The sequence below is a fragment of the Dromiciops gliroides genome, chromosome 2 (genome assembly GCF_019393635.1).
Source record: "Dromiciops gliroides isolate mDroGli1 chromosome 2, mDroGli1.pri, whole genome shotgun sequence".
Taxonomy (NCBI): Eukaryota; Metazoa; Chordata; class Mammalia; order Microbiotheria; family Microbiotheriidae; genus Dromiciops; species Dromiciops gliroides.
In genome coordinates, this window is record NC_057862.1 from 247,121,354 (window position 1) to 247,383,402 (window position 262,049).

At 37.2% G+C, this 262,049-nt stretch overlaps 3 protein-coding genes across 3 annotated transcripts; 2 read left to right on the forward strand and 1 right to left on the reverse strand.

Moving 5' to 3' along the window:
• Nucleotides 1-18,394: 18,394 nt before the first annotated feature.
• Nucleotides 18,395-28,331, forward strand: TOMM20L (translocase of outer mitochondrial membrane 20 like). Its single transcript, XM_043988492.1, has 5 exons — nucleotides 18,395-18,530; nucleotides 18,977-19,025; nucleotides 21,891-21,967; nucleotides 27,002-27,144; nucleotides 28,278-28,331. The coding sequence occupies exons 1-5, from the start codon at nucleotides 18,395-18,397 to the stop codon at nucleotides 28,329-28,331; spliced, it is 459 nt and encodes a 152-aa protein (XP_043844427.1).
• A 184-nt stretch (nucleotides 28,332-28,515) lies between these two features.
• On the reverse strand, nucleotides 28,516-52,559 carry TIMM9 (translocase of inner mitochondrial membrane 9). The gene is made up of 4 exons (XM_043988493.1): nucleotides 52,406-52,559; nucleotides 30,610-30,674; nucleotides 29,846-29,941; nucleotides 28,516-28,941 (listed from the first exon to the last, which is right to left on the reverse strand). Exons 2-4 carry the CDS (start codon nucleotides 30,646-30,648, stop codon nucleotides 28,807-28,809), a joined length of 270 nt encoding a protein of 89 aa, XP_043844428.1. The 5' UTR covers nucleotides 30,649-30,674; nucleotides 52,406-52,559; the 3' UTR covers nucleotides 28,516-28,806.
• Nucleotides 52,560-53,052: 493 nt separating this feature from the next.
• KIAA0586 (KIAA0586 ortholog) lies at nucleotides 53,053-194,883 on the forward strand. The gene is made up of 32 exons (XM_043980217.1): nucleotides 53,053-53,163; nucleotides 54,229-54,519; nucleotides 55,923-56,005; nucleotides 66,142-66,211; nucleotides 68,008-68,077; nucleotides 72,929-73,103; nucleotides 78,447-78,668; nucleotides 81,969-82,128; nucleotides 85,567-85,734; nucleotides 90,153-90,273; nucleotides 94,389-94,506; nucleotides 102,649-102,869; nucleotides 103,344-103,416; nucleotides 104,401-104,649; nucleotides 106,552-106,726; nucleotides 108,274-108,468; nucleotides 123,810-123,997; nucleotides 124,830-124,937; nucleotides 125,572-125,652; nucleotides 133,210-133,403; nucleotides 134,794-134,912; nucleotides 136,434-136,624; nucleotides 137,716-137,878; nucleotides 138,602-138,827; nucleotides 139,912-140,168; nucleotides 140,859-140,935; nucleotides 143,676-143,813; nucleotides 153,091-153,265; nucleotides 155,053-155,195; nucleotides 156,900-157,008; nucleotides 191,164-191,229; nucleotides 194,563-194,883. The coding sequence occupies exons 2-32, from the start codon at nucleotides 54,282-54,284 to the stop codon at nucleotides 194,712-194,714; spliced, it is 4,725 nt and encodes a 1,574-aa protein (XP_043836152.1). The 5' UTR covers nucleotides 53,053-53,163; nucleotides 54,229-54,281; the 3' UTR covers nucleotides 194,715-194,883.
• The last annotated feature ends 67,166 nt before the right edge of the window (nucleotides 194,884-262,049 follow it).

The window sequence follows — 262,049 nt, forward strand, 5'->3', positions numbered from 1 at the left end:
AATAAGGTATTATCTTGCAACTTGTTAAATATATTTATTCAGACATTGGATGTTGTATTTTTATGTATTTTTTAAAATATTAATAAAATTGAAAAAAATAAAATTCTAGGTTAGTTCGCTCTTTCGATTAAACATAACTCTCAGCTGTAACTCTTACAGGAGGTTGTATCCAATAGCCTTGCCTGTATATGAAGTGGGTCTGTTTCTTAAATCTTCATCAGTATAGAACTGTAATCGGGCATCTGGATTATTAAAATATGTCCTTGTTTAGAAACTTTGGCAGTCCTAGTACTTAAACTGTTTTGAGGATCAAATTTTTTGGTTGCCCTTAAAATGCTATGTCACAGTTTTTATGTTTGCTATACTGCCGAATGAATTTATATCTCCCAAAGTTGAGATGCAACAATAAAGTAAAGCAACTATGTATGCTCTGTTTGTGGATTGTCCCACAAACTGATACATTTTGTAAATAATACTTCCAAAACCATGTATTTAAAACAGTTTGCATATACATTATGTATAAAAGTGATTTTTTATCAATTTTTTTATTCATGTTTGTACATTGAAAGGGGGTTATTTAACCCCCTTTTCTGTGTTTAATATGCTGTAGAATAATAACATAGATGCTCTAGACTGTATATCAGGATATTATGATTCACAACAACAAAAAGTCAGAGCTAAACACTAGTGATGGGGTAGCATTACTAAAATCGTTGTTTCTTGAAATTTCTTTCATCTTACCACATTGTGAACTTGTGATTCAGATTCCATTTTCGCAGAGAATTAAAAACAAAAAATACTCTTGTAAAATGCACTTTTCTGTCTTTTATTTAGCAAAGCAGAAGTCTTCTAATGTAAAGTAAAAATGGAGCTCAGTGGGCAGTATTAATAAAGGCTATGTTTTAAACATAGGCTTTACATTTTCAGTTTTCATTAAATGATTAATTACTTTTTTTTAAGTGCCAGGCAATACTTTGCACTTGAGAAATCAAAATTTAGAAAGTCAGGAGTTTTCAATATTACTTTATAATCATCCTTAAAACAAAAAAAAAATTTATATTTTGTATGTAAAAATGAAGACTAGATAATATCTGTTGGGAATTAGAAGCTAATAGTGAATTATAGGTTACAAAATACTTTTGTCAATCTTGTTAACTAACAAGATTGACAACTTAAGCATATCTGAATATAAATACTAAATTTCTGACAAAATAGAAATATCTAGAAGTATTTAAGCAGTTACATAATTATTCTTTTACAAATTAGGCACTGAAAACCACCTTTATATATTCTTGCATAACTGTTCCGATGATGGGTCTACTTTCTTTCTCGCTATCAACTGTATAGCATTCAGCAAGAAAGATGGTCAGTTTGAGGGGTTTTTTTTCTTTTTTGGGGGGGCAGTGAAGATTGTGACTTGTCCAGGGTCACACAGCTAGTAAGTGTCTGGGGCTGGATTTGAACTCAGGTCCTCCTGAATCCAGGGCCGGTGCTTTATCCACTATGCCACCTAGCTGCCTGGGTTGTTTTGTGTTTGTTTGTTTTTTTAATATAGAAAGCTATTATTTAAGGATGGCTGGTACCAGGAAAAGACTAAAGTGAATAAACTTAAAATGGGAACCAAAATTTCATAGGAAATATGGGGTATGGGTAGGATGAGGTTTTGCAGTTTTGAACTTTTTGATCTCAAAAAATAAAACTAAAAATGAAGAAAATAAGTTTATTCTTAATTTAGGTCATACTTACCATTGTGCATTAATTCTTAGAACAAGAAAAGAATGAATCAGTTATTAAGCTTTTGTGCATAATTTTTTATTATATCATGCTATGTATGATATTCTGTTAGGTGAAGAGATCATAAAATATTAGAGAGTTTAATCAATTTCCTGAAGGGTCTCTTAATACTTTGATACTCAAATGATTCTCTTTTGGAGAGTTTAACAAAGAAGGAATAAATGGAGATAGATCCTAACATTCAGCATGCACAAAGATCCTGGGGATCTTCTCATTAGTGAATATTTTTGTATTATGACAACTTCTGTTTCTTTGCATCAGAGATGTCAAGCTCAAATAGAAACCTGGGCTACACACTGACTTAGAAGACCATAAATTAACACCATACATGTTTTATTGTATTTTTGTCTTGTCAAATATTTCCCAGTAACATTTTCATCCAGTTTCCTATGTGTATGTGTCTGTATCTTTACACATACATATATTTGTATACACAGGATGCTTATGTAACTGCTTGAATAATTTATAAATTTTCTTTTCTGCTATGTATTTAATAGGGAGGGCTGTTACAGAACTCTAGATATGGGGAGTTGTTTTCCTGGACTTAGGATTTCATTAGTGGTTGAAGCTCTTCCACCAATGAGGATCAGCAGCTATTAGTCAACTTGGTCCAGAAAATACTGCCTGGGGCAGTGAGACAGGATTGACTTTCTCAGGGTCACCCCTCCAGGATGTGTTTGTAGAGAGAACTTGGTGACTGCAAGGCCACCTCCATTCCTCTTGTTCCACTGATGCCACATCTTTCATGGGAAAGGAAACCTACAGAATGCTGGCATTTTTTGGCCTTGAATTCTTCCATTCTTTGGCTCACTTCTGTTCATTCTTGCAACTGTCTTAGACCAGAGGTTGAACCAATTTTGAAAGCCTGTGTAGAATCATAGTAAGTCCAAGAATCAGGAATTTTGAGTTAAAAAGGTCTTGGAGATCATCTATTTCAACTTCCTCAGATTAAAACAACTCAAATTTATACAAGCAATTTGTTTACCTAGTGCTTTCTTCATGACAGACAACGTTGTGTGGAAGGTGATGCAAATGTTATCATAATAAAAATGCAGAAAACCAGCTGCAGTGGAAAAATGGCGTGGCAGTTACACGTCTAGAGTAAATGGCTGAACTGAGATCTGAACAGGGTCTTCTGACTTCCAGGCCCCTGTTCTTTCTACCACTGCCCATTCGTTTGCTTCTTCTTTCATTGTGTGTATTCAGGCCTGTGTAATCTGATCAAGAGCCCTAAGTTTTCATGTCTTTAAACCAGAAGTGTCTGATGCAACCACACTTCAAATGTGACCAAAACCAGACCAAAACGTAATTGGGAAATACTTAACAAGATTAAAAATAAAATAAAACATTGACGATGTTGATAGATAAAATGTTAAAAGAAAATCTTTTTTTTTTTTTTTTTTTGCTGGGCAATGAGGGTTAAGTTTCTTACCCAGGGTCACACAGCTAGTAAGTGTCAAGTGTCTGAGGCCAGATTTAAACTCGGGTCCTTCTGAATCCAGGGCTGTTGCTTTACCCACTGAGCCACCTAGCTGTCCCTAATATATGCTTTTCTAAGTAAATATGAAGCCTGTAGTGATCCTTACCTCTGGTTAAGTGCCTCCAGTTTCTATTTTTAATTTAGTACCATTGCTTTAGACAATGCTGTTTAACCATAAATGTAGGAAAAGTCTCTCTTCACCCTCATTAAGTCAGGTAACACTTATTTCATGTAAGAGCCTAAGGCACTGCACTGTGCTAGGCAGTGAAGATTCAAAGACCAAAAAGAAAAAAGAAAAGAAATGGCCCTTACCCTTAAAGAATATAATCCATGGTGGGGAAGAAAAATACGGTGTTCCTAGATAAGAAGATACAAATGATAAAGTAATTTCATGAGGGAGAGAGCACTTCTAACTGGAGATCAGGAAAGGCCTCTTTGGGGAGCTAACATCTGAACTGAATCTTTAAGAAAGCAATTTAAAGAGGCAGAAGTGAAGAGGGAGTAAATTTCATCCGGGTATGGAGGACAGCAGAGTCAGGAGATGGAACTTGAAGTTTGGAGAACAAGTAAGGCATTTCAGCTAGAATATAGAGTGCCTGAAAAAAAACTAGAAATGTATAGAAATGTAGACTAGCCGGATGGTTCAGAGTTTTAAATGCCCAACGGAGGAGTTTGCATTTGATTCCAAAGCTGAGCCACCAAATATTCTTGAGCAGGAGAGTAGCATGGTTAAACATGAGCTTTGGGAAGATTAGTTTGTCAACTGTAAAGAATGGATTGGAAAAGGGAGAGACTGGAAACAGGAAGCCCAATTGAGAGTGTCTGGAAGAGTCCAGGTAAGTGGTTAGGAGGGCCTGAATTAATGAGTGTCATAGCCACACAAGTGGGGAGAAAGATCAGATGCAAGAGATTGTGAAAGAAGAATACAGAAGAAGGAGTGGTACTAGGGGTCATAGATTAGAGCTGGAAGAGACCTCACAGGCCCTCTATTCCAACCTCTTCTTTGACAGAGAAGGAATTAAAGCCCAGAAGCTGTAAGTTGCCCAAGGTTGCACAGGCAATAATAAATAGAGCTATTTTTTGTGACTTCACATCCATTGCCCTTTCCATGGCCTGTCAAATGCAGAAAGGTCAAGAATAATGACTAAAGGGGCAGCTAGGTGGTTCAGTGGATAGAGCACCAGCCCTGGAGTCGGGAGGACCTGAGTTCAAATCCAGCCTCAGACACTTGACACTTATTAACTGTGTGACCCCGGGCAAGTCACTTAACCCCATTTGCCTCACCAAAATAAAATTGAATTAAAAAAATAAATCGGGGGCAGCTAGGTGGCACAGTGGATAAAGTACCAGCCCTGGAATCAGGAGGACCTGAGTTCAAATTGGCCTCAGACACTTGACACTTACTAGTTGTGTGACCCTGGACAAGTCACTTAACCCTCATTTCCCTACACCCCCCCCCAAAAAAAAAAACAAAAAAAAAGCTAAAAAAAAATAAGGAATCCAGTGACCTGATTTTTCGTTCCAGCTCTGCTGCCTTGTTCTATGATCTTGAGCAAGTTCCTTAAATTTCTGGGCCTTAACTGTCTTATCTATAAATGAAAGGGTTGGAGAACAACAATAGGTGATCGCAGCTTGAAAAAAAATTAGAAGAGTCAAATCTGCATCAAAGTTATAAGAAGGGTCTTTATTATATCTGTAATCTTGCATGCATTTGATCAAGCACTCAAGGTAGCTTCATAACCAGCTAAGTTTTAAATAGGTGGCCCTTCCACTTATTGAGCAGGAACATAAAGGTGTTCTTAGCCAAAGCTGCTGTATGCAAATCCAAGCAGTCTTTCCATACTTTTTTTTTTTGGTGGGGCAATGAGGGTTAAGTGACTTGCCCAGGGTCACAGAGCTAGTAAGTGTCAAATATCTGAGGCCAAATTTGAACTTAGGTCCTCCTGAATCCAAGGCTGGTGCTTTATCCACTGTGCCACCTAGCTGCCCTCATCTAAGCAGTCTTTTTTTTTTTAATTTTTTAATTTAAAAAAAATTTTGTGGGGCAATGGGGGTTAAGTGACTTGCCCAGGGTCACACAGCTAGTAAGTGTCAAGTGTCTGAGGTCACATTTGAACTCAGGTCCTCCTGAATCCAGGGCCGGTGTTTTATCCACTGTGCCACCTAGCTGCCCCCTCATCCAAGCAGTCTGAAAGAGCATTCAGCTTTCTATTGCTGTCTTCCATTACCTTCATATTTCATCCACTTTCCAATTTCTCATCTTCCTTGTTCTAGTTGAAGATTAATGTAGTTTATTTGTACTTAGGGCCTCTGAAGACCATGCTGATTCTTCCAGAAAATTATTTTTTTTAAGTTATGAAAACTTACTGATGTGGGTTATGGATCTTATTTATAGTTAGTGTAATTTTTGCAACTGGTATCATCATTGACCATCCACATTGGTTAGTCCATTTAAACCACATCGAACTACATATATTGTACCTTTTACTGGCAGTCCATTATTGGCTCTGTGGGATAAAATAATAATGATGATAATGATAGCATTTATTTGGAGGTTTAAGGTTTGAAAAACACTTTGTGCACATTATCTCTTTTTATCCTCACAATAACCCAGTGAGGTAAATGCTATTATTATCCCTATTTTACAGTTAAGAAAACTGAGGCTGAGAGAGGTTAAAAAGAGGTCACACAGCGTCACCTGACTCTTTAAGTCCAACACTATCCATTGTGCCACCTAGCTGCCCCATAAGAGAAAAGGATATGTTAAGGGAAGTGCCACCAATTGAGGATTACTACTTGATCAAACACTAAGGAAATGTAATAGCTAAGCCTTGAGAGAGGCCTAGGAAAGAGAGATAAGAAAGCAACTAGGTCAGTTGCTCATAAAATAACTTGCAAAATAGTTCTATTTAGAAATGCCTTCCTGAAACAAATGCCTTAAGTCATAGGTCACATACAGCCTGGAACACTTAGGTTAGCAACAAGTCAATATGCTACATTACTAATAAATGGAATGCAGGATCATAATAACAATAGACATAACATACAGATAAAGCAGTAAAAAAAGAGAAATTCATTCAGGTCAATTTAGTCATATTTAGGATTCAGGTGAGGCTTCCTTGGTAATTATTTTTAGGTTTGAAGGTGTTTAAATGGCCATTGATGTATTTTTTTTTTATTTTAATTTTATTTTTTTTAGTGAGGCAATTGGGGGTTAAGTGACTTGCCCAGGGTCACACAGCTAGTAAGTTGTCTGAGGCAGGACCTGAACTCAGGCACTCCTGACTCCAGGGCCGGTGCTCTATCCACTGTGCCACCTAGTTGCCCCTGATGTATTTTTTTAAAAGGAAAAGTGATAGTTAATGTTATCTGTTAGCTTTCCCTGAACTGGGACTGATACTCCTAAGTAGACTAGTTGGGGAAGGGCACAAACTATTCTATAGATGCTAGTTATTTGGAAAAGCATAGTCATACTAGAGCTTTTGCCAGAGGAGGTACTAAGATATATACATTGCCACACCATAAAACTAAATATGGTCTTGAGTTGAGGAAATTACAAGTAATAACAATAATTCTGTCATTAAAAATAAAATTATTGGGAGCAGCTAGGTGGCACAGTGGATAAAGCACTGGCCCTGAATTCAGGAGTACCTGAGTTCAAATCCAGCCTCAGACACTTGACACTTACTAGCTGTGTGACCCTGGGCAACTCAATTAACCCTCAGTGCCTTGCAATAAATAAATAAATAAACAAACAAATAGATAAATGAATGAATGAATGAATGAAAATAAAGTTATTTCTGAAAGATCTGCAGTTGATGTTTGTATTTATTTTTGGTAATGTCAGCTTATTCTGGTAATAGATGGGTAATCTGTTTTATTTGAACAATTTGAGTTTTTTTTTTTTTTTTGGTGAGGCAATTGGGGTTAAATGACTTGCCCAAGGTCACACACACAGCTAGTAAGTGTCAAGTATCTGAGCCCGGATTTGAACTCAGGTTCTCCTGACTCCAGGGCTGGTGCTCTATCCACTGCACCACCTAGCTGCCCCTTATTTGAACAATTTGAAAAAAATAATCTCAGAGCCATGACAAAAATGCATGGTGTGAATCTGGTACTATTCAGACATACACAATTCAAGGCCATGGTTCTCCAAAATCAATCAAAAAGTATTTGGAAAGAGCCTACTAGATGCCAACCCTATGCTCTAGGTGCTGGGGATACACCTAAAAATCAAAGCAGTCCTTGCCTCAAGGAATTTATACAGTGTCAAAAAAAGTTATAGTTTTAAGCAAAAAGTATACTACAAGGAGAATACAGTATGTCCACAAATGAAAAAGGAAGACAGTCATTTCTGTGTGATATTAACCACTTTGGGGGAGGTGCTCTTTCACCAATGGAAATCATAAGGCAGAAAGTAGTGAGAAGGGAGAAAAGTATGGCAAGAAAATCTGAGACTCCATTAAAGTGAAGATAACCTGAGAAATAAGCAGGGAAACCCCCAGGAAATGAGAGGCATAAAAAGAGACTAGTTACCAGAAGATATGGATCCAGTTGCGGTTATGCCATTCATCATTTCATTTGACATATTCCTCGTGTCTTAAGAGGTGATAGAGGTGCAGAATGACATGCAATTTTAGACAGGGCCAATATAGTCATTTGTTTTGCTCGACTATACATAGTGGTTACAAGGGAGAGATTCTATTTGGTTGAGAGAATGGTCTAGTGAATTAGTAAGTAGTGATAGAAATTTTTAAAAAACCACACCATTTATGGGGCAGGTAGGTGGCACAGTGGATAAAGCACCAACCCTGGATTCAGGGAGACCTGGGTTCAAATTCTGCCTCAGACACTTGACACTTACTAGCTGGGTGACCCTGGCCAAGTCCCTTAACCCTCATTGCCCTGCCCCCCCACCCCAATACACCATTTAAACATTAAAAATACCCTGAAGAAAAATACAGTGAAGGATAAAAACAAATAGAGCGATTTTGTTGCTACCCTGCTAAATTTAAAATTAAAGAAACCAGGTATCACCAAAGTTCATGGTTTCTTTTATTTTTATTTAATTATTTATTTGTTTGTTGTGAGGCAATTGGGGTTAAATAACTTGCCCAGGGTCACACAGCTAGTAAGTGTTAAATGTCTGAGGCCGGATTTGAACTCAGGTACTCCTGTCTCCAGGGCCAGTGCTCTATCCACTGCACCACCTAGCTTCCCCAAGTTCATGGTTTCTTGAACACAATCCTCTTTCTGGTTTTTTTGGTAAATTGAAATGTTTATGTTTGTTGATAATTCAGTTCACAATGAAAAAGAAAATTTAAAATAAAAAATAATATTTTGTGATTTGGGGCAAGTTAACTTCCCAGAACCTCAGTTACCTTAACTCTTTTGAGGGGAGGGGGAGCAATGAGGGTTAAGTGACTTACCCAGGGTCACACAGCTAGTAAGTGTCAAGTGTCCGAGTCCAGATTTGAACTCAGGTCCTCCTGAATCCAGGGCCAGTGCTTTATCCACTGCGCCACCTAGCTGTCCCCACCTTGACTCTTAAATCATGGATTTGGGATAAGATGATTCTCTAAGATTCAAAGAGTTATGTGATTCTAGGGAAAGAAGGATCAGTTGTATAGAGGGAAAAAGAAACCATTGTAAGTTCTCAAAGTAATAGAAATAGCATTTAGATAGCTTATTCTAACATCTATATTTACTATGGATGGGAAAGGAGAGAGTATGACAAGAAGATCTCTATGAAGTTAGTTGACTCCCCAAACTACATATATAGCCCTAATCTCTTGAGATCACCAATTTCTGTTAGTCAACCCCATGTGGATGTCCTATACACATCTCCAAGTCAAGATCTTTGGGGGCAGGGACTGTCTCCCTTTTGGTTTTGGAATCCCAAGCACTTAGCACAGTGCCAGGAACATCATTAATGCTTAATAAATGCTTGTAGACCAATTCTCCCTGAACCTCCACCCTCAAGAAAGAATCATTCTTCCCTCCATACTTCCCTAATTTTGTTGAGGGCATAACCTTCCTTCCAATTATCTGGGTTTGCCACATTGCAGTCATTCTCAACCCTTTCCTTCAGTTTTTGTTTTTGTTTTCGTTTTCGTTTTTTGTGGGGCAATGAGGGTTAAGTGACTTGTCCAGGGTCACACAGCTAGTAAGTGTCAAGTGTCCGAGTCCAGATTTGAACTCAGGTCCTCCTGAATCCAGGGCCGGTGCTTTATCCACTGTACCACCTAGCTGCCCCCTCCTTCAGTTCTTATATACAATCAGTTAGCAAACAAATTTAGGTTTATATAGATAATTTGGAAAGGAGAGGTGAGTGATTTCTTTTGTATTACTTCCAACACTTAGCATTTAGAAATGCTTTCTAGATGAGTTAATATTGCGGTAAATCAGTATCCCTACTAGAAAGGAACAAGAGTCCTTGGATAAAGGTAGACACAAATTTACTGAAGAATGTTCTCTATAGTCATCGAAGGCTTCTGGGTTACTAAAGGTGGAGAATGCTACATCTGTCTCAAGGTGGGGGACTTAGCCAACTATCCAAAACACCATCTAAGATCATGTCTTTAAGGATGCAGCAATGAAGATCATTCCTTAATTTTCCCTTTTATAAACAATGGTCCCCAAATCTAAGGTATGTTTAAAATATTTCCTCTGTTTTCCTTGCTTCCCAGGGATTCTAGGACACTGACTGCTTAGGGAGCTTTTCTCCCTGATATACTTCTTGGGATCTTTGGGCATTATTATTAGTTGTAGGGGTAATGAAGGGAGAGAACAAATGGGGAGTCTGACTCACCCCATGGCTAACTTCGAAAAATTTTAGTTGTTCTGATAAATATAAGGCCTTTCTTTCATGACCTTCTGGATTCCAAGAAACACCTCTAAACTTCCCAGCACTCAGGGGCTCTTTCTTTTTCATATTTAGCTCATAGTGGGTTTCACAAAGACACCGGTTAAGTTTGTTCATGGCCTGTATTTCTGGTTTAATTCAACTCTCTTGAGCCAGTATCCAAACTTTTAAGCATACTACAGATACATTCAACAGGTCAGTATTTTCCTAGTACCTTCAGTAAGTACTTCGTTCTTTATGATGTCTCATATCTTTGAGATGGACCAGCAGGCAATACTAAGAACTAGAACAGGACTTAACTACACCAAATCTTGTTGATTCAATTTCTACAAAAACACAGCTACCACTCAGCTTTGGGTCTGCATGCCTTCTCTTTTTCCCTCTTTTGATCTCAGTGAAGACATAATGCATAGCATACCACAATAAATTTAAAAATTATTACATGACTAAATATAATAGATTATATCATGTCACAGAAGTTAGAACAGTTATAATTATGGATAAGGAGAGAATTCTTGACCAAATAAAGGAAAGAGACAGCATAAAAAGTAAAAATGACAGTTTTGATGAAATAAAATTGAAAAGTTTTTGCACAAATAAAATCAATGAAATTAGAAGGGAAGGTCTGATATCTAATATAGGTGGGGAATTGAAACAAATATAGAACAATAGCCATTCCCCAATAGGTAAATGGTCAAAGGATATGAACAGTCAGTTAACTTCAAAAGAAATGCTCCCAGATACTAATAATGCAAATTAAAACAATCCTGAGGCCCCATCTCATACCCTTCAGATTGGCAGAGATGACAAATGAGGGAAGCATCAGTGGTTGGAGGAGCTGTGAAATGGCACAACCATTGTGGAAAACAATATGGAACCATAATCCAAATATCACTAAATTATATATAACCTTTGATTCAGCAATACCACTACTAGGCAAATACTCCAAAGAGGCCAAATACAAAGGATCCATTATGCATAAAAATATTTATAGCATCACTTTTTCTTATAGTAAAGGACTAAAAATGAGATCACCAAAAGAGATTGTGTAGAGAGAATAATGACTAGGGGGCAGAACTTTTTTGGGGTTATACACAGTTAGTAGGATAGTATATTGTCAGTGTTTTTTTGAGGACAGGGGAAATAGAATGTTTATAGGCAACAAGGAAGGAACTTGTAGATTGGAACAGATTAGAGATAGTGGAGATGATAGTGGGGAAAAATCTGTGGAAGAAGATGGGAGGGGATGGGATCAAGGGAACATATAGAGAGAATGGTCTTGTTACTAAGGGCCACTTTCATTAGAGTTTGGAGTGAAGAAGGAGATAGTGGAAGTCAAAGGAATGTGAGATGAGAATAAGAGAAAAAGAAGCTCATGGATAATAGCTTTGATTTTTTATTTTTTTTTCTTTAAATGAAGCAGGGGAGGAGTTTCTTAGCTAAAATAGGGTGAAGGGTTCTATGGGAGGGTGGAAGATACAAGAAAGATAAATAATACCTACCAGGTGATAACTTGGGTAATAAATTTAGATAGGATGAACCTCAAAGTAGGATAGGTTGGTAAATAACATCAATAGAGGGATATCCTGCAAGTTCTAATGGGAAGCAAAGAGTATTCTGATTTCATGTATTAATTCACCATTGATTAAGAGATGTGGAGGATAGTATGAAAGAAGCTAAAACCATTACTAGAAAGGGTGACCAAGCATACAATGCCATCCATAGGGAGCCAGGTCTCAGTGAGTGCCAGAAAATGGAAGGATAACTAGAGGAAGAGGTTTATGCTAATTTATGCTAATTATGGAGCAGGCATTGTACTTCAAAATTTTTTTTTAAATAATAAACATTTTTTAAAATAGTTTTGGGTTCCAATTCTTGTCCCTCCTTCCCTCCCCCCTCTCTGAGGTGGCAAGCAATCAGATATGGGTTATACATGTATGATTATGTAAAACATTAGCACATTTGTCATTTTGTACAAGAAAACTTGATTAAAAGAAAAAAATGAAGAAAGTAAAAATAGGATGCTTCAGTCTGTTCATCAATATAAGTTCTTTCTTTGGAGGTGGATAGTATATTTCATCAATGTCCTTTGGGATTGTCTTGGATCACTGTATTGTTGAATATAGTCAAGTCATTCATAATACTTCATCAACAATATTGCTGTTTCAGGGCAGCTAGGTGGCACAGTGAATAAAGCACCGGCCCTGGAATCAGGAGGACCTGAGTTCAAATCCGGCCTCAGGCACTTGACACTTACTATCTGTGTGACCCTGGGCAAGTCACTTAACCCTCATTGCCCCACAAAAACAAAACAAAACAAAACAATATTGCTGTTTCTGTGCACAATGTTCTCTTGATTCTGCTCATTTCACTATACATTAGTTCATATGAGTCTTTCCAGGTTTTTCTGTAATCATCCTGCTTGTCATTTTTTTTTTTTTTAGTGAGGCAATTGGGGTTAAGTGACTTGCCCAGGGTCACACAGCTAGTAAGTGTTAAGTGTCTGAGGCCGGATTTGAACTCAGGTACTCCTGACTCCAGGGCCAGTGCTCTATCCACTGCACCACCTAGCTGCCCCTCTGCTTGTCATTTCTTATAGCACAATAATATTCCATCACCATCATATACCACAGCTTGTTTAGCCATTCTCCAATTGATGGGCATTCCTTTGATTTCTAATTCTTAGCCACTACAAAAAAGAGCTGCTATAAATATTTTTGTATAAATAGGTCTTTTTCTCTTTTTGGGGATGTCTTTGGGATATAAAGCTAGCAATGGTATTGGTGGATCAAAGGGTATGCACAGTTCTATAGTCCTTTGAACATAGTTCCAAATTGTTCTCCAGAATGGTTACAACTTTTCACAATTCCACTAACAGTGGATTAGTGTCCCAGCTTTCCCACATCCAATATCATCCTGCTTTTCATTTCTTATAGCACAATAATATTCCATTACAATCATATGCCTCAGCTTGTTCAGTCATTCCCCAATTGATGGACATTCCTTCAATTTCCAATTCTTAGCCACCACAAAGAGTTGCTATATATTTTGCACAATTTTTTTCTTTTCTGTTTTTCACAATTACTAGTGTTAACTGTTTCCCTCCATCCTATTCCCTTCCCCATGATATTTCCTCTATTTTTTATCTTCTTTCACCCTATCCATCCTCAAAAGGGATTTGCTTCTGACTGCCCCTCCCCCATTTTACCCTCCCTTCTTTTACCCCTCCCTCCTTATCCCCTTCCCCTCCTACTTTCCTGCAAGGTTAGATAGATTACTCCACCCAATTGTGTGTGTATGTTAATCCCTCCTTAAGACAACTCTGATGAGATTAAGGTTTTTGAGCCTATTCTGATAAGTGTAAGGTTCATTTACTACCCTGCTCTTCCCTCACCTCTCCCTCCACTCCAAAAGCCCTTTCCTGTTTCTTTCATGTGGTATTTCACCCCATTCTACCTCTTTCCTTCCTCCTCACCTTGTGCATTACTCTAACCCCTCAGTTTTACCCTAAAGATGTCATCATGGGGCAGCTAGGTGACACAGTGGACAAAGCATCCACCCTGGACCCAGGAGGACCCAGGCCCAAATCTGGCCTCAGACACAAGGCACTAACCCACTGCATGACCCCAGGCAACTCCAACCACACCCCCCCCCAAAGATAAACAAAAAATACTTTACAGATATCATCCCTTCATAATAAATTCCCACCTGTGCCCTCTGTCTAAATTTATTTCTATCATCTGCCTTAATACTGAGAAAGATCTTATGAGTTAGAAGTATCATCTTCCCATGTAGGAATGTAAACATTTAACTTTTTAACATCCCTTTTAATTTCTTTTTCCTGTTTACCTTTTTATGCTTCTCTAGGGTTTTGTATTTGAAAGTCAAATTTTCTATTCAGTTCAGGTCTTTCATCACAAATACTTGAAAGTCCTCTTTTTCACTGAAGTCCCATTTTCCCCCTGAAAGATTATACTCAGTTTGTTGGGTAGGTGATTTTTGGTTGTAATCCCAATTTCTTTGCCCTCTGGAATATCATATTTCATGCCTCTTATCCTTTAATGTAAAAGCTGCTAGTATCTTGTACTATCCTTAATGGGGCACCTCAGTACTTGAATTCTTTCTTTTGTCAGCTTGCAATATTTTTTTCCTTGACCTGGGAGCTCTGAAATTTGGCTATTCTTAGGAGTTTTCCTTTTGGGATCTCTTTCAGGAGGTGATCAGTGGATTCTTTCAATTTCTATTTTACCTTCTGCTTCTAAAATATCAGGGAAATTTTCCCTGACAATTTCCTGAAAGATGAAAGTTCTTTCTTTGATCATGGTCTTCAGGTAGTCCAATAATTTTCAAATTATCTCTCATGGATCTATTTTCCAGGTCAGTTGTTTTTCCAAGGAGATATTTCACATTGCCCTCTATGTTTTAATTCATTTGGCTTTGCTTTATTGTCTTGACTTCTCATAAAGTCAGTAGTTTCCATTTGTTCAATCCTAATTCTTAGGCAATTATTTTCTTCAGAGAGCTTTTGTATCTCCTTTTCCATTTGACTTTTTTAAAGCTTTTGACTTTTTTCTCATGACTTTCCTACATTACTCTCATTTTTCTTTCCATTTTTTCCTCTACCTCTCTTACTTTGTCTTCAAAGTCCTTTTTGAGAGCCTCTATAGCCCGAGACCAATACATATTTTTCTTGGAAGCTTTGGATGTGGGGGCTCTGAGGTTGCTATCCTCTTTTGAGGGTGTGCACCTCGATCTTCCTTGTTGCTAAAGAAACTTTCTATAGTTCTCAACTTTCTCTGCTTGCTCATCTTGCCTGTCTTTTACTTGACTTTTAACTCCCTCTTAGAGTAGGGCCCTACTTCCAAGCTACACTGTCCCAAGCTTTAGAGGGTCCCAGGTGTTTTGGTTTGAGGGAGGGCAGGTTCTTCACTCACCTGGCTTGTTCCCTGGTCCATAGATAACCCCAGGCCAACTTGCTAATTAACCAGACAGCAAAACTTTGTGTGCTGTGGTTGTTAGCTCCTATGAGCCTCCACCCCTCCTCCATCTGGGCCACTGCTACTCAAGCCTACTTCCTGGTCCAGATTGTTTTGATAATTACTGCTTTATAATAGTTTGAGATCTGGTACTGCTAGACCACTGTCTTCCATAATTTTTTTTCACTGATTCCCATGACATCCTTGAACTTTTGTTTTTCCAGATGAATTTGGTTATTATTTTTTCCTAGCTCTATAAAATATTTTTGATAGTTTGATTGGTCTAGCACTAAATAAATAAATTAACTTAGGTAGGTTTGTCATTTTTATTATATTGGCTCTGCCTACCCATGAGCAATTAATATTTTTCCAATTGTTTAGATCTGAATTTATTTCTGTGAAAAGTGTTTTGTAGTTCTGGTCATATAGTTGCTGTGTTTGTCTTGGCAGATATTTTATACTGGTCATGGTTATTTTAAATGGAATTTCTCTTTCTATCTGTTGTTGCTGGACTTTATTGGTAATATATAAAAATGATGGTGATTTATGGTATTTGTCATTTTGTATGAGAACACGAATAAAAGAAAAAAAATGAAAGTGAAAAGTAGCATGCTTCAGTCTGTGTTCAACCAATATTAGTTTTTTCTTTGAAGGTGGATAACATACTTCATTATTAGTCTTTTGGTTTTGTCTTGGATCACTGTATTGCTGAGAATAGTTAAGTCATTCACAGTTCTTTATTGCACAATATCGCTGTGGCATGGAGGCTGGGAGCCTGGTCAGAAGGTTGGACAGTATTGTGGTTTGGGGGGCTTCTAAAAGCCCACTTAGAAAGCAAGAAATGGTTTGTCCCAACCCTACCTCAGGGGCAGGGGGAAGCTGGGTCTGGTGGGGAGAGTAGGGAACTCTTCCAGAAGGAGGAAGGAGGATAAGTGTCCCAGTCTTCCTCTGGGGAATCATATGTGATTGATACATGTTAATTACTCTGTATCTTGAATAAAATTCCATTTTTTGATTTTCTTAAGTTTATTTGCTTTTGTTTCATTGTGCATATAACATTGATGTATTTGCTAGCCATGCATTCTTTTGTATATTTGTATATGTGCTGAAGTTTATATCTTGTTATTCTGTAGGATTATTTATCTTATTGTTTTAGTGTTATGCATATTTTCCTCATGTTTTTCAAGGGTGATGTGTAGGATATAGATACTTACACATTTGTGTATATAGTGGTGTGTGTGTCTATGTGTGTCTGTGTGCTTAAATATGTTATATGTATAGTGTATATGCATTTTGGAGCAAGGAATGGGGATAATGATTTGGGACAGAGGTGTCAAATATGGGGTGGCCCACTCCCACATCACTTCCACAGTGTGGCTAGAACCAGATAAAAATGTAATTGGGAAATATTTAAGAAAATAAATAAAAATACAATAAAAGATTAATAGTCCATTTAAAAACTGTCAAGAAGGTGCAGCCCTTAGGTGGCACAGTGGATAAAACACCGGCCCTGGATTCAGGAGGACCTGAGTTCAAATCTGACCTCAGACACTTAACACTTATTAGCTGTGTGACCCTGGGCAAGTCACTTAACTCTCATTGCCCCACCCCCCCAAAACCAAAAAACTGTTAAGATGCAGCCCACAAGGGTACTTATGTACTGATTAATGGGCTCCCTCTCTATTTGAGTTTGATATCACTGGAGAGAGCAGAATGAAGACCTTGCTCAACTTGTTAACCTGTGTTTATACTGAGTTAAATGGTGTCCGGGACAAGGAAGAAACATTCTTTAATAATAAAATGTTTGGCAATAGCATTATCTCCTTTCCTCCTCAGGACACTCTTGAAAGTCAGAGAGACTGAGAAACAAGGGACCCTGGTCCAGGACAGAGGTCTCAGTTGTGGAGATGTGACTCTATAACTTTGGCAGGTACGATGGCAGGTGTCAAATGGTTCATATGTAAGGCATCAAGTCAAGAATCACTTATTTCCCCGCAAAAGAGAAAAGAACCTGATTTGTACAAAAATATTTAATAGCTGTTTTTGTGGTGGGCTAAGAATTGGAAATCAAAGGAATGTCCATCAGTTGGGGAATGGCTAAACAAACTGGTATATGATGGTGATGGAATATAATTATGCTATAAGAAATGACAAGCAGGATGACTTCAGAATGGCCAGGAAAGACATGTATGAAATGATGTATTGTGAAGGGAGCAGAACCAAGAGAACATTTTATATAGAGACAGCAATATTGTTTGATGAAGAATTGTAAATGACGACTATTCTCAACAAAACAATGATCCAAGACAATCCCAAAGGATTATTGATGAAACATACTATCCGCCTCCAAAGAAAGAGCTGATATTGATGGAAGAGAATGAAGCATGCTATTTTTCACTTTCGTTTCATTTTGTTCTTTTAATCAAGTTTTCTTGTACAAAATGACAAATATGGTAATGTTTATGTAATCATAGACATATAACCCATATCTGATTATTTTTGGCCTCAGGGAGGTGGAAGCGGAGGTAGGGAAAGAGGGATAAAAATTGGAACCCAAAACTATAAATAAAAAAGTTTATTATTAAAAAAACAAAGAATCACTTATTAAACACCTACTCTACCAAGCACTTGTCTGGGGATACAATGAAAGGTAAATCTCTGGGGATACAAAATCCTGGGGATACAAACCAAGGCAGATGACTGTCCTTGTTTTCAAGGAGCTCCCGGTCAAATGGGAGAGACAACTTTCTGTAAACAATATATATAAGAAAGTAAATTGGAGATAATCCCAGAGTGATAGAGAAAGTCTTCTTGCAGAAGGTGAGATTTTTAGCTAAGGAAGCCTGGGAAATCAGGAGACTGAGAGGAGTGAAAGAATTGTAGGGATGAGGGGACAGGAAAATGCCCGGAGGCAGGAGGTGGAGAGTCATCTTTGAAGAACAGGTAGTTGGCCAGAGTCACTGGATGGAAGAGTCTTGGAGAGAGTAAAGTGTAAATTGGTAGGGCCAATTTATAAAGGATTTTACAAGCCAATCGGGGAACTGATGTTTAATCCTGGAGGTAACAGGGAATCCTGAAAGTGATTGAATGGACGTGTCAATTGTGTGCGGGTATATGGGGGGTGGGGGGTGGGGACGCGCGCTCGGGGTGTGTATGTGGGGGTAGGGGGCTGGCTCGCAGCAGCCACTGTACAGGCGGGCGGGTGGGCGGACGGCCGGGGGTTCCGAGGCTAACGCTTCGCCTGGGTCCCGGCGCTGCGGCCGCTAGCCCGTGGCCTGGATGCCCTGCGTCCGGACCCTCCTCTGTCTCCTGGCTGCCGTGGGCGCCTGTAGCGCGGCCGCTTTCCTTGGCTATTGCATTTACTTCGACAAGAAGCGGAGGGGCGATCCCGAGTTCAAGCGGCGGTTGCGGGACAGTGAGTGCGTCCCTCCCGCTGGGGATGGGGAGAGGCGGCTTGGCTGGAGGGTGGTCCCGGCTCAGGGCCCTCAAGACCCGGTGTTTTGCTTGCTTGTTTTTTTTGGATCTCCAGGTTTCCCTTCCCAAGTCAAGGCCAAGTGTCCACTTTGTTATGTCTGTTCTCCATCTCCTCCCCTCCCCCCATGAGGGAAAGGAAACAGGGAGTGGGAGTGGGGGTCAGGAGAGCCTGAGAGGGAGGGAAACCTGCCCCCTATCAGCTACCTGGGTGGTGGTGGTCCAGCCGGGAGGGTGCTGTCCCCACATCCTCGTGGAGTGCTAGTCTGGCCCCAAATGAACCCAATCCACGAGCAGACGACGCCCCCCCTCCCCCCGAATTCTCACAGGAGGTTTAGGGCGAGGGGCTGTTGCAGCGCAACTGCTAAAATTCAATGATTGTATTCACAGAAAGAAGAGCAGAACAGCAAAAGGCTAAGGAACGGGGCGTGCAGGTGAAGTGTTTTAAATACACTGGTGTAACGTTATAGTGAGTACTTTTTCCACTTACTGACAAAATTGGAATAAGGGAGAAATGAATTGCGGAAGCACTGGAAAAAATGGGCGTTTCTTTTCATTTGACCGATAGACGACGCTGCTTATATGCCCCACCAGCTACTGTTGGGTTCTTAACGCTTTTGTGTGTGACAGAATAACGTTTTTTAAATTTGTAATACGCATGGGATTTCAAAAGAAACCAATTATATTGAAAGTTGTCAAAATACTGAAAAAAACCCAAAACAACCAAAAACGGCTACAGACTCCAGGTTATGAATCCCTAATCCTCAGTTTAGGAGGGGGGATGCCACAGGAAAAAAGGGAAAAAAACCCAAACCAAAACCAAACCAGGATCATCAGTGGAAAGTGCCAATGTGAGTGAACTAACAAAGTGCTCAAGATTCAAAAGAGAAAAAGCTGAGTTTGATTTAGGCTAATTGAAGCTAGAGGAAAAGCTGGCACTTCAGCTAGATCCTGCAGGATTTTGATAAGTATCTGCAGGGGGTTCAGGGGAAGAGCATTTCAAATGTAGGGTACTGCAAGAGTAGAGATGCAGGGGTGGGAAAGTGTGAGGCATATTCTGGGAATGATAAGTAGAGCAGTTTGGCTAGAGAGTTTGGGTTTAGATCAGGGAGGAGGTGTCCTATAAAGTTGGAACAAGAGGTACAGCCCAGATTGTGGAGATCCTCCCCTGCAGGACTGTAGAGTTGGAATGGATTTTGGAAGGCATGAGGGAATAGCTGAGAGAAATGGGAAAGCCAGGAGAAGTTAATAGTTTTGTAGTAAAGATGCTTTGGTTTTTAGACAATTAAGTATGAAGTCAAGACCTGTAAATACCTCATAGTTGTTAAAATATAGAATCATAGGTTTAAAGGAAGAAACCGTAGGTCATCATTTTACAGATGAAGAAACTGAGGCCTATAGAGATAAATGATTTGCCCAAGGTTGCATATAGAGGCAGGAGATGAAATCAGGTTCTGTGCATTTTTCCGGTTCATTGCACCATCATATATATATATGTGTGTGGGTGTGTACATATATATATATATATATATAAAATCACAAACTTTCAAGTCATATATACACATATATACATATATATCTATATCTATCTCCTTGGTCAAGGCACATATATTCTAGGGGCAGGAAATGTAGACGAGGTCAAAGAGGTAGGAGTATAGTTTAACGTCATGGAAGTTAAAGGATGAGAATATTTAGATAGAAAAAGGGATGAGAAGCATGGAATGCTAGGATGATGCCTGAGAAAAGGCCACTGAATTTGGTATTAAGAGGTTGTTCATGAATACATGGTAGAGTGGAATCTAGATGTCAGATTAAGGGGGTCTACTGTCATGAGGAAGCTAATTACAAATTGATGACACAAGAACTGCAAAAAGCTTATCTTTTATCCCTCTCCTTCAGTATAGGCAACACACATTTAGAATATTATAGAAGGGGTTTTAGGGCTGATCTCACAAAATAGGTGGAGTAGGATAGGGGGGTTGGGATGATTCAAGGAGGTAAGTATTCTGGCCGTCATCCCTTTTGTTCTTTTTACTCTTTGAGAGTCTAGGCAATCCAGATTAAATATAAGCAGGGGTGATAGTGTTGGAATTACTACCAGGAGGGGAAAAAAGGAAGTGACAGGTAGGAAGTGGGAAGAGCCTAAAACTTATTTTGACTACTTCAAACAAAATTGGTTTTTAAAGCTAGCTCTAGTAAGAGATGACTTCGCATGGAATAGTTACGCATGTCCTTAAGTAAAATTGATGTGTAAGGTAACCTGTCCTCTCCCTGCCCCTATCATTCACCTTTTGCTCTCATGTGGCTTTGAGCTGGCTGTCTACCAATTAAGCTGTTAGCTGGTAACTAGCTGCTCTAGATATATTTCTTCCTAGGTTAGTTAGTTGTTAAGATCTCAGAATTTAGAGCTCCAAGGGACCTTAGAGATTCTCTATATTGGTCTCCTCATTTTACAGTAGAGAAAATTGAGATCCAGAGAGGTTGTTCATGTAAAGATTACACAGGTTAGTAGGAGGGCAGGATTCAGACTTAGCTCTACTGATTTCAAGTGTTCTTTTCATTACAAAAGTCGGCCTCTCTTAGCTACATTTTAAATCAGTTTCCTGGGGAAAACTTTAGGAACCAAAGGATCACAGGATCATAGCTCCTGAGTTAGAAGGGACTTCAAAGGCCATCTAACCCATTCCCTTCAGAAATGCAGCCAGAATACTGGAATGGAAGGTAATGAGGTTGATATTTTTTGGACAATGGATTTTCTACTATACCTAATTATTCATCAGGCTAAAGCTGGGCATGACAACTTCCTCTTGCAGCTAACTTGAACACTCTCCTAAGTGGCTTTATCACACTAGTAACTAGTAGTATTTCTGACCTGACAATCCCCACTTCAGATTGGCATACCTATCTGAAGTAGCACTTCCAACGTCCATTCCCTCTTTTCCCTATGTGCCCCAAAGGAACAAATAAAGAGAATATTTGTTACCTAAGTTTTCATTGTTTTAGTGCTATTCATTTTAATGCACCTTCATCAATGGTCAAACCTAGTAAGTTGGGCAAAAAATGGTGAAACTAAACCTATCCTGTTCCTATTAAACTTTAATGTATCATACATTTCTATTAGTTGCAACTGAATGTTTGAAGGTGCTTTTAACATTAGTATAAAACTATATAGTGACCTTTTAGGTTTAAAAATGGATATAAAAATTAAAAAAAATTAAAATTAAAATTTTTATCAGTCATCACATGGATTTGACTTACTACCTTAAAATAGCTTGTTACATATTTTGTAAAACTTTTAGGCTAGAGAGTCTTTGAAGAATGAAAAATTGCAAGAGTTCTTTCTTCGAGAGGTACAAATGGGAGAACTTTGGTTATCCAGAGGTAAGATTATAATCATTCTTTTGTAAGCAACTACTTCTGAAAGTAAGTATTCAATTTAACCAGTTTATAGTTAGACAAATTTACTACCTAATTTTGGTCTTATGACTTCTGAAATTAAGCTAATACCATCATTCTGTTCAACCTAATTTTGTAACAGTGCATACTAAAAGTTTATATGGCCAACTTGGAGTTGGTAGGAGGCAAAGTTAAATATAATAATATCTCATTTATCTAGATTGTTACGGAATGAAGGTTGTTGCAAGGATCTATAGAGAAAGAAAACTTAGCAAAAAGCTTTGGAAACCCTTAAAGTACATAATTATCTTTTTTGTTGTTATTTTAAAAAAGCATATAGAATACAGTTATTGCATTATGCTGTAATAGTGATTTCTTCACTAAGAGGACCTAGACTGCTTTTCAAAATTTTTGTCTCCTTTTGTTCACATTTTCTCAGATGATACTTCTCACTGTTGTCAGGATGTCTTATATCTAAATTTCCTCATCCCCTTCTATTTTGTTGCTTCTAATCTGTTATGTTCTAGGAACCATAACCATCTGTTAGAATCAATGCTTACAGTAAGATTTAAAAGTATTTGAATTAGGGCCTGGAGGTACTTTGTTGTAGGGCCTTTGTGACATATTTATATTTGGCAGCTTGGAGGCTTCTTTTGTTTCTAAGCTGTGTTTTTAAGATCTGTTCTAGACAAATGAAGATTCCATATAAGTGATTTCTAGATAAAAGTGAGGCATTACTTACCATGTACTATCAAGTCCAGATATACCTGATTAAAAAAAAAATGCATTGGAGATTTCTCTGTAATCCTGTGAGTTTGTATTCTCTACATCTTTTCTTCTGAAGATTTGAGTCTAAGAATGAACATGGCTTCAACATTTCACTGAATCAAAGGCTGAAGTCCAAGAACCTGGGAAACTAATTACATCTATGTCTATAATTTTAACTTTAATTAAATAATTAAAAATATAAATATTTGGGGTTTTAAGATAGCACAACTCTTCAAAATGATTCCAAGTTAATATTTATGCTGAGATATTTTATTAATTGTTCTGGTTTGTTGTTTTTTAGTCCTGTCCAAATCTTTATGGGGTTTTCTTGGGAAAGATACCAGTGCTTTGCTATTTCCTTCTTCAGCTCATTTTACAGTTGAGGAAAGTGATGCAAATAGGGTTAAGTGACTTGCTCAGGGTCACACAATTATTAAGTGTCTGAGGTCAGATCTGAACTCAGGCCCAGCACTCTTTATCTACTGTGCCACCTAGCTGCCCTATTGTTCTAGTAGGATCATAGATTTAGAGCTGAAAGGGACCCCAGGTCAACTAGTCCCACTGTTTCATTTTATAGATGAGGAAACTGTGGCCCAGAGATTATATTAATTGCCTCATTCACGAAGCCAGTAAGCAGTAGAGCTGGGATTTGAACTCTTATCTTCTGTCCCTAAATCTAGCAGTCTTTTGATTTTACCATGTTAATGGATTTTATGTTGAGTAATTTTAAAAACTGAGTAACTGAATGCCTGTTACAAGGAAAGGGTCACAATGTTTGGTATATAGGATATATGAATAATTAAAAAAAAATCTTTCAAATAGTGATTTTCCATTTGTCTAAAACATGGTTTGGGAGATCCAATCATGGGGGGACAGGACGGGGGAACGGAAATGCATAAAAAAAAAATGACCCAAGTCTGAATCCTGTCTGTATTCATCACTAGCTGTGTGATCATGGGCAACTAAATTTCAGAGACCAAAGTTTCCTTATCTGCAAAATGATGCTAACATAATCTGTAAAGCCCAAACCTGAGTGTAATTTTGAGGAGATGAAAGTAAGCTTTTTCGTTTCATATTGAACTTCTATTCGCTTTATAGTTTAAGGGTTAACATTTAAAATAACATCTGGTCAAACTAAGGGGTGGTTGGGTCATCAACTGTAGAAAACAGCTTTTTAATTTTGGGGATAGTTATCCCAAATATAACTCAGTATTTCTTGGTTTTTAAAAATTTTAAAACATCAGTCTGGGAAATCCCTCCCCAGGGCCCCTCTGACAATATGGTCATTTAGCAAAGGGATTTGTAAATTGTAAAGTGCTACTTAAATGGCGTTATCACAATTTACTTAAGATGTATGTAGGTGAGGATTGGAAATGGCTGAAAAAGGACCTAACCTTTTTTTTTTTAATTAAATTAAATTTTTTTTTTTTAGTGAGGCAATTGGGGTTAAGTGACTTGCCCAGGGTCACACAGCTAGTAAATGTTAAGTGTCTGAGGCCGGACTTGAACTCAGGTAATGACTCCAGGGCTGGTGCTCTATCCACTGTGCCACCTAGCTGCCCCCTAACCTTTTTTTTAAAAAAATATATATTTAAGGCTATTAACTGCTATTGTGACATTTCAGCCAATTTTGTTGAATTTTTATAATATCCTTTCTCTTACTCACCTTAAAAAAAAATTTCCTTCCTCTGTCACCTATAATGAAATTCTGCAGAAAGAAACTCAAAAAAGGCAAGTAAAACAAAATCCATTAAGCTTATGAAATATGTCCTAGGCTATAGTCCTTTTAATTATGACGGACTGACTGAATGGGACTACCAGTTTGAACCACTGAAATGAAGTGACACAAAAGAAATGGTTTGACTAAATTCTTTGTTGCCTGAATTGACCATACTGAATAGCAGTTTTTGTTTTTAGTGGCAAAGTTTATCCTTCATCTCCTTTTGAAATGCCAGATTCAAATATTTGGACATAATAAATCATACATTAGGACACAGTGTTATTTAGGCCCTGATTTTAAAGAGAAAACCATTACAGTTTCACCTAAAAAAGAACCTAAAAAGCATTTCAATGGAACAAGTGCAAAAACAAGCATATAAGTCCAAGGAACTGTCTTATATTTTGAGACTTTACGTATTGTCTGTATGGAGGAAGGGTCAGTACAACCTATATACTGATTAACTATGCCGTCCAATGTATGCTGAGAAAGGTATAATGGTAGAGTAGGAAAATGGCTGAGCCTGGATTTTAGATAAGCTGGGTCTGTTACCAGCTTTGCTTCCTTGGCCTTTTGTACCTTTAAGTCACCTTCCAGCTTCTTAGTTCTGTGATTACTCTCTATTATTTGAAGACTTATTCTTCAATTCTAGCTATGTATAGTTATAAATGATAATCATTCAACCAATCGATGAACAACATTTATTAAATGCCTGTAGTCTATCAGGCATTGTGCTAGGTGTTGGGGATACAAAGACAAAAATTTCTGCCCTCAAGGAGCTTACATTCAATAAGGGAAAATGACATGTACACATAAAAGTACATACAAAATAAATACAAGGTAATGTTTTTGGAGGCACTGCTGGGGTGAACAGGATCTTAAGTTCTCATGCAAACAGTAGGGGTTGAGCTGAGTTTTGAAGAAAGCTAGGGATTCTTAGGCAGAGCTGGGGAAGAAGTACACAGAGAACAGGATGTGCAAAGGTACAGAAAAAAGAGATGAGTGTCATTGTAATACCAAAAAGGCCAATGTGGCTGGACTGAATAGTGTGTGGAAGGGAGAAATAAGGCTGGAAAGGTAGATAGAAGCCAAGTAGTAAAGGACTCTATATGTCAAATAGATGAGGCACTGGGGAATTGGAATTCAAAGAACAAGAGAGTAACATGGTTAGACTAGTGATTTAGGAATATCTCTTTGGCAACTGTGTGGAAGATAAGAGTAGAGAAAGGAGATTTGAGGTAGGGAAATCAATGAGGAGGCTACTTCAATAGTCTAGGTAAGAGATGACATGGGCTTGAACTTGAGTAGGGGCCATAGGATTAGAAAAACTGGGAGGAATGTGACAGATGTGGAGGCAGAAATGACAGATGTTGGCAACTGGATACATAGGGTAAGGGAGAGTGAAAGAGGCAAGGATGACTGTGAGGTAGTGAACCTGAATGAACTGGAAGGATGATAATAATGCCTTCCACAGAAATAGGGGACTGGAGTCAAATGAGGGTTTTTTAAGGATGGGAGAGACCTACTAGAGTGAGATCAAGGATGTGACTAAGGGACTGAAGGAGTTAGGTGGGCGATGGAAGTTGAGGAGATTAAGGACATGGGAGGCCAGGATGTCTTAGGGATCAGCAGCATGAATGTTAATTTCATTCTTTAACAATCCATTTCCCAATTCTAGCTATATTTAATTACAAATGATCATCTTAAACAGGGGCATTGTGGTATAGGGTAAGAGGACCTGGTTTAAAACACTGGCTCTGATACATACATTTGTTACTGTGAGCAAATACTAAAAGGTACTTGCAACTAATGTGAAGTTGGTTTCCTCATCTGCAAAATGAGAGGACTGGAACTATATTAGGTAGTAGCAGATAATTCATGATATTATTATGAGTTCCATAGACTGAGACATACCTCACTTAGATAAAATCAAGTTTTTCTGCCTTCCAGTTTTTTTGAACTTAATGAACAAGTTAACATAGGATGCTAATTTGACAGGATTTGATAATGGAATCCATTACATGTTTCTTATAACCAATAGGCTAGTTGTGTTCATACAAAAATATACTCAAGCATATATATACTGATAACTTAAATTATCCCATATCAAGGTACATGCACAAAAGCCTTAAATGAAAGTTGGCAGAATTGTAAAACATTACCAGATCCGTCTATTTTTGTTAAATAAACTCAAATACAATACTGTAAAGGTAACACTTTTCAAAGCCAATGGCCGTTAACACTTCCAAACAAGTGTGTCTGTTTACCAGCCTTCCTTTTCCACTTTGAGATTCAAAGTCCAAGTAGGCTTTGCTGTACAAATTCTCATCCTATTTGATACTAGGTATGATGGGAGTCTTGTCTGACTTTACTGCATTTGAAAGTAAAGGTTCCCATCTTTAATGTCAGATTTTGTCAAGCTTTACTCTAATTAAAATGTTTAGAGTTACTGGCATTTTGCAGTAAAAGGATTTGATAGTCTAAAAAAACCAAATTTGGAGCTTTCATTCAAAACCAGCATGCCTTTGTTTCAGGTGAACACAAGATGGGAGTTGAACATCTCAGCAACGCCATTTTAGTATGTGGGCAACCACAGAAACTTCTGCAGGTTTTCAAACAAACACTGCCCCCTATGGTGTTTGAGATGTTGATGCGCAAACTACCCCTGGTATGCCAGGTATGTGTAGATTTCATGCTTTTGGTGAAATAAGGGTGGGAAATAGAAATTTTATATTCATGTTCACGTGTAGATTCATGTTCAAGGACTCTAAAGTGCATCTTTTCTAAAATTACTCTAGCATCCTAGAGTTTAAATTAACGAATTATTTTGAGACATGGTATAAGATTGTCACATTATTAAGATATCCTTTGTTAAAATTTAGATTTTTTTTTTTGCACGTCAGGATGTTCTTAACAGCTGTGTTTGCTAAGGCTGGATAATGAAATGACATGGTTCAGCTTCTAAAGGAGGCTTTTTAAAAAAGTACGTGGGGCAGCTAGGTGGCACAGTGGATAGAGCACTGGCCCTGGAATCAGGAGGACCTGAGTTCAAATCTGGCCTCAGACACTTGACACTTACTAGCTGTGTGACCCTGGGCAAGTCACTTAACCCTAACTGCCCCCCCCCCCAGTATACGTAAATTTATCATGGAAATTTCCCCTTTCCCCCCAAGTTACATCATTAGATCAAAATATTTTTTCGTCCACCAGTGACAGAAACAAACACAAGTCACTCTTGTTAAGCTTAGACCTAATATTCTTTAAAGTCTTTCTAATTACAACTTCATATTTGTACCAAATGGACTTTACCCAGATAAGTTAGCTATAGTTGTCTTTTATTTGCCAGCAGCTTAAAAATGTTTACAAAAATTTGTCTTCTTTTATGCCTGTGAGTCAACTATGAGTTTTCATAGATGCTTGTTTAATTTTTGCATTTATTTAGCCAATAGACTATTTTAGCTTTTGTTTACTTTATTTCATTTGGGCATATTCAGGTAGAAAATCTGGATAACTCAGAATTTAAGTGGTGATATATAAATTATGCATTTATGGTCTGACCTAATCATGCATGTTTCCTTCTTATATTTTGTGTGAAGATCATGGGCTCCACTCTAGAGCATGGCTGTCAGATGACACATTTCTTAATGCTAGTCCTAGATGGCATTTTTTCCTAGAGGCACAGGAAAAAGTCTAATGCCTACCCTGGCAGAGGAGGGCAGGATAGGAGAGGGTGGGAGAGGAGAATGAAGGAGAGGAAAGTAAATACTATGCACTGAAATAATCAGCAAATAACTCTTGTGTATTTACCAGCAATTTGAGGCAGAAATGAACGAACAGGAATGCCTTGAGGATGATCCTGAGTGAAAAATATTTCAGCTATGTATCCAGATAAGATTCCGGTCAGGATACTATGGTAATTCTTAGTATAAACAGCTGCTTGTTGATAAAAATATGAACTTAAATGTTGCCACTTACTTTTGGTAATAAAAATAATTTTTATGCTACACATGATTGAACACATATTTTGCTTTAAAATTAACAGTCACAATTGAAGAAACAATGGTTTATTTTGCTAATCAAGTGGCCAGGCTGTTGAATTTTAAGGCCCCAACAAAAGTTGCATCTTAGTATTTTCACTGCACAATAAGACAAGATCTTGTACTTTGCTTATTCTTGGTAAGAAGCACATTTGTTTCTCCAGTGGTTTCCACTTGCCAAATGCTCACAATCATTGACATGGTGAAAATATTCACAACAGTTTAAGATCAAAAGAACTCCCACTTCCAATGCAACAACTGTTGGCACTGCTTAATGGAAAGGTCCATCCATAAACGCTTTTCTATCGTGGTTGGCCAAGGAGTCCTGCTTTGGCAGCCAGAGCTTCATTCTGTTGAATATGATACTCTTGAAATCTCAAGGATATTCTTTGTGTCATTTTTAAATATTTTTGTAGGCAGTGTTCTGAGCAGGTAGACTAGAAAAAAGGGACGAAGGCATTAAGAGAGATGACAGTAATTTTATTTTAAAATCGATGTATTCCTAAAACACAGTTCGTTGTACTGAGATTTTGTCTTTATGTCATACTGGAAGCAAATAACATCAAATTAACAAATGGGCAGCAAACAGGGTGCAAGTTCTTTTGGTAGATTCATTTCCCTAACTCCTTTTTCAAGATTAAAAAAAAAAGACAGGAAGAACAGCAAAAATAATCAAATGTTCCTTTTTGTGGAAAAAATTGATTCTAACAACTCAAAAAATATAATTCATCCATAGCAGTGACAGAGGGAATTCATCATAGTGGATGATTACTGAAAAATAACAACCCTTAAAACAGTGACACAACTTTCCTGAAAAATTTGGAGGAAAACATGAATGCTAAAACAACAGGTTATAATGGAAAGAGGCTTTTAACAGTTTGTGCCTAATTGAAATTTTAAAATAGAAAATCAAAAAGGAAAAAGTGTGATGGGTGTTCATATTCTAACTATGTAATATGTTACACTAAGTTCAAGCTGGGCTGTTTTCAAAACCAAAATGAATATCCTGGAACAATTGGAGGGGCTATGTCAAGTTATCTTTGGTGAAAGGGGATGATTCTTTTCTGTGGACCACTAAGATAGATCCTAAGAACTGATAGGACAAATATCTTTTCTGACAAGTTTGCCTCAGTAACATGTGAATGCCTTGTTAAATGGCACTAATGTCAAATTAAATGTGAAGACCACCCACAATTCTCAGAATAATGGCATATAAAAGGCCATGATTCAAAACTCGGTCCTACAAATTACAGAAACATCATCAAAAGAATTATCTAGGGGCTTTTCTATTTTGTTTGCTTTTAGAAATTAGGGCAAACATTAGTGGAAAAAGTTACATACCTCTTCTGGTTTAACCTCTCTTGTTGTGAAGTCTTTAACACAATCCAGAAAACAGGTTTCTGTGAGTTTATTGTAAGTTCCAAGAAACTCTTTAAACTGTGAACAAATTCAAAGTTAATTAAATTAATTTTTTCCTGCTGCCCTAACTTTGAGATTAACCAGGTAATAGATAGTTATTTTTCAACCAACTTCATCCAGAAGCTAGAGTGAATGGTGTGCCAGATGTACATACAGTAATCAGGGACAGAATCATATGAAATGGAAAATAAATTTCTTTCTTCCTTTTTTTTTTTTTTTTGAGGCAATTGGGGTTAAGTGACTTGCCCAGGGTCACACAGCTAGTAAGTGTCAGTTGTCTGAGGACAGATTTGAACTCAGGTACTCCTGAATCCAGGGCCAGTGCTCTATCCACTGTGCCACCTAGCTGTCCCTAAATAAATTTCTTTTTACAATTCCATCAATCCTTCAAAATGCACAAATAAAAACAAAAGTGAAAAATAAAAATTTTATATTTAAATAGACATACCATCCTATTAAACTTTATTTTGTAAATTATGATTCAAGTTTTGATATATTTTGATTCTATTTTTTCCTTATTGTTTGCCAATGAGAAAAAATTTTTTTTCCCTCACATTCTTGTTACTTGATTATCCTCCTTTAGAAACGAAATTTGGAACAACTGCTTGGAGAAACTTCTGGCTAAGTTTCCATCTTGTGGTGCAGTTTTAATTTTTCAAAACCAGTTTTCTTTAAGTGAATCTCACCTGTTTAATCTGATCAGTTTCTGATATTTGTGCAGCCATATTCTTTTGGTATGTGGCTCAGTCACCTGTGTTAAAAATACAAAAAATAAAAAATTAAACAAACAAAAAAAGGAATGCATTTATGAAAGAGAACTAAACAGTTATAACGGAAAAGTAATGGCTCATCTGAAAGAAAAACTCATTGGGTTTGTATGTTCTTTTTCTGAGTCTATCAAAACTTAAGCTTGAGACTAGGACTGTTATTTTTTTTTTTTTGGTTAGATATAAGACATTAAAGCTAGTAGTTGTGCTGTTTAGCCTTCCTAATTTATCAGTTTGAAGTAGTTCATTCCTGTGTTAATTTATGAAATCACCCTCATAACAAAAAACATATTGTTTATGGAAGCTTTGAGATCTTCGGTAACTCAAAGTTATCTCTAGAATTAATAGAACCAATGTGACTACCCCATTGGTAGTTATTTGAACATCTGGGTTTGTCTCTTGGAAGACCTGCTTAAACCCTAGGAGGCAGCTGGGTGGTTCTGTAGATAGAGCACCAGGTCTGGAATCAGGAAGACCTGAATTCAAATTGGGCCTCAGATACTTACTAGCTGCATGATCCTGGGCAAGTCACTTCACCCTGTTTGCCTTACTTTCTTCATCTGCAAAATGAGGTAGAGAGAGGGAAACGGCAAACCACTCTAGTATCTTTGCCCAATCTTTGGGGCAGCTAGGTGGTGACAGTGGATAGAGCACTGGCTCTGAAGTTAGGAGGACCGGAGTTCTAATCTCACCCCTCACGAAACTACCCTAGTTGTCGTGACTAGGGCAAGCTACACATAGTACTACCTTAATTGCCCTCTTAAACATCCAGGGCCATTCTCTAGTCATCCAGATATATATATCTTGCCCACTTTACCCCAGATGGCTCTGGGGGAATGAGTGAGGTCAGTGACCTTGCACAGCCCTCCCTCACTTAAACTACAATTCACTGTGTCAAGGACCTCTTTGAGAAGGACAAACAACAACAACCACCACTAACCCTAGGAAAGCTCAAAGGCATCATTAAAACAAAACCAAAAAAACCTATTACAATTTGGTATTCAGACTTCTGATAAGAACTCTAAATTTGAAAACCCAAGGATTCCCTAGAAAGCTTAAATTTCAATAAAAGATATTTGGAGAAACTAATCTATGCATATAATTTCTATTCAGAGAAAGCCACATTCAATTAAACCATATAATTTGTAGAGAGACAAAAGGAGAAAATGCAGGGTTAAAATACCTCTTCAGATTATGTGGATTTTCTCTTAACTGCAAAGTTATGCCTGGTGTGAGTTGATAACATTTCACAGGATCATAAAGCTAGACAGAATTAGAGGGGATCTCAAGAGGCCATCTAGTCCAAATAAAGAAACATATTAAGTATCAGAGGATTTGAACCCAGCTCCTCTAACTGGAGAACCAGTGCTCTTTCTACTGTACTATGTAGCTTCTGATAAATTATTATACTGTACTTGTGAATACTAGAGGTTCTGAAAACCTTCACGAAGCTTAGAGTACATACATGTGAAAATCCAATGAAATGATAATCCTATGTTAGCTTTTTAGAGGCAGCTCAGTGGCTTCTGGATAAAATGCTGGGTCTGGAGTCAGGAAGACCTGAGTTCAAAACTGACCCCACTTACTAGCTGTGTGATCCTGGGGAAGTTACTTGTCCCTGATCTGGAGAAGGAAATAACAAACCACTCCAGTATCTTTGCCAAGAAAACCCCATGGGCAGTACTGGCGTGCTATGGTCCATGGGGGCACAAAAAGTTGGATACAACAACGTTACCTTGATATAAACATTTTTAGTATTTTTTTTAAGTAATGAAGGGCTACCAGAACACTAACCTGGATCCTGCAGAATAGGAGGCAACTGCCTATTGATAATGATTTTCTACAGGATCTACTCCTTTCCTTTTCTTTTTATGCTTCTCTAGGGTTTGTATTGAAAGTCAAATTTTCTATTCAGTTCAGGTCTTTTCATCACAAGTGCCTCCAAGGGAATACTCCTTCCCTTCATCTTATCCCAGTTGAAGTAATTCTTCTTTTCCTTTTCCACTTTATCCATCTTTTTTGTCCTTTCAAAGAATCCAAGTATTTTAGTTTGAAGGCCTTCAGAGTCCCATTGCCTGCATTAGTGGAAAATTTGGGACAACTGTTTTTTAGTTTTTGTTTTTTGCAGGGCAATGAGGGTTAAATGACTTGCCCAGGGTCACACAGCTAGTAAGTGTCAAGTGCCTGAGGCTGGATTTAAAACTCAGGTACTTCTGAATACAGGGTCGGTGCTTAATCCACTGCACCACCTAGCAGCCCCGGGGATAATTGTTTGCTTTTTAATCTTCTGTAGCCTGGCCATACTGTCTGGCATGTTCAAAGCCCACTTAATAAGTACTTATTGAACTATGTCAAAACCCTACATAAAAAAAGACACCCTGATCATAAAATCAATGGCTATATAGCCTAGGTTGGAAGACCAGTTCTATGTTTTTAATTTTTCTCAATTACATGTAAAAATATTTTTTTGAATTTCCAAATTTTTCTCCTACCCCTCCCTTTCCCTCCCCTCTGCAGAGGCCAAGCAAAGCAATTTGATATTGGTTATACATCACAATATGTGTTTAAACATATTTCACATGAATCAGAACAGAAAGAAAAAACCACAAGAATAAACAAGTTTCAGCCCTGGCATTCAGACTCCACAGTTCTTTTTCTGAATGTGGAGAGCACTTTCCACCAAAAAGTCTTGGCCACTGGTCTTGGATCACTGTATTGCTGAGAAGAGTTAAGTCTACCCTACAGTTGATCATCCACAAAATGTTGATACTGTGTATAGTGTTGTCTTGGTTCTGCTATTTCACTCAGCATTAATTCATGTAAGTCTTTCCAGGTTTTTCTGAAATTCATCTGCTTATCATTTCTTCCAGCACAGTAGTATTCTATTCCATTATATTCATATACCACAACTTGTTTAGCCATTCCCCAATTGATGGGCATCCCCTCAATTTCCAATTCTTTGCTACTAAGAAAAGAGCAGCTATAAATATTTTGTACATGTAGGTCCTTCCCCCCTTTTTTTGATCTCTTTGGGATACAGACTTAGTAGTGGTATTGCTGGGTCCAAGAGTATGCACAATTTTAAAGCCTTTTGGGCACAGTTCCAAATTGCTCTCCACAACAGTTGGATCAGTTCACAGCCCCACCAACAGTGCATTAGTGTTCCAGTTTTCCCATATCTTCTCCAACATTTATCATTTTCCTTTTTTTGTGGAAGACCAGTTCTTAATCAATCTCACCTCCTCAAGACCATCTATATTTGTCCCTCCCTCTCGTTACTATAACACAATCACCCAATTTCAGGCTCTTATTACCTCATAATTGGTGTCCTTATTTTTCCCCTCTCCAGTTCAATCCAAATTCCACAATGTTGCCAAGTTGCTTCTTCCCATCCCCAATTTCTTGCACTGATCATTTATTTTTTGGGGGGGTGGGGTAGAGATTGTGTTTTGAACTTAAGCAGCAAAAGACATTTCCAGCAGAACACAAGAGGATTTTATATGAAATGATAAATCTCCAATTAATATTGATTGCTTTTTTTTTTGGTGGGGCAATGAGGGTTAAGTGATTTGCCCAGGGTCACACAGCTAGTAAGTGTCAAGTGTCTGAGGCCGGATTTGAACTCAGGATCTCCTGAATCCAGGGTCAGTGCTTTATCCACTGCACCACCTAGCTGCCCCCAATATTGATTGCTTAAAAAAAAAAAAAGTATACAGTAATTCTACTCATTACTTTCAAAACCATCCTGCTTCCTTCTCCACTTAAAATGTCACAAAAGCCTTTTGGGGGGTGGGGGTGGGAGATTACTATTGCTAATTCCTTCTTTCTCCTGAACTTCTACCCCAAATAAAAAGAAAACACTATAACAAATAGTTTAGTTAAAAAACTGAATCCACAGCAGTAGCTATGTCTGAAAATGTATGAGTCTGCACCATGTGTCTATAACCTGTCAGGAGATGGGGAACATGCTTCATTATGTGTCTGGAGACATGGTTGTTCATTGCATTGATCTGAATTGTCTTTCAAAGTTGTTTTTCTTTACAATGTTGCTATCCTTGTATAAGTTGTTTCTTTGGTGATTTATTCTTCATTCTGCATCAATTTATACTTCCTAGAATAATGTGAAATCACCTCTTTAATCATTTCTTTTTCTTTCTTTTTGCAGGGCAATGAGGGTTAAGTGACTTGCCCAGGGTCACACAGCTAGTGAGTGTTAAGTGTCTGAGGCTGGATTTGAACTCAGGTCCTCCTGACTCCAGGGCCGGTGTTTTATCCACTACACCACCTAGCTGCCCTTTCCCTTAGATTTCTAAAAATTTCTTTTCCCTCTCCTTTTACTTTCCCCTCCAGAATCAGGAAATTTATTTTGCTTGGGAGTATTATTGTCTCCCTAGTATTACAACTTGGTGTGTTCAACCCTTTTTTGTCCATTTCAGAAAGAATGTGGTTCATCTGATGCATACTCATGCTCACCCCTTTTGCTTCATGTCTGTGTACTTTTTCTTACACACCCCAGTTATGAGACAATAGAAACGTTCCTATGCCCCTTCTTCTTCTTTTACCCTCCTTTTTATTTTGCCTTTTCAAACCCTCAAAACAGAACCAATCCACCTGGAGCATCAAATTCTCTTGTTTAACATTCTCAATACCCTTTGAAGACATTAAGCTTCCAAAGGGTCAATTGTTTCTTTTCTCTTTATTAGAATGTTAGCACTACACACTGCTTCTTCCATTGCTCAAATAAACGTACGTTTCTTGGTTTCTCTGGGCTCTTGTGCTTATATTTATATTAGAGGCCAGAGCAGGTCTATAATATAGGCCTGAGACTTCCTCATCTTTGGTCTCTTTTAGCATGGTATACCATTCCTGGGCCCTTTCTTTTTGGAGTTCTTTTAGGTGTTCTGTGGGATTATTTTTATCTTTTCTTTTCATGATGGTTCTAATAACTCAGAGAAATTTTCATTTATATTTATCCTTAATTTAATTTTATTAGATTTAGTCTGTTTCAGCCTATCAAGATATATATATACTATATATATATATATATTTAATGTATGAGGTATTTTATTTTTTTTTTCCCATTACATGTAAAGATAGTTCCTCAACTTTTGGTTTATACATGCTTTACAATTTCAGATTTTTCTCCCCTCCCACCCCCTCCCTACCCCCACCCCTAGACAGCAGGTAATCTGATATAGGGTTATATCTATATATCTCTATACATATACATATATATATAATATACAACACACATCTATATATACACATAATAACATTAATCCATATTTCTGCATTAATACCTGTTACAAGAGAAAGAATCAGAGCAGTGATTGCAAACCTCAAAATACGAAAGGAAAAAAAAAAAACCAACAGCACCCAAAACAAAAGAAATAATAATGGTTCAATCAGATCTATACTCCACAGTTCTTTCTTTCTTTTTTTTTTCTTGGATTTGGAGATCCTCTTCCTATCATGAGTTCCCTGGAACTCTTCTGTACCATTTGCATTGGTGAGAAGAATATAGTCCACTCACAGTAGGTCAACACCTCAATGTTGATGATACTGTGTACAATGGTATCTGGTTTGCTCATCTCACTCATCATCAGCTCACGTAAGACCCTCCAGGTTCTCTGAACTCTCTGCCTGATCATCATTTCTTACAGCACAATAGTATTCCATTGTATTCATATACCACAACTTGTCCAGCCATCACCCAATTGATGGGCACCCCCTCCAAACTTCCCATTCCTTGCTACCACGTAAAGAGCAGCTATAAATATTTTTGTAATGTGGGTCCCCTTTCCCCCTATCATGATTTCCTTTGGCAAAAGACCTAAAAGTGGGATTGCTGGGTCAAAGGGTATGCACCAGCTTTTATCGCCCTTTGGGCATAAGGATATATATTTTTTTAATGTGAGGCAAATTGGGGTTAAGTGACTGCCCAGGGTCACAACAGCTAGTAAGTATTAAGTGTCTGAGGCTGGATTTGAACTCAGGTGCTTCTGACTCCAGGGCTGGCGTGCTCTATCCACTGCGCACATAGCTGCCCCTCAAGATATTTTTTGATCCTGACATTGTATATGCAGGTTAGTGGTAGCTATCCCTTTACATATTTATGTTATTTTGTCAAATTATATAAACATGCCACCTATGCCTTTATCCAAGTAATTGATAAAAATATTACATGGCATAGGACAATGGGATACTCCAGAGGAGGAGACCTTGTTTCAAGTTGATACTGAAGTATTAATGACTATTCTTTGGTTTCTTTTTTGCTTGTTTTTTTTTTTTTTTGGGGGTGAGGCAATTGGGGTTAAGTGACTTGCCCAGGGTCCACAAGCTAGTGTTTAACGTGTCTGAGGCCGGATTTGAACTCAGGTCCCTCCTGACTCCAGGGCCAGTGCTCTATGCCCCTTTGGTTTATTTTTAAATTTCAGTAATTTTATTTTTCCAACTTACATGTAATGACAATTTTAAACATTCATTTCTTATAAAGATTTGAATTCCCAAATTTTTCTTTTTTCTTCCATATCCTCCCCTAAGATAGTGAGCAATTTATATACATTATATATGAACAATCATGTAAACATATTTGCATATTAATGACTACTCTTTGACTTGGGTCATCCAACCCAATTTAATGCACAACATTCACTGTGTATTTTTAGCATACATTACTACCCTGTCAGAAGAATAGGCATGATTTACTTTATCAAGTGCTTTGCTGAAATCCTAGCAATATTCCTGTTATCTATCAGTTTTATAAACCCTTTCAAAAAAGAAAATGTAAGGGCCTGAAATTCCTAGCCTATATGTTTAAAACATCTAATGAGGTGGTTGTCCATAAAATTATAAGCCTTTAGCAAGAGTTTATACTTTAAAGCATCTATATAAGGAGAATAAGAATTTGGTGAACGACGAGAAAGGGCCCTAGATTATCTATCAAAGGGAGAGCGCACTTTTAGCGCACTTTCCAGGAGTCCTCACAAAAGAGAGCCAGAGAGCCAGCCTCGCCCCTTCTTCCTCCCACAAGCAAACATCACTTCCTGATGCCAAAGAAAAGCCACATGGCTTGCCCTCAGACGCCTTCTCCTCATGGTGGAGCTTTCCTACAGTAGCTCTCCAGCAGGTGGCATCATTCCAATCGTTACAAAACTGCTTAATTTGACAGGATCTGTTCTCAATGAAGTCATGTCATTTATTTGTCAATATCATTGATTCCTTTCCTTTTTAAAGTTTATTTTTCAATTAACCAAAAGCTATGTTTCCCCTCCTCCCAAATCCCCCTGCCATTTGAAAAAGAAAGAAAAACAAGACCTCTGTTACAAACATGTATTAAGTCAAGCAAAATCAAATCCTGCATTGACCAATATTAAAAAAACCCCAAATCTTAATCTTAGTTCATCATCTCTGTCAGGGGGTGGGAAGCCTATGAATCATCTGAAATCATGGTTGGTCATTATGTTGATTCAAGTTTCTAAACCTTTCAAATTTGTTTTTACAATATAGTTATTATATAAATCACTTTCCTGGTTCTACTTATTTCAGTGTATTAGCTCATACATATAGCTCTTCTATGTTTCTTTGAAACTATTCCTTTGATAATCTCTTATAGCATAATAGTATTCCATCACATTCACACACCATAATTTGTTCAGCCTTTTCTAATTGATGGGCCTGGCCTCAATTTCCATTTCTTTGCCACCACAAAAAAAAAGGCTGCTATAAATATTTTTTTTTGGTATAGCCTCATTGTTTGTTTTGCTTAGAATAAATCCCTCAATCTAACCTTCCCTTACTCTTCTTTTCTCTCCTATTTCCTGCTGAATGAAATGTATTTTTAAACCCAAATATATGGGTCTCCCTCCTTTGATCAGTTTAGATGACAGTGAGGTTCAAGTGTTACCCCTTGTTTGTTTAGAGTTCTACTTGTGTACCCTAATTATGTGAGATATTTTTCTCCATCTTTCCTTCCTTCCTCCTCCCATTCTCCATTCTTCTAAGATCACCAAACGTATAGAACAACTTTTAGGCCCTCATGAAAAGTAGGACTCCCTTAATAACCCATGATGAAGATAGGGTCCAGAGAGCACCACATACATCATCTCTCTAAAATAGAATGGAAAGAATTTATCTCTTGTTTAGTTCCTAGTAATTGTTCAATGTGCTTTACCCTTTTTATGTTTCTCTGATTCTTGTATTTGAACTTCAAAGTTTCTAGGTAGCTCTGGTCTTTTCATCAGGACATGCTTGAAAATCTTCTATTTAATCCCCCCCCCCCAGGTTGATATTCTAATTTTCCTTTATCCTGTATCCATTGCATTCTGGAATAATTTACTTCATATTCTCCATTCCCTTTATAGTGATGGCCAGATACCTGCTATGTTTCTTCTGTACTTGAAGGTATAGTTCATGTAGGTCAGGTGACCTGATGTGTATGAAATTTGCTATAGAAGCAGCCTGAACCTAAAGTCAGGAAAGACATGAGTTCAAATCCAGCCCCCGACATTTACAAGCCCTGTGAGCTTGGGCAAGTTAGTCTACCTCTGCCTCAAGTTTCCTTACCTGCAAATGAGATTAAAAATAGCACCTACCTCCTATTTTGAAGATTAAATAATACTTCTAAAAGCACTTTGTGAATCTCAAAGTGCCTACCACATACACATGCTGTTGTATATCTATTATTAATCCTTTTCCCCCCCTATCCTTTCTAGTGGAAAGGCCATTCTTCCTTGGCAAGAAAACAGAAAGCAAAACCAAGAATGGAGTGGTTCTCCCTAGTCTCCATGATCAATTAATTGCCCCCTGCCTATCCCTGGCCTATCTTTAAAAAAAAAACAACAAAAACTTGTATTGTTCCTCCTCATCAGAAATGATTTCTCTTTATGGTATCAGAATTTTATTCAAGGTTTAACCTCTCTTGCTGAGTTTTAGTTTGTGGAATCCCCATCTGTCCTTTAACTGAATCCCTACAACATATGTTCTTCCCAAATTTGGGATACATGTAAGACTATGCCTGGTCTTCTCTCCTATCTCACTCAAATCACTCTCCCCTTAAGATTACTATGATTTCAAAACCCCAGCAACAATTTCTTCTCTTTTTTGAGAATCAGATCCCAAGAAAATTCCCCTTGTTTGTTCTCTCCACCTTTTGAAAATGAAATGATCACTAAGGCAAATCAAAGTGTTTTGCTTTTATCTGACAGAGCTGATCCACAGCAGATGTCAAGGTAGCTGACATCGCTATTCTGTAATTTCTGTGACAGGCTTGGAATCAATTTACCTAAATCTTCATCCCATTTCTTCTTTCTGTCCATGTGGCCTGTAGTATACGCTGATGATAAAATCTGTTTTTTCCTTCATGATCTTCAACCAAATGTTCTCTACCATGGCACTACCACAATCTCTTCCTATTAATCTATCTTAATATATCATGCAAGCAATGACACATCTTTCTAGAGCCATTTTTCAGTCATGGGTTTGACATCCACTAAATTTCAGTGACAGCGAGCTACCAGGACAATTTTGTCTCCTTGTATCAGGACTGCCAATTCACCCTGCTTTTATATATTTGAGCACTTCTGCATAGTCATCTGAAATCATGGATTTTACTACTGATTTTTTTCCTTGGATTTTTATCCTCAGGTTCTGTTATGGCCTGGGAGTATAGAAGATCTCTTTTTTAGAAGCAAACAAGTAGCTGCCTCAGTATCTCTGAGGAGGAAATTATCTCCACCACTACTCATTTCTACTTCTCACTTGTACTGGATGATACAAGATGCTACAACACATTCTGTTTTCCTCTACTGTAATTACTTTCTATGGTACTTGGCTTGGTCTATACATACAGCTGATTTTGTCTATCCCATTTATTCCCTTTTGAATTAGTTTTCAAGATACCTACCTGCAAACCTTGTAGGCAGCTAGGTGGCACAGTGGATACAGCACTGGGCTTGGAGTCAGGAAGAAGATCATGGTGCATTTCTGGTCTCAGACCACATCTGTGTGGACCCTGAGCCAATCACATAACAATGGCTGCATCAGTTTCCTCAACTGTAAAATGGAATCAATAATAGCACTTACCTCACATGGATGTTGTGAGGATCAAATGAAGTAACATTGTTAAAGCACTTCTCACAGTGCCTGGCTTGCAGCAGACACTTAATAATGCTGTCTTGAAGCTAGGTCTACGAACCTAAATCCTATTTTCAGATATTGTCTTTTAAGTTCTACTTCCCAAATTAGTTTTTCATTCTTCTGCATCTGTTGCCTTCCAGTAGGCAGCAGCCTGAAAGTAATAAACTATGTTATGGTCCTTCAGTTTTTTTTTAGGTTAGTCATCTGCTTTGACAAGTTTTCACAAATGTCTTCTGAGATGTCTTCCATACATGTCCCTGGGAATATAGTAGACTTTTCTATTGTTGTATCAGTAGACATATAGACTGCCCTCAATACCCCTGAGCAGGGAGTCACTTGCCACTACTAAGCTGGTTTTCTTACCCTCACCTCTACCTATAGTTAAACCCAAGGCAAGACAATGCCTGGGAGGCTACCTTAAAGGATAACGTTACTTCCTTCTCAAGAGCATCTCGCTTCCATCCATTACGAAGAGTTTAGATTTTTTTAAACTAACCAAGTATATAGAATAGTCCCTTTTCTTTCTTTACTCTCCCTCCGTGACATTCTTCTACTCCAAACACCCTACACAAGTTAAATTTCTCCATCTACCCCATTACAGAGCCTTTTCTTAAAATACCCTGCACCCAAAACTGAAGGCCCATACTTGATTTTTCTTTTTAGCAGTATTTCTTTTGCCCTGAGTTACTTGGTATGTAAAATGGCTATACTTCAAGCCCCTTCACCCTCGACTTCTGAGAGGACCAGCCTATATCTGAAATACTTCCCAAGTAAGGGGAAGAGAGAGAACTTTCTTACTATCTATTATGGTAAATTTGACTTTACAGTACTTGATTTATTGCAAGTGGTATTTATTTCTTTTTGATTCTTAAAGAGATCTAAGTATATTCCAGAAAATCTTTGGTCTAAATGTAGCAGAATACTAATTCTCTTAATTTTTACAGAGATTCTCTCATAGCTGCTGTTGAATTGTTATGTGAAGAATCAGTAGAGAGCAGTTCTAGCTAAGCCCACAGCGGGAACTTTGGAGGGGAAAGGGGTGGAGGGAGAGGAGGAAGAGAGCCTGTGTTTCTCTGGTTCTCACATTGACCTAAGGATGACCATGTGACCATCTGAAGGTTGGCCACATTCCTTCCAGGACAGAATCTCTCTCTTACCCCACCTTGGGAGGTTGCGAAAGGAGTTGGGGGCACACAAAGCAGTATTTTGGGTAGTTAGGTGGCACAGTGGATAGAGTGCTGGGGTCTGGAGTAAGGAAGACTCATCTTCATGAGTTCAAATTTGGCCTCAGACCCTTACTAGATGGTGACCTTGGGAAGTCACTTAACCCTGTTTGCCTCAGTTTTCTCATCTGTCAAATGAGATGGAGAAGGAAATGGCAAACTACTCCAGTCTCTTTGCCAAGAAAACCCCAAATGGGGTCACAATAGAATCAGCTGTGACTGAAAAATAAGGCCTGGGGCCATCGGAGCACTAGGTATCAGATTTTAATGTGACTGTACATCTGACAGAATAATGGAAGAGGCACAAAGACGGTATAGTATCTACTGGGGATTCGGCCATATTCTAAACATAAGCGGTATATATTCTGGTCCACAGACACACCAAAGAGTAGCATAGAGGACAACTGCCAAAGGAAAGAGTAGGCAAATGCTCAAAACTTAGACAAACTCATTGTATACACAGATAATCAGAGGCATGAATGAATGGATTGGGAACTAAAAGGACAATGGTTAGAAAACAAGCTGAGTGGATAGAGTACCGGCCCTGGAGTCAGGAGGACCTGAGTTCAAATCTGACCTCAGACACTTAAACACTTACTAGCTTGTGACCCTGGGCAAGTCACTTAAGCCCAAATGCCTCATCAAAAAAGAAAGAAAAGAAAAGAAAGAAAACAAGTTGAAATAAAGGGATGTAGTTGACAGAAAGCATTTTGCTAATAAGCTGGATATATGACTTGGGACACAGAGCTTTAGTGGAAATATGCTCCTCTCATACAAAAGCTGAGGCGATACAGAACAGCTCCAAGATTAGCTAGAAAGGAGCTTTAAAGTAAGAAGAGTCCATCTACTGAAGGATGGTGAATTTGGCTTAAGGCAGTATTTTATTTATCCCTGCAAAATAACCTCTAAGCCACTATCCTTTCCCCCTTAATTTCAAGTTATACATTCCATGGCTATCTCTGTCCATTTTTCTCTCATTTTCTTCAAGTACTTTCTAGGTTTGTCTATATGTTGATATTTTATTTTCCTTTGAAATTAATACAACTAACAAGAAATGCCTATGTCAAAAACTGTAGGAACTGGTCTCATATTCACTAGTAATCAAAGAAAGGAAGATACTACCTCAATCTGTCTGTGTCAGGTTCATGTCAACTCTAACATGCTACAGTTCTTACCCTGGACACTCAGAACCAACTGAGACTACTTGACTTCACAAGGCTTGGAATGATAGAGTTGTCAACTCTTCTTTTTGGTAATATGGGGAGTCTGACAGGCTAAAAAACACAAACAAAAAACCCCTGAAAAAACAAACCAACTGCTCTTGCTGCTAATTCTAAGGGCCTCCTGATCTTACCATGTGCCCTGCAGTGTCATTTGACTTAACTGACTTAAATATAAGGCTATATGGGTCCTTGCCACCTGCTCTGGCTGCACTTTTAGGACATGAGTCTTTCTCTCTGAATTGCAGCTGAACTTTCTTTTGTATGCTGTTTCCCTAAATTAAGGGTGTGAGTTTGAATGAGAACTGTCCTTAGCTTTGGCCACTGTGCATATGGCGCCCTGGTATCTAGTAAGTCTGCGCATCATAAGAAAACACAACAAACTTTTGAGGGTTGGATGATTTGGATTTCCTCACTATGCAAACCTAGCAATGTCCCAGGAACAGTGACTGGTGGGCCAATGAATGGCACCTATGAATGCCCTGTGCGGCTGCATTCTACTTGGAAAACCACTTATAACATATTTTATTTTTATTATTTTGTCAATTATTTCCCAAATGCATTTTAATCTGCTTCAAGCAGTATTTAGGAGTATTGTGGTTACATACTTCTATCCTATAGCAAAGCTGCTTAAACTGTGAGTTGTGTAATGAATGTGTGGGTTGCAAAACATTTGGCAATAAGAAATGATGAGCCAAGAGGAGTTCAGAGAAACCTGGAGGATCTTGTAGGAGCTGATGATGAGTGAACATGAGCAGAATCAGAAGAACATTGTACACAGTATCATCAACATTGAGTGTTGATCTACTGTGAAGGACTATATTCTTCTCACCAATGCAATGGTACAGAGAGTTCAGGGGAACTCATGATAGAAGAGGATCTCCAAATCCAGGAAAAAAAAAAAAAAAGGACTGTGGAGTATTGATGCTGAATGAAACCATACTATTTCTTTTGTTTTTGGTGCTGTTGTTTTTTCTATTTTGAGGTTTTTCATCATTGCTCTGATTTCTTCTCTTTAACATGACTAATGCTAGAAATAGGATTAATGTATTATGTGTATACATATGTATGTATGTGTGTATGTATGTATGTATATATATATATATACTAAAAAATAACCTTATATCAGATTACCTGCTGCTCTAGGGGAGGGAGGGAGAAAAATCTGAAATTTGAAAGCTCGTATAAACAAAAGTTGAGAACTGTCTTTCATGTAATGGAAAAATAAATACTTTATTAAAAAAAACATTTGGCAACAGTAAAAGCTAATCGATACCTATTTTATATACCTATATACCTGTATTGCATAAAAATTTCTGGGCGAAAAGGCATAGAGAGAAGAAAAAAATTTAGAAGCCCAATCCTAAATGACCCTTCCCCAACCTCGTAAGGACTAGTAACTAAGATTTAGTTCTACATACTGAAACAAGGCCTAAATACGTTACTTCAGTGTTTCCCAGAAAATGTAGGTTTAACTACACATCGGAATCTTGGTGTTTCCCTGAAGATGTCCCAACATGTCATCCTCCCAGAACACACCCCAAACCAGTGGTGACAGGAAAAGAGGTATCAAGGGCTCAAGAAGGATACAATAGTAGAAGCACATACAAGATTATCATTAAAAAAAATCAGAGCAACATGCAGAAAAAAGCTAAGAAGGAAAAATGAATAATATTCAAAGAAGAAAGCCATCTCATTGGATAACTTTTTTTTTTTTAACAAAAGAAAATGAGTCAAAATCACTATGGAAGGAGCAGTTAGTACAACAAATTTTGCATGACTTGCTCCAAATGACATGGAACAACTCCCCAAATCTCCAGAATTGTAAGCAAAACAAAACAAAATCCCCAGGAATTAAATGAATATGAAAAAGACACTGATTTTGAAAAAAAGAAATAAAAACATTTAACGAGACAATTTAGGAAAAAAAATAGTATATGCTGGTAGATTCTTTGAGAAAATGATGACACAATTGGAACACAAAAGTACAAAGGAGAAGCAAAAATAACGGAAAGCCCAATTTTAAGCTGCCAAGAAAGACTATTGTCAACCTTTAGGATCACAATATCAAAAAACAAATTTTGCACAGGAAGTAACCAAACTTCCCAAGGAGAAACAAGAATAACTACATAGAGTTATGCCGTTGTGTTAAAGGAAATGTGAAAATGAGGGAGAGAGGGAATAAGCATTATCAGAAATTACTATAACCATATGCTATTAAAATTGAGGACAAATTTTTTTTTGTGGGGCAGTGAGGGTTAAGTGACTTGCCCAGGGTCACACTGCTAGTAAGTGTCAAGAGACAGGTCCTCCTGAATTTAGGGCTAGTGCTTTATCCATTGCGCCACCTAGCTGCCGTCCCCCCTCCCCCAGAACAAAATTCTTATTAGCTTATTATATTCCATTTTCCTGTACCTTTTGCCTGTATAGGCAAAACGAAATGAAACAAACGTTTCATCAAATGAAAAATGGATAGACAATTACACCAAATTAGTGCATTATATTTGACTATACAGACACCATTAGATGGATAATGAGCCAATGATGATCACAGATGAAGAAGTGGTTAGACTGCATTGGAAAATTCACAAAGTGCTTCCCACAAATACATGATTCTCATGACACCTGAAACTCATCTTTTAGATACTATTATTCTTCTAGTACAGGGTTTCTACATAAGTCTTAGTTTAGTTTTAAGTTTAAAGCTTATGTGGTTAGCCACTCCTAGGCAGTGTGATTTACTAATTTTGTACTAGACTTGGAAGTCAGAATGACTCAAATTGAATCAAAACATTCAAATTTCAAATACCACCACTGACACTAGCCATGGACAAACTACCTAACCTTTCAAAGCCTCAAGAAAATACCTAAGGTTATCACAATGACTAAATCACAGCTCCCTTAAATGTAATGATAAAATATTCTAGTGTAGAGTGTCAAAATATGTGGCATGGGCACTAAAAACATAATTTGGAAATGTTTAAGAAAGTAAATAAAAACACAATACAATATAATATTAATTTGGGATTTTCAAAATAAATTTGCAGTCAGTAGGCATCCCTTTCTATTTCAGTTTGACACAACTGTTCTAGTTGTTATTTCCTATGGCTTTGATTCATTAAATACCACAATCTACTAAGAATCAAAATCATAAGGTGGCCCAAAGTAGATATCATCAATGTCTCTGAGAAATAGCAACAAGAAATCACAAAAGAAATGCATGATTAAAAAAGGTGGGCTGATCACATAATAACAGCAATGGATAAAAAGATGGTTAGTTCCTAGAGCATGTTAGAAAAGAAGCACAGAAATGTCCTCTTTGAAGGACTATGGGCAGGGCAGCTAGGTGGCACAGTGGATAGAGCACTGGTCCTGGAGTCAGGAGGACCTGAGTTCAAATCTGACCTTAGACACTTAACACTTACTAGCTGTGTGACCTTGGGCAAGTCACTTAACCCCAATTGCTTCATTAAAAACAAACAAAAAACCCCACAAAAACAAGGAAAGGACTATGGGAAGATAAGAACATGAATCAAACAGGATAAGAAGCCATGGATAGGTTATAACTGTGGATAGAGAATCCATACCAGTGATATTACAGACCATTCAAGGAATGAAATACTTTATTTTGCTAGTGCTACAATATATTTACTAAACTAAAATGAATGAAAACAGGAAATTTCAAAACCTGAAGTCCACAATTTCTGGATAATTAATAATAATGCTAGCTCACACTGATATACTTTTGGAGTTTACCAGGGATTTTCTCTACAGAAGCACATTTGATCCTCTTTATCTCCATTTTCATTCACATAGTATTATCTTTATTTTATGCATGAAGAAACTGGGGCACAGAAGAAAAGTTACCTGCCTAAAGTCATCCAACTTTTGAATGGCATAACCAGGATCTGAATTTTCCAAGATTGATGCCATTCTATACATACCACTGAAACACCCAGCCAGTGGATAATTCAAATGACACAAACATTGGTTTTGTGACTATACTGAGTTACCTCGAAGTCTAAACACAATTGTTGTGTCACTGCAAATTATAAGCAAGTTGAAAAATAAAATGGGGGCAGCTAGGTGGCGCAGTGGATAAAGCCACTGGCCCTGGATTCAGGAGTACCTGAGTTCAAATACGGCCTCAGACACTTGACTCTTACTAGCTGTGTGACCCTGGGCAAGTCACTGAACCCTCATTGCCCCACTAAAAAAAAAAAAAAAGAAAAAGAAAAAGAAAATGTATATTCCTCTAGTCTTTCTACATATTAGTGGAAAAAAGCCAAGAAAAGTCAAGTCCTGACAGAAACATCTTCATCATTGTTAAAACACCGCATGTAGGTCATGATCATCTCTTACCACTAACAAAGAGACATAGCATTCTTCAGGCACTCCAATAACATGAACTTAAAATGGCGGGTGATACAGTTTCTTAACTCGAGTTGTCTCTAGGGAAATTAACAATACAAGATGAGTCAGTTCTATGTTCTAAACAGAGGCTTTACACCTGGAATACATTTGGCTTTCCCCTCTAAAACCAGCTCATATAACTCTTAAGAACTGGAAGGACTACTTCTTGGAAATAATCGTTGAATGAAATCACTTTTTTTGTGGAAATCCTTTTTTTTTGGTAAGCTGAAATAAGGTCAATAACACAAACATCAAGGAACTTTAAACAAAAGGGCACCAGATAAAAGTACAAAGGTTTAACTACTAGATTTTCAGGCTTTAGAATTGCTGAACAAATACAGTATGTTCACTGTAGTACAGTAGGACACCTGGTGAACTAAGCTTTACAAGTTTGGGATTGCACCCCAAACCAAGAGCAGATCTGGTTTCCTTGCTATTTTTTTCTTTTAATGTGAAAGAACCTTATCTGATCACCAACTAACTAAAGTTCTAAAACCTGGTTCATTTTGGATTAGGTAAAATTTATTAATTTTTCTGACATAGAAATCAGTTGTTATGAAAGCTGTATTTAATACATTTAAACAATTTTAATGCATTTCAGAGGTTTGTAATGCTCATTTTCTTCCTGTCAAACTGATAGAAAATACAAAGAAAGCCCAACATTCTGAATTGTAGGAAAATGGAAGTCATGTAGTGCCCCCATGTTGGTTTTGATATGACACTGCTAACGAATTTTCTCCATTTAAGTTTCCTTAGATACTTTATCTCCCAAACATTAATATATATTAAATTAAACCTGCAAATATGTCAAGATGTCTCTTGCTCATAAATATCTTTTACTAGTTTGTCAAAATCTTTTCCTATGATGCTTTTATTGCCATATCACATCTAATGGCAAATGTTTACCCACAATTATGGTAGATATACTACCAACATTTGACTATAAGAACAATTTAGGCTTTTCTCAAAGTTAGTTAACTTATCCTTTTATTCAAATAATATCTGCTTGGGCAGCTAGGTGGAGCAGTGGATAGAGTACTGGCCTGGAGTCAGGAGTACCTGAGTTCAAATCCAAGCCTCGGACACTTAACCACTTACTACTAGCTGTGTGACCCTGGGCAAGTCACTTAACCCCAATTGACTCACTAAAAAAACCAAAAAACCAAATAATATCTGCTCGACTTGAAATCTGGAAGATCTGGTTCAAGTGCTACTTCTGATATTCCTGTGTGACCTCAGGCAAAGTCACTTAACGTTTCAGTGCTTCTGGTACCTAAAGGTACCAAATTGTGTGGGCAGAGGAATTTCCTATGCCAATGAAACCACAAGTCTAGTCACCATTCCATATCTTTATGTGGTAGGACAGGAGAAGGAATACCTCAGTTAAAAAGGAAAAAAAAAAGATTTTAACTTTAACCTCTGAAAGCAGGTAATACAGGCTCCAGTGTTTTGAAACAATTCTTTTTAAGGTTAACATAAACAGCTATGGGCCAATGGAAAGCACTGGGCAACAAGTCCAAAAGCCCCCTCTCTGGTTCGACCTCTAACACTAACTGCAATTTTGAGGAAGCCAAATCATCTTTCTGGCTCTGTTTTTTTCCTCTATAACATGAGGGAGTGGGGTGATTTCTGAGGCCCCTTCCTACTCTGCAAAAATTTACATTACTTTCTGCAGAAACAAAATACAACAATGGCAAATGGTGAAAATATAACAAGTAATGATTACTAATGATATGAATAGTTGTTAAATCAAAATTTCAATATTAATAGACTTAAGTAGCCATTTGGCCTGTTAAAAACAAAAAAGACCTACTACTTAACTGCTTGGCACCGAAAGCTCTTCACAGTCTGGTCCCACACTATCTTTCCAAGCTTATTACATTCACATCATTAACTCTATAGTCCACCTTGCAGTTCTTCACACACAACATTCCACTTCCTGTCTCTCTGCTTTCTTGTTCCCCATGGCTTGAATGCATTCCCTTCTCAAGTGTACTTCTGAATCTGTAAGCTTTCTACAAAGCTCGCTTTAGTTGCTTCCTCCTATCCGAGGCCTAGCCTGATACCCCAGGCTCTTCGTGCCTCAACCCACCATTTGGGATCTATTTACATGAACACATGTTGTGTCCTAATAGAATGCCAAGCCACTTGAGGTCAAGATTCTTTGATTTTTGTCTTGGTATTTGCCAGCACCTAGCTCAGGGCTTGGCACACAGCAGGTGTTTAATAAGTGTTTTTTGACTGAAAGATAGCAAGGAGACCTGGGTTCTAATCATGGCCAGTTATTTGTTATGTGTTCACAAGCAAGTTATTAATGTCGCTATACCTCAGTTTCTTCATTTGTAAGATGGCAATAGTACTTGAATCACAGATCAATCACAGCACAGTGCCTGGTACAGAGTAGGCATTTAATAAATACTTATTGATTGGGATCACACCAGACTGATGTTTGTAAACTTTAACAGAACTGGGACTTCATCATTATGGGTACTCTTTCCAACTATGCAGATAAAGCAATATATGGAGAGAGGCAGCTGGAGTTAGTAGAGTCATAATCTGAATCTTGCCTTTGGTACTCATTATTATCTGTTTGAACATGGCACTTTAACATCCCTGAGGCTGTTTTGTCATCTGAAAAATAACAATGATAATACCCATAGTACTTCACTCCCAGGGTTGTTGTGAGGATCAAATAAGGTCAAATTGTGCAAAACTGGAATTTCTGTACTAGTTATTGAGTGTGAACTATTATTTATTCACTGTACGTCCCAAACAGATCTCATTTTCGTTCCCCCCATAAACTCACTTCTTTTCCATTCACCCAGATACAATACTTAGGAATCAATCTACCTTTCCAGTTGTCTTATACTTTTGACCCTGCTAAGTTGGGGTCAATTCTTTGATCCAGTGACACTGGCCCCCTTGCTGGTCCTCAACAAGACACTCCATCTTCCAACTCCTCTAATTTTCACTAGCCGTCCCCCTTGCCTGGAATACCCTCTCTTTTCACCTCCACCTTTTCACTTCTGTCAAAGTTCCAGTTAAAATCCCACCTTTAATAGGAAATCTTTCCTAAGCCTCCTTAATTATTTCCCATTTAACCTGTATAAAGCTGATTTGTAGGGGGTGGCTAGGTGGCCCAGTGGATAAAGCACCAGCCCTGGATTCAGGAGTACCTGAGTTCAAATCCCCCATTGCCCTGCAAAAAAAACCCCAAAACAACAACAAAAACTGATTTGTACAGTTATTTTCATTTCATCTTTCCCTTTATTTTATTTATTTAGTTTGCAGGGTAATGAGGGTTAAGTGACTTGCCCACGATCACACACCTAGTAAGTGTCAAGTGTCTGAGGCCAGATTTGAACTCAGGTCCTCCTGAATCTGGGGCCAGTGCTTTGTCCTTTATGCCACCTAGCTTCCCCTCAAGAGAATTTTTTTTTCCTCCCCTGGAGCAATGAGGGTTAAATGACTGGCCCAGGGTCACACAGCTAATAAATGTCAAGTCTTTGAGGCCCATTTGAACTCGGGTCCTACTGAATCCACAGGCCGGTGCTTTATCCATTGTGCCACCTAGCTGCCCCATCTTCCCCTTTAGTCTGTGAGCTCACTGACAGTAGAGACTGTGTTTTACCTCTTTTTGTACACCTCTTGCATCTCTCACCTTTGCTCTATTTAGGAAACATTGATGCAGGCTTATCATCTCTCACCAGCACTGTTGCAATATCCTCCAGCCTCTGTTTAATTTTTTTGCCAATCATCCTTCACATAGCTGCCAAAGATATTTCTAACATGCAGATCCCTGTCCCTTCCTAGCTCAAGAAACTTCTGTAGTTCCTTATTGTTTCTAGGATAAAATACACGGTAATCAATTTGGTATTTAAAGCCCCTTACAACCTGATTGCCAACATGCTTTGCCATTCCCTATACCGCACAGTTTCCTGCCTCTGGACCGTCGACAGCTTAGGCTATCTCCTATGGACTCCGATTTTCCTCCTCTCTTGTACCTCTTGGAATTTCTGCTTTAAGCACTACCTCCCTTTCCTGCTGCCCCCGGTTGTTAGTGCTAAGGCCTCCCGATTATTTTGTATGTATCTTATTACATATCTACATAATTTATGTATATTCTATATTTATAATTTATAAGTTACATTTTGTATACATCTTGTTTCCTTATAAGAGCACTTGATAAATGCTTGTTGCTTGAACTGATTTGAAATTCACCGGGAGGCTGGGTTTGGAAGCAAAAGCTCTAGGAGCCCCTACACTAAACTGGGTGACCTTGGGCAAGTCACTTAACCTCTTTGGTTTTCGGTCCCCCCCTCAGCTCCCCAATGGGCCGACTGTGGGACCCGGACCTCCCAGTCCAGGCCCATAAGAATGAACAAAGTCCAAGGGGGCGGGGCGGGGCGGGGCGGGGAGGAGAGGCAATGCAAACGGAGGAAAGATTCTCGATTTGACCCCAAGGTCACGGAAGAAAGGTTTGGATAAAAGCAGAAAAGAGACAGCGTAGCCGGCTGGAGATTGCGCTTGGGTCCCGGAGGACACGGGCTCCCGCATCGCACCGCCAGGCAAGGGCCGCCCCTCCCCGCAGGCTCCGCTCCTTCACCCAGACCCACGTGCGCCCCGGCAATCCCGCCAGGGCACCCAGGCTCCCGGCGACCCTGGCCCAGCACGGATCGAGGAAAAAGGGATGACCCGGAGGAGAGAGGAATAAAACCGCACCTGCTGGATCACGCGCGCTCTCCCACGGCCCCCTTGCAGCGCAGCCGAGCTCGGGCTCCCCAGTCCAGGATCTCAGTCTCAGCGGCACTCGGTCGGCTCCGAGCTTTCGTCAGGCCGGCGCCGCGGTAGAGGAGACGAGAACACGTGGGGTCGGCGTCTGTCAAATAGCCCTTTTCGCCCGCAGTCGCCGATTCGTCACAATCCGGCTGTGGCTTCCCGCCGAGAAAACCTGACTTCTCCACTGGCTCTTGTATTTCATTGTTTTTTCTCCCTTCCTTCTATTCTGGTGCCATAACCAGAATTTATTAAGCCCTTGCTAACCTTGGCGCGAATCTGCGGATACTTGTCAAAAGATAGATTTACCGTATTGCAACGGTCTTGGGGGTTACAGTTAATTGTGATCATGGGTAGCATTTCCCGGTACTTTTCGAGCCCTCAACTTTCTGGTCGCTATCTCCGTTTCGCTTGTTGTGTAACCTTCACGAAGGGATTTGATTAAAAAAAACCCAAACATTATTTTTTTTTGGCCGGGGGTGGGGAAGAAATTAAAACTCAAAATTTGTGCCCCTTTTAACACAGTCGTCAGAACTTTCATGGCCGGCCTTTGTTTCCTGCCGGTGAGGGATAAGAGAACACTCCCGAAGGCCCCCGCCCTTTGGTTGGACATTGATGGAGGGAGTTGCGGGAGCGCATGCGTCTTGTGTTCCCAGGACTAGGGCTTAAAGGGAAGCTGGCGGGCAACTGACGTTGTTGCTAGGGTAATTGGTGGGGCACTGGCGGGTTTGGGAAGCAGAGCCGGTGAGTGTGTGGGACAGGTGCCCTGCACCTCAAGGGAGGAAGCGAGGTTATCTCTCTCTGCAGCTTGATTAAGTTTGCTTTTACCCACAGATGCATTTGTACAATGCAACTCTCTCTTCCCCGTCTCCTCCGCACCCCCAGCCCCGCCCCACGCCCCCGTCCTTGGGGACAGACCTTGGTGTCGTACGGGAGTCATTTTGGCCATTGCTTCCAATTTCTTGTTCTCTGTCATCACCTCCCCAGTTAACTGGCCGTGCGATATTATTTTCGTTTGTTAATTTGATGTATACGTAAAGGATTGGTTCTAATCTGCTCTCCTTGTTTTGAGACCCACGGGACCCATTGGACCTGAGGTTGGGAAGGACCTGGGTTCAAATGCGGCTGCAGACGCTTACTAGTTGTGACTCCTTTGAAAAGTCTTTCTAAAGTGCTTTGGAAGAGAGCGATAGAAACGCTATATAAACGGTAACAGTACTGACTTCCCAGGGTTGGTGGGAGGATCAAGTGAGACAATATTTCTGAAGTGCTTTGAAAAAGAGCTTTTGTTGTCTTTCAGTCATGCCCGAGTCTTTATGACCCCCATTCGGAGTTTTCTTGGCAAAGAAAAGTTTGCCATTTCCTTCTCCATCTCATTTTACAGATGAGCAAACTGAGGCAAACAGGGGTAAGTGATTTGCCTAGGGGGTCACCTAGCTAGCGTCTGAGGCCAGATTTGAACTGGAGTTTTCTTGACTCCAGGTCTCGCATTCTATTCACTGAGCCACATAACTGTCCTAAAGAAAGAAGGAGATAAATGAGCTATATAATATTGCTGTTGCCCCAGTTTATTTCCAGTTCATCTCAGTTTAAAAAAAAAAAAAAGAGCTCACTGAAACTGATAGTTTCAGATCAATAATGAAATAAGCCAGACATTTGTTCTAGGTATTGTATGTAGTAGTTCACACTGCATTATTTTGATAGTTACTCTTCTGAAATAATTTTTACTATCTTAAAATTTAAACTGCTTTGTGTTCTCTCCCTCTCAGCTCCCCAGTAATCTTTAGATTTCAAGTAGAAAAAACTTTGTTGTGAAAACTTAATGGAAACAGAAGATCGTTTTCTCATAAAGAATGGGGCTCACCCTATCAGCAGCAGTCGCCTTCACTCAAACAACCCTGAAGAACAGAAGAGTGTTAAAATACCAGTGAAGATGTTACGTGAAATGGCTGTTCCCAGTTGTGATGATTTGATTTTGCATAAAAATGAATCAGCTTACATACCTCCTGCTTTGTCAGCAAATAAACCAAGTCCTGCTGACTTGAATGGAATATCCAGTGGTATGTGCTTACCTGCCTTTACTTTTCATGGTTAATGATAATTTTTATTACTTTGTTTAGTATTTGTGTTTAAAAAGTTAAAGGCATAGAAAATTTTTAAAACTCCAATTAGCATAAATATTTTAAATTCTCTTTCTTTTTGGGGGTCCAGAAGGTGATAATTGAAATATAAAGATTTTTCTTTTTGTTGTTTATTACCCCTTACAGTATTTGGGACAAAAGATTTATGGTCTATCTTTTTTAAAAATATAAGCTAATTTGTTTTATTCTTTTGGGGGGGGGGCAGGGCAATGAGGGTTAAGTGACTTGCCCAGGGTCACACAGCTAGTAAATGTCAAGTGTCTGAGGCTGGATTTGAACTCAGGTCCTCCTGACTCCAGGGCAGGTGCTTCATATACTGTGCCACCTAGCTGCCCCCTAATTTGTTTTATTCTTAATAAACTGTCTAGGTTAACCTTTTCATTTTACATATGAGAAAATTGAGGCCCAGGGAGGCTGAGGGATTTGCCTCGTGTCACAGAAGTGGTAGGTGAGCTCAGGACCTCTGACTCCTAAGCTGGGGTTCTTTCCATTGTACCATTGTGCCATACGAAATCTTAAATGTATCTGAGTATCTCATGTGAGGACCAGCCTTATGAAGTTTGGAAAGTCTCATTATAAGAAGTTTAGTGACAGTTTTTTTTTTTTGGCCACAGAAACTCAAAAACATCTTTAGATTAGTGTTGGTTTGAGGAAGTAGCCATACTAATGAAGTATAATTATTTAAATTCAGTGGCATCATACTGCATCATGAAATTTTTCATTTTCTGTCACTTTGTCACTTTAGCTTACTGGTGGTGTCAAACTCAAAAAGAAATAGCAACCACTAATCCATACGTAAGAGGCAAGGAGGTGGCTCAGTGGATAGAGCCCTGGGCCTGGATTTAGGAAGACTTGAGTTTAAATTCAGCTTCAGACACTCACTAGCTATGTGACCTGGGCAAGTGACTTAACCTTTCTTTGCTCTAATCCACTATTGAAGGAGGTGACAAAACACTCCATTGTCTCTGCCAAGAAACCCCTTATGGGGGTCAGGAAGAGTCAAACATAACTGAACAACAGTTCATACCTAAGGATCCCTTTGGGCTACGTGTTGACTTAGTTTAAAAATGTAATGCTATCTATATTTATATTTTATTGTACTTTTATTTATTTTGTTAAATATTCCCAATTATATTTTAATCTAGTTTAGCTGCATTTGGCAGTGATGAGGGCTGCATATTTGACACGTCTGATATAGATCACTTGCAGTTTCCTCAACGTTTTATTTTGTATGCACATTTGGCCATCAAAAAGGAAGTTTTTATTGCTATTGGATAATCACATACAGAACTAAACTAAAATTGACCATTGTATTTTATCAGGTACATCATACTTGGCATCTGATAGAAATCATAAACATCTACCTAGGCCAAAAAGTGTTACAGATCCCATTTTATCAGAAAAGGTAAGCAAAAATACTCTTAATTATCATGTATCATCTTAAGTATAACATTTCAATATTCTTGGGGAATGTTTTTGGATATAGAAAGTTTTGTTTCTGTTCAAATTTAGCTTATAGAGATTTTTTACTGATAAAACTTAATGGTATATTCAGAATCTTTATTAAAATGAAAAATTTCTGCATGAAATAGAGATTATTCATTAGCCATTTTATAAGTAATTAAAGAGGGGCACTATTTAGTGGTCAGGTTACTGTTAGTATTGCAACAGTGTTTGTTTATCCAATCTCAAGGGCCATCTACATTCAGCTGAGTCCTGTTTGCTGCAAATCCTTTTTATTTTTCTATGATCAGCTCTGTACTATACTCCTACAGTGGCTTTTCCAAATCTTCTCTTCTCTAACCACCTTCCATTTTGTTCCTGGAAGAAGACGTCACCTCATATTTTACTGAGTAAATTGAGGCCATCTATCTTGAACCCTTTTTCCCTTTTTCCACATTCGAGATTGCCTCAGAATCATCTTGGAGGATAAATTGGCCCTTCTTTTGCAACAAACATTTATTTTATTTTTTCCAGTTACATGTAAGGGTAATTTTCAACATTCATTTTCATAAGATTTAGAGTTTCAAATTTTTCTCCCTCCCTCCCTTTCCTCCCCCTTCATAAGACAGCAACTAGGTTATATATATACAATCCACAAGTGCTCTTTTTATCAGTTCTTTCTATGGGAGTGGATAGTATACTGCGTCATTAGTCCCTTGGTATTGTCTTGGACCTTTGTATTGCTGAGAGTAGTTAGGTCATTCACAATTGCTCATTGAACAGTAATGCTGTCACTATGCACAATATCCTCCCAGCTCTGCTCACTTCACTATACATCAGTTCATATGAGTCTTTCCAGGTTTTTCTGGAATCATCCTGTTTGTCATTTCCTATAACACAGTATCATTCCACTACAATCATATACCACAGTTTCTTCAATCATTCATCAGTTGATGAACATTCCCTTGATTCCCAATTCTTAGCCGCCACAAAGAGTTGCTTTAAATATTTTGTACAATTTTTCCCTCTTCTCTTTTTCATGATTACTAGTGTTAACTGTTTCCCTCCATCCTATTCCCTTCCCCATGATATTTACTCTATTATCTATCTTCTTTCACCCTATCCCTCTTCAAAAGGGAATTGCTTCTGTCTGTCCCCTCCCCCAATCTGCCCTCCCTTCTTTTGCCCCTCTATCTTTATCCCCTTCCCCATCTATTTTCCTGCAGGGTTAGAGAGATTACTCCACCCAATTTAGTGTGTATGTTATTCCCTCCTTTAGCCAATTCTGATGAGATTGAGGTCTTTGAGCCAATTCTGATGAATGTTAGGCTCATTTACTGCCCAGATTAAATAGATTACTCCATCCAATGGGGTGTGTCTGTTAATCCCTCCTTGAGGCAACTCTGATGAGTTTAATGTCTTTGAACCTATTCTGATGAGTGTAAAATTCATTTACTGCCCTGCTCCTCCCCTATCTCTTCTCCCACTCCATAAGCCCTTTCCTGTTTCTTTCATGTAGGATTTCACCCCATGCTACTTCTGTCCTTCCCCTTCCCTCAGTGCATTCCCCTCACTCCTCACTTTAACCCTAAAGATGTCATCGTGGAGCAGCTAGGTGACACAGTGGACAAAGCCTCCACTCTGGACCCAGGGGGATCCCAGCCAAAACTTGGCCTCAGACACAAGACAGTCACCCACTGCACAACCCCAGGTATGTCCCCCAACTCCAATTTTTTATGGTTCTCTAGGGTCTTGTATTTGAAAGTCAAATTTGCCATTCAGTTCAGGTCTTTTCATCACAAATACCTGAAAGTCCTCTTTTTCATTGAAGTCCCATTTTTTCTTCTGAAAAGTTTTGCTGGATAGGTGATTCTTGGTTGTAATCTCAATTTCTTTGCCCTCTGGAATATCATATTCCATGCCCTCCAGTCCTTTAATGTAGAAACTGCTAGATCTTGTGCTATCCTGACTAGGGCTCCACAGTACTTGAATTCTTTCTTTTTGGCAGCTTGCAATATTTTCTCCTTGACCTGAGAGCTCTGGAAATTGGCTATCATATTGCTAGGAGTTTTCATTTTGGGATTTCTTTCAGGAGGTGATCAGTGGATTCTTTCAATTTCTATTTTACCTTCTGCTTCTAGAATATCAGGGCAATTTTCCCTGACAATTTCTTGGAAGATGATGTCTAAGCTCTTTCCTTGGTCATGGTTTTCAGGTAGTCCAATAATTTTCAAATGATCTCTCTTGGATCTATTTTCCAGGGCAGCAGTTTTTCCTAGAAGATATTTCACATTGCCCTCTATTTTTAATTCATTTGGATTTTCTTTATTGTGTCTTGGTTTCTCATAAAGTCACTAGCTTCCATTTATTCAATCCTAATTCTTAGGCAATTATTTTTGTCAGAGACCTTTTGTACCTCCTTTTCCATTTGGCCATTTGGCTTTTCAAGCTGTTGACTTTTTTCCTCATGTGTTTCCTGCTTCACCCTCATTTCTCTTTCCATTTTTTTCTTCTACCTCTCTAACTTGATTTTCAAAGTCCTTTTTGAGGGACTCTATGGCCTGAGACCGATTTGTATTTTTCGTTTTTTTTTTGTTTGGTGAGGCACTTGGGGTTAAGTGACTTGCCTAGGGTCATACAGCTAATTTCAAGTGTCTGCGGCAGGATTTGAACTCAGGTCCTCCTGAATCCAGGGCTGGGGCTCTATCTACTGCGCCACCTAGCTGCCCCCAATTCATCTTTTTCTTAGAAGCTTTAGATATAGGGGTCTTGATGTTGACATCTTCCTCTGAGGGTGCCCCTCAATCTTCCTTGTCACCAAAGAAACTTTCTATGGTCCTCACCTTTCTCTATCTGCTCATCTTGCCTTTTTTTTTTTTTTTGTGGCTCAAATCTGCTTTTTAAATTTTCACCTATGTATTTCATACAACTTTCCATATTCCTTTATACTGTATTTGCTATCTTAATTGTATAATAATAATCTATTGTATTGATGCACCACAATTAGTTCAGCTAAAAAAGTAATTTTCCATAAGCATGCTAGCATAATTAAGTTCTTAACCTTTTACATAATGGACCAGATACTGTTCAGTGAGGAAGTTACCTCCAGAAGTTTGTCCCTTTAGGGGGGGCATAAGATCTTTTAGACTACAGACAGCAGCAACTCATTATATATTCCCTGAAGATCTGAAAAATTTCATAGCCTTGAAAGCAGAGTTGCAGATTTATCTGATTGGATTTGGTTCATTGCTTATACAATTAAAAACATATCCTCTGGGTCTTTGGGATGTTGTATTATTATTATTTTTTTAAATAAAGTATTTTATTTTTTTCCTGTTACATGTAAAGATAGTTCTCAACTTTTGTTTATACAAGCTTTCCAATTTCAGATTTTTCTCCCTCCCTCCCCATCTTGCCTTTATTTTACTTGAATTTTAGCTCCTTAAAGTGGGGCACTGTTTCCAGGCTGCACTATCCCAAGCTTCAGGAGGTCCCAGGTTGTATGATTTAAGGAGGAACAGGTTCTTCACTCACCTGGCCTGTTTCCTGGTCCATAGATGACCCCAGACCAACTTGCTGATCAACCAACTTTGTGTGTTGTGGTTGTCAGCTCTGATGAGCCTGTGCCCCTCCCCAACCTGGGCCACTGCTACTCAAGCCTACCTCCTGGTTCCCAGCAGGGGTGAAAAACCCAAGTTCTGCCTCAGCACCTGCAGAGACCCCTGTGGTCTCCCTAATGCCAAGGGCTCAGCCCTCTGCCCAGAGTGTGAGCTTAGTTCTAGACGACACTGGTGCTTCAGCTGATTCAGAGGCTCTGGGGGTCTCCTTCTCTGGTGAGGCCTTCCTGGGATTGGATCTGTGTCAGGGTGACTGTGCAGTTGGGCTCTACTCCTGTCTCAGCCCAGCAGCTCCCTCCTTCTGACCTTCCAAGCTGTTCTTGGTTAAAAGATGATTTTAGCACATTCTTTTGTGGGGTTTGCTGCTCCAGGAATTGTCCTATGGCATTATTTGGATGTTTTTTGGAGCGATTGTGTCATGAGTTTGAGAGTTTACTGCCTTTCCTCCACCATCTTGGCTCGCAGTTGGCCCTTCTTCTTGCTGTCCTTGGCTAGTCCCTTTACTTCCAGCTCTTCTATCAGCCTCTTTGATTCCCTCCCCTTCCCCAAGTACTCCTTATCCACTCAGTCTATTACCTCAGTAGCTTCACACATACTCAGATCTCTTCCCTTTTTAAAATACCTTCAATTAACCCGGCTACCCACATTAATTATCAGCTTCTATATCTCTTCTTCATTTCAGCCAAATTCCTAGCCTTGTTATAGAAAAGTACACTTGAAAGCCTTTTACAGTCTAAGTTCCACCTATCTTTCCAGGCTGCTCATACATCACTCCCTCTCACACACTCTATATTCCCGGCAAAAGATTGACTTGGGCTTTGGTGTAGACAACATTGCATCTCATTTTCAACCTCTGTACAGGCTGCTTCCCTACCCTCTCACCACCCCCAAATGCCTGAAACAGCCACCCTCATTACCTTTTCCTTTTGGAACCCCTGGTTTGCTTCAGGTAGTATCACTTCTGTCAAGAAGCCTTTTCTGATTTCTCCCAGTTATTTGTGAACTTCCACCCATTGTGCTCCCCAGTTATTTGGAGTGTATTCTCTACTGAACTTTGAATCTATTTTATGCCTCGGTGGAATATAAGCTCCTTTAGGGTAAGGGCTTTCTCCCATTTGTATTCTTGGGGCTTACCCAGCAGAATGCCCTGTATAGTATTAGATGCTTAACTCTTAGGAAACATCTTATAATTTAAAAAATTTTTTGTTGGTGGGACAATGGGGGTTAAGTGACTTGCCAAGGGTCACACAGCTAGTAAGTGTCAAGTGTCAGAGGCCTGATTTGAACTCAGGTACTCCTGGGCTGGTGCTTTATCCACTGTGCTACCTAGCTACCCCAATATTTTATAATTTGTAAGTGGCATTATAGCATCCCTGTAAAGAAGTACCAGAATTAATACCCTTTTACTTTGACACTTCATTACCTGACTTTTTTTTTTGTCATAAAGCTCTCTGATTTTGTATTTATCAGATGGCAGAGGTGGGACTAAAACCCATATAAAGAAATGACAGAATTCAAAAGCAGTTCAGAGATCATCTGGTCCAACTCATTTTTGAATTAAAAAATCCTGTCTACATCTTCTTTCCCAATGAGGAGGAACCCACTACCTCCCAATGTAGCCTATTCTAATTGAGGATAACTGATTATAGAGAAATTTTCCTTTACATCCAGCCTCAATTTACCATCTTATCTTTAACTCATTGCTTCTAGTTTTGCTCTCTGGGGCCAAGCAGAAGGTTCTATTTCCACGTGATAGGCCTTTAGGTACTTGAGCACAGCTTTCCTATCTCCCTTCTGCTCCTTCTCTCTTTTCCTCAAGTTTTTTTTCTCTTAAAAAAGTTTTTCCTTTTTATTATAAACTTAATAAACATCAAATATGAATATTTGTAATATTTAGCAATACAAAGAAAAAGCTTATATATAAAACTATGAACCTGTTACTTTATTTTTTTTTTTAAAGAAAGGCATATCTTTCATTTAACACGATAATGACAGAACTGCCTTGTTTGTGTCCCATTTGGAACTTTCTTTTGCTCTTGTTTGTATATTTTAATATTTTATTGATGCTCCTTCTTTCCTTCCTTCTTCCATGCCTCCTTTTCTTCCTTTCTTCCTTCCAAAAGGAATAAATTTAATTTTTTCATGTACAATTTTGATATATTGACATGTTGACAGGTCTTTTATCAGTTAAGCATATTTATCCCTTTCCTGCCCACCACTTTAATAGATGCTTCTTTTTTTAATGTTGTACCTTGGAAAACATTGTTGAATGTATTATAAATGGTTATATACACAAACATACATATTGATACTTGATCCCTCCCGCCTTCTCTCCCTTCTTTCTTCCTCCCTTCCTTCCTAGACTCCCTCCCTCCTCCCTTCCTCTCTTTCCCTCTGTTCCTCCCTCCTTTTCTTCTTCCCTTCCTTCCTTTTTTCCTTCCCAGGAGGAGAGGTTGCTGAGTAATTGGAAGTAATGGTCAGGAAATAGTAGTGGTTAGCAAGCACCATGCTTTTTCTGTCTTTAGGACTAATGTGTTGGGGTATGTGAGTGAGAAAAAATAAAGTGTCAGCAAAGGAAGACATATGTGTGTGTGTGTGTGTGTGTATGTGTGTTAGAGAGAAAGAAGTTCAGGATGAGGAGGAGTTTTGTTAATTATGTAACAGGAATTTCAAAGGGCACAGTAGAAAGGTTGGAAGGGGTTGGAATAGGCCATGAGTGGGATAGGGTTGGTGAGAATAGGGAAGAGAGAATGGGAGGTGGGGATCAAGGGTAGTTCTTTCCCTATGCCTATATTAATCAGTCACTGACTACAGAGGAGAAAAATAACATTCTCTTGGCAACCTGTTTTCCTTTGAATTTCATGGCTTCAACATATTCTACCTTATTCACACTATGATGGATGTTGGATATTGACTCCCAGACTATATTCTCCTCCCTCCCTTTTTTCTTCATATTCTTCAGTCTCTCAGTATCTCTTTCCTGCTTGCAAACATCCTTAAAAACAAAGCAAAACAAAAACAAAATAAACCTTTCACTTGGCTCTGCCATCTTTTCATATTGGCATTCTGTACCTTCCTTTTAAAACCAAACTCCTAGAAAAAGGAATTTATCTTCTTTTACTTATTAATCTCTTGTAGTCTGGCTTCTTATTTCATCATTTATCTGAGACTATCAGTTTCAGTGAGCCCTCTCTCTCTCTCTCTCTCTCTCTCTCTTTTTTTTTTTTTGGCGGGGCAACGAGGGTTAAATGACTTACCCAGAATCACAGAGCTAGTAAATATCAAGTGTCTGAGGTCGGATTTGAACTCAGGTCCTCCTGAATCCAGGGCTGGTGCTTTATCCACTGTCCCACCTAGCTGCCCCTGCTCTTTTTTTTTTAAAATAAACTTTTCATTTTTTATTCTGGACTTGACAGCCATTAGCAAATATAAAAATGTTCATAAACAATGAACAACTAAAAAAGGAATTTGATATGAAACCACGAATCTCCATTATCTACATCTGTTTTTTTTTTTTAGTGAGTCAATTGGGGTTAAGTGACTTGCCCAGGGTCACACAGCTAGTAAGTGTTAAGTGTCTGAGGCCAGATTTGAACTCAGGTACTCCTGAATCCAGGGGCAGTACTTTATCTACTGTCCCACCTAACTGTCCCTGCTCTTTTTTAAAAAAAATAAACTTTTCATTTTTTATTCTGGACTTGACAGCCATTAGCAAATATAAAAATGTTCATAAACAATGAACAACTAAAAAAGAATTTGATATGAAACCATGAATCTCCATTATCTACATCTGTTTTTTTGTTTTGTTTTGTTTTGTTTTTTTAGTGAGGCAGTTGGGGTTAAGTGACTTGCCCAGGGTCACACAGCTAGTAAGTGTTAAGTGTCTGAGGCTGGATTTGAACTCAGGTACTCCTGACTCCAGGGCAGGTGCTCTATCTACTGTGCCACCTAGCTGCCCCTCTACATCTGTTTTAGAAACCTATTAACATTTATTATCTTAGTGCCAAAGCTATCTTGCTATGTTTGTGTTTCCCTTTGGACTTCTATTCTGTGTTCTTTTAAAACAAAAGCTTCACTGATTCTATTTTTCCTCTTTCTTCAAAGAGTTCTGCACCTAGCTTGCTGTCATCTTCCCAACTTCTGCTCTTGAAAGGAGCAGAAGTGTGGCTCAAGTAAAGTGAGAGAATAGGTTGAATATAAGAAACCTAAGGAATTGGCAGCTTAGGGCATTTGAGTAATCATTCATGTACATATTGAAGTGGCCATATTAGAAATGTTTTAAAATGTGAAACAGAGCATTAAAAAAAATATTTTTTTTGATACTATTGGTGGTACTAGGAACTATTGAGTTTATTGAATAGGGGAGTAGCATGGTCAGACTTTAGGAAAATCACTTTAGAAGCTTAGTGGAGAGGATGGACCAGAGTGGAGAAGAGATTTGAGGCAGGGAGGCCTTCCAGAAAGCTGTGGCAATAGACTAGACCTGAGGTGATGAGGGCTTTCACCAGAGCCATGGAAGTCTCAGAGGAGAGAAGAGTGTGTGTGTGTGTGTGTGTGTATGATAACAGATTGAATATGATGGGGGGGAGAAAGTGAGGAGTTGTGGGTGACACCTAGACACCTAACTTGTGAGCCTGGGCGACTTTGAGAATTATGCTGCCTTCAACAGTAACAAGAAAGTTAGGAAGAAGTTTTTTTGGGAAATTAGTTGTCTTACCCATGTTGAATTTAAGACGTCTGTGGGACGCTTGGTTTATAATGTCTTAATTAGGTAGTTCGATATGTGAGACTGAAGGTGAAGAGAGAGGTTAGGGGTTAGACAGATAGATCTGAGAATCATTTACGTAGAGTTGATAATCAAACTGGGAGCTGATGAGATCACAAAGTGAAATAGTATAGCGGTGGAAGAGAAGGGGACCCTGGATAGAATCTTGGAGAACACCCAAGGTTAGTGTGTGCGACCTGGATTGAGATCCAGCAGAGGAGTCTAAGGAGGAGTGGTCAGATAGAGATCAGTGGCATGAAACTTAGAAGAGAGTATTGAGGACAAGAGGGTGATTGACATTGTAAAAGACTACAGAGAGGTCAAGAAGCATGAAAGTTGAGAAAATGTCATCAGTTTGGCAATTAAGAGATCACTGCTAACTTCTCATGGCAGTGCTCTGTCCTGTTTCTTCCCCCACCTCTCTGACAGTTCCTTTTTCTCCTTTGCTGCCATAGCATGCCATCTAATTAGGGCCCTGTCCTTTGCTGTCTTCTCCCTAAATACACTCTCTCTCACATCTTATCAGTTACTATGTATTTGATCATTATCTTTATGCAGATGACTTGTAGTGCATATCACTTAGTCGGAACTTAATAAATGCTTGTAAAATGATGTGGACAAGAGTGAGTGATTGTAAGCTCTTGCTTTCACCCCACTTTCATATTCAAACAGTTGCCTAGACTTCTTAGCATCTCTTGAATTCTTATCCTGTCTGGTCTATTCCCTTAGTATGGCCCTTTGTTACCTCTAAACTTGCAAAACATTTGTTATGCTTGGTATGCTGGAAAGTGTTTATTAAGCTCCTATATGGCAGGCGTTGTGCTAAGCACTTTACAATGTTATCTCATGCATTTCTCTCAAAGGAAAGTGTTATTATTATCCTCATTTTATAGTTGAAGAAACTGAAGTAGATAGAAGGTAAATGACTTGTCCAGGATCACACAGTAACTGTCCAAGGCCAGATTTGTTTTGGGTCTTCCTGACTCCAGGCCCAGTGCTCTGTTTTCTGTGTCACCTATGGCCTCTAAGACTTTGGACATGGAATCAGACTATTTGAATTGTGGCTCTGGTGCTTTCCAGGTGTGTGACTCTGATAAGTCATTTCCCATCTTTGAGCCTTAATTTCTTCATCTGTAAAATGGGGATTCTTTTTTTTTTTTTTTTTTTGGTGAGGCAGTCGGGGTTAAGTGACTTGCCCAGGGTCACATAGCTAGTAAGTGTCAAGTGTCTGAGTCTGGATTTGAACTCAGGTCCTCCTGACTCCGGGATCAGTGCTCTATCCACTGCACCACTTAGCTGCCCCTAAAATGGGGATTCTTACACTAATTCCCAGAGTTGTTACATAGAAAGTGCTTTATAAGCCCTAGTAAGATTTTTAGTTGTTATTAAGAATGTCAGCCTGTACAGAAACAAAGATTACAAGTAACATCCCTGTGCAAACCGGTAGGCAAACGAGTCATACACAAAGAACTTTAATACAAATGAGAAAGTTATTGAATGAGTTTGAGTGGTCCGAATGGTCTAGAAGCCTGAAGAATGGGGAGATCATCAGCTTATTGTTAGCAGTGAGCAGATGGGAGCAATTTACTTACATAATTTTCTCTTCCCTTTCTCCCCTCCCTATTTGGCATAGGAAAAAATAGTGAACATAGTACTTAGCAAAATAACAGCATAAAATTATCTTAATGGCTTTGGTTTTTCTTTTCTACCTTCAAGGACAATCCTAATGATATCGCAGTACAAGAGGTTCCTTTGGATAAAACAGATGAAAGTAACAGAGCAAAAGGTAAACGGGCAACTTCCTCTCCTAGGCATATTTAAAGAGGTGCTAAAAACATTTTGAGTTTTCATTCAAATTAAACTATTAGCAGCACTAAGAATATTACTTTTCTCTATTTTATTTATAGGATTTGTTATCAGTTTTGGACACAATTACTAAATAGGCCTGACCACATATAAATGTGTTTTTATGGTAAAATTGAGTGTTTAGGTTATCATAGGGCCCTTTAAAAGGATTGTTTTCATTTAATTAATTAATTAATTAATTAGACTTTTAAAATTGTGATCATCTATAAGAGGCGGCATGGTATGGTAGAACAAGCACTGAATTTGTAGTCAGAGCCAAATTTGGACTCTGCTATTTAATTACCTGTGTGACATTGGGCAAGTCATGGAACTTCTCTTGGCTAGTTTCTTCATTTGTAAAATCAAGGGAGTTGAACTAAATGACCTCTGAGGTTCCTCTAAGCTTTAAATGATCTTAAGACATAAAAGATAAATACATTAATTTAGAAATTTAAGTTTAAAGACCTGCTCGAATATTTAAAAGAAAATCTCATCATTAATGCTATGAATATAGATTGAAGTTCTGATTTTGTCTTGTTTCGTTTTTATAGATGGTCTTTTTTTAAAAAGTGAGACTTCATGTTTTCTAATTTTAAACCTACTTTAGGCCTGAGCAAATAAGCAAAGTAGTTCTAATAAGTAAGGAATAGAATTTTATTTTCTTTATGAAGCAAAAAAGCACAAATTGGAGAGGAGTCTATTATGTTGGAATCTATTATGTAGGAGAACCATATATAAATGGACTAGCTATTTTAAACTGCTAGCTCCTAGAATCCTGGGGTGTTGTTTCTTTTACTTGTCAGACACTATTTGCAAACACTTAATATTGAAATAGGACTTCTAAGGTCCTGACTGAAGTCTGGGTTTGTAAAAATCTCAGTCAGGGTTAAGTGACTTGCTTAAGGTCACACAGCTAGTAAATGTCTGAGGCTGGATTTGACTGATTCTAGGGCTGGTGCTTTATCCACTGTGCCACCTAGCTGCCCCTGAAAGAAGCCCTCTTAAGTTTATCCATCAATGGAAAAGTTTACAGATGCCTTCTTTTTTTTTTTTTTTTCCCCCATAGGAATTTGGGAAGCTGGCCACTACCCTAGAAAATTTTTTGGGAATGAACAATTTAAAATTCCTAAGATCTTCCTATGCTGCTTTGTTATATATGTCTTTTGTCAATCTATACAGAACTACCAAATTCTTTGAAACCAGGCAGAAGTTGCAGTTTAAGGGAAAAAATGGATATTAGAATGGGCAAAAGGGTTTATTTGCCTATTCAGCTTCTTTGATGAACTTTGCTGGATTTGGGCAATTACCTTTGCTGAATTGGTTCTAGGATCTGCTGTTGATGTCATTTTCCCCTGTATAGTTACAGTTGTGAGATGGAGTATCTTTTCCAATTAGATGGCCTCAAAGCCAAGAAGACTTGGGTTCCAGTCTGGCTTTGTTACTGGCTTTGTAACTCTGGGCAAGCCACTTAACTTCTCTCTGCCCTAGGCAACTCTAGAAAACTAAATTGCAGATCTTCCTCACCAGAAATAACAGGTCTGATTAAAAAAAAAATGGTCATGGTTATTAGGTGTTTTACTGATATGATTTGGTTGTTGGCCTTTGTGTATGAAGAATCCATATAGCTGAATTCCTTCAATAAATATTGAAATATTATTTAGGAAGACAAGTTTATGCTTTGAACAGATAATTTAAAATCTTGAACATTTCTGAAATATGTATTTTTTTGTCTTGCAGTAAATGATATCTTTATTTCTCAGTATACCACTGGCCAGAAAGATGTTCTAAGAGCTGTTTTAAAGCAAAAGTAAGTTTGACTTGAGAAATTTAATTTGCACTATCTTTTGTTTTCCCTGCTTCTTTCCCAAAGTAATAGTTTTTCAATTATGCTTTAGACATCAACAGAAATTGCCCATTATACCTCAGCTAATTTGCCTTCAAAAGAAAATATCCAGGTTTTGAGATTCTTTTCTGCCCATTGGCTGACTTTTTCAGACGCAGTGTGCCCAAAAGAGAGAAACCCAATATCCTTTTTAAAAAGAGGTATTAGCCATTTTATTTTTTAAAAAAATTATGTTGTTGCATTTTGTTTTTTACATTATGTTCTTTTCTGAAAATATCCCTCCCCTTCCCACTAGCAAGACTTCCCTTGTACTCAGTATTTTAAAAAATTTTCAGCAGCACAATCTGACACTTTACTGACAGAGTACGTGACATTTCCCACCCAAAGTTCCTCTCTTTTTGAGCGAAATAAAGGACAGGTATATTTAAAAAATTTTTCCTCGAGACCAATGTTGTTCAGTATATAATTATACAGTGTTCACTTACACTTTATTTTTAGCTAAATTGTATCTCCCATTAATGTGCTGACGGTATATTTAATCAGTCTCATAGAGCATTGGCTATGTACCTAGCATTGAGTGATACAAAAGAGGTATAAAATATGGTCTGTTACTTCAAGGAGCTTCACATCTATTCGGGGAGAAAGACCTAGACATGTAAGACAGTGAGTGAATAATGCAATATTAAATATAAAAGGATTTTGCATTCATGTAATAAATACCAAATTGTGTCATAAAGACAATTTGATGCTAGGGTCATATCATAATAGCGACAGTCTGGTACAATGGATAATTAATAATAGATAATTTGATAGACTCAAATTCTGCCTCTTATATAGGGTGGGCCAAAAGTCATGAATATTTGATAACTCCTTTATAATACCATGCCATCATATACAGTATATATAGGAAATGAATTTATATTAATGTGAAAAATCAAATCTTGTTAAGTTGCAGAAATAAATAAAAAATAATTGTCTAAAAGTTATTAAAACATGAGACTCCTTGGTGCCTTTTGGCCCACCTGTACTTAGCTCTGTGGTCATGGGCAAGTTACTTAATCTCTCTTATTGTCAGTCAACTCTCTAAGATTATAACATATAGATGGGTCCTGTGTCTGATGGGTAGTTCACTCATCAGGAATTTGTGTACTGATGAAACCACACATTCTTCACATACTAGCGTATAGTAAGTGCTACTTAGAGGTAATAAGTGAAAAAGTGAAATTAAGTGAAAAAAGAATTAGAGGAAGGGATGAGAGGAGGTGGGGTTTTCTTATATTTTTGGGATCATGTGCCATCCGTTCCTGTAATGTGATGGTTGAGTGATGTTACACACTCCCCTTAGAGAGGACATGTTGGTTACTTGGTGGCTAAATGGACAGATATTGTTAACGTACCAAAATATTTCTTTTTAGCCAGGAAGCTTCCACTTAGCTGAAAGCCTAGGATTTTAGCTTGGTTGAATAAGTTTCAGTTGGAGCTAGGCCACTCCCAAATCTGGTACGGCATAGAGGGAAGTTTTTGGGGAAGAAGATAGGATTTGCCTTTGTAATCATATGGGAGCAAGAGACCTATTGTTATATAACTATTGTTATTTCCACAAATATTCTTTTCCCCTCAGCTTTACTGCTTTACAGCATGAGCATGTTTTTCCTAGGATGGTTAAGGACAAAAAAAGGAAAAAAGGGATTGGGTACTTGTCACTCAGTCAGTATTTTAAAGTACTTACTATATCAGGCACTGTGGTAAATTCTGGGGATACAGAGAAAGCAAGGAGCTAACAAACATTCTAATGGAGGAGACAACGTGCAAATAATGGCAATATACATCTATGTGTATGTGTATATAGATAGAATATAAATTGTAATCTCTGAGTGGAGGCAACATGGGGGAATCAAGAAAGACTTCTTGTGGAAGGTGGGATTTTTACTGAGTCTTGAAGGAGGCTAGGGAAGTCAGTAGGAAGAAGTGAAGGAGAATGTTCAAGGGATGAGAGATAGCTAGTGCTGCAGGGAGACAGGAGTGCTGTGTGGTGTTTGAAGAACAGCAAGGAGGCCAGTGTACCTAGATTTTAAAGTACATGGAAAGATAACAAGGAGTCAGGTTGTGATGGGCTTTGAATGCCAAATAGAGGGTTTTATATTTGATTCTGGAGGGCATTGGGAATCACAGCAGCTAGTGAATAATAGGGGTGGTATGTTCATGCTTGTATCATTTTGATAGCTGAGTGAAGGATGGATCAGAGTAGGGAGAGACGAGGCAGGGGACAACTAGAAGGCTGTTGCATTAGTCCTGGTGTGTGGCTGTGAGGGCACTAGAGTGGTGGCTCTGAGTGAAGAAAAGGGTATGTATATGAGAGTTGTGATTGGATATGGGAGATGGGTATAAGGAGTTGAAGCTAATACTGGGGCTATAAACCTTAGTGCCTGGGAAAAGGGTGGTGCCCTTGATAATAATAGGAAAGTTGGAAAGATGGGAAGATTTAGGGGAAAAGGTGACTGCTTTGGACCTACTGAGTTTGAGATACCTATAGGACATCTATTTTGAGGTCTATAAAAGGCACTTAGTGATGTCTAGGGCTCAGGAAAGAGATTTGGGCTGGATATAGAAATCGGGGAATCATTTTCATAGAGATGATGAGATCATTGAATGACGTATACTAGAGTACAAAGAGAAGAGGGCTCAGAATAGACCTTTGTGGGGACACCCACAGTTAGTTGGTCTGGAGGAATCAGTTGGAGTAGTTAGAGTAGTTAGACAGGAGGAAAATCTTAGTGAGCAGTGATATAAAATCCTAGAGGAGGAGAGGGAAGGCAGTAGTCATGCTGCAGAGAGATCAAGAAGAATGAAGATTGAGAAAAGATCCAGATTTGGCAATGAAAAGATCAATGGTAAATTTGGAGAGAGCAGTTTCTGTTGAGTGATGAATCTGGAAGATAGATCGATGGCTGCAGTCTTTGGCTGCAGTCTTTGACATAGAGACCTAGTGTAATCTTTCTCAAGGAATTCAAGTAAAGGAGGAGGGTTATAGGATGGTAGCTAAACAGGCAGAGTTACATTAAGTGACGATTGTTTTTTTTTATAATAAACATTTTTATTTATAGTTTTGGGTTCCAATTTTTATCCCTTCTCTCCTCCCTCCCCTCCCTCCTCCTTGAGGCAGCAAACAATCATATATGGGTTATACATGTACGATTATGTGTAAAATATTACCATATTTGAAGTGACATTTGTTTTAAAGGATGGAGGTGACATGGGCATATTTGTAGGCAATAGAGAATGAACCAGTAGGTAGAGGTTGAAGATTAGACAGAGAATAGGGATGATGGAAAAAGCAGTTTGTTAGAGAAGGGCCCCTTTTTCATGTGAGACAGGGGTGAAAGGAGAGATAATAAGGGAAGTTGTTTGATGTGAAGTGAGGAGGAGGGGAGAAAAGGTAGCTCTCAGTGAAATTGCCTCAGATTTTTATTTTTTTGGGTGAAGCATGAGAAGAGGTGCTTAGGTGGCAGGGTGGAGGTCAGGAATGCCATGAAAATGAGGAGTGGGATAGCACATTGTTTAGGGATGTTTAAAAGGACAGTCTTCCATCAGTGATGGCCCAGTTGAGATTATGTAAACATAAATTTGTGATAGGCTCAGTCAGCGAAATTTTGTGATTTCCTCCAACTTGGTTCAGCAGAAAGTAGATATGAGTTAAGGAAGTGGGTGGTGGAAATAATCCAAGATTAGTGTTTGGTAAAGCATGATTGGTGATTAGGATAGGGACAAGGAATTGGAGTGTGGAGGATAGCATAGAGTTGAACTGATTCACCAAAGGGTTGAGGTAGGTAAGGGAGGAGAGTATAGCTAGTGCAGGGGTCATGCGATTGGGGATCATGGTGAGGACAAGGAACAGTATTAGGGGTGAAAGGAAAATTGGAATGATAAGAGTTTATTATGAGATAAAGGTCAGAGCTGGGGTACCCAGGTATGGTGGCACTAGACCCTTTTGGGGAATAAGAGCTACAGTTAGCGTTTGAACAATGTTTTGAGGTCTACTTGGTTGAGCTGTAGTAAGTCAGATTGCCTGTTTTCCTTTTAAGTATAGGACAGGGCTAAGGGGGCAGTTTCCCTCTCTCCTATGAGAAAGCTATAACACCTTAGTGTAGATTCCTTAGAAAGCTTCATGGAAGAGAGAAAGCTTGGGTTAAATATGGATCTCTGTGTGGAGAGGGATGAGGAAAGCATGGCAAATGGCAAGAAAAACATCAAAGGAGGCATGGACATGGTAAGAAATACCTGTGTGTAGTATGTAGCTTTTGTGGATGGGGGGTGGTGTTAAATTAATATAAACAGGGAGCTTTTGAATGTGAAAGCTGTTTAGTCTTATTTAATAAATCTTTGGGGACTTAGGCCCATAAGGGGGAAAAAAGTCCAAATTACTTAGCACTTGAGTGCCACTTAACTTGTTATGTGAATCTGTATTGTTTTTATACACACACACACACACACACACACACACACACACACACATATTCCTTTATAACTTTAAATTTTATAAATATAAGTCCTGTGTCCTCAGATATTAAGTTCTTTGAGGACAAAGGGAATGCTTTCTCTTTTTATACCGTCTAGAAATTGTGTCTTACACACAATGAGTTCTTCTTTTAATAAGAAATTGTTGATAGAATGAATACCTTTGGCAGTGATGCCCAGTAGAGAATGCTTATAAGGGGTAAATAGGCAGATTGATTAAAAAAAAATTGAAAGATATTTATTGAAATATTCTTGATGTTTCTCATTTAATTTTTTTGGGGGTGGTTGTTTTATTTACAGAGTCCAACACTCACCTACTTTTAAAGAAGTGAAAGTACAGCTTTTAGAAGATGCATGTACAGTAAAAGACCCTGTTTCTGTGGAGATGAAATCGCCATCCAGTGGAATTGATTCCGCTTCAACTGTGGCAGCAGCAACAGCTGCTGCCATTGCAACAGCAGCACCACTGATAAAAGTAGGCTTTTCCAGCAACCCCCTCTCACAGATTTATAATTACTATAAATTTAAGGCATAGTTATAAAAGCTGATACAGCAGATGGCCATATTCTGCTCTTGACCTGGGGAGGGCTTTGGAGATTTCTGGTTACTTTGGAGAAAAGTGTTTCCTGTTTGCTATTTTTTGCTTACCAGTGGTGTTATGATTACCTGTCTCATCATGGTGAGGGTGAAGTCAGAAGCATTTATTCTTCACTGCCTTTTGTTTTTTGCTCCTTAGCTACTTTATTTTTATTTATTCTCTAATTTAAAAAAATTTAGTTTTATTCTAAATTTAAACACCATGAAAAATGAACATTTACTTGTAAACAGCAGAAGTCAAAAAAGTATTATATATGAAACTATGAGTTTTCATTTCATATCATTTAATTTTTAAAAGAACTATGTAATAAGTCTTACATGTTAATTTCAAAACTGTCTTGCCTTGTATGTGCTTCCTTCTGAACTTCCATCTTTTCTCTGCATTTAAAAAATGTTTCATGAACTTTTTCTTCTTTTCTTATGTTCCTATTGTTAATGCTCCTTCTCCCTCCCTTTTCCTTTCCCCCAGTTAAAAACAGGGAAAGAAGGGAAGAAAAAACCCTATTAACATATAAGCATAGTAAAAATCAACCAAACAGAAAAGCAAATTCACATATTGCCCTAAATCTAAAAATTTATGTCTTTGTGCCTTGAATTCATCACCTCTCTCTCAAGAGGTAGCTAAGACCTAAGATGGAAGTCCTCTGGAGACATGGTTGCTCATTGCATTGGTCCAGAGTTTTTCAGAGTTGTTTGTTCTTAAATTGTGGTTGTTCAAGTATAATTTATTCTCTTGTATCTGTTCATGTAGTCCGCATCCATTCATACTATCTAAGAGTCTTTGAAATCATCTTTCACAATTGTTTACTGCACAGTAATATTTCATTATATCAGTATACCATAATGTGTTCAGCCATTCCTCAGTTGATAGGCTTCCTCTTAGTTAGATTTTAGTTCTTTGCTTTTCTTTTCCACCCCCCCCCTTTAGGATCTGGAAGTTTGCCTTGCTTATTACTATTCTCTTCCTAGTATTATGCTTCCTCTTTCTCATGTTATGGTCTTAAATTAGTAGAATTTTTTATGTTAGTCTGACCTTTTTTTAGTAATCCTTAGTTCAGTCAATCAACAAGCATTTAAGGTCAAATACAAAGAGAAAATGGCAATCAATAATCTATGAAATAGTCCGTGCTTTTGAGAAGCTTATGTTCTGTCAAGGAAGACATAGCTTCACTCTTTCTCTCTCTGCAAAATTAATAAAAGTACCTACGGTTAGAAAGATCAGGAAAGGTCTCTTACATATTATCTTTTTCTCTTCTGGTGTCTATGTTGTTGGTTTCTTGGTATCTTATTCTTCTAACATTTCTGGTACTATGTAGTGGCAAAAAAGAGGGAAGAATGTATTTGCTTTACTCCTTTACTTACTGAGACACCTCATGTTTTCCATTTCATATTTATATTGGTTTTAGATATGTACTTTGATCATAAAAGAAGGGCCTTCTGTGCTATTCTTTTTAGGGATTGTAAAAAAAAGTGCTTATTTTGTTGAAAGTGTTTTCTATGTTTTTTGCTAAAATGATTTGGTTTTTGTTTGTTTGATTGATTAACCATTTGTTTTTCTATTGAAAGCAATTGCAACTTGTTTTCCTGATTCTTATATCTCTGGCATAAATCCAGATTGGTCATAATGAACAGTTTTTAGGGGGAATATATTGTTGTCTCTCTGCTAAAATTTTATTTATTAACATTTTTTAATATTCATTTATGAAATTGGTCTATGGTATTTTTTTTCCCCTCTGCTTCCTTTTTTCACTTCCTGGAATCATGGTCAGCTTAAATGCTAACTCCTGTATGAAGCCATTCTTGATTCTTCTAGTTTAATACTTCTCCCTCCACCTTTGTACATGTTTATATTAATTGGATCTGTATACATGTTGTTTCCTACAGATGAGTGAGGACAAGGACAGCTTTTTTGTGTGCTTAGCACATAGTAGGTGCTTAAACATGCCTTTTGGTTTAAATTAGAATGAAATTTTCCCCCTAAGTTCAACTTGAATTGAAAGTAAGCTATAGGAGGGCAGCTAGGTGGCGCAGTGGATAGAGCACCGGCCCTGGATTCAGGAGTACCTGAGTTCAAATCCGGCCTCAGACACTTAACACTTACTAGCTGTGTGACTCTGGGCAAGTCACTTAACCCCAATTGCCTCAATTAAAAAAAAAAAGAGAAAGTAAGCTATAATTGTTATTTGGTCATGTGTAACTATTGGCTAAATAAAATCTCTTTTTCAACTATAAATGCTTAACTCTTTTCCCTCTCTTTATTCTAGTTTTCTACCTTCATTACATCTCTCTCTCATTTTTTTTTTGCTTGAGCAATGTGGGTTAAATGACTTGCCCAGACTCACATAGATAGTAACTGTCAAGTGTCTGAGGCCAGATTTGAACTCAGGTCCTCCTGAATTCAGGGCCAGTGCTTTATCCACTATGCCACCTAGCTGTCCCTTCATTACATCTCTTATGTACATCTCCTTCTTTCTTCTCACACAGTCATGACCCGAATTTGGGCCTTCATTGCCTCAAACCTTCACTGGTGTGATCAGTTTGTAGTTAGTCTCCCTGCCTTGAGCCTCTTCTCATTCCAGTCCATCCTAATTTCAGTCGCCAAAATGATCTTCCTAAATTACAGGTCTGACCACTCAGTGAGCTTCAGTGGCTTCCTCTTCCTCCAGGCTCAGATATAAAGTTATTTCCAGGATCAAGCATATAATCCTCTCTTTGGCTTTGTAGCCTGGCCCTTTCCTGCCTTTACAGTCTTTTTACCCTTCATTCCTCTCATGTCCTCTACGATCCGGTAACACTGGCCCACTTGCTGTTCCTCACACACAAGGCTCTTTCTCCACCTCTGTGCCACAGCTCTGACCATCCCCCAGACCTAGAATGTTCTGCCCCTTCACCTCCATCTCTTAGTCTTTATGGCTTCTGACTCCAGTCCCATCTTCTACCTTTTCCAATCCTTAATAGACACCTGTCCTCTCCCCTCCCCGAATGCCAGAAAACCTAGTTGGAGGATAGCCTTCCTTGTGAGGTGCTCTCCACTTACTCTGTGCACATCTTGTTGGTACATTTGTGTTTGGATTTTGTCTCCCTCATTAAAATGTGACTCCCTTGAGGGTGGGGACTAGGCTGTTGTCCTTGTTTCTTTGTGTCCCTGCACTTAGCACTGCACCTGGCACATAGAAAGTAGTTGATAAATGCTTGTTGACTGACTGACTATAGAATGTGGTACTTGAGCTAAACTCGGAATCCTAAGAGAAAGAGGTTAGGAACAAAGGAGGAGGGAGTAAACATTCATTCAGTACCTACTATGTGCCAGGTACTGCGCTTTACAGATAGTATCTCATTTATCTTTCATAACAACCCTGTGTGGCAGGGACTACCATCCCCATTTTACACTTCAGGAAACTGAGGCAGGCAGTAGTTAAGTGACTTGCTCAGGGTCACACAGCCAGTAAATGTCTGAAGTTTCAACTCAGGGCTTCTTAACTCTCAGCAGAGTGCTCTATCTACTGTGTCACTGAAATATTTGTGAAGCACTTGGCACAGTGTTTGGCACACAGTGAGAGCTTGTTTCCTCTCTAGAGATTGGAGGATAGCCACTGCCATGGCATTGAGATGGAAGATGGAAGCTCGTGTGTGAAGAGAAGGTAGGAATGTGTAAGAAAAATGGAAAGGCAGGCAGAGGCCAAGTTACGGCGAGCTTTCAATGCCAAACAGTGCTTTCTTTTGATATTAGAGATAGTTGGGACCCTCTGGTATTTTATGGATGTCACTTTGGCAACTTTGTGGAGCAGGGAGGAATTAGAATGGCCAGACTTGAGGTGGTGACCAAATAGGAGCCTAGTGATGGATCAGGCAAGTAGTGATGAGGACCTGAACTAGGGTGATTGTGTGGGGATTAGGAAGATGAGGACGAATATACCCTCCCTTCTTATCTCCATCTTCTCTTCCTTTAAGTTAGCAATTCAGCTGCCATGTTGTATAAGAAGACTCAATTCTGTCCTCCCCCCTACTCCAGACCTCACTTGCCCTTCCTCCCAAGCTACCTTGTAACTTAACTCCTTTGTATGCATTTGTATTCATTAGCTATATACTTTATCCTGCATATATTTTTATACATACTTGTCTCTAACATTAGAATGTAAGCTGTGAGGGCCAAATTTAATATATGGAGAGTTAATTGAGTGGCTCACCGTAATATTGGGGTCCCAGAAATAATGAGGGACCTTTAGGTCCAAAGCTTCCTCCCCTCTGAACTGCTTTTTTAGATATTTCTCCCAGGCCAATAAGAAAGGAGCCTAACAGCCTCTTTTCCACAAACTAATCAGGTTTTATTAATGGGAATGAAATAAACAGCAAAGGTGAAATTAATAAAATCAAAGACAATGGAATAGGGTAAAAGAAATATGCATAATCCTCCTAACTCTAAACTAAGTCTATATAATCCCCAAACTCGCGTCCAGTTCACCTAATTCAAAAGAGCAGGGCTTGTATGTTAACTCACCCCCTGGGGTCTGTAGCTTCAATGGAAAACCAGCTTTGCAGCCAGGGCCTGCAGGACAAAACTTTCAAGAAAGAACCTCTTTCTCATCCCCTGCTGCAGCTCACGTCACCAGGAAAGAAAGTCACTCTGGAAGAGACTAAGCTCCCCATAGTGAGCATTTACTCTTCCTCCCCCAAAAGGGGAGGTCCTTCAAAACTGCCCGTGGAGAGTGGTTTCTCCTGCTGACATGAGCAGCACACAGTCACTCAGGGCAGTCCAGGTGTGGCTCATCTCAATCGGTCTGCCAAATCCAATTTTACCACAAAGCTTATGTTGAGTGGTCTAGCACAGTGCCTGACACATAGTGACTGCTTTTTTTTTTTTAGTGAGGCAATTGGGGGTTAAGTGACTTGCCCAGGGTCACACAGCTAGTAAGTGTCAAGGGTCTGAGGTTGGATTTGAACTCAGGTCCTCCTGAATCCAGGCCTGGTGCTCTATCCACTGTGCCACCTAGCTGCCCCCATATAGTGGCTGCTTAATAAATACTTATCAATTGATAAATACCTACACTGTTTTGGCTACAACCCTTGCCCTCAAAGAGCTTCAGTTCTATGTGGGAAGAGAAATGACTAAATATATACAAAATATATATGCAGTGTTGTTGATGTGTTGTTGATAAATGGTGATCTGGTCATTTTTCTTAATACAAGAAAATCTGGCTTTGCTATATTTTTCTTGTTTTAGGTACAGAGTGATTTGGAAGCAAAAGTTAATTCTGTATCAGAATTACTCAGTCAACTCCAGGAGACAGATAAACAATTACAGCGTGTTGCAGAGCAGCAGAAAAACATTAAAATTCAACCTGAGAGATCTTGTTGCCAAGACCGTGAGAAACAGTTTGATGCATTTATAGGACAACACCTTAGGCATCTGGAAAAAATCCAGCAACAGCAATTAGATCTTCAGGTATCTTCATTCAAACTAGACTATAGTGTTGTATTTCCTATTACTTTGTTGTCTTAAACTGATAAATAACTGTTACCAGAATCTTTAATGAGGTATTCCACATAACTAGTTTAAATTCCTATTTAATATCTCCTAATGTACAAAAAATTAATATAGAAAAAAACCTGAGATAATCTCTTTTGAATTTACAAAGGAAATGGTACAGCATTGGGAAAAATTTAAGTGATTTCTGTTTACCTTTTCATTAATGTGTATTGTCATTTTCATTGATTTCTTGTTAGACCCTGACATTTTTTTTCTCAAGTATTTGCAGGTTGTTTTGCCTTTCTTGTAGGGGTTATGATGATATTAAGTATTTTAAAAATAAGAACCCTAACAGGATTAAATTCAATTCCATAAGTGTTCGCTAAGCACTTACTCAGCATAGCCATGGTGCTCTTTGCTGAGGATATTGACAAAAACAAAGCAGTCTCTGGTCTTACGGAGGTTACTTTTTTGGGGGGGGGGCGGGCAGGAATGGTGTTGAAGGGGAGAATGCAAAATGGACACACATAAGTATAGTAAAAAGAAAACTGAGAAGAGAGAAAACCTAATATTTGGCAGCACCAGGGAAAGCCTCACAAAGGAGGTGGCACCCAAGCTGAGCTTTTCAGGAAAACAAGGATTTTGAGAAGGGAAGATTAGGAGAGAGCACATCCCAGGTTTGCACATTGCTCTAGGCCAGTGTCAGCAGTGGGAAATGGAGTGAGTGTCAAGTTCCAGAAAAGCTACAGATGAATTTGGCTGGAGTGTAGAATACATGAAGGGAAATAGTATAAGGCAGGTGGGAGCCAGATTATATAGGGTGGGAAATGCCAGCCTGGAGAATTTGTATTTCACTTTTAAGGCAATGGGGAACCAATGAAGGTTTCTGAGCAGAGGAATCAAGTAGTTAGAGCTGTGCCACAGGAAGACTATTTTGGCAGATGTGTGGAGGGTGAATGAAGAGGCAAGAAACTGTAAGCAGGGAGACCAATGAAACTGTTACTGTGATCTGGGTGAGAGGTAGTGAGTGTTTGAATGAGATTCTCACATATGTTCATTTGAGAGGAAAAAAGGGAATGAGATGTTGTGATAGTGGAATTGACACAAGGTTACAAATAACAGGAGAGAGTGATAGAGAAGGAAGAGTCAGAGACGTGTCCACTATAACAGATGGTGGTGCCAATAACAGAAATAGAGAAGTTATTTAGAGGAGGAGAAGTTCTGTATTTTAAATTCGTTGCATTTGAGATAGTTGTGGAATAGCCAGAATATCCAGGAAGTGATGATTTGTGCCTGAAGCTCAAGAGAAACACTTTAGGTAATGTCTGAATAGATACAGGTGATACTTAACCTCATGGGAACTGATGGGACCTCTAAGGGAGAGGTCGTAGAGAAAGAAGATGTCAAAACCTTGGGTAATAACCACACCGAGGAGACAGAGGTGGGTCATGAAGAAGAAAAGAGCAAATGAATATTGAGAAGGAAGAGTTAGCCAATCAGCAAGTGCCTCATTATGTGCCTATTATGTGCCTCATCTTGTGCTTAGGTGCTAAAAGTACAAAGAATGAAACAGTTCTTACTCTCAAGGAACTTACATACAAGTACATAGGTAAGGATATAGAAGAAACAAAGTGAATAAATAGAAATAAGTATGTGGGAGAAAGAGAACCAAGGGAGAAAAGTGGGTTGCCTAGCAGGCAGAGGAGACTCAGAAGTGGCACACTGGCTTAACTGTAGGAATCTCAGCTTACTTTTCCATTTATTTCTCCGTGTTTAGTGGTACCTGATTCCTAAACCCTTCAGATGTGCTGTTTTTGTTTGCCTGATTTTTACATGAAGCTTTTTTGGTGCCTTCAGCTGCCAGTGCTTCCTCTCTCAAAATTCCCTTGTATATATTTTGCATATCCTTATGTATGTACATAGTATTTCCTTTGATAGATTAGAATTTCCTTAAGGGCAGGAACTTCACTTTTATCTTCCTATGTCTATTGCTTAGCAGAGTATCTGGCTCTTAGTAGACAGGTAATGAATGCTTATTGATTGATTGTATGTAGGTCTACATTCTACGCTAGATCCTGGATACAGAGTATCAGACAGGGAATCTTCATGATAATTCTGGGTTAGCCTACATTTGCCCATCTAACCTTCAGAATCTGAGCTTAATCTAGGATTTGATAATGAGTAGAAGTTGTTTCCTAACTTGAAAATCTTATCACAGTACTAACAAAGTCCTTATTAAAGTGATTATAATTCTCTGTGTGCCCGTAAAGTATACAGATTGTTTTGGGTCAGACCAGTATCAGGCTTGATTTGGTGGTGTGGTTTCAGATCAAAATGAAACAGGACCCTTCAACCATCTCACATCCAACAGATGAAAGTATATTGACAATATTATGGAAAGGATATCCAGCAAAGATTTGGTATTGGTTTAGTTGGGCAAGGCTTCCCATGACATACCAGAGGAATGAGCTGACTCCTGTGTTGCACTTTTGTCCTTGGGTACTCAGGTAGCTGTGTGAGTAGTTTAGTTTCAGGAGAAAAAAAAAAAAAGGCCAACCTGTGCGGATTAAATGTTCCTCCAGAAGATCTCTCCTTTTGGTAACAAAGGTCCTCAAGATCTAGGGGCCCTTCCATCTCTATACCAGTACTAGATAACTCAGTGCTTGGTGTAATAAGAAGGTTAGCCTGGGTGGTGCTGGAAGAGCTTGGTGCAGGTAAAAGCAAAGCAAAGACAGAAAGACAGCCAGAAAAGATAATAAGCAATGGAGGAGTCTCCTGAAGTGGTGCCTGCATAGGAAGTGCAACAGAGACCACAAAATTCAGGCGTGTCCTTTTCTTTTGGAAAGGACTGAGACTTAGCTCTTGGTGACCGGTTTTATGTAGTGAGTGAGGCCAGATGTCTCCAGTTCCTAGTGAGGTCTCTGATACAGAGTAGTATTCATGAGCAGGAGCCTTACTAGGAACATGAGGCCACATCGTAGATGAGGGCACTTGGGACAGTTTCCAGTCCTCATTCTATGTCAGAGTCAGCTATAGCAGGTGCGCAATTCATCATCCAGTGCTAACATTAAAATGTAATTGGGAAGTGTTTGACATCAGACTCTTAAATGGTTTTTGCTTAACTATTTTTGAGGAATGTTCTTTCTAGAGGGGTTTGTCTGGTTGTAAGTATCTAGTCTCAAAATAGAATTGATTTGCCAACCCCCCCGCCCCACTCTTTCCCTCTCCAAAAATGCATTTCAAAAAAGAAAGTAATAAAACAATTTTGTCTTCTAGAACTGTTTAATTACCTCTGCCTTCAACACTGGCAGATTCCAGCCTGTCAGTGTGCTGCCTTCCAATCCAGTAGAAAAATCATTTGTAAAATCAGAACTTCAACATCCTGTTAGCAGTAACCATTCTTTACATCACAGACACACAGAGCTTCCTAGTCAAGGTAAATAGTGTTATATTCTGTTTGTCATGTTTGGTACTGATTCAGTTCTCACCCTTGATGAATTTAATTTTTATTAAATTAGCATTCTTGCTTTTTTTTTTCCTGTTTTCTTGCCTTATTTTTCTTCACAAATATGTAGTGACTACAATATTGTGTTAATTGGCCTATATTAGTAATCTTTTTTGATGTTTCATAAAATTAGTTTTCTTATCTCCTGCATACATTAACAAATACTTATTGTCAGGCACTGTATTATGTTTTGGAGATAGAGGTACAAAGAATGAAACAATTTTACTTTCAAAGAGTACATCTTTGGTCAAAATAGAGTATGCTAGTCTCAATTTGTACAGTTAAAACTGATACTTCAGTAAATCAGTGAATCTATAAGCCGATTATAGGTACTTCTATTACTAATGTAGATCACAAGTTATGTATACCTTCTTATCCTTTGACTTATGTGCATGCCTTCACAGAAATCTTCCACAAGGGATCTGTGCAGTGAGCCAGATACTTTCCTCTAGGTCTTTTTAGCTTTTGTAGGTACTAGTGCAACAATCTATCCATCCTTGTTGATAACATTATTTATGGCTCTGTAAAGTTCCTCTCTGATGCCTCATTGTGAGAGGTGAGCCTGAATTTTCAGTTTTACCATTGGAGCTTAAACTTTGAAAGGCTCTACCCAGGGATGTGCTGGAGTGAGTTATAACAGAAATCAGCAAGTGCTACAAATATATTTTGTTGTTGATTGTCTAGACTTAAGAAATTGTCAGTAATATAGATTAAATTTTTTTTCTTTTTCTTTTTTTTAAATTTGCAGGGCAATGAGGGTTAAGTGACTTGCCCAGGGTCACACAGCTAGTTAAGTGTCAAGTGTCTGAGGCTGGATTTGAACTCAGGCCCTTCTGGATCCAAGGCCAATGCTTTATCCACTGCACCACCTAGCTGCCCCAATATAGATTAAATTTTAAATTGTGTGTACATACTTGCCCCTTTTTCTCCTCTTTTCCTCAATTTTCCATCCCACTAGGGAGGCCAGGCTGTTAAGTATTTACCAGCACATGCATGTATTGCTCTATAAAAATTGGCTGAGCTCAACAATTGTAGAAAGCTCAGGGAATGAAGTTAATCACCAAACTGGAGGCTGGGTGATGCTAGGGCAATGGTGTCAAATTCAGATTAGAAATGAACCCCTGCCAGTAGGCAGCATATTGATTTAGAAAATCACAAATTAATACTATCTGTATTTTACTGTATTTTTATTTATTTTGTTAATACATTTCCTAGTTACAGTTTAATCTGTCTCAAGCCACTGGGGAATTTTGACATCTCTGCTATAGGGTAACAACAACTGACATTTATATAGCACTTTAAGTTTTCCAAAGTGCTTTGTAGACATCCATTGTTTGAGTTGAGCCTCATAGCACCCCTGGCATTATGATACTACAAGGACTTCAGATAAGTCTTTCTCTATGACAGACCAAGTTTGCTGTTTAAAGACCAATCCAAGGAAAGCTCATTACCAGTAGGGTGGCTGATGAATTCTTTAGCTATAACAACCCATACAATAGAAAAATATTTAAAGTGGCCCTCATTCCTGTGTGTCCCCCTTCTGCTTCTGCAGTGATATTGGTATAATAGCAGAAAGGAATACCAGGAACCTTAGTTTTTAGGCTATCTATAATCATTAACTTAACTTTGGATACTCTAAAGATTTGATCTTTGGCCAGTGATCCACACAGTGACCAGACAAACTATTGTAACTACCTTGATATTAGCATTTTTAGGATAAATGAAACTAGAAGATAAAAGGAATAGCTAAATGGAAGATGGTTCCATCACAGGTTCTCCTTGTGTAGGCAAACAAAAGAGTTGGTTTCATTATTGACAGTGACTTAAGTACAAAAGGGGTGCAAAAGAAGATAGTGGAAAATAAGTTTTCAGTTTAAGCAGCAAAATAGGCCAAAGGTTTGCAGACTACTTACTCAGTAGGCATTGCCTATATATTATCGTGTATGACAGTTGAACCTTTTTGAACTCTCAGCGTGTCAATCCTGAATATGCTAAATGAAGATATGAAGAAGGCACCAATATAGAAGAAGATAGGAAGAATAAATGGGCCAGATTAGGTTTACATAGAAGAAATCCAGGCTAGAGAGGAAGCAGGAGAACAATTTTATAACCATATTATGAAAACAATTTTGAAAGACTTGAGAACTCTCTCTACATAATCTAACCAACCATGATTCTAGAGTTCTCCTGACAGAGAGGTGATGGATTTAGGATGTATATGAGGTAAATAATTTTTGGACACAGCAAATATAGGATCTGTTTTGATTGAGTTATACATATTTATTATGAGGGCTTTGTTTCTTTTTCTTTGATGAAGAGGGAAGTAGGGGAGAGAAAATAGATTTTTGTTAATTGAAAACAATTAAATTATAAGATTAAAATAGAATAAAGTAAAAAAATTAGTTCTTAGGACATTTAAACAGAAGATGCTGAAGGTTTTAGAAAGATCACAAAAAGGCAATTGAGAATACAGTAATAACTCATGCCTCCTTTCTTTTCTCTTTAAAATGTTTTAGAGTGATTTCTCCAACTATCAGGGGTATTCTTGATGAAAATAGGAAAGGAGAACAAGAAAAATTTCATAATCTCAGAATTGGAAAGCCATCAAATCCTTTCTTTTTAATGTAATAAACATTTTTATTTATAGTTTTGGGTTCCAATTTTTATCCCTCTTTCCCTCCCTCCCCCCTACCTGAGGTGGCAAACAATCACATGTGGGTTATATATTTATAATTATGTAAAATATTACCATATTTGTCATTTTGTACAAGAAAACTTGATTAAAAGAAAAAAAAAGAAATGGAAAAAAAAATTGAAACATAGCACGCTTCAGTCTGTGTTCTATCAATTATCAGTTCTTTCTTTGGAGGTGGATAGTATGTTTCATCAATAGTCTTTTGGAATTGTCTTGGATCATTGTATTGTTGAGAATAGTCAAGTTATTCACAATTCTTCATCAAACAATATTGCTATCTACCTCATTGGGTTGTTGTGAGGATCAAATTATCTGTAAAGTGGTTTATAAACCGTAAAAAATTATATAAATGCTAGCTATCATCATCATCATTATTAATACTACCAATAACTCAGTCATTATACAGATGAGGAAATGAATGCCCAGAGAGTTTAAGTGACTTGCCCAAAGTCAAAACAAGTAATAAACAACAGTTGTGGAATTTGAATCTTGTTCTTCTGACTCCAAATGCAATGTTCTTTTCATTGTTTCATGCTGCTTCTCTGGTTTTGTCAGCTTTGTCTTTTAATGGTTGCATACTTATGTTTTGGTTATGTTGTAAAAATATGTAAACAAGGATATCTTAAATATGCAAATGTATTTTACTGCTGTTTGCTTTTTCTTCTGCATTTAAGCATATTTAAGGCAAGTTGAAGATCTGGGATTTGAGAATCAAAAATCTCCACTTGAGACCCCAGCACCCCGAAGATTTGCTCCTGTACCCGTTTCTAAAGATGATAAACTTTCCAAGAGTGCAAGGCCTGGGGAAGAAAAGGAAAATTTGCAGATATTATCTTGTAAAGGTAATTGACTTGTAACAATTTGCCTTTGTTTTTCTTTTATTTCTGTGCCATGAGAAGTTAGTTGTAAACACCTGGATCCCCCATAATAGTTTCTATTTAATATTTCTGCATTTGTCTTTATAAATTTGCAGTCTGTTAGTGTAGGCTTTTTCTGATTATTATTAAGATCAGTGGGAGGCATTTTTCTCCATGGCTCCAATTTTTAATTGTTTCCTTGATTAGATGAATGTATTTGTCTTTCAACACATGTCATGACACTGAACTACCATTGGAGCAGCATTTTCCTGATGCAACTTCCCTGACTTCCCTGACAGTTTCCTGCCCCGTGAAATCTGATTAGAACAACTTCTCTGATGGAGCCTCCTGGTCTGGGAGCACAAAAACGTCCTGGTCCCACATAGCTGCTGCCTCTCAGACTTGGGGAATACCTCAAACCACATGAGTTACCATGCCCTGAAAATATATCGCCCAGTCTTGTTTCCAAATGGAGGGCTAAGGCCAGAGAAGCTGAATGCTCTTTTAACCTTGATGTGTCCTTGCTGTGTTTAGGCAAAGTAAATATGCTTTGTTCAGTAACTCTTGTGTGGCTTTCCTTCTATTAATTATTTCCCATTTATTCTGTATGTAGTTTGTTTCTATGGATTTGTTTGTTGTCTCTTCCATTAGATCGTGAGCTCCTTCAGGGCAGAGACTGTCTTTTGTCTTGTCGTATCCCTAGTCCTTAGTCCAGTGCCTGGCACTTTACTGGTCTTAGTAAATGTTTATTGATCACCTTATTTCATTCCAACTAATCGGTTCTAAGGGGAACTAAGATTACTTGAATATACAGAGATCTAAAAGTTTGTATTTGACTTGTGTTGATTGATAACTTTGGATTTAGTATTTTAAGACTTAGTAGTATATTCTTATTTATTTCATATGCAGGAATTATCTGTATATTTTTCATCATTTTCTCCATTACTGAGTGATATATAGATTAATAATAGATTCAGAATGTCCAAAAGTTGTCAGGGAGTCTAGAGTTTATCTGAATGATCAGTATAGGAATATACTATACAAAATATCAGTAGGTAGTCAGTTAACTTTGGCTTTAGGATACTAGAAGTTCTAAGGAGTTTACTGCCTCATGCATTTATTTCATTTTCAGACAGCACTTTTTTGTTGTTTTGTTTTTGTTTTTGTGGGGCAGTGAGGGTTAAGTGACTTGCCCAGGGTCACACAGCCAGTAAGTATCAAGTGTCTGAGGCCCAATTTGAACTCAGGTCCTCCTGAATCCTGGGCTGGTGCTTTATCCACTGTGCCACCTACCTACCTGCCCCCTCAGATAGCACTTGTAGTTAAGAAGTCATCCCTCTTCTTACCTTCCGCTTACTTTTCTCCTTTAAAACAATACAATATAGGGACAGGTAGGTGGCACAGTGGATAGAGCACTGGCCCTGGATTCAGAAGGACCTAAGTTCAAATCTGACCTCAGACACTTGACACTTACCAGCTTTGTGACCCTGGGCAAGTCACTTAACCCCAATTGCCTCACCAAAAAAAAAAAAAAATTAAAGCAATACAATATAAACTCAATTGCTCTTCCATATGATAGCCTGTCATATATTTGAAGAGGGCTATTTGTGTCCCTCCCAAGTCTTCTTTTCCTCATGCTAAACTTCAGTAAGTCCTTTAATCCTTCCTCATATGACCTGACCTTCACTATCCTTGCCACTCTCCTAGACATAGTCCAGCTTGTTAATTTTTTTAAAGACTAGACTTGAGATTTCATTGGTGGGGGATCTCCTACTTATGTTGGTATGCACCTTATTTATAACAGTTGCCTGGGAATATTTAGAAGTTAAATAATGGGCTTTTAGTCACACAACATATGTTAGAAGTTGGATTTGAACCTAGGTCTTCTGATCACCAGGCCGGCTTTTTTGTCTGTTATACCAAGTGCTTTCTCTGCTTATCAGGATCCCTTCTAAAGTGGAAGATATTGGACTTAGCTTTTTGTTTTTTAAATAAAAATTTTGTGACATTCAATCAATAATCCTTTATTAAGTGTCTACTAGTGCTAGGTGCTAGTGATACAAAGTCAAAAATATGAAACATTCTTAAAGATATTAAAGTACAACATTTGGCTTTGGCTAAGTCAAAAGAAAGTAGACCAAAAGGTAAATGATGAATCCCTTTCTTGGATGCACATTAAATATGTGATAAAAATAATTTTCTGGAGTTTTTTTTTTTTAACTTAAGTTATTAGCATGCCGTACAGTAGTTACTGTTTTAATACTTTGTATTATAGACTTGGAATTAGACCTTTATACAAAAGTGGCTGGCCATATAGATGTAGACACAAATAGGCTGTGGCCACAAGGAAATGTATAAATATGCTTTCATGGTAAAACTTATTGTATGTGTGTGTGTGTAAACGAACACTTAAAATTTATATTTAACTTGTTGATTTATTTGATTTTTGAATTGCTGTCATCCATAATAGGTATTGAGGCATGACAGAGCAAGCACTCACTTTGGAGTCAGAGTTTCTGAGTTCATATCCTGGCTCTGCTGTTTACTACCTTTGGGACATTGGACAGATCATTTATGAAAGTTGAGCTGGCTGCATGAGATGACTTTTGAGGTCCCTTGTAGCTCTAAATCCATGGTCTTGTGGTTCCTGTTCTCAAACAGCTTAGATCCTGTTGCAGAGACAACATGCACATATGTGATATATATGTATCATATGTATGTGTATATATATACCCCATGATAAAATATGCATAATAAATGTGAAATAAATGCAGAGAAGGTAGAGAGGAAGGGCACGAGTAGTTGGAGGGATCAGGAAAAGCTTTGAGTAATAGGTGGTCTTGCTTTGAGTTTTGAAGGAAGAGAGAAATTCTGTCCAGGAAGAAACATGCTCAAAGTTGAGGTTCAGATGGTGAAGTTATGTACCCTAAAAATGGATTTTGTGGAGAATCAGTAATTGGTACCAGATGTCAGAAGGGACATTCTTAATCAGAGCCACATGTGGTAGAGAAGTTTGCAGGGTCACTTTTCAATACCAGGCTTGGATAGGGGAAGTTTTTTATTGGGACCAGAAATTGGGAGAGAAGCTGCAAGCATTAATGGCTTGAGACAGGGTTAAAATAGGTCAGAAGAGTAGGAAAGTTTAAAAAAAAGTGGAAAAACCTCTGCCTGTGTGCTTTATGGGCATTAGGACCATTTCACATAAATGGAGGTGGAGTTCTAGCATTCAGACTCTAACAAAATAATATAGGGATTACAATGATAGGCATCAGCTAAGAAGTATATTAGTCTGATAATTCCGTAGAATTGGAAATACTTCCCTTTGATTGCATTTGTAGAATTGATGTTATTCTTTACAACCTAAACATCCATCGTGAAAAGGAATATTTCACAGAACTTTGAGATTGTCTCTAATAAAAACATTAGAATGCAACATAATTCTTTATATGTGGTCTGACAGGCAGAGTATGGTTGACTGTTATCTTCCTTATTCTGTATGTTATTCTTTTATTAATTTGACAAAAGTGTTTTTGAGAATCCAAGTCATGCTGTAGTCAGTCCACAAACACTCTTGACTTTGTTACATGATGCTGTCTAGCTGTTTTCACTCATTTTGTCCTTTTGCTGTTAAATTTTTTTCAACCTGAGTGTAGGATTTCACGTTCATCTTTATTATACTTCATTCAATTGGAAACATTTCTCACATAGTATAATTTTAAAACATTGGTGAACTTTGTGGTTAATAAGCATGAACAGTGATGTTTTTCTTACTTTAATTTGCTGATTATTAGTTTAGGTAACTACAGATGGAACATGTTTTTCCAAGCTAGTGGAAATATATATGATTGATAAGCACAGAAGAATAATTCTGTGATTTAAAAGTGTTGCATCATTGGAAAGAGTTTTAATTTATTTATAGCTTGGGTACATCTAGAACTTACAGTTTGTCTTACAAAAAGACATCCCTAAATATTAAGAAAATGATGTATTTTAGGAAGAAGAATGGCAGATGAGGTCATTTAACTATGTAATGAGAGAGTTAAATCCACTCTGGACTATTTTATAATACCAAAATCTTGCTGGATTTTGAAAACAAATAATTTTAATTTACTAGTCATCGTCCTTGTTCTATAATTTTTTCCCCTTAGGTTACTGATATTATTAAGTTTTTATTATATTTTATTACTATTATTAAGTTACTGATAATATTACAGAAGAGTTTTATACACAAATATATTCTGTAGAAATGTTAGTTTTCTTGCTATTTTTGTTTAGTGTTATAAAATAAATGTAGTGGATTTTGTATTTGTTATGTTTTTAATTATATAAACTTAGGCCAGATTTTTAAATTGTTTTAGTTTTTTTCATTAATAATAGTATTTAAAACTATTTTTGCCTTTTAGGAAGTGGAAGATTACTGGAGCAGATCTTGAATAGTCAGGACACCCATGTAAAAGAGAATGAGTCTTCAGAAGGGATGTCACTAGCCACATCTAGAATGAAACAGGATCCCCTGAAAAATCGGTAAAAAAGAGAGAATGAAGTAAAAGATTTATTATCTGTTCATCAAAAAGGAGAAAAGTAGAAAGTTGAGACATGAACATCTTTGTAAATTTTGAGAAATTACAGTTCTGTAGCTTCTTATTGTGTTATGCTTGGATCATTATGTTTAGATCAGTAAATTGAGACCTGGAAGTGACTGCTGGATCAATGCCTTCATTTTGTAGAGGAGGAAACTGAGTCCATGTGTGATGAAGTGACTTGCCTAAGATCATAGGTTAACACCAATTGGCAGAGCATGGGATATTAAAACTCATATCTGATCCTGAATTCCAATCTAGGGCTTTTCTAGAAGTCCTACTTAGTTATTTTCTTACCTGTTGAATTCATTTTAACAGACATCTATTATGCACCTACAGTATATCAAGCATGTACCAGATTCTGGTATAAGTAGAGTCAGAAATGAAAACAGTTGGCTCTACTTTTGGAGAGGTTACATTCTGCTGGGGAAAGTAAAGTGTATACAGATAGGTTAATACAAAATACTTACAGCGTAATTTCCAGATAGAAGGAAGGTGCAACAATGAGAAGGGATCAAGAAAGCTTCTTGGAGGGACTAGTTTAGCCAACCTAGAAATTATCATTAGCAGAAGTGAGGAGAGAGAAAAAGCATTCCAGGAGTGGAGGATGGCCCATGCAAATACAGAGAGGCAGATGAGGGAACTTGTGTGTAAATGGAATAGCAAGTATCACACTTTGGAATTTAAGTGAAATCAGTTTGGAAAGATAATTTGGAGCCAGAATGTGAAGGGCTTTAAATATGAGCTAAGAGAATTAGTATTTTATATCGTGGGTGTTCTTAACCTTTTCTTTGTCATGAATCCTTTTGTCTGGTGGATAAAGCCTGTGGATCCTTTTCAGAATCATGTTTTGTTTTTTTTTAAAGGTTCCTTTGCTCTTTTTTTTTTTTTTTTTTGGCTAGGGCAGTGAGGGTTAAGTGACTTGCCCAGGGTCACACAGCGAGTAAGTGTCAAGTGTCTGAGGTTGGATTTGAACTCAGGTCCTCCTGAAACCAGGGCAGGTGCTTTATCCACTGCACCATTTAACTGCCCCCAGAATCATGCTTTTAAATGCATAAAATAAAATACAAAGGATTGCAAAGGAAACAAATTACATTATGAAAAATTTTCTTAAGAAATTTCACAGACCCCAGGTTAGTAGCCCCTGTTAGAAAGGCCATACACCTTTAGAAATATCAATTGGATATCTTTGTGGAAGATGGATTGGAATGGGGAGAGACTTGATGTAGAGGAACCAGTGAGGAAGCTATTTACAGTAGAGAGAATAGAATTGATTTAAGATACATTGTGGAAGTAGAATAATTAAGACTTTGCAGCTGAATGGATTTGGGTATTCATTCATTCATTCATTCATTCATTCATTCATTCAGTAAACATTTGTTACACTCTACTGTGTACCAGGCACAATGGTAAGTGCTGAGGATACAAAAAGAGGCAAAAGAGTACTTGCCCCCAAGGAGCTTACAGTCTAATTGGTGAGACAACATGTAAACAAATATATACAAAGCAAGCTATGTGCAGGATAAATAGAAAATAATTAAAAGAGGGAAAGCACTGAAGTTAATAGGAGTAGGGGAAGACTTTCTCTAGAAGGTGATATTTTATTTGGAACCTAAAAGAAACCAGGGAGGCTAGTAGTTGGAGTGGAGGAGGGAGATTATTTCAGGCAGGGGGGAAAACCAGAAAAAATGCTAGAAGTCAAGAGTTGAAGTGTCTCGTCCCTAGAACTTCAAGGAAGCAGGTGTCATTGGATTGAAGAGTATGTTGAGGAGTAAGATATAAGAAGACTGGAAAGATAGGAGGGAGCCTAAGCTATGAAGGACTTTGAATGCCAACAGAACATTTTGTATTTGCTCCTGGAGCCAATAGGAAGCCACTTGAACTTATTGAGTAAGAAAATCACTTTAGTGACTGAATGGAGGATGGATGGGGGTGGAGAGAAACTTCGGCCAGACAGAAAAACATGTTTCACAAAGGAAAACGGAGGACTGAGAAAAGGACATTTGTTATTATTTATCATTGGGTTTTGCAATTAATTTTAGTTGAGTAGTGAGATTTGACTAGTAAGTAGGGAGTGAGTGAATGGAGTCAACAAATTCATCTAGGAGATTGACTGTTACATGATGATAACTTAAGGGGAATTTCAAGGTCAGGTGAAATTTTTTTACAGGTGAATGACCTCTGGAAATTTTTGTATACCAAAGAGAAGGAGCCAATGGATAAAGAAATTGAAGATCAGAAAAAAGAGAGAGGGTGATTGAAAGAGCAAAAACTTGGAAGAGGCAGGATAGGATGAGATCCAGGGCATGAGTAAAAGGATTGACCTTGGCGAGGATAAGGGCCAACTTTTCCTATTCTCATATAATAAATTTATCTGTAACTTATGTGGTTTATGTCCTCAAAAAAAGTAGGCTACCCTAGGCTAGGGTTTTCCAGCGTTAATTTGGACATGGAAAAGTGTATATAGTAAAATAAAAAGAAATCAATTTTTAAGTTTATTGCTGAGCCCATGCTTGAAGTCTTTCCAGCTTATTACTTGACAAAGTTTTCTCTCTAAAAAAACTACACATTACAATAGGACTTCGGTGTGGAGTTTGTCAAATATGAAGTAGTGGGGAAAAAAAAGAAAATGTTTAACATATATGGAAAAATCTATGACTTAAAGATACATTTTAAAAGTAAATTGGCAGCATTAGTCATTTATTAAAAGGCTTTCTTCTTTTGCTTTTTAATCTTTCATTTTTGGGCAGGCACCTTTATTCTACACATTTCAGATGATTTGGTAGAAAATGTTTACTTTTTTAACAAAATAATTGTTTCTAAACTTAATCTTTATGCTCTCATGAATTAACTTCCTCATGCTGGAATCTGGAATCCACATTAGAACTTGTAGGTTCTCAGTGTTTTCTTTGAAACCCAAGTCTTTTTTACTAATTAAAAAATTAAATGATGTTGCTATATTCATATTTATTTTTAAGGGCATGACACATCAATATGCATCCATTTTCATAATTTTAATAATTTCATGTGAAAAAAACAGTTTTTCATATGCTTGAATCTGAAAGGTCTCTTGCTCTTATCACATTAAAGCCTTTGAGGTGTGTGTATTAGGTTTTTGTTTCATGATAGTTGGTGCCTTGTAGGTGGAACACAGTCTAGTTGGATTTATTTTAGTGTACTAGTAAACATTATTGATTTGCATTTAGTGATTTAAAAGCATTACTTTTCAAGGCCTTTTTTTGGGGGGTGGGGAGGCAATTGGGGTTAAGTGACTTGCCCAAGGTCACACAGCTAGTAAGTGTCAAGTGTCTGAGGCCGGATTTGAACTCAGGTCCTCCTGAATCCAGGGCCGGTGCTCTATCACTGCACCACCCAGCTTCCCCTCAAGGTCATTTTAAAATAGACTTTAACATTTAAAAATATTTTCTAATGTATGATTATTTTGTATTTTAGATTCTTTGGTTATTAGTATCACTGAATTTTTGTTGTATTAGAAAGTGCATCTATTTGATATTCAAATATAGATGTATTAAAAACTTATTATTTAATTTCTTCAAAGAACTAAGATGTCAGTGTTTTATATTGTCTGTACCTCTTATGAAAAATGATTGAGTGGGAACTTTAGTATCACAACAGAAGGAAGAAAACAGTTCATAGTCTAGAATCTTGATGTTTTACATTGAAGAGAGTGATGGACTAGATGTTACAGTATATCCTTGACTCCAGTGACGCTAAGTACGTTTTATATTCACTTAAATATGATTATTTGAGATATCCATATGTAATTATGATAAATATATTTCTTTATTGTGTTTATAGTGCACAAAAGAATTGGTGTTAACACCAAATTGAAAAATATGATGTTTTTTTATTTAAACGATTTAGAATTTATTACTGGATTGCACATTTATGTTTAGAAATCTAGTATCTTTTGATTGAGAACATACCAAAGGGTAATGATGTGGTATACACATCATTATATAAATGTGTTCTGTCTTTCACATATTTTTGTTACAGTGGAAAGGATTATATTTTAGAAGGTATTTTTTTTCTTTCCAGTGGTGCTGCCACTCTGAAGCCTAAATCATTTCAGTCTCATGAAGAGTTTGGAATAGCTGAAAAGACTGTGCAGCACATAGATGATGTCTTTTGTGGTCTTGGCCGAAGGAAGAGAGAGGTGAATGATATATTTCATGTATAAACACAAATTTGTTAATAAAAATCATTATTAGTAATTAATAATATTATTGTTAATACAAATCATTATTAGTAAAGATAAATGATAAGAAAATTAATAGGATGAATTATGAGTCATGGTACCTGGAAATTTTATTGAATTTTTCTTAGTCCTCATCCTTTTTGATGTCTGCATAATTTGATCCTCTTGACCACCCTTTCCTCCTGAATACTCTTTGCTAGCTTTTCTTGGAAGTTAAACTTCTCTCTCTTGGTTCTCCCCTTAACTGTTTGACAATTCATTCTCAGTGCCCTTTGCTGGGTTCCCATCCAGGCCCGATTCACTAACCAGGGGTATTCTTGAAGGGTCTTTCTTGGGTCTTTTTCTCTTTTTGCTCTCTGCTGTCTCACTTGTTGATGCTGTCAGCTTCTCAAAAGTTCAGTGATATGTATGTAAATGATTCCTGTGTCTGAATATTAAGCTGTGTAGTCTCTTTTCTGAGCTCCAGGCCTTCCAAATGACTTTTGGACATCTTGAATTGGATTTCTTGTAGGTATTCAGACTTTGAATGCTCAAAACATTATCTTTCCCCCACCCCAAATCGTCCCCTCTTCCAAACTTCTGTACTACTGTTGAAGTCATCATCATCTTCACAGTAAGCCGGGCATTCAGCTTTGATGCCATCCTTAACTCTTCACTTTTTCTCACCCAACATATAATATGTTGCCAAATCTTTTTTCTAGGGGGCAGCTAGGTGGCGCAGTGGATGAAGCACTGGCCCTGGATTCAGGAGGACCTGAGTTCAAATCCGGCCTTAGACACTTGACACTTACTAGCTGTGTGACCCTGGGCAAGTCACTTAACCCTCATTGCCCCGCAAAAAAACAAACAAAAAAACCCCAAACATATCTTGTTTGTATCTTCATTTCTCTCAAATATGTCCCTCTTTCTCTTTACTCATTCAGCCACAACCCCTAGTTTAGGACCCCATCTCTTCTTGCCTGAACTATTGCAATAGCATTTTATACTTCATCTCTCTGCTTCGGTCTCTCCCAAGTTTAATACATCCTCCATTTAGCAGCTATAGTGATTTTTTTAAAGTAGAGATCTGACTCTCTCATCCCACATTTTCAGTAAACTTGTCTAGTACCCTGTCACTTCTATGATCAAATATCAAGTCTTCTGCCTGGCATTTAAAGCTCTTCTTAACCTGAACCTAGGTGTGTGTAGGAGCCAGCTTATACCAGCTAGAGAGAGTGAATTGTTAAATTTTCAGTGTGAGCATTTATAACTTAGAAATTCACAAATACTACAAGTCAGGGCATAGTTTATTGTGTTGTTGATTGTCTTAACTTAAGAAAGTGATGGAGAAAGTATTAAAATGTATATTAAACTTAAAGGTGTGGGCAGCTAGGTGGCACAGTGTATAAAGCACCAGTCCTGGATTCAGGAGGACCTGAGTTCAAATCCAGCCTCAGACACTTGACACTTACTAGCTGTGTGACCCTGGGCAAGTCACTTAACCCTCATTGCCCCCCCCCCAAAAAAAAACCCCAAAAAACCCCAAAGGTGTGTTGTGTGCACATTTTTTTCTCAGACCACTGGTTGTTCAACATTTAAAAGCACATCCTTCCTGGTCCCCTCCTATCTTTGTTTTCTTACTCCTTTCCTTGAACTTTACTATGTAGATACACTGGCCCACTTGTTCCTTGCACATAATGTACCACTTCCCATCTGACTGTCCCCTGTGTCTAGAGTACTCCTTCTCTTAACTTCACCTTTTAGTTTATGTTTTTTTTTTAAAATTTATTCTAGGGGCAGCTAGGTGGCACAGTGGATAGAGCACTGGCCCTGGAGTAAGGAGGACCCGAGTTCAAATCCAGTCTCAGACATTTAACACTTACTAGCTGTGTGACCCTGGGCAGGTCACTTAACCCCAATTGCCTCAACCCCCCCCCCCCCAAATTATTCTAAGCTTTTAAAAAGCACTAAAATTATTATTATTATTATTATTAATTTGTGAGGCAATTGGGGTTAAGTGACTTGCCCAGGGTCATACAGCTAGTAAGTGTTAAGTGTCTGAGACTGGATTTGAACTCAGGTCCTCCTGACTCCAGGGCCAGTGCTCTATCCACTGCGCCACCTAGCTGCCCCACTAAAATTATTTTTATCAGCTTTTTTACCCCTTTTACATCAAAGAGCTGGAAATTAAGGGGATTCCCATGGGAAATGAAGAAATGAATTACAGTGTATGAATATAATGGAATATTATTGTGCTGTTAGATGTGATGAAGTGTTTCAAAGAAACTTCAGAATATTTATATGAACTGATGCAGAATAAAATGGCCAGAACCAGGAACATGATTTATACAATAATATTATAAAGAAGACAACTTTGAAAGACTTGACAACTCTGATCAATGTAATATCTAAGTACAATTGCAAAGTACCAATGATGAAGTATGCTATCTGCCCATTGACAGAGATAGTATAGATTCAAGATGCAAAATAAGGCATACTTTTGAATATGGCCATTGTGGGAACTTGTTTTGCTTTATTATACTTATTACATCACCTCCCCCCCCCCCCCCAGCAGTTGGCATTGTGGATAGGGAAAGCGAGAAGAGTAATGCTAGAGTAGCAATAGAAAAGAGAAAAGGAAAAAAAAGTCATTGAGAGATCTTTTGTTTTTTAAATGCAGAGAAGAGAACAGAAGGAAGGCCAGAAAGAAGCACACATGGGACAGCTTTGAAAGCTACAGGTTGAAGTCATTTTTTACTTGGAAAAGAAAAGCAAGCTGTACTTGATAGACATTCATAGTTACATGTATAATCCTCATTTTCTGTTCTATGTAGATGCAAATGCCTATTTTATGTGGTGTTTAGGTTCAGAATTTAAGAACTAGGAAGAAAAAGGAAAATGATCTGTTTATTCATTGAGGGCATACTTGATGAGAATATAATAATAGAATAGATAAGCTGGTAATTTTAAAGCACATTACATCTTCATATTTACACACTTTAGTGAAAGGTTAGAGAATCTGAGATCTTTCTGTGTTGATTACAAAAACATGTCTTTTTTTTTTTTTTTGGTAGAGTAAGATGAAGTAATAAAGGCACTTTTCCAGCAATGTCCATATTTGTTAAGATCATATGAGATTCCTTAATATCTTCCTTTTTTTTTTGGTGAGGCAATTGGGGTTAAGTGACTTGTCCAGGGCACACAGCTAGTAAGTGTCAAGTGTCTGAGCCCGAATTTGAACTCAGGTCCTCCTGAATCCAGGGCCAGTGCTCTATCCACTGTGCCACCTAGCTGCCCCTCCTTAATATCTTTTTTTTTTTTTGGTTAGGCAATTGGGGTTAAGAGACTTGCCCAGGGTCACACAGCCAGTAAGTGTTAAGTGTCTGAGGCCGGATTTGAACTCGGGTACTCCTGACTCCAGGGCCGGTGCTCTATCCACTGCGCCATCTAGCTGCCCCCTCCTTAATATCTTAAGATACTAAAATGGAACTTTTTGTTCAGCAGTCATATGATTTTCACTTACAAGTAAAAGACAACAGAAAGATATGTTTAACGAAAGTGTTTAACTCTTGTGAAGCTCTGTGGATTTTATTCAGAGTCCAAATAGAAGGATTCCTTATAGTTATTTATATGATCCTCTCATGGCTTCTGTGTATGGATGACACATTGTACTGTTTGTATTAAGCTTTGTAATCCTGTAGGACTTCCCTAATAAGATGCATAACCACCACTCATTGTTTAGCCTAACAATCCACACAAGGGAAAACAAAAATAAAAATACCGGTTTACTAGAATTTGATAAACAATTAGGTAGATTGCTAGTTGAATATTCTATCAATATACATCTTGGACAGGTGCTATATAGGTAGGTGAAATTGACAATTTATCTAGATTTGAATTGGAAGAAGAAAATAGTTTGGACTGTATTTAGACAATTCGACAGTGTTTTTAGTGGTATCATGCTGCTTGCTCCCTGTCACAAAGAACCATCTTTTTAACATCAGTGTTCTTTCATTGATGTTGTACAAGGTGGGCCAAAAGTCAGGCTGTTTTAATAGCTTTTTGAAAATTATTTTTTCTTTATTTTTCACCATTTATAAGACTTGATTTTTCACACACAATATAAATTCATTTCCTATATATACTGTACGTGGTCCTATGGTATTATAAATTCAAAACAGACATTAAAGGAGTTATTAAATATTAAAACCCCTTTGTGACTCTTGGCCCATGCTGTATTATGGTAAATCATGGAATACTACTATCTCCAAAGAAACAATATTGCCTTTAGCTGTTTGAGTAGATTTTATTTAGAGGTTTTATGATGGGACAAAACAAGAAGGTATGATTGGGTTGTACCAGTGGAAGGAAAAGCACGTTGGTGAGACCAAAGATCTGTTGAGTTACTGAAACAATAAAAAGATTGGGAAATCCTAACTAGATAATCCCTTAGGATTATAGTATTATGTGGTGGTATCTAACTCTTTGGTTTCTTTTCTTTTTTTTTTTTTTTTTAGTGAGGCAATTGGGGTTAAGTGACTTGCCCAGGGTCACACAGCTAGTAAGTGTTAAGTGTTTGAGGCCGGATTTGAATTCAGGTACTCCTGAATCCAGGGCCGGTGCTTTATCCACTGCGCCACCTAGCCGCCCCTCTTTGGTTTATTTTCATGATTAAAGGAGGTAAAATATATGTATAAATGATTTGGTAAAGTAAAAAGTGAAATAGATGGATTAATAGAATTGTAAAATCTTAAATGTTATTAAAAGGTATCTTAAGAGCTCATTAATTTATCCCCTTCCTGAAGGATGAAACCTTTCTATAACATCCTTGACATGTAAATATCCAGTCTTCTGTATGAATATCTCCAGTGATAAAGTGCTCAATATCATATTTATTACTTACTACAAGTATTTACTCATAAATAATACACGTTAGAATGATGTCCTAAAAGTCACTAAATTGTTCATACTTTTTGACCCAATGATACAACTACTCGGCCTAAACTACAAAGATATCAAAGAAAGAAGAAAATGTGTACAAGTAAATACTTGTAGTAATTCTTCTGTATTGCAGGAACCAGATTTTTATGAATTTTAATCCTGCTTTTATTGTTGCATGTAAATTGAGATACAACATAGTGTATTGCAAAGAACAGTAGCTTTGAGGATCAGGGTTTAAAAACTACCTCTATGATTTTTTGGTGACTTTGCCTAAGTCTTTCAGCCTCTCTGGGCCTCAGATTTTTCATTTGAAGAATGAGAGAAGTGGACTAGATAACCTCTAAGGTTCCTTCCAGCTCCAAATTTATAGTCCCGATTACCTATGGCATAATCCTATTCTAAATTGGTCGTTGAAATTGAAATTGTAATCGTTACTGTAATAGTTGTAATCCTCACCTTCATTCTAGATTAGGTGATTTATTATTTTTTTTTATTTTAAAAAATTAGATTTATAATGATACCAAATGCCTATTTTTGGCTGGTATTACATTAAAATTAAAAAATTATTCATACCTTTTTTTTTTTACATCGCATTCATTTCTGAATATCTCTCTACCTCCCCTGTGTGAGCCATCTCTTATAACAAAGTTTAAAAAAAGAGGAAAAAACCAACCAACACACCTGGGCCTGGTACAATATGCAAAAACCCAGATCTATAGTTTGCTGTTTCTACAGTGGGGCAAAAGAGTTGTATTTTCTCACCTTTTTTCTGGAGTCAGTGTTGGTCATAATTCCATACTCAGTCATTTTGTTATTCTTTTCAAATCATCATATATACTGTTTTCTTTGTTTAGCTTGCTTTCCAAGCCATCATACATAATGTTTTCTTTGTTTAGCTTGTTTCACCTTTTAGGAAAAGTAATTTTTATTTTATTTGTTTCAGTGAACAAATTTATTTTCTTTCACTCTTCCTCTCCATTGGAAAAAGAATTAGAAAAACAAAAACTTTGTAACAAGGAAAACAAATTTCCACATTGACCACATCCAAAAATATAGGTCTCATTTTGCATCTTGAGTCAGGAAGTGTGGGGTAGCATTCTTCTATTGTTGGTTCCTTGGAATCATGGATGATCATAGAATTGATCTGAGGTCTTAAGACTTTCAAAGTTGTTCATCTGTACAATATCATTATTGTATGAATTGTTCTCTTGGTTCTGCTCACTTCTTTCTGCTTCAGTTCCATTAGATTATAAACTCCTTGAAGGTAGGAACTATCTTTTGCCTCTTTTTGTATCCCCATTGCTTAGGAGAGTGCCTGGTATATAATAGGTGCTTAATAAATGTTTATTGATTGTTTTATTTATACATGATTTCCCAAGTTTTTCTCAGTCCATCCCTTCATTTCTTCTGGTAAAAGAATATTCCATGACATCAATATATCATAATTTGTTCAACCATTCTTCAGTAGATGAGTATCCCCTTAGTTTCCAGACCACTATAAAAAGAGCAGCTACAAATATTTTTATGCATATAGGTATTTTTTCTCTTTTGAGAATAGCTTTAGTAGTTGTAAGACTATATCAAAAGGTATGAACAATTTAATGATTTTTGAGACATAATTCCAAATTACAGGGTAGCTGCAACTTTGCATTAATTCTTATGTCCCATGCTTTTCTTAATTCTTTTTTTTATACAGTTACAAAACATATTACAAACATTATCTTTTATTATTCTAAAAGCAGTGAATATGAATACAAATGAGGTAGTGGGTTATTTCTTCAGTGAAGTCTGACTCTTTGTGATCCCATTTGGAGTTTTCTTGGCAGAGATACTGGAGTGGTTTGTCATTTCCTTCTCCAGCTCATTTTATGGATGAAGAAACTGAGGCAAACAGGGTTAAGTAACTTGCCCAGGGTCATGCAGCTATTAGGTGTCTGAAATCAGATTTGAACTCAGGGAGATGAGGCCAGGCACTCTATCCACTGCATCACCTAACAGCCCTACAAATGAGGTAATATAAGTATGTTCAAGTCTTTTATATAGTTTCTGGATAATTAAAATTGAGCAACAAATATGCAGAGGGTAACAGAGAGGCTGATGGTAGGTTTGAATAGGTGGTAGCACATTACAAACAAGGAATTATAAAATAAAACAGTTTTAGCTGATAATGTGACAAGCTTACATGATAACTGATGGACTGCCTGCATGCTCCATTGGTATCTTTGTAACATCAAAACCCCCATCACATTTGGCAAACCCTTTGGATTAAACTTTAGGGAGAACAGAAACTAGAATTATATAGGATAATTAGGTTTGGATAGGTTGTGATCTGCAATGAGAAATATTCCCATTGATGAGATCATACATCCATGTGACTCTGAATTCTTCTTAGTCATCTTTCTTATGGCGTTATACTATTTCATTTACTTGTTTAACAATTCCCCCATAAGTGAATGACTTACTTTGTTTTTAGTTGTTCATTAATCTGTCCATCCATTCTAGAAAACAAATTATGCCTAAAAAAGTTACTAAACTCTGCATAATTGTTGACTAGTTAATACCAGTTCTAAGTCTGCACTCCAAAGAAATCAAAGGAAGAGGAAAATGACCCTATTAGCAGTACTTTCTGCTGTAAATGAGCTTTAAACTTAAGGAATGTCCATTCATTGGGAAATGGCTAGATGGATTATGGCATATCAATATAATGGATTATTGTGCTGTAAGAAGTGACAGAAAGAATGCTTTCAGAAATACTAAGGAAGACTTCTGTGAATTGGTATATCGTATACTGAGCAGAACCAAGAGAGAAATATAGACAATAACATTCTAAAAACAAACAACTGTGAAAGACCTTTTAAGAATTCTGAAAAAGCAAGATTCCGGAGGCCTAATGGGAAGAATGCTCCCTACCTTGTGACAGTGATGCACTCAAGATGCAGAAGAGGCATATGTTTTTAGTCATAACAAATATTAGAAGTTGTTTTGATTGACTAGACATATGTTACAAGGATTCTTTTTTTCCTTAATGTGAGGAAAGGGAGTTATTTTTTTTCCAATAAAGGGGAAGGAGAGAATATAAGAATTTGTTAGTTGAAAAAAACAAAATAAAAAGAAGGTACATAAAAGTGTACAAGGTTTTATGTATTCAGTCAATAATCATTTATTTATTTTTTATTATAGTCAGAAGAGTCTTTGAGTGCCTGTAGAGTTGATGATCTTCTACAGAGTCCAGTCCATCCTAAGTCAAACAAAACAGCAAAATCTATCTTGAAAGATGCTGCAAAAATTTTAAGAGGAGTGCAAAATAATAAAAAAGTTCTTGAAGAAAACCTTGAAGCTATTATTCATGCAAAAGATGGAGCTGCCATGTATTCCCTTATTAATGCCTTGGCTACTAACAGGTAATAAAGTTTTTGGTATCCTATTACTCTGCACCTCTTAGGTTATCAATGAATTTATCAATTCTATAGGCTTTGTTATTTCAAGCAGTTGGATTGTCCTACCTATGTTATTCCTTAATGGTCAGAGGAGGTTTCCCAATCCCTATTAAGATATGAATCTTATTAAAGAAGTGGAATTAGTAGTATGCAAACAGATATACTATTTTATTAATTTTACTGATGAAGCCAACATGTGGTTTTGTTCTTCTATTAATAAGTTACTTCATCTTTGTTACATGCATGCTTCTTTTAGTATGTTTTTCAATTATTTTTTCTTCGTACATTTTGGGAAGGAAAATTAATAGTATCAGTTTTCTTTTATATATGAGAAGATTGGAAAGCAAGCAGATAAAATTGTTAATAGAAAGAAATACTATTTGATTCTGGTTCAGGTATGAGATCATTAGAGACTAACTGAAATTATCTTTTCTTTAGAGACATGTTGGAGAAATTTCGTATTAGAAAGGCAGTGGATGAATGGATTAAAATAATGACTCAAGAAATTCAGGTATGATTAGGAAAAGCTGTGAGGAATAAATGAGACTTTTTAAAAAAGGATAGCATTGATCTCAACTTGAAGCTGATAAACACATTTATTTTGTAATTGTTTCTGTGATGTACCTAATACCATCACATTATCCCTATCATTGTTTTATTCCTAATAGTAGCAGGCCTACTTTGCAAATATAGTTGTCATTTTATTTGGAAAATTTTATAATGACCATAAAATGGTTTTTATAGTGGAAAAGGAGTTGAATAGCTAAGATAATACTAGTATTTAAAAACATAAAACAATTTTAAACACTGGTCTTTTTTTTTTTGTGTGTGGGGCAATGAGGGTTAAGTGATTTGCCCAGGGTCACACAACTAGTAAGTGTCAAGTGTCTGAGGGCAGATTTGAACTCAGGTCCTCCTGAATCCAGGGCCGGTGCTTTATCCACTGTGCCACCTAGCTGCCCCCAACACTGGTCCTTTTTAACCTTGTTTGAGGAAAATGTATTTGTGCTGCTGTTTTAAAGTATTTAAAACTGAGATAATGTCTTAAGTTACTAGTATCAGAAGTCCCAACTATGCCAGTAACTCAATATGACAAATTAGGTACTCCTTCTGCATCTTAGTTTCCTGTTGTAATTAAATAATCTCCAAACTTTCTTTTAGTCCTAAAATTCTATAACTCTTAAAAGTATCTGTATGTTTATAATGAAACTTAGTGTGATCTGTAACATCTTAGTATGGTCTATAACATCTCCCAGTGACCTGGTGGCTGTTGACAATCCTTTCCCTGAAAAAGTAGATACTTCGTAAGTATGAAGTGTAAATTAAAACTTGTAAATAATTGATTGGTTATCTTATTATCTTATTATTTATTTTTGAAAAAAATACTCTGATTTATTAAATTATATAATTATCAGTACAAGAAAAAAATTTATTATTTTAAAATAAAATTTTAGATTTTACAGTTTTAAAATTGTTTAACTGTTCTTGTTTTCAGGATGAATTGGCAAGACAAGATTATGAGCATAAGAAATTTGATAAGAATCGAAGGTCATATATAACCCCAAAAGCCTTAAATAACCAACATCAAAAAACGAGTAAAGAAATAAAACCAAGTGCTCAAGATAAAACTGTAAATAGATTTGTTTTTCCAGGAAAACATCTTCGTAAGCAATTAGAGGAGAATTGTAGAAATACATATCTAAAGAACATTCGTGCTTCAAATTTAGATAAAGACAGAAAAGAGGTACGGCCATAGTACTTTCTGTGACTAATCAGTTTTATTTCTGCAACTTTTGTTAATATTGTTTAATGTTGAATAGTGCTTACTACATCCTAGGTATTGTACTAGGCTCTGGGGATGCAAAAAGAGGCAAAAGATGGTCCCTGCCCTCAAGGAGCTCACTGTCTAATGGAAGAGACAACAAACAAACATGTACAAACAATCTACATATAGTACATATATACACATATGCATATATATCATATGTATATATAGGATAAATAGGAAATAAAAGACCAATGGTACTTGAATTTAGAAGGGTTGGAAAAGGATTCCCATAGAAGATAAGATTTTAGTTGCAACTTGAGGAAGCCAAGAAATGGAGATGAAGAGGGTTGTTGTTTGTCCCTTCTCCTCCTCCTCCTCCTCTTCCTCCTCCTCCTTCTCCTCCTTCCTCTTCCTTCTTTTTTTGGCAATGAGAGTTAAGTGACTTACCCAAGGTTACACAGCTAGTAAGTGTCAAGTGTCTGAAGCTGGATTTGAACTCAGGTCCTCCTGAATCTGGGGCCAGTGCTTTATCCACTGTGCCACCTAGCTGCCCCACTTCATGTTCTTCATTCTTGAAGAGGACTATGACATTGGGAGGTGATTTCATGACTTGCACTGAATTGGATTTAAGTGAGGGAAGGCTGTGCAAATTCACCAGCCTCACTCTTTCTTCCAAAGCCATCTGGGTCCAGTGGCAAGATAAATATCTGGACGACTGGAGATAGCACTGGATGTTTGAGACAATCTGGGTTAAGTGACTTGCCCAGGGTCACACAGCTAGTAAATGTCAAGTGTCTGAGACTGGATTTGAACTCACTTCCTGATTCCAGAGCCAGTGCTTTATCCACTGTACCACCTAGCTGCTCTGGAGATAAGGAGGGAGAGCATTCCAGGAATGGGGAGCAGCCAGAGAAAATGGCGAGAGATGGAGTGACTTGTTTGTGAAAGAGGCCACTGTCACTGGATCGAAGAGTATGTGGCATAGAGTAAGGTAGAAAAGACTAGAAAGTAGGAGGGGGCTAATTTATGAAGGGTTTTTAAAAACAATTGTATTTTCAGTTCGAAATTTTCTCCCTCCTTCCACTCCCTTCCTCACTGAATGAGAGGCAAGAAATATGATACCGATTATACATATGAAACCATGCAGTATGTTTTTATGTTAGGTATATGAAAGGCTTGAACACCAGAGGATTTTTTTGCATTTTATCCTGGAGGCAATAATGATCCACTGGAATTTATTGAGTAAGGGGGTGGTTTGGTAGAACCTACATTTTAGGAAAATCACTTTAGTGTTTGGGGTAGGATAGGTAGATTTGGGAATCATCAGCATAGAACTGGCAATTAAATCCACGGCAGCTGATGAAGATCATTTTTTTATTACCAGAAGTTGCTTAGTATTTTATAGTTGCAAGTCATGGGACACATCATTCTCTGAAGAACTAAAAATGAGTATCACATTGGTAATTCCTTTGGGGTGTATGAATATATAACAAATAAGGAACTTTGAAGAAGAATAGTAAATAAAGGATGTCATCTGGGCAATAGAAGATTAAAAAGGAAAATGGGCTGTTTAAGTTGTGAGAATTAGGTATAAAAAGTGGACAGCATGAAATGTTTTACTATTATCCTCAAATGTCAAGAGAAAATGAGTAAGGCCCCCATGGTGTTGATTTGACTTTCTGTGGCAAACATGCAAGGGGATGGACAAGAGTTGAGTGATACAAATTGGCAAGACTGGCTTGCAAGTTCCATCATTGGAAGGAACATTCAAACTGATAAGATCACAAATCCATTTCAGTATTTGAATAATATTTTATTTAAAATATATTTACCTGCAAAAAATGAAAATGTTTTATAAAACTTTGATTTTAAATGCAGGGACATCTAAAGACAACCAAAGTGACACAAGGTAGTGACTACTTGTTACAGCTTTATGGAAAACCAGTTTATCAAGGTCATCGAAGCACTCTTAAAAAAGGTCCATATCTTAGATTTAATTCACCATCTGCCAAATCCAAGCCCCAGAGACCTAAAGTAATAGAACAAGTTAAAGGTAAGGAATTTAAAAAAAAAACAGTAAACATTTTTATTTAAAGTTTTGAGTTCTGTATTCCATCCCTTCTTCCCTCCCTCTTCTCCCTGCTCGCTAAGGTAGTAAGCAATCAGATTATAGATTATACATGTGCAATTATGTAAAACATTACCATATTAGTTATTTTGTATAAGAAAACTTGAATAAAAGAAAAAAAATGAAAGAAAGTAAAGAATAGGATGCTTCAGTTTGTGATCAATATCAATTTTTTCTTTGGAAGTGGATGGTATGCTTCATCATTAGTTCTTTGGGATTGTCTTGGATAACTATTGCTGAAAATAGTTAAATCATTCATAGTTCTGCATCAAACAATATTGCTATCACTGGCACAACATTCGCTTGGTTCTGCTTACTATTCATCAGTTCCTTTTTTTTTGTTGTTGTTGGTGAGGCAGTTGGAGTTAAGTGACTTGGTCAGGGTCACACAGCTAGTGTCAAGTGTCTGAGGCTGGATTTGAGCTCAGGTCCTCCTGACTCCAGAGCCGGTGCTCTATCTACTGCACCACCTAGCTGCCCCTATACATCAGTTCTTACAAGTCTTTCCAGGACTTTCTGAAATCATCCTGCTTGTCATTTCTTACAGCATAATAATATTCCATCACCATCAAATACTACAGCTTGTTTAGCCATTCCCCAATTGATGGGCATTCCTTTGATTTCCAGTTTTTAGCTGCCACAAAAATTGCTGCTATAAATATTTTTGTACAAGTAGGCCTTTTTTTCTTTTTGGGGATTTCTTTGGGATATAAACTTAGCATTGGTATTGCTGGATCAAAGGGTACGCACAACTTTTATTCCTTTGGGTATAGTTCCAAATTGCCCTCCAGAATGTTTGGATCTTTTCACAACTCTACCAACAGTGGATTATCATCCCAGTTTTCCTACTTAGATATATATTTTGCAGCAGTGTTTGGATAATGGTTTTTTTTTTTTTTAGTGAGGCAATTGGTGTTAAGTGACTTGCCCAGGGTCACACAGCTAGTAAGTGTTAAGTGTCTGAGGCCGGATTTGAACTCAGGTCCTCCTGACTCCAGGGCCGGTGCTCTATCCACTGTGCCACTTAGCTGCCCCCTGGGCAATGTTATAGTAAGACAATAAATCAAAAAAACTTAAAAACCATATCTTTGATGAGTCTTTATTAATTCTCTTTCCAGATGTTGTCTTCAATGTTACAAAGAATTGGAATGTGTTTTTCCTTTTTGTTTTTGTTTTTTCAGGGCAATGGGGGTTAAGTGACTTGCCCAGGGTCACACAGCTAGTTAAGTGTCAAGTGTCTGAGGCTGGATTTGAACTCAGGTCCTCCTGAATCCAGGGCTGGTGCTTTATACACTGCGCCACCTAGCTGCCCCTGTTTTTCTTTTTAGCGGTCCATAACTTACTGGTTTATATTGTGGTTTCATGGTCTGTTTATGTATTAATTTACTCCTTATTATCTTTAAAAAATGGAAAATTCAAAAATTAACAGCAGAGTATATTTCAGTGATGTTTTCCACTGATGCTTTTTGCAGGTACTAAGGTAAGGTCAACAAGAACACAAACTGAAGTGGAGATGGCCAGATCAGTGGGGAGAGATTCGAGAAAACCACGTTCCTTTTCTCTACCTCCTCACCAGGAACAACAATATTTATTCAGCCCAAGCAGAGAACTGCCTTCTGTTTCAGGCACACTTGAAGGTCATCTTATTCCCATGGCAATTCTATTAGGTAAGAACAAATAAGAATAACAGGATGTTTTTTTAAATAATATATTTTTTCCCCTGATTACATATAGAAACAATGTTAAACTTTTTTTTTTTAAATTTTGAGTTCTAAATTCTCTCCTCTCCTTTCTCCATGCCCTGATACAGCAAGCAATTTGATACAGGTTATGCATGTAAATCATATAAAACACATTTCTATATTTTTCATGTTGTGAAAGAAAACAGACCCAAAAGAAAAAAAAAACCACAAAAAATTAAAGACAGTGAAAAATAGTATACTTCGAACTGCATTAAGATTCCATCATTTCTTTCTCTGTAGCTGGATAGCATTTTTAATCGTGAGTACTTTGGAATTGTTTTAGATAATTGTATAGCTAAGTGTTTCACAGTTGATCATCATACAATATTGTGGTTACTGTGTACGATGTTCTCCTGGTTCTGCTCACTTCATTCTGTATCAGTTCATGTAAGTCTTTATAGGTTTTTCTGAAATCTTCCTACTCATCATATCTTATAGCACAATAGTATTTCATCACAACTACATTCCACAACATGTTCAGCTATTCCCCAATTGATGGGCACTCCCTCAATTTCCAGTTCTTTGTCATTACAAAAAGAGCTGGTATAAATATTTTATACAAATGGCCCCTTTTCCTGTCATCTCTGGGACATAGACCTAGTAGTGGTATTGCTGGGTCAAAGGGTATCCACAGATTTATAGCCCTTTGGGCATAGTTCCAAATTGTTCTCCATAATGGTTAGATCAGTTCACAATTTTACCAACAGTGCATTAGTATCCCAATTTTCCTGTATCTCCAACATTCATCATTTACTTTTTCTGTAATATTAGCTGATTTGATAGGTATGAGATGGCACCTCAGAGTTGTTTTAATTTGCATTTCTCTTAATCAATAGTGAATGAGAGCATTTGTTCATATGAGTATAGATAGCTTTGATTTGTTCATCTGAAAAACTCTTTTCATATCCTTTGACATTTTATCTGTTGGGGAATAACTTGTATTCTTATAAACTTGACTCGGTTCTCTCCATATTTGAGAAATTAGGCATTTGCTGTAAAAATTTCCCCTCAGCTTTTTGCTTTCCTTCTAATCTTGGCTACATTGATTTTGTTTGGGCAAACCCTTTTAATTAATCAAAACTAACCATTTTACATCTTTTAATGCTCTCTTTCTCTTATTTGGTCATAAATTTTTCCCTTATTCATAGATCTACCTAAACTGTTCCATGTTCCCATAATTTGCTTATGATATCACCCTTCGTGTCTAAATCATATATACATTTTGACCTTATGTTGGTATATATAGTGTGAGATGTTGGTCTAAACCTAGTTTTTGCCAAACTGTTTTCCAGTATTCTCAGCATTTGTTGTCAAAGTTCTTGTCTCCAAAACTAGGAACTTTTAGTTTATCAGACATTAGCTTATTATGGTCATTGATGACTGTGTATTGTATACCTAATATATTGCACTGATCCACCCACTCTGTTTCTTAGTACCAGATTGTTTTGATAATTACTGCTTTATAATACAGTATGAGATATGGAAGGCCACTTTCCTTCATATATTTTTTTCATTGATTCTCTTGATATTCTTGACCTTTTGTTCTTATTTTTTCTAGCTCTATAAAAATTTTTTGGTAGTTTAATTGGTATGCTACTGAATAAGTAAATTAATTTAAGTAGAATTGTCATTTTTAATATATTGACTCAGCTTACCCTTGAGCAATTAATATTTTTCCAGTTGTTTAGATCTGACTTTATTTGTGTGAAAAATAACTGTGGTCATCTAGTTCTTTGGGTTTGTTTTGGTAGATATGTTTTCAAGTATTTTATATTGTCTGCAGTCTACAGTATTTTAAATGAAATTTGTCTTTCTGTTTCTTGCTCTTGGACTTCATTGTTAATATATAGAAGTGCTGATGACTTCTGTGGGTTTATTTTATATCTACAACTTTTCTAACGTTGTTAATTATTTCAGCTAGTTTTTTGTTGATTCTCTAGGATGCTCTAAGTGTACTATTATATCATCTACCTCTTTTCCTAGTGCAATCCTCTTCTCATCCTTTAATTTTGTCTTTATTTTTGGATACTTTCTCACCAAAATCAACTTATACCCAGCCTTTTATCTACCCTTATAGTGACAAAGTTCTTAAGAGTTAGAAGTATCATCTTCCCATGTAGGGATGTAAACAGTTTAACCGTATTGAATTCATTATGTTTTCTCTTTCTTGTTTAACTTTTTATGCTTCTCTTGAATCTTGTATTTGAAAGTCACATTTTCTGTTCAGCTCTGGCCTTTTCATCAGGAATGCTTGAATATTCACTATTTTATTGAATGTCCATTTTTCCCCTGAAGGATTCTATTCATTTTTTCTGAGTAGTTGATTCTTGTAGTTGTAATCCTAGCTCCTTTGCCTTCCAAAATATCATATTCCAAGTCCTCTGATCCTTTAATGCAGAAACTGATAAATTCTGTGGTTTAAAAATTTTTTTAATTAAAATTTTTTTTTAAGGCAGTTGGGGTTAAGTGACTTGCCCAGGGTCACACAGCTAGTAAGTGTTAAGTGTCAGGTCGGATTTGAACTCAGGTCCTCCTGACTCCAGGGCTGGTGCTCTATCCACTGTGCCACCTAGCTGCCCCAATTCTGTGTATTCTTGACTGACTCCAAAATAATTGAATTGTTTCTCTCTATTTGCAGTATTTTCTCTTTGACTTGGGATCCCTGGAATTTGGCTGTAATATCCCTGTTTTCATTTAGGGATCTCTTTTAGGAGGTGACTGCTGGATTCTTCCAATATTTATTTTACCCTCCTGCTCTAGGATATCAGGGCAACTTTCCTTGATAATTTCTTGAAATATGATATCCAGGCTCTTTTTTTGATCATGGCTTTCCGGAGTGTCCAATAATTCTTAAATTATTTCTCCTGGATCTATTTTACAGTCAGTTGTTTTTCTGATGAGACTTTTCACTTGTTCTATTTTTTCATTCTTTTGATATAGTTTTATTATTTCTTGGTGTCTCATTGAGTCATTAGCTTCCACTTGTGCAGTTCTACTTTTTAAGGAATATTTTTCTTCAGTGGCTTGTGTACCTCCTTTTCATTTAGCAAATTCTACTTTGTCAGGCATGAGTTGCCCCAGTTGTTGGGTAACTAGGTGGAGGAGTGAATAGACTGCTGGACCTGGATTCAGGAAAACTCATCTTTATTAGTTCAAATCTGGTCTCAGACATATACTAGCTGTGTGACCCTGACCAAGCCACTTCATCCTGTTTGCCTCAGTTTCTTTTTTTTTTTGTGGGGCAATGGGGGTTAAGTGACTTGCCCAGGGTCACACAGCTAGTAAATGTCAAATTTCTGAGGCCGGATTTGAACTCAGGCACTCCTGAATCCAGGGCTGGTGCTTTATCCACTGTGCCACCTAGCTGCCCCCAGTTTCTTCATTTGTAAAATGAAGTGGAGTAGAAAATGACAAATCACTTCAGTATCTTTTCCAAGAAAACCCCAAATGGGGTCACAAAGAGTTGGACATGAATGAAATGACTGAAATGACTGAACAGCAACAACAACTTTTTAAGGAGTTCTTTTCTTCAGTGAATTTTTGTACCTCCTTTTCAATTTGGCCAGTTCTGCTTTTTATGGAGTTCTCTTTATTGCCTCTTTTAACATTTGGCGTATTCTGTTTTTTAGGTGTTATTTTTTTCCAGTATTTCTGTGTGTGTGCCTCTTTTACCAATTTGTTGACTCTTGCATCATTTTCATTTCTTTCCCCCATTTTTCCTCTGCCTCTCTTAATTGTTTTTAAAATTTCTTTTTGAGCTTTCCCAGGAACTTAGACCAATTCACATTTTTTTTTGAGGTTTTTCATGTAACTGATTTGTTCTCATTGTCTTTTTTTCTCACAATTATGTAAAACATTAACATATTAGTCATTTTTTGGTGTGTTTTGTTTGTTTGTTTTTTGTTTTTTGGGGCAATGAGGGTTAAGTGACTTGCCAAAGGTCACACAGCTAGTAAGTGTCATGTGTCTGAGGCTGGATTTGAACTCAGGTACTCCTGAATCCAAGACCAGTGCTTTATCCACTGCGCCACCTAGCTGCCCCCATATTAGTCATTTTGTACAAGAAAACTTGAATAAAAGAAAAAATGAAAGTGAAGAATAGCATGCTTGAGTCTGTGTTCAATCAATATGAGTTCTTTCTTTGGAAGTGGATAGTATGTTTCATTATAAGTCCTTTGGGATTGTTTTGAATCATTGTATTGCTGATAATAGTTAAGGCCTTCACAGTTCTTCATCAAATAATATTGCTGTCACTGTGCACAATGTTCTCTTGGTTCTGCTCACTTCACTATACATTAGTTCCTACAAGTCTTTCCAGGCGTTTCTGAAGTCATCCTGCTTGTTATTTCTTATAGCACAATAATATTCCATCACCATCATATACCACAGCTTATTTAGCCATTCCCCAATTGATGTGCATTCCTTTGATTTCCAATTCTTAGCCACCACAAAAAGAGTTGCTATAAATATTTTTAAAATATAGATCTTTTTCTCTTTTTTTCGGATATCTTTTGGCTATAAACCTAGTAGTGGTATTGCTGGATCAAAGGATATGCACAGTTTTATAGCTCTTTGGCATAGTTCCAAATTGCTCCCAGAATGTTTGGATCTTTTCACAACTCCAACAGTGGCTTAGTGTCCCAGTTTTCCCATATCCCCTCCCACATCCAGTATTTTCCTTTTTGTTATATTTGCCACTCTGATAGGTGTGAGGTGATAACTCAGAGTTGTTTTAATATATATTTCTCTGATCAATAGTGATCTAGAGCATTTTTTCATATGATTATAGAGAACTTTGATATCTTTGTCTGAAAACTGCCTGTTCCTTTGCATTGTCTTTTTCTAATTTGTGTTTTGATCTTCTTTGTCACCATAGTAACTTTCTGTTACCAGGTTCTTTTTTTTCATGTTTGTTCATTTTTCCAGCCTTTTTCTTGACTTTTATGTTAAAGTTGGGCTTTGCTCCCGGGATGGAGAGGGCATTGTCTCAAACTTTAGGCCTTTCTTGCTACTGCTCTCAGAGCTAGTTCTGGGGGTCTGTAAGTTTTCATTTCTTCCAAGGTGGTATGAGCTAAGAAAGGTGTGGTCGTTGTCCTCCTAGCCTGTGCTCTGATCTGTGAGCAACCACAAGTACTTTTTTTCCATCTTGGAACTGTGACCAGGGTTCCTGCTCTTGCTAGTGCTCTTCATCCCCTTGGAGCTATGACCTGGAACTGCGTATGGGCAATGCAACAAAGTCCTACTTCCGGTGCCAGGAAGGAGTCCCCTGTAATCTCTTTTTGACCAGTTGTCCAGCCTCTGGGCCGAGAGCTCTGGAAGCCACCACTCCCTGCCCATCATTCACTCCCCAGGCTTGCTCTTGGCTTGCCAGGCACATTGCTGTGCTCTACTCATAGCCCAGTGAGACAGACCTTTTTTGCTGACCTAAGTTGTCTTGGGCTGCAAAGTTGTTTCACCACATTCTTTTGTTGATTCTACTATTCCAGAATTCATTTTGAGGCTCTATCTTAATATCGTTTGGAGGGGAATTTGGGAGAGCTCAGGCCAGTCACTGCCTTTACTCTGCTGTCTTGGCCCCACTCCAAAGAATATATTGTTAATTAAAGAATAGGAATTTTATGTCTTCCTGAACAACTGCCAGCAGCAATGGTGCATATAAATAGATTTTCTTCCACCATTAGGTGTCAGCACAGTTGATTTTTTAAAGTACAATGAATATTTTTGATACTGGGAAGAAGAAAGAATACCTTTATAATGACCTTTCTTTTTGTCCAGATTTTTTGGAATGAGGTTGTTTATTTTAGATACTATGATATGAATCATGGTATATCCAAATCTTTTATCATAGGTTTTGTTGTAATGGGTTCTATTCTATTGGTCTTTCATCAGAGCATTCCAAGTAGGCAACAGTGACATTTCCACAACTAGATTAATCAAACATATCCTGAATATAATAGGCACTTTTTTGCTTGTAGCGCTTGTTCATTCTTTTCCTTTCTCTATAATACCTTCTCCTTTAATGCCCATCTCTATACATTCTGCCTATTTCTTAAGGTCATGATTAAATGTTACCTCTTCTGTGAAATTTTATCTAATAAACCTAGCCAGAATATAATTTTTCTGAATTTATCTACTGCTTTTGTGTGCCTTTTTTCCAGGTTGGATTTTCAACCTGTATTTTTATCTTTTGTTTCCATATCACCTATCTTTCCCTCTTTATACCTCTGTTATGACATTTGCTATTTATTGTCTTGTTTTGTGATTATATGTAACTTATTTTCCTTATTAGATTGTATAGTGGAAAAAGAATTCTTTAACTGTATGTAAAATCTGCCTTACTGGCTTTTGCATTTATATTATTGTTTTATGTTCAATATGTTGACAACAGATTGGTCAATGCCATTATTATATTTTGGATCTATTGAACTAGCTCTCTGATAGGGGCCCAAATTAGACTTTGTGTGATCTCAAACTCAAGTTCAATTTATTGCAAAATAGAAATGGCAAAGGTAGCAGTCTTCCTGATTCCAGACTAGACTTGAACAATCATATCATAATCCTTAATTCAAGGCACAGTTACTTTGTTGCTGCATGACAGATGGCTTCTCAGAGCCTTGGTCATGTATACTACTAAAAATAGATTCTGAGAGGCTCATATCATCAACTCATCACACAGTCTCACACTAGTTATTCATTGAATTTTAAAAACAGTCCTTAGTAGCCATCTAGTTTAACTCATTCCTTACCAAAGAATCACCTCCTCCCTTAAGTTCCACAGCATCCTCAATAAACAGCTCTACAGTCTTTCTGATTAAAAACCTCTAATGAAGGGAAACAGTACTTTTTTAAATTAAAAAAATATTATTTTCCAGTTACATATAAGGGTAGTTTTCAACATTTATTTTCATAGGATTTTTAGTTCCATATTTTTCTCTCACCCTTCCTTCCCTCTCTCCTCCCCAAGATGGAAAGCAATCTGATATATGTTATATATGTGCAATCACATGAAACATATTTCTGCATGAGTCATCTTGTGAAAGAAGAATCGGAGCACAAGAGAATAACCTCAAAAAAGAAGGAAAAAAAATCCAACCCCAAAGTAGAAACACTGGTTCAATCTGCATTCATAATCCACAGTTATTTTTTCCGGATGTTGAGAACATTTTCTATCATGAGTTCTTTGAAATTGTTTTGGATCAGTGCACTGCTGAGAAGAGCCAAGTCTATCACATTGTTCATCACACAATGTTGCTGTTACTGTGTACAGTGTTCTCTTTGTTCTGCTCCTCTCAGTTAGCATCAGTTCATGTAAGTCCTTCCAGGTTTCTCCAAAGTCCTCCTACTCATTGTTTCTTACAGCACAATAGTATTCCTTTACATTCATATACCACAACTTGTTGAGCCATTCAATAAATTGATGGGCATTCCTTTGATTTCCATTTTTTGCCACCACAAAGAGAGCTACTATAAATATTTTTGTACCTGTGGGTCCTTTTCCCTCTTCTATGATCTCTTTGGGATGCAGACCTGGCAGTGCAACCACTGGGTCAAAGGGTATGAACAGTCCCATTGCCCTTTGGGCATAGTTCCAAATTGCTCTCCAGAATGGTTGAATCAGTTCACAGCTCCACCAACAATGCATTAGTGTTTCAATTTTTCCACAGCTTCTCCAACATTTATTATTTTCCTTTTTTGTCATATTAACCAATCTGATGTGTGTGAGGTGGTACCTCAGAGTTTTAATTTGCATTTCTCTAATCAATAGTGATTTAGAGCATTTTTTCATATGGCAATAGATAGCTTTGATTTCTTCTTTAGAAAACTGCCTATTCATATCCTTTGTCCATTTCTCAATTGGGGAATGACTTACATTCTTATAAATTTGATTTAGTTCCCTATATATTTTAGAAATGAGGCCTTTATCAGAAATACTGACTGTAAAAATTGTTTCCCAGTTTTTGTCTCCCTTCTAATTTTGGCTGCGTTGCTTTTGTTTGTACAAAAGCTTTTTAATTTAATGTAATAAAAGTGTTCCATCTTGCATATCATAATATTCTCTATCTCCTGTTTGGACATAAATTGTTTTCCTCTCCATAGATCTGAGAGGTAAACTACTCCTTCCTCTCATAATTTATCTATGGTATCACCCTTTATGTCTAAATCTTGAACCCATTTTGACCTTATTTTTGTATAAGGGGCAAGATGTTGGTCTGTACCTAGTTTCTGCCATACTATCTTCCAGTTTTCCTAGCAGTTTTTGCCAAATACTGAGTTCCTATCCCAGAAGCTGGAGTCTTTGGTTTTATCAAACAGTAGATTACTATAGTCATTTACTACTGTGTCTCCTTTGCCTAACCTATTCCATTGGTCATCCACTCTATTTCTTAGCCAGTACTAGATAGTTTTGATGACTGCCACTTTGTAGTAGAGCTCCAGATTTGATACAGCTAACCCACCTTCCTGTGCATTTTTTTTCATTATTTCCCTTGATATTCTTGACTTTTTGTTTTTCCAGATGAATTTTGTTATTATTTTTTCTAGCTTTATAAAATAATTTTTAGGTAGTCCGATTGGTATGGCTGAATAATGTGTAATTTAAGATTCTAAATGTGGGTTCTAATCTGTTCCCCCAGTTTTGGAGGAAACTGACTAAAATCACTGATAAAAACGAGTTTAGGTTTTTAAGGGTTTATTGAAAGGTAGAAAGAGAAAGATTGAAAACAGAATTCCAACAGCATGGCAATCCTATCTTTCCTCAATTTTCCTGTGACTTCCTCTGCTGCCCCCCCCCCCCCATAAAGTCAGGAACCAAAAAGAGAGAGCCCTCTCCGAGCAGGCCCTCCTTCTTCCTTCCTGTCCCCTCCCCGAAAATGGGAGGCTTCTCAAATTGATTGACTGGTAGCCTTGGTGGACAGTACCCATGCACAAACGGTACTTCCTGACACCAAGGAAAAGCCACATGGCCTTGCCCTCTGAGGCATTCTACTCATGGTGGAGGTTTCCTATAGTAAGTCTCCAATAGGCAGTGTCATTCCAATCATTACAATAAGCACACTAATTTAGGTAGAATTGTCATTTTTATTGCATTAGCTCAGCTTATCCATGAGCAATTGATATCTTTCCAATTATTTAGATCTGATTTGATTTGTAAGAAAATTATTTTGTAATTGTGTTCATAGAGTTCCTGGGTTTCTCTTGGCAAGTAGACTCCTAATTATTTTATATTATCTACTGTTACTTTAAATGGAATTTCTCTTTCTATCTCTTGCTGCTGGGCTTTGTTGGTCATGTATAAAAATGTTGATGATTTATGTGGATTTATTTTATATCCTGCTACTCTGCTAAAGTTGTTCATTGTTTCAAGTAATTTTTGAGTTGATTCTCTAGGATTCTCTAAGTATACCATCATATCATATGCAAAGAGTGATAGTTTTGTTACCTCCTTGCCTATTCTGATTCCTTTAATTCCTTTTTCTTCTCTGATTGCTAAAGCTAACATTTCTAGTACAGTATTGAATAATAGAGGTGATAATGGGCATCCATGTTTCACCCCTGATCTTATTGGGAAGGCCTCTAACTTATCTCCATTACATGTAATGCTTGCTGATGGTTTTAGGTAGATACTGCTTAATATTTTAAGGAAAGCTCCACCTATTCCTAAGCTCTCTAGTGTTTTTATTAGGAATGGGTGCTGTATTTTGTCAAAAGCTTTCTCTGCATCTATTGAGATAATCATATGATTTTGGTTAGTTTTCTTATTGATGTGGTTGATGCTGTTGATAGTTTTCTTCACGCTGAACCAGCCCTGCATTCCTGGTATAAATCCCACCTGGTCATAGTGTATTATCCTGGTGATCACTTGCTGTAATCTCCTTGCTAATATCTTATTTAAGATTTTAGCATCAATATTCATTAGGGAAATTGGTCTATAATATTCTTTCTCTGTTTTTGCTCTGCCTGGTTTTGGTATCACCACCATATTTGTGTCATAAAACGAATTTGGTAGAACTCTTTCTTCACTTATTTTTCCAAATAATTTGTATGATATTGAAATTAATTGTTCTTTAAATGTTTGGTAGAATTCACCTGTAAGCCTATCTGGCCCTGAGGATTTTTTCTTAGGGAGTTCATTAATGGTTTGTTCAATTTCTTTTTTCTAATATGAGCTTATTTAAGGATTTTATTTCCTCTTCAGTTAACCTGGGCAGTTTGTATTTTTGTAAAGATTTATCCATTTCATTTAGATTGTTAAATTTGTTGGCATACAGTTGGGCAAAATAGTTCCTAATTATTGCTTTAATTTCCACTTCATTGGTGGTAAGATCACCCCTTTCATTTTTGATACTGGTAATTTGGTTTTCTTTCTCTTTTTTTTTAATCAAATTAACCAGTGGTTTATCTATTTTATTGGTTTTTGCATAAAACCAGCTCTTAGTTTTATTAATTAATTCTATAGTTTTCTTGCTTTCAATTTTATTAATTTCTCCTTTAATTTTCAGGATTTCTAATTTAGTATTTAATTGGGGATTTTTAATTTGTTCTTTTTCTAGCTATTTAAGTTGCATGCCCAATTCATTGATCTCTTCTTTCTCTTTTTTATTCATGTAAGCAGTTAGAACTATAAAATTTCTCCTAAGCACTGCTTTGGTTGCATCCCATAGATTTTCATATGTTGTCTCATTATTGTCATTTTCTTGGATAAAGTTATTGATTGTTTCTATGATTTGTTGTTTGACCCACTCATTCTTTAGAATGAAATTATTTAGTTTCCAATTGATTTTCAGTCTACCTTTCTCTGGCTCTTTATTAACATGTAATTTTTATTGCATCATGATCTGAGAAGGATGCATTTACTATTTCTGCCTTTCTACATTTGACTATGATGTTTTTGTGCCCTAATACATGGTCAGTTTTTGAAAATGTGCCATGTACTCCTGAGAAAAAAAGTATATTCTTTTCTATCCCCATTCAATTTTCTCCAGACATCTATCATGTCTAACTTTTCTAGTATTCTGTTCACCTCTTTCACTGCTTTCTTATTTATTTTGTGGCTTGATTTATCTAATTCTGAGAGGGGAAGATTCAGATCCCTCACTAGTATAGTATTACTGTCTGTTTCCTCTTTTAGCTCATTTAACTTCTCCTCTAAGAATTTGGATGCTATACCACTTGGCACATACATATTTAATATTGATATTACTTCATTATCTATAGTACCTTTTAGCAAGATGTAGTTTCCTTCCTTATCTCTTTTCATTAGATCTATTTTTGCCTTTGCTTTGTCTGAGATAAGGATTGCTACCCCTGCTGTTTTGACTTTAGCTGAAGCATAATATATGCTGCTCTAGCCTTTTACCTTTACTCTGTGTGTATCTCTCTGCTTCAGATGTATTTCTTGTAAACAACATATTGTAGGATTCTGGTTTTTAATCCACTCTGCAATTCACTTCTGTTTTATGGCAGAGTTCATCCCATTCACATTCACAGTTATTATTACTAGCTTTCTATTCTCCTCCATTCTATTTATCTTCTTTCTACTTCCCCCCCTTCTTTCACCCCATTCCTCCTCACCAACATCTTGCTTCTTACCCTTGCCTCCCCCAATCTGCCCTCCCTTTTATCACCCCCTCCCTTTTCTTTACCCTTTTCTCTCCTGCTTTTGCCCTCCCTTCTATCAGTCCCCCCCTTTCCCCTTACATTTTTACTTCCTTAAAGAATAAGCTAAGTTTCTTTATCGAAATGAATGTATATGTTATTACCTTTTTGAATCAAATCTAGTGAGAGTAGGGTTGAAACAATTTTCACCCCTCCCTTCTTTCCCTCTATTGTAATAGGTTTTTTCACCTCTTCATATGATGTAATTCACCCCATTCCACTTCCCCTTTCCTCTTCTCCCCCTAAACTCCCTTTTTAACCCCTTAATTTTCTTGATATCATTACATCAAAGACAGTTTATGTTTATACCCTCTGTGTATAATCCTTCTGTCTGCCCAAATACATATACAATTCTCAAGAGTTATAAGTATTATCTTCCCATGTAGGGATGTAAACAGTATAACCTTATTGAGTAACTTTTTTCCCCCCCGTTTAACTTTTTAAACTTCTCTTGAGTCTTGTATGTTAAGATCAAATTTTCTATTGAGATCTGGTCTTTTCATCAGGAAACCTTGAAAGTCCCCAATTTCACTGAATGTCCATCTTTTCCCCTGAAAGAGAATGATCAGTTTTGCTGCTTAATAGATTCTTGGCTGCAATCCAAGCTCCTTTGCCTTCCGGAATATCATATTCCAAGCCTTGCAATCCTTTAATGTTTAAGCTGCCAGATCCTGAGCAATCCTGACTGTGGCTCCATGATACTTAAATTGCTTCTTTCTGGCTTCTTGGAGCATTTTCTCCTTCACCTGATAATTCTGGAATTTGGCTACAATATTCCTTGGAGTTTCCCTTTTGGGGTGTCTTTCAGGAGGTGGATTCTTTCAATGACAATTTTATCCTCTGATTCTATAATATCAGGACAGTTCTCTGTAATAATATCCTGGAATATGGTGTATAGACTCTTTTTCTGATCATGGTTTTCAGGCAGTCCAATGATTCTCAAATTGTTTCTGCTGGATCTGTTTTCCAGGTCACTTGTCTTTCCAATGAGGTATTTCACCATTTACTTCTATTTTTTCATTCTTTTGATTCTGCTTGACTGATTCCTGGTGTCTCATGGATTCATTATCTTCCAACTGTCCAATTTTAATTTTTAAGGCATTGTTTTCTTCAATGAAATTATGCACCTTTTGGCCAGATGAATTTTTTAAGGAATTGTTTTCTTCAGTCGATCTTTGTGCTTCTTTTTCCAAACTGCTGATTCTTTTTTTCATAATTCTCTTGTGTTGTTTTAATTTCTCTCCCCATTTCTCAATTGATTTTTTATTTTTTAATTTTATTTTTTTAGTGAGGCAACTGGGGTTAAGTGACTTGCCCAGGGTTACACAGCTAGTAAGTGTTAAGTGTCTGAGGGCAGATTTGAACTCAGGTATCCACTGCACCACCTGGCTGCCCCTCAGTTGATTTTTAAAATCCTTTTAGAGCTCTTCCAAGAAGGCTTTTTGTTCTTGATCAATTCATCTTCCCTCTTTAGGCTTCACATGTAGGCAATTTGGGAGTATTGTCCTCATTTGAGTTTGTGTTTGCCTCTTCCCTGTTGATACAGAAGCTCTCAATGGTGAGAGCTCTTTTTTGTTTCTTTCTCATAATGCAGTTTTTTTCTTTTTTTTAAAGTTGAGGTCTGCTCTGGGGGCACCAGGGTCCCTGTTTCAAGCTTCTTGTGCTTGGGTATAGGGGCTGTGTCACTGGATTTCTACACTGAGGCCTCTATGGCTTGTGGATTTCTCACTGCCCTGGCTTTGCAGGCTGCACACTGGGATTGGTAGGCCTGGTTGCGCCTGTCCTATGGGTGGCTGTCCAGCTGGCAACCTGCCCTCCTGGCTGGTGCAGGTGGGTTTCACCACTGTCCTGTTGCATCACCAACTTGTTGAGCCAGGATCCAGGGGCCTCAGTTGCTTGGCTGTGGCCCACAGCTTCCTGCTGACTTGCCTAGACCCCCTTGGCGCTGTGCGCTGCGCCTTCCTTTTGCCCCAGTGAGACCAACCTTTCCTGAAGTCTTCTAAATTATCTCTGGTTGGAAGACTGTGTCTTTCTGTCTCTTTGCAGATTCTGCAGTTTCAGAATTTGTCTAGAGGCTTGATTTAATGTTCTTTTTCAGGGAATAGAAGGAGAGCTCAGGTGATTTGCTGGCTACTCTCCACCATCTTGGCTCGGCCCCCCCCCCATTGTCTTTAGGATTACATATAACCAACCTTTTATATTTGGCACTGAAAGTCTTTCATATTCTGTCTTCAGCCTACTATTCCAGACTTATAAAAATTATCCCCTTCCTTGATTGTAGTTCTCTGAACTACTCAGTTTGCTATTCTTTACACACAACTTTATGTCGCCTATCTCTGTTGTGGGACATGTCCTTTCCCCTGCCAGAATGCACTTTGTCCTCATCTCCACCCGCCTCTTTCACTGTTTAGGGTTAAGTTCATGGCATCTTCATGAGACCTTTCCTGATTCTCTCTAGTGCTAGAGCCTCCTCACCTTAGCCCCACTCCCCAAATTATCTTCTGGTTACTTCCTTTGCATTTGTTTTCTGTTGGCTTATGTGTGTGCATGTTTCTTCTGTTTGAGAACAGAGATAGTTTCATTTTTGGCTTTTGTACCCTCAGTACCTGTCAGTGCTGGGGCTCATAAAAGGCACTTAATAAATGCTTCTTAATTGACTTTGTTTCTGCTGGTTTGGTATTCCTGTGATGTAGTTAAACTAAGAAAATAATATCTTTAGTTTTATATCACCAGCATTTCTGAATCTATCTCTCTACCTTCTGATTTTCAGAAAACCACCTCTTATAACAAAAGTTTTAAGACAGTGAATGGGGAGACGGGGTGGTGAGGAGCAGTTCTGAACACTAACACACCAATGAACCAAATGTAATATGGTATATATGAATTGTATGAAGGTGTGTTTTCTCAACTCTTCCCCTAGGTCATTATAATTACAGAGTGTTCAGTTTCCTTTTTTTCTTTGGAATTTTGTGGTACTTATTGTGTCTATTGTTTTATTGGTTCTGCTTTCTTTAATACTATATAAGGTTTTTTTTTTTTTGTGTGTGTGTGTGTGTGTGAGGCAATTGGGGTTAAGTGACTTGCCCAGGGTCACACAGCTAGTAAGTGTTAAGTGTCTGAGGCCAGATTTGAACTCAGGTACTTTCGACTCCAGGGCTGGTGCTCTATCCACTGCGCCACCTAGCTGCCCTACTATATAAGTTTTTAATCTCTCTTCACATGCTTCTCTGAATTATTAATGTTCACTATTCCCTGTGTCATAGTAATATTTCATTACCTTAATATAACAAAATTTGTATAGTCATTCTTAGATCAACAGCCGTCTATTTTGTTTCCAATTGTTTGCTTCCGTTTGTGATCTTTGGAGACCCTCTGATGCTTGATAAAGCCTGTTATATTTGTCCTCTCTCCTGTTTCATTTATATTCTTGAGATAACACGCTTATAATAGTAAATTCATAAAATAAAACTAGCAGGTTTATTATAGATATTACAGATTATGAAATGCCTTTACTTCGTGGGTACCTAAACCAGCCTCTCTCTCTGTTTCCCCTGTCCCTAACCAATTCCCATAGCAGGGTTTACATTTCTTTTCTTTTTAAACCTATTTAGGACAGACCCAAAGCAATGGTGATTCTGTGGCACCTGCTGAAGTAATTATTGAAAAACCACACCTTGTTACAGTAACTACCTCTATTCCTCCATCTACTCAAATTAAACGAACTGGACCAAAGAAACCCAACACAGCAGTTATAGAGATGACATCAGAAAAAAAGGATCCTCCTCAGCTTACTATACAGGTATGAAACTAATCAAATGAAGAGAGGAATATTTTAACTAAATGTCTTGATAGTTTTTAGTGGGTTACTATGTTGTTGAGAGATACTGTTCTTTAATTATGAGAAATCTTTTGCAGTATGAGATAAATGTGATAGCATTCATGTGTAAAAGTGTACTATTGGCCTAGATCAAAAAGGCATGTGCTTTGTGTTTTTCTAATAGTTGTGATGGCTTTAGCCTTTCCACTTCCATGAACATACACTTTGTATCCCTCTTCTGCCCAATAGCTTGCATTTGTGAGATGACAGAACTTGCACTCCAGCCTGAACAATTATGAGAATAGTTTGGTCTAAGTTATTTGATCTATATAGTATCAAAGGGGCAACAATGGCTTTATTTAAATTGTGAGCACCTGAGCCTACCAACCACAGAATAACTTTCTATTGATAGTTTTTAAAGGATGTATATTTCTTTTAAAAGACAAAATTTCTCATAGATTCAATTACTTAAATGCTTATTGAGCACTTATCAGGCACATAGCTTTGTGTAAGATACAAGGCTAGGTAGGGATGGTGGATCATAGATAGAATATAAGACAGAGTTCTCTACAGGGTTCTGGTTATAGCTCTTATGAAACCAAGACCAAGTTTTAAGTATTTTTGCTTAAGTTGAAGAATTAAACCTTTGTCATTATACCATATATAGAAAAAAATGGGCATAAATGCTAAATGAAATACGCCTGTTTTGTTATCACATATTAGACTTTTGCTAGCACGATAACTACATTTAAATGATGAATGAAAAGTATCTTAAATATATAATGCTGGTTATTTATTTCAATTTTTATTTTAGGTATTACCCAATTTAGATATTGATAGCATTTCAAATGAAAGCACAGATGAAAATCAAGCTTCCACCAGTTCCATAGAAGCATCTCATCCCACACAGACATGGATACAGGTATCCTTCAGAATTTTAACACATTCTATGGCATGTGGTATATGGGATATTAACTAATGCTAATCTATATAAATCTTCCTTTCCTCAAGATAAGTTGAACAAATAAAAACAAAGAAGGTGTTAGGAAATATGGATTCAAACTTATGTGAATTTAGACCTTGGGCAGCTCTGTGTGTGTGTGTGTGTGTTTGTAGTGGGGAGGGGCCAGGAGGGAGCAAAGTTTAAAGGCTGCTGGGCTTTGAAAAAATACTATATTTGCATTTAGGTGTTTATAAGGACATATTTTTCTTGACTTTGGCTACTTTGGTCATTTCAAGATTATGCCGTGGGGCTGGTTTCACTTCATTTGGGTGGCTCCTATATATTAAGATTGGTTCTTTCACAGGACAATGTAGACAGCATTGAAACTTTTTCATATATTTTCTAGTAATTTTGGCCTTTGTGACAATGAGTTTAAGCAGTGGGATGAAATTAACTTATTCCAGGCATGTAGTGTTACATAGAAGTAAGAATTAAGTGGAAGAGGTAGATCAAAGAGAACAAAGGATTAGAAAAAGCCAGAGGATATATGAGCAGAAGTAATATCTGTCAGATTGGTTGGAGACTTTATGAAATAACACTGAATATCTTTTAGGGTCCAGAATTTACCCAGCCTGATGAAGATGACCCTAAGTTTCCAGGATCGAACTTTGATGAAGTAATTGATGTTATACAGGTAAAAATGCTGAGAAGGCACTTTGTGTGGTTCTGTATTGTTTGGTTCTCTTTGTAAGGCTTCAGTGCTCTGTTAGCATCTCTCTTTTAATTCCAACTTAACTTTTTTTTGGGGGGGGCAGGGCAATGAGGGTTAAGTGACTTGCCCAAGGTCACACAGCTAGTAATTGTCAAGTGTGTGAGGCTGGATTTGAACTCAGGTCCTCCTGACTCCAGGGCCAGTGCTCTATCCAGTGCGCCACCTAGCTGCCCCCCAACTTAACTTTTAAAAAAGTTTCATGAACATCTTTTGTTCCCACTCAGTAGCCACATTTCTGGGGAAACTTCCTCCTCCTTTGCCCTGCACTGGGTCTCTTCCCTACCCCTTCAACATTAAATATTCCATTGTCACTGGATATAATAACTGTATCTGAAGATATATACTTTAAGAAATTCTTCCCTGGTAGCTCTAAGACTTTCTGCTCTGACGAAGGAAGCATATTTTATCATCTCTTCTCTGGGACCATCATTGTTTTATTGACTATTCAGAGTTCAGTTCTTTTCATTTACATTTCTTAAATCACATCTTTGTTAAGTGCTTACTATATGCCAGGCATTATGCTAGATCCTGGAGATACTAAAGAAAAAAAAATGAACCTGTCCTTGCCCTCAAGGATGATTCATTCTTTAGCAGGAGGTAATGTAAACATGAATAAGTATATATAAATACAAAGTACTTTTTTTTTTTGTAATAGTGCATTAGCAGTTACTGCTGGTGAAATCAGGAAAGCCTTTATGTGAAAGGAGTTACTTGAATTAAGTTTTGAATCAAACAATGGGGAATTCTAACAGGCATGTGTGAAAAGGAAGTATCGTCTAGGCATGGGGAAGAGCCACAACAGAGATGTGGAGATATCCCAAGGAACAGCAAGGAGGACAGTTTAGCTGAACCAGAGAATATAGGTAGGAGAGTGAGATATAAGAATGAAAAAGTAGATTGAGGCCAGGATGTTGGAAAGCTCTAAAAGCTAAACAGAGAAGCTTTTATTTGATTTTTGAGACAATAGGGAAAGGGTTGGAGTTTGAGGAGAGAAGAATCATGGAGATATGACCTTGAGGAAAATCTTTGTTTTTTGGAGCTGTGTGAAGAATGGAGTAGAGTAGAGAGAGGAGGACCTTGGGGAAGAGAGCTCAGTTAGGATGTTTTTGTAATATCCCAAGAAAGAGGTGATGAGGGGTTGAACTAGTGTGTTGGTATCCATGTGAGTAGAGAAAAGAATAAATATAAGAGAAATGAAAGAAGTAGAAATGACAAGGTTTAACAATTGATCAGCTGTGTGGGGTGAGGAAAAGTGTGAGTCAAGGACAATGCAAAGGTTCTAAACCTGTGTTGATTGGGGAGATGATGATGCCCTCAGTAGAAATAGAGATGTTCAGAAAGAGGTATATTTATATTTTTTGGAGGGAGGAAGAAAATGAGTTCACTTTTGGACATATTGAATTTGAAATGCCTACAATATGTCTATTTTGAAATATCTATTAGGCAATTAGAGTTCAAGAGAAGCTAGATGCATATATTTCTGAGTTATCTGCTAGAGATGATAATTCACTAGGATTTATGCCATCACCAAGTGAGAAAATATATATAGAGAGAATAAAAGACGGCCAAAACCAGAACTTTTGAGTATTGCCATAGTTAGAGAGCATGGCATGGATGATGAATTAGCAGAGGAGACAGATGAAACCGTCAGATAGAGGAGAAATAGGAGGAGCTCATGTTCAGGAGGAGAAGGTGAGTCTACAGGGTCAAATCATTTGGAAAATTGAGAAAGATAATTGAGAGAAGACCATCAGTTTTGATAGTTAAGACATCATTGGCAACTTCGGAAAATATAGTTTAGTTGAGGGATGAGGTCAAAAGCCAGAATACAAAGCATTGAAGAGTCAATGAAAGGAGAGGAAATGGGGGGAATAAGTGAAGACAGCTTTTTCTAGAAATTTGTCTTTGGAAGAGAGGAAAGGTATAGGATAAGAGCTTGAGGGTATTGTAGGGCCTAGTGAGTTTTTGTTTTCATTTTTTTTGTAGGATAAATGAGCCTTGGACTTTTTTTGTTTAACAGAGAGGAGATCAGTATGTAGGGAGAGATTAAAAAATAAAAAGAGCAGAAGCAGTCTGCTGGAGAAGATGGGAAAGAAACAGGATCAAGGGCACACATAGAGGGTGAGAAGGGTCAGTTCTTGAACAGAGACAGGAGTAAAGGAAGAGAGAATGGAGGGCAAAGAAGTTGTTTAAGATGTAAAGAAAGGGAGTTCACTGAATTGTCTCAGTTTTTTCAGTAAATTATGAAGTGAGTTGTCATTGTGTACATTGTTCATTTGGTTTTGCTCATGTCAGTTTGAGTTCATACAAATCTTCCCATATTTCTTAGAAAAATCATTTATTTCTTGCTGCACATCATTCCCTTATTTATAGACCACAATTTTTCCAGCCAATTCCCTGTTGATAGACACTAACTTTACTCCTTATGATCTCAGAGTGCTGCTATTGAATAAATTTGACATTTTGTTTTGATCTTCCATTTCCTTGGGCTATGCCTACTAGTGAGATGGCTGAGTAGTGCTAATTTTTCGTCAGTTTTCTTGTGCATAATTCCCTGTGTGTGGACCAGCTCACAGCACCACCAACATTATCCATTCATATTTGCCATTTTTCGATTACAAACCTCAGTTTTGTTTTAATTTGAGTTTCCTCTTACTCTATTTAGAGTGTACTTTCAAGTAATGCTTTACAGTTTGCAAATTTTTGAAAACTTTTCTTATCCATGTTCATATTTATAACTTTATATCTTTATTTAATGGCTCTTGGGTATATATAGCTAGCATTTAGTATTATATATTTATCTCTGGTGGCTGTACCAGATGTTCTCATCTTTTCTCAAATCCCCAACAGTACTCCCTCCCCTTGGCTTTCTGGCAAAGAGGCTACCTCACACTTTACTGAGAAAACTGAGGTCATTAGATATAAGTCCTCTTTTCCCTTCATCTTAAAATACTGTGACATAATCCCCGTTATCTCCTTTAATCTTTGATAGCAAGCTGCTAGATACCAGCAGTTATGTTACTATTTTACCACAGGTCCCTCAGTGTGTCCATGGAGATATCCTAATTTACATCGGAATTTTAGGGGGAAGACTGTTGAGGGAAGAAGCACACTTGTTCAGGTGGAGGTGGTAGAATACCTCCCTGTGTGGATCTCATTTGTGGCTGAATAGGGGGAGTCTGTTTTGGGTATGAATTCTATAAATTCTTGGAATTTGGTATTTATACTGGCTCTTATGATAGCTAATAGTAGCAATGATTGTAATAATGGCCAGCTTTTATATAATGCTTAAAGGTTTGCAAAGCACTTTACAAACATCTCATTTGATCCTCATAACCACCATTGAAGGTTGGTGCTGTTATTATCCCCATTTTGAGGTAGGTAGGTATTTCAGTGGATAGAGCACTGGGTCTGGAATTAGGAAAACCTCAGTTCAAATCTGGTCTCAGATGTTTACAAGCTTTGTGACTTTGGGCAAGTCACTTAACCTCTGTCTACTTCAGTTTCATCAACTTTAAAATAGGGATAATAATATAACCTAATTCCCAGGGTTGTCTTGAGAATTGGATGAGAGAATATTTGTAAAGTGTGTAGCCCAGTCCCCTGGGACACAATAAGTGTTTAAAAAATTATTGTTCCCATCTTTCCTTCCATTTTACAGATGGGGAAACCAAGGCAGACAGCAACTAAATGATTTGTCCAAGGTCACACAGATAGTAATCATCTGGATTTGAATTTAGTTGTTCTTTACTTCAGGGCCAGTGCTTTTAGACCTTTTGCACCACCTAGCTGCCCAACTTCCATGCCAGTTATTGAGGCTAGGAATAAATGGAAGTCCTTGGTATTGCCCACACTATCCTGTGTAGTTAGTATTAAACAATATCAGGTAGTTTGAGTGGAGCAAAAGATATTTCCTCACTAGAAATGGAGATGAGGAGGTTGGAGTACCTCGCTACATACATCCCCCCTTACAACAACCTGGTGTGACTGGTGGAGGAGGCAGTTAGTTGCTAGCTAGTGACTAACACTTGATTATTAAGAGCTGAAGAAAGTTGTTAGGTTAAATGCTGCACCTTTTCTCAATCTTGGCCTCATGGTAGACCAGTCAGCTTAGTCCCTAGGTAAGCATTTAGCATAAGGCCTGGTGCATATTAGGTGCCTGAGAGTTGTTTATTGATTGATTAATTATTGATTTTGCCAGTGCTTTTTTCTTTATTCTCATTTCTGAGACTAGTCAGGAACAGTTTACTTTTACTTGGGAAGGAGTTCAGTTTATTTCCCTCATTTTATTTAAGGGTTGTTTAAATTCTTCATCACATTGTTATAGGTTGGTGGGCAGGGGCTTAAAAGAGGTCCCAGTTGGGGGGCAGCTAGGAGCACCGGCCCTGGATTCAAGAGGACCTGAATTCAAATCTGGCCTCAGACACTTAACACTTACTAGCTGTGTGACCCTGGGCAAGTCATTTAACCCCAATTGCCTCACCAAAAAAAAAAAAAAAAAGAGGTCCCAGTTGTTGAGTATTTTTTAAGTCTCTCACTATATTAATAATTTAATATTGACTGGGCAACAGTGGCAGAGGCCCTAGAATGGAGGGAACAGATAGGAGGAGCAGAATCAACCCTTATAGATGGGGTCTGGAACATAGACCCCCATAGGATTAGAAGGACCCAAGGGGACAGACTGCTGGATGTCAGGTTTAGGTCTTCCAAAGCTATAGCCCATTTAGATCCCACTTGAAAGAGTCAGACTTGTAAGTGATTCAGTAATTAAGGACCTTCAAAATACCTAACTGGGGAACATGGGTTCTCCAGAAGCCGAAAAATCCAATAAACCTCTGATCCTTCCTATTTTAGACTGTAATGATTGGAATAACGCCACCTGCTGGAGACTTACTGTAGAAAAGCTCTGCCATGAAAGGAAGGTCTTTGAGGGCAAGACCATGCATCTTTTCTTTGGCCTCAGGAAGTGACATTTGCTAGTGGGAGGAGGAAGGGGGAGCCGAATGCTCTGTCTCTCTCTCTTTCCTTTGGACTCTGGTGGAGAGTGGAGTTAGAAATGTGCTCTCCCTTTAATAGGTAGATGAATGTAGGCCTTTCTCTCTCTCTTTACCAAATTCTTATTCTCCTTAATAAATGCTTAAAAGCCTAACTCTTGCTAAAGCTTATAATTTATTGGCGACCACTCATTAGATATTTTAAATAGTTTAGCTAGAATTTTAGCCCTTAACAAGACTATGGGGAAATGTCAGTCGTCCATTATGGGCTGCATCTGGAATCATCTGGGTTCTTCTCATCCATTGTATGCTGTCAAACTTAATTGAGCAGGCTGGACTCTGCATTTGTGGAAATTTCCATTAGTCCTTTTACATAACAAATTTGCTTCAGAAATTTCTGTAGGAAATGTCAGTAAGATTTTATGCTAAAATGACTAAATTTTTCAGTCTGCTTTTTTGATGAATTTAATATAAATGATGTTTAAAATTTTAAATCTAAGATAAAAAATTTGTTCAGGTATCTGCACACATATGTACTCTATTACATATTATGCATATAGTACATATCTATATAGATGCGTGTATGTATGTATATCCCACCTATATGTTTATGAACTTAATTGATCTCCTCTCACCCCTTTCTTCTCTATAGCCTGGATCAATTGAATTAGGAAATGGAGAGAAATAAATGATTAATGATAATAAAAGAGAACAACCTGTGAAATGCTTATTGTTAATAATTATTTACATTTATATAGTACTTTAGGATTTAAAAAGTACTTTTCTCCCAACAAACCATTGAGGGTAGAGTATATTATCATTTTGGGGGTGGGGTTGGGGCAATGAAGGTTAAGTGACTTGCCCAGGGTCATGCAGCTAGCAAGTGTCAAATGTCTGAGGCCAGATTTGAACTCAGGTCCTCCTGAATCCAGGGCTGGTTCTTTGTCCACTGCACCACCTAGCTGCCCTCAGGTAGTATATATTATCTTTATTTTATAGATAACAAGAGGGAAAATGATTTCCTTATGATCTTAAAACTTATTTGTGTTGGATCTGTCATCTGAACCCAGGTGTTTTGGTTCTAAGTCTAGCACTTTCTTTCACAGCACTTTGGAACCTTCTCTGGTGCATTTTAAAAAAAGTTTAAAAAATTCATTCTAAGAGTTAGGAAAAATCATATTCCTAGAATTAAAAAGATACCCAATCATCATCCAGTTTGGTTCTTTTGAATATTTTTATAATCTGGACAATCTTGAAAATTAGGTTGAACATAATAATGAGCATTCTTTTTCCTTAGGAAAAAAGTTTGTCTTTCAAGGTAGCTTTCACATTCTTGGTTCTAGTCTTAAAGTTTTATGCCATATTACTTGTTAGTTAACATTTACTAGGCACCTAGTTCTAGACACTGTGTTAATGCTAGGAATACAAATATGAAAAAGAAAGACAGTTAACTAGGTTACTGTCTGCTGGGGAAAGACAACACACTAAAGGAATTAGGAAGATGGTGGGGTTGGGGATTGTAGGAGAATCCCAAAGGAGTGCAGGCGGGGAGATAATAGCTTTCCTTCATGAAATACCCTTCCTTAATACCCTTCTTTAAATGAAAGTTTTGAAGCTCATTGCTCTGCCCACCATTCTTAGGGTTGATCTTGTGAGATGTTGCAGTTTCCCAGTGATGGAGGTTTCTGGGGGCATGATAGAGAATACATAATGATAAGATAATATAGTCTAATAGAAAATATTCAATGGTAGGTTGTTTGTTTGACAGAACTAGATATTAAATGTTAGGTGCCACCACTCCTTTTTTCTGAATCATAATAACAATCTTAACATTTTCTCATTCTACCCCAACTAGTATTTCTCTACTATGATTCCTGAGCTACAAAGTTTAAATGCTGTTATACCTTAACAGGGTGAATTTAGCAAACTGAATAAGATATTTTAAATATAGATAAGAAGTTGGTAAATATTCTGCTAGCTAACACATTTTTAAAAATCTGGCTATTCATGTTCTCTTATGTATGTATACCAGTGGAATAATTACTTGATGAAGTGTTCTTTTATCTTTGACAGCACTAAGTTGCTACTTATCCTGAGTGAATTGGTGACAGTTTAATTTTTAAGACTTGATGTATAACATAGGGGAAAGGGCCAGGGGTTGGGTCTATTATTTAATTGGTAGAGGGAATCCCAGAAGAGGAAACTCCCTCAACCAATATAAGTTGGCACTTTCTCTTCAGCTTAGATTCTAAGAATGTTGCCTTGAGCAATGTGGAGTAAAGTGACCTGCCTAGGGTCACACAGTCAGTTTGAGTCAGAGGTCGTATTTGAATAGAGATCTCTTGGCTTCTTATTCTGTCGCCCCGCAGTGTATAAAATATAAATAACATAATAACCAAAAGATTTCCTTTACCTAACATAATGCCTTACACATAAATATTGTATGAAAGAATGACTATTTTTTTGGGGGGGGGGTTGCATTTAGGATGAAGAAAAAAGTGATGACATTGCAGATTTCTCTGAACCAGTCCTGGAATTTAACCAAAATGTTAAAGTTACTTCTCAAAATTATAATGGTCCTCCATTTCCACCAGTTGTATCTGTTGCTCAGCCTACTGCTGACATGCTGGAGAAAGTGATTGAGAAAAAAGAGGCTCTAGAAAATAGCCTTATTAATTGGTAAGTTTGCATTGATATTGATATTAATAAAGTGATAACAAATATAACAGGAAAATGACACTTCCATTGCAATACTTAAATTTCTTCCTTTTACATATTAAAATTTTCTTTAACACTGCTGGTCACTGATGTAGGGTTGAAAGGCTTATTTGATTGCATTTTTTGTTAAAAATGACAGGAAATATCTATAAACTTGTTGATTTGCATCTGTCAAAAATCAGTGGCAAAAATGTATCTTTTTTAGGTATTGTAATAAAAGCATTTAAAAAGATATATTCTGTTGTGTAAGGTGACTTCTGAGTTAGCATTTTGAAGAATAGTGTTGTATGTAGTAATGTAATGACTTGCTGAACTTGAAATCTGGAGAGACTTGGGTTCAAATATGCCCCTTAAAATGGGCTTTGTGAGGGGCAGCTAGGTGGCACAGTGGATAGAGCACTGGCCCTGGATTCAGGAGGACCTGAGTTCAAATCCGGCCTCAGACCCTTGACACTTACTAGCTATGTGACCCTGGGCAAGTCACTTAACCCCAATTGCCTCACCAAAAAAAAAAAAAAAAAGAAAAATGGGCTTTGTGATCCTAGGCAAAGCAATTTATCTTAGCCTCAACTTCCTTAGTTGCCAAATCAGGTTGCTGAAAGGCTGAAATGATAGAATGTAAAGCACATTGCAAACCGATCTTACAGAGCAATATGGGTGTTATAACTCTTACTGTTTATGATTATGGTTACAGTTAATGACCTTGGAAAAAGAAAATAACTTACTTTTCCTGGGTTCTTTAGATAACTGCATGCCTGAAGCCAGAGGACATACCAAGTGGTTGTTTAAGGTTCTTTCCAGCTCTTTCTGTGTGGTTTTCTTTTTCTTTTTCTTTTCTTTTTCTTTTTCTTTTTTTTTTTTTTTTGTGGGGCAATGGGGGTTAAGTGTCTTGCCCAGGGTTACACAGCTAGTAAGTGTCAAATGTCTGAGGTTGGATTTGAACTCAGGTACTCCTGAATCTAGGGCTGGTGCTTTATCCACTGTGCCACCTAGCTGCCCCCTCTGTGTGGTTTTCAGTAGAGTTTTAAGTATTTTAACTGCACGCCATACCAGGTAGATTCATTGACTTATTCTTTCTTCTGAACTTAGGAGTTCTGTTCAACTTTGAATCCTGATTTCCAAAGTGATTTTAAGCAAGTTCTTAAATCACTATGATTCTGTTGGTGTTCTGTAGTCAAGGTTACTACACTAGCATATCTTTTTCAGCCTTATCACTTGGTGGAATAGGTATCATTTTCAGATATCATTTGTGTAGTTCATGAGTAAAGGAATGTTTGAAAATGTAAAAATAGTATGTTCATCATTTGCATAAATTTCCATTGAAAAAAAGTCATTAACTTTTGTTTCCCAGGGTAGAACAAGAAATAATGTCAAGAATTATCACTAGAGTGCTTCCATTACAGTCACAGGTAGTACCTAATGCCACTGTTTCAGAAAGTGAAGAAAGTGAAACTTCAGCCTCTGATGTTGGTAAGTGCTAGCCTCTTAATTTGTTTCTTTTCAGATACCATTTGGACTATACTTGTGTTCAATTTACTGTGAAAACATATGTATAATAATGATAAAGGAGGTCTTCAGAATTCTTAATTTTTTTATTGATGCTTTTTATTTTTCAAGTTATTGGCATTTTATGATATACCCTCCATACCCTTGTGCCAAAGAAAAACACTTAACACAAACCAGTATATTGAACATGTCTGTCAGGGTATATATCATTCTATATATAAAGAGAAGGGCAGTAGGTTTCATTTCAGTACTCTGAAATAAAGGTCATTATATTCATCTGAATTCTAATTTCTTTTAGTCATATTTTTCTTTACATTATTGTGGTTATTATGTATATTTTTGTTCTCTGGACTTTACTTTTGACTACATCATTTCATTGTCTTTCCAACTCACCACTTATTATAGTGCAGTAGTTCTTGAAATTCATGTTACAGTATCTTCAAATTCTCCCCAATAAAAAGGCACCCACTTTGATTCCATTTTTTGCTACCACAAAAAATAGTGTTTTGAATGTTTTAGTATAGATAAGAAAAGGAAGGTTTTTTTGATGGATGACCCTTGAATACAGATTTGGGATCACAGTATAGTTAGTATTTCCTACAGTTTCTTAAATTGCTTTAAAAGTCCCAACCATTTCTTCCATGACTTGAGTAAATACTAGGGGAAGTCGATTTACCCCCTCTTCCTCCCTTACATACATGTGTCCTCCTAGGAGACCTCATCTTAGGGAACTATGTATCTTGGTATAGTTCATGAATATCACTGTCTTTGCTTCTGCAGTGATCAGTGACCCAAAATAAGTTAATTTTTATATTGATTATTTGACTTCTTTAAAATTACTGCCCTATGTTTTTGGGTTCCCTGTATAAAATACTTAGATCACATATTTCACCATAGTTTCAAAGTTATTTCATTATAAGAGCAAAGGCCATATGATGCCTCTAGATTAAATCTACTACCTACTCAGGCAGTTTTTACTGTTTTATCCATATTTTCATAAGAGTCACAGGATATAGAAGTAGAACATTTTTATCTATAGAGTAGTTCACATTGTCTCTGAATCTGACAATGATGGCTAAAAGTGTGCATAAAGCAGCTTCTTCTCCTGTTGTCTCTGTGTATCTTTAGCTAAGATGTGTAGTTTCTGTAGTTCTTGCAAAATGCATTTGAGAAAGTTCATTCAGATGCATTAGTTCTTAGTGACTATGATGCAAATGTAAATGTAAATCCTTTTGTATCTCAAAAAGCTATAGTAGTAGGAATGGGATAACATCCATAATTTCCTCCCCCCTTCCATTTCAATTAGTAATGTGGTCCAGCTTATTAGTTATCTCAATAAATTATACTCAAAACATAAAATACATATATATTTTCATATTTGCCTCCCCTTTTCCCTATAAGCATCTCTGATACTTTAAGAATTAAAATATAGATTTGATTATGTTTTAACACATATCTACTTTTCTCAAATGTTTTAATGTCTAGTTGAAGCAGCAGGTGGTACAAGATTCCGACTTGTCGTTGATGCTGGTGTGCCTGTGAACTCAGACATGATTAGTTGTTTCGTGAATGAAGCTCTTGAAGAGATTATTGCCATCATGCTGGGTAACAGGGAAATGACAAAAGGAGTCCCTCCTCTTCCTGCAAATGTTCCTACCAGTGTAACATGCTTACCAGTAAGAACAATTTCTGTAATAGAGTTGTTTTTTTGGGAGGGGAATGGGGCAATGGTGATTAAGTGACTTGCCCAGGGTCACACAGCTAGCAAGTGTCAAGTGTTTGAGGCTGGATTTGAACTCAGGTTCTCCTGAATTGAGGGCCAGTGCTTTATCCACTGCGCCACTTGGCTGCCCCTGTAATAGAGTATTAAAGTGGCAGAAGTGTTCAGATCAGATTCTTGTTGCCAAGTGTAAATCAAGCTTGGGTTGTTTAAAAAAAATAAATTGACTCAAATTTTAAGTGATATCAGGAATAAGCCAAATTAAGAATTATGTTTTGATTCTATTGACATATTGAATGTCTTATCTAGTAGCTATAGAATGGATCAACTTTCTGATGAAATCTTTTCTGCAATGTTATTAGTGAGATAAAATTTAAGAGACGGCCAGGAAGATGGATAATATTCCTTAGATTCTAGTTTTTCCTATAGCCTCCAATCCACATCTCCAGAGACCACCATCCCTTCTCCATTTTTCACCATCAAATCAACACAACCATTACTTTTGGAATGGGCTTATCAGTGACTACCTCATTGTTCCACCAACCATCTCTATGACTTTTCATAACAAATTATCCTTTCCTAGCTGCCCAACCCCTATGTATTTGGTTTCCCCTATTAGAATCTAAGCTTCTTAAGGGCAAGAAGTTTTTTCAAGAGTACACATCAGGCTAATTAGCCTATAATTTTCAAATCTATCTACTTTTTTTTCTTTTGAAATCAGAACAACATATTCCCTAACTCCTGCCCTGAGGCCCTTCTCTTGTTTGCCATGATTCTTCCAAGATCTATAGAGGAGGAAACTCTTTTTTAGATACAGAACTATTCCAGAAGGCCCAGTGTTCTGAAGGGCTAATTTCTGGATAACTGAGGTTTTCCAGTACCTCCATTGTGGAGACAGAAAAGTGTCTAGTTTGGCAAGGTTCCTTATAGTCATGATCTTTCCTAGATTTTTTGCGTGTAGCTTATAAACAAGTCCATTTTACTGTATTTAAAATATTATTAGTTATTTGTGTCAGTTATCTTTTTTTTGTATTAAATTTTTCTTAGACTGTTCACCATACTCCAGTGCCAACTCCACAACCCACTCCACCTCAGTCTCCTCCTCCATCTCCTCTTAAGCAACCATTATTAATAAAAACTCCAGAGGCTTCGCCCTGTGTTTCAGAACACGACGATATTTTTCCTGTAAAAGAACAATTTACTCAAACAGGTAAATACGGAATTCTTTCATAAGCTTCGGTAACATCTTTTTTTTTTTTTGGTGAGGCTATTGGGGTTAAGTGACTTGGCCAGGGTCACACAGCTAGTAAATGTTAAGTGTCTGAGGTTGGATTTGAACTCAGGTACTCCTGAATCCAGGGCCGGTGCTCTATCCACTGCACCATCTAGCTGTTCCAGCTTTGGTAACATCTTAATGAGAATTTTAATTTGGGCTTGTATTTATAGATTAATACGTATTCCTATTATTTCTTTATTGACTTCTTTTTTTTTGGTAAGGCAATTGGGGTTAAGTGACTTGCCCAAGGTCACACAGCTAGTAAGTGTCAAATGTCTGAGGCTGGATTTGAACTCAGGTCCTCTTGAATCCAGGGCCAGTGCTCTATCCACTGCGCCACCCAGCTGCCCCTCTTTATTGACTTTTTAAATTAAATATCAAATTGTTTTTCATGGTGAGAAATTGGTTGATGCTTTTAGAAAACTTTCCAATTTCATAGAAGAATCAATTAAATAATTTAGGTTTTTTCTCCAGAACTACTGTGCACTTACACTAATGGTTTCTTTTTTAATAATTATTTTAAATGTAATACTTATTTCTAGTACTCACCATTATGTTTTATAACAAAATGTCAGGGGATTTATGAAGTAAGATACCTTTACCCTTGTCAACTGGACTATTTGGCTGACTTTTTCTCTTTTGGTTTCAAATTTTTAGGAAATGATAATCTCCCTGCAAGTACTCTCATTACTACTCCTATAGCTACTCCTGCTGCTACACCCCCTTTAGCAGGTACACCAACTCTTACTGTCTCAGAAGATTCCTCTGAGAAACTGAAGAGACCAAGCCCCAAACTTCCCAAGCCATGGAGTAGTGATGATTTGCCACTGGATGAAGAGAATCCTAATCCTATTCAAGAGGAACCACTTCACCCAAGAGCTATGTAAGCAATAAAAATTTTTTAACTTGTTTGTATTTTTTAAAACTTGTAGATGTTTTGAAAGGTTTTTTTAATGTCTCTTCTCAGTAATCCATCTTCTTCAATAGAGTCCCCCCTTATAGTAAGGAAAAAGTTAAGCAAAACAAGTCGGTATGTTATCTGTGTCTGATAGCATATGCAGTATCAATCGTACAACTGCCTCTCTTAGGAGGGAAATTGTCTAATCATCTGGAATCAATAGCAGTCATTTCAGTAATCTGAATTCTGATGCCTTTTATTATTTTCTTATGTATATTATTATAATTAGTATAATGGAAAAATTACAGTTCTGTAATAATAACAATAACTATTACATTAGTGTGATTACTACTTGTAAAGGGAGTTAGGTGGCTTAGGGAAAGATTTGAGTTCATATTTGGTCTCAGACACTCAGTAGTTTTGTGACCCTGGACAAGTCATTGAACCTTTGTTTCAGTTTCCTCATGTGTGTGTGTGTGTGTGTGTGTGTATGGAAGATAATCACACCTACTTCCCAGGGTTGTAGTGAAAATGAAATGTAATACTATCTGTAAAGAACTTGGCAAACCTTAAAGTACTCTATGGTATAATTTATTATTGGGGTCCTTTGTGTGTGGTTTTCTTTTGGTTCTGCTTTCATTGCATTTTTAGCATAATTTATATAATATTAAGAAATTTCAGGAAGCAGTGAACTGATAACTATTCAATCATTAGCTACTTTAGAAGAAAAAAGTATCATAAGTGGAAAGTTTGACTTTTTACTCTTTTTCATTATTCACAATAAAGGGTGTGACATTTATGTATTCTAGCATTATTCTTTTAGTCAGTAAAGAATTATTTTTTGGACAAAATTCCTTTTAAATCCTTAGATTTTAAAGAATGAATATAGTTTTGTAGATTATATAAATATATACTATAAAATATATAATATATATAATTTTATAATCTTATAGCCTTTACAAATAATCAAATTATAATGCTAGTTGTAGCTGTGGTTTTTTAAAGTAGATTTGTCCTGGAGATTTCTGGTCTAAGTATATAAAATGTGTCTTTTTTTTTTTCCTTAAAGTGTAATGTCTGTGGCTCGGGATGAAGAACCTGAGAACATGGTCTTACCTGTTCCATCAGCCATTCCCAATCCAGTAATCTTGAAATCATTTCCTATTGAAGCAAGAGCTCCTTCTCCAGTGCATACACCCAGTTCTGACCAGATGACACAGGAAAGCAGTTCAAGCTACATCACCACCACTGAGACAGAGACCCTTGAGAGACCCATTTCCGAGGGAGAGATTTTGTTTAGTTATGGGCAGAAGATGGCCATAAGAGGTAAGTTAACTTTCTTCAAGTGGTTTCACTGAGTTCGCTAATATGAATATATTTAATCTTCTTTAAGCTTCCCTATTGGAAATATTTATTTTGCTTGAAAGAATTAAATGATTTACTAAAAATTCTTTCCATAAATATTGATGTGTTGATACACTATCATGGCTTTTGTTCCCTTGATTAAACCCATTTGTTTTGCTCTAATGTTGAAATCTTTTATACATATTAGGCTCATCAGCTGAACAGCACTGTTATCTAGGGAATTTGTTTCATTTTCAACAAGTACCTTATTGAAAATTGAGAATGATTTGCATGTGAATTGAAAACAATACTGTAATTATATCTGAATAGAAGTTGTTGTTGTTGTTATAGTTGTTTAGTTGTTTTTCAATGTCTAACTCTTCATGACCCCTTTTGGGGGTTTTCTTGGCAAAGACACTGAAGTGGTTTGCCATTTCCTTCTCCAGGTCATTTTACAGATGAGGAAGTTGAGGAAAACAGATTTAAGTGATTTGCCCAGGGTCACACAGCTAGTCTGAGGCCATATTTAAACTCAGGTCTTCCTGACTTCTAGCCCAACTCTCTATCCATTGAGCCAACTAGCTGTTAATTAATAGTGTTTTGTTGTAAATTTAAATTTGTAATTTGCTGTGATGTATAAGGCAAAATTATTTTCTAAATTTTAATTTCCAGATAGAGCAGATGGAGGACTGTTTTTAACCACCTTCAATGATAGTTTATCTAGTACTCTGCATGATGCTCATGAAATGGTAAGAAAATAATCATCTAGAACATTAGATTCTATGTATAATGAAAGATATGTTGCTTAAATTTTTATCTGAGAGCAAATTTTTTTATTTATCTAAAAGCAGCATGTTAGGTAAATTATAGTAAAATGTTTGTGAAGGAATTAAAAATTTTCATAAATATTTCATTAATTCAGTCTTACTGAAACTGCTTAAGAGCTACACAATTTAAAAAATATGTGAAAATCATTACTTAAAGTAAAATCAGAGTGAAAATAGTATTAAAGAAAATAAATTTTTGACTGCTTTGCCACTACAGCACTAGGCCTTTCCATTTGACCTAAAGCTGAATCTACACTATCTGTTGCCTCCCCCTAATACATCATGAGCTCCTTGAGAAGAGAATGCTGTCTTGCTTTTCTCTTGTATCCTTAGTGCTTAGCACAATGCTTTACACACAGTAAGTGCTTAATAAATGCTTTTCCATTCATTCATTCATTCATTCATTCATGATGTTTTATTGACTTGTTAGATCTTAAGTTCCACAAATTTATGGGATTGTATCTTATCTAAACTCTATTTCCTCCCAGTGCTTAGCATAATGCTTCATACAGAGTAGGTATTTAGTTATCATTTGTTGATTGAAGGGAATGAATGAGTTTACTTTAGTAGCTAGACTATAACTTTAGCAACTGGACCGTGAAAAGGGTATGTAATTTGAAAATTAAGCAGTCTCAAGGCACATTAAGAAATGAAATTTTAAACTGTAGCCTCTTTAAATATTTTAAATATAATATAGGTGATGAATGAAAAGCCCCAAAGATGGAATTTCTGGGCAGTAAGTAATTAATTTATTAGTTAGGCTAGTAAATAATCAATAAATTAATGGTTAGTGGTCTTTCTCATAACCAAAGACAAAACCATGGAGATACCTGAATACTTAAATACCTTTGGAAAAGGACATGCCCCTGACAGGTGAAAATCAACCCTAATTAGTGAACAATTAGTGCTGGGGTGGGCAAATTAATGAAGAGGTGGTCTAAAAGCATCTCCTGTTGAGAATGTGACTTGATCATGACACTTAGCTGTCACCAGAAATCTGGCCAAAGGAATCCATCTTTTCCAAGACCACTTTGGTTGGTTTTCTCCTTCATAAGATGGTTCTCCCTGGACTCTAATAGAGGGGTAAAATGGCATGGGCACAATGCTTTAGGGCTAGCATACACCTAGATTAGATTCTATTTACGTATTAACAAAAGTAAGATTTCCCTATTTGGGTGTGGCATATACCCAGGGGATTAGGCCAGTCTCATCTACCAGTCTTGTCCTTCAGATATTGCCTGAGTGACCTACAAGAGCTTGTCCTTTAATGAGGAAATAGAAAGGAAAAACCTTAATCCTAATTTAATAATTGGTTATTAATATAGTAAAAGAATACTAATTTCATAAATTAAAATATGATAATATAAACAATAAAAATATTTAAATAATAACTCTCTTATATGGTTTAACTAAGACAACTTTCCTTCAAGATATAATCAATCAGTTGTTTTGAATAGTTGTAGCTATAGTTAGAAACATTACACAATGATGAATATTCTGGAGAGTGAAGGAAGAAAAAAATACATTTAAGAAGCAAGTGGCAAGCTAGTAGAGCTTACTAGTAGTTTTTTAAATTGTGGAACATCTTTTATTATAACCATCAACAAGAAATATTTGAAATAGTGAATTACTGAAATAAATGCTGTTAAAATAGTTTGCTTTTCCATATATATTAATGTCAAATACTTAGCTTTTAACCTATGAATTTTATAGCACAGTAATAATGTTTTCATGTATTTTTTCATTGTAAAGAGAATTGTAAACCACTTTCAATGAATATATCTGTTTAGCAAAGATCATTTGGGAAATATAGGGTGTCCTCTAAGTCTTAGTGCGGTTTTATGCTTTTAAAACTACACTAAGACTTTGGCAACACCCTATATTACAGTTGGATTATTACATTTAATTTTGGTGTGACCCTATTCTTTATTATTTGTGAGTATTGCCACGTTGTATATACTTTGTAAAGTATGTATATTTCATTCAAACCCTTTTAACTGGAGATGTGATTATAATTTTGTTATTGTCTCCAATGTTAATAAAATCCAGTCAATCTATGATGTTATTAATTTGATTTGAAACCAGATGGATTTTTTTTTATTACTAGTTCCTTTCCTTTTTTCTTTTTTTTTTCTTTTTTTTTTTTAGTGAGGCAATTGGGGTTAAGTGACTTGCCCAGGGTCACACAGCTAGTAAGTGTTAAGTGTCTGAGGCCGGATTTGAACTCAGGTACTCCTGACTCCAGGGCCGACGCTCTATCCACTGTGCCATCTAGCTGCCCCTGCCTTTCCTTTCAAACTGCCTTGAATTTAAGTACTTTGTATTTATTTGTATTTATTCTTTTTATATTTATTCTGTACATACTTACATATGTCCTTGTTGTCTTCCACTTTGGAATGGAAGCTCCTTGTGAAAAGAAATTATTTCTTTCTTTGTATCCCTGGTGTTTAGCACAATTCCTGGAACATAGTAAATATTTAATAAATGCTTTTGGTTGATTAAATCAAAACTAAAATTCAACTAGAACTTTTTACTTTAATGTATAATGTGAGATTTATTTTGTGAATACTATATTATTAATTATAAGTGAAAGTAAGTAGAAATAAATATAAATGCCTTTACGTTATGATAATCCCCTGTCTTTATGTTTCTCTTCTCTAAGGAAGATGATTCTCCTAGTGAAGGACAGGTGATGATGAAGAGACCCCATAAAGGATATCAAGAAGATATATTTCTTACACTTCTTGCTAAATTAAACCAAGAACCATTAGATTCACAGCAAGCAGTCTACCATTCAGAGGTAATTTTTAGCATTCATTTAATTTGTAGAAGTAAAAGTAGCAGTGGTCCCATTTTAAATTTTGAAATAAAATAACATCTCAATTTGTCCAGAAATCAGTCTTGTAATAACCTCAGACTTTTAGCTAAACTTGAAATGAGAATCCTAAAGATGGAACACCCACATTTTAGGGACAAGGAAACTGAGGCACATACAAATGAAGTGGCTTATTCAAGCTTAGTTAGTGACTAGGTTGGGATTAGAATTTAGATCTTTTGATCCAGAGCTCTTCTCATTTACTTTGGCTTCTCCGGCAACAAAGAACCTTACCTAACATTATAGAATTTGGGGAGTTGGAATGAACCTCAGAGGCCACCTAGCTTATTCTGTAATGAGGAAGATTTCTCTCTATGACATCCCTGACAAATGGTCCTCTAGTATTGCCTTGGAGTCCTGCAGTGATGGCCTACCAATGGCCTCTGAACCAACAAGAGGCTTCTTCTAGTAACAAGTCAGATCTATGCTCCTTTTACTTCACCATCTTTCACAAGACATGCTCCATTACAGTGATGAACACCTAGAAGGAGCATACATCTCCCTGTTTTGTGCCTTTATTAATAATCAGAACATTGTTGAATAGTTATTTCTGTAGTTGCATTTATTAAAAAAGTTTGTGAGTTTTACGTATCTACATAAAAATGCTTCGTTGAATAAGGGAGATTTTTGGAATGTTAGCTGTTCTACCAAGTCATGCTTTTTTTGTAATCAATAAACAGTAAACCCAATGAGATTTTGTATTTTTGCATATTTTAATCAGTTATATAAAGTTGTGATCTGTTGTAGAGAATTGATTGCAAAAACCTGTCTTATATTTTCATCAGGGATATATACCCTTAGTACATATGTAGCTTGTTATCACAAAAGGTTTTAAAAGACAATAAAATAGATGTGTGGATTGGTAGTTTTGATGTCCTGTCGATTGCTTTTCTTCAGGTGTTAATATAATTTTTGTGTTTTCTCATTCTTTCATTATCTTCCATGAGATATCTTGTAAAACATTTCACCATCTTCAGCACATATTTCCTCCTGGTGTTGTTAGGCTGGTCTAGCTATTCTTCTTAACGTTGTTGTCTTTGGTGTCAGTTCTACTTTGCATTTCTTATTAGGAACTGAATTTTTGAATCCAAATGTGGTGGGTCCTGTGCTGCTACTGTTGCTGAACATAGGTCATTATAGATATAGTTACAGATACATTCAACTTTGTGTCTGATTGTTGTTTCCCTGCCAGAATCATTTGTGAATGTTCTAGGATGTTGTAGCTCAGGTGGGTTAGACTTTTTGTAACCTCCATGCACTGCTTTATCAGAGCAATAAAATTAGTGTTACATAATTTTACAGTGAACAAAAGGTATAGGACCATGTAGCAGGCCAAAAAAAAAATGGCTTACTAAAATACCTGGTTGAAAGAGGGCATTTTAAAAATGATAAATTATAGCAAAAACAACAACCATACAGACTCTATACATGAAAATCTGTGGTACATGACTAATACAATACTCAGAGGGAAATGTAGAGTGCTGATTGTCAGCATCAGTAAGCAAAATAGAAAAACTTAAGGAATCAAGTTTGCATTTAAAAAATTTACAGGCAGAACAAAGCAGGAAGGCAACAGGAAAATAATAATCAAGATTGTTGTTTTCTTTAAAATAAGAAAAAGACTGAAATTGCTTCCAAGAAAAAACAACGAAGTTGATAAACATTTATCAAAACTAATCATAATAATAGAACAATCCCAAATTGCCAAAGTTGGAAATAAAGGAAGCTCAGAATAGCAAAAACCAATGTAAAAATTATCAGTGATTACTCTGCTTATAGAAATATTAAAATATGAAATACTAGGATAACTTTAAATGGAACAATGTTAAGGGGAAGTAGACAGGCTGCACTTCACAATGGCTCTAGTTCCAAGTGATTTTACAGATGAATTCTACCAGACTCTTAAAGAAACAGTAACTTCTATATGCTCACTTATAATCTCTCTCTCTCACATATGTGTTTGTATGTGTATAAATAAAAGAATTAGATGTATATACATATTTATGTATGTGTGTGTATATGTGTACATACACACATAGACCTGTAATTTACTGGTGTAGGTAGCTCCCAGTGAGAGACTCCTTTATCAATGGAAATCAGCAACTGCAATTTATAGTCTTAGAGAATTGCCTAGTACACCAAGAGATTGTCTTGCCTGGAATCACAACCAGAATGGATCAGAAGTAGGACTTCTTGACTTTGAATCTAGCTCTTTATCCACTCTTATCATACTGTCTATACCATATAGATTATTTTAAATCATAGAGAAAGATGCTAGACTACCTAAATCTTTTTGCAAAAATAATATAAAACTGGGGGCAGCTAGGTGGTGCAGTGGATAGAGCACTGGCCCTGGAGTCAGGAGTACCTGAGTTCAAATCCGGCCTCAGACCTTAACACTTACTAGCTGTGTGACCCTGGGCAAATCACTTAACCCCAATTGCCTCACTTAAAAAAAAAAAAAAAAAAAATATATATATATATATATATATATATATATATATAAACCGTTAAGTCAGAACATAAACAATTATAGTTATTGAAACTGTCTATTCCCGTGTCCTTACATGTGTCTCTTTTAGATAGCTTCATCCTTTAATTCATATTATTTGAACACTGAGGGAGAATAAAAAACATGGAGAAAAAGATGAACTCCCTCCCTATGTATCAAACACATTGTAATTGATTGGTTTGCCAAACAAGAAGGAAAAGAACATTGTTAGTGTGGGTACAAAAGCTAAATTGTTCACTTTAAAGGCTGAGAAGTAGAAGAAAAAGAAGAGCTATTGTTATGAGGAGATAGAAGAAAACTAGAACAACTCCATTAACAGTGTATTACTGTGACTGCCTTTGTACACAACCTTTCAGGCATTGATTAATCCTATCTTTTCTCTTTTTTGACAGTTTGGTAGGTATGAGATAAAACTACCAAGCTATTTGGATTTGCATTTCTTTTATTATTAATTGGAAAATTCTTTTGAATGTTTTTTAATAGTTGGAAATTCTTTTGCTAAGTGTTTTGTGGTAAAATAATGGAATTTGGCAGACACCCAGGGGTCCAACTTGATTGATTTAGTAGTGTTTGAATTGGGTGTGAATGAGAAACTACTAAGTACTCACTTAAGATGATTAGATTTTTAGCTGGGTAGTTTAAACTTGGCTAACCCTGAGAAGGAGTGTCCTCAGAGGCTGTGGACTGGATCATCGACAGGGAGCCAGTCTCAGCCACACTACTTGAAGGACCTCCCCTTTAGGGGAGGGAGAAAAAGGTAGTAAAAGGGACCCCAACAGGAAGTGACTTGAACTCTCTGTGTCTCTCTCTGGCCTCGGAGGAGCATTTGGAGTGGACTAGAGACTGGCTGCTGACTTCCATAGAAATTAAAGACCCCTGGTCGTGAGTTAAATCCAGCCCTTTGAATTAGCTGAGCTGAAAGCGAGTTTGGGTTCGAGACACCCCTTGCTAGAGCCAGGGAGATTATCCATTTTCCTTTTTCCCTATTCCCTTGTCCTTGACCTTATTAATTTTACCTTTGCTGTGTATTTTATTTCCATTAAATAAAACATGATTTGTTTGTGGAAAAGAGGCTGTTAAGCTCCTTTCTTATTGACCTGAGAGAAATAACTAAAAAAGGCATTCCAGAGGGGAGGAAGCTTTGGACCTAAAGGTCCCTCATTATTTTCTGAACCCCAATATTTTGGTGAGCCACCCAATTAACTCTCCCCATATTAAATTTGGCCCCTACAGTTTGATTACATTCTTTGAGGACTTACCTATTGGAGAATACCTTTTATTTCTTATATGTTAATGTTAGTTGTTTATATATCTTGGTATCTGACCTTTATTAAAGATATTTGACAAAAATATTTCCCTCAGTCATCTGCTTCTCTCCTTATCCTAGCTGCATTAATTTTGTTCAGATTTTAAATTTCAAATCAAAATTGTCTATTTAATCTTTTTAAAAAAATGATCTGGAGAAGGAAATTGCAAACCATTTTATTATTTTTGGCAAGAAAGCCCCAAAGTGTTGGGCACAACTGAAATGACCAAATAATAATAATTGCCTCTGTTCCTTACTTGGTTAAAAATTCATCCTTTAGTCATATTTGTGCAAGGAATCTGATCTTGTTCTCTTCCAATTATTTTATGTATGATCTTTAATATTAATTTTAAGTACCTATTTAAAATTTATTGTAAAATCTTATGTTATAGGGTCATAGATTCAGAGCTACAAGGATCCTTAGAGATCAGTCTGTTTCCTCATTTGCAGATAAGGAAACTGAGGCAAAAAGAGGTTATATGACTTACCCAAGGTCGCATAGCTAGTTAGTATCTGGGGCAGAATTCAAATATAGATCTTTTTTGATTCCAGTTCCACGTGTTGTCCTAAACTTAATTTCTGCTAGATTGCCCTCCAGTTTTCCCAGAAGCTTTTATCATAGAAGGAGTTCTTTTCTAAATAATTTGTTTTCTGGCATATTGAACACTGTGTTATTGAGTTCAGGTATTTTTGATGACTTCTTGATTAGTCTGATCCATCGATGGTCATTTTAATTTTTTTAACTGGTACCCTTTTATTTCCTACTTTTTTCATTATTTCTCTTGACATTTTAGATCTTTTGTTTATCCTAATGAATTTTGTTATTATTTATCTACTGCTATAAAGTATCCCTATGGTTTGAATATTCCTCCAGCTATTTAAGTTCTTTTTTTTCTTTAAAAGATCATTTTGTGATTTTATCTCCATAGATAGCAAGTGATAGTTGGACTGAGATATTTTATAGGTGTTTTGAATGGTACTTCCCATTTTATTATTGCATTCTAGATTTTGTTATTATATAAAAATGATATTTTTTAGTTGGTTAATTTTGCATCCTGCAGTTATTAAAGGTATTAGTTGTCTCAATTTCTTTGCCAATTTCCTAGGATTTTCTAAGTATGCCATAATGTCATCAGAGATTATGGATAATTTTGTCTCCACTCTACTTAATTAAAGAGTATACATATTTCTAACCACTGCATGGCACTTTATAAAAATAATCCATTTATCAGGATAACAGAAATTACAAATAAATGTAAAAAAGCAGAAATGAAATAAGGTCATTTATATATCAAATATATCATTTATAGACTATAATGCATTTAAAAACAGTATTCAATTTTGAGAGCATAAACAAAAGACAGAGACTTAAGTGGAAAATGGGGACTTATTAATGAAACCCCATTTAACCAGTGGGTTAAAGAACAAATAAGTATGTGAAAGGCAATAATGGTGAGTTAACATACTAAAATGTTTGGATGCAACTAAAGCAATCTTCTGATGAAATATTATATTACTAAAAAGCTTATATTAATAAAATAGAAAGAAGGATTAATAAGTAAATGTGTATTTTAAAAACTAGCCAATGAACTTAAAATAAGCAATAAAGAGGAAATCTTAAAAATGAGGATAAATCAATGAATTAGCAATCCAAAAGACTATCATAGAACTGAAAAAAACTAAATAGCTGTTTCTTTTAAAAGACTAATCTGATAAATCTTTAACCAACCTGGTTAAAAAGAGAGTGGAAAATTAACAAAGAAAAAATGAATAAAATGTAATCATAACAAACCCAGAAGAAATTAAAAGAATTATCAGAATCTAGTATATCCAGTTATATGCCAGCAATACTGAGAACTCAAATAGATAATGTACAAAAATATGAAATACTCAAATTAACAGAATATCAAATTGAGATCTTAAATAATCCAATCTCAGAAAGGAAATTTGACCTGGTTGTAAAACAACTACCAAAGGCGGGAAGTGAGTTGAGAGTGAATTTTTTTGGTTCATTTGTACTTATAGCAGAATCCCACTAAATATGTTAATAGACAATTAATACCTATACTATATAACCTTAAAAGAGTAGAACTTGCTTGAGTGGTGGTGTTAGCTGAAGAGTTTTTAAGAGATTCTGGAGAGCAAGGAGTGTTTCAGCTTTCCTACTGTGACCAATGAGAAGAGGGGAAGAGGCCTGTACAAGTGAAAGTGCAACCAGTGCTAGAAAGAGTAGCCAAGGCTTCATTGTCATTAGAAAGGACCCAGGTGTCAGTAAATTCCAAAAGATGAAAGACAGGAGATGTGGCAGGTAGAAATGGTGTGTCCTTTGAAGACTGGGGAGGCTTACCTCGAAAGGAACAGATAGATGTATAGTAACACCTGGGAGCCTAGTAGGAAAAAAAGAGGTCACAATTCCAGGTAGGACAACTGAAGAATTCCCTGGAAGTGAGGATGGTCTATACCTAGTTTCTGCCAGACTGTTTTCCCAACAGTTTTTGTGGAATGGTGAATTCTTGCCCCAATAGCTAGGATCTTTGGGTTTATCAAATACTAGGTTACTGAGCTCATTTGCTTTTGTATATTGTGTATCTGATCTATTCCACTGATCAACCACTCTAATTCTCATTCAGTACTAAATTGTTTTGATGATTATGGCTTTGTAATTTGACTTTTGGTACTGGTAGGCTCCCTTCCTTTCCATTTTTTTTCATTGATTCCCTCGATATTATTGATCTTTTGTTCCTCCAGATTAATTTTTTTTTCTAGCTCTTCAAAATTAATCCTTTGGTAGTTTGACTGCTGTGAAACTGCATAAGTATATTAATTTAGGTATTATTATCATTTTTATTATCTTAGTTTTACTTTTCATTGTTGACCTGTGATTTCATTGGTATAGACAAATCCCAGAGAAGAGCTTCCTTACTAGTGACAATCATTACCTTCTTTACAACTTGTGACCTTACTTGAGGACACTGAGAACGTTGATTATAAGGCTTACATAGTCAGAATATGTCAGATTCAAATCTATTACCTATATCTCCTTGACCTAAGCCCACTTCTATTCACTATACCATATTAGTTGATAATAAAATAATTGTATAAATATATGTCCAAATGTTTTGTGTCAGAAATTGACAAAACTGTGTAACTTTTGGACTATTTAACATGTTTTATTTTGTCTGAATCTCAAAGTTCTGTCAAGGGCCTTTTCCTCTCTCTTTCTAGATTCTTGCTTGGTTGATCATCCACCACCATCCAACCAGTTGCCAAATTTTCAAATGTTTTTCTTTGCAACATATCTCATGGACAGCCTCTTGTTTCTACTTACCCAGCTACTTCCCTAACCCAGGGTTTTATTACCTTTTGCCAGGATTGTTTTAGTAGCCTTATAATTGGACTTTCTGCCTATGTCTTTTCCAACCTTCACATAGCTGCTAAAGTGATTTTTCCTTTGTTACTCCCATGTTACTTTTCTATTCAGTAAATTCCAATGGCTTCTTACTAGCTTACTATCATTTCCTCTGTTTGGAGTTTAAAGGTCTTCAAAACTTATTTTTTTAGTCTTTTAACACATTAATCCTTTGCACATACTATACTCCACCCATACTTACCTACTTTCTATTTCTCACACATCTCCTACTTTTATAGTAGCAGTCCCCCATACCTAGAATGCTTTCCCTCCTCACCTCTGCCTCTTAGAATCCCTACTTTCCTTTAGACTCAGTGTAAGCATCACCTCCTAAAGCAGATTTTTCTCCACCCATCCTCTCCAGGCATTCTGTGTCCCAGGCACATTGTAATACCTTCTTCTCGAGTCTACCTCCCATCTTCCCTTGATGTATCTTGATTTATGTACTTGTATTCTTCATTAGAATGTAAGCTCCTTGAAGGCAGGCACTCTTTTCTCCTTATCTCAGCACTTTGCCCAATACCTTTCATTTATTAAGTGCTAAGTAAATGCTTGTTGAATAATTATAGATTGATCTTTATGCACATGATTCTCCAGTCTGTATCCAGCCTTAGTCTCTCTCCTATGCTCCAGTTCCATTTCACAAACTATCTGTTAAACGTTTAGCATTGGGTGTCCTAATGGCATTTCAAATTCTTCATGTCCATAATACATCTTATCTTTCATTCCAAACCCACCCATCTTCCTAATTCTGTTATTTCTGTCAAAGGCATTATTACAGTCCTTCTAGTAACCCAGGTTTGCAACCTTAGTGTCATACTTGTCTCCTCACATCCTTATTCATTTCCCCATACCAGGTCAGTTGCAAACTCTTTTTTTTTTTTTTTTTGGTGAGGCAGTTGGGGTCAAGTGACTTGCCCAGGGTCATACAGGTAGTAAGTGTCAAGTGCCTGAGGCCAGATTTGAACTAAGGTCCTCCTGACTCCAGGGCCGGTATTCTAACTACTGTGCCACCTAGCTGCCCCTCAGTTGCAAACTCTTACATATTTCTACTTCCACAGCTACCCTTCTGTTTAGGCCATTATCAACTCTGGCCTGGACTCATGCAAAAACCTTCTAATTGGTGTCTTTACCTCATCTGCCCTCTTCAGTCCACTTTCTATACAGTTGCCAAAGTGATATTCCTAAAGCAGAAGTTTGACCAAGTCTGTCTATTCAGTATACTCCAGGAGCTTCTCTATTACTTCTGTGATCAAATACAAACTCCTTTGTTTGACATTTGAAGCCTTTCACAATTTAGCTTCAACCTACTTTTTCAGCCTTATGCAATGCCTTATGTAGCAGCCAATCTTTTCTTCTTCCTATTTCTCACACATGACATTCTTTCTCTTGTCTCTGTTCCTTTGCACAGGCTGTCCACCATTCCTGGAATATACTTCCTCAATTCACATCTTAGAAATTCCTAGTTTCCTTTAAAGTTTAGCTCATGCTAGCTCCTGGCTTTGAAATGATCTTATATTTATTTTATATATTATGCATCATGATGTCTCCCAGAGTCTAGTGTGCTCATTGAGAGAAGTTAATAGTTTTATTTTTGTTTTGGTGTCCCCAGCACTTAGCACAGAGTAGTTGTAGGAGCTTAACAAATACTTATTTGTTGAGTATTTGATTTGAAAATTTGATGAAGAGACATAGGAACTATTTAACTTGCAAAGAATAAGATACAGAAACAAGTTAGTTGCAACAGGTCTGCTTTGTACTAGGTAGATGCATTCCAAATATGACAGTTTTCTAAATTAATCTTTTTTATATGACTACTTGGTTTAATAATTACTAAAATTTCAAAGAGTATAATTGAAAATTGATGTTACTCTCTCTGATTCTATCATAATGTGCGTAGGTACCTCAGTATGTATTTTTAATTTAATTTTGATATGATGGTTTGCCTGATATATTCTTTCTCTTTCTTTAATAGGAATCTGAAAATAGTATAGATGAACTTAGTGAAGGACAAAGACCTATATTTCCAGCAGCAAAGGAGAGTATCTTTATGGGACATCACACGGGCCAGCCTACTCTCATTTCTCCAGAGTGTTTAGAGCAAAAGAATTATCATGGTCCATTACCGAAGCAGCCTGACAAAACTACAGGTAGTCACTAAAATGTTGTTTTTTTTCTTGAAAGTGTGTTTTGGAAACCAGGACAGAAAATGCTTTTTTCATCTATATATTTGGGATTTAGGGGAATAATAATTCTATAATGTTAGAGTTTATATAGAAACAATTAGATTATAATCAAAAGAGATTTAAAAGGAAACGATTCTTAAACTCCAACCAGAACAATTTTTTGCTAAAGATGATTTGGTTGTGATATAGTCCTTGCCCTTAGGGAGCATATAATCTTGCTCCTTGAAGATAACATGCATATATATATATATATATGTGTGTGTGTGTGTGTGTGTGTGTATATATATATCACAAAATAGATACAGAATATCTTTAGTGCTTTACACTAGCAGCTCTGTATAGACCAGGAATGGTCTCATGTAAAAGGTGATACATGAATTGTTTTCTTGAAGGAAAACTGATTCTGAGAGGTAGTGGTAAGGAGGAAATATGTTTTAGTCATGGGGAACAAATAATGCAAAGACAGATATGGAAGATGGAGTGTCATGTGGGAGGAATTACAAAATGGAGAGTATGGATTTGTAGAGTTGGAGAAAGGGAGTAATATGTTGTAAGACTGGAAAGGTAGAATGGCCTCAGATTGTAGAGAATATTAAATGATAGACCAAGGAGTTTATATTTATTCCTAACAGTAATAGGTGCCACTGGAGCATGAATAGAGTAGAGAAAGCCCTAGATTTTGACTCAGAGGACCTGGGTTCTCATTCCCATTACATGATCTTTCTAGCCTTACATGTCCTTGATGATGTATTTTTCTTTGTTACATAGAGTCATTTATACTACGTGTAACTCATGTACACTCACTATTCCCTTTCCATTTTTCTTTAAATTGTTTGCCTTTTTATTTCTTCTACAATGGTTGCATTATGTAATCAGCGCATATACACCATCACTGGGGGAATATTGTATTAAAGAACTGGACTTTTTTGTAAAACATGTGCAATTTAGGGGCAGCTAGGTGGTACAGTGGATAAAGCACCGACCCTGGATTCAGGAGGAACTGAGTTCAAATCTGGCCTCAGACACTTGACACTTACCAGCTGTGTGACCCTGGGCAAGTCACTTAACCCTAATTGCCTCACCAAAAAAAAAACCACCCCAAAAAACCACAACAACCCCCCCCCAAAACATGTGCAATTTGACATCTTGGAAAGAATCCCCCCAATAATGTTTCATACATATTTTTTTACCATCTGTTATTCATATTCTCTGTGTGAGTTTTTAAAATAAATCTTCAAAAATGGATTTTCAAATCTAATGCACAAAAATTACATATGTTGATTTCTCAAATCTAGTGAATGATGTTTTTTGTGACTTAGCAATCCAGTCCTTACCATAGATTATTATTTCATTATCATCATTTAGCCTCTATTAAAAGCTACTTAATTCCTCAAATAGTATTATAATAGTTGATATTTTACATGAATATATATATATATATATATATATATATATTTTTTTTTTTTTTGGTGAGGCCATTGGGGTTAAGTGTCTGAGGCCGCATTTGAACTCAGGTCCTCCTAACTCCAGGGCCGGTGCTCTATCCACTGCGCCACCTAGCTGCCCCTACATGAATATATTCATGATTATTATTTAATAGAAGGTTTGTCTCTGAGATCCTTAATGTAAAAACAATCAACTGTATTGCTTTTTCTTATCTATCTTCTAGTCAAATGGATTCTTCTTTTTTGGCAGTATTTTTTTTCTTCATAATTTGCTTAAAATTTGTTTCCATGTACTTATGATTTTAGGAGAAGTTCATGACGATTCATGTGCCAGTCATGGCCCAATGAGTTTGGGGGAACTAGATTTGCAGCAGATTTCAAACCTTCCTCTTCAGGCAACACAAGTAAATAAGATTGAGTTGGCAGTTGCACCTGAAGATCTTGCTCAGGTACCTGAAAAGTAGCCTTTAGAATTAATTTGCTTGAAAAAAAAATCAAACTAAGAATTAGATCATAAGAAAGGTTGTCTATAGTAATAATAACAATGATAATTCTGTTTGTTGTAGCAAAAGTTTGTTTTAGAGAACCAGATTGTTGTCTTTAGTGATGTCAACCTTTTCAACTTATTATTTTTGCATGATGAAAATGCTTATCTGTGCAGGATATTATTTTGTGGGTTCATTCAGAAAGTATTGCATGTCCATTCTGAGAAAAGGAAGGTCAGAGAAGAAGCTGTACCTCTTGCTTGGTCTTCTGTTGGTTGCCTCCTTTGTAGAATAACCACTGTGATGGAAATGTCATAGCCACAGCGGCTAAACTGCTAAAGGACAGTCATGCTAGGCTTAAGAAACAGTCGCTCAGTAATAAGCAGTTAACCTTCTGCAGCTAGATTTCTTTTTTTTTGGGGGGGGGGTGATTTCCTTTTACCTGCTAACCTGTTCTAAATCTAAGGCAGTGAATCTTCCCTTGAAGGAGAGGGAAGAAGAATATAATATAAGAGGGAAGGGTGCTGACAGATTCCTCATGTGGCTAGATGTCAGGTTATTTAAGTGGGGGCCAACTAAGGGCACATCTTCCTTCAGGAGCATCCCCACACTGAAATGGGAGTAGAAATGTCTCACTTTCTGAAGCTAGAGCAAGACACATCTTGATATTTGATCCACACAAAACTCTCAGAACTAGAAAGAATCATCTAAAATGAACCTCAAAGTGCTTCAGTCATGGCACAAACCTACCTACCTCTTATCCATCTAGTATATATATATATTTTTTTTTTTGCGGGGCAATGAGGGTTAAGTGACTTGCCCAGCATCACACAGCTAGTAAGTGTCAAATTTCTGAACCTGGATTTGAACTTTGGTCCTTCTGAATCTAAGGCTGGTGCTTTATCCAATGTGCCACCTGGCTGCCCCTTTGTGCCACCTAGCTGCCCCCCATCTGGTAGTTTTGTTGGAGAATCAGATTTCAGTATGGGGAATAGAAATTTCACCTTAACATTGGTCTTAGCACTCTGCATATTAGCTGTTCAACAGAGAGGTACATGCCACTGCTGGAATGGGTACACCTGAGTATGTGTCTTAAACTCTCTTTGACCCTACAAAATTCCTGGGAAGGAATTATGGCTGTTTTCAATTTCAGGTGCTGGGTAGAGAGATTTATAAAGAGAGGGAGTTGATTCATAAAGAGAGTTGTGCTGAGATATAGGTGTGGATTGTGAAGATGGATATAGGTGGGCTTAGGTTTAGGAGATAGTGTGTAGGGGACATGTGTATTACAGGAAAAAAGAAGTACCTATGTATTGTAATAAGTGATTAGGTACTCTATGTATATGGTGGGTTTTGGTATATAATACCATACAAATGCAGTTTTCTTATCTGTAAAATGACTTTTCATAGTAAAAGTTGAATGGTATATTCAGTGTTCCTAGTGAAATCTGGAAATAATCCTTAAGCTCTCATTCTAGTCCTGTATTACGTTCCCCCTGTGTTATATGTCCTATCCAATGGATAGAATTTAATTCCTTCTTTTTCCTTGCTCATTATCTGGTAAAGTGCTAATAAACAAATGGCTAAAAGACTGCATAACTTTAGTTGAAGTAGCATTTTTAGAAGCCAGTATGAAACAACAATATTGTGAATTGTTTTTAAATTTAGGGCAAGCAGAAGCAACCTCAGGAAGTTCAACCAATTGAGCAAAAGCCAGTAAAAGCCCGTGTAATACGTGTAAAGAATAAATCAGAAACTTCATTTTCACACCTCCGAGGTAAATCCATTACCAACTCTGGTACAGAACAAATGTGTAATTAATTTTATGTCAACATGTTTTGCCATTTTAGGTTTAGATGTTATGATGTCTCAGTCTTTGTCAGTAAACTATTTCTTAATTCTTGGAAATAGCTTAACTAAAAAATATGAAGTAGTTGATTATATACTTACTTATAAAATTAAGTTATTGGTGTACATTATAACTAAGGAGTTTTTTGTCTTAATTATGCAACTTGTCATATAGGATATGTCCTTTTTATCAGTTTGACTAGGTCATGGTAGTCATCCCTAATGAGATGAAATTTAATGAAGATTAAAAAGTAAGGTTTTTTTTTATTTGGGTTCAAGGATTCAGTGGTGCAAGTACAAAATGAATGAAATATGGAAGGACATTTCCTGTTTAAAGAATACTGTGATTTTAGTGGATGGCAAACTCAAAAATCAGCAGTATAGAATTTAGGAATCGGTTTATTTCTGTACACACACACATAACATGCATGTATATGTGTGTACATGTGTGTATATTCACACATGACACACAACATAGGTAATATGTGTGTATACCTGTGTGTATATAGGTGAATAGCTTTTTGCCTTGTGGTTTTGTATACATTCTTTTTAATCAGTAGTAGTTCTAGTGGAGGAGAGGAAAAGGAAGGATGACCCACTGCTGTTATAATTGATTTACCTTTTCTTGTAGATAGCATAATATAGTATGACTGTGTCAAGAGTTAGGAATTGTAGGTTCGTAGGTCATTTCTCTGCCAAGTTGTTTGACCTTGAGCAAATTTCACTTAACATCTGTGCTTCAGTTTTCTTATCCCTAAAATGATGCTATTAATATTTTGTCTACCTGATAGTATTGTTGTTAGAAAAAGATAATTAAATAGACACGAAAACATTTCCCAAAACATAAAATGCCCTATACAGAAGGGCAGTTTTTTTGTTGTTTCTGTATAGTAATATTCCTAAGTGTTAGTAACCAGGGGCAAGCTAAACATGAAAAGATATTCAGTCTTTTGGAAGTATAAACACCCTTCTTTCATTATAGAAAATTTCTGGAGGACTATTCAGCTTTATCATTAATTTTTTTACAATTAAAATTCCTCCAATCCTTTAATCAATTAAGTATTTATTGAGTTTTAAGTGCACACAGGGTTCACTTTGTCGCATTCTAGCTGCCTTAAAATGTGTAAGTGGCCGTGACTATTATTTCACAGTGTAAAGCCTTTATTGTGTTTATATCACCGTTATTGCATATCTTCTTTCTGTTTACATTCTCTGTTGGTACTAGCAGTGAATCATATTCCTTCATTCAATAAACAATTAAGTGCTTACTAGGTATCAAGCATTGTACCAGGCCATAGGGAAACAAAGACAAAAGTGAAAGATTCTTTGCTCAGGGAGTTTTATTGAGTAAAACAAATATGCACGTTCAAATACAGAAAATTAAATTTTAAAATGTATTTAAAGAAGATATCTAGTCATTTCTGGGTGGCGTTGCATTAGTAACTAGAACAGAGATTCTTAACCTTTTTTGGTGTCATGGTACTTCCTTTGACCATGTGGTAAAGCCTATGGGCCCCTTCTCAGAACAGTGTTTTAAATTGCATAAAATTAAATGTATGGAATTAGAAAGAAAACCAATTTTATTGAAATTCATTTATCAAATTTAATTTTTAAAAAAAGTTTGCAGATCCTAAGTTAAGAAACCCTGAACTAGGGAGATAAGGATAAATTTCTTGTGACAGTGGTTTCCAGACTTTTATATAGTAGCACAACTCTTCATATGAAAACATTATTGTGCTTCCTCCTACCTTTTTCACAAAACAATCTTTGGAAAGAATTCTTTTTAGCTCAAATAAAAATGAAGAATTTATTGCATCTTTTGGAATAATAAAAAATCATAAAGATAATTTAACAAACATTTGTAAAATAATAATTACATTTATTAATATTATATATGAACCTTCTTAATGTGAATTTTCTAAAAACATACTGTCAGTGATGATATTACTACTTATTTTCTTTTTTTTCAACTACCATTACAGATCAGTAGGAAACCCTATTTCACACAAATAGGATGTAAATGGCAATAAAATTTGTTTGATAAATGGGAATTCTTTATTCATTCATTGTCATAACATGAGATAGTTCTGTCAGATGAGGCTTTAAGTTTATTTTTTATTTTAACTTTCTTTGGAAAAACTCTTGCCCTACCCACATATTCAACATGTATACTTTTAATAGGTTGGATCCTATTGGCAGCTGATGCAGTCATATAAAGCAAACAAAATATTTTGTCATTAACAGTGCTTGTGGTTCTTATTTTCTGGTGCTGGACTTTTTATTTTGTATGTTTTCCTTTCCACTACTTAAACTGGCTCCAGTGACCTGTGATTACATAATGGGTGGAGAGCTGGCATTAGACCCAAGAAGACCTAGGTCCATGCCTGGCTTGTGATACACACTATCAGGCAGTGTGACTCTGAGCAAGTCATTTAATTTTTCAGTGCTCTGGGTACCCTAAGACTCTTAAATTGAACTGCAGAGAACGTACCTTAGTAGAAGACATTCTTCTCTGGGAGCTCCCTAATACCAGTGAAATCACAGGCCCAGGCCCTTTCCGCATCCCTGTCTTAAATTGTCTCACTTGTCTTTGTTTGTACTAGTTTCAACTATTCCTATGAATTTTTTCTTTAAACGGGCTACATATTTACCGATCATAAGCAGATTTTATTTTACTTTTTTAAATAAACAAGACAATAAAAGTTAAAAATATTTTAATTTGGGGCAGCTAGGTGGCACAGTGGATAGAGCACCGGCCCTGGAGTCAGGAGGACCTGAGTTCAAATCTGGCCATAGACACGTAACACTTACTAGCTGTGTGACCCTGGGCAAGTCACTTAACCCCAATTGCCTCACCAAAAAAAAATTTAAAAAAAAATTTAATTATTGAACATTTTAATTGATTATGTGCAGGTGTTCATGCTTTTTAAAAGTTGAAGTTGGGGAGGGTAAAGAACTCGTTTACCGAAATGAATGATAACTAAAACAGATGATATAATACTTTTAGCTTACATGCCAAAATTGTTGGAATTTATCCATTTCATACTCAAAAATGCAGCCAGCAGTATTACAAACAGGTTACTTGTGTCATGAACCTACATTAAGTGAAGTTCATAGTTGCAAATTATATATGTGTGTATAATCATCATGTGTTGGACTCAAATTTGGCCTCATACCATATTATGTATCTATTTGACAGCCTTTACTGTCATTTCTAGTGAGATCACTAGCTTGATTTTGTTAACTTTTATTTGAAATTTACTTTCAGTGAAAAAATTGGATGTATTTATATAGAAGGTGTGCTTATTTGTGCTTCTAACACAGATAAGTTTGGTGACTGCTTTGCATCTCTACTCTTCTTCCCCTCCTCTAGGGTCTTGAGCCTCCCTTGAGGAAGAAGTGCATTCTAAGCATGCAGGTCAGCCTATATGATTAAGTGGGATGCCATATACAGGGTACAGCAAGTAGATGAATTTGGTTGGAATGGAGAGTATATAAAATTGTCATTTGCTCCAGTTAGCACTTCAGTCTTGTGTCGATTTAAAAAAAAATTTAATTTATTTATTTAGAATTTTCCCCAAGTTACATATTTTCATACCACAAAATACCCTTTCTAGACTAAAGCTCTAGGAATTTGAAATACTTTCTTTTTTCACATTACTGGCCACAAGATGGCACTAGTCAATTTAAACTTATTTATATATATATATATCTACCTATCAATGTGTGTATTTTTAACAACATTGAATTGATATTTGATAATTCAGTAAATATTATTCTTTTAGCTTATGGGAGATTTTATCTGTTTTAAAGGCTTTATTTCTGAAAGGATTCTTGAACATTATCTAGTTCTATCCCCTTATTTTACATGTGACAAAATGGGGTCCCAGGGAAGTTAAGGGACTGAACCAAGAATAGAGTATCTTAATTTTAGATCCAGAAAGGACTTTAATACCTCTTCTAGTATAGGATGGGCCAAAAGTCTGATATTTTAATAACTTTTTGAAAATTATTTTTACTTTATTTCCTCTCTCTCTCTCTCTCCCCCCTGTGTATACTACATATGATGCTATGGTATTGTAAATTAAAAGCAAAAAATATAGGTGTTATTAAATATTGAAACCCCTCCATGATTTTGTTAGTTTTGGCCCACCCTGTACAACCCTTTCATTTTATTGATGAAAAAATTGAGACCCAGCTAAGTTAGGTGATATGGCCAAGGTCATATAGGTAAACATAAAATCATAATTCAGTGAGTATAATGAATTATAAAGTATTAAAAAATAAATCCTTAAATGTATATACTTTAGCTATACATTCAATATGACATTTAGATAACTTTTTGTATCGGCTGCGGTGAGTTAACATTATTTGCCTTCTACTCAAGACTCCTTACTACTAAATATGATGCTTTAGCAATAAATTTTTTTTTTTGGTGATGCAATTGGGGTCAAGTGACTTGCCCAGGGTCACACAGGTAGTCAGTGTCAAGCGTCTGAGGCTAGATTTGAACTCAGGTCCTCCTGAATCCAGGGCCGGTACTCTATCCACTGCGCCACCTAGCTGCTCCATATATTTTCTTAATAATATATATTTCTCAATATTTTGACTTTAAAACTGCATAAAAAGAGATCTCATTTCCATTGTAATATTGTCATGGGGTGCAGAGCACCCCAGAAGTTCTCTGGGGCACATCAAGGAATCTTCTCCTTGAGAAACTAAACCAGAGGACAGATAACGCCTAGAGAGATAAGCTGAACCAAATCCAACTGAGCTAGTTTGGGATCCCTACCCTTCATTCTGGTCTCCCTTACCCTGGGGAGATAAATTTGGGTGTGGCTGCGGCCTTTGTGTTCTGAAGAGGGATCCTCTAGTCACTACCAGTGGGGGATGGTCCTCCACTCCTCACCCAATTCCCCCAGCTACCACCAGTGGGGGATGGTCCTCTCTCACTAAAGGAACTTTTCAGGGGCAGATGGTCCACCCCCATCAGTCCTCTATAAAAGTACCTTCCAGTCTCCTGTTGGAGGAGATTTGGTACCTCTGAGCCATGTGCTTTGTGCCTGTCTCCCCGTGAAAAGTCCAAGGATTTCTTTCATGGTTTCCCTCCCCCCACCCTTCCCTTCCCTGGCTCCTTAATAAACTATCACCTTATTCTAACTACTTTTGTGTGCAAGAGGGTATAATTCTTTAAAGAGGAATTCCTAAGAACCCCAAACCTAATCCAACCTGTATCCCATTTCCCACCATATCAATATAAATGGGACTAATTATCCCACGTGGTTCAGCAAATTTTGTAATTTACATTGATTTGTAATTTACATTGTACATGTAGATGTCAGGTTGTGGTATGGGTGCATTCTAAATATCACAGGTTTTAAAGCAGTTGATTGATTTATAGCAATGAAACATATGATTTCAAAGTAGATCATATCTCCTACTTTTTATGGCCTTGAGATTTAGGAAGGAAAGTACATGCGATTTTTCCCCATTTTTAAAATGATAAAATATTAATAGGGTTGGATATAATCAGACCCTAGGAACAGAATATAGGACACTGGGCAAGCTCATCTGGATAATAAATTACAAAGCCAATGTTTTAATCCAGGACTTTTTGAATCCAGATCTAGTGCTCTTTCTGTTTAGAAGGGATTTAGGGGAGGATTTTTCTTTATTTCATGAATTTCATAGGTAGAGAACAAGCAGATTTTCACAAGTGACATTCCACACTGGACCACATTTTTACCGTTTCATATTGATAAAAAGATGTAGAGAGTACAAGATCTCATTCTTATTGTTTATGAAAAAGTATTTGATTTGGTAGAGCAGAACATTGTCTTAAAGGTCTCTCTTATGTGTCAAAGCACAAGATGGTGTCCTGTCCACATATCACTATCATTCAGCGTTCCTTGAAAGATGGACCAGAACTAATCCTACTTGATGAGTCTTTGTTCATAAATGTATGAGTCATAAAAGGGGAACGTGTTCTTGCCAAAAGGTGCCTGTTCCTGTGATGGAAGAGATCCAGTAGAGAGTTAAGTCAAAGAGGGGATATCTTGTGGGTACTGAGAGCTTCCATAATGAGCTTCTTTGCATATCTATTGTGCTGGTCTGCAAATCCTTAAGAGTTTGGCCCCACCATACACAGGGAAGACCAAATGTCTGTTGATCAGATTTTAGACGGACAACTTGTAGAGCTTGTCCATGAGTGTGTCTGTCTGGAATAGACATGACAAATTGATGAGCTGAGTTAGAGTTGAGCAGGAGCAGTATAGATTGTCTTCAGGATGTTGAAAAGATCCTTTAAGTATCCTAGGCTTTTCATGGAAACAGAAGCTCTGTTTCCCTCCTTTTCCTTTCCCATTTCTCCCTCTTGTCTCTTTTCTCTCTTTTGTCTCTTTTCTTCTTTTTCTCCTTTTTCCCTTTCCCAATATACTTGTTCTATCATTTTAGTTGTCTGACTCTTTGTTATTCATCCCATTTGGGATTTTCTTGGCAAAGATACTGGAGTGGTTTGCTGTTTCCTTCTCCAGTTCTTTTTACAGATGAGGAAACTGAGGCAAAACAGGGTTAAGTGACTTGCCCAGGGTCAAATAGTTCATAAATGTCTCCAGGCTGAGGGGTTTGATCTACTGTGCCACCTAGCTGCCCTTGGGCAGCTAGGTGGCTTATATATATGTATGTGTGTATGTATATATATACACACACACACATACATACACACATATATACATATATATACACACACACACACACACATATCTATATATATCTATATATATAGATATCTGATGATTTATATGTGTAATCTCACCTGGCTCTTTATTTATGTTTGGTGGTGCCTTCAGTTTTTAGCACAGTTCCTGGCACATAGTATGCACTTAGATGCCTGCTGATTGACTTCCATATATACTTGTATGACTCATATTTACTGTTAATATCAAAATGTATCAGTGTCCATTTCCTAGAGTACCACCAACCTTGAACTTTGTAATTTAAAAATATTATTTGTCATTGTATTGTGTATCATAGTAGCCTAAGGTTGTCTTGATTTGCATATTTATGATTATTAAGGAATCTGAGCATCTTTTCTACATTAAAAATACTCATTAAATTATTAATTAAAAATAAATAAAATATTTAAATCACTAATTCAGAGGAAATTTTGTTACATGGTGTGATATGCAACTCTAACCAACCCCCCCCCACCTTCTTTTGCCATATATCTATCAAGTTTTTCCATCAGTTAAAAAAAATTGAATGGTGATTCCATTCCTCAGAGTTTTTGAGTGTGGATTTATAAGTTTTTGTACTTGTTTGGTTCTATATCTGCATTCTGTATTCTTTCCCCTTTATTTCTCTGTTTTTCTAGTACCTGACAGTTATTATAATTTTATATCACATTTCTATGTCTAGTGGCGCTAGTCTTTGTTGATTTTTGTTTTTGTAGTCCTTCTTGATATTCTTTTTCCATTTGAACTTTGTACTAATTATCTTATTTTATGAAACAACCTATTGGTATGTTCACTGGTATTGCATTGAATCCTTAAATTTGGGAGATATTACCATATTTTTCATATTTGTTTGACTTAACTAGAAGCAGAGAATGTTTCTCAATTTATTCAGTGACTGTGCCTGACAGACATTAGTTAGCATTCAAAGTCTTTCCCAGCTCCATCCCAGAGGTGGGAGATATGTTTTATTTTCTGTCTTTTAAATTGGTCACAGGATTATAGGTTTAGTTAAAAGAGACCTCAGAACCCATCCAGTATAACTACTTCATTTTACAGTTGAGGATACTGAGGCCTAGGGAAGTTAGGTAACTTCACTGCATTTACTCTGAATTCAGTGTTGAGTATTTTCTTTTCATGTTTTCCATTATTTTTTTGAATTCATGTTTTAAATATCGTGTTGATAATTTTTCATTTATTCATGTAACAGTATGTTGAACCATTTCCTAATCAGTGGATGCCCACTTCAATGCTAGGTGTTTTTTTGTGTATGTGAGTGTGTGTGTTTGTATGTATGTTTTTTGCTATTCAGAAAAAGTGGTATTGATAACCTTTTAATTCATGTGGGACTTTTTGTCTTAAATCTTGGTGCTTTGTGGAGCAGAGCTCACTAGTATGTACGGGGCTAAAATTCTAGCTATACTATCTAAAATCTAATGAGTGGTCACCAATAAATTATAAGCTTTAGCAAGAGTATTTAAGTGTTTAAGTATTTATTAAAGAGCATTAAGATCAGATAGAAAGGTAAACATCTAACTATTTCTAAGAGACCTCATCATCTAACCTGCCATGGCAAGGTCAGGAACCAAAAAAGAGGAAAAAGCCCTCTCCCAGCGTCCACTTCCAACTTCATGTCCTCCTCCCAGAAATGGGAGGCTCCTCAAATTGATTGGCTGGTAGCCTTGATAGACAGTACCCACGAGCAAATGTCACTTCCTGATGCCAAGGACCTTGACCGCATGGCTTGCCCTCAGAAGCCTTCTCCTCATGGCGGAGCTTTCCTACAGTAAGTCTCCAGCAGGTGGCATCATTCCAATCGTTACAAGTAGAATCCCTGGGTGAAAGGATTCAGTAATCCTTCCTTCAGAATATAAGCATTTCTCCATGGTTAAACCAATTAATGTTAGCATGCATGCTATGTGTTTGCAGCTCCTTCTAATATTATTTGTCTTTTATCATCTTTTCCATCTTTGGATGAGATTAAATTAAAGAGTTTTTGAAATAAATGTTTCCAAAAATTTTTCCCTCATTTTTGTTATTATTGTTGTTTCCCATTAGAATGAGGGAAGGGATGGTTTAAAATTTTTTTCTGTGTATTTTCAGCATTTAGCATAGTGTCTGGCATGTGGTAAGTAGGCAATATATACTTGTTGAATACTCAGTTTGGAGTATTTAAAAAATTAATTGTTTGTAGTCTGAAACTTTAAATTGTTTATATCATATCAATTGGAGAATGGCTTTGGGTTTTATATATATACACATACACATATATGTGTGTGTGTGTCTGTGTATATCTATCTATTTATAGATGTATATATATATATATATATAGGTAGATAGATATAGATATATGTGTGTATGTATATATGTATGTACATATGAGTTTACTTTATATGTTGAATATCAGACTTTTACTCAAGGTATTTAATGCAAAGGTTTTCTCTTCTAGCCCCACTTATGATTTCTGCAAAACTTTTTACTTTTATGTAATTTTTATTGTCAGTTTTATCTCTTGTGAAGGCAGGCAGACCAACCACCAGGTTATTGCAATAGTCTAAGTATGAAGCGATGAGGGCCTGCACCAGGGTTGTGGCAATACCAGAGGAGAGAAGGGGGCATATCTGAGAGATGATGGGATGCTGCCTATAATCCAGGCCTTGGCAATGGATTGGCTAAGTGAAGTGAGAAGGAGTGAGGATTTGGGGATGACCCCTGGGTTGTGAGCCTAGAGGTACTAGGACGATGGTGGTGCCCTCAACAGTATTAGGAAAATTTGGAAGTGGGAGGTAGTGGTTTAGGGGGGAAAGATATGAGTTCATTTTTGAATAAGTTGAGTTTAAGATGTCTTCCGGACATCCAATTTGAGATATCTGAAAGTGAGCATGAGGTCGACAGACAGATTAGGGCTAGATAAGTAGATTGGAAAATCATTGGTGGAGAGATTGATAATTAAATCCAAACAAATTCATGAAGTCACCACATGAAGTAGTATTGTAGCAGAGAAGAGGGCCCAGGGCAGAGGCCTATGAGATATCCACAGTTAGGGGGCATGACTTGGATCCAGCAAAGGACACTCAGAAGGAGCAGTCAGATAAGTAGGAGAACAAGGAGAAAGTATTGTCCCCAAAATTAGTGTCAAAGAGAAAAGAGAGATTGATGGTGTCAGAGACTACAGAGAAGTCAAGAAGCATGAGGTTAGAGAAAAGGATTTAATAGTTAGGGGGTAGTTGGTGACTTTAGAAAGAACAGTTTTAGTTAAGTGATATGGTCTGAAGCTAGACTGTAGAGAGTTAAAGAGAGTAAGGGGAGAGGAAGTGGAGGCATCTATTGTGGATGGCCTTCTCAAAAAGGATGTGTGAGCTATGGGCATATTTGTAGGTAATAGGGAAGGAGCAAATAGATGGAAAGGCTGAAGATAAGTGAGAGAATGAGGATGATAGATGGGCCAATCTCTTGGAGGAGTTGGGATGAAATGGGATCACTTGTCTAGGTAGAGGGGTTTACTTGGCAGAGTGATCAGTGTATCTTTTCCCCCTGTAATTTGAGATCGATGAGCTTAAGAAACTTATATCAGAATTTTGAGTCATTTAGTTTTCAGCATAATTAAATAGTTATTGTTAGTGCTAGCATCTTAATGAAGAAGCTCAGGCAATTATCTCTCATTATTGAGTTCTCATTGTTGTTTAAAAAACAAAAACTGATGGGGGCAGGTAGGCGGTGCAGTGGATAGAGCACTGGCCCTGGAGTCAGGAGTACCTGAGTTCAAATCTGGCCTCAGACACTTGACACTTACTAGCTGTGTGACCCTGGGCAAGTCACTTAACCCCAATTGCCTCACTAAAAAACAAAACAAAAAAACCCCAAACTGAAATTGATAAAATTAGAAATTATATTTTTTATAATATGGATAGTAATATTAATTTTCTCTGTTCATATTTGTTGTACAAGGCATTGGTAAAAATTGTTTACATTTTTATAGTGTTGAGATAGATGTCTGTACTCACTCTATATGCTTCCTCTCCTTTTACTTGCCCCTCAGTCATTTGCACTTGGACTTAACTTTATTAGCTCAACTGAAACTGCTGACTTCAAAGTTGTCACTTAATTGCCACTCCAGAGTTATCACTCTTTTTTTTTTTTTTGGTGAGGCAATTGGGGTTAAGTGACTTGCCCAGGTCACACAGCTAGTGTCAAGTGTCTGAGGCCAGATTTGAACTCAGATCATCCTGACTCCAGGGCCAGTGCTCTATCCACTGTGCCACCTAGCTGCCCCAGAGAGTTGTCACTCTTAATTACCAAATCTGATCTCAGTTCATCCTTCTTGATCTTGATCTCTCTGCTATGTATGACACTGAGTACTGTCCCCTCTCTGGGGTTCTGTGGCTGTACTCTTTCTTCTCCTATGTGGCTGATTCTCTCTTTGCTGGATCATTATTCACATTCTGACCTTTTGTGATTATAACCCAAGGGCTCTGTCCTGGACCCTCCTCTCTGTATTTATTTGCTTGGTGGCAACATGACAAGCTATTTATTGTACATTTTCAATATGTCCAAAATATAATTCTTTATTACCCTTCCTTCCTCTTCCCCCCAAACCTTATCTCTCTCCTGAACATCTCATTTACCATCAAGGGCATCACCATCCTTCTAGTCACCCAGGCATTTTCCTCATGTGCTCTTGTTCCTTCACCTCACTTATTCACTCAGGTTCCAAATCTTGCCGTTTCTGCCTCTATAGCATCTTTCACTTCCTGTCCCCTTATCTTTGTATAGCCACCTTTAGTTCAGGCCTTCATCCTTTTTCTCTGGGATTATTTTAGTGGCCTTGTGATTGATCTCCCTGCCTCAAGTCTTTACCTACTTTTCCCTGTGCTCCAGTTACCAGTGATTTTTCCTTGAATCCCAGTATGATCCCAAACTACCTCTATAGCTGCATTCTTACCTTTATGTACTCTATAATCCAGCTAAACTGACTGTTTTATAGTTCTTCACACAATACGCTCCATGATTCCTTCGATTTAGTCATCCCTCATGCCTGAAATGGACTCCTTCTGCACCTTTGCCTTGTAGAATTCTTCACCTTAAGCATTACCTCCTTTTGAGAAAAAATACATTTTTATTTTTAAATTTTAAATTAATATTCAGTTATCATTAATTCAGTTATGATAATTAATTGTATATTTCCCTCCATTCTTTTCTCTTGTTTTTTCCTTTCTTTGCATCCTATTCTCTTTATTACTAGTTCTTACCCTTTCTTCAATCAGTAGCTTTCAAAACTGGGGGAAAGGAATAGAAATTGGGGGATGATTTTAAGTCATGTTGAGATGAAGAAGAAAAGGAACTCACAGTGAATGGCTTCAGTTTTCTCAGTTATTTAAGCATGTGGTCCTCAGTTGAGCTAGTCAGGGAGAGGAGAGTAAGTGTGGTGGACTTGAGGAGAAAAGAGAAAATTTGGACTATTTCCTGTGGGGGAGTGAGATAAGGAATTAATTAATGAGGAAAAAAAAGATTGCCTTCCTGCAATGAGGGTCCATTTGAAGTCAGATAACCAGGATTTGTAGTGTACATAGTTAGCGTGATCGTGTTCCTTTTTCCAGCTCTTTTCATTAACCCATTGATAGAAGTGGAGAAGATAGACAGTGGAAATAATCAAGAATTTACAAGGGATGAGTGGGGACAAAGGATTTGAGAACAGGCGACAGTATAGAATTAAAGTGGCTAAATACAGGGTAGAGAATGAAATTACATATACATAAATGTATATGTACCCCCGCCCCCCCCCACCCCATTTAGGCTTGGGTCCTTTGTTTTCAGTTGCAGAGAGAGACATATTAGATAAACTGACTGCCAAACAAGTGGAAAAGAGGATTTCAGCCTAAAACTTCTGCCTGAAAAACATGAAAGTATGAAAAATAAATACTGTTTATCAGTTCCCTGAACTGAAGTAGTTGCTTCCTTCTCGGTGAAGAGAGTTCTATAATTTGTATCAAATATCTTATGTCTGCATGTTTTATACTAATTTCCATGAGATGCCTGAAGGGGAAGGGAACAAACGTTTATTAAGCATCTATAATGTGCCAGGCACTGTGTTAAGTGCTCTATAAATATTAACAGAATGTATTAAATAATTGGAGAACATGTATTTTAAAATATTCTATTGTAGGGGTCTCCAATCTGGGGCAAGGAAAAGCTTGTTGAAGAGAGCACAGTGAATAGGTAAATAATTTTTAAAAATGCCAAAAGTTAGGGAAAACCTTTGTAGACTGTAGATAGAACATTAAGGAGATAGAGTAGCAAAGGGAAAGTACATTATGGTACTTCCAAAAAATCTGAAACAGTTGAAGGGATGGGTTTCTACTGATCAAAACTAAATGAATGAATTTGAGTTACAAAACCCCTTTCATACTGAGTTAAGGAAGAAAAAATCTGACAGTGATCCAAGGATCTCTGCAGAAACTCAGAATTAATTTCCAATAAATGAAAATTTTTGGTGTAGTCTTGGAGAAGCAAATCTCATTCTTATTAAATGTGCTCCTAAGGCTTTAATTCCATTTATAGCAGCTTATCTCTGTGAAGCAATAGGTTTGGGTTTTTTGTCAGTCAAGCTGAAAGCAAGAATTAAACTTAATACATAAGTATCTTTAAAAAATTATACCAAGAATAAAACTCTTGGTTGATAAGGAACAGAATCAGGCATCTCATTAATTTATTTTACTGGGATCTGATAAACATTCAGCAATTTTAGGGTACTAAAATATTGTTTATGTAGTAAGTATGGTATTCTTTATGAAAAATTTATCTCTTTATTTTTAATGTGCATATTTATGGTAAACTTCAGAATTTATTTCCTTTCAAATTGCATAGGGAGAGAGGGAGTATTGGAAAATATACTGAAAGCTGAAGGGCACAGGGAATAAAGAAGGTTGGGAACCCCTGCTAGTATCTATTGCCCAGTATAGCATTAGAATATAGAATGTTGGAGCTGGAACAGCCCTTAGAAGTAATCTAAGCTAACCCTTTAATTTTTTTTTTTAACTTTTGAATTATATTTTCATTTTTAGTTCCAAATTCTCTCCCTTCACCTGTTCTCCACCTATTGAGAAGGCAAGAAATATAATACCCATTATACATATAAAGTCAAGCAAAACATTATTCCATATTAGCCATGTTCCAGGGGAGAAAAGCTAGAAAAATAGAGGATAAAAATGCACTGAATCCATTAGTTTTCTATATGGAGATAGATAACATTTTACATTGTGAGTCCTTTAGAGTTGTGCTAGATCAGTGTATTGATCAGAGTTCCTAAGTCTTTCAAAGTTGATTATCTTTACAATACTGTTATTGAATAAATTGGTTCTTCTCACTTTACTTTCTGTTGGTTCATATAAATCTTTCCAGATTTTTCAGAAGCCATTTTCATCATCATTTCTTCAAGCACAATAGTTTACTATAACATTCATAAACTATAATTTGTTCAGCCATTCTCCAGTTGATGAACATCCTCACAATTTCCAATTCTTTGCCACTACAAAAAGAGCTGGTATAAATATCTTTATAGATCATATCTGAGTCCCTTTCCTTTTTCTTTGATCTCTTTGGGGTATAGACCTACTATCAGTATCACTAGGTCAAAGGGTATACACAGTTTTATAACACTTTGGGAATAGTTCCAAATTGTTTTCCAGAATCATTGGACTAAGTCACAGCTCCATCAGTGAGAAAATATTGGTACCACAAATTTTTATGTTATTTCATTGTTGTCATTATTTTTAATGAAATTATTGATGACTTGTATGGTTTGTTCTTTGACCCAATCATTCTTTAAGGTTAGATTATTTAGTTTCCAATGAATTTTTAATTCTAAGGCTCTTTTTTAAATGTATTTTTTTGCATTATGTTCTGAAAAGAATGCATTTAATATTTCTGTTTTTGTACATTTGTGATGTTTTTGTGAAGGTGTCACACACAGCTGAGGCATAGGTATATATGTTTCCTTTTTCTATTCCTTATTCTCCAGAGGCCTATCATTTCAGCTTTTCTAAAATTCTGTTCCTCTCCTTACTTCTTTCTTGTTTATTTTATAGTTAGAATTATCTAAGTCTGAGAGGGGTAAATTGAGTTCCCTCAGTAGTATAATTTTACTTTCTATTTCCTCCTGTAACTCAACTTTTCTTTAAAGAATTTGGATGCTATGCTATTTGGTACATATATGATCAGTATTAATTCATTGTCTGTGGTACCTTTTAGCAAAATGTAGTTTCCCTGATGATCTCTTTTAATCAGGTCTGTTTTTGCTTTTGCTTTATGTTAGATCATGATTGCTCTCTCTGCTTGTTTTACTTCAGCTGAAACAAAATAGATTCTTTTCCAGCCTCTGTCTTAACTTTGTGTGTGTCTTTCTGTTTCAAGTGTGTCTCTTGCAAACAACATGTTGTTCAATTCTGATTTCTGTTTTTTTTTTTGTTTTTTGTTTTTTTTGTTGTTGTTTTGGTGGGGCAATGAGAGTTAAGTGACTTGCTCAGGGTCACACAGCTAGTAAGTGTCAAGTGTCTGAGGCTGGATTTGAACTTAGGTCCTCCTGAATCCAGGGTTGGTGCTTTGTCCACTGAGTCACCTAGCTGCCCCCTTCAATTCTGATTTTGAATCCATTTCTAATCCTTTTTGTTTTATGGGTAAATGAATCCCATTCACATTCACAGTTACAATTACTATTTCCTTCCATCTTGTTCTCTTTTATTCATCCTTCTTTTTACCCTGCCCCTTCCTCAAAAAGTCTGGTCTGCTACTGCTTCCCTTAATCCATCCTCCTTCTTATCACTCTTTTCCCCTTTGCTTAGCCGCTTCCCCATATACTTCACTGGTTGGGTAAGATGAATTTCTATATCCAGCTGTGTGAATATATATTCTTCCATCCTTGAAGAGGTTCAAATAAAAATGAAGTTCAGGCATTGTATACTCTCCTTTCCAGTTTTCCCTTCCATTTAAAAAATTCTTCCTTGCATGCCTCTTTTATATGAGATATTTCCCTCTATTCTTTCCCTCCTTTACCCATTCTCCCAGTGCATATGTCTTTCTCACTCTTCCATTTTTCTTTTAAGATTATCCCAACATAATAGATTCACACACTCATGCCTTCTAACACTGCCCTAATGATGATAAAAGTTTTTAGGCATTACATGTAAAATCTTCCCTTATAGGAATGTAAACAGTTTAACCATGTTAAATTCCTTATGACTTTTCACTCATTTTTCACTTTGCCTTTTTATGCTTCTCTTGAGTCTTGAGTTTGAATGTCATATTTTCTATTCAGCTCTAGTCTTTTCATCAGAAATGCTTAAAAATCCTCTTTCACTAAGTGTACATTTTTTCCCTTGGGATTATACTCACTTTTTCTGGGTAGGTTATTTTTGGTTGTAATCTGAGCTCCTTTGCCTTCTGGAATGTTATGTTCTAAGTCTTACGGTCTTTTATAGTGGTAGCTGCTAAATCTTGTGTGATCCTGACTGTGGCTCCATTGTACTTGAATTATTTCTTTCTGTCCACTTTCAGTATTTTCTCCTTGACTGGATACTCTGGATTTTGCCTATAATATTCCTAGGACTTTTCATTGTGGGATTCTTTTAGGAATTCATTGGTGGATTCTTTCCATTTCTATTTTTCTCTTTGGATCTAAGATATCTGGGCAGTTTTCCTTTATTATTCTTGAAATATTATATCTATGCTCTTTTTTATGATGGCTTTCAGTTAGCCATTAGTTTGGTTTTTTTTTTTTTTTTTTTTGGTGAGGCAATTGAGGTTAAGTGACTTGCCCAGGGTCACACAGCTAGTAAGTGTCAAGTGTCTGAGGCTGGATTTGAACTTAGATCCTCCTGAATCCAGGGCCAGTGCTTTATCCATTATGCCACCTAGCTGCCCCAGCCATTAATTCTTAAATTATCTCTCTTTTATCTATTTTCTAGGTTAGTTGTTTTTCTTATGAGTTATTTCACATTTTCTTCTATTTTTCTTCAGTCTTTAAGCTTTGTTTTATTGTTTCTTGATATCTCTTGGAATTATTAGCTTCCACTTGACTAATTCTAATTTTTGAGAAGTTTTTTTCCTTCAGTGAGGTTCTATACCTCTTTTACCATTTGTCCATTTCTGATTTTTAAGGAGTTATTTTCTTCAGTATTCTTTGTGCTTCTTTATCAAGTTGTTAATTCTCTATTCATAATTTTCTTGCATTGCCCTCATTTCTTTAATCAGTTTTGCCTCTACTGTTCTTATTTGTTTTTTAAAATAACTTTTTTTTTTTTTTTGCTCTTTTAAAAAACAATATAGGTGGTGCAGTGGATAGAGAACCGGCTCTGGAGTCAGGAGTACCTGAGTTCAAATCCGGCCTCAGACACTTGACACTTACTAGCTGTGTGACCCCGGGCAAGTCACTTAACCCCAATTGCCTCACTAAAAAAACAACAACAACAACAACAAAAACCAATATATATATATATATTTTTTTTAAATTAAAAAAAAAAACTTTTCTAGGAATTCTTTTTGGGCTTGTGCCTGATCTGTTTTTCTTTGAAGTTTTGCTTGTAGATGTTTTCAGGTCCCCTTATCTTATTCTGAGTTTATGTCTTCATCTTTGCTGTCACTATAGAAGCTTTTTATGGTCAGGTTCTTTTTTTGTTGTTGGCTCATTTTTTCAGCCTATTTCTTGACTTTGGACTTTATCTTAAAGTTGGATTCAACTTACCTCTGGGAGTGGGATGGATGTCTGTCTTGAGCTTCTGTCTTTTTTTTCTTTCTACTGTTTAGTTTGGTAGTCTCTTAAGTTTTCTGTGCTTCCAAGGTGGTGTGATGCAAGGAAAGGTCTGGTTGTTGTCCTTCAGATCTGGACTCTGATCCTTCCACAGGTAGCACTGTGATTGCTACAACTCCTTTCCACCCTGAAACTGCGACTTGGGACTTAGTAATAGGTGACAGAGCTCTGCCAAAAGGCATTGTACTTAGTCCTAGTACAGGAGATCTCATGGAACCTCTTTTCACAAGGTTTTAAATCTCATTATCATTCCTGTGCTGGCTGCTTTTAGTGTCACTGCTGCTGCTGGTACCTAAGACCATAGCTGGTGCTGCTTTCACTGTGCAGGTGTTCCTGGCCAACCCCCACCCATTTGTGCACAAAACTCTCTTTTTCTCTTCCTAAGCTTCCCTGGACTGGAGAAATAGCTTTCTGTGACTTTTTATTGGCTTTCTCACAATTCAGTTTGATGTGTTTAATTAAAGTTGTTTTAGAGGGGTGTATTGGGAGAGCTTGGAAAAAAATGCTCTCCACTCTGCCATTGTGGCTTCAACTCTGTTGTCTTATTCTTTGGAGGAAAATTCACCTCAAGCTCAAGGAATGATAAATGATCTACCTACAGTTATAACTATTAAATAGCAGAGCCAGGATGAGAAACTCTGTTCTCATGATTTCTTATCTAATGATCTTCCACTATAGTAGTAGTGATGATGATGATGGTATTATATGGTGCTTTAAAATTTGCAGAACACTTTACAAGTGTTATCATAATCACTTTTTAACTAAATTATGTGATTCAATAGGAGCCAGATGTGATGATTTAGCCAGATTTTACACTTAGCTTCCTTATTTTGTGTCAGTTATACTGACATGTGTATGATGCAATAGGGTTATGGCAAACATGGTGCCCACCTGGTAGAAGCAGGAATGTACTTAATCTAGTGAGAAAGTCTAGAGTTAAAAGTTTAATTGAGAATTGAGAACATAAATATATATTATACATATATCTATCTAGTAATTATCTTCAGTACACTTTCTTTTAGCTTAACAGTTGTGAAATGCCTATTAAAAGAACTTCTTTAGAAAATAAATACAATGTCAAAAAAAGACAACTTATTAAAGTATTCTTTTATAGTTTCTAGACTTTCATAAAATTAAAAATCTTTATAACTACTAAACATATTTTAAAACCCTAATTACCTTTAACACCAAATAAATATTTATCGATTAATAAGATCTTCATATTTATATTGTAGATTAAATTGGCATAAGATGAATTTCTTTTCATAACTCTCCTTAAGATATTTAAGTATTAACTGAAATTGCTTTGTCAGAAAGGCAATAATTGAGCCTTTTAAACGATTATCTTGATGCATATCCTTTTGTGATCATACAAGCCTCAATCTTTAATAATTTTAATTTATCTTGCAAACATTTCTGAAAGGTGAAGCGTTGATACTTTTTGTTGACCTGTGTGTATGGAGAAGCCTTATACTTAGGTTTTGTTTCTATATTGGATCTAAATTTCAGTTACTATCATAAGCTTTGTGGGGACAGTTTATAGCTACACAGCAATTATTTTTAAGTCCAATCAGAGGGAACTTACTCCTTGTAAGATTACTGCAAGGCTCTTAGAGAAACATTTACCATGTAACATTCTTAGAAATGAAATTTTATACCCCATAGAACTGAACACTTGCTAAAGTATTTTTTATTTGATCTGCTTATTTACTGCCACTCAGCCTTTATAGCTGCACAGAGAAAGATCATTCTATGATTTCTAAAATTATAATGCGATCATAACTAGAAACATTTTATTAATGATTATTTGCATCTACTTTATGGCATGGATCACCAACACCAGTTTCTTTTCGTTTGTTTTACCAAATTCATTCATACAAATTAATAGCATCATTGTGAACAGTTAACTTCCTTGGTGCTATACACATTAATTTTTGCATAGAAATGAAAAATGATCTCTCATATGCAGGAAATCACTAGAAAATAAGAACTAGACCATTTTATACACAAGAATAGGAGCGTTAAAGAATTTCTGTTGAAAAGCAAGTTTCAGGACAGGAAAAAAAATATTCTGTTCACTGTAAACACGACACCAATGGGAATAAGGGCCAGTTCAAGTTCTAAGTTACCATTACTTTGGGTAATAATTTCAAGCTGTAAGGCACAGCTGTATAGGCCCAGCCAGACAAGCTATCATAGAAATGCTTTGATAGCATGGGGCCCTTAAGTGTCAGGATATAGAAAAGGCAGCAGTTGTTGGCTGTGAAAACAGTCTGATACAAACCAGATGGGAACTTACTTGATGGGCAACACAAAGGAAAACAATTGGCTCATTCAACAAAGTCAGGCCTGAGCCCCAGAGAATTAACAGAAAACAATAATAGTCAACCAGGCTTGATGCAAACAAGAAACAGCCATGTGGCTATGATTAAAAGAATTGTTTTTCCTTAGACTAAACAAAGCTTTAATTTCTAATTCTCATATTCATTAATTGATAATTTATAGGTCTTCTAAAGCCTCCTTTATAATTCATTTATACAACTTTTGATTTCATGACACCAAGAAAAATATATAGGCCACTGAAGGAGACTTTGAGATGCTTCCTCTAAAGTGCTAAGGACATAGACCAGTTGCTAAGTTATTTCAGGAAACTGACAAATTTACAAAATGATTCAGTATGCTGACATCCTAGTTTTAAAAAAAATACTTAGCAAAATGTGCATGGGTCTAGCTATGTTTAAATCTTCTTTGGTTTAAAATAGACAGAATCCAATAGTCATGAGGCCTTCAGTGGAAATGTTTCATTTGTATTATGAGGTTTTTTTTTTTTTACTTCATTGCAATGGACAATTTTATTACCTTATAATAACAGAAAGTAATCATTAGCACTTACTACGGCTTTTTAAAGAAAGGTTCATAACTTGAAAAGCAACTTTTTTTAGGGTGGCTAATATTGCATCATAAAGACCATCAATTAGATTTAAAGGAGTTTTTGGCAATAAAATTTAGTTTTAAGACTTTTCCAGGCATTTAGTCCATAAGTGATAAATTCTTTATACTATTTGATGTACATAAACCAAAATTTTATAGAAACATTTTGGTAAAAATAATTTATGAGAAATTATATTTTCTTTATCATGAAACAAGCCAGACTCTCTTTTTCTCATTTCTAATATTAGTTCAAGGAGGCTATCAGCTATAACTTGCCATTGTTCTTATGTGATAGATGTAAGCACAGTTGATTGCTATTCAAAACACATAAAATGTATATTCACAACTTTTAAAATAAAAAAATCATAAGCTACCTTGTAATTAGGCATTCATTCCTATCTGCTTATATAAGAAAACAAAAAAAAATAATGGAGTTGAGCTAGATGATCTGTAAAGTCTCTTCTTATAAAGTAAAAATTGAGAATATTTTTACTGATATAAGTATTTCCACAGTATTAGTGGAATATTAGACTATTTACTGAGGACAAATATTTTAATACATTGTGATAAAAATTAGGTTTTCTAGTGTAGGTCTGCTGTTCTACTTAAGACTTTCTCATTCTGAAATTGATAGTGACTGATTAAAGAAATTTTTTTGTCCCAGTTATCAGGTCACTTGAAACCAGGGTGAAGAAATAAATAATGGGAAGTGACAGAGCTCTTTGTTCTAAAAAGGAGGAAATGAGAAGTTGCATTTCCAAGATTTTTCTAATAGTTTGGTCACATCACATCACAACTTTCCTTACTGTACTAAAAACATTGGTTACATGAAAACAAAGAGAAAATGAGCTTCTTAAACTGTCATCTCTATAAACATATTGGCAACTACATATTCTATTTTTAAATTATTGCTAGTTTTTTCTCTTGGTATAACTGTGCCTTGGTTGCTTTTGCCAAACTGGTTTACTTGTGCACACTGTTCTAACATGAAAGTCAAACAGTTTATCAACAAACTATTCCAGACTTCTAGGGAATAGAAAAGAAAAGCTAAGAAAAATATACTTTTCTGAAACTTTGACCTAAAAAGTTAAGAATGGATTGTTCATTTATTGACTTATTAATTCTTTGAACTAAACAAATCTCTTTCAACTCTTGTATTCAAATCTCTTAAATTCATTTAGCAGAGGAAATTTAGCTTAGATTTATGGGAGTAATCTTATTTAATCTATACATTTAATCTATACATAATCTCCACAAACAGCACAATTTATTTATTGACATTTGATGATGAAGTTTAAAAAGAACAATTTTTAGCATGCTATAATAATATACCAGGTTATCATGAGAAGTTTACATTTCCATGATACTTCAGTCTTTAAGTCATCCCAGTGATTTAATAAATTCTGCATACAAAATGCAGGTAATGCTTTTATATTTTAGTCTGAATGAAAGCCACAGTAAATATAGGGAACACTTCTGGGTTATTTAATAAACATTTATGGAAAAGTTACTAAAATGTATAGGTAGCTATGAAAACGATTACTTTATACCAGATACGCCAAATAGTCAGCATGTGCTGCTGGAACCAGATTTAAAAGTTAACTAGAAAATATTTAACAAGATATAATAAAATATAAATGACATATTTCAAAACCAAGTCAGTATGCTGCCTACAGGGATCTTTGTGGCCCCTGATTCTTTTTGAATTTGGCGCCACTGCTTTCCACCAAGAAACTGATAGATGCTGTGAAAGTGACTCAAGTGTTAGGAAGTGAAGATGTCATACTTTTAATAATGCTGAAGTGATGTTAGTCAACAAGCAGGCATTTATTAAGCACTTACTGTGAGCCCGGCGCTGTGTTAAGCACTGGGGAGACAAATAGGAGCAAAAAGAAAGGCAGTTTCTGCCCACCAGGAGCTTGCTTATGTTATAATAAATGAAGGAAAAAGAATGATCAAAACCTACTCCCTCTATTTATTTACCAACTAAAGTGAGAACAGAAATAGAGGATAAATTACAAAGACATTGCAACTGTTGTACAGTCATGTCTAACTCTTCATGACTCCATGTACCAAGGCTCTTCTCCATTATCTCCAAACTCATATTCATTGTGTCCAAAGGAATCTCAGAAGTCTTCTTTAGCACCACAATTTAAAAATGTCAGCTTTCCTTATGGTCTAACTCTCATAGCCGTAAATCACTACTGGAAAAACCATAGTTTTCACTATATGGACCTTTATCATCAAGGTCATGTCCCTGCTTTTTAGTATGCTGTCCAGACTTTCCATAGCTTTCCTTCATGGGCAGCTAAGTGGTGCAGTGGATGGAGCACTGGCCTGAAGTCATGAGGATCTGAGTTCAAATGTCACCTCAGACATATACACTAGCTTTGTGACCCTGGGCAAGTCACTTAACCCCAATTGCCTTAAATATTTGGAGCCATCTCTAGCCATCCTGATATCTATCTTGCTATTGGACCCAGATTGCTTTGGAAGAGAGAGTGAATTTGGTGACCTTGCACAGACCTCCCTCACTTAAATCTAATTCAGTGCAAGTCATGACATCACTCCAATGTCACGGTACTCTTCAGGAAGGAAGGACAAACAACAACAACCTTCCTTCCAAGGAGCAAGTGTCTGTAGTCACTTTTTGCAGTGATCTTTGAGCCCAGGATTATAAAGTCTGATATTGCTTCCATTTCTTCTCCCTCTGCTTGCCAGGAAGTGATGGGACCAGTTCCCATGATCTTAATTTTTTAAAAATGTTAAACTTCAAGCCAAAATGACTCTACCATAGAAGGGAGCAGCATGAATGTAAAAAGGCAGGTAAAAAAAATGAAAGGAGAGGGACATAACCAAGAATGAATATAAAAACAGTGATACAATATAAAAGAATATATACTATAAGGATAGAATAGCAAATTAGGAAGCCCAGAATAATCTGAGACTTGCAAAAACTCTCAAGCTTTTGTACATAAAAAGAGGATATAAGATACTTATTTACATGTATTTGTTTAAAGTGACCATTTAAAGCAAAAAGGACAATGGAAGTGGAAGAACAAGTGTCAAAATAAGAGAAGGGGAGGCTTATATATAAGCCCAAGATGGGTGAAGATATTTAGGTCTCTTAAGTCCTGATAAATTATATCTCATGGATCTGAAAAAACCTGAAGATATAATTGTTGTTAAGCTACTTTTGCAGAAAAGATACTAGATAATAAAAGGATAAAAAAATTCCATTCAGCTATAGGAATAATTTGAAATAATAATATGAATTTTTAGTTGATCAAATCAGAACTAGTTGTATGATTTCACAACCATGGAAAAATTTCTGTTAGTATGATAATACGAAAGATTATAGAGGAGTCAAGCTCTCCCTCATAAAATCTAGCAAAAACTTGAAAAGGGCACCAGATTAAATAATAATTTGGAGATCCAAAATGGAACAATAATAGGCTTTGCACACTCAGACACAGACACACACACACACACACACACACACACACACACAGAACCCTGAGAGAGTGCTAAGAGGAGTCTCACTTTGATAACACACCAATCAAGGAAGGGCTAAGCCAGTGGCTGGAGTCCCAGAAATCTGGGACAGGATTTGGCCAGCCTATTCAAGAGTTTGGGAGGAGATCAGAGTCTGGCCCTTGTACAAAGACCCAAATTAGGAACTGAGGCTGGAAATACAAGAAGAAGGAAACTAACACAGTGAAGAAATACTATAGGTTAAGAGAAAACTAAGTAGTAAACCCAGAAGAGAATAATACCATAAAACTGACAGCATAGTCTCAGAGAAATAAAATGCCTTGGTTTATGGACTGCCTGGAAAAAGATGAAATTAAAGATGAGGTTGGGGCAGGGGTGTGGGGTATGGGAAGGTGGGAATTAAAAGAATAAAGAACATGGACCAGAAAGTAGAAAATCATATTTAGGTAGTGTATACCCTTAAAAACAGAACAGAGCAAACAGAATTCCGTGTCTCCAGGTGACAAAAAGAAACAGAACAAAGCCAAACGATTGAAAAAAATAGAAGAAAATAGAAGGAGGCCTCTAACTTATCTCCATTACATATAATGCTCGCTGATGGTTTTAGGTAGATACTGCTTATTATTTTAAGGAAAGCTCTACCTATTCCTATGCTCTCTAGTGTTTTTATTAGGAATGGGTGCTATATTTTGTCAGAAGTTTTCTCTGCATCTATTGAGATAATCATATGATTTTGGTTAGTTTTCTTATTGATGTAGTTGATTGTGTTGATAGTTTTCCTAATGTTGAACCAGCCCTGCTTTTCTGGTATAAATCCCACCTGGTCATAATGTATTATCCTAATGATCACTTGCTGTAATCTTCTTGCTAATATCTTAAAATTTTTGCATCAATATTCATTAGGGAAATTGGTCTATAATGTTCTTTCTGTTTTGGCTCTACCTGGTTTTGGTATCAACACCATATTTGTGTCTTAAAAGGAATTTGGTAGAACTTCTTCACCTATTTTTCCAAATAATTTGTATAATATTAGAATTAATTGTTCTTTAAATGTTTGGTAGAATTCACTTGTAAACCCATCTAGCCCTGGAGATTTTTTTCTCAGGGAGTTCATTAATGGCTTGTTCAATTTCTTTTTCTAATATGTGCTTATTTAAGGATTTTATCTCCTCTTCAGTTAAGCTGGGCAATTTTTATTTTTGTAAATATTTATCCATTTTATTTAGATTGTCAAATTTCTTGGCATACAGTTGGGCAAAATAGTTCCTAATTATTGCTTTAATTTCCACTTCATTGGTGGTGAAATCACCCCTTTCATTTTTGATACTGGTAATTTGGTTTTCTTCTTTCTTTTTTTAAATCAAATTAACCAAAGGTTTTTTCACAAAACTAGCTCTTAGTTTTATTGGTTAATTCTATATTTTTCTTGCTTTCAATTTTATTAATTTCTCCTTTGATTTTCAGGATTTCAAATTTAGTATTTAATTGGGGAATTTTAATTTATTCTTTTTTTAAGCTTTTTTAGTTGCATGCCCAATTCCTTTATCTCCTCTTTCTTTTTTTTATTCATGTAAGCATTTAGAGATATAAAATTTCCCCTAAGCACTGTTTTGGCTGCATCCCATAGGTTTTGGTATGTTGTCTCATTACTGTCATTCTCTTGGATGAAGTTATTGATTGTTTCTATGATTTGTTGTTTGACCTACTCATTCTTTACAATGAGATTATTTAGTATCCAATTAATTTTCAGTCTACTTTTCCATGGCTCTTTATTATTTTTTAAAATTATTATTATTATTATTATTTTTTGGTGGGGCAATGAGGGTTAAGTGACTTGCCTAGGGTCACACAGCTAGTAAGTGTCAAGTATCTGAGGCCAGATTTGAGCTCAGGTACTCCTGAATCCAGGGTCGGTGCTTTATCCACTGCCTATCCATGGCTCTTTATTACGGGTAATTTTTGTTGCATCATGATCTGAGGATACGTTTACTATTTCTGCCTTTCTACATTTGACTTATGAGGTTTTTGTGCCTTAATACAACTCGTGTCTTTTTGTTAGAGCTATGATTTCATCTAACCATTCTGGGAAGCAGTTTGGAATTGTACATAAAAAAAAATAACTAATCTCTGCATACATTTTGACCCAGTGATAACTCTATTATAGATGGCAAAAAGAAGTCAAAGACAGAAGGAAAAGACCTACCTATACAAAAATATTTATATTAGCACTTTTTGTTATGGCTAAGAACTGGAAACAATGAGTATACATTGGGGATGCTGAACTAGTGATAGTGTGTGTGCGTGCGCTTGTGTGTGTGTGTATTTTAAAGATGTTAATTAAATTGCTCACCGTCACACAGATTGTAATCATCTCAGGTGGAATCTGAACTCTTCTTCCTCACTCCCAGTTTATTACTCTATCCATGATACCACCCAGTTGCCTCAAACAAAGCTGTTTTCTTTCTTGGAAGCAGTTTTCCAAACAACCCTAAGTAAAGAATTGCAATTAATAATAGCCTGAGTATAATCTAAGGTGGGGAGGTGGTAAGAACTATCAGTTGAGTATAGGATTTTCAAGCATATCTGATGAATAGACCAGAGCTCAGTGGAAACAATGAAACAAAAATACAGGATTCAAGAGAAACTGAGAAAAGGTAAAAGTACATTTGAAAAACTAGAAGGGCTTAAATGTTGATCATCTGCATACATTTCAGTAGGGAGAGGAAAAAGAAATATATCTTTTTTTTCAAATATAAGATAGCCTACCTTTTTTGCATGAAGTAAATTATCATATATAGGAACAAGTACAGGAAACAAAAAAACATTCAGTTAGACCATTAACACTCATTATATTCTTGGAGTATAATCCTTTCCCTGGATCAGTCATTTTATTGACTCTTTCAGAATACTGCTACAACTGTATACCAGGCAGTTAGGTGGCGCAGTGGATATAGTGCTGACCCAGAAGTTGGGAGTGCCTGAGTTCAAATCTTACCTCAGACACTTACTAGCTGTGTGACCCTGGGCAAGTCACTTTACCCCCAATTGTCTTAAACATCTGGGGACATCTCTAGTCATCTTAATTTATATCTTGCCACAGGACTCAGATGGCCCTGGAGGAGAGAGTGAGGTTGGTGACCTTACATAGCCTTTCCTCACTTAAATCCAATTCAGTTCAAGTCATGACCACCTGATGTCATGGTCCTTTTTGAGAATGAAGGACAATCAACAACAACAACAACAACAACAACAACTGTACGCCAGTTGTTTTGTCCAGTAACAGGGTCCTTGCCTGGATCAGCCATTCGCATCATGGATTTAATTATCTTCTCCATGTCCATTAGTCTCAGATCTATAGATCTAGTCTCTCTAGTCTCTCTCCTGAGCTTCAGACCTGCATCAGCATTTGACTGTTGAACATTTTAAGTTTGATAGCCTGAAGACATCTCAAAGTTAAAATATCCAAAACAGAATTTATTTTTCCCCGAATTTGCCCTTCTTCCAAACAACTCTTTCTGTGGATGGAACCACTATTCTTTTGGTCCCTCAAGGTTCATAAGAGTGGTTTTTATCTTCAACATCCCACTTTTACTCACCGTACATAGTCAATTAGTTACCCTATCTTGCCATTGCTGCCTCAGTAGTATCTCATATCTTAGTTCAGGCCCTTATTCCAATGGCCTCCAGCTTGGTTTCACTACTTCAGTTTTCTCTCCACCTCACTCCATTCTTCACACTACTGCCAAAATTATTTTCCTTAAGCATTCTGACCACATCTCTCCCCTGCTTAGTAAACTTCAGTGGCTTCCTGTTGTCTCTATGATAAAATGTAACCATCTCTATTTAGCTTTTGAAGTCCCATAACACGACCCCTAGCCACCTTTTCCATTTTCATTGTGCATTCCCTTTTACATTCTTGTCCCTAGAGTATCTTTCTGGATTTTTTGTATGTTACTTGTAAATTACTTTCTGCAGGTGGGTCAGCCTGCCTCAACTCTTTCCCCACTCCAAATCCTCCATTCAGCCATTAAGTGATTTTCCTATCATGTCCTGTTCCCTCTCCACTCCTCCCCAAACTCCTGTGGCTTTCTGTTGCCTCTAGGAACAAATGCAAAATGCCTTGTTTAACATTCAAAACTCTTCTTAACCTAGCTGCTTCCTACCTTTCCAGTCTTCTTTACACCTTACTCCCTGACACATATTCTCTGATCCAATGACAATGGCCTCCTGGCTGTTCCAGAAGACCCTGTGGGCATTTTTTCTGGCTGTTCCCCATGCCTAGAATGCTCTCTCCTTTTCTCTGAAGATTGACTTCCTTGGTTTTCTTTAAGTACCAACTAAAATCCCACTTTTTACAGGAAGTCTTCCCTAATCCCTCTTAATTCCAGTGCTTTCCTTCTTTTAATTTCCTGTTTATGTTGTTATATGTTTTGTCATTATGTTGTATATATGTATGTGTCTCCCTTATTAGATTGTAAATTCCTTGAGGGTAGGAGCTGTCTTTTTCCTCTTTTTATATCCCCAGCGTTTAGCATGCTGCCTGGTACATTGTAGGCCCCTAATGTTTATTGATTGGATCTAGCCAAACTGGCTTTCCCTCTGTACCTTACACATGAGTCTCCCTATCTTCCATCTTATGCTTTTCTCTAACTGTCCCCCTTGGCTAGAATCAACCACCACCGTAAATATGAGGCCTTTCCTTATTCCTTTAACTACTAGGGCCCTTCCTCTCAAAGTACCTTGTATTTTGGGGCATCTAGGTGGCGCAGTGGATAAAGCACTGGCCCTGGAGTCAGGCGTACCAGAGTTCAAATTTCACCTCAGACACTTACTAGCTGTGTGACCCTAGGTATATCACTTAACCCCAATTGCCTTAAACTTCTGGGACCATCTCCAATCATCCTGATGTATCTCTTGCCACTGAACCCAGATGGCTCTGTAGAGAGAGTGAGGTTGGCGACTGTTGCATAGCCCTCCCTCACTTAAATGTAATTCATTGCAAGTCATGACATCACCCTGATGTCATGGTCCTCTTGGAGAATGAAGGACAAACAACAACCACGTTGTATTTAAATTACTTTGTATTTATTCTCTGTGTTTATTTTGTATATACTCACCTATCTCCTCCTCTTCCTCTTTAGAATGTAAGGTCCTTCAAGGAGAGATTAGTCCATCTTTCACATTTGCATTCCAAGTGCCTGGCAAATAGTAGATACTTAATAATTTTTTTTTTAATTTATTGACTGAAAGTAGCATTTGTTCAAAATTGTTCAAAAACCCCAAGGACTCTAGCTGCTGGGGTTTACCCAGTAAATAGACTTACTGTTCTATAAAAATTGCTGGGGAAAATTAGAAATTAGTCTGGCAGAAATTAGGTTTAGACTAATGTTTTACACTTATGATTAATTCCAAATGGATACGTGACTTGGATATAAAAAAAAGGACCATGTTATAAACAGGTTAGAGGAGAAGGGAGGGATATAGCTTTCACAGTTCTGATTGGGGGAGAGTTCATGATGAAACCAGGGAGAATGGATGACAGGAAATAAAATAGACATTACAAAAAATTAGAAGATTTGGAAGCAATTAATTAGAACAAAATATTTGCAGCAAACTTCTATGGAAAAGGCCTTATAATCAATATATATAGGGAATTGATTCATATATATGAGCAATAGCTAGTTCCCAATAGTAAATGGTTAAACAGGCAGTTTTTAAAAGAAGATATAGAAGCTAATAACAGCTATATGAAAAATTCTCCAAGTCACTAATAGTAAGAGAAATGCAAATTAAAACAACTCTGTGGTCCTGCTTCATATGTATGAGATTGACAAAGATGACAAATGAAAATGACAGTTGTTTGAGGAGTTGTGGTGGGCATTAACATGCTATGAAGTGGTCTAACCATTTCCATTGGTGTTATACCCCCAAAGTCACTAAAATATGCATTCCTTTTGAGTCAGAGATACCATTGCTAACATGTACTTCAAAGAGATCAAAGAAACAAGGAAAACAACCAGATGGAATTGCTGAGCAAAATAATATACACACATATGTAATATTATTGTTCTATGATAAATGACAAAAGGTAATAGCTTCAGAGAAACCTGGGAGGACTTGTATGAACTGTTGCAAAGTGGAATGAGCAGAGCCAGAACAACTTCTGCATTGGACTACAGCCTTGTACAAAACAAAACAAAAAACACTCATCAAAGACTTAAGAACTTTGATCATTGAAATGACCAGTTATTATGCCAGAAGACTGAATTGAGCTTCCTACTCACTGGCAGAAAGGTGAAACACCAGTGGTTCAGAATGAGAAATTAATTTTCGGATGTCTGTTTTGCTTAAAATACGTATTTGTTATGTGAGAATATTAAGGGGGGGGAGTGTGAGAACATTATTAATATTACAGGGGCCCCCTGCTGTGTGAACATGTGACCATTCTCAACCAATCAGCTTGAAGCAGTATGTGTGTGAGGCAGTTGGTTTTGGCAGTTGATGGTTGGAACCTCGTGGGGTTGGCAGCTGAACCAGGAGTAATGAGGTAGTGAGGGTTTTCCTATTCTTTCAGAGATACATGTTCTCTCTTTGTTAACTTCTAATATATTTTAATAAATGTTTAATACCTAAACTGTTAAACTGTTGTCCCATAGAGGGGACAGGTAGGGTGACCACATACATTTAGTTTTACCCGTCACAGTTACAAGGGAGAACTTTTTTTGGAGGGAGTGGTAAAGAAATGATTTATGAGAAGGTAAAAGTGACACCAAAAAGAGAACATCAATCAAACATTTAAAAAATACACAGAGGAGAGCAAAAGGAAGTTCAGAAGAGGATAGTTGAAAGGCAGTGTTGAAACCATGTTAAATTTATTATATACTTTGAAAAGCCAAGCTGTCTCTATTTGAAATTCAAGATTTCAGGTGCAGTCCTCTTTTTCTTTATGTAAAGAAATTTTCATATTTATATTAGTGTTTGTTAAACTAGAAAGTTTTTTTTCCCCAATTACTTTTTCCTCCATTTAACAACAAGGATTAAAAATAATGGAACTTCTTTTCATTGCTAATCATTGTTGATCTTTTACAGTCAGTTTTGTCTCCATAACTGCTAGATTCTAACCATCTGAAGAAAGGATAACTATGTATTTTATTTATTTCTATTGTAACCCCCCACAGCATCTAATAAAGGTACTTGATATACATTCAGTGATCTGTGAATACTAATTGATTATTTATGCCACTTTTAGACCTTCCAGCACATTACCTTTTCCCTCACCTAATTTCATATGCTCTTTTCCTCCCTCACTTTCATACATGTCTCTCTGAATTCTAGGCTTATAGTAAGAAAAATTCCTTAAGGATTGACTGCATTTATTATTTTTACATCTGTTTAGGGAGCTCCCCTCTACCCATGCAGATCTATAACTGTTCTTTAGGTTATAGCCTTAGACAGTTGCCTGGTGTGTCCTAAGAAGTTAAATGACTTTCACAGGGTTAGTTACCCAGCCAATATGAATCAGAGCCTATCCTTAAACCCACATCATTCTGACCAACAAGACATTTATCTACTATACTGTGCTGTTTGTTTCTGTACTTGTTGCCAAATAAACAGGTCACCATTGAATCAAGGAGGCTGGGGTGGGGGTGGGGATCGGTGATAGTGGAGGGTGGGGAGATGGTGGGAGGAGGTGCTTACACCTGCATTTTTTTCTTTTAATTATGTGTGAGGTGAAAGATAGAATACCGTTATTAAGAGGAAAGCTTCAAGGTGTAGTAGTTTTTCTCCTTTATGTGTTATCTGTAGATCTAATGTTTGGGAGTTGGAAATAGTTTCTAGTGTTGAATATGCCATTAAAATCATAATGTATATGAGGATTTCACTAATTATTTCAGATTTTCTTGTTTCACTCTAATCAATTGTTTGCAAATTATCCATGAACTGTATACACCATCTTGATATTTTTATACCTATTAAAGGTACACTTAATTTTGTCGAGTTCTTTTTTAAAATCTTATTTGTGTTGATATTTTTATTTTTTCATTATTCTGAATATTTCACTTTCCCCTACACAGTGAGCCTTTCTTAGTAACAACAACAAAAAAAGGAAAATAAGCAGTTCAATAACACAAACCAATGCATCAACTGTGTTTGACAGTATTTGCAATATTATATGCCTGTGGTCTCTTACCTTTGCCCAGGGTAGCAGGGAGATGCAGTTTTCTGTAATGTTATATTTTCTTTAAAACTTTCTTTAGGCTTAAAACAGCCTTTCTTTTTAAGATTAGTTTTCCTCATAGATTTGTAGTACATTTCATTTCTTTAATATATACTTTCACTTTAAAAATAGTTTTTCCGGGGCAGCTAGGTGGCACAGTGGATGGAGCACTGGCCTTGGAGTCAGGAGTACCTGGGTTCAAATCTGGCCTCAGACACTTAACACTTACTAGCTGTGTGACCCTGGGCAAGTCACTTAACCCCAATTGCCTCCCTAAAATATATATATATATATATATTTTTTCCTCTTGTAACATTTAATAATTGAGCACTATTAAAATTTAGTTGTTTTGTAAAAAGATATCTTGCTCACTTTTATAAGCCAGGTAATGCTGTATTAATTAATATTGTATTAATTTAATGACAAGATATCTTTACCTAAAGCTTGCTTGATTTCCTTGTGAAATTAACAAATACTTTAAATTTATTTAGATTATAATGGACATAGAAAAATATTGTTTATGGACTATCATAAAATGTACTTTTATATCATCATACATTTGCTATTTATTTATTTATTTGTTTATTTATTTATTTTTCAGTGAGGCAGTTGGGGTTAAGTGACTTGCCCAGGGTCACACAGCTAGTAAGTGTTAAGTGTCTGAGGCCGGATTTGAACTCAGGTACTCCTGACTCCAGGGCCAGTGCTCTATCCACTGCGCCACCTAGCTGCCCCTAATTATTTATTTTTAAAAAAATTGTTAAGCTCCTGTATGTACAAGGCATTGGACTAGGCCCCAGAGCTGTAAAAATAAAAACAGTCCCTGTCCTCAAAGAGCATATGTCCTATTTATATTTTAGATATTTTGATATAGTCATATATTCAGCACAGCTAGAGCATAGAATCATAGGCTCAGAGTATATTCCAGATTAGAGAACCTTTAAACTTTCTGTTTTATATTCCTAGCCCCTTCCAAAGCCATAAGATGGGAATTTTAAGTCTGTTTCCCTCACATAAATATGAAAGTTGATAAAATATGGATTTAGGATTTTTTTCACTAGACCTGTAATTTCATCAGTGTAGGGAACACCCAAGGGGGAACTTCTTTTAATGAAGATCAGCCCCTTCCTCTGCCAGGTCCACTGAGAGGTTAAGTGATTTGCCCAGGATTTTGTAGTCAGGATTTGAACCCAGGTCTTCTTGGCTCTGAGGCCATCTCTCTGTGCACTATGTTATAGTGCTTCTCCAGACATAGATTAGTTAAATTTTATTTGCTTTTTTCTATTGTCATTGACAATTTATTTTGCTGGTTATAGGTAAATTATATTTGGAAATGTACTCTTTAAGCTGGCATGGGGAGAAGGACATAGTAACACTTTCTTCTTTAACAATTAGGTTCTTGGGGGCAGCTAGCTGGATAAAGCACTGGCCCTGGATTCAGGAGGACCTGAGTTCAAATCTGGCCTCAAACACGTGACACTTAGTAGCTATGTGACCCTGGGCAAGTCACTTAACCCTCACTGCCCCACCCCCCAACCCCAACAACAATTAGGTTCTTGGATGAAACTATAAGCATTTGGAGGATAGGTTTTAGGAAAACTGTTGCCTAAACAGTACAGTGTTTGAATGCAAATTACAATTTCTGTCATGTTCTTTTGCTTCCTTTTGTCTCTTTTTTGATATATGAAGAAAAATTAGTCAAAATGATTCTCCATTTCATATCGTTAAAATTATGTTTGACCTAAAATTGAGGCATCCACAATAGTAGTTGTTTATTTGCCTCGTTGTAGAAGTCATAATTATCAGCATTTTAAAATCAACATAAATTATGTTTATTTCTATATTTAATGAATTGTCTAGATTAAATACATTATTCTCATGATCAAAAATAATTATTATTTTAAATAGATTCACAAGGAGACATGGATCGGACACACATTGAACCTAATAGTTACCTTACTTCTTTACTTGCAGGTAAGAAATATCTTGGAAAGATAATTTGAACTTAGGTTATTCAGATAATTTCACTTCCTTTCTAATGTTTTCTCTCTCTTGATCATCAATATAAGAGATTCAAATTCCAGCGCCTTTTTTCTTCTGTAGAGAAGTCTGTAAATACAGCCCAGGTGTAAGCTTCCCTTTGTGTGCTTTACTGCATGCTTCAAAAATACACAAAGAGGGAAGAGAGAAAATATATCATCTTCCTTTTGTAAGTATATAAAATGTTGAATTAAAGGCTGCAGGTGTGGTATTCAGAACACTGAGGATAGTACTTGATATAATTCCATCTGGGGGAGGTTATTGTTGGGATAGGACAGTGTTTAAACTTTGAAGTCAGTTTTAAACATAGTGAAGCAGCTGGAATCTGGCATAAGAAGAAACAAATCATTCTCATTAACTATTGCTTTCAAAAGAGAAAAGAGTTGGAATTGTTTTTGCAGGTGCCTGAACATTTACTCTTTTTTTTATAGAAGCTATTTTATTTTTATCTTAAATTATACTTTTAAAACAAGCATTTGTTTAATGATTGGGCTTTTTTTGTTGTTGTTGCTTCAGAAACATCAGTAAATAACTAGAAATGTAATTGAAATTCAGTGTGTTTCCTTAATTTATATTATAAAATAATGGCATTTTATCATTTAAAACTACTGTACTTAGATGTAAAAGAGAGAAAAGAAACCTATGTGTCAGTCCATCTACAGACACTTTTTAGGCACTTACTGTGTTACAGGCACTATTGCTAAGTGACAAAGCAATGCAAAAACAGTCCTTGCCTTCAAGGAACTTATGTTCTAGTGGGGCCCAATATGTAAATAAATACTTTGATATATACAAAGCATCTGCGAGTAGATGGTAGGTAAACTGACGGGGGGATGAGTCAACAGCTGGGGATGAGAAAAGGTCTTTGCAGAGGTTGATATTCGAAGTGTCTGGAAAGAAGGTAGGGAACCTGAAAGGCAGAGACATGGGAGAGAAAGCCAAAGCATAAGCATGGAGAGGGGAAATAGAAGTTATGAAGAGCTATAACAAATAGTTATAGTAATGGTAATAGATTACCATTAAAACTCATTGGTGAGGAGGTGATATGGTCAGATCGACATTTTAGAAGAATCGCCTTGGCAGTTGAGTGGAGGTTATGTTGGAGTAGGGAGGGACTTAAGCTTGGACTAGTTAGAAGGCTGTTGTAGTAGAGAGACATGATGGGGGACATAGATGAGAGATGTTGTAAAGGTAGAAACAGCAAGATCTGGTGATACGTTTTGGATGTGAGATAAATGAGAGTAAGGAGTTGAGGATTTGTGAGCCTGAGAGACTGGGAGGATGGTGGTCTTCTACACAGTAATAGTGAGGAGGGTTTTGAGGAAAGATAATGAGTTTGAGATGCTTATGGGGCATCTACTTTTAGATATTCAAGAGGCAGTTGGTGATGTGTGACAATAGCTTAACAGAAGGATGAAGGATGGATGTATAATTCTGGGAATCATATGCATAGACTGAGGAAATTTGGATGACACAATGGATAGAGCTTTGGACCTAGAGTCAGGAAGATCGAAGTTCAAATTGAGACTCAGACATTAGCTGTGTGAGCCCAGATGAGTCGCTGAGCCTCTGTCACCTCAGTTTTCTCATTTGTAGAGTAGGGATAATAGTAGCAACTATTTCCCAGGGTGGTTGTTCAGATAAAATGAGATAATATATATAGAATGCTTTTGAAACCTTAAAGTACTATGTAAATACTAGCTATCATTATGATTAATTATTAGCACTTGTTTGATAAAGAAGTATTTCAGATTGGAATTTTGAAAAGCCTTTTTTAAGTTTGATGGTTTGAGTCCAGCTACCATACCAAGTATACTAAGTGGGAGTAATTTTTAAAAGCTGTCATTTGCTATAATTCACAAGCAGACTTATTCTTCCACAGTATAGGACTGAACATATAAAATATTTCAGGACTTGCACACAAGAATATATGTTATGGCTGTTTACAGAACCATTGTAAGAAAGCTGGCCCTCCCTAGGTGTCAAACACCAGTAGGGCATGAGCTCCCAGAGCATGCTTTTGAAGAAAAGCATCTGAAGATCACCATCAGTATGAATGGGAAATGCAAATGCGAAATCAACCAATTAAAGGCATAAAAAATACAGAACAGAATCCAGAAGTATATTAGTAATTCTAGAGTCTTTCAATCAGCAATTGAAAGCAAAAGTTAAAAGGTTAAGGTAGTACCAAAAGTCAAAGCAATAATATAAAGACCAAACAAAGCTTCTGTGTCAGAGACTGTAAAAAGCCATACCCCACTTCTACCACTCTCCCCCCTCCAAAAAAAAAAAATAGATCTTTGAAGGAAGAGGAGGATGTAGAAAATTAATGGTTGTTTATATGGTCACAAAAAGTCCAGTACAAGAAAAATGCAAATTGAATTACATAAAAAACAGAAAGCTTGCCTGACATTAATATTATGAATGAAACTCTTAAGTGCTTCATAGAACTGGAAAGCAGTGGGCCTGGAGAAGATCTTCAGTGGCTTTCAGGAATGTACAGATTTCTAGCACAGCACCTCACTGGCTCCTCAGATGCAGGCCTGAGCCCATCTTCCTAAACAAAAGGCATCACGGAGCAGCTACAGAAGCTGAGCACACCAGCAGCCCCTCCAAATATAGTCCAGTTGTGTGTTTATATATTTTATATAAAGCATTGTTAGCTTGTTTCACTAAAAAACAAATCTCTAAACACTTCCATACTATTCCTGTCACCCTGTCTGCTACATCCTGATACTTTCATTATTGGCTTTGTTATTATCAGCTACAAGCAGTAATTATTCACCTGCATAATAATCCTCTGAACATTAAGTACAGGATAGAAGAATAATAACAGGATAGCGACATGTCTTAGGATTGTTTCTTTCTAAATTCCATTGAAAAAGATGAGAAGAATAAGATGAGTAATACGCAGTATACACAGTGGTAGTAGCAGCAGCAGCAGCAGCTGACATTATCATGTTCCACTCAGGATTGAAGAGTATTTAACATATTTTCATTTGATCTTCACGTTGAACTTAATTGATTTTCTCTGTTTCATTTATTTTTTCTGCTACACATTTTGTTCATTGGGTATAGTGTTACTGGGTTTTGTTTCCTTCTGGTTGTTTGATGTGTATTTTGTCTTTAGATAAGTTTGCGAGCAGCTTGAGATAAGGGAGCAGGCTGTATGCCGTACATCTTTTGTACCAACCAGGGAAACTAGCCAAAGAAGTAGACATCTTAGTAAATCCTTGTTGAGCTGAATGGAATTTCTCTTTGTTGCAGGAGGGGAAGCAGTACCATGTTTAATGTCTCAGGCCACACTCGCCAAGATGTCTGTGACCTTGCCTTCAGTGAATGTGGATGACCACTCTCACTCTCAGAGTATCAGTACAATACAGGGCGATGCAGACTCATCAGGAGCTGAAACTTTTTAAAAAAAGCTGTTCTATAAAGTATGTTATGTTTAAATAAAAAAGTTGCTGGTAATATCTGTACTACTTTTGATATCTTTGTTTTGGCGTACAACAGTTTTCCATTTTTTCCTCCAATAGTGCTTCCTTAAGAATAATTCATAATATGTTTTTAAGGAGAAATCCTTGTGAATATGTGCAATTTCTAAATAAAATAATTTGTACATAAACCATTATCTGTGTGGATTTAGTTGTTCTTGGAGAACATGTTGATAATAGTTGTCTCCAAGGCTGGTGACTTTGGAGGATGAAAGGCATTGACAAACTTCACAATTTTGCCTAGGCCTGGGAAAGATAAAATTTAACACACTGTGTGACTCAATCTTAATTGATTAAAACTCTGCTCAAGTACCACCTTCTATATTTATTGCTCTCCTTATCAAAACTACCTTGTATTTGTTTTGCATGTATTCTCTATCCACTTATTTATGAATACTTGTTGTCTTTCCTATTAGAATGAATGTAAACTCCTTGAGGACAGGGATTGTTCTCACTTATGTCTTGTATACCCAGTACTTAGCATAGTACTTGGGAAAATAGGAAGGAAAACAAGTATCTATTAAACACCTAATGTGTGCCACGGTAGTATATGGTGTGTTCAAGGAGGACTAGCACCTCTGGTGTGAGGGCTTGTTGAGCCCTTCTTAGGGCTGCTCCTCCACCTTTGGTGGCTTCCTGGCACTCAGCGGTTACTTGAGGTTCCCAGAAACTGTAGCGTGTGTAGCAGCCACATTCTGGTAAACATCTTGGCAGGTGGGCTTAACCAGGTTGCGGATAATTGACTCAGTGAGTTAGGGGGATATCTTCTCCAAGTATGTGAAGACTTCACCCCTGCAGAATGGGTGAATGAGAACAATTTGTTTCAGTGGTAATGAAGGTGGCTGAAGCTCGTGCTGTAGAACTCTTAGAGCTAGTTTGGTCAGATATTGAAGATAACAAGGTCATCTATTGCATCATGGGCCATTGCCAGTCATCTTGACTTTTGCCTTGCCGCTGCACTTTGATGACTGTGTAAGAGAAAGTGAGGCTAACAACTTTATGCAACTCTACCTCACTTCAATCCAGTTCATGCATGAGATAAGACATCATCTTGTGATGTCATTGGTTCCCTTTGAAAACAAAGGACAAACAACTAATGTGTCAGGCACTATGGTAAACACTTTACAAATATTATCACATTTAATCCTCACAACAACCCTGGGAGGTAGTTGCTGTCATTATTTCCAATTTACAATTGAGGAAACTAAGGCAGGCAGAGGTTAAATGACTTGCCCAAGGTCACATAGCTAGTAAGTCTCTGGAGTTGGATTTGAACTTGGGTCTTTCTGAATTCAGACTCGGCACTCTGTATCCATTGTATCACCTAGCTATCTACTTAATAAGGCAATTAATAAATAATAAGCACTTAGTAATTGTTGATTATTGGGGGTTTTTTTTGATGATTGGTTTTTAACATTTAAGTATGTTTTATTTAGAAACATGCAAGAAGTTTTGGGAACTTCTGAATGAATTTTTCTTGAGTGATTTGTTTAATATATAATTTAAAACCAGTTGAATTATCAAGTTCCATTGCCAAATACATAAGCAAAAGCCTGTATATGGAAAGAACAAGGTCTGGTGTAACTGTGGAATTTGCTTAACAAGCTACATACTAAAAAATAATTTCCTCATCATACTTCATAATTCACCAAACTCTTTTTTTTTTTTTGGTGGGGCAGTGAGGGTTAAGTGACTTGCCCAGGGTCACACAGCTACTAAGTGTCAAATGTCTGAGGTCGGATTTGAACTCATGTCCTCCTGACTCCAGGGCCGGTGCTCTATCCACTGGGCCACCTAGCTGCCCCCTTTTCTCAGTTTTTATCCTCCTAAAGCTTTATGCAACTTTGGACACCACTGGCTACCTCCTCTGATGATCTAATGTTTCTTTTTTGGGGCGGGGCAATGAGGGTTAAGTGTCTTGTCCAGGGTCACACAGCTAGTGTCAAGTGTCTTAGGTTGCATTTGAACTCAGGTCCTTCTGAATCCAGGACCGGTGCTTTATCCACTGTGCCACCTAGCTGCTCCTGAGAAGAATAAAAAGTGCATTCTATACACAACCATGAATCTCCATTTTATACTTCTTGCCTTAAAAAATAAAATTATGTAATAAATTCTACATGTTATTTTCAAAATTGTCCCATTTATCTCTGCTTCCTTCTGAACTACCTTTTGTTCTCTGTATTTAAAAAAATGGCACAATGGCCCTTTAATTTTTTGTATTGTTGCCAATACTCATTGCCCACCCTTAATCAAAAACTAAAAGGGAGAGAGGGAGGAGGAGAGAGAGAGAGAGAGAGAGAGAGAGAGAGAGAGAGAGAGAGAGAGAGAGAGAGAGAGAGAAAGCCTTGGTAACAAATAAGCATAGTTAAACCAAATGAATCCAGATGGTTGTCAAGTCCAAAAAATTATGTCTCTGTACCTTAGAATTTAGTAGTATGCTTCATCATAGGTCCTCTAGAGATGTGGTCGTCTTTACATTAATCAGAATTCCTGTGTCTTTTAAAAATTTTTTAATTTTAATTTTTTTCTATGTCTCCTAAAAGTTGTTTTTCTTTGTAATATTGCTGTCCTTGTAGAAAGTGTTCTGGATTTACTCACCTTTCTCTGTCAAGATTTTCCACAATTATCTCTTTGTTATCAAGTCTTATGACAGAAACTCCATCACATTCAGATGCTACAATTTGTTTAACCATTCCCCAATTGTCTAAGAGCCCATCTATGGTACCCTCCTTAGATTCTAGTTCTTTGATTTTCTTTTTGTCCTCCCTTTAAATTTTCCCTTCAGGATGAGGTTTGTTTTGCTTGTGACTTGCCTCCTTGCCAAACCTGTCTCTTAATCATGCCCCATCCCCCAACCCCACTTGTTTTGCTATTGAGTTCAATGTATTTCTGTACCAAATTGTTTTTAACCCTCTTTTGTCTATTTTGGATATGAGGTTCACCTGATGCCCATTTTCCCCACCCCTCACTCTGTGTTTGTTTATTCTCACACACCTCAATTTTGAGAAATAGCAAGTTCCACCCTTTGTCCTTTGCTAGTGTATTCCTTTTATCCTCCTTTCCCTTTTTTCCTCTTCAAACTCCCAGAAAAGAACCAATTCACCTCCAAGATCTCTGTTTTTCCTTTTCATCTTTCTCAATGCTCTTTGAAAACATTAACATTTGGAAGGGACATTTGTTTATTCTTCCCCATGGTAGAATATTAAAAATACATCACTCTATAGCTCCTTCCAATTGTTGAAATAAATTTACCTTTCTACATTTCTTTGGACTTTATTGTTTTTATTATTTTTATTTATTATTATTTTATGCTCTGCTCTTCCATTAAAGAATCCATTAAATCTTCCAGTATAGGTATATTTTTCCCCTTGTAGGATTATACTAGTTTTAGTATAGTAAATTATTCTTGTTTGTAATTCTGTATTTGTCTTCTGGAATATTGCATTCTAGCATCTCCTCTTATTTTTAAGTAGCAGTAGAAGCTGCTATGATCCTTACCATGGTGTGTTAGAACTTGAATTGCCTCTTTCTGGATTCTTGCAGTATTTTTCTTTTGATAGAGGAGCTCTGGATTTTAGCTATTATAGTTCTGGGACTTTCTTCTGTTGTTTCAGGAGATGATCAGTGGATTTTTTTTTTTTCTGTTTTTACTTTCCCCTTTAGTTCTAATAGCTTTGGACAGTTTTCATTTGTCATTTCTTGTAATTAATGTAATATCCAGGCTTTTAAAAAATCATGATTTTCAGGGAGTCCAATATTTCTTGTATTCTCTTTTTTTTTTTAACCTGTCTTTCAGGTCAGTTGTTTTTGATACCACTGTGTATCAAACTTTTTTCTCTCTTTTTAATCTTTAGATTTTGTTACAGTATTTCTTGCTGTCTCACAGAGTCATTGGTTTCTGTTTGGTCTATTCTAATTTTCAGAGTTTCAATTTCTTGGGTTTTACCATTCCCTCCCCCCGCCAAGATTCTTATAATCTTTCTGATATTTCCTCCAGAGTTTTAATTTCATTTTTGATCTCTTGCTTAATTTCTTCTAGAGTATCAAAAACTGAGTCAATCAATATGGTGAGATGAGATTTCAAGTGATCAGTTTATCTTGGAGCAGGCATGATGTTCCCTGAAGTTGAAACCAAATAGAACTGCTGATGAAAAATAGAAAGTTACCTGGAAAATTCTGATCTGAGCTCTCTATAAAGGAAGTCTTTGAGAGTTTATTGCTTCACCTTCCAGCCCTCCAGTCAGAGGGGAGAGGGAACTGAAGGAGTTGAGAAGGTGTTGAGTATCAAAAACGGAGTCAATCAGCATAGTGAGATGAAATTTTAGGTAATCAGCTTATCCTAGGGGAGGCATGATGTTCCATGGAATTGAAAATAAGCTGAGCCTGCTGATGGAAAAGGGATAATTTAGACAGGGTTAAGAACCATAGAGTCTCTTGTCTTGGGCTGGTCTTGTCTGAACATTGCGGCACCATGCTGGTTGGCACCAGTCACCAATTCTGACTGTAGTCTCTTGGTACTTGAACTGCTTTCTGGATGCTTGCAATGTTTCTCCTTTGATGTGAGAGCTCTGCATTTTCTGATGGTCCTTCCTTTCATTGTTTCAGGAGATGATCAGATTTTTCTATTTTTATTTTTCCTTTTGGTTCTAATAGATCTAGGCAGTTTTCATTTGTGGTCTCACCAATCTTCAGAAGAATGATTGATGAAATACTGCAGAATTTAACTTCAGGAATAATTTTTATTTCCTGATCTGTGAGTTATTTCTGTGTATACTATTGATTTTTCTTTTATGTAAATGGGAAAATATTACTAATCTGTCTCCAAAGAATCCAGAAGTCCAGAATCCAAAACTTGCTAGATGGACATGTTATGTCCATTTGACTATCTCTTGAGGAACTTAATATTTTACTGTGCAATCTTCTTTGTCTCTTGTAAACCCGGAGGCTTCTGATAATGTAAAGCTTTGCATTCTTGCTGAAGCCCAGTGAAGTCCAATGTCCTGGCCTGGCAACAGCAGCAGAAGAAATGATTTCTCTTCCAACAATGTCTGCCAGAAAGAAATTTCAGGCTTTTCTCAGTCCTCAATCTCCTCGCTATTTCTTTAGCATTTGACACTTTAGACTATCTTATCTTTCTGAACATTCTCTTCTTCCTTAGCTTCCATGATACTATTATTCTTGGATTCTTCTGCTACCTGTCTGATTAATCCTTTTCTATTTCCTTTACTGGTTCATTGTCCCATCTCCCAAGTGTGTATCCCATAAGGCTTTGCCTTTGGCTCTTTTCTCACTACATTTATTCCTTTGGCAACTTCATCCATCCACATAGTTTCAACTATTTCTTCTATGTGAAGTCTGAATTCTATGTGTCTCATCTTCCCTTGGAGCTCCAGTTCAGTATTCTTCATACCTCTACCTATATGTTCCACCAGCATTTTAAGGTGAATATGTTTAAAATGGAAATCATCTTCCTTTTCCTCCTAGCTTCCTATTTTTGAGCTCTAGGTCACTCTCCTTTCTCAAGGAATTTAGCATCTGTCTCAGCTTTCCTATCTGCCCTCATCCTCAACCATCATCATTAGGGGCTTTAATATTCCTCTCGGCACTCCTTTCAACATTATGGCTTCCCATTTGATCAATTTCCATAACTTCTATTTTGATTCTGTCTCAGACAATCACAACTTAAAACCACACTATCAAAATATCCTCTGAGGGGAAGCCAGGATGGGGAAGTTGTACTTTGGGCTAGCTCCCCCAGCTGCCCCAAAGCTTCTAAACATTTAGAAAATGAAACAGACTAAAAAGTCATAATTATTTTTCCAGCTCATGTCAGTGTAGGGAGACAGAGAGCTTTGTGGACATTGGGGGGTGGTGGTGGTCCATGTGCAGAGCACTCCAGTACTCAGGAGAGGCCACGCACCAGGGCAAGAGGAAGTCCCAGACTCATAATGGGGTTTCATAAAAAGAAACAGGTACTAACTGGTAGGTTTGTTGCCCACTGCCTGGTTCTGCTTGACCTGGGAGTTCTTGAATTTGGCTATAATATTCCTGGAGGTTTTCATTTTGGGAGTTCTTTCAGGAGATGATCAGTGGATTCTTTCAATTTCTATTTTACCTTCTGCTTCTAGAATATCAGGGCAATTTTCCCTGACAATTTCTTGGAAGATGATATCTAAGCTCTTTTTTTGATCATGGTTTTCAGGTAGTCCAAGAATTTTCAAATTATTTTTCCTGGATCTATTTTCCAGGTCAGCTGTTTTTCAAAGGAGATATTTCACATTGCCCTCTATTTTTTCATTCATTTGGTTTCACTTTATTGTGTCTTGATTTCTCATAAAGTCATTAGCTTCCATTTGCTCAATCCTAATTGTTAAGCAATTGTTTTCTTCAGAGAGCTTGTTTATCTCCTTTTCCATTTGGCTTTTCAAGCTTTTTTTCATGACCCTCCTGCATCACTCATTTCTCTTTCCATTTTTTCTTCTACCTCTCTTACCTTATCTTCAAAGTCCTTTTTCAGCACTTCCATGGCTTGAGACCAACGCATATTTTTCTTGGAAGCTTTGGATGTAGGAGCTTTGACTTTGTTATCTTCTTCTGAGGGTGTATTTTGATTTTCCTTGTCACCAAAGAAACTTTCTAGTGTCTGCATTTTTTTCTGTCTGCTCATTTTGCCAACCTATTTCTTGACTTTTAACTCCTTAAAGTGGGGCACTGTTTCCAGGGCACACTGTGCCAAGATTCAGGGGGTCCCAGGTGGTATGATTTAAGGAGAGGCACATTCTACACTCCCCTGGTCTGTGCTCTGGTCTGTAAGTAACCACAGGTCTGCTTGCTCTTTAATCCCCACTACCTAGTTCTGGATCACAGATCCAGGTCAGTCTGAGGAAGGGATTCTGTGTCCTGAAGTAGCTTTCTGGAGAAGGGAATGGTTGTAGGCCCAGGCTGTGTACCAAGAGACAAACGATTTCAGAAGTAAGTAGCATCTTGGAACCCAGGAACAGAGCAAGATCTCAGTGTCAACTTTCACCCAATCTGAAGCCTACAGAGCAATAAACAGGGCAGGAATCTGAGGCTGAAGGGGACCCTGCAGTTCTGTCACTGGAGTGACAGAGCTTCCCAGTTGGTTGAAGGCTGAATCTAGGAGGGAAGCAATTAGAAATACAGTTCACTCTACAGGGAAATTGGGAATAAAAAGGGAGGGGATCAGAGGAATAGTAGATCAAGGGAAGGATTAGTCCTAAGCAAAACAAACTCTAAGGATGCACAGAAATATTTATGGCTCTTTTTGAGATGTCAAGGGTAGGAATCTGAGGGGGCTGCCTATGAATGAGGAATGGCTGGACAAGTTATGATATATAAGTGTGATGGATTTTGATGTAAGAAATGTAAGGGGATGGTTTCAGAGAGACCTTGAAAGACATATAGGGACTGATGAAGTGAACAGAATTAGGAGAAAAATTTATATTGGGACAACAGTATGGTAAAGGCAAGCAACTTTGAAAGAATTAGTCTTTGATCATTATGATGATCAACCTTGATTCCAGAGGATGAATGATACAATGCATTACCCATGTCCTGTTAGATGTGAAGGATTCAGGGCGAGGAATGAGACTTTTTTTTGACATTTCCAAAATGTGGAAATTTGATTTGTTTAACTATACAAGTTTGTAACACAGATTTTATTTTTCTTTTGCTCTTATTTGGGATGGGGACAGGGGTTGGGATTGGGAGAGGGAGAAGGTGGATTTTTGTTGATTGAAAAAATAAAATATAATTTAAAAAATAAATACAATTCTATTTTCTGATAATAACTTCCAGTTCCTCCATCCTTTCCCATTCTCCTATACTATCAGCCCTATTCTGGGCTTCATTTTCTTCTCTTCAAAGTGTTGACCCTTTTACTTAGTAAAATCAGACATTGGCCCCTATTCTTTAATCTCATTCCTTTTTTCCTCAAACTCTCTCAGTCTTCAATTTTTGGCCTCTCCTACTATCTGCTTTCTCTTTTCTTACTCCCAAAGTCTTGAGTAATGCCACAGGAACTAATTTAACCTCAAGGTCTGTCAAAGCCACCTGGCAATACCTTTTTTTTTGGCGGGGCAATGAGGGTTAAGTGACTTGCCCAGAGTCACACAGCTAGTAAGTGTCAAGTGTCTGAGACTGGATTTGAACTCAGGTACTCCTGAATCCAGGGCCAGTGCTTTATCCACTGCGCCACCTAGCTGCCCCCTGGCAATACTTTTATTAATCTTTATTCGACTATGAAATTTCAGGCAATAGCTGTTCCAAACTTTCTCCACTCTTATTAGGCTCACTCCCTACCCCATCTTTCAGGAAAAGACTTTATTTCCTCACTTTGCTGAGAAAAACAAGGCTATTTGTTAAAATCTTTGATTCTCCTACTCCACATGGTCAGATATGTGCTTTACTAATACCTTCTTCCAACACCTTAAAACCTAGTTAATTTTACCCCGGTCTTAGAGAATGAAATGACCCTTCTTGTTGAAGCTAAGCCTTTTACTTGTTCCTTTGATCCCATTTTCTTCTTTCTCTTCTGGGAACTTGCCTGGATGTTCTTTCCCATTAATCTTCCATTTTCCCCTTTGTACTGTTTCTCTGCTATCTGCAATGCTCAAATCTCTGTGTCCTCAAAAACAAAACAAAACAAAAATCCTTCACTTGACTTTCTCCCTCCATTGAGCTATCATCCTTTATCTCTTCTTTCCACTGCTAAACTCCTAGAAAGTTATCTTCTCTGCTGCTAGCACTTGTTCACAATACACTCTTCATTCAGCTCATTGGATATTACTCCACTCAGTCCCTAGGAACCACTCTTTATAAAGTTGCCAATAGTCTCTTAATTGCTAAATTGGATAGTCTTTTCTCATTTTTTTTTTTTTTTTGGTGAGGCAATTGGGGTTAAGTGACTCACCCAGGGTCACACAGCTAGTAAGTGTTAAGTGTCTGAGGCCGGATTTGAACTCATGTCCTCCTGACTCCAGGGCCGGTGCTCTATCCACTGGGCCACCTAGCTGCCCCCTTTTCTCAGTTTTTATCCTCCTAAAGCTTTATGCAACTTTGGACACCACTGGCTACCTCCTCTGATGATCTAATGTTTCTTTTTTTGGGCGGGGCAATGAGGGTTAAATGTCTTGTCCAGGGTCACACAGCTAGTAAGTGTCAAGTGTCTGAGGCTGGATTTGAACTCAGGTCCTCCTGAATCCAGGGCTGGTACTTTATCCACTCCGCCACCCAGCTGCCCCTGATCTAGTGTTTCTTTCCTTGGTTTACATGGTGAACAACTTAGTTGCCATTATTCTTCATGAAACCTTTTTAGTTCCCCTGACCTATAATTTCCCCCTTTTTAGAACCTTTTACACTGCTCTTCTATATGTTTGATGAATTATAACTTATAGCTTTTTGTAGACTTGCCATCTTCCCTATATTAAATTCTAAGCTCCTTCAATCATGCCTACTATGTGCCAGATACTGTTAATACACAAGTGAAAGGAACAGCCTTAAAAAGAGATTTATAGATTTATTATTTTTCCATTTTAATCAGAAATATGTTAAAATTAATGTACTGCTTTATGTTCCCTTTACTTGTGTTTTTTCCCCTTTTAATCATGACCATTTCCCAACTGTTTTTAGCTGAAATTAATACTGAAGCAAACAAAAAGCTATAGTGAGTTTGGGACAAGAAAAGTATTTAGGACTTATTTGACTCCTAGATATGGAACTTTATAGCTCAGCTGAGAAAAGAATGTTTAATGTTTGTGATGTTTGTAAAGGATTTTGTTACTTCTCCATGCACTATTAAACATTTCTTATTCAACATTTCTTTTTCATAGTCCACTATGGTATTCTTTTATATGTATAACTGTTTTGTTCTTTTTTTCACCTTTGGTCTTTTTTAGTTCAGTTGGAAGAGGAGTAATTTAAATATTTATGTGGATTTTTAAAGGGTCTTGTTGCTTTCTAATGTGTTATAAGAAATTTATTATTCAGTGTTTTCTGTTGTGTTTCTACATGTACATAATCATTTCATGCTTACCTGGTGCATTATTCTGGCAGCCTCACATAATTATTTACTTTACTTTTATCTCCTTAAATTTATTTTCCATTTTCCAGTTTGTAAACATTCTATTTTTGAGATACTCATACAACATTTCATGTCGCTCTTGGACAGTCTTAGGGAAAGAGAAAACAAAAACGAGAAGACAGGTGTTTTAGCACATTGCCAGACCATTGGTAGAGCTGTTACTCAGTATAACCATCCTGAAAAACAATTTGATGTAAGAAAAGTCACCAATTCCATGATCCCCACCGACAGTCATATACATGGAGGAGGTCGATGACAGGGAAGAACCCCATTTACAGCAAAATAATCATAGGAATACTTTTTGTGTCAGCAAAAATGAGAAACAAGGTGGCTACCCACCAATAGGGAAATGCCCTAATTGTGGCATATGTATGTAAAAGAATATGTAAGAGTGATGCCAACTGACAGTGTACTTGGTGGGTATTGCAGATCATCTTTCAAGTACTCCAGTAACTGTTAGTAGCGGCTCTCCTGGACTCTTCCTGCCTACTTTTCTTAAACGCATAGGATGACAGGGCGTCTGGACAATAATGAACCAGGGGTGGAGTGTAATATATACTTTGCCCACTTGGTGGTGCTGCACTCAAGTCACCAGCGTATTGGTTCTTGAGACGGGCAGAAGATCCTCTCTAAGGATAGGACAGAACGAATAAAGCATTTACTGAGCATTATTATATGCAAAGCATTGTGATAAATACTTAGGATGTAAACTGAAAAATAAAATAGTCCCTGATCTTAAGGAGCTCATGCTATCTATAATGGGGGAGACAGCAAATGGAAAATTTCAGCTTCAGGTCAGGTAGAAAAGTTCTACCCTTGTGTGCTCACTGCTCACCCTGCTTCTGCCATTTGGCTTTATTATTTATTTATTAATTTTTTTTTGTGAGGCAAGTGGGGTTAAGAGACTTACCCAGGGTCACACAGCTAGTAAGTGTCAAGTGTCTGAGGTCAGATTTGAACTCAGGTCCTCATGAATCCAGGGCCAGTGCTCTGCTCTATGGACTGAGCCATCTAGCTGCCCCTGCCATTTGGTTTTAAATAGCTGGGCAAGATTCAAACCAATGCTGCAAAGCTTATGGATTCCAGCCTAGGAGTTTATACAGAGCCCTCTCCCACACCAGCTGATTGGGGAAAGGCGATGTGTTAATGAGTGCTGCCCATTCTGGCAATAGTGAAAGCAATGGAGAAATAGGAGGAGGAGTTCCAGGGAGATTGGAATTGTATACCAGTCTTACCAGCCAGAGAAGGATTTGGAAGTTGCTGTCACTCCTTATCTTCCCTGGACTTTCCTCATATTGGCCTCCCAATTGGCTGTTCTGACTTCCTGTCCAGTGTCCATGTCTCCCAGCAGGACTCCTGGTGTGGTGGGCAGAAGTAGGAAGTAGTGATGACTGCAGGAAGTTCTCAGTTTCATGTGTAAAATGACAAAAGCTTGGCAGCATCTTCCACTGCTCCCTATGCTGACTGAAATGATCTTGAAAGCTTCTCCTAAAGAATGAGTCCCATTTCCTTAAAAATCATCCTTAGTGCTTCTGCCAGTACCTTCTCTGTCTTCACATTATTATCACTCTGGAACATAAGGTAAAATGATAATTTATGTGATGTTAGTGACACAGAAAGAATGCTGATAACAGACATTTTTGTGCTATAAGAAATTACACATATGTAGAATTCAGAGAAACTTGGAAAAACTTTACCACCTAAAGCAGAGAGAATAAGAAGAACAAAAGATATACTAACAACAATAATACTGAGTATCCCACCAGTATTAGTGCACTTTAAAAACTACTAACGCTTTAAAAAATGCAATAAGACTTTTGGGATACCTTGTATAAAAGAAAAAAAAAACCATGAAAATTCATCAGACCTTAGGTCAGTACAATAACCAATCTTGACTCCAGAAGTCTGATGATGAAACATATATTTCTCTTATTTCTATGGGGATGGTAGACTATAAGTATGGAATACAGGAATACCATCAGACATGGTCAGTTTGTCAATTTGATTCTTTTTTATTAAGTGAGGCAATTGGGGTTAAGTGACTTGTCCGGGGTCACACAGCTAGTAAGTATCAAGTATCTGAGGCTGGACTTGAACTCAGGTACTCCAGGACCGGTGCTCTATTCATTTCACCACCTAGCTGCTCTGTCAATTTGATTTGTTTGTATAAGGAGCTTTTGGAGTATGCTGAGATAGGCTAACAAGCCCCTAAGGGGCCTTATCTGGGCATGCCCAGATCGCCAAACATTAAGTTGCTCTGCATCTCCCTGTAGTCAGAGAGGCTGCATCTTTAAAACTGGTCAGAGTGAGACAATCACTCTCTCTGTCTCCTGTTCTTTCCTCCTTTATGCTGTGTCCAGAGTGTGAATATCACAGTTCACTCCCACCTGGGGGATCTTTTCCCCTGTTCCAGTTTTTAATATGGGTCCAAGAAACTGACCTGGGGGGGTTGTTTCTATTTTCTTTTGATTGTCCTCAGTTTCAGGTGTTAGGTGAGTCCCCACATGCTCCTCTCAGAGTTTGAGCAATGGTGACCTTGGAGCAAAGATTGCAGGTGGAATGGTGAAACCAGCCCAATAGGGAAACCTTGATAAGCCAGAGTGCCTGAATGTGAGCCAGAGGGTGGTTTTGGTCATGGAAGCAGGACTGTTCTCTAGAGGAACTGAACCCAATCCCCTTCGTTTCCCCAGAGACTGAGGTGGTGCAAAGCAGGAGGAGGATTAAGCCCTATGTTCTGGGGTTTAAGTTTGTCTATTTGTGATTATATCTTTTGAAGTATGTATTCCTTTGTAAAAGTTAATCTTACTGTGAGTGGCTTAATGGAACCGGGGTACAGGGGACCCATTCCTAAAACTGAAGGAACATCATTGATAGGGACTGGAGAAATTGGCAGAAAACCTGGACACCTCCTGTCCCCTGGAGAGTATCAGAGGACACTGTAGGGGGTGGGTAGGGGGCAAAGGTAATGAGAGTCATACTTGATTGTTACAAGGTTTCTCTAGAAGTGAAAGTATTGGGAAATGAGATCAATGTTTAAAAGAAGCATTCTGCGTTTTCTTTTTAAAGAAAAAAAAATAAAGGAAAGAAAAAATAAATCTAAGTCTGGCATTCCCTATTGAATAAATAATCAAAGATATGAAGAAACCGTTTGCAAAGGAAACACTGGCAACTATTAGCAATTATATGAAAAATTGCTCCGGATCATTAATAATAAGGGAGCTACATATCAAAACAACTCTGAAGTTTCAACTCATAACCATTGTTGACAAAGATGACAAAAGCTGAAAAATAAAAGCTGGAGAGGTTGCGGGCAAATGAACATAATAATAAACTATTGATTGAGCTGTAAATTTGTTTAGCTACTCTGGAAAGCATGCTGGAATTAGACTTTTAAAAAATGTCTATATCTAGAAATCCCACTACTTGGCAATACCCCAAAGAGGTCAGATGCAAAAAGTTCTCCATATACACTGAAATGTTCATAGCAGTGTTTTTTTTTTTAATAGCAACTGGAAAAAGCGTCTATCAGTTGGGGAATGACTAATGGAATCTTAATGCACAATAAGAAATTATGAAAATGAAGGATCCAGAGAGGCACGGGCAGAGAAATATGAACTGATGAGAAGTGAAATAAGTAGAACCAGCAAAACAATATATACATTACTGAACCATGTAAATGGAAGGAATGTAGAACCAGAACTTGCCACTGTATAATTATAATGATCAAGTGCCTCTAAGAAGATATAAGTATGCCTTCTTCTGTTCTTTGCAGAAGTGGAAACCTATAGGTGTGGAAGCTTGCTTATATGATCAGATTTGGCTGATGTTCTGGTTAATTTTGCTGAACTATTTTTTTCCTCTCTAGTCTTTGTTGTTGTTGTTGTTGTTGTTGTTGTTAGAAGGGCTAGGTGATTGGGTAGGATCATCTATTGATCCACCAACAAACATTTATTAAGTACCTACTATGTGCCAGGCACTGTGCTAAGTTCTGGGGATAGAAAAGGAGGCAAAAGACAGCCTGCCCTCAGAGAGCTTACAATCTAATGGGGGAGACAACATGCAAATAAATATATACAAAGCAAGCTATATACAGGATAAATGGGAAACAATTAAAAGAGGGAAGGCACTGGAATTAAGAAGGGTTGGGGAGGATAATGGGGTGGGATCTTTTTTGGAAGTAAAAATGAAAGATATCATAAATAAAGCCTCTTCAAGGCTCAGTTCAATCTCTAGGAAAAACATCTTGATTTTCATTATCTTTTGTTGACATAAGCCTTCCTTTTTGATATATGCACTACTTTCAGCATTCTTAGGAATTGACAAAATTGTCTCTACTGGAGGAGAGATTTTTCCCTTGTTAAAAATAGGAGAAAAAGTAAAAAGACCATAAGTACCAGTATATATGGTTAAATTTTTTTTTTGTGGGGCAATGAGGGTTAAGTGACTTGCCCAAGGTCACATAGCTATGTCAAGTGTCTGAGGCTGGATTTGAACTCAGGTCCTCCTGAATCCAAGGCTAGTGCTTTATCCACTTCACCACCTTGCTGCCCCTAGTATATATGTTTTCATGAAAAAATATATGAACTCTTTTAAAAGCATGGCCTGAGCTATTCAAACCCAAACTGATAACTGCTGCATTGAATCTTTTTTAGACTGAAGGCACTTCAATGAGCACAGTGGATAGGTTGAGGGTGATGAAATTCCTACTATTCTTTGAAAGGAATGTCTTTTATCAACTTATGGAACTTATGTAGAATGATGGAATCCCTTTTTTGGGGGTGTGATTTTCTTTTAAAAAATAATTATACTTTATTTTACTATTCATTTGAAAAAGTATTGAGTTTCCAATTCTCCCCCTCCCTCTAGCCCATACTGCACCCACTGAGAAGGCAAGCAATATCAGTTACACATGTGAGATCATGTAAAACATTTCCATATTATCCATGTTGCAAAAAATAGCAAGAAAAATAAAGTGAAAAAATTATGCTTTAGTCTTCACTCAGAGATCATCAGTTTTCTCTCTGGATATTTATGGCATTTTTCTTTGTGAATCCTTTGGAATTATCTTGGATAGGATGATAGAATCTGAAGATTTGGAAGAGACCTCAGAGAATATAGAGTTCAAACCCTTACCAAGCTATGGACACCATGGTCATGAAACCTTGGCATGATAATGTCCAAGGGAGCTCATAACCCCCTTGAAGTAGCATTTTTCATTTTTGGTAACCTATATAGGTAGACAGCTCAGTAGATGGAGCACTGGGCCTGAGTCAGGAAGACCTGAGTTTAAATCTGGCCTCAGACACTTAATAGCTGTGTGACCCCGAGCAGGTCATTTGACCTCTGTTTGCCTTGATCTACTGAAGAAAGAAATGGCAAACCACTCTAGTATCTTTGCCAAGAAAACCCCATGGGGAGTATAGTCCATGGGATCATGAAGAGTCAGATATGACTGAATGACTGAACAGCAATATTCAGGAAGTTATTTCTCAGATCAAGCCCCCTGTAATTTCTACCTCTTGGTTCTAGTTCTGCACTTGAAGGATAAGTAGAACCATATCCTTTTTCAAGATGAAAACCCTGACAATCCTTTAAAACAGCAATCATATCTCCTCTCCCTTTCATTTTCTGTAATCCAGACTAAGTATCCCAAACTCCTGCAACTGATCCTCAAATGACGTTTTTCTTTTTTAGTCCACTCACATCTTCAGGATATAATCCAACTTGGTAATATTCCTTCTCAAATATGTCACCAGGAGCTGAACATGAATTCTCTAGGTATGGTCTAAATAGAGCATAGTACAGAGGAGAATGTTATTTCCTTCATTTTGGACATGGTGCTTCTATTAATAGATATCTAACATCATATACACTTTTTTGACCGCCATATCCTGAAATTCATCAAAACCCTTAAGGATCTTTTTTTCTTGTATGAACTGCTTTCTAATCATGTCTTCCCAGTCCTATGTTTATACAGTTGAGGTTTTTTTTAACTCAAGTACAAGGTTTTGACATTTGATTTTGTTAAAATTCCATCATACCAGTTTTAACCATTGTTTCAAGCTGTTGAGATCTTTTAGGATCCCATTTTATCCTTTATCTATGATTATTCCTAATTTTGTGACATCTTCACACTTGATCAGCCTGCCATCTTTGCCTCCTTCCCTCCTCATCACTGCCTCCTGGCTTCCTTTAAACCTCCTTCTTCAAGGAGCCTTTCTCAGTCCTCCTTAATCTTAGTGCCTTCTCCCCTGAGATTATCTCCAATTTATCCTGTGTATATCTTGTTTGCACATAGTTTGTTTGCATGCTTTAGACTGTGAGCTCCTTGAGAGCAGGAGTTGCTTTTTGCCTTTCTCTGTATCCTAAACACTTAGCACAATGCCTGGAACACAGTAGGCTAGATTAATAAATGTTTATCGACTGACTTAATTGACTGGTGGCTAACACACTCTACACTGAATGATGAAGATAGGAATAAAAAGTATCTTGACAGACCCTAAGACTGGGCCAAATAAAATAAGATGAAATTTAATAGAGACAAATATAAAGTCTTACCAAGGTTCAAAAAGTCAATTTTCACCAGTATAAAATAGAGGTGGCTTGGCTGGACAAGCAGTATGAAAAAGAATTTAGGATATAGATGGATTGCAAGTTCAATATGAGTCCTTGGTATTCTGTGGTAGCTTATTGCCAATATGATCTCATTTTGCATTGAGAGGTTTAGTTTCTAAGAATTTATCAGTAGAATATAAACTCTTTCGGGAAGAATCTTTTTAATTTTATTTTTGTATTCTCAATGCCTATAACAGTGTTTGGCACATTCTAGGTAATTTAATAAGGAGGTGACAGTTCCTCTATAATCTGCCCTGCTAGGACCACATCTAGAATGTTTTTTTTTTCTAGTTCTCAGTTCCGCATTTTTGGAAAGAAATTTATAAGCTGGAGAGAATGCAAAGGAAAGCAACCAGGATGGTGACTGGCCTAAACCCATGCCATGGTAAGCTAGCTTGAAGAAATGAAATATATTTCAGCCTGGAAAAGTGAAGACTTAGAACAAACATGATAGCTATCTCCAAGTATTTTAAGAGCTGCCATGACTTGTTTTGCTTGGCCCCAAAGAGAAGAACAAAGATTAATAGGTAACAGTTGTATGAGACCAAATTTAGTCTCTTTACAAGTATTTAGAAAATACTTCCTAATCCCAAAGTGGAAAAGTGTTGCCTTGGGAGGTAGCGAGTTTCCCAACATTTCAGGCCTCCAAGCAAAGACCAGGTCACTGTTTGTAAGGTATGTTATAAAGGGTATTCTTGTTCAGGTGTGAGTTAGACTAAATAACCACTGAAGCCCCTTTCAACTTTGAAATTCTCTGATTCGGTCCTTCTCTTTCAACACATAAAAAGCTTTATTTACTCTGGCAACTACACCTATTACTTCCACCCTTATGACTTCCCAAATCTGTATTTTCAGTCCTGCCCTTTCTCTCAAGTTACAGTCTCATATTTTCAACTCTTTCCAGATTCCTAAGACTCATTATTGTTCTCTGAGAACTCTTTTTCTTGTTCCTGTGAGTGGAATTATCATTCTTCCAGTTCCCAAGCTTGAAATGTTCTAATCATCTTTGATTTTTCTACTGACTCCCTTTAGCCACTATATCCAAACAGTCACAAAATTCCATCAAGTCTTTGAAAGCCCAGTGCTTAACATAGTGCCTGGAACACAGTAGGTGCTTAATAAATGTTTATTTACCGACTGACCTTGATATCTCTCATATCCATCTCTTTCTCACCATATCCATTGCCACCATCCTATTCTAGGACTTTGTTACTTTATATATTTGGGCTGCAATAATCTCCTGTTTGGTTTTGCCTTCATTTTTTCCTTGCTCCAAGCTATACCAAAGTCACAATGATAGGATTAAAAAAAAACAAAAATGAAAACAAAACATTGCTTTAGTTATGTCACTCCCCTGGCCCCCATCCCTAACACATATACATGCATACATACCAAAAACTTTCAATAGTTTCTTATTGCCTATAAAATAAAATCCATTTTTTTTTTACCAAGAAATATATAGGTGGTCCTTTCTAATCTTACCATTATTCCTCAAAAAAAAAAAAATCCTCCACTTTAACTACTCGGGTTTATTCACTATCATTTGCATGTACTTGGCTTATTATCACCCTGACACAATTGTTCATGCTAGTCCTTTACTATAATGTCAAATATCCTCTTTTTTACTTTTCCAAACCTTATTCATCCTTCACAATCCTGTGCAAGGATAGCTCTTTCAGTCTTTCTCAACTCCAGCTCAAGATGATCTTTTCTTTTATCTTTTCTCCAAAATTTTAGCTCCTATAGTCATTGTTACTCGCCAAGGGAGCCTTCTCTCTCTAAGGGTCCCAGCTCTGGGCTCATTAACAGTCTCAGGGGATCCTGGGTTCTAAAGAGAAGGGTCAGGCTCTGTACCCTCCCAACCATTGTGCCCTGAGGAAAATACCTGAAAGCTTGGCTTTGGTTCATGTTTATGATTTCCTTAAAGTGAAGCGCAGAAGTACTCAATGTTCTATGTAGATACATTTCAGACAGCTATTTATTTCCTATGAAAGACAAAAAAGACTAATAAGCATATATTGAAATTTTTTCCAATACAATATAGTAACCTATAGCAGACTTCTTAAACTTTTTCCACTCCCAACACCTTTTAGCCTGAGAATTTTTTGCGTAACCCTGGGTATATAGGTATATAAAATAGGTATACAAAACTTTTTAGTGTTGCCAAATTTTTTGCAACCCCAACATTCAGTTACTCAACCCCTATGGGGTTGTGACCCACAGTTTAAGAATCTAGGGCCTATAACTTCTATTATATTCTCCCAGGAAGTTGATACTTCAAACATTGAAACATGAAATATTTTGTGGGACTAAGAGTATTCTCCAGGGTTTCATCCTTGGGCCTCTTTCTTTTTTGTTCTATACTATTTCATTGGTGACCTCATTGGCTTCCACAGATTAATTATTTTCTTTATGCAGATTTTTTCCTAGATCTATATACACCCTAGTCTCTCTGCTGAGCTATATTCATATCTCTTCAGCTGTCTCTTGTACATCCATGCCTCATAGGCATCTAATACGTCTAAAACAGAGCTCATTATCTTATGCCTCAGACCTTTCCTCCTTCTGAATGTCTTCATTGCTGTCAGAGGCACCACCATCTTCCCAGTAACTCAGACTTGAAACTTCAGTGTAATCCTTGACGCCTCACTCTCACTACATTCTAATCCATTGCCAAATCTTGTCATTTCTACCTTCCCCAAATCTGAGGTTTCTTCCGAGCTTGGAAAACGTTCATCTCTGGATTGATATGCTCAGGTAAAGAAACAAAGCAAGGCATGGAGTCAGGGAGGGGTGTTGAGTGTGAGTGGGGAGGCTAGGCTCTGGTCAGCTTAGGCAGCACAGGTGCCTGTTGCTGTGTTGTGAGCAACTGCTAGAGCTTCAGGGAGGCAGCTTTTCAGTCCTCCCACAGGATGTATTGAAGTTCTAAACCATGTGTTCAGGACAGAGGAAGAAAAGAATGACAACGGAAGTTTTCTCTCCTTTTCAAGTCTGCTGAGTGGGCAACAATTCCTGGTGTAATGCCAATCTTCTTTGAAGCATGCTCCTCTATCTGCTGCCATCCTACACACCAAGGTATTGCTGTATCATTCCAAAGCTCTGAATCCTTCAGCATTGAGCCAAGGGCCACCTGGCACCTTGGAAGTGACCAAGGGAGCCCAGTTTAGCTCCATGCATGCTCTAATGAGCTGTACCTCTAGCCAGAGCAAGTGGGATGTGGTGTGATTGCCTCTATTACTTAATATTATTCTTTTGGCACTTATGTCCTATTTTATTTTGTTTAAGTGGGGGTGTGAACGTGTGTGTGTTTGCTCTCCAGTAAGACTTTAAATTCAGCGAGGGCAAGGATCAAATGTTATGCTTGTTGCATTTCCCCTTTAGCACTTAACATGATGCTATGCACATAATCCATGCTCAATAAATTATCTGTCGAATGGATGAACGGATGGCACAATGATCATTTTTGCAGGCGAAAATACAATACGCCTCCCCAGGCTACTTCTCAGATGTTGTGGGATGTTGAGAACTTGTCTGCGTTCCATGGAAAATATCAGCTGGAGTATGACTTGACACTGATATTTGACGTTTTGTTTCATTTGAAATAGTTCAGAAACAGCCAGGAAGTCTGAAGAAATTGAGAATGTGCTGAATGCTTGTGTCCTGTTAGGTTTCTTAATCTCTTAACACTCTTAAAAATTGTTGTCATTGTTCCAGTGTTTATGCTCTTGGAAGAAAAGTCTTTTATTGTCCCTCCTCTGTCACTTAAAGATAATCTTAATTTAAGAAGCTAACTTTGCCTTCTTTTAGAAGTTGTTTACTTGGATTTTTTAAAAAAGTAGCTGAATCCAGACTTGTCATGATGTTGGGAAAATGATGCCTAAGAAGCACATTTGGTAATGCTACTTTGAAATTCTCCCTTTAAGGATCAATTCCCATTTAAGAGGAAATTCCCCTTTAAGGATCACTGTCTCATTCTTTAAAGGGCAAGAATAATTCATTCCTCAGAGGTAGTCTTTAGGTTCTTTTGTTACTTAATATATTTTCTAAAACATTTTGTGATAAGCTTAACAACCATTGACAAAAATAAGCATAGAGAATAAGTAATAAAATCCTACATCAAACCTTTATTTGCTATTAAGCATTGTCCATAAAAATATTGCATGCAAGATAGTTAACATAGCATTTTCCAGGAACATTGAGCTTCTCAAAAGGACAAAAAGTACAGTTGTTAATATGAGTTTTATAACTAATTAAAATTCTACTCTTCTTTTCCTAGATTGGAAACTTGAGATTCCCTATGAAACTTTTTGTGTCTTTATATAAAGGGGTGGCAGAATTTGTTCTTCCCTTTTCAGGGGCAACAGAGGGAAGAGTTTTCTCCCCTGCTGCACTTTAGGAAGGAAATATACCATGAAGTTATGTTCACCTTCAGTAAATGAAATAGCACTACCACCTACCACAGAAAAAGGAATAAATATATACTCAAAGAAATCAATAAAAATGCAAACAGTAACATAATGTTTGGTTTTAGGCTGATGTTAATTGCTTTTCATATGTTCACATCTGAGTTTTCTCTTTTAGATTTCAGGTTTCTGGAAGTAGGGGTTTTGCCTTTAAAAAAAATTAAATCAGTATGGTTCCTAGCAGGAGCAGCTAGGTGGTATAGTAGCCCTGAAGTCAGGAGAATCTGAATTCAAATCCAGCCTCAGACACTCAGTGGCTGCCTGACCCTGGGCACATCACTTAATCCTGTTTTCCTAAGTTCCTCACTTGTAAAATGATCTGGAAAAGGAAATAGCAAACCACTGCAGTATTTTTGCAAAGAAAACTCCAAATGAGGTCGTGAAGACTGAAACAACTGAATAACAATAAAATTGCATCTAGCACAAGGTTGTGGATATGTTAATATCCTTTGATGGTTATTAATGGCAAATAAAGACCCTCCCTTGGAGCTTTGGAAAACCACTGGTTTCCCAAAAGATGCCCTATTGGAGTTTCTTTCAATAGAAACATACTTTAAACCACTTTTCCAAGAGAATAAATGCTAGAATGTAACAATCAAAATAATAAATAGCTACATTTATTTGGAAACTTCCTTTATATTAAATTGTGTTATATTTTTCCAAGATTTTCCAGCACTTTTGGTTGTTTTAACTCAATATTCCATTTAGAATTCATTAAGAAACACAGCAGAGGATGGTATTCATGATATAGATCTCTAGAGGTGGACTGTAATTGGGATATGTATATGTATTGAACAATTAGCAATTTTAAATGTATATGAAATGCATAAATTATAAAGCAATATAAAGTTTCCTATGTGTGTATATTATATGTACAAATATTTTTGTCACTTCCATGTGAATCTAATTGTAGAAAAAGATAAAAAGTTTTTTTTAAGGAATTCTCCCTTAAAATCCCTTACCCCCCCCTTTTTGGCCTTTTCTTCTGTACAGCTCAGACATCTCCTTCTCTAGAGACTAAATTTAGGTGCATCTTGAATTCATTTATTAGAGCACAAGAAATATTTCTTTAGAAGGAGTCAGTATCATTTCAATTTTAAACACAAGGCAAACCTTTTTCCTGAAAGAGGAATTTTGACTTTCTTTGGGGATTATCTAAACAAGGTCCCATGTCCCCTTTTTTCTGTTTCATCTCCATGTGAGAAAGCATAAATCATGTATCCCAACAAATAAACAAAATTGACATGTTATTTCTCTTTTAATAGAAACATGGGTTCTTTAATCTGCTGTTTCTTGTAAGCAAGCCAACTTGAAAGGAGTGAAGTCCTAATATGTATACAATGGTATCCTGGAACATTTTTGAGAAAAATAAAAAGAGCTACAACAGAATTGTATATTATAGAAATTTGATGTAACATGACTTCGTGAATACCTTTTTGTTTTGCTTTTCTCATCTGGTTTGGCCATAAAACCAGAAAGCATTCCTGCTGAAAGGAAAAGAACAGCCAGCTTAGAGGAAAATTCTAACCATGAAGGCCTGGCAATGCTCTGTGCCAAGAACCTGAGACTTTTTTTTTTCCAAGTGTGATGTTTTATTGTTAGAGATTCACGAAAAGTTAGCTTTAACCTATTCAGGAAAACATGCTTGAAACAAAGGGGAGTGGAGCAATTTTACCACATTCAGTTTCAAGCATAAACAACATTTGATGCTGATGTCTTTCTGGCAAGACCTAAAGAAATATACTTATACAAAGGTCTCAGTTAAATTTTACCTGACTTTGTTGTCTTTCTTTACATAAAAGGTGAACTGTAATGGTTAACAGTTCTGCTTCTATCACTATGTAATCAAGATTGGCTTGAGAATTTGGTCAGGAATTTTAATTGAGAAGCAGCAGTTGTAGCCAAAAAGTTTATACTTTTTTGCTTGAGGAAGCTCAAGGAAACCTAAAAAGATCATTCAACAAGACTTTAGGAAGGAAATTCCTCTCTTATATGAGGTATCGAGGTCAAGCATTGTGGAGGAATCTGCTGTAGAGAAGAACTGGTGCGGTTAGAATTTTACTCTTTCCTTTGTCCTGTGGATTTAACTGTAGTTAGTCTACATCTGGTGCATTTTTTTTGAGGATTAGTTTATTAAAGGGGTCTGGAGCCAATGACTAATTTGCCATCTTTCTGATCATGTTGCCCAGAAATCATAAGGTAAAATCCTTAGAAATTAATACACCAAAGAATTGTAATTTTCATTATGCTCCCCTTCCTCCACCAGCTTCCATGCTCTTGAGGCCAGAACACAAGCCATAATAGGCTTATGTCTGGGTCCCATCAAAAGATTCCCAGAACCCCTACTCTCACCTATTGTATAGATTCTTCTGTCAAACTCCCAACACTACAACTACCTCAGAACAAATGTCAGATACTGACTCTACCCAGCCACAAGAGGAACAAGGGTGTATTGGTCTCAAAATGTGCTGCCTTCTGACTGGAGTCTAGTACTAGGTTAGGGATTCCAAAAGCTATAAAAATCCTGCTTGAAACACCTTCCTGTCTTCAACCCATCCTGCAAAACCTGACACTGATTCAGCCTAGTCAGAAGAATGAAAGGAAGATAGCTAAGGGAAGAACGGGAGTAGGGAGTTAGTATGTGTGGCGATCTCCATCTAAAGAAGAGTACTAAAATACAAATAAAGCCAGGATTGCCCTCTCAGAGTGAACTGGGAGAAGGAACCCAGGCTGGTAAATTTTATATTTCTATAGTTCATGAAAAGACAGAAGCTGACTTGCAACCAGCCTTAATTGTATATTTGTCACAAAGGGGATGAACCAGAAGGTTCAATGATGGGAAACACAAAATTATAAGAGGAACAATCCTCAACAAAAACATAGAATTCAAGCTCAGAAAACCAAAGGGATAAATGATGCAAAGATAACATAAGGCTCTCTTAGCAAATGTTAGATTTTTGAAAGCAAACCAAAGCCTGATAAAATACAGAATCATTTTGGCTCCCAAGATAGCATAGAACAACCACAAATGGTTCGAAAAATAACACCCATAAAGGAATAAATTAGGAATAAATATGGGTTAGAACTTAGAGCTCTTCATGAAGAAAAATCTCAATGAACAGATTAGAAAAATATTAAAATAATGCCTCTTTCTCTGTAAGCTTTCTTCATCTTTACTAATATCGTGATATTCTTTTTTAATCCTTTGTGAGACAGTTGATGGAGTTTTTCATCCTTTCAATCCTGTTTCATATTACTTATTAAAAAAACCCTATCAACAGAATAACACAAGATTATTTCACAGTCATGAGAAATTGAAGAAGGGAATGGAATAGGAGGAAGAGAGAGAGAGAGAGAGAGAGAGAGAGAGACAGACAGACAGACAGACAGACAGACAGACAGACCTAGAGACAGAGATGTCCCAAAGGGCATGCATTGAAAACCTGAGCCTAATCATCAATTAAAAAATCATTCAACAAAGGAGAGGCATACAAGCATACCTAAAACAAAACACGATAAGAGTATTAAATGAGAAAATATCCTAAACAAAAGAAATATAGGAAAAGTAAATAATTACTACTGTCGAGAAAAGAATAATTAATGAAATAAATCATTACATGTTTAGAGTTTAATTTTAATTGAAGAAAGAGGTAGAGAAAGACTGTCCTATGGAGTAATAAAGAATAAAGAAATCACAAAATATATTTTTTTAAAAGACCCAAGAAAATAGAGATGTAAGCAGAACTTATGGAAAAATAGAAGTGAAGAAGTGAATGACTTCCATAAAAGAGAATCAATGTATTTCTGGACCAGAATAGCAGCAGGTGACTGTATAAATGGAGAAAGGGAGGTAAGAGACACAGGAAATTGGGTAATACACTCCTATCAAGTCATACGTGTGGTTGTTGTTATTTGTCCATTTTCAAAGAGGACCATGACATTGGGGTGATGTCATGACTTGCACTGAATTGGATTTAAGTGAGGGAGGGCTATGCAAGGTCACCAACCTCACTCCTCCAGAGCTATCTGGGTCTAGTGGTAAGGTATGCATCAGGACAACTGGAGATGGCCCCAGATGAGGTAAAGCAGTCCTCAGTGGAAAAACTATATCTCTAAGAACATATATTAAAAATTAAAAAAGAGAGGGTTAATGAATTACATATGAAGTTTTAAATAAATAGAAAACAAAAAGAGGAAATCTTGAAAATTAGAGAAGAAATAAATAAATTTGAAAAGAAAATGTCATAAAACTGATAAAAACTAAAAGGTTCTTTGAAAAGACAAACTTGAGGGGCAGCTAGGTGGCACAGTGGATAAAGCACTGGCTCTGGATTCAGGAGGACGGGAGTTCAAAGCCAGCCTCAGACACTTGACACTTACTAGCTGTGTGACTCTGGGCAAGTCACTTAGCCCTCATTGCCCTCCCCTCCCCCCCCCCCCAAAAAAGAAAAGACAAACTTGATAAACCTTTAGTTAACTTGATTAAGAAGGGGGGAAGAAAATTAAATGAGCAAAATTAAAAATCACTAGTGTGAAACAAAAAAGGAAAAATTAAAAGGATTATCATAAACCATTGTATACAATGATATGCTAGAAAGACTGAGAATTAATAAAATATAGGATTATATGCAAAATGTAAAATATCCAAATGAACAAAACACCAAAAAGAGATTTTAGATAGTTGAATTTCAGAAAAGAAATTGAACTAGATTTAAAAGGAAAGGCAAGGGGCAGCTAGGTGGTGCAGTTAATCAAGCACCCGCCCTGGATTCAGGAGGACCTGAGTACAAATCCAGCCTCAGACACTTGGTACTTACTAGCTGTGTGACTCTGGGGAAAGTCACTTAACCCCAACTGCCTCACATAAATAAAAAAACAAACAAACAAACAAATAGATAAATAAATAGATAGATAAATAAATAAATAACCAACCAACCAACCAACCAACCAAATAAATAAATAAATGAATAAATGAATAAATAAATAAAAAATAAAAGCAAAGGCAAAAGCAAATTTTTGGTCCAGATAGATTTATAGGAGAATTCTATCAGCCTTTTAAGGCAGAATTAACACCTATGTACTACATAAATTTTCATTAAAATTGATAAGGAAAATAATCTATCACCTTCCTTTAATGAGACAAATATAATCCTCTCTCCCCATTTTTTCTTCCACCTCTCTCAATTGTTTTTTTTTTTAATTTTTTAAATTTTTAAAATTTTTTTTATTTTTAGTGAGGCAATTGGGGTTAAGTGACTTGCCCAGGGTCACACAGCTAGTAAGTGTTAAGTGTCTGAGGCCGGATTTGAACTCAGGTCCTCCTGACTCCAGGGCCGGTGCTCTATCCACTGCGCCAACTAGCTGCCCCTCAATTGGTTTTTAAAATTCTTTTTGAGCTCTTCCAAGAAGGCTTTTTGTTCTTGAGACCAATTCATCTTCCCTCTTGAGGCTTCACATGTAGCAATTTGAGAGTATTGCCCTCATCTGAGTTTCTGTTTGTCTCTTCCCTGTCGACACAGAAGCCCTCAATGGTAAGAGCTCTTTTTTTGTTTCTTACTCAGAGACAAATATAATCCTTATACCCAAACTAGGAAAGGGTAAAACAAAGAAAAGAGAATTAAAAATCAATATCATTAATGAATGTTGATTAAAATTTTAAAAATAAAATTTTGGTAAAAAGACTTTAGTAATTAAAAAAAATCAGTTGTATAAGCAGGGGAACAATTTATACAGTAACATCAGTATTATAAAGGTAATCAATTCTGGTCAACACAATGACCAGCCACAATTCCAAAGGATGCATGATGAAACATGCTATCCACCTATAGAAGAGAACTGATGAACTCAGAGTGCAGACTGAAGCATATTTTCTTTTATTCCTTTATTTTTCTTTCTTTTTTTCTTGGAACATGTTTAATGTGGGAATTTGTTTTTCATTTCTATACTGATTTGTAATGGGTTATTTTTCCTTTGCCTTCTCAATGAGTGGGTGAGGGAGAGGGAGGAAGGTAAGAGTTTGAAAATGAAAATACAATATAATTGAATAAAAAATTTACTATTGTCAAGTTCAATTTTTATAGGTAAGAGAGAAGGGTGAATGTAGAATTTAAACATAAATAACTAAACTGATAACCAGATGTGGCTTTGATCTTTAGCATTTCTAGTTTCTGTATTCATGTCACATCCTTTTTTCCACCCCAAAGCTCAAGTATCTCTAAAGTCAATATCAAGTGGCTATGATAATGTAATTTTAAAATATGGCATATACCAAATGGTGTAACAAAACACAACTTATTCATAAGAGAGTTTTCTAAGTGTTAATATGCCTATGATGGAGGCGAAATCAGAGAATACAAGAATTTCAGAGTTGTAAAGGAACTCATCAACCTTTAATCCAACCTGGTTTCTCCTAAAATATGGACCCCAGAACTGAACACAAGAATCCAGATGTGGTTTGACAAAGGCATAGTACAATGGAACAACACTTCTTTATTTCTTTGCTCCTCTGAATGCATTCCTAAGGACCTTAGGGATGAGAAGTTTATTTTCTGGGTCTTTAGTAGCTTCTGTGGAGGCCTGTTCTAGAACACTTGCAGAGGAAGTTTCCGCAGCTGGTCTTCAGAAAGCTTGCTTCTCTGGGTGATGACTCAAGGAGCCACTTGGAAGTAGGAAGTAGGAAGTAGGAAGTAGTTTTTGGGGGAGAGGTGCTATTTTTCCAGGGCTCTTGGTTTCACCTTCTCATTAGTTGCAGTTGGTCTGCAGTTGATATCAGTGGTGGTGGGATAGCAGTACTCTCCTAGATGATGATGATGAGGGCTAGACTGGAAAACAAACATGGCAATCCTTCAAATACTTCAGGAAAGTTATTAGGTTCTCTGGAGTTTTCTCTTTTCCATGTTAAATGTACACATTACTTCCAACCTATGCTCATTTTCCACAAAGTCAAAGACTTTGGCTAACATCCTGGCTAACTTCCTCTGTGTGCTCTCTGGCTTTGTCTAGTCTCTCCTAAAACATGAACCCCCAGAACTGAACACAAGAATCCAGATGTGATCTGACCAGGACATAGTACATTGGAACCACCATCTTTTTATTTCTTTGCTCCTCTGGATGCATTCCAAGATAATAATAGCTAACATTTATTTAGTGTTTTAAGAATTACAAAACACCTCATATATATTATCTAATTTCATCCTCATACCAAACATATAAAATAGGTGCTATTATTCTCTACATTTTACAAAAGAAGCAACTGAAGTAGAGAGAAGTTAAATGACTTTCCCAGGGTCACATATCTACTATGTTTCTTCTCCTCCTCATCTTCCTCTTTCTCTTCTTCCTCCTGTTCTTTCGCCTCCTCTTCCTCCTCCTCTTCTCCTCCTAACATCCCAGGACTCTCAGCAGAAGGGGAAGAAGAAGATAGAACTGTTATTATGACCTTTCTGATCACATTAGTACTTTTGGTTGTATTGTATGGTTGACTCCCTAGTGAAAAGTCTTACCAGCTCATTGGAACTTTGAAGTAAAAAAATGAAGTGGTTTTTTTTTTTGTATAGTACAACAACAAGCTGAACTGAGACTCACTGTTACTTTAATAAGTTCCAGTTTTAAACATCGACCAAAATGCTTTATGAGATCACTGATAATTTTTAATGATGTGTTAAGTTCTAAAATATGCATTTAGCAACCTATTTCTGAATTAGGTTTCTTTCAAGAGTGACAGGTAATCAGTTCAGAATAGGGACATTTCACTGTTGAATGATACTATCTAGGGTCAGGTAGTACATCTGTTTTTTAATAATGTATAACCTGGCAAAATAAATTCTTTTTTTTTTGGTTGGGCAATGAGGGTTAAGTGACTTACCCAAGGTCATGCAGCTAGTAAGTGTCAAGTGTCTGAGGCCAGATTTGAACTCAGGTCCTCCTGACTCCAGGGCCAGTGTTCTATCCACTTTGATACCTAGCTGCCCCAAAATAAATTCTTAATAAAGATAAACCAGTCCAGGTAAAATGTAGGAGCATCAGCAAAGCTGATAGAAATAACTATCTTAATGATTGTCAAAAATTAAATCTCTAGGAGTTATATATAGTATTGAGACCCAGAAAAAAATGGTACAATATTTTTAGAGATACCGTAACAGAGTACTGATGCATTCATTCATATAATGTTTAGGTCTGGAATTTGATTTTCTTTTCCTTATTTCTTTGTGGAGCAGTGGAGTACATTGGCAACAAGGTAAAATTTGCCAAATAAGTCTATCTATGTTTTAGATTTTAAAAACCTATTTCATAGTAGAGAGGGAAAAGAGGGTTTTATCGTTTAATGTTCCATGAATGTTGAATTGAATTCTGTTCTGTGAAATGCTACTGCCTTATCAACAGCATTTCCTCAGCTCCATTATTGTTAAGAGAAATGGAAAATCTTCTTTGTGAAGTAGGTGTATTGTTACTGTCACACATGGCCTGGGGGTGGTGGTGGTAAATCATGGAGTAGGGTGAATAGTGCTTCCCATAAAAGTGACTACAGCTCTAAAGTCACATGGATTGAGTTTAGTCTTGGGGAGGGTGATCCTTGCTCACTAAAAGAGTAGAATCAGGCTTTTCTCATCTCTCTCTCTCTGACTCATTATGCCCCCATCTCAGAGTTCTGGAAAAAATCTCTATAACAAAAAATTTATGTTTTGAGTTCCCCCTAAAAAGTATTCCATTGGTGACTTCTAGAAAAGAAACTCAACATACAAAGTAGTTATCAAGTATAAGTCAGTTATTTATTTTCTCCACAACAAAGGAAATACTTAAAAAACAAAACACAAATACTCAAAACAAAGAACCATAACCCATCACGATCGTTATAATATGCCTAAAAGGTGAACAGATGGTTCATTTGCCTTAGATCAGTACTCTCCTAACCATTGACAAGGCCTAGATCTTTTGGCCAGCCAGGGCATGGCTTGGACTTTCTTGGTCCTTTTAGATTCAGTCTCCTTGTGCAAGGGGTGCTCCTCCTCTTCCAAGAGGAGAGGCAGGAAGCAATTCTTTTTTTTTTTTTTTTTTTTTTTTTAGTGAGGCAATTGGGGTTAAGTGACTTGCCCAGGGTCACACAGCTAGTAAGTGTTATGTGTCTGAGGCCGGATTTGAACTCAGGTACTCCTGACTCTAGGGCTGGTGCTCTATCCACTGTGCCACCTAGCTGCCCCCGCAGGAAGCAATTCTGCTGGGCAGAATTCCTGTCCACTTGAAGTCAGAGGCAGCCTCCAAAGCCGGAAGTGCCCATCTCTCATGATTGCTGAGAATTACCTGTGATTAGGGAAAGAAACACAAAATAGAAGAGGTGCCCAGGTGGGGCACTTACTAGCTGTGTGAGCCTGGGCAAGTCACTTAACCTTCATTGCCCCGCCCCCCCCCCAAAAAAACATATTTGGGGCAGCTAGGTGGCACAGTAGATAAAGCACCAGCCCTGGATTCAGGAGGACCTGAGTTCAAATCCAGCCTCAGACACTTGACATTACTAGCTGTGTGACCCTCATTGCCCAGGAAAAAAAAAGAAGAGTTGGCCAGGGTCTTGAAGTTCAGCCGTCCTAGGCAAATACATATTCTTGATGCTATATGCTCATAGCTGTCCTAGTTGCTGGGGTTAGAGAGGTGGGTGAGAAAAATCCCTCCTGATGATGCTCAACTTTTTTTCCTCTTTTTTTTCCTGGGGCAATGAGGGTTAAGTGACTTGCCCAGGGTCACACATCTAGTGTCTCGTGTTTGAGGTCACATTTGAACTCAGGTCCTCCTGAATCTAGGTCTGGTGCTTTATCCACTCCACCACCTAGCTACCCCAAATATGTTTTAATGTTTTATTTTTTGGGCGGGGCAATGAAGGTTAAGTGACTTGCCCAGGGTCACACAGCTAGTAAATGTCAAGAAGTATCTGAGGTCAGATTTAAACTCAGGTCCTTCTGAATCTAGGGCCAGTGCTTTTCACTGTGCCACCTAGCTGCCCCAAGCCAAGCCCTTCTGGATCTTTGAGACTCCAAGTTGGATCTTCAGGAATTTCTATGTTTCAGGCAGCTAGGTAGTACAGTGGATAGAACACTAGCCCTGAAGTAAGGAGGACCTGAGTTTAAATCTCACCCCAGATACACACTAACTGTGTGACCCTGGGCAAGTCACTTAAGCCCAATTGCCTTAAACATCTGGGGCCATCTCTAGTTGTCCTGATGTATATCTTGCTACTGGACCCAGATGGCTCTGGAGGAGAAAATTAGGTTGGTGACCTTGCTCAGTCCTCCCTCACTTAAATCCAATTCAGTGCAAATCATGGCATCTCCTCCTGAAGTCATGGTCCTCTTCAAGAATGAAGGACAAATAGGGGGCAGCTAGGTGGCACAGTGGATAAAGCATGGGCCCCAGATTCAGGAGGACCTGAGTTCAAATCTGGCCTCAGACACTTGACACTTACTAGCTGTGTGATCAAGTCACCTAACCCTCATTGCCCCACAAAAAAAGAAAGAAATGAAGGACAAATAACAACAATGATGTTTCAAGACAGAGTGCTAGGGATTTCAGGGTGCTAGGGTACCCTGGTCTGAGCACTGCCTAGAGTGTACTGATCAGTGCTGTTCCTAATGACTTCCAAGGCCCCTGAGGTAGGTTTCAGATCACTTTAAGTCTTTAAGGGAGTACTCCATTCATTGTGCCTCTGGATATAGAGAACAGAAAGCTACACATATGTCTGGCCTACCTCTGGTTATTTTGCAGCTGCCTGAGTATTATTACTTTGTGGGTGACCCTGGGAACTTCTGGTTGATTTTTGGTGCAATTTTGGAGAGAAAGAAGTCCATTGACTTTTTTTTTTGGGGGGAGCAATGAGGATTAAGTGACTTGCCCAGGGTCACACAGCTAATACGTGTCAAGTGTCTGAGGCCAGATTTGAACTCAGGTCCTCCTGAATCCAGGGCTGGTGCTTTATCCATTGCACCACCTAGCTGCCCCTGACTTCTAGAACTTTATTCATCTTGGTGTGATTTTAAAATTTTGCTGGAGTGGGCATGGAGATAGCCGATCTGTCTGCTTCTGCTCAGGCAGCCATATAGGCCTGAACATTATAGCTTTCCAATTGGTCTCCCTAACTCAAGTATCTTACCACTTTAAATCAGCCTCCACTTATCTGCCAAGGTTTTTTTTAAAGCATAGGTCTGACCATGTCACCTCCTGGAACAGTTAAAATATGGTTAACTGAGGCACAAAGTTCCATGCATGATCAATTTATTAGTAAAGCTTGAATTTAACAATAAATAGGATCTCAGCTTCCCCAATAAGTTAATATCCTGAATGAGGGGGACAGTTCTCTTTTATAGGGTTTAGGGAGTACAGAACAAAGATTGGAACATCTCTGTCTCTTGGGTTCCTTCAAGTCCTAGTTGAAAATCCCACCTTCTACAAAAATCCTTTCCCAATCTAGCTTAATGCTAGTGCAACCCTTCCTCCTCCTATTTCAATGATTATCTCTAATTCTCCTGTATATTTCTTGTTTGTATGTGGTTGTTTACAGATTCTCTTTCCCCTTTAGGCTGAGCTCCTTGACAACAGGGACTGTCTTTTCCTTTTTAAAAATTTTGTATTCCCAGAACTAGTACAAGGCTTGGCACATGGTAGGTGCCTAATAAATGTTTATTGACTAGACTATTAAAAGATGGACCATTGGTTTGTTTGTTTGTTTTTTTTTTGGTAGGGCAATGAGGATTAAGTGACTTGCCCAGGGTCACACAGCAAGTGTCAAGTGTCTGAGGCTGGATTTGAACTCAGGTCTTCCTGAATCCAGGGCCAGTGCTTTCTCCACTGTGCCACCTAGCTGCCCCCTGGACCATTGTTTTCATGAGAAGCTTAGGGATCATTAAAGAAGCTTTCCAATTTTCCAAAGGCACTCTAGTCTGCTCTCTTCATCTTGTTTAACTCCAGACCCAATCTATCCATCTCTTCTGTCTGTCCAAGATATACATAATAGATGAACACATTCTATAGGTTATCCATTCAAATGCCTATTGGAATCTGGGCAATAGACAGCCTTCATCCATTTGGATTTTCCTTTGTGGATATCCAGTGAGTGATTACACACTTTTTTCCACGAGGCTTTGTAATGTCCTGGAGCTTAATGTAATCACCAGTGTCATCCACAAATAGGAACATCTGGAGGACCTCACCATCCATAGGAAATCCTTCTTCAGCTTGGATTCCATCCTGGATCTCCTCCATCACAGTGGCAAGCACCTTTGATCAGAGTACTTCTTGCTGTCTTATGCCTCACTTGAAATTTAGATAAAAAGGTTACTAAACAAGGTCATTTCTGTTATAAATTTTAGGAAATCTTGAATTTTTATAATAGCTAACATTTATGTAAGTACTTTGAGGTCTGTAAAGCACTTTACATATATTATTTAATTTGATCTTTATAGCAACCTTGTGAAGTAGGTTATCCCCATTTAAAAGATGAGAAAACAGAGGATGAAAGATTATGGCTTGTTTGGGGTAACAACTAATGCTTGCTGAGGCAGGATTAGAACTCAGATTTTCTTGACTTCAAGTCCACCGCTGTATCCACCTTATTACCTAACTACCTCGAATAATTGAAAAAAATTTTTTTGAACTTAACATGAAATAAAATGATCATGCCCATATGCAAAACAGAACAGAAAAAGAAGACTGTAAAAAATCACCAGGAATCTGTATCATGAACAGCTTGCTTTTCTCTTTATGCATATAATAAATTCAACATGTTATCTCCAAAGCTGTCCTGCTTGTCTCTGTTTCTTACTGACCTTTGTTCTTCTATGCATTTTTAGAGAGCTTCATTACTCTCTTTTCTTTTCATTAAAAAAATACTTTTGGCAACCCCATTGATAGTACCCTTCTTTCCTACATTTCTTCCTCCCCCGGTGAAAGAAAAAATATGTTTTGTTATCAGATATGCATAGTTAAGCAAAATAAATCTCCACATTGGCCACGTCAAAACAATGTATGTTTAATTCTGAAACTTTCATCATGTCTCTGTCAGGAGGTAGAGAGCATGCTTTATCATTGTTCTTACGAAAGCACGATTGATCATTGCATTGATCAGAGTTGTTAAATTGTCTCTTTTCTCTCTCTCGGTAATCTCATCAGTTCCTATGGGTTTAATTCTCATCTCTGTGCAGATAACTCACAGATCTATATATTCAGTCCTAGTCTGTCCTCTCAATTTCTGTCCCTCATCACCAATTGCCCATTGGATTTTAAAAACTAGATGTCCAATGGAAACTCATTATCTCCCAAATCCTCCACTCTTTTAAACTTCTCCATTCTAGTCAAAGGCACTATCATCCTTCCAATCTTGTAAGTTTTTAACCTTGGCATTATCCTCAATTCCTCACCCTCCCTCCCATCACATATCCAATTAGTAGCCATTTATTTCTGTCACAACTTCCACATCTCCCACATCTGACCCCTTCTCTTGCTCACATAATTAACAAATTAGAGCAAGCCCTTATCACCTTTCACTTGGATTATTGCAACAACCTCCTGATCAGCCTTCCTACTTCAAGTCTCTCACCACACCAGTTCACCTTACATGTTATTGTCAAAGGGATTTTCCTTATTCTCAGATCTGACCATGTCACTACCCTACTCAATCAACTCCTCTAGGATAAAATATAAACTCCTTTGTTTAGCTCTTAACCCCTTCACGTCCTGCTTCCAGTGAATTTTTCCAGCCTCGTTGTACATGACTCTCCCTTCTTTACTCTGAAAAACCGGCCCAATTGCCTTTCTTTCTGTTCCTAGCACAGGAAATTTCATCTCTTGTCACTGAGCCTTTTTGCACAGGCTCTCTCACAAATGCTTGGAATGTACCCACTCCTTTCCTTCACTTCACAGAGCGAGCCCCCTCTTCCTTTAAGACTCAGTCAAGCACCATTTAAAGCATGAAGCCTGTCCTGATTCCTTCCCCAACTGCTAGTGTCCTCCCTCCTAAACTACTTTGTATTTAACTACTTTGTACTTATTCCCTTTATGTTTATTGTGTATACAGTATACGTACTTAAATATATACTCATCTCCCTCATCTAAATATAAATTCCTTGGGAAAAGGGATTATTTCATTCTTTATAGTTGTATCCCTAGTTTGACCACGTTCCTCACACTTCCTTCGCACTTTAAAATACTCATTGGTTGATTATGTCATTTCTTCTGGGTCTGCTCACTTAACTCTGCATCAGTTTATATAAGGGTTCCCAAGTTTGTCTGAAATTATACCTTTTGTCATTTCTTATGGTGAGATAATATTCCATTTCATTCATATATCATAATTTGTGGGGCCATTCCCCAATTGATAGGAGCCCCCCTTAGTTTCCTAGTTCTGTGCCACTACAAAATAAGTTGCTATAAATATATTTTTAAAAAATGCTGTTCCATTCCCACTTTCTTTGCACTCTTTGGACATGACCTAGAGTTGGAGGGCCAAAAGGTAGTTTAGAAGATTTTTGGGTTGAGCTCCAAATTGCTTTCCAGAATGTTTAGACCAATGCAAAGCTACATCAGCAGTATACGTGAGTATACTAATTATATTATGCTATATATTTATATTATATAATTATATTACTAATTAGTGTACAGCCACATCAGTGCCTGTTTTCCTACAGCTTCTCCATCAGTTGTCATTTTCCATTTTTGTCAACCTAATGGATATATGATAGAACGTCAGAGTTGTTTTTATTTGTATTTCACATATTATTGTTTATTTGGAATATTTTTTTCTCCAGATGGCTATTAAAAACTTAGAGTTTTAGGGGCAGCTAGGTGGTGCAGTGGATAAAGCACAGGCCCTGGATTCAGGAGGACCTGAGTTCAAATCTGGCCTCAGACACTTGACACATACTAGCTATGTGACCTTGGGCAAGTCATTTAACCCCAATTGCCTCACCAAAAAGAAAAAGAAAAAAGAAAAAAAACTTAGAGTTTTTCCTTTGAGAACCACCATTCCATATTCTCTGACCATTTATCTACTTATAATCTTATAATTGTGTATTTAAATGAGTTCCTTATAAATTCAATTTGTTGTCAAATTTATTATTATATGATTGGGTAAAAATAGTTTTTAATAATTTCCGTTAATTCTTCTTCACTTGTTATGAATTTCCCGTTTACCTTTTTGATATTGGAAATTTGGTTTCTTTTTTTTTTCTTCACCTGACTATCTAATAAGCTTCTAGCTTTATTTGTTAATTAAATGGATTTAAATTTTAATTTTGTTCATCTCTTCTTTGATTTTCAGGATTTTTAACTTGACAATTGATTTTTTTTGGTGGGGATTGGGATGTGTTGTTTTTCTAGCTCATTTGGTTGCAAGCATGATTCATTTATCTATTTTTTCCCCTCTTTTGTTGATGAAAGTGTTTAGATATTCAAAATTTCTGCTTAGGCTATACCTCCCTTTTCCCAGTTTTGGTATGTTATTTCATTGTTGTAATTTTCTTTGATGAAACTCTCTGTAGTTTCTATAATTTGTTCTTTGAAACATTGATTCTTTAGGATTAAGTAATTTAGTCTCTGATTAGTTTTTATCCTTTTTTCAATGGCCATTAATTGATTATAATTTTTATTGCATTGTGATCAGTAAAGAATTTTTATAACATTTATGCTTTTCCATATCAGTTTATGAAGGTTTTATGCTTTAATACATGGTGGTTTTTGAAAAGTGTCATTCACAAGAAAAAATACATATAATCCTTTGTAATCACCAGAGATCATATTTGACTTTTCTAAAATTCTATTCAGATCTTTATGTTCTTGTTCTTAGCATTTATTTCAATCTAAATAGATTTCATTGAGACCCCACACTATCATGGCTTTACAGTCTTTTTCTCTCTATAATTTGTTTAACTTTTCTTTTAAGTATTTAGATGTAATGTCATTTGGTACATATGTATTAAATATCATGGGGCAGTTAAGTGGCACAGTGGATAGAGCACTGGTCCTGGAGTCAGGAGGACCTGAGTTAAAATCTCACCTCAGACTCTTACTAGCTATGTGACCCTGGGCAAGTCACTTAATCCCAATTGCCTTAAACATTTGGGGCCATCTCCAGTCATCCTGATATCTATCTTGCCACTGGACCCAGATGGCTCTGGAGGAAAGAGTGAGGTTGGTGACTTTAATCATTCACTTAAATCCAATTCAGTGCAAGTCATGGCATCACCCCCATGTCATGGTCCTCTTTGAGAACAAGAGACAAACAACAACAACAACCCTCCAACTACTCTGTTAAACATTGTTGTTAATTTATTATCTATAATGTGTATAGACATAAATGTAGTTTTCCTATTGTCTCTTTTTGCCAAATTAATTTTTTTACTGTGATTGTCTGAGATCATGATCACTGCTCTAATTTTATTTCTTATAAACAACATATTGCTGGAGTTGAATTCGAGTCTATTCTGCTATCCTCTTATTTTACAGCTAAGTTTATTTAATTAATTAATTAAATTTTTTTTTGAGGCAATTGGGGTTAAATGACTTGCCCAGGGTCACACAGCTAGTAAGCGTCAAGTGTCTGAGGCCGGATTTGAACTCAGGTACCCCTGACTCCAGGGCCGGTGCTCTAACCAATGTGCCACCCAGCTGCCCCTATTTCATTTTATTTTATGTCATCAGTTAGCAGTCAACAACAGGCAATAGCATTTATTAAACACTTACTATATATCAGGCACTGCACTAGGAACCTGAGATACAAAGAAAGGCAAAAATGGAGTCTCTGACCTCAAGGAGTTCACATTAAAAATTATAAAAACAATAATTTGCATTGTAGAGCAAATGAAGAGGGTTTTGTACAAAGTGACATTGCTTCCTAGGGATAGCAGTTATGGAAGGAGGGCAGATTTTTTTTTTTGGTGGTACAATGAGGGTTAAGTGACTTGCTCAGGGTCACACAGTTAGTAAGTGTTAAGTGTCTGAGGCCAGATTTGAACTCAGGTCCTCCCGGAATCCAGGGCCAGTGCTTTATCTACTGCAGAGGGCAGATGTTAATAGAGAGCAGGATAGGGATGTAGCCTTCATTGCTCCTAACTCCACAGGTAGGCTAGTAGTTTGGACATGCACACTCTGGTCCAAGTTCCCAAAGCCACTTAAGGCTCAAAGTTATATAGAATTTTAGACAAAGGGCTGACATGGCACCAATAAGAGACTTGCCCAGTGAGACAAGGCAAGTCCCAGAGGTGTCAAACTTGGAGTACACAGGTGAGTGGCTTTGTCTGCAAAACTTCCTAGTGTATACTGGTTCTGTATCACAAAGAAAGAAAAAAGAAAAAGTTTAGGACCCATATGTACAAAAATATTTATAACAGCTCTTTATATCATGGCAAAGAATTGGAAATTGAGGCGATAATCAACAATTGGAGAATGACTGAACAAGTTGTTGTATATGATTTTTTTGTGATGGAATACTATTGTGCTATAAGAAATGATGAGCAGGATGCTTTTAGAACAACCTGAAAAAGACTTACATGAACTGATGTAAAATGAAATGAGTAGAACCAGGAGAACATTCTATATGGTAACAGCAATATTGTATGATGATTGACTGTGAATGGCTTAGCTATTTTCAGCAAAAAAATGATCCAAGAAAATTCTGAAAGATTTATGATGAAAAATGCTAACCATCTCCAGAGAAAGTTTGAATGCAGATCAAAGCATACTTTTGCTTTACTTTCTTTATTTTTATCGTTTTTTTAATCTGTGTTTTCTTTCACAACATGACTAACATAGAAATATGCTTTGCATGACTGAACATGCAATCTATATCAAATTGCTTGCCTTCTCAATGAGGTGGGGATGAGAGGGCAGGAGAGAATTTGGAACTCAAAAATTAAAAAAAGAAACAATTGTTTTTTATTGTAATTGGAGAAAAGATAAATATTATATAAAAAAGTTTCCTAGTGTAGCCAGAACAAGATTAAAAATGTAATTGAGGGGCAGCTAAGTGGCACAGTGGATAGATAGAGCACTGGCCCTGGATTCAGGAGGACCTGAGTTCAAATCCGGCCTCAGACACTTGACACTTACTAGCTGTATGACCCTGGGCAAGTCACTTAACCCCAATTGCCTCACCAAAAAAAAAAAAGTAATTGGGAAATATTTAATCAAATATAAACAAACAAACAAACGAATGAATGAATACATAAATAGAATAAATAAATTAAATAAAAATTCAACACAACACAGATGATATTAATCTAAGTCTTCCCTAAGTTTTCTAAGTCTTTTTGTAGCCTGCAGTAGTCTGAGTTTGACACCACTAGACCACTCAAATTAGGGTATTCTTTGAGTTGCCAAATAAGGAATATGTGTGTGTGTGTGTGTGTGTGTGTGTGTGTGTGTGTGTGTGTGTGGCATTTAAGGGATCCAGGAAACTCAACACAGTGCCACAGCAAGTAAATGGCTGGGAAGAGGGGTGATGAGTTAAGCTTTGGCATGCAAACATCCTGTGAGCTGGGCTCAAAGTCAAAGGGGGTTTTCAACCACTCAGATGTAAGCATTGTAAATAGAAGATAATCTCATAGGGAAGGCGCTGTATTTTTGTGTGGAGGCACTAGTAATGTGGTAAGGAGAAATGAAAAGGGTTCCTGTAGAAGAGAAACAATAAATAGGGCTCAGATTTGAATATATGAGCAAGAGACCAGGCTGGATTGTACTGGATGGTATACAGTCCTCAAAGAATTACAGTGGTGTGTCTCTTGAAAGGTGATGGAGAGGTGGGAGTCCAAAAGCTATGTCATATTACAAAGAATTGCACACCAGAAACAGTGTTAAAGAGATACATGTGTCAAAGATGATATAACACATCAAAGAAGTGGGTGACCAGAAAAGGAGATAGGCCAGTGAGAGTGAGGCATAACAGACAGCCCACATGCTACATTGGTACCCATACTAAGTGGAGATAACTAGAGAAAAGCTTCCAGGAATTTGAGTGGTCCTCTCTGAAGATGATGGGTGGGAAGATATGGACAAGGGGTTGCAATGTATACTGTTATGTTCTCCTTCATGGATGTAATCACAGATCCCTCAAAGCAATCAATAAAGACCTCATCAGAAGTCTTCCTGAGTCTAGACCCAACACTCTATCCACTGTGCCACTTAGCTGACCCATGTACAAATACCAATAGGCTAGAAATTCCAGTAATTTCGGTGGTAATAAGTATATCTAGGTATTCTGGTTGATTCCATTTATCACCTGACCTGACACAAATGACTTCTTCAGGTTGGCTGCACTGAGGTTATCCATATCTCCCTCCTCCACATACCCCTCTATTAAGGGACATTGGGAGATACTTTCTATATTAGAATTAGAGCTGTCCCAGAATGAGATGAATTGCTCTCTGGATCACACAGGTACCAAGTAAAAAAGCACTGTCTGGAGGAGCTGTAGTTTGTAAGATCTCTCTCCAGACCATGGAATGTTAGGCATACAGGTCTAATAACCAGTGGTATTGGAATCTAGATCTAGCTTTCTTGGTGAGATTGGCTAATAGGTTTCTTGATTTCTTGGCTCAGATTTCTTTTTTTATTTTCTAGGGTTCCCTTATTGTTACTGACTCCTGCTCCAGGCTAGTCTTCTGGTGTGAAAGACAGATAGGAAGATAGGGTTTTGCTGGGTTTGCCAAACACCTCCCTCCCAACTTTGTCTTGTACCACGGCAGTGTCCATACTATCACCAGTCCACAATAGCTACCTTGGGTATAGTGAGTTGCTTGTCACTGGAAGTATTCAAGTAGTGTATGTATAACTATTTGTTAGAAATATTATAGCTGAGGGGGCAGCTGGATAAAGCACCAGCCCTGGATTCAGGAGGACCTGAGTTCAAATCCAGCCTCAGACAATTGACACCAACTGTGTGATCCTGGGTAAGTCACTTAACCCTCATTGCCCCACAAAAAAGAAAGAAATATTATAGCCGAAATTCATAATTTGGAAAAAGGTTTAGATTGGACGACAGCTAGGGTCCCTTCCAAATTTGTAACACTTTGATGTTATGAACTATAGTAGAATTTGCAAGGATGGTATGACTTTTCTAGAATTAGGGCATTTCAAGAAAATGTAATGTTTGTGGCTGGCATCAATTACTGGCTTTCTGTCAGTGGGATATTCCAGATGATCTAGTTCCTGTGGAAATCCCTAGGGGGAATCCCTCCATTTAGGTTTGAGAGGGAAGGGAAAGAAGGAAGCTGGCAAAGGGATGTTCGTAAAAGCCATTTACTTTTCAGTTTTCCAAAATCAGGTACAAAACAATTAGCTGACATTGACTATTTCCTATTTGTAAAGTGTTCAAGTTTCTGACACATATAGTAGAAAAAAAGGAGAGCTGCAATATTTCTTTTATAGTTGGATATAGATTTGTTTGGTAAATTGAAACTTGTGAGTTGTGAAAACTTCAGAAATAGAAAGGATAATTGTACAGCTAGGCATACAGAGTTTCTATTTAGCTGAATGTATTGTTGAGTTCCTGAGCATTTAGCAATATGGCTCAAAATGTCACCATCCTATAGGATTAATAAATAAGAAGGTACTGTAATTACTTGGAGAATTAAATGATTTTGAGTGTTTACAAAGTAGAGCTCATACAGACACATCTCTCTCTCTCTCTCTCTCTCTCTCTCTCTCTCTCTCTCTCTCTCTCTCTCCCTCTTCAGTGCCAGACTTCATCTTCCTGAATTTAAATCTGACCTCAGATACTAGCCATATGACCCTTGGCAAGTCACTTAACTCAGTTTGCCTCAGTTTCCTCATCTGTAAAATGACATGGAGAAGGAAATGGCAAACTGCTTGAGTATCTTTGCCAAGAAAACCCCAAATGGTCATAAAGAGTTGGACATGATTGAAATGAGTAAACAACAACAACAACAACAACTTTCTATGTGGGAAAGGACATAAGACCTGATGTCTCCTAACACATGTGGCTAATTTTTCCACTTTTATTTAAAGTTTTGATTTCCAAATTCTATCCTTCCCTCTCTCCCCTCCCCTTCCCCGAGATAGTAAGCAATCAGATATAGGTTATACATATGCAATTATGTAAAACATTTCCATATTAGTAATTTTGTACAAGAAGACTCAAATAAAAGAAAAAGAAAGAGAAAGAGAAAAATAGTATGCTTCAGTGTATATTCAATCAATATCAATTCTTTCTCTGGAGACATATAGTATGTGTCATCGTTCATCCTTTGGGGTTGTTTTGGATCATTGTAATGCTGAGAATAGCTAAGTCATTTACAGTCGATGAGCATACAATATTGTTGTTACTATGTACAATGTTTTCCTAGTTCTGTTCACTTCACTATGCTTCAGTTCATGTAAGTCTTTCCAGGTTCTTCTGAAATCATCCTGCTTGTCATTTCTTTCTTTCTTTTTTTTTATGAGGCAATTGGGGTTAAATGACTTGCCCAGGGTCACACAGCTAGTAAGTGTCAAGTGTCTGAGGCCGGATTTGAACCCAGGTCCTCCTGATTCCAGGGCCGGTGCTCTATCCACTGTACCATCTAGCTGCCCTGCCTGCTTGTCATTTCTGATAGCATGATAATATTCCATCATAATCATATACCACACTTTATTTCTTAGCCACTCATGTGGCTAATTTATAAACAAATGGTATTCTGTCACAGCAGTTTTTATTCAATGATACATAATTCCCATCTTCCCACTATTTTAAATAATATTTAATTTCCCCTCCAATTACATGTAAAAACAATTTTTAACATTCTCTTTTTGAGAAGTTTTGAATTCCACGTTCTATTCCTCTCTCCCTGCCCCCCTCCCTGAGATGGTAAACAATATGATACAGGTTATATATGTGCAATCATGTAAAACACATTTCCATATTAGTTATTTTGTGGAAGAAAATTCAAACAAAAAAGAAAGGAAGAAAAAGAAAGAAAGAGAAAGGAATGAAGAAGGAAAGGAAAGATAGTATTCGGTCTACATGAAATGCTTCATCATCAGTACTCTTCATCTGGAGGTGGACAGCATTTTTCATCATGAGTCCTTTGGGATTTTCTTGAAAAACACAAATCATATCTAAAAAGTTATAGCATCTACATCCCAGGGTTGTGCTTTCTCTCTCTCTCTCTTTTGTGGGGCAGTGAGGGTTAAGTGTTAATCTATTACGTGTCAATTATCTGAGGTCACATTTGAACTCAGGTCTTCCTGAATCCAGGGTTGGTGCTTTATCCACTGTGACACCTAGCTGCCCCTTCATCCCTGAGTTTTTATGGGGATCAAATAAGATAATATTTACAAAACACTTAGCATTGTGCCTGAAACATAGTAGGAATTTAATAAATACTTATTTCCTCTCTCCTCTCCTCTCCTCTCCTCTCCTCTCCTCTCCTCTCCTCTCCTCTCCTCTCCTCTCCTCTCCTCTCCTCTCCTCTCCTCTCCTCTCCTCTCCTCTCCTCTCCTCTCCTCTCCTCTCCTCTCCTCTCCTCTCCTCTCCTCTCCTCTCCTCTCCTCTCCTCTCCTCTCCTTTACTTCTCAAGTCTATACTCAATGGTTACTTTCTAAAAACCAAATTAAAAAAATAAATCAGAACTATTTTGTCACCTTTTCTTATAAACCATTGAGTTCAATTCCTTAATCTGTGTGGTTTTAATTAATTGATTAGATGATGCATAACATCACTTTGTCTGGAAAACAAATGTTTTTAGATGACTTGATCAATTGAGATTAGAATTCCCATGCAATGGGGTGGATCTTTGCAGTGGAAATGGATTGATAATACTTTACAAACATGAGTGGAGTGTTCTGGAGATGAAAAACCTCATTGGAATGCATGCATGGTGCTGCTATTAGAACTTCTTTCATCTTTCATATGCTCTACAAATGTTAACTGGTTCATTCTCAGGGGAAGTATGGATGCCACTACTTCCTTATTATAGATGGTAAGTTGAGCTAGAGAAAAAACCCACCATCATTTGGGAGTATGAATTGACTAATATTCTAGTTAGTGTCAAACTCAAATAGAAATCAGGTAACTAAGTGATAAATAAGGATCCCTGGAAGCACACATTGACTTAGTAAATTACATTAATTTTATACATATTCTATTGTATTTTTACTTATTTTCTTAAGTGTCTCCCAATTACATTTTCGGGGGGCGGGGCACTGAGGGTTAAATGACTTGCCCAGGGTCACACAGCTAGTAAGTGTCAGGTGTCTGAGGCCAGATTTGAACTCAAGTCCTCCTGAATCCTGGGCCAATGTTTTATCCACTGTGCCACCTTGTTGCCCCTCCTGATTACATTTTAATCTGGTTCAAGCAGTACTCAGAGTGTTGAGGTTGCCCACCAGTGGCATATTTGCCCCTGTGGTCTAAGTCATATATAGGAACTAAGGTTTAGAAACCTGACCACCAATGGTTTCCTGTAGCATTGTGCTCTTGTCACTTACCCTCATTCAACTATCTATGCCAGAATTTGGTAGCCTTTGAAATGACATGCCAAGGTTCTATCCTCTTTCTTTCTTATGAGCCAGGATGTGATATGAACACAAAGAGAAAATACATAATAGCCAAACTTTCTGTAGGGAATGAGGTTCTCTGGAAGGATAGCCGCTAGCGGCTCTCAGAAGAGGTGTGTATCTAGGTCCTACCTTTGGCATATGTGCCAGTGATCATTGGAAACCCTGGTGGGGGGTTGTAACGATTGGAATGATGCCACCTGCTGGAGACTTACTGTAGCAAAGCTCTGCCATGAGGAGAAGGCGTTTGAGGGCAAGACATCCAACCCTTTGGTGTTAGGAAGTGATGTTTGCTTGTGGGAGGAAGAGGGGGCGAGGCTGGCGCTCTCCCTCTTTTTCCTCAGGACTCGGGTGGAGAAGGGAGCTAGAAATGTGCTCTCTCTTTAATAGATAGATGAATCTAGGCCTTTCTCTTTCTCTTCACCAAATTCTTATTCTTTTTTTTTTTTTTAGTGAGGCAATTGGGGTTAAGGGACTTGCCCAAGGTCACAAGCTAGTAAGTGTTAAATGTCTGAGGCCAGATTTGAACTCAGGTACTCCTGATTCTAGGGCTGGTGCTCTATCCACTGCCAAATATTTATTCTTAATAAATACTTAAAAGTCTAACTCTTGCTAAAGCTTATAATTTATTGGCGACCACTCATTAGATATTTTAGACAGACTAGCTAGAATTTTGGCTGGGTGCAGTGCCTCTAAACCACAAAGCTTTGGGCGTGGAAGGTTGAGCCCTTCATAGTACAAGAGTACATCCTGATTCAATTGTTATTATTGTTTAGTCTTTTCAGTTGTATCCAACTCTTTGTGACCCCACTTGGGTTTTTCTTGGAAAAGATACTGGAGTAGTTTGTCATTTCATTGTCCAGCTCATTTGACAGATGAGGAAACTGAGGCAAATAGGATGAAGTGACTTGCACAGGGTCACACAGTCAGTGTCTGAGGCTAGATTTTAACTCAGGTTTTTGTGACTCCAGGTCTGTTTGGAGCTCTATCCACTGTGCAGTATCTGAGGCCAGAATTAAATTTGTGAAGATGAGGCTTCCTGATTCCAAGACCAGCAGTCCATCCACTGTGTCACCTAGCTGCCACTCATCTTGATTCTTCCTGTCACTAATTCATTCATGTCTTGACTTCTTGGTCCCTAGTCCTGGCCTCCATTCCTTTCTCCCCTATTAGTCTAACTTGGCCCTCTAGCTCTTTTCCAGGGGTCTGGATCTCTGTAAGACATTTCCCCTTGACCACATGATATGCTTTGAGCCATTCTATAGGGATTTGGTCATAACTCCACTCCTGACAGTCCACAGTAAATTATTATTGAGTGTACTGTCTACTGCTCTATATGAGATGATTGTCAAGGATGCCCATTTAAGCACTGCTGTCTCTGGGTGTGAACTTGGTGAGATGATACTATGTAGGAATTGAATTACATTTAGACTATTCTCCTCAGATAATGAGGTGGTGTTTGGGAGAATCCTCTCCTGAAGAAATGTGATGTAGGGGGGAGTTTGAATGTTTATTCATGCTATATCTTTGAAGTAAATATTCCCTTATTTGTCCTTTGTTCTTGAAGAGGACCATGACAGATGTCATGACTTTCAGTGAATTGGATTTAAATGAGGGAGGGCTGTGCAAAGTCACCAGCCTCACTCTCTCCTCCAGAGCCATTAGTGTCAAGATATATTATCAAGACGACTGGAGATGGCCCCGGCTCTATAAGGAAATTGGGGTTAAGAGTCACACAGCTAGTAATTGTTGAGGTGAGATTTGAACTTAGGTCCTCCCAACCTCAGGACTAGTGCTCTATCTACTGTGCCAGGTAACTGCACCAAATATTTCTTTGTAAAAGCTAATCGATATGAAGTGGCTAAATGGGACCGAGGGCGAGTGATTGGCCCCCCCAACAATGTGGGGAACACAGCTAATGTGGGCTTGAGCCAGTGGTGTCAGAGAAGAAAGATATCCTAATCCTCTCAGGGCACCCTACATTCCTGCTGGGGAAAGTCACAGCCAGGCCCTATAAGAGTGTCGCTAGAGCGTACATGCTACACCTGTTCCAGATTTGGAGCATGTACTGTTACCACAGAAGAATTGCAATGTGTTATACCCTCCTTGTCCTTGTTTTTGCAGCTTGGTACACATGACCTTGTGCCATGGACCAAGTGAAAACTCTGGTGTCATTTTGTATATTAAATATATATAAAGCTTGACTTTTCTTACTTTTAGATAAAAAGAAAAATTAATAGAAGCTCTAATAGATCCTTCCTGTGCTCCCATGAATCATTGTGTACACACCCCACTCTGGAGACCAATGCACCTCTTCCAGGAAGTCTTCTCTAATCCTACTGGTAGAGGTTTTTCACAGTCCCCCCAGTTACCAGGGTCTTCTCATCTTTTGTGTTGTGTGTATCTAGTTATTCTATGTTTTCTCCCTCATTAGAATATACCCTCCTTAAAGGTAGGTACTGTTTTTTTTTTCCTTTCTCTGTATCTCCAAAGCTTGACCTGACACATAGTAAATGTGTGTTGACTGATTGCCTGATTTTGATTTAAATAAGGGATGGGGAATTCTATTTAGGAAGAGTAGAGCTTTCAGGTTGGAATTATGACTATGGGAACTTCAGTTTCGACTTAAAATGAAAAGACTATATTTGAAATTTAGAAAGAACTAAGGTATCATGAAGTGGAGGATGGAGAAGAAAAAAATCAGATTGTAATTGTTACAAGTGAAACTTAGGTGCTAAACTGAGTCGGAATGAGTATAACTAAGTTATATGTATCAGAGGTGGGGCTTAGACCCAGGTCTTCTTGGTTTCAAGGCCAGCTTTTTATCCATTATGAAACACTGCCTCTTTACATGCATTTTTTTGGGGGGGAGCAGGGTGGTGGTGGTTAATTATTGCTAGTGCCTTGCATATACTGTAGCTACATCAATCTTTTAGATAAGCATAATTTTGCCTTTTATTTGAATATGTTAATGATTATACATGTATTATTCCTTTATAGGCCTATTGATATTGCTGGCTTCCCCCCATTCTCCCTTTTTTCTGTTTAATCTTCATTCTCTTGATTCCTTTCCTGCTGCCTATAATAATGCCCATGGCTCCTCCATCCTTAACAAAAAATCTTTTACTAGATGCTACCATTCCCAATAGCTATTATCCTATATCTCTTCTCCCTTTCTTAGAAAACACTTTGAAAAAGATATCTATACTTGTGATCTCTAATTTCTCTCACTCTTTTCTAAACTCTCTACATTATAGCTTCAAAACTCATCACTTAATTGAAGTTATTCTCTTTAAAATTACCAGTGATCTGTTAATTGCTAAATCTAATGGCTTTTTCTCAATCCTTAACATTCTTAATCTCTAAACAGCATTTGACACTGTCAACCTTCTCCTTCTGAATACTCTTTCATCTCCGTATTTTTGTAATACTGCTCTTTCTTGGTTCCCCTATTTATTTGGCCAATCATTCTCAGTCTCTTTTGCTGAATCATCATTCATGTCACCCTCATTAATGGTGGGTGTACCCTATTCCTCTGGCTTGGACAGATCTCCTTTCTTTCAATATTACTTCACTTGGTGATTTTATCATCTCCCATGGGTTCACTTATCATCTTTATGTTTGTTTGTTTTTGCAGGGCAATGAGGGTTAAGTGACTTGCCCAGGGTCACACAGCTAGTAAGTGTGTCAAGTGTCTGAGGTCAAATTTGAACTCAGGTCCTCCTGAATGCAGGACCAGTGCTTTATCCACTGTGCCACCTAGCCGCCCCCACTTATCATCTTTATGCAGATAGTTTCTAGATCTATTTATCCAGCCCTACCCTCTCTCTTAACCTTCATTCTTATACCACTAACAGGCTTTTGTACATTTTGAACTGGATGTCACATAGGTGTAGCAAACTTAACTTGTTTAAAATAGCCTACCTCTCTTCTGAATTTGTCTATTTCTGTTGAAGGCACCACCGTATTCATCATAACATCTATTCTCAACTTTATCATCATTAACAACAATGATTACTACTGCAACAACAACAACAACAACAACAACAACAACAACATTTTAAAGCATCTGTCATGTATTGAGCACTGTGCTACATGCTGAGGATACAAAGACCCAAACATGATTCCCTCCATCTTCTCAGGCCTCCCAACCTTATTGCTATCCTCTAGACTTTGTTTCCTTATTGAAGAGATCAAACTATCTAGGATCCATTTCCCTTTTCTATACCTCAAACCTTTTATCTTTTCCCATTCTTTCCTTCCTTTCTGTATCAAAAGAAGAGGTGCTTTTGTATTATTCCTATCCACTCAGATTTGTTGATCAATCATCTCTTTCTTTTGCTTCTTCATTGTTTTTCTATACACTTGTAGGCTCCTCCACCTACAAAATCAAATCCATAAACATTTCTTTTTCTCTGAGGCTTTGTTTTTAGATGTTTTCAAGTCACTGTCTTCTTCTGTTTGTGTCTTGAGCTTCCCTGTTCCCATAGTAACTTTTTGTGGTCAGGTTCTTTTTTTGTTTGTTTTTCCAACCTACTTCTTGACTTTTGATTTTATGGTAGTGTTGGACTTTGTTCATCTCTAGTGGGGGGGATGTTTGGCTTGAGCTTTTGTCTTTGATGTCCTTCTGCTGCTCTCATAGCTCCATCTTGGGGCCTGTAAGTTTTTGGTGCTTACAAAGTGGTATAATCTGGGAAGAGATCTGTTCACTGCCCTCCTGGCCTGCGAATTCCTGACCTAGTTTGGGTCTGTTGGCTTGTGTGAGGTTGAGTTCTCATAGCCTGTTACTGAACTCAATAAGTTAGCCTGCTAGAAGGTTCTACAAGTTCATAGTGATTAAACTCCTGGCTCATCCTTGGTTTTAGTCTCCTGTTCTGGTTTATTCCACTACAGACTTATGTGCAGGGCTAATGGTTGGAACTGATTCCTAACTCTACTCTTGCATTCAATCACACAGCTATATTTCTATAATTTGTTCTTTGCTCCTTGGACCAGTAGGGCCCCTGCTTCCTTGTCACTACTACAGCTCTTCTCCACCTTGGAAATATGACCCAGAACTGGATAATGGGTGATCAGTCTGCCAGATGGCACCTATTCTTGTTTCCAGTGCTAGTACAGGGATCTCCTGGGATCTCATTCTGCCTAGGAGTTCAGTCTCCCTTACCATACTTAAGTACTGGGCTTCTCCTTGACATTGCTTACACAGCCACAGCCCTAGGCTACTTCTGCCTGCTGTACTGCTACAAACTCATGTTGTTTTATATTTCTTATGGCTTTCCATATTTTACTTCGCATCATAGTTTTTTGTTGTTGTTCATATATAAGGTCCTTGAAGGCAGGAATTGGGTTTTATTCATCTCTGAGTTCCCTAGTACCTAGTACTATGCTTTGTGAATAGTTAAGTTTTCTGAATGAATGATTTTAGTAGAATGTTGGTCCTGTGAATAAGAGACAGAAAGAGATGAAAAAGATGAGAAAAGGAGTTGCTTTTGGAAAGAAAGACAATGATTTCTATTTTTGACTTGTTGAGTATGTATGTATCTTGCAGCTTGGCACGAGAGTTTGGGAAAGAAGCCAATGAGAGATTTATAGATTTGGGAGTCATCATAATCAAAGAGATACTCAAAGCTAGAAGGGTGAATGAGCTTCAAGTGTATGATTATATAGATAAGCATAGAGAGCAGGAGTACAAAATCTTTTTTTTTGTCCATGGACCCTTTTACAGTCTGGTAAAGCTTAATATTACTCTCTGTGTGTATGTGTGTATGTGTGTGTTTTGTTTGTTTTTTTGTCTACTTTTATAATGGAAAGAAATGCTAAATTTCACTTAGAGGTTAGTGAAACTAAAGATGTGATTGTTTTCCCATCCAAGTTCATGGTCTTGTTGAACTCCAGATAGGTTATGAACCCATGATATAGAGAAAAGAAAGGAGAATTTAGGACCTTCTTGTTTAGAGGATAGGAGGGGAAATTGCCAGCAAATGAGTAATCTAAATAGGAGAGATGAGCTTTTTGTGCGTGTTGAATTAAGGTCGATTGAGTTACATGTTCTAATTGTTTATATGTGTGTTGATGATTTGTTGCACAACAACTTTTTTTTTTTAACCCAGACCTACAATTTCATTGGGACATGTGACTTCCAGTGAAGAACTCCCCTACGTCTTTGCAGCTAAGCACCTGTTCTGTAATTTATAGGCTTAGAGAAATTGCCTGGGGGAAACAGAGGTTTAGTGACTTGTTATCATCCTACTTGGATGTGTCAGAGGTGGGCCTTGAGACCCAGGCTTTCTGACTCTCTGAATGGCTTTCTTTATCCTTCATGCATTGCCTCTCATTATAACTATAATTTTCCGAAAAGAAAGCCTTATTCTAGTATTGTCTTTGAACTAACATCAGAGATATTATCTTTAAAACATCAATTTCTTCAAAAACCCTCCTACTGAGATGCAGTATTTCAGACCAATAAGGATGGAGATAGAATACTACCCTTAAAAACATACATAACAATTAATGTCATAATGTTTTTATTTATCCTGCTAATTATGGCTGAGACAAGCTCCAGTTTGTCCACCATGCCTGCAAACAAAGAAGCCTTCTCAGAAGGCCAAGGCTTAGGCCTCATTAAAATGTACATATTAATTATTGTTTACAGTCTTTGACCCAGTGGTTTATTACTTCTAACAAAAGGCTCAACACATGTACATCTTAATTGCTCTCTGTGATTGTATGGCAGCACTGAGGAAGCCTGAAATGCCGTTATGTGACTTTTCAAAGTGGGAAGAAACCTGAATGTAAAGAGAAAAATATTTTTGTAACATCATACTTTTGGTGGTAAAATAATCCGAAAGAAAGAAGTCAAAATTTCAACAACCAGAGGGTATTTACATAATGAAGCTGCTTACAGGATTTGGGGAGATACATTTTGCTGAGGAGCTAGGAAATGACAGAAGATGCCTCCTTCCCTCCTCAATATTTTGGGCCTGATGTAGTTCTTTTGAGAAATGATTTTACAGATCAGATAACTTAGAATCTGCCTTAGTGGTCTTATGCGATTTATATTTTAAAAATTTATGATTCTGAAATGGAAGTTCAATAACTGGCCACTATAAATTTCACAGAAGAGGGAGAATAGCATATATATGGTATTTTATAGTTTATAAAGTGTTTTTCTCATAAAAACTCTGTAAGAGAGAAAATATAGGCAGCATTACTCCCATTTTACAGATGGGAGGTCCAGAGAGAGGCCCAGAAATAAGAAATTTGCCCAAGGGCACAAGACACAACTAAAGTCACAATTCAAAAATGCTCTCGAAAGAAGTGTTCAGAGGGGGCAGCTAGGTGGTGCAGTGAATAAAGCACCGGCCCTGGATTCAGGAGGACCTGAGTTCAAATCCAGCCTCAGACACTTAATACTTATTAGCTGTTCGACTCTGAGAAAGTCACTTAACCCTCATTGCCACACACACACACACACACACACACACACACACACACACGCACGCACAAACTATTCACAGTGTTGTCTGGGAGCTACAAATAAACATCCTTTGGGAGCCCTATCCAGAATTAGAATTTAGAAATGAAATTTACCTTAGGTATTATCTAACAAGACAGGCAGACAGACAACAAGGTTATGTACCTGGCATTGTGCTAAGCAGTAGGGATATAAATATAAACACAAAGAAAAACAGTCCTGTTCCCTCGGGAAGCTTATATTCAAATGGAGAAAGACAACACAAAAGGGAGCTGAAAAGAGGGTAGTGAGACAATATAACTTGAATCAAGACTTGACTCTGCCACTAATGAGCTATCTGGCAATAATAGAATCTCAGAATTGGAAGAGATCTCAGAGGTCATGTAGACCAACATTTATTTAGCGTTATGTTCTCATGATGAAGCATATGTTTTCACAATTGTTTCACAAGCAAAATAATATTCCACTTTGCTGAAGGAGTAGAGGAGCTCCCAGTTGTCCTGAAAAGGAGAAATACTTGAGACACTTGGGAATGAAGGGAGGTGTATACAGGCTCGCAGATTCCATGCATTTCCCATTCCTTCTTCTTCTGCCCTTGAAAGAGACTTCTGGTTAGCCATCCATTCTTTCCATGTGCTCAGAAGCCAAAGAACTGATAAACAGAGCTGTTGTTTGGGGGCATGTTGCTCTAGCCTTGCTGCTATTACTCCTGAACTGCTGTAGCTTTAGGTGGGATGGACAAAAACAGAATTAGGTCAGATGCTGGAGAGCTGGGATGATGAGACTCACTAGCTAGCAGAAGAAGAGATAGAGCTAAACTCTTCTGGTAGCTTCAGTGAGACTTCAGGAGCTGGTCAGGACACTGATCTTATTCTAGGTATTTTCTTCCTCCCTGCTTTCTCCACTTTTTACTGAGGTACTCCCAGTGGATTCTAAACACCTAAGCATTTTCATTAAACTTTCCCATGACCTACAGGCTAGAGTCAGGCAATTTGGGTAAAGTGTCCTACAAGAAGGAACAGTTGAGAAGTGCTGGGTGATATTACTTTGCTATATTTGAAAAAAAAAATCATATGGCTTGTGGATTGCCCAAGTAATGCAAAGATAGGGGGTTAGTTAGAAGAAAATCTTCCAGATACAGAGTTGGGGCAAGCCAATCAAGAGTTCCATCATTTTAATGTTGCAATCATACCCCACTTCCTTTTTATACCATTAGGCGCCAATGCTACCATACATGAAACCGCTTGAGTTTGATGGGATAGGAGGGTAGGGTAGAATAAGTGTTTGTCAGCTAGCCTCCTCTGGAGGAAAGTGAGGATATTGCAACCTCTGGGGAAACCCTCACATACAAAACAGATACATATACTCAGGTGTCTCCAGTGTAGTACCACCTCCTGGCCAAATAATATACTACATTCCCTTGCTGGTTAACACAATGACAAGCCATTTTTCTGTAGGCTTGTAGAAAGCAGGAAAAGAGGAAGGTGTAGGTTGCAATTCCTTTTGTAGCATTGCAAATGTCACCTGGGACAACCACCAAATACAAATCCAGCTTGTGCCGATGTTGTACATACCTCACCAGGGATTTTCTCTATTATATTTGCAAGTGTTAAGCTAACCTGTGCTAGAAGACCTCCAGGAATGATGAATTTCCTTTCCACATGACAGCCCTTCAGTACATGAAGATAGCTTTAATGTCCCTCTCACCTCTTACACCCAAGGCTTCTTTTTTTTTTCTAGACTAAACATCACTAGTTCCTTTAGTCGGTCTTCCCCTTGAGACTGTTCATCATACTGTTTTGCCCTCTATCCTCCTGTTCCCCAAACCTGCTCTTGTGTGTGCTTCAGCTTTTCAATGGGCTTTTTAAGATGTGGTATCCAGAATCAAACACAGCATTCTAGATGTTGTCTGGCCAGGGCATTGTTACTTCTTTTTTTTTTTTTCTTCTTTGCAGGGCAATGAGGGTTAAGTGACTTGCCCAGGGCTAGTAAGTGTCAAGTGTCTGAGGTCACATTTAAACTCAGGTTCTCCTGAATCCAGGGTCTGTGTTCTATCCACTGTGCCACCTACCTGCCCCGGCTTTGTTACTTCTGATGTAGCCTCACATCAAATTGAGAGGCAACATGGTGTGACGACTAGAGGTCTGGTTGCAGAATCAGGAAAACTTGGATTCCAGTCATGCCTTTGACATGTCATAAGCAACTCGCTTAATCTCTCATTTCCCCCGATATTCTCTAAATTTTAGGAAATAAGGTTCTGATGATTTACCAATCTGCAAATGTGGGAGGGGGACTTTCCAATACCAACAAAACCACAGGTATAGAGCAATCTCCCAGCCTCCCCCCAAAAAACTCATCCCAAACATTTCATGAACTTTTTGGCTCCCTCATTATGTTGCTGCCTCATAATTAGTTTACAATTTACTAAAATTCCCAGGTCTTTTGTTGCCTAGGCACCCCTTTTTGTCCTGTACTTGTATAATTGATTTTTTTATTCTCAAAAGTCTAAGGACTTAAAATTACCTTTATCAAGTTCAGTCCTTCATTCTAGTCTGTGACTACTTTTTTACATCCTAATTCAGTCATCCAATATGTTAGCTCTCTGTCCCAGCCTTGTGTTATCCTCCAGTTTGAATATTTAATTGAATAAGGCCAAGGACAGGCAGCTCTCTAATATAACTTCTTCCAAGATTACAGGTTGATTTTAATCTATTAATCAATACTCCTAAGGGGTACTTTTTTCAATCTATTCCAAATCCATGTAATTGTATTATTATCCATCCCTTATTTGAACATCTTGTATATACAGATATTGTGAGAGAATTTTAAAAAATGCTGAAATCCAAATATGTTATAACTATGGTGTTCATCTGATTAACAGTCTATTAACCTTCTTAAAAAGATAAATAGAATTAACCTTTATGACCTGTACTTGATGACTGTGAATCTCTAAGCTCTACCTTGAAGCTCTGGCTAAGGATCTTTAGGCCTCAATTTCTTCTTTTGTAAAATGAGATTAGCCTAGATGATTTATTTACTTTTTTTGCTGATATTTTTATATCACCTTCATTTCTCCTTGTATGCTTCCTGGTACCTCTTTCCAGAGAGCCATCCCTTATGATAAAGAATAAAAAAAGGAAAAGAAAGTTCAGCAAAATAAAAAAGCACATTGAAAAAGTTTAAAGATATAAACAATGTTCCATAACTATATAAAGAAACCCCTATCCCTATAAAGGAACAGGGGGAGCTATTTTTCCATATGTTTTCTTTGGGGCCAAGCTTGGCCATTATATTTCTGCAACATTTATTTTTTATTATTTTATTTTTTGTGGGGCAATGAAGGTTAAGTGACTTGCCCAAGGTCACACAGCTAGTAAGTGTCAAGTGTCTGAGGCCGGATTTGAACTCAGGTCCTCCTGAATCCAGGGCCAGTGCTCTATCTATCCACTGTGCCACTTAGCTGCCCCCTATTTTTAATTTTTGTTGTTGTATACATTTATATTCTTGTGGACATTGTTTTCCTGGTTCTGATCACTTCACTGTGCATCAGTACACATAAATTTTTCCATGATTCTCTCTATTCATTGTCTTTATTGTTTCTTATAGTATAGTAATATTCCATTACATCCATGTATTATAATTTAGCTAGAAATTTTAATAGTATTTTATTTTTCCCAATTATATGTAAATATAGTTTTCAAAATTAATTTTCGTAAGCTTTTCAATTCTAAATTTTTCTCCCTCCCTCTCTTCCCTTATTTACCCCCTCCTGAAGCCAGCAAGCAATCTGATATAAGTTATAAATTACAATCATGTTAAACATATTTCGACATGTTAAACATATTTCCTCAGAACCAAAGGGAAAAAACAGAAGAAAGAATAAACAAAAAAATCCCTCAAAATGAAAATAGTATGCTTTGATCTGCATTCATATTCCATAGTTCTTTTTCTGTAAGTGGAGAGCATTTTCCATCATGAATCTTTTGCAATTGTCTTGGATCATTGTATTGCTGAGAAGAGCTAAGTCTGTCATAGCTCATCACACAATGTTGCTGTTACTATGTACAATGTTCTCCTGGTTCTGCTCATTTCACTCAGCATCAGTTCATGTTAAGTCTTTCCAGGTTTTTCTGAAATCTGCCTGGTCATCATTTCTTTTTCTTTTTTTTTTTTTGTGAGGCAATTGGGGTTAAGTGACTTGCCCAGGGTCACACAGCTAGTAAGTGTTAAGTGTATGAGGCTGGATTTGAACTCAGGTACTCCTGAATCCAGGGCTGGTCCCTATCCACTGTGCCATCTAGCTGCCTCGGTCATCATTTCTTATAGCACAGCAATATTCCATTACATTCATATACCACAACTTGTTCAGCCATACCCCAATTAATGGGCATCCCCTCAATTTCCAGTTCTTTGCCACCACAAAAAAGCTGCTATAAATATTTTTGTGCAAGTGGGTCCTTTCCCCTTTTTTACGATCTCTTTGGAATATAGACCTAATACTGGTTTTGCTGAGTCAAAGGGTATTATTATTTAGCCATTCTTGAGATGATGGGCATCTACTTCACTTCTAGTTCTTTGACAGCACAAAATGTACTGCTATAAATATTTTGGTGTTTATGGAGCCTTTCTTTTTGACATTGAGCTCCTCAGAATATATGCATTGCTGCAGAATCTCTAGGTCAAAGGGTTTGTGCATCTTAAGACCATATTTGAAGTTTCCTTCTAGCTCAAAAAGCAGAGAATCAATACAAATTTTAGCTTGTGGTTTAAAATATAATAAACCTAAGTTGCAATGATATGGCTGTTCTTTGTGTATTGCTGATTTCTCCACAACAATAGTTAATTAAAAGACATCAACCCAAAATGAAATGTTTCATGAAAAAAATGCAGCATAGAAGGAAAAAAGCAACCCCCTATGCAGTAAAGTGTTTTGTCCTACAAAACCTTTGATGGAGTCAAGTAGAAAATCAATGGAAAAATTTAAACCTGACATAAATGCAATACATTATTTATGATAACCTTCAGGATTTGAAAGCCACTTAAAGGTAATCATCTAAAAAAAGCTGAGGCAAGTGGCAAAAGACTAGCTTACTGCAGCTGTTGTCTACAAGTGAAAAGAAATGCTGGCAAATGAAACATAAGCAGATAGGAAAAACACCTTATTTTTTTCTTTATTCTTATTTTAGTTATTGTTAGTAATAATTATTTCTTACATTTTTTTGCATAGGGGTTCTTAACCTGGAGTCTGTGAACTTGTTTTTTAAAAATATTTTGATAATTGTATTTAAATATAATTGGTTTCCTTCATAATTCTGCACATTTTATTTTATGCATTTTAAAACAATATTCTGAGAAGAGTGTCCATAGTCTTCAGCGAACTGCCAAAGATGTCCATGATACAAAAGAGGTTAAGAACTCCTGATCTAGTACTTTACAGTTTTGAAAGCATAAATTTTTTTAAGTTATTGGATTGAAATAGTATACTAATGTAGGTATAAGAGGAAGTGGAGTATAGTGCATAGCGGGATTTGGAAGATTCAAACTCTGTGTCTGACATTTATTGGAATCATGACTAGGGGAATGTCAGATGAAGACTTAATGCTCCAGGCCACACTCTGAGACCAGGAGAGATGCATGGTGCAGAGGAAAGGGTATTGAATTTGGGGTCAGAGGAAACTGGGTCCAAATGCTGGATCTATACAACCTGTGTGACCTTAGGCAACTCATTTAAATGTTCCCAGTCTTGGTCTCCACAACTGTAAAATTAGAGAGGCAAACAAAATGATCTTGTAGTTCCTTCCAGCTTGAAAACTACAACTTTAGTGTAATTAACAAATGTCAATGTGAGGCAAGGGCTATTTCACTAAGAAATGAAAGTAACAGACACTCCTTTCCCTTTATGTTCTGTGGGACAGATTCTTTTCAGACCACATCTTTCTTTTTCCACTAGGAAGCATGGGGGGCTTGCTCCCCTTGGAGTAAGAGGTAACCATATTCTAATCCATCTGGCGCTGGCTAAACAGTTTTAAACTGCAACAGTCCATTCAGCTGAGTCTTCTCCCTGCTATTTAGGACCTTGTTAAATGTAGTTTATAAAAATTGCCTCTCCTGTCAATTCTCTCACAATAGGCTCAATCCCAGTTAGAAATTCTAGAGTTCTTCATGCCTTTGATAAATAAATAAATAACTATTTATTAAGCACCTACTCTGTGCTAAGTGTTGTGTAAACTGGAAATACAAAGAAGGGCAAGACAGTTCCTAATTTCAAGGAATTAAGTCTAAAGGGAGAGAAAATGTGTAAGCATCTATGTATAAATAAGTTATACACATGATAAATTGGAAATAATCAATATAGGGAAGGAAGTAGAATTAAAGGGGATTGGGAAAAGTTTCCTGTAGAAGGTGGGATTTTTGCTGGAACTTGAAGGAACTCAGGAAAGCCGGGAGGTGGAGTTTGGGGAGGAGAGCATTCCTGGCTTTGAGGAAAGCCAGTGAAAAATGCTTGCAGTTGGAAGATGGAATGTCTGGTTTGAGAAAGAGCAAGGAAGCCAGTGTCACTAGATCATAGAGTAAGGGGGAGGGGGTGGGAGGATATAGGGTTTAAGAAGAGTGGACAGGTTTGTGGGAGGGGTCACAAAGAGCCTTGAACACTAAAAAGAGTTTTCATATTTGATTCTGGAGGACACAGGGAGCCTTTGGAGTTTGAGTGTGTGTGTGTGTGTTGTGGGAAGGGGGTAGGAGTAACATGGTCCACTGACCTATTTTTATATTCTCAGATGTTCATTGGCATCTTTACAATTCAGAAAGAAGTTATGATCTATAATAATTTTAGGTTAAGGGTAAGGCTTTTCAAAGACACAAATTAAATTATGAGTTATAAATAGACCTGGAAAGCAGAGAAACTTTGGAATAAATCTAATTTATTAGACTGCATAGGGCAGTAGGGAGTGTGCAGAAAAAGGCTGCTCAGTGGACAAAGTGCTGGATCTGGAGTTGGTAAGATCGGAGATCAAATCCAGCCTCAGATACATACTAGCTGTGGGACCGTGGGCAAATTATGTGACCACTATCTACCTCAGTTTCCCAATTTGTAAAAAGGGGCATAATAAGAGTATCTACTTCCCAGGTTTGTTGTGAGGATAAAATGAGATAATATTTGTGAAGTGCTTTGCCAACCTTAAGGGACTATATAAATGGTAGTTGTTATTATTAAATGTTTTTCCTCTGCAAGCAGAGATGGAAACAAAAAGAAGAGAGGTGCAATCTTTATTATTCTTGCATTAATATTGAAGCCACTGTGAGCACCATCAGTTCTAGCCATTTCTGGGGAAATGACATCAGTGGAGACTCAGCCAAAGCCAAACCTGAATGTCAGAGTCGAGTCTGTCTTTTTTCTCTCTCTCCAATTGCCATGCTGACACCTCTCTTCTTGTTGTGTAAGTTCTGTCCCAAAGTCCTCAGCTCAGTGGTTCTGTTTCCAGCCCTACAGCACAGGAGAATCTTTCCCAGGGCAGGGAGAAAAGCAACCCATCCCTTAAGATACAACTCCCCTTTTGTTCCAGGTAAAAACTGAAAAAAAGTCTGGCCTGACCAGTAGGCTGCTCCCTCCTTGGTGGGTTTGGTATCTGGGTGGTATCCAGGGTTTTTTCTCCTTGGCAGAGATTGATACTCAAATGGTATTCAGGTTAATTCTCAGTAGAGATCAGTGTCTGGGTGGTATCTAGGGTTATTGCTCCTTGGCAGAGATCAGTACCTGGATAATATCCAAAATTACACTGGGATATGATGATAAGTTATAGACAAATTGCTGATCTGCATCAGTGAAGGTAGTTTCCTGATTGGTATTCTCTATTCCAGTGAAATCACAGGTTGGAACCAAAAGCCCTCCCTCTTCCCCCAGAGGCCCCTCTTCCCGATCTCACCATGAAAGTTGTTTTTTTTTTTTTTTAACATCCCTTTTGCCTATGTCTTCTAGACATCCAGATTGGACAAAATTGCTTTAGCAATGATTAAGTTTGATATGTAATTCTAATTCTTGGTCACTTTGTGGAATAGCAGGGGAGACTGATTTTCAAGAGTACAAGATGGGTGGTATAGGTGGTAAGGTTATACGGATCCTGCTACTGTCTGCCAAGAAATCCTAGAATCTGAAGAAATAGCTGTGACTAGTAGTGGAAAGTCTCTTATAAGTAATCAACAGTAACTGTTTTCTTTAGGCTGCAGTCTCTACTCCCTCTACCTACATGTATCAATCCTGGATTAATCTTCTTAAATCACCAACTTCATTGAGTCACACTCATGCCCCCAAATTCAAATGCTTTGCATCACTTTAATTCAATTTATAGTTATACTACGTTAATATGAATATATGGATCACCTGGATTTGATGGAAGTACCTTATTATCCAAGAGGAGTTTTATGAAACCCTGGAGTAATAGGAGCAAAATGTCCTTCAACTGAACTCCAAACTGAACCCAGATAGCTAGCAGATGAAAGACCTTACCTAGTGACTTCTTTTCCCTCAGGATAGTAAATCCCTATCTTATGGTAACATCTGGGTGCCCTCACCCTTGCCAAACCCTTTTTTGGAATCCTGTAGTCTTATCATGATGCTTATGTATTTCCTCCATACTTGTTATAACTGAAATTATTAAACTACTTTTTGCTTCTGGGTTGATTCCTGTATCATACTATTGAAACTGACCACGCCCTGTAATCAGTGGACCATATATAGCCTCAGAAATGAGGAGTCCTCTGAGCTTCCTCTTAGGAGGGAAGTCTCCACATGATCGTGTGTTTTGTTAACTTTCTTCTTGGGACAATAAAATATTAAATTGATATTTATGCTTTTTCTGTCTGTCTCTGTTTTCGTAGGAGGGTAGGTATGTTTGTTCTGTCTGTCTCTGATTTGTAGGAGAAATTAAACATCTGATCCGTTTGTAGGAGACAGGCAGATATATCATGTTCTCTGATCTGGTTCGTTGTAGGAGATATAAGATGCTGTAATTTCTCTGATATGATCATTAATTTGTAGGAGAGATTAAACATTATTTCTCTGATTTGTTTGTAGGAGGCAGGCAAAATACAGAAGCTTCTGTAGTCATCAAAGGGGCAAGTCAGTCCACTACTTTCCCAGAGTGAGTCTTGGGTTAATAGAAATGGCATAAAATGTAGACTAGGCTAGACTTTATGTTAAACTGCAGGGTTAAAGCATGGATTACTTTGTGAGACAAGAAGATTCTATTTTAAACTAATTATTATTTTTTTCTCTCCATAATATGATAACACATCATTGTTATAGTAACTGGCCATGGAGAAAGAATTCAGGGAAAATGGGGCTCAAAGCAATCAAGTACCTACCAACCTCTCTAAGGCTACTCCCCCAACTTCCACTCAGATTGGTGGTTTGGGTCTGTAAAAGGAAGCTGACTACTACACTCTTCAGGGTTCTAGAGGTAACTCTTAAGTTTCTGAAGTTTCTGGTACTGTCTCTCATGAGCCCCCACCATCATACTCCCTATTCATTATCAGCCAGTTTTTTTCCCCTCCCTTTGTGTAGTAATGAAGTTCCATTTAGGTATAGCTCTCTGCTAGGCTCTGAGGGTCAGTGCACTTATATCTTCTAAAGTTGCCTTTTTCTAGTGTGTCTTGTTTGTTATTAGATACCATTATTGACTGTATCTCCCAGTACAGGTCCTCGAACACTGCTATTGACCCCTGTTCCTAATTCTAATAGCTCTAAACTCACCTGTGGGGAGAGAGAAGAGAAAAATTTACTCCTTCCTCACCCCCGGGGACTTATTCAAACTTAGTTTTGAATCAATCAAAGTAAACTAAGTGTGAATAAGTCTCTAATTAATTTGATAGGAGCTTTTGTCCACTGGATAAAAGCAGATAATGCCACACAGGAAATATCTTGTTATTGGATGAATCAGACACAACTCTTGGCCTAGTATAACACAGAAAGCAAATTAAAATTCCAGCCACAGTGAGCTGAGGGATGGTCAAGTGAGAGATTCCTGAGAAAGAATTCCCACTCTTACAAGTAGATATTCTATTTAATTCAACAAACATTTATTTAAAGTGCATTCTTCGTGCCAAGCATTTTTGCTAGGTGCTAGAGATTCAAGGCCAAAATGAAAACAGACCCTACCCTTAAGAATTTTGTATTCTATTAGGAAAGGAGTAGAAAGTAACATATATAAATAAATACAAAATATGTTATACAAAGTAATTTCCAGGAGGAGAATGTGGGTGTAATATGAAAGATAATTTGATAATAAAGAAGAGGGGTTCAAGAAGTCAAAATTGAAAAGTAGGAAAGAATAGGATAGGAACCCAGGAGAGAAGGAGCTAATGTGTGTGGGTCTGAGGAACTATGCAGTTGTGGTTCTAGGCAGCCTACATCTTGGAATCATAGGGATTCTGAGTAAAGTCAAAGTGCATCAGATTGTCACATCTCTCACATTAAAAAAAAGTAATGTTAAAAAAAGGTAATGTTAACTTAATAAACAATTCTGGAGAAGGAGTTGGCAAAACATTGAAGAGTGGTGGTATTATGCAGGTGCAGTTGCTGGACAGAAGTCCAATTCCTGGTCCTACCTTATAGTAAAATCAGGGGTCTATGAAGTCTTAGGGCCAGGCTGGTTATAAAAAATTGAGACATGTTTGAGGTACTTAACCCTTATCCAGATCAACTCTGCAATAGAACTCACTGAAATGCTGAATAGATTACATCTCTCACAGTGGGATAGATTTAAATCTAAAATAGGTTCCTGGGACCTAGGTGTAGTATAGCATTGTTGTTAATGTGTTAGACCAAAGGAGAATTACAGGCCCAATTGTCTAGGAAAAGTTGAAAAGGGGGAGCACTTGCAATTGGGGTGAAGGGGAATGTAAGCAAAAGTTTTGTGGAGGAGATGGTACCTAAGCTTAACAATGAAGAAAGAGAAGGATTTTAACAAGTGAAAACAAAAAGGTAGCAAGTTCACAGTCATGGGAGAATTGCCCATTTATGGAGATAAGGAAGGGAAGGTATTATTCAAGGAAGGCAGCTAGGTGGCATAATGGATAGAGCACCAGGCATGGAGTCAGAAAGATCAGAGTTCAAATCTAGCCTCACTTACCAGCTGTGTGACCCTAGGCAAATCACTTAACCCTGTTTGCCTCAGTTTTCTCATCTGTAAAATGAGCTAGAGAAGGAAATGGCAAACCATTCTAGTATCTTTGTCAAGAAAACCCCAAAAGGGGTCACAAAAGAATCAGACGTGACTGAAACAACTGAACAATAAAAATTATTCAAGGAACAGCTACTAACTCAGGTTGGCTAACATATAGAAGGTGTAAAAAGAATGATATAGTGTTTTCTTTCTTTTTTGAAGCAATCAGGCTTCAGTGACATGCCCAGGGTCACACAGCTAGTAAGTGTCAAATATCTGAGGTCGGATTTGAACTCAGGTCCTCCTGACTCCAGGGCTGGTGCTCTATCTACTTTGCCACCTAGCTTCCTCCGGGAATAATATAGTATTAAGGTGGAAAGGCAGGTTGCACATTAAAGGTCAAGCTGAGAAGTTTATATATTTTTTTTTAGGAAATAGGGAGCCACTGAAGGTTTTTGAGTGACTTGGCTGAACTTGTATATTAGAAAGATGATTTTGGATTTTAATTTTTAAATTTAGATTAGAAAGGAGAGAGGTTGTTGTTAGAGGGCCCAGATAGTTAAGTTATTACAATTGTTTAGGTAATGAAGACCTGAATAGGTGACATGGGACTAGAGAGAAGATAATGAATTCACAAGCTGTGGAAAGAAGAATTGACAAGACTTGATGATTTATTGGATATTGAAAAATTTTTACAAAAAAAAATCAATGCAGATAAAATTAGAAGGGAAACAACTGGGGGAAAATCTGTTTAGCAAGTTTCTCTGATAATGATCTTCTTTCCAAAATATATAGTTAAAATACGTAATAATGACAGCCATTCCTCAACAGAGAAATGGTCAAAGCATATGAATAGACAATTCTCAAAAAAAGAAATTAAGTAGCTACCAACATTCATTTAAAAAATGCTTCAAATCAACTACTGATTAGAGTAATGCAAACTTAAATAACTCACAACCATCATCTTGACAACGATGAAAAAATGAAAAGGAAAATTGTTGGAAGGATATGGGAAGTTAGGCATAATGGTATACTGTTAGTAGAGTTGGTCTGGATTGGTGTGGATTGGCCTAGCCATTATGGAAAACATCTATGGACTTCTAAAAGTTCTTCAAAAGTCAATATGGGGGGGGCAACTAGGTGGCACAGTGGATAGAGCACCAGCCCTGGATTTGGGAGGACCTGAGTTCAAATTTGGCCTCAGACACTTGACACTTACTAGCTGTGTGACCCTGGGCAAGTCACTTAACCCTCATTGCCCCACAAAAACAAAAACAAAAACAAACAAACAAAAAAGTCAATATGTATATAGATTATCTGAGCCAACAATATCAATACTAGATCTATACACCAAAGAGATAGGGGAAAAGACTCATATATATTTTAGAAAATTATAGTAACTTTTAATTTTTAGCAAAGAATTTAAAACAAAAGGAAATGCCCACCAGTGAGCCAATAAACATTTATCAAATACCTACTATGTGCCAGATATTGTGCTAAATACTGTGCACACAAAGAAAGGCAAAGGACAGTCCCTACCCTTGATGGGCTCACAAACTAATAGGGGAGACAACAAGCAAATAACTCTGTACAAACAAGATATATACAGGATAAATGGGTCACAATCACAAAAATAAAGTGCTAAGATTAAGAGAAATTGCGGGGGGGGAGCTAGGTGGCACAGTGGATGGAGCACCGGCCCTGGAGTCAGGAGTACCTGAGTTCAAATCCGGCCTCAGACACTTAACACTTACTAGCTGTGTGACCCTGGGCAAGTCACTTGGCCCCAATTGCCTCACTAAAAAAAACAAAAAACAAAAACCCAAACAAAACAAGAGAAATTGGGAAATGCTTTCTGTAAAAGGTAGGATTTTAGCTGGAATTCCAAGGAAATTGGGGAAGCTGAGATGAGGAGGGAGAGCATGGAATCATGCATGAGGGACAGTCAACAAAAATGCCTGCATTCAGGAGATAGAATGTCTTGTTTGAGGAATGGCAAGAAGGTCAATGTCACTAGATGGAAGAGTACATAGTGTGATGGAAAGTGTGAGATGACAGGAGAGATAGTTGTGGTGTGGGCTAGGTTATGAAGGGCTTTGAAAAAAACACACAGAATGTTCTGTGTTTCATCTTGGAGGTGACAGGGATCCTGCCATTGGAATTTACTGAGTAGGGGGATGATGTGGTTGGACCTGCATTTCATTTTATTCATTCATTTATTTATTTTTATCTATCTATTTATTCATTCATTCATTTGTCTGTCTATCTATCTATCTATCTATCTATCTATCTATCTATCTATCTATCTATCTATCTATCTATCTATCTATCTATCTATCTATCTTGCAAGGCAATGAGGGTTAAGTGACTTGTCCAAGGTCACATAGCTAGTAAGTGTCAAGTGTCTGAGGGTGAATTTGAACTCAGGTCCTTCTGAATCAAGGGCCAGTGCTTTATCCACTGCTCCACCTAGCTGCCCCTGGACCTGCATTTTAGAAAAATTGTGGTGGTGGCTGAGTGGAGGATAGACTAGAGAGAGACTTGTGGCAAGTACACCAATCAGCAGGTTATTACAGTAGTCCACATGTGGGGAGATGAGATCCAGCACTAGGGCGGTGGCAATGACAGAGTAAAGAAGGGGGCACTTATAGGAAATGTTACAAAGGTAAAATTGACAGACCTTGTAAAAATGTTGGATATGGGGGCGGTGATGAGAGAGATTGAGGAGGTTTATACCTAGATTGAGGGAAACAGAGAGAGAGAGAGAGAGAGAGAGAGAGAGAGAGAGAGAGAAATATTATCAATGAAAAAATTAGGGAATGTGGGATGCAAGTATTGATTAAAAAATCAACTTGACAGCAAGAAGTTGGAAACTTAGGACAGGTGGGCAGCTAAGTGGTCAGGGCTGGAGCTGTAGAATTTTGCATTTGAGTTGATTTGAGGATTTCAGCAGATTCCTTGCAAATTCAGATGAGTTCACAAGCAGTGAATCTTTTGGTCCGGCACATAGATCTTCCTTCAGCAGTCATCCACTATCCAAATACTGGATCAGCACCTACTGGAAAATATTCAGGTAAACATTTTAAACAATTTCACATCTGGGGATGATTTTTTAAAAATGGAAACTCTTCATGGTTGCCATTTCCTGAATTAGCAGTGTAGATTTAGATGAGCTGAGATGTGATCATTTCCTGCAATTTAAATGTCATTCCTTCCAGAAGGAAGAGCTTTGTTTATAAACAGTGAGGTTAATAGGAAATGTACTCTCATTACCCACATTCTTCCTATAGGTTTCCATCAGAGCAACAGAGTATAAATGACATATGGAAAGATACATTCCAGCTGAAAAATAATCAACTAGATTTGGATCTCTGTTCTTATTTTAGGGGACATGGGGAAAGGTAAAGGAGCTCATTCTCTTCAGCCTTGGAATACAAATTAGGTTAGATTGGGTTAAAACCATTGCTTTTTGTAATCACCAAGAATTTTTACAAAGCATCTATGAACATAATGTAGGGATACTATATATTTTGCCCTTCTAGGTCCAGATTCTGAACTTGAGTCACATACTAAACTGCTTTCAGGTCTCTATGTTCAGGAACATGTTTGCCAGAAAGCCTCCCTTTAATTTGCAGAGGTCTTCACTGCACAGCTGAACAGCTGAACAGCTGCACAACTGGAGATTATGGACCATCAGAAGCCAGAAGGAGCATTCCAGGAAGAAGGAAGTTGAAGAAGAAAAGGATGATTTGGTTTGGGGATGCTGTTGGAAAACACTGTTGAGAGCTTCTGGGGAAAGATGTGCAGGGTTCAGTCGGCCAAAATATACTACAAAAGTGATACTTCTAAACAAATTCTCTCAATAGAGCTCAGACCTAGAAGAATAGAAAAGTTTAATGCCCCAATGTGGAAATGAGCTAA

Bases quoted from the DNA above. Each gene is read 5' to 3' on its own strand.
- TOMM20L (XM_043988492.1), top strand. From the start codon at position 18,395: ATGCCCTGCGTCCGGACCCTCCTCTGTCTCCTGGCTGCCGTGGGCGCC. The intron at 21,968-27,001 runs GTAAGATTATAA...CCTTTGTTTCAG, and splicing joins AGAACTTTGGTTATCCAGAG to GTGAACACAAGATGGGAGTT. The intron at 27,145-28,277 runs GTATGTGTAGAT...TGTATTTACCAG, and splicing joins AACTACCCCTGGTATGCCAG to CAATTTGAGGCAGAAATGAA.
- KIAA0586 (XM_043980217.1), top strand. From the start codon at position 54,282: ATGGAAACAGAAGATCGTTTTCTCATAAAGAATGGGGCTCACCCTATC. The intron at 54,520-55,922 runs GTATGTGCTTAC...GTATTTTATCAG, and splicing joins CTTGAATGGAATATCCAGTG to GTACATCATACTTGGCATCT. The intron at 66,212-68,007 runs GTAAACGGGCAA...TTTGTCTTGCAG, and splicing joins TGAAAGTAACAGAGCAAAAG to TAAATGATATCTTTATTTCT.
- TIMM9 (XM_043988493.1), bottom strand. From the start codon at position 30,648: ATGGCTGCACAAATATCAGAAACTGATCAGATTAAACAG. The intron at 29,942-30,609 runs GTGAGATTCACT...ATTTGTTCACAG, and splicing joins AAACTGATCAGATTAAACAG to TTTAAAGAGTTTCTTGGAAC. The intron at 28,942-29,845 runs GTATGTAACTTT...CCTTTTTTCTAG, and splicing joins GAGAGGTTAAACCAGAAGAG to TCTACCTGCTCAGAACACTG.